Below are 287,743 nucleotides of genomic sequence, written 5' to 3'. Positions count from 1 at the left end.
GAGCTGCGAATGCGTCACTACACTCCAGCCTGGCTGGGTGACAGAGTGAGACTCTCTCTCAAAAAAAAAAAAAAATTAATAAAAATAAGTAAAGCAATACCTGGAATGATCATAAACCTCAAGCAAACCTGGTGTCTTCCTTACCAGGGGATTTGTTGATCCTCTCAGGAGGGAGAAAGGACTGATTATAGCCCTTCTGGCGGTCTCTGCCCATCCTGAAATCGCAGCAGGAGATGAACATTCTCAAGCAGAAGCTGGCTACAGGCCTCAGTTCAAAGAAGTTACAAAGGATCGAATATGACCCCTGACAGCAAGACATGCCCAAACTTGTAGCGTGTCATTGATCTGAGATGGGTCCTTCTGAGCTCACTAGGGTGGTCCTGGACGTGAGGCAGCCCTGGAGCCTGCATGGGCACGTTCAAGGGTGTTGCTCAGGCCTGCCTCTCTGTACCCCTGGAAATCATGTGTCCCAATAGGTTCAGGATATAGCACTAGTGATGGAGAAAGTCCCTGTGATGGTGACTCTTATACACCAACTTGACTAAGCCACAGTACCCAGGTATTTGATCAAACTCTATTCTGAATGTGTCTGTGAAGGTATTTTTTGGTTGAGATTAACATTTAAATCAGTAAGTGGGCTTTGAGTAAGGCAGATGACCCTCCATAATGTGGTTGGGCCTCCTCCAATCAGTTGAAGGCTTTAAGAAAAAGGCTGAGGATCCCCAAGATGAAGTAATTTTGCCAGCAGACGGCCTTTGAACTTGAGCTAAAACATCAGCTCTCCCCTGTGTTTCCAGCCTGTGGGCCCACGATGAAGATTTCGGACTTGCCAGTTTCCATAACCATGTGAGCCAATTCCTTAAAACCTCACCACCCGCTGTACGCACCCCACACACACACACACACACACACACACACACACACACACACCCTATTGCTTCTGTTTCTGTACAGAGCCCTTACATAGTCCCTAAGGCTTATTGGGGGTTGAGCTGTGAAAATAAACCCCTCCAAAGACCACAGGCCTTTATAAGCCACCTTTCCTGTGAATCACATACAAGTGGACACTTTTCCATCTCACTCAACAGCTGTGATGGAGGCTCCCTCTGTGACTTGATGAGGAGCAAAAAGATTTAGCCCCACTGCTGTGCTTCATCTCTGGGCAGGGATTCAGGTCTTGGCATGAGGACTGTTGATCAGACAGGTAGGACAGCAGCACAATTTGCTGACTGAGTGTTCTTGGACAAGCTGCTTAAGCTCACTCAAGCCCAGTCTCCTCCTCTGTAGGGCAGAGGTAATGGCACTTCTTTCACAGGGCGACTGGGATGTCCACCCAAGACACTCTGTGTATGGCCCCCAGCCAACAATGTAACCTGGTGACATTGTTGTTCCTGTCATGCTCGACTAAATTACCTGCAGAAGTCTAATCAAGTTCATCGCAATGGATCATTACAGAGTTTTCTTATTTAAAATGAAAAAGGGGCTCCTGTAGCATAATTCTGCTGCAAGATGCTGCCTGGTCAGCAGCATAGCTATTGAGGATGCCAGAGGTGTTTGTGACCCACCCTGGAGCTTAAGCAAGCCTCGGTCCTTAGGGCTCTTCCCTTCCGGAAAAATATCTCGGTACCAAGGAGATATCCCAAGGAAAGCACTAGTTTAAAAATGTCGTCTTCCATCAGCTTCCCAGGCTTCATCTAAAACAAAGATGCCAGAGGCATCAGTGGTAGACACCAAATTGGGAACATAAAATGAATGTGAGAAAGATGTTTGAGAAGCTTAGAGAGAATTAGGAGCTGTCCAATCTTTGACTGCAAAATCAAAGCCCCAACTTTCGACTCCAGAACACCAGAGTCCCAGCAATCATTTGGGAGGGCCGGGGAGAGAAACCCATAAAAAGTTGTTGCAAATTGTATTTATTTATTCCTTCTTTAGCTAGAGAAGTCTCATCTGTGAACATACACTCATTAGCAGAGTGATGAGCAGGGCTTGAAATGCAGCCTGCGTTCATGCTATCTTTAACTCCTCGTCTTGGACCGAAGCAACGAGGCAGAAGGAAGAATATAGTGCTTCTTCCCTTCTGCTCAACTGACCATGGAGAACAGGAGGAACTACATGATGCAGGCTGAGGCGGGGGCAGGGGGCTTGGAGAGAAGCCCCTAGCAATGGGATGTGCATGCCAGGGAGCTGCTCTCCCAGGATCTGAGACGACGCACCACAGCAAGACAAGAAAAGCCTTGTTAAAATAACATGTGACGTCGGGCCTGGTGGCTTATGCCTGTAATCCCAGCACTTTGGGAAGCTGAGGCAGGAGGACCACTTGAAGCCAGGAGTTTGAGACCAGCCTTGGCGATATGGTGAGACCCCATCTCTACAAAAAATTCAAAAATTATCCAGCCATAGTGGCACAAGCCTGTAGTCCTGGCTACTCAGGAGGCTGAAGTAGGAGGAACACCTGAGAGGTTGAGGCTATAGTGAGTCAAGATCATGCCACTGACACGTGAGCAGATGTGGAACCCAAAAGACAATATCCCAAGCAAGGGCAGATGCTTCTAATGTTGTCTTCATCTACCAGCAAAAGAATGATGTTTCTGGAAGTTAGAAAACTCTGAAGTCAAATGCTGGTGCATCCAGGCATGAGCCGTGGATGTAGAGCACGTCACTTAGTCTCTCTGAACCTGTTTCCTCTTCTGTAAAAAGTGGTAGTGATGACTTACCTCATAAGGTTGTTGTGAGAAGTGGACAGGGTCCCCCATGGAAAATGCCTGGTGTATTGTCCGTGCCAAGCGTGTGAGTTTCACTCATAGGTAGAAAAGATCATTGAGCTTTAATTCCAATCATATTGGTGACCTGACTTTGAGTGGTGCTCTGTGCTGTCCCAGGGTTTGTTCAAGCACGTCTGGGAGAAGCAAAAAGTGGAAGCTCCCCAATATGAATTAGAACCCAGAGAGCTCCCTATTCATTCACCTTATCTCTTTCATGTAAGATTTTGTCTGGGGCACCGCTTGGAGCCGCCACTTGACATTGTCTCAGCTCCTCCAGGTGTTAAGCTTTGCACAGGGATACCCTCTTTCAGCAGGTGGGTAGAAATAGAGAACACTGGTGATACACTGTTGGCTTGCTTGGGAAACGTTGCTGGTGGAAACGCAAAATATTATAACCCTATGAAGGAAAATTTGGCACAACCTTATTAATGTTTTCCCTTTGACCCAGGAATCCACCTCTAGGATCCATCCCAAAGATGCACTGGGAAAATCATGAAAAGATATGCACACAAGCTGAACCAGCACAGCACGACTGGAGAGGGCAGAAGACGAAGGGCTATCCCAGTGCCCATCACTAAGGACTGGCCAATGACACCATGGTACTCTCACTTATGTTGCAGCTGTAAAATGGAATGAGGATTTTTTTTTCACAGCTCCGAAGCAATCTCCAGGATGCAGAGTTAAGTGAAAACATCAAGGTAGCAAGTAAAAACAGAAAAGATACAGATTTTTTTCGTATTATGGTTTTATCATATATATGAGAAAAAAATATGTATAGCATGCATATTTGATATTTGTATGTCAAAAGGACACAGGAATCAACCTGAGAGAGTTACCAAAGCTGGAATAATTTGAGTGACAAATAATGATAGTATTAGATTATAGTCCAAATACTAAAGCAAATATCCATGAGGTCATACTGATATGGATAAATGATTCAATCAATCATTCATTCAGTGAGATAAAAGGAACAAGTCTTCTTTAGAAAAAAAAAATCCCAAGTAATAAATACAGATGTTACCCTCTCCAGGAGCTGGAACTTAATTTCCCTCTCCTTATGGATGAGGTAGACTTAGTGACTCATATGCAAAAAATAGAGTATGGAAAGGAAAAAATAGTAACTGCAGTGGAGAAACCTGATAGATACCATCTTAGCAAAGTGACTGAGGTTAACATCACCAATGATAAGGCATCTTTGTATCATGCACCTCCTGATATGATGGGATATGGCTTGGCGGTGTCCCCACACAAATCTTGTCTTAAATTGTAGCTCCCATAATCCCTAACTGTCGTGGGAGGGACCTGGTGGGAGGTAATTGAATCATGGGGGCAGGTCTTTCTTGTGCTCTTCTCATAAGAGGGAATAATTCTCATGAGATCTGATGATTTTATAAAGGGGCGTTCCCCTGTACACGTGCTGTTGCCTGCCACCAGGTAAGACATGACTTTGCTCCTCCTTTGCCATCCACCATGATTATGAGGCCTCCCCAGCCGTGTGGAACTGCGAGTCAATTAAACCCCTTTCTTTTATAAATTATTCAGTCTCAGGTATGTCTTTATTAGCAATGTGAAAACAGACTAATACATTATGTGATGAGAAGGACACCTTACCTCTGTGGTCTTCTTTCCCCAAACTCACAAGCTCAGTCTAATTGTGATGAAGCAAGACAAGCCCAAATGGAAAGGCCTCCTGTAAAATTCCTGGGCAGTGGACTTGGAAAGTGTCAGGGCCATGAAAAATAGTGGAAGACTTAGGTAATTACCACAGACTGTAGGAGACTAAGGAGGCAGGATAAATGAACACAACATGAAATGATATCCTGGACTGGATTTCGGAACAGAAAAAAAAGGATATTAGTAAAAAAAAAAAAAAAAAAAAAAAAAAAAAAAAAAAAAAAAAAAGAAGTGGCAAACTTCAAATAAAGTCTGCAGTTTATTTAACAGCATTTTATCAGTATTAATTTATTAGTTTTGATGAATGGACCCTGGTTAAGTAACATGTTAATAGCAGGAGAAGCTGGGTGAAGAGTGTTTAGGGGCTCTCTGTACTATCTCAGCCATTTTTCTAACTAAAATAATTTAAAACAAATTTTTAAAATATTTGTATTTTTTTTATTTAAAGACATAGTGGAAGGGTAAAGCATAAACTATAACAGAAAATGGTGACCAAAGAGACATTGAAACAATAGGTTAGTGGGAAAAGCCATAGAACCAAATATTTGAATACACATAGTTTTGTAGACTTGACTTTGAAATGTTTTGTAAATATTTTATGTAATTTAAAATATATTTAAAACCATAAAAAGCATGTTTAACTAGATATCCACATGCAAAAGAATGAAGATGACCTCTGATACCACATAAAAATCTCAGCATAAAATGGATCAGATGCCCAAAGCAATTCATAGAAATCTAAAGCAAAAATAAATGAATGAATTTAATTATACATTGAGTCAAGTTGCATGGAATCTCACCATGGAAAAGAACTAGTTTAAAAGACTTTCAATGAATTGGATTATAAATCCCTAGTAGACTACAATCTAAGGTAAAATAAATGTGGAGATATTTCTTCAGTTTTCATAAATCACACTTTTGGTGGTACTGCTATTTTTCTGAGATGGTTATATGTGCATTGTGAGATGAAGAGAGTAAGCAAGTGTGTTAGTATTCTGAAAATAGGATTTTCACTGTGGGAGAAATAAAATATGGATGTAGGACCAATGATACTTATTTCATAGTTCTTACTTTATATTAAAAATATCCACATACATTAACAATATATTTTCTGATTAATAATGTATTTTCTGATTAAAATGTTTCCGAAATATCCATGATTTCATAGTATCCACTAAAAGAACTGAAAATGATGACACACCCATAAGCAATGAGCACTCCCAGCACTCAGACTGTGGTCTCTACATGCCATTAGAGGGACTAGGGCTCCTTAAATAAACAGTTGATTTCAAATATGAGGCAGGAAATGAACAAGATGTGCCCAAGTCACCTTTCATATAGAATGAAAGGAACTACCAAAGACTACTGGGGTCATATAACCATCATCATTATTAAAGTAATTGTAATAATAAACAAATAAGGCTCAAGAGCCAATTTGAATAGATTTATTTCCCAATGGCCAAGAATGTAATAATTTGATCATAATTAAGAATCATAGGCTGGGAGCAGTGGCTCATGCCTGTAATCCCAGCATTTTGGGGGAGGCTGAGGCAGGCAGATTACCTGAGGTCAGGAGTTCAAGACCAGCCTGGCCAAGATGGTGAAATGCCGTCTCTACCAAAAATACAAAAATTAGCTCAGTGTGGTGGTGCATGCCTGTAATCCCAGCTACTTGGGAGTCTGAGGCATGAGAATCGCTTGAACCCAGGAGGCAGAGGTTGCAGTGAGCCGAGATTGCACCATTGCACTCAAGCCTGGGCAACAAGAGTGAAACTCCATCTCAGAAAAATAAGTAAATAAATAAAAATAATCCAAAAGGGAAAACACATTTCAGTTCCATATATCAGCAATAAAAATGAAATGTAATTTAGACTTTTGTTGCTTTGTAAATGGAAAGTTTAAAAATGCTTTTTAAATCCAGGAATACATGTAATAGAAGTTGTAGAGAATTTAATGGGGAAAATTACAATAGATTTATTTTAAAACACTATAGAAAACATCATCAATGGGTCATACTTTAAAAAAATAAAAATTATCTTCAAATTTATAATGTCATGCAATTCCAATCAAAATTTCAATTTTTTATAATGAGAAAATTGATTATCTCATTCTATACTAAAAATGTAAGAGAATAATGAAAATGACCAAGACAATCTTGAGGAAATTAAACAAGGTGATGTGGGTGTGTTGGGGAGATTGCCATGTCAAAGCATATTATAAAGGCATAGTAGGAGGCCAGGCAGTGTGGCTCATGCCTGTAATCCTAGCACTTTGGGAGGCTGAGGCAGGTGGATCACTGGAGGTCAGGAGTTTGAGACCAGCCCGGCCAAAATGGAGAAACACCGTCTCTACTAAAAATACAAAAAATAATAATAATAATAATAATAATAATAACCGGGCATAGTGGTAAGCATCTATATAGTCTGAGCTACTCAGGAGGCTGAGGCACGAGAACTGCTTGAACCTGGGCAGAAGAGGTTGCAGTGAGTTCAGATCATGCCACTGCACTCCAGCCTCGGCGACAGAGTGAGACTCCATTGCAGAATGAATAAATAAATAAATAAGTCATAGTAGGAAACAGCAGTATTAGTAAAAGACTGACCGAACTGGACATAGTGCCCAGAAACAGGTCCATGCATGTGTGAAAAAATTAAAATAAGAGAAAGATGTTATTGTGGGTCAGTGGTAAAACAATGGATTAATCAATAAGTGGAGGTGGAACAATTGATTGTTCATATAGGAAATAAAATAAAATTAGGTCCCAGTCTCATTATCTCATGCCACATTCAATATTCAGTTCTAGCTGTGTAAAGCCCTAAATGAGAAAAGCAAAATAATTTAAATTTGGAAAAAAATTATGGGACTACCTTTAATGTTTCACAACAAGGATATATATTTTTAAAGAAAACTAAATAAGCAAAAACCACAGAAGAAATAATTGCTAAATACAAGCACATTAAATTAAAAAAGAAAAAACTTTTTGATAACAGGAGATCCTATTTTGGAAATGCAAAAATAGCCACAGGTCAGGACAATTAGGCAAGAGAAAGAAATAAAAGACATTCATATTGGACAGGAAAAAGTAAAACCATCTCCATTTGCAGATGACATGATTTTGTGCAAGAATATCCTGAGGAATGCATAAACAACCATTAGAGATAATAAACAAGTTTAGTAAGGTTGCAGAATACAAAATCAATACACAAAAATCGATTGTGTTTTTATATGTTAGCAATGAGCAATCCAGAAAGAAAACAAACAAAACAATGCCACTTACAACAGCACAAAAGAGAGTAGAATACTTAGGAATAAATCTGACAGCAGAAGTATAAGCCTGTACATTGAAAACTATAAAACATAATTGAAAGAAAATGAAAATCTAAATGAGTGGAAAGATATCATATGACCATTGATTGGAAGCCTCTATAGTGAAGATGGCAAACTTCCTAAGCTGATCTACAGATCTGCAGATTCCACACAACAACTACCAAAATACTAGGTGGCTTTTATTTATATATTTATTTATTTATTTATTGTAGATATTGACAAGGTAATCCTAAAATTCATATGAAAATTCAAGGAAATCAGAATAGCCAAAGCAATCTAGAAAAGTTTCAAAACTTACTACAAAGCTGTGGGAATTAAGACTGTGTGGCACTGGCATACAATAGACACAGATCAATGGAAGAGTATGAGAGTTTAGAAATAAACTCATGCATTTATGGTGAATTGATTTTCAATAAGAGTGCCAAAGCAAATCAGTTGAGGACATAATAGTCTTTTTAACTAACAATGCTGATACAACTGGATATCTACCCACAAAAGAATGAAGTTGGATGCGTACCTCACACCATATACAAAAATAACTCGAAATGGATCAAAGGCCTAAATGTAAGAGCTAAAATAAGAAAGTTGTTAGAGGAAAACATAGGCATAGATCTTGGATTAGGCAATGGTTTCTTAAAGTATAAGCAACAAAATTAACAAATTGGAGTTTATCAAAATTAACAAATTTCATGTTTCATGTTTTGAAAGACAGAATAAAGGGAAAAGATGACCCAGAGATTGTGAAAAAAACTTTAATATCTGATAAAGTTCCAGTATTCAGTATATATACAGAGCTCATGGTTCAACAATAAAAAGACAAATATAATGAGCAAGGGATTCAAATGAACATTTCTCCAAAGAAGATATGCAAATGGTCAATCAGCATATGAAAAGATGCTTGATCTCCTTACTCATATAATGAAATATTAGCCACAAAAAGGAATGAAGAGCTGATACATGTTACAGCACAGAGGAATCTTGAAAATATTATGATAAGTGAAAGAAGCAAGTCAGAAAGACCACATCATGTATGAATCCATTTCTATGAAATATCCAGAACAGGTTAAATCCAAAGAGATAGAAAGTAGATTGGTGGTTTCCAGGAACTGGGGGAACAGAGAATGGGGTATGTTTGCTAATGGGCATGGGGTTTCATTTTGGGGTGATGAAAAACGTTCTGGAATTAGATAGTGGTTATGGTTGCACAGCCTTGTGAATGTGCTAAGTGCCACTGACTTGTATTTTATTTTATTTTAGTTCAGTTTAGTTCAGTTCAGTTCGCTATCTCGGCTCACTGCAACCTCCACCTCCCAGGTTCAAGCAATTCTCCCACCTCAGTGTCCCGAGTAGCTGGGACTACAGATGCATGCCACCACCCAGCTAATTTTTGTATTTTTAGTAGAGATGGGGTTTCACCATGTTGGCCAGCCTGGTCTAAAACCCCTGACCACAAGTGATTCACCCTCCTCGGCCTCCCAAAGTGCTGAGATTACAGGCATGAGCTGCCTTGCCTGGCCTATTTGAAAAGGGTGAATTTTCTGATAGTGAATATATAGATAGACTGGGAAAAATATTTGTAACAGGCAACAATGAAGGACCAATATTTAGGATATCTAATGTGTGATACCTTTGAAACATGATAGAATAGGAAAACGAACAAAGTGTGTAAATGGCCAATTCAATAAAAAGAGAATAAGAATGGCCAATAAATCCATGATGTAAAACAATGAGAAGCCTTGCACACTGCTGGCAGGAATGTAGATGGTGTAACCACTGGGAATAGCATGTCAATACCCGATGAGATTGGAGATGCAGACTCTGTGGCCCAGCGATTCTATTTCTAGTTATGCAGCCCAGGGAATAACTCCTGTAGCTCAAAAGAAGACAAATAAAAGAATTCATAGCAATTTTTCCTGCAATAGAAAAAAATCAAGGAAACATCTAAAATGTCTAACCACAGGAAAACAGATATATATATCTATATCTATCTATATATATCTATATCTATCTATATCTATCTATATCTATCTATATATCTATATCTATCTATATATATCTATATATCTATATATATCTATATATACCTATATATATGTATATTAGCAAGGATACTATATCCATGAGCATAAATGAACTAGCACTACAATTTTCAAGAGAGGTAGGCTTCACAAATATGTTGAGAAAAATAGTTTAAATTAAAAGAAATACATAATGCAAGTTGTTGAAGAGTGTATCCAAAATAATGTTGCTCATATAAAGGTCAAAAGGGCCAAATAAGGTGTCTTGTGCCTGTAATCCCAGCACTTTGGGAGGCCAACGGGGGCGGATCATTTGAGGTCAGGAGTTCTCGAGACCAGCCTGGTCAACATGGTGAAACCTCATCTCTACTAAAAATACAAAAATTAGCTGAGCATGGTGGTGGATACCTGTAATCCCAGCTACTCAGGAGGCTGAGGCACGAGAATCTCTTGAACCTGGGAAGCAGAGGTTGCAGTAAGCCAAAACTGTACCACTGCACTCCAACCTGGGTGACAGAGTGAGACACTGTGGGAAAAAAAAAAGGTCAAAAGCACATATAGCAATAGCAATACATATGGATGTGTATATATGAGGTACGAGGAGAAGAGATGCATGTACATAAAAAAACCAAACAATAGTGGTTACCTCTTACAGAGAGAGAGAGAGGTATGACTGGGAAGCGGGGCCAGGGAGCTTCAATGACATTGATAACGTTTTGTTTCTTAACCCGGGTGATGGGCACATGAGCATATATTATTTTATTCTTTATATTTTATTGTGTATATTGAATATCATGTAAGAATTTCTAAAAGAAAAAAAATTAGAAACGGAGCGTGATGGCTCATATATGTAAACCTAGCACTTTGGGAAGCTGAGGTGGGAGGACTGCTTGAGCCTAGGAGTTAGAGGCCAGCCTGGGCAACATGGTGAAACCCTGTCTCCACAAAAAGTACAAAAATGAGGTGGGTGTGTTGGTGTACATTTGTAGTTCCAGCCACTTGGGAGGCTGAGGTGGGAGGATTGCTTGAACCCAGGAAGTCAAGGCTACAGTGAGCCATGATTGTGCCACTGCACTCCAGCCTGGGTGACAGAACAAGACTCTGTCTCAAAAAAAAAAAATTAGAAAATATAATTTTGAAACTCTCTCATCAAAACATCAAATTATAAGATATCTAGGGCATAAATATAAAATATATAGAATAATTAATCCATAAATTTAATGGGATTACAAAAGACCAGCAGGATATTTTATGAAAGTTAAAAACTGATTATTGAAATGATCTGGAAGGGTATTTAAAAATGGCCAAGAAAATTTTGAAAGAGCTGAACAAGAATGGGTGGCTGGCCCTATCACAGGTACAAGTTCATTATAAAATTATAGAAATAAAAACTATGCCATTGGCAGAGCTATAAGAAATTAAAGCAATGAAACAGAAACCAGAGGCAAGGGATGAACAGATACGCACAACCCTAGATAGATCTTGGTTTGACCGAGGTGACCTTAAATTTGTTATAGGAGAATCGGATTTGTACCTCACAATTGTACGCATGAATTGCAGATGAGTTAAAATTCTTAAATGTGGAAAATAAAGCTTCAACATTTTAAAAGAAATGAGGAAAGGATATCACTTGGAGATAGGGAAGGATTACTTAAACAGGCATAAAGGCAATACTTGCAAAGAATCCTATCAAGCAATTTTTTTTTTTATCAATCCAAAAAAAAAAAAATCTATGTAAAGGAGCTTAACATTGCTAGTTAATGACGTCTAGTAATAATGGGGATACATTCTGAGAAATGCATCATCAGGCAATTTCATCGCTGTGCAAACCTCATATCATGTACTCACACAAACCTAGATGGTACAGCCTGCTCACACCTGGACTCTGTGTATAGCCTGCTCTTCCTAGGATATAAACCTGTATAGCACGTGTCTGTACTGGATACTTCAGGTCATTGCAACACAATAGTATTTGCATAGAAAAGATACAACAAAAATACGGTATCAAGGATGAAAAATGGTACATCCGTTTAGGGCACTTACCATGAATGGAGTTCACAGGACTGGATGTTGCTCTGGGTGAGTCAGTGAGTGAGTGGTGAGTGAATTTGAAGGCATAGGATATTACTGTTCACTGTGGACTTTATAAACACTGAACACCTAGGCTACACTAAATTTATAGAAAACATAAAGTAATTGTGCTACAGCATTACAATGACTATGCTGTCACTAAGGGATAGGAATTCATAATCTTATGGGATTGCCATTTTCTATGCGGTCTGTCATTGGCTGAAACGTCGTTATGATATTAAATACACAACTGTATTAAGTTCAGGAGAAAACAGCAACATCAGTCAGTTTTGAGGAATGAGAGGAAGAAAGTCACCCTGTGGAGGGAGAGACAAAATAAAGGTGAAACCTGACCTGTGGAATCCTCACCTTTTCTTAATCTCACTTGAGTGCAGGGGGCATCTGATGAGCAGAGACCTCCCCGTGTCCTGGTTGTTGGACCCCACCTTATGGTGGTGACATCATCATGAGAAAAGAACATGTAATCACGTGACCTATGATTAAAGGCAAGGCCGTCCATGATGTGGTTCTACTGTCCTGCAGGGGTGGGCTTCAAGGGGGCAGGAGAGGGTTTCAAGGGGGCAAAAGAGTCCAGGAGGAAATGGAGGGGCACTTGGGCCATAGGAAGTATGATGTGTGGCAGGATTAGGGTTTTTCTTGAGACTCTCCTTGAGAAAACGCCCAGGCTTTGCTGATCTTTTGCTTTCTCTGCCTTGCTGGTGTGCGAGTGCGAGTGCACATGGCGAAGCAGGTGGTGACAGAGCCACGTTTTCTTGCCTTGTGTCCGGTGGCCTACTGCTTAGAGGGGGTCCCCAGGCATCAGAGACCAGGGCAGTCAGAGGCTCAGAAGGAACCAGTCCTACCAACACCTGGACCTCAGACTGTCACAGCCAGAGCTGTGAGAAAATAAATTCCTGTTGTTAAGCCACCCAGTGTGTGGTAATTTTTTATGGCAGACTTAGCCACAGAATTTACTATATTATATCATCTATATCTACATCTATGTCTGCCTACATCTATCCCTCTACCTGTCCACCTACCTGCACCTGTGCCTGTATTTATACCTACACCTGTATTTCCATTGGTCTATTGTATCCCTATCTATCATCTATCTATCTATCTATCTATCTATCTATCTATCTATCTATCTATCAATCATCTACCTATCTGTCATCTCTCTCTCTGCCTTTGTGTCTATCTACCTATCTCTATCATCTATCTATCTATCTATCTATCTATCTATCTATCTATCTATCTATCTGTTGGTCTATGTATATATCTATCTATAATCTCTCTGTCTATCTGTCTGTCATCTGTCTAATTTATCTGTGTATCTGTCACCTATTTCCCTATCTGTCTATTTATCTATCTATTGATCTATCAATCTCCAACACAAGTTGCTGAGTGATGAAAGGCAGTGGCAGAGTGAGTTATACTATACAAATGGAATTCATGTAGAGTTAACAGTTCACTTAAAGTTGATAGGTCATGTTTCTACTTTGTTGGGCCAAAAGAGTCTGTCACCCTTTCTAACTCTCCTCTTTCTTCTATGTCCCACATCTGTCCTGGAGGGACATCCTGCCATCTGTACCTTAGAAACACATGCGGTTTGGCCACCTTCACCACCGTTCACCATTTTCCCACTTCCACCTAGTCTATCATTCAAACAGAAGCAAGAGCAATCCTGTTAGACCTAGACTCAAGACCCCTTCACTTAGTCTCCAAGAAGAGAAGACACACAGCCCCTTTATTCTGAACAGTGAGCTCTCAGGACGAGAGTTGAGGGCCATCAGGCTGCACTTCCTCCACCCCCTTCCCAACTCTTTCTTCCCCTCAGGAGGAAGTGCTTTTGCAGAAGAAGAGACAACAATGGACAGTGTGAGAGAGACAGGTGAAGAGACAGAGACAGAGAGACAAAGACAAAGAGACTGAAAGAGACAGAGAAGACAGAGACAAAGAAAAAAGAGACAGAGACATGGAGAAAGACAGACAAAACAGAGACAAAGAAGACAATGAGACAGAGAGAGGTGGAGAGAGACAGACACAGAGAGAGAGAGAGAGATAGAGGCAGAAAGAGAGAAAACAGAGACAGAGAAGACAGAGACAGAGAGAGACAAAGAGAGACAGAGACACAGAGAAAGACAGATGCAGACAGAGATAGAGAAGACAAAGAGATGACAGAGAGACAAAGACACAAAGAAAGACAGAGATAAAACAGAAACAAAGAGAAAGAGAAACAGAAATAGAGACACACAGAAAGACAGAAATAGAGACAGAAAAAGATAGAGCCAGAGATACACAGAGAGAGACAGAGAGAGACAGACACGGAGAGACAGGGCAAACCTTGGGGAATGGGAAACCGGAAAAGCTGCCCACAGTGAGTGAATCTTTGGGTTGGCTCCGCCCTTGGACTTCTCAAATACAGAAGCCAGAATAATTTCATTTTTGCTTAAACTGTTTTGAGTGGGGTTTCTTCCACTTCTATCTGAAACCACCCAGTATGTAGCTTTTGTTGGGCCACAGTCAGTATATGAAGGTATTTGTGAAATTGAATTGTGCTCACTATTTCCAAAGACTTATAAATGTGAAGAACCAAGTGCTTATTTATCGAGCGATTTTCCTGGTGCCACAGGTCACTGAATGATACACGATGAATGTCTCATCATATTGTTGTCTCCAGAGTGCCTGGAAGACTTTTGCCACTTCTCTGGGCCTTTTTTTCTTGCACGTGTAGAATAGGGCTACTGTGGTTGCTTTTGATCTCACAACTCCCTTCCGGAACCTGAACAGCAGGAATTGCTTAGGAGTAGATGTACTCTTGCTCACCCTTTTCCTCGGATCACTAATGGGGTAGCAACTCAGCCAAAGGCAGGACAAAGAGCAGGCAGAGCGTGTCTGGGTGGGTGGGGTTTGCGGAGAAAGTTCTGTGTGGGAAACAGTGAGCAGGGCTACTGAAGCAGGACCCCGAGATGTGCCTCCATTACCTGAATCCTTCCTGGATGCTCACCAGGGCAGGGACCCCTGTCTTCTGCCCACATTGAATGGGTAATGGCCAATCAAAGGAAGTCTGTGCCCACTCGCTGTCCTGGGCTGCCATGGAATCTCTCTCAGGAACCCCCTGCCATCTGGATTTTTCCACTCAAAGTGGGACCACCACGTGTTGATTCTTGGATGCCTCTTGTATTGCCACCCTCATCTCTGCCATGGCCACAGGTACCAGCTGCCAGACCCAGACCTCCTACTGTCTTCAGTCCAGTTCATCCAGGTTCTCCAACTTTCCACTGACTGGAGATCACACCCCTGGGGCTCAGCAAATTCCATAGGTGATGAGTAGCAGCTCCCAGTTTTGCAGGGACTACAACTTGGCCGTTGAGAAACATGTCCCTGGTGGGCAGTCAGGCTGTGGAGAAGGCCCACACATTCCCCCAAACAAAAGAGGCTGACCTCTAGCCACATGAGGACAGACACCTGCAGAATCATGACCGTTGTGTCACAAAATATTAAAGGAAGGTGCCTAGAGGACAACAGAGGCCTCAGAGGAGGCCACGGCTGCTGCAGCCTTGGATGCTGTCTGTAGGGACACTCTACTAACAAAACTCTGTTGTGCTTGTGACCAAGAATGGAGGTCACTTTTTGCTCTCTGCAACTCAGAAAAGAGTCAATCCATATGGTCCAAGGGTGTGTATGTGTTGGGCAAGGTGAGGGTAGAGGGAAGGCGAAATAGAATAAATCTTTTTGTCTTAAGCATGAGGAACCACATGGGCACAAAGAGGCCTGTTCTGGGGCATGTGAAAAGCCAACATTTTGCGCCTGTGTTCAAAGGTGAGGAGCAAAGAGGTGAGGGAGGGGGCGGAACTGGGTGTCAATTCTCAGACAGGATCATGGTGGATGACAGCTGAATCCTGCCCCATTGTCTTCTGAATTTCCCATCCTCCAAAGTAGGAGGTAGGGGATGGTTATTAAACGCCCTGATAATTGAGACAGATGCCATAAAAATCATCTGGATACAACTTCATTCTATTAAATCAAATAATTGAAGGGCCCGCGCTGTGTTGCCTCCCAGCCTTGTGTGTATACATTCTGTCTTTCATCTGTGCATCCACAAATGCCTTAGGGATAATGGCTGTTATAAAAATGAAGAATTGCCTAGGTGGGTTCTTTTTTAAAAAATAAAGGAAAGATAATTTTTAGACATTATTTTCTTGAGGACATGCAACAGAAAATGACAACTGGCTTCTCCAACTTTGCCAGGTGTTTTTTGTTTTTTGTTTTTTTTCTTTTCTTTTCTGTTTGGTTTTGTTTTGTTTCTGAAGGAAAATGTTCACAAGCACCAACATCTCTAGATTTGCAGAAAATTAATTCTGTAGATGATGTGGAAACGATAGCCTATAAAGTTAATGAGATATTACTGAGGTCTGGATAAACAATTAGCAGTATTAGCTGGGAAGATAAACCAGGACCTGTTGCCATTGAACAGAACTGCAACTAATTAAATTGAAAATTACAGCACAAGTGTGTGAAAACAAAGGCGAATTGAATGGGGGGTGAGAATTAACGGAGCTAATATTGCAAAGACAACACTGTTATTAAAAATGAAAGGGAGGGTGGTGGTATTAAAACAATTCATTTCCCCCTCCCACATGCTCCAGTGGATTCTGTTTTAATCATGGCATTTCTCAGTTGTCCTTATGATCCCAGTGTCTGGTTTTGGCCACTCTGTAGGTCTCTGGACATTCTGAGTTTACAACTTTTCATGTACATCCCCTATGTAGCGGTAGTGCCCACCCAAGTGAAGGGGTCCCTTCCCGACCCTGCAGACCATCTACGTGTCCCTGAGGCATGAAATTGGCTTCCTTGTTTCTGGGCATGAAGAGCTATAGGCCTCCCTGGGAAAAATTAACTGCATGTCACATCTCAGCATTTTGTGTTAAGATTCGAGAGCCCCACAGCCCCTCTCTCAGGCTCAGGGTGTAAAGCTTTATTTATCCTTTAAAAAATTATCGTTTACAGTCTTCCCATTTAATAGCTTTTCTCCTCTTTCTCCTTGTCTTGGAGAGCTTGGAGCATCCTAGGAAGGCTGGTGGGAATGGAGACAGAGTGACCCCAGAGGTGAATGGATCCTTCCACCAGGCAGAGACCTGGGCTGGATAGGGTCGATGGCCTGATGGCTGCTCCGGTCCCATCTCCAAGCAGGTGGAGATTGGAGGAACCACATATCTCTTTGTGAGATCCAACATTAGCCCTAGCCAAGACAGGAGACAAAAAAGGGATTTTGCCCACCCTTTTAAAGCATATCCAGGTGTTCTGAGGGCTCTGCCATCTTCTGCACCTGTACACTGAGGGGCCAGGAAGTCACTCCCCTTCCATGACAGCCATTCTCACCCACCATTCAGCTATGTGGTGCTGAGGACTTCTCCCTAAAGCTGTGTACCCTGCTCTCCTGACAGAACAAAAGCTTGCCCCAGAGGGGAATAGTCATTGCACAACCTCATGCGGGTGGCTGGATTGCTACAGAGGTTCTGAGAAAGGTCAGCCCAGCAGCCTGAGAATGACCACGTCATGCTTGAGAACATCTCTGCTGCCCACAGGATTTCCTAGAACTGGAACCAGAGACACTGAACTCCCAATAGGACTTCTTCTCCAATATGCCAGGCTTCCCCTACTTGGGGAGTCTTCTGCTACTGGACAGATTCCCTCCCATAGGCCCTGAGAGTGCTTTATCTTTCACTATAAAATGGGAGCATTGGTGGAAGATGGCGTTCTCTGAATCCTGAATCCTTGAGAATAGACCACTTAGTTTTGCCCTCATTGTATTCTCTAGCTGGACATATCACAGGGCTTAACGGTGGCCCTCAACAGTTATTTAAATCTGTGACATTTAGCTCTCTTTAGACCAGCTCAGCTCTGTCTCCTATAGTTGTTCCATTTAAGAAGAGAGCAGCCCCAACTCCTTGCTAAAAGATACCCTTAGAGCCTTTGCCTCCCCTCCATGTCATCCCTGCCACTGATAGTGGTTCTCTGTCTTGCTCTATCATTAGATAAAGGTCAGCTATTGACAATCTGGCTAGAGAAGAAGCATTATCAAAGAGGCCAGTGGATGGAGCTGCCATGTTTGATGTATGCAGTCTCTTTGATCGATCACAACATGAAGGCCTTTGCTTCAGGCACTCTGCTCTAAAGTCTGTCTGGATTTTCTGCAGGAAAGTAGAACTTATTTGGGAAAACATTGGATGGGCATTTGCTGCTCAGCAGTGGCCTGCAAGTTAGGTTGAAATCTCAACCCACACCAGTGGTGAATGAGTAAAATACCACAAAGGTCATTCAACTGGACATCTCTGTACTATCCAGTAAGGACTCAAAGAGCAGTAGGACTGTGTGCTATGAATGTCCAGCTCCCAATACAACCATAATTTTTCAATAAAAAACTGGGAGTTGGCACTAATTGAGCCCCAACCCAAGTTATCCTACACAGGAAGGGAGCCAGGGTCTGGGTTTTCAAGACTCAATCCTATACCCAACTACACTCCATAGAAGGAGGATGATCAATTAGCCTCATTATTAACTGTCAATACAGACATGGTTTCTAGAGACATCCATCTAACCAGTAGCTGAAAACCCTATTGATTAAACAAATTCGTATCATTTCAAGTGAAAATAATCATCCAGACAAAATGCCAGAAGGAGCTAGACTTGAAAATCTTTCAGCAACTTATCACACATGAGAATAGAGCTACAGAAAAGATTTTAGTGTAAATACTGTAATTCTGCCAGCAATTAAATAACCTTAAACTGACTCATTATCTTCACAGTAACATGTTAATAATTTAACTGACAAACATTTCATAAGTTAATTCTGAAAAGACTTAAGCATAGATAGATTTAATTAATTCCATATTTACACTAGTTTTTGTGCTTTTAACTTCAAATGATTTTTTCAAAAGTCAAACAGCGAATAGACATGCTGCATAAATGGTGAAATGACAATGTCATCTCTACATCATTTGGGGAGAGGAATTCCATGATAGCACATGAAGATCCCTTCTCTTGTCTTCATTTGTTTTAAGAAAAAGATGGATATTGGCTCCTAATTAACCCATCTAACCCTGCAGTTTTTAATATCTTTGCTTTAGTGAAATTCTAGGTTAAGGTTAATGATTGAACTCTGCTTCTAAGCATGTTCTTTCAGAAGGTAATTCATGCATATGAGAGGATGGGTATGAGGACATAACATGCCTGGGACACAGGGTCAGGGCAATTTGAAACAACTTTTATTAGGGAAGAGGGCTGGAGGTCAGGTCACATTCTCAGCTAATTACACACTTTATTCTGGGACTGATTAACATTCAGAGTCAGTCAAAGCTGCAGGGGAGAAAGAACATGGTAGGAAGAGGTGTTTGAACTAAACCCTCAGATGTCTATTGCATAGAAGGAAGCCTTATGCGGGACGGATCCAGCCATGACTCTAATTTTCCTCTGTGAGCTTTAAGAATTAACCTTTTCATTGAGAGCTCAAGAGTGAGTCCTGTTGAAGGGAAAGAATGTCACGGCGCCGTGAGTGGAGGCCAAAATAGCCTTGGGTGTGTGGCTTGGCTGCTTTCTCTGAGAGGCTGAGAATATGGAGGGTTTCCACATAAAATCCCCCCACTAAAAATTCCTCCTGTTCTCAACAATACTCAACTCTATCTTAGATACAAGCATCATTTTTTGGCTGTGTTAATTTTTAATAAGCTAGTTGCATCCAACCTAATCATGCCACTGAGGGCAGTTTGTATATTTTATAAGCACAAATAAATCCCTTCCCAATCTGCAAGATCCTTGGCGGCTGTTTGCAAGGGCCTTTGGGTAGCATCTTTAAACCTTCATCTCCTGTAGGCATCCCTGACTTGTAAGTACCTCTGGAAGATTCATTATTGCTCAAATAATTGAATCTATTTAAAGAAATGAAGTCAATTAACTTTTCAGTTTATGAACAAGAAATAATTTCACTGTGTGTGGTCAGATTCTGCTAAGTATCTAGGGAATCAATTATTGTTTAGAGTTCAGAAAAATCCAAACAGGATCCTAAACTACATTGGGCAGCCCCTATCACAGCATTCAGCATGGTCACCTTGGAGTCCAGCCTTGATGGTGAGACACCAAACATCGAAAACACTACAGAGCTAACATCTTTAAGCTAGAAACAGATTTTTTTTTTTCTGCCAAAATCCTCATGCAAAACTTGTAAGTTGGAGATTTCTGCCTCTACGCTCTAGCTTGCATGTAGTTTGTTTTTTTCTGACCTGGTGGACCTTGCTTCCCTCTGTAAGAAATGCAGTACCCACCTAGGTCTCTCTTTAATCTTGTTTCTTTCCCTTTGACTCTATGCTCACATTTAGTTATAAGTAATGAATGAGACATTTTTAAAAAGTGAACTTTTGTGGGGATTTATATTTTTAATAGGAAATTATATCTGAGAATATAAGGAAGAAAATGTGGGCCATTGGAATATTAGGCTTGATCATGAGCTGAGAAGAGCTCTACGGACTGCTGTGGGCACCAGCTGAGCTCCCTATGGGCTGGACCCACAGCTTTCCTCCTTCTTCCCACAGTGGTTTACAGCACGGGCAAGCATCTGAGAGGGGTGATGACTGAACCCTCTGTACTTTCTCACTCCTTGAAGCAGAATTCATCCTGTAGTGTCAACAGAATGTTCCCATTGACAATTTCACGAGAAGGGAAATACCAAGCCTAGGGAGGGTTTTCCAGTAAGCCACGAAGACCCAGTTTGCTCCAAGCCACTTACCTTCTGGTTTCTTCCCGGGTCCCAGAGTTGCCCCCTGTATTAGTCCGTTTTCATGCTGCTGATAAAGACATACCTGGGACTGGGAAGAAAAAGAGTTTTAATTGGACTTACAGTTCCACATGGCTGGGGAGGCCTCAGAATCATGGTGGGATGCAAAAGGCACTTCTTACATGGTGGTGGCAAGAGAGCATGAGGAAGAAGCAAAAGCAGAAACCCCTGATAAACCCATCGCATCTCTCAAGACTTATTCACTATCACGAGAATAGCATGAAAAAGACCAGCCCCCATGATTCAATTACCTCCCTCTGGATCCCTCCCATAATACGTGGGAATTCTGGGAGATACAAGTCAAGATGAGATTTGGGTGGGGACACAGCCCAACCATGTCACCCCCACCACAACCCCACACTGCTTCTCCCTCCTGTTGCTAGCTCTCAACACTTAAGTAACTTCTGTGTCCCAAGGACTCTGATGGGCAGTGGGGATAGAGAACTAAGCGAAGGCTGGCATGCTCCTGGATGCCACAGAGGAAACCCTGGAGGAGAAGAGATGTGAATCCAGCAGTGCACTCATCTCTGCTGTCTCTGCCTGCCCCTTGGCAGCCTTCTCAGAGTCCGCCATCTCTTGTCCTCCCACGCTGTTGATGTTTATGTGCAGGGTCCTCCGCTCTTTTTACGCTGAGCACGTGATTGAGGTGGTCTGTGGTCTTCCTCTCTGAGCACTGTCATTTCATTTCACTCTCAATTCTATGCCCATGACTCCCACATCTGTGTCTCTGTCTACCCATCCTCTCAAACTCCAGATGTGTTTCTAACACTTTTGAATACACATCTCCACTTGCATGCCCCCACCTACTTCTCAAACTAAACATGCCCAAACTTGGCTTAGTTATTTATGAACATGCTGCCACCATTTGCCCTGCACTCAAACTAAAGGCATGGGCATCACCCAAGTCTCTTTCCACTTACTCTTCTTGCATCTCCAATCCATCGCGAAGATGCTAACTTTACCCCCTAGGCCTCTTGCATTTCATTTCTTTCATTCTTATTCCTTGATAGATATGCTTGTTCTTTCTGCCTGTGCTTTTTCTTATTCCTCCATCTTTTCTTATCTATCCCACGCTAAGTCATTCAACAGCCTTCGAGAATGGCACCTCCTCCATGAAGCCTTCCTTGAATCTACACTCCCTGTAATCTTCCCCTATCATCTCTTCCTCCTCTCTTGACACATGTTTTTGGCCTCCTTACATAAGAATTATTTGGGCACCTGTTTTGACCCGCCTATTATTTTCTTGAGGAAGATTGTGCCATTTTCATGTCTGTGCTCCCCTCACCTACGACAATCCCTGGCCCATGACTGTTATGTGAGCAGCAGGCAACACTAGGCTAAGACCAGGGTCAGGAGGCTCTGTTGAGGAGAGGAGACACCTGCCCCAGCTGCCTCACTGTTCTGAAGAGAGACTGAGGAGAGAGCTGGCATTCTGGGGTGGTCCAGCTGCTATATTGCATCTGGCTGTGCCCCCCAGCCCTGTTGGTTGAGATTGGAAGAATGTAAGGCTGGGGGCTCAGAGCCCAAATCTCTCCAGCCCATCTTAATGCCATAAAGATTACCCTGAAGCACAACTGGGTTTGCTGTCACAGGGGTCATGTGGTGACCTGCAAAAGCCCCCAGGGCTAATGCATTTAACTGTGGCTTGGACTGACCAGGCAAGAGTAAGACTCTAGGAAACCAGTCCTCAGACAGGTGAATCTGGGGTAGAACGGGCACTACACTGCAAAAGAGGCTGCGGCCAGGAGTTCTGAAGCCATGAAGGCAACATCATGGTCCACACTGGGGCTGCCTTCCCTGCCTCTAAGGTCTTCAGGTCCAAGAGGATAGAGCCACTGGTTTCCTTTATCATCCATTGTGAGCTACAGCCAACTAGGGGTCATGTCAATGGCTCCTCTCCTGCAAGGGGAACTCGAGGAAGGTCCTACCTGGAAAAGCTTTCTGGAAAAATATGTTCCAGGATGATGGATGTTCTCTGGGGATGGAGTCATCAGGTAGCCCCAGGCTGGTTTAGGTTTGGGATATTGAAAAGGTCATGTGAAAGGTAGCTCATGCATAAAGCAAGGTAACGTTTCCCTGATTTGGGATTTGTTCATCTCCCTCTGTCTCTGAGTCTGTACCACATGGTGAAATTATTTCTTGGTCATAAACTGGAAGTTAATTGGCTCCGTTTCATTAAGTGGCTCTAATTATTTTAGCCCCAGCAAAGGTTCTGGTGATAGTTACTAATGAGGGTGCTCTTCCTTGTCTCCGGCCTCAGGGACCCTGATGGCACCTTAGTGGCCTGCATGAATTGATGCAGCTTGGAAGCAATAACTAAGAGGCCCTGGGGGATGCTCAGGCCAGGGAGGAAAAAAGATTCAACAGAATTGCGGCCTTGGGAGCAATTGCCTGGATGAAGGCGTTCACGTACCTCCCGGCTGAATTAGAAATGGGTTTGGAACTGTATCCAATAGCGTAAACCGGCGCGGGGCGTTCTCAGCAAAAGGGAGAGGCAAAGGGCCGTGGCTGAAGATAGGGCCTAGAAAGGGCCGGCGGTCAGCATCTGGTGACGATCTTGGGGATTTGACCCAGAACCGAGGCTCCTGGGAATTTGTAAGGTTGGCCATGCTCTTGGGCGGGACACAGAGCCATGCCCTAAAGACTATTTTCTCTTCATTAATTTTATTCAAGAACCACCTATCAGCCTGTAAATGAATAAATGCTTATACTAAGTGAGTAAGAGACTTACCGAGAATTAAACAACTGTTCTTCCATTTCTCATTCACAGGAGAGAATTTTTTTTATGGTTGACTATGTTGTTTGGTGAAATAACTAACTGACATTCATTTTTCCTTCCTGAAACTAATTCCTCAAATCCAAAATTTCAATTTATTCTTAATCCCTTACTCTTGAGTCCAATTGATGATGCTTAGATTATGGGAGTATTTTGAGGTATCTCATTCTTATATAATTTGAAATAGACTTAGAAATCTGTTGGAAGATATTGGAGAGAGTGGGGTGTGTATGTAACTGTGTCTCAGTGGCTACAATAACTATTTTTACAGCATGAAATGGCATGAGTGACAGAATGAAGGATGAGATGATGATGCTGATAATGGTAATAATGGTAGCTATTGGGACCTCTGGGCACACCGGTATGATTCTTCCTATCCCACCCCCCGCCCCCATCCCCTGGAGTTTTGCACAAATAGATAAATAACACAAAGAAAAACAAGCCATTGGAAGATGAAATGTGAGCACGTCACTGGCAGAGGTTAGTTTAGAAGATGCAGCTCCAGTTCCAATAGCCTCAAAGCCAACCGCATCACGTAGATTTGCCCACCCAGCTCAGGACTCCTGTGTTCAACCATGGAGGAGCAGAGCGCATGTGCTTTCCAGAGACAGCCTCAGTTTATCTCCCCAAATTTACCAATAAGATAGGTCACGCATCTTCCTGGGGAAGAGAAGAGGGCATGGGGCAGAGAGAGGTCAGGAGTTACGGATGGAATATCCCTTTGCACTTGGAAGGAAGCATTCTGGGAAAAGAGTGTCTACTGAAGCCAGGGGCCAGCCAAGCTCCACGTTACTGCTGGGACTCCGTTACTTCTCATTTCACCATGGCCTAGACGTAGGTGTGACTGATTCTGTTTTAGAGAAGAAGAGACTGACATGGTCAGAAAGTTAGGTGACTCACCCAAGGTCACACAGCTTGGAAGTGATGGGATGGGGCTTGAACTCAGGGATTTAAAGCCTTGAGACTTTCTGGATCTTGAATGTTTCTACCTGAAGATTGTGCAGAGCTGTGATTCTCAAAATGTGGCACGAGTGCTCCTGGGAGGTCCCTAGACCTGGTGGTGGGTGGGAGTCTTCAAGGCCAAAACTATTTTCTTCCAGATACTAAGATGATGAAGATATTACTTGTCCTCTTCACTCTCATTCTCTCTGGGGTGGAGATGGGAGCTTCCCAGAAACTACATGACATAGACTGTCACAATGAACCAATTGTGATTCACTGGAGAAGCAGCTATGGATTCATCTGTCTCCTGTTAAACCAGGGATTCAACAGATTTGCAAAGTTTTTAATATAACACCACTCTTAATTTTGATATAACACCACTCATCAATTTTTTTGTTCCATAAAATACAGTTGTTTTAGTAAAAATATTTATATTACTATGTAAAAAGCTTATATTTTAAATAAAATAATAAATATATTTTTAATCCTCAGTTTTAATTTCTAATATGTTAAATTAGAATAGACATAAATAAAAACTCTGGATCCTCAATTTTTTAAAGAACTTATAGAGGTCCAGAGACCAAAAACTTTGAGACCCACGGGCATAAATCCCTGGATAAAACCTATGGCCTCCTTGGGCATTCACTTTTCCTCAGGCCTCCAAGAGATAAGTTTAGTCACCAGCCAACCAAAAGGAAATTTTGAAGTGTGAATTTCAAGAAGGCAGAGAGACAAACCTGGGACTTCTTTTCTTATTCCTTTTCAACTTTTATTTTAGAATCAGGCAGTACATGTACATGATGCTGAGGCTTGGAGTAAGAGTGAACCTGCCACCCAGGTAGTAAACATACTACCCAGTAGGTACTTTTTCAGCCCTTGTCCCTGCCCTTCACCCCCACTAGTAAACCTCAGTGTCTGTTATTCCCTTATTTATGTCCATGTGTACCCTATGTTTAGCTTCCACTTATAAGTAAGAACACATGGTATTTGGTTTTCCATTTCTGCCTTAATTTGCTTAGGATAATGGCCTCCAGTGGCACCCATGTTGCTGCAAAGACCATAATTTCACTTGCTATAGCTGCATAGTATTCCATGGTGTATACGTTACCACATTTTCTTTATTTAATACATCACTGATAGACACTTGGATTGATTCCATGTCTTTGCTATTGTGAATAGCACTGTGATGTACATAGCATGTATCCTTTTGGTAGAAGGAGATATTTTCCTTTGAGTATATACTCAGTAATGGGATTGCTTGGCCGAATGGCAGTTCAACTCTCAGTTCTTTGAGAAGTCTCCAAATTGCTCTCCCCAGTGGCTGAACTAATTTACATTCCCACCAACAGTGTACAAGTGTCCTTTTCTCTTCAGCCTTGCCAACATTTGTTATTTTTTAACTTTTTAACAAAGCCATTCTGACTGGTACGAGATAGTATTTCATTGTCATTTTGATTTGCATTTCTCTGACGATTAGTGATAATGAGCATTTTTTTCATGTTTGTTGGACCTCGTATATGTTTTCCTTTGAGAAGTGTCTGTTCATGTCCTTTGCCCACTTTTTAGTGGGGTTATTTGGTTTTTGCTTGTTGATCTGTTTAAGTTCCTGGGATTTTGTGCAGCCTGTGTATCTCGTAAGTGCTCAGGAAAATCTTAACAAACATCAAGTTTTTCTTTTTTTCTCTAAAAAATCACTTCTGAGCTCTGTGAAAATACAACCCTAAACCAAGAATATCCTAGTTTAGAATGGAAGCACACACTTGGAAAGTTTACTTTGTGCTTTCTCCACCTTTAACATTGTAAGTGGATATTCAGGGCTCAGAATTTACTCTGTTCACTTTGACCTGAACAAATCAAGCCCTCAACTGTATGGCTTGTGGTGATGACCAGCCCCTTTGGAGAAGCCATATGACCCATGAGCTACAGAGGAGCCTCAGTTGGTCATGGTTGGACCTGGGCCACGTCACGACCACGTGAGACCACTTTACGTCAACAGCCACTCCTTTTCCTTCCTGGGTAGCTTTGAGAAGTGATGATGGGACTGGTGACGAGATTCAGGCGGCTCAGGCAAAGCGAAACCAGTCTCTTGCATGCGGCCAAACTTGTTGCCATTTTTTTTTTTTTTTTTTCTGTGTGGAAGATGGAGCTGGAAGGAACCTTGAATACTGGCTTGGTCCAAGACTGTCATTTTACTGGAGAACAAACACCTCGTAGGAGTGAAGCATCCAACCTCTGGTCTCCGCCTACTGCTGTTTAGAGTGGTGCCTATGAATGCAAGGGAAGTGGGGAGTTCTCAGAGAGCCTTTGGGCTCCAAGCCTGCACAAGAAGCTTCCTGGGGCCCACAAGGTGTGTGCCACCTGGAGGGAGGGTCAGGGCTTGGTCCCTGCAAGGCAGATTCTCTGCACTCACAGGCTGTGCCTTCTGCTTAGTCAACCTTCTGTTGTAGCTTATTGATCCCGCATCCAATTTAGTGACTTCATCCTATGTTCTCTCCCCATGGCCTGGGAGTTACTTTAATTATGTCTCTAATAGTCTTTGTTTTATAACATCTGGCATGAATCTTTAGTGCCTGTTCATTGAGTGAATGTATAAATAACTTTACAATGGGTTAGGATCTGTTCTTCACTTAAATGGGATGGGATAGCATCATCAAAATATCTGGCCCTCTTAATGAATGTCAAAATGACTTCTGGCCTATCTAAGAGATGCCCTCCCTTCATGATAGATGGCATGCCCTGCAGTTCCTCATCAATTGTCAAAACTTACAGAATGGGTAGATTGACTTCAGGGAGTTAGATTTTCACTGATTGAAGTCATGGGAAATTAGGATCAACGAAAGGCTCTTTCAGATCATAAGTTCCAGAGTTTTGTGTCCTGAACTCATTTTGTTCAACAATATTTATTGGATGTCTACAGAGCACCAGACTCTGTGCTGCAGACCCCCACACTCAGAGCTCAGGATCTTGCTGGGACAATCAGACAAGCAATGGCAGTCTAATCCAGTGGGATGAGGAAGTAAGGGGCCACAGAGGAGGAGCAGCCAACCTGGAGTAGGAAAGGCTGTCCACAGGACGAGTCACTGACCAAAGACCTGAAGGACAGGTCCAGGGGAGCTGGGAGGAGGTCTGTGGGGTGGGAAGGGGACGAGAAATCTGGGAGGAAGGGGCTGCTCTGATAAGGCCAAGAGGAAATGACATCTCACCATGTCTGAGGACACTGGATGGAGTATTGGGCTCCCTGTCCAGCCGAGCAGTCAGTCACCTGAGCACCTCTGCTGCCATTTGTCTCATCTCTGAAATGACGCACCATGTGAGAGACCCATAGGGAGGGGTGAACTAACCTCCTCCCACCTCCATAGGTTTTCCTGGCCAACATCCCCCAGTGCAAAACATCTTCCAACCCATCTCATTCTGACCCCCCAAAATTAGAAAAAAGAGCTGAGCTAGACATAATGCAGTCACAGACTGAGATCTGACTTCCATTCTGGCAAACTGGCATGCCCACTCCTGGATCCATCAGCAGTTGGCCTGAAAGTTACTGTTTCATGCGAGCAACCCATCTACCGAGGACAGGACAGTTTTGACGGTTATGAGAATATACGAAAGTGCTATTTGGATGATATTAAATGGAGCAAAGTAGGTCAATATTGTCTGGAATAATGAACTTGAGTTTAATCAACATATCATAAGCAAAATTATGTGAAAAAGCATAGCAAGTTATTATTGCTGTAGTTGGTTATTTGACTACTTAATCTTCTAATATATGCACATAATAATAAAATAATTTTACTGTGGATAGAACTCATTTTTCTACAATCACACAAGTGTATTTAACTGTATGTTAATAATGTGTCATGCTATATTTGTGAGGAAATGTTTTTAAAGTTGGACCCATTTGGTGACATTGGGCCCCCATGTTCTCACATCCACAGACAACATGGTGGCCTTGCCCACTAGATGCTTAATAAAAATGGGTAGAATTGTTAATAAGTTTAGGAGTGCGACTGTTTCCAAGATCATCAGCTGTCCGTGGACCAAGGAAGGGCTTCTTGTTGGTGTGTGGTTTTTCTGATACAGAACAACCCTTGAAAATTGGAAGATAGTTCCGTCAATCTCAAGAAAAACAAAATGTGTTTTAAAGAGGTCACTTTCATCAAGCTAGAGATCCTTCTCCACGTCCCTCATAGCTCCCGCAAACCTTGGAAGAAGAGTTTGAGTGAGGCAAGGAGAACACAGAAAGACTCAGCGGCTTCCACGAGGGAAGCACGTTGAGAGCTTGTGCTGAGGAATAAACTGGTGCTGGAATCAGAGCCCGCCGTCCTCGCTGGGTGGCTTCAGGGAGGTTACTCACCCCAACTAAGCTTTCATACCTCCCTCTCAAAGTGGAGTGAGGGCTAAATGGAGGCCTTCCTGGAAGTGCCTGTAACAAACGTTGCTCCTGCAGATATATTATGATGATTATTATTGTCATAGTCATTATGATCATCATTGTCATTGTCACTGTCATCATTAGAGCCCACGCGGGGGCATCCCCATGCTGAATGTGCATTTGGTCCCCTGAACCTGATGTATGTTCTGGGGCCAAAACAAAACAAACTGGCTGAGCCATCTCCACTCTGACCCTGTGAAGTCAGAGTCCAGCACCATTGTGCAGCATGGGCTCCTGTCTTTTTTAAACCCAGCTGTTTCTTACCCAGTGACATCCCGGGTGTCCTGGGGTCTGGGACTCCTGACAGCAGAGAAGAGAATGAACCAACCAACCCATTCTGAGAAGTCAGGACATTGTTATGGCCCTGGAGATGGGTAGTGAAGGCAAAAACTGTGTGTGTGTGTCTATAGATGCCTGGATTCCTGACCGCAGTCAGCACTGCCCGTCAATTCCAGGTCAAAAGAAGGAAGGAGCTGGGCCCTGTGGTCACCCAGCCCTTGCCATTCTGCTCTCCTTGTGAAAATGACCTTCAGCGTTTCATCAGCTGATAGCAGACAGCCAGATTGCCTTCTAGTAAAGCCTAGTTTAAGATCAGTTTCAGGAATGTTCTGGGTGTTTTTATCTTTGCAGTGAAGCCATAAAGGCCCTCGCAGCAGCTGGGCAGGCTGCAAAGCTGATGCTTCCGAGTGGCTCATTAGAGTGTAATGGCATTTCTGAGAGTAGACGTTGCTGCAAGCAGCAGGCAGGAAGCTCATGCGGCAGCAGCCTGATGGATACTCCGCGTCAAGGGGTTTCTGGCGGATGCGCGGCAGGCAGGCAGGCAGCAGCTACACTCCATCGCGGTGCTGGGTTGTGAAAGGGGCTGACAGTGCTGCTCTCCGGCAGAGGGGTGGAGGGAGGTGCGTGCACAGGTGTGCAGATGAAAAGGTGAGGGGGCTTGGTGGGTGTGATGGGAGTTAGACAATGGTGACAGCACTGTTTAGGAGATGGTTTAAAGCTTTTTCTCTAATTTAAATTGGGTAGTAAATTCTGACACTAACATGAGTATTGTGTTGATAGGATTCAGTTTGGGGAGAAATACAGTCTTGAAATCTAGCAAATTGCAGTTTCAGTCTCTTAACCTTGAGTCATCTCGTGGTCTCAGAGAAGTCAATCATTTTGAGACCCATTTTCTTTTCTTAGGACAACCAAGACACATGGGACTTCTCATGATCCCTTCCTGTGGTTTCCTGTGGAGTAAACCACCCTGACACTTCATGGTTCATTATAACAGCAATTGTAAGTTATCTCTTAAAGTGTCTGGATGGACTGTGCTCAGCGGAGTGACTTTCATCTGGAATCTCTCTGGTCACATCCAGGTGGGGGCTGCATCTTGAGTCATCAAAGGTTTGGTAGGGCTGGAAGGGCAAACTGACTTCTTCACTTACGTCTTAGGCACCAAAGCTGGGCTGGCAGGAAGGCTGGGGCAGGCGGGGCGGCCTGCTCTCCCCATGGCCTTTCCACGGGGCTGGCGTGGGCTTCCTTGCAACATGGCCATCTCAGAGTAGTTGATTTCCTTTCTTTCTTTCCTTTTTTTTTTTTTTTTTTTTTTGAAACAGAGTCTCACTGTGTCTCCCAGGCTGGAGTTCAGTGGCACGATCTTGGCTCACTGCAACCTCCACCTCCAGGTTCAAGTGATTCTTCTGCCTCCGCCTCCTGAGTAGCTGGGATTACAGGTGCCCTCCACCACACCCAGCTAATTTTTGCGTTTTTAGTAGAGACGGGGTTTCACCATGTTGGCCAAGCTGGTCTCACACTCCTGACCTCAAGTGATCCACCCACCTCGGCCTCCAAAGGTGCTGAGATTACAGGCATCAGCCACCGTGTGTGGCCAGAATAGTTGATTTCTTACGCTGCAAATGTCTTCCCAAAGAGTGAGCATTCTAAAATGATGGGAATGGAAGCTGCCATCTCTGAAAGTCCCGGCCCGGAAGGCAGCACCGAATCACCCCGGCCATTGTCCACTGGACAAACGGTCACAGAGCCCGCCCAGATTCAAGTGGAGGGGCAAGGAGTTCGCCTTTCCGTGGGAAGAGTGGCAAAGAATTTTTATGGCCATCTTTAATCCTCTGCACTGAGAAAATGGTATTTTCCCCCAAATGCTGCTGAGTGAACTAAATGAAGGAAAATTCGTAGGGCATCTTGCTGAGTGCCTGACACATACAGGTGTTCAGTAAATACCCAATTCCTTCTCCTTCGGCCCTTTGTCCTTCCCTAGGCCACTTGCAACCGTGATGCTCTTAGCAGCAGCAGAGCCAAGAGACCTGGCTGGCTCTCCCTTCCCTAAGGGATGGGAAAGTCAGGCCATCAAAGTTTCGGGTTGAGATGGTTTTTCTCAACCCCATCTGCAAGATAGAAACCCATGGGAGACTTGTTTTATTTATTTTATTTCATTTTGATTTTTACTTTTTATTTTTGAGATGGAGTCTCAAGCGTCGCCCAGGGTGGAGCAGTGGTGTGATCTCAGCTCACTGCAAACTCCGCCCCCCGGGTTCAAGTGATTCTCATGCTTCAGTCTCCCAAGTAGCTGGCACTACACGCCACCATGTCTGGCAATTTTTTTTTTTTTTGTATTTTTAGTGGAGATGGGGTTTCACCATGTTGGCCAGGCTGGTCTCAAACTCCTGATCTCAAGTAGTCCACCTGCCTTGGTCTCCCAAAGTGCTGGGATTACAGATGTGAGCCACTGTGCCCAGCCTATTTTTTTAGAGACAGGGTCTCTCTCTGTAACCCAGGCTGGAGTGCAATGGTGCAGTCACAGCTCACTGAAGCCTTCAACTCCTGGGCTCAAGAGATCCTCCCTCCTTAGCCTCCCAAGTAGCTGGGGCTACAGGCATGCACCACCAAGCCTGGCTAAATTTTTGTTTTTTGTAGAGATGTGGGGCCTCCCTATGTTGCCCAGACGTGTCTTGAACTCCTGGACTCAAGCAATCTTCCTGCCTCGGCCTCTCAAAGTGCTGGGATTACAGAAGTGAGCCACAGGGCCTGGCTAAAATGGGAAGCTTTTAAACCCTGTCAATTTTTGCCCTAACCCTAGGTCTTCTCACATAGTTGTTTGACAGGAGGCTGTCTTATGTTTCTAAGCTTTCTTTCCCAGGTCACTTCAATGCTGGCAATTGAGGGTTGAACACTGAGGTTCTAGGGTACCATGTTCATGTGCCAGCGTGTGGCAGGGAGAGGACCTAGGAGGTCAGTAGTGATGGTGGCACAGAGAGAATGTGAGTTACCCACAAGCAGAGTCCCAACCAGGCCACTGCTTACAGTCACCAGGGGGTGCCACAGCCCTGGGCTCCCTGGTACCCAAGAGCAGCTGGAGGGCATGGACAAGGTCATTCCAAGGTGAATCTCCCCCCCTCCAACCACCTCCTCTGGTGATCGAGGAATGAACTTTTCTTTTCTAAAGATTTAACACCGCATTCATAAAAATAAAATGGTTACATGAGACCCCCTACTAGAGAGAACACCAAGTACATTTGGTTCCCATCGAGTCCGAGGGCGACGATGGATATAAATAGTTGGCTTTTAAGAGGAAACTGCTGAGCAGGTGCAAATACTCCCCATACCTTGGACGTGTCTGCTGAGCCTTATTACTCTGTGTAATTGGGGTTATGTGCTGTTGCTCTCTCTTACAGCCAAGGTTTCTGTTTCTGAAGCTGGTGCCTCCAGGATGAATTAGCGCCCGCCCCCTTCATAAGCAGTGAGCCATCCATCAGCCAGTTAACCCTTTGTGCACCCAGGCAAGGAGAGTGTATGCTAATCTCTGCAGCTTCCCCTCCACCCAGGGAACCCCCTTCCTGCTCACCACAGCTGCCTAAGAGGGTGAAGACTGGCCGGGCACAGTGGTTCACGCCCGTAATCCCAGCACTTTGGGAGGCCGAGGCAGGCGGATCACCCGAGGTCAGGAGTTCTAACATGGTGAAACCTTGTTTCTACCGAAAATAACCTTGTCTCTACTGAAAATACAAAAAATTAGCCAGTCCTGGTTGCAGGCACCTGTAATCCCAGCTACTCTGGAGGCTGAGGCAGGAGAGTCTCTTGAACCCAGGAGGCAGAGGTTGCAGAGAGCCGAGATCGTGCTGTTGCACTCCAGTTTAGGCAACAAAGCGCAATTCTGTCTCAAAAAAAAAAAAAAAAAAAAAAGAGGGTGAAGACCTGACCTGAGATCCGAGCACATGGAAAAGACAGATGAACTCAGTTGCAGGAAACATGTAATTTTTTAGTAGCAGGAAGGCAGAGAAAGAGTGGAGTGCTGGGATCAGTTAATGCAAGACTGGCCAGATCATCCTAACTCCCCAGCTCACTTTTCAGATTGGAGCAGGGTTTCAGAGAGCCAGTTTACCTGAACAAAATTACTCAGTTCTCCACCCACGCCTGGATTGCCAGCTCAACGATGACCAGTTGATTTATTAGAAAGAATAGAAAACTGATCGGAGGAATTGTCCCTTATGTAAGGTTTTCCTCCTACCTAGGAGTTTGTCATTTGCTTTCATTCTCTCAATTGATCAAACCAGGCCTCCATTTGAATCGCCTCCAGGGATTTGGTGGAATCAGGGGAAAGGGCAACATTCTAACATTTTTTGAAAATCAATGTCAGTCTTTGAGAAAGTCTCTGATTTATACAAAGTCTCATGGAGCGTCTTACCCCTTTTTAAAGAATTAGATTTTGAACATACTAGGTTGTATTAATTTTGATTATCCATGCTGTGAGCAGCTAATTTGTAACCAACTGTATAACCTTCCACTGGCCTCAGCTGCATACACATGGAATGTGGATTTTTGCATAAACCATCTGTATTAGTTTGCTGCTATATCAAAGTACTGCAGACTGGGCAGAACCGAAATGGACAGTCTCACAGTTCTGAACTCTGGAAGTCCAAGATCAAGGTGTGGGTCAACAGGGCTGGTTCCTCCCAAGGCCTCTCCCCTTGGCTTGTAAATGCCATCTTCTCTCTGGGTCCTCACAGGGTCGTCCCTCTGTGTGTCTGTTTAATAAGGATGTCCATTGATTGGGTTAGGGCCCACCCTAGTGACCTCACCTTTACTTGATGACCTCTGTAAAGACCCCATCTCCACATACACTCATGTTCTGATGTACTATGGGGTAGGACTTCAATATAGGAATTTTGGGGACACAGGGCAGTCCCTCACACCCCTCAGGCTAGCCCCAGCATCCTGCCTGGCATTGACACCTGACACAGCGGCTGCACACGTCCAGGGCCAGGCCTGCGGGGGGCTCCTCATCTCCGCCCTCCCTGAGGCTCTGGTAGCTGCTGCTGACTCGGTTCAGGAAGAGGATGTCCCTCCCGATTATGACCTTTGCTGCCTCTCCACTGGGTTATTTAATATGGCAGATTTCCTTTCCACCTCCTGCAGCCATAAACGAAGACAGATTGCTCCTCTCACGTTTAAGGGCTTTTGAATATAGAGTAGAATCGATCTTATATATGGGAGAGATAACATTCCTTGAACACGCCAGCATGAGGTTGTATTTGATGACAAGGCCTCTAGCTCAGTAAATTCCTCCTCCCAGGGAGATCATAGATGGACGTGCTCCCATATGGAGGTGAGAACATAGCAGAGATAATGTTTAACTATTGTCCCAATGGGTCTGAGTTAAAATTTTATTTTCCTAATCATTTACCAAAGATCCGCTGCCTCTCAATGAAACACAGTTTTGCAAGTCGTATAAATCAGCTCCAACGGTTATCTCTAAACTCACCGACTTCATTGTTTTTCTGTGTTGTGAGTCTCAGCCTGCCTTGCCATGTATCTCCCTTGCTCAAGAACCTTCAGTGGCTCCCCACTGCCTCTTGGATCAGACTCAAGTTGTTGCCCCTTGCCTCGTACCCTATTTCCCTATCCTGCTGCAAGCAGCAACTTCCTTTTCTGAACAGACCAGCTGCTCACCACCCACACTCCCCCACCACCCTTTAGAGCTCACCTTCTCCACTAAGCTCTCCCCAGCTACTGAGCCCTTTGGAAAGTGGTAAATCTTCTCTTGAGTACATTTGTTGCATGCATATGAATCTAAATAAGATTCAGCTCTGAAGTTGCAGAAGATAGAGGAGAGTGAAGAAATGGCTCTAACAAGTTCAATCTTGTTGGACTTGAACAAGAGATAATTTTTTTTCAGGCCACAACATGGCATTCTACCTTACCAATCATGGCTTTGAAATAAAGGCATTGTTTATTTATCTGAATGTTCAAAATATCTCAATCTGCAGCTTTCTTTTTACCTCTATGAGATTCGATTCAGTTCTCTTACTGTTCTTTCTCTCCTGTGATCCTTGGGGTGGGTGAGAGAGGCTTGCGCTGGCATGAAGAGGAGAGAGCCCCTGTCACTCGACTCGCTGAGTGACACCCTGTCATTTCTAATTAAACTGCAGGCTTTGTGGATGGCTTAATGGACTTTCTCTGCAGATTTCTCTGGCTTCTGCTTTTTCCGTACTTTTTTGGGACTTGTTTTTGCAAATGGCAGTGTCATGTAGGGCATGGATTTGGGAGCCAGAAAGCCCAGGTTCAAATCCTGACTCTGCCACTTACTAGCTATGTGGCTTTGGGCAAGTTACTCAACCTCTCTGTGCCTTACTTTTTTTTTTAATGGAAGATGATACTAGTTTCTCTCACCGAAGATTGCTGAGGTGGGTCCAGAACTGCGATGCTTACATCCGGGTATCTTACTTCTCAGGACTGAAATGAAGGCACTCGCCCCGACTTAACTTTACTATTCGTGCTGAGAAATTCTTGCCAGGAAGATAAGGCTGTAAATGAGTAAATCACAGAATTATCACCCTCAGCAACACCCCCAAAATCTATCTGGCAGCACCATAGTTGGCTCATCTGGGCAAGCAACTCTATTCTCAGGACAATAGATCACTAACTGGGTGATATGGTTTTGCTATATCCCCACCCAAATCTCATCTTGAATTGTAGCTCCCATAATTCCCACATGTTGTGGGAGGGACCTGGTGGGAGATAATTAACTCATGGGGGCGGTTTCCCCCAAAATGTTCGTGTGGTAGTGAATAAGTCTCATGAGACCTGATGGTTTTGTAAAGGGAAACCCCTTTTGCTTGGTTCTTATTTTCTCTCTTGTCTGCCACCATGTGAGATGCAAGTTTTGTCTTCCACCATAATTGTGAGGGCTCCCCAGCTGTGTGGAGCCGTGAGTCCACTAAATCTCTTTTTCTTTATAAGTTACCCAGTCTCAGATATGTCTTTATCAGCAGTGTGAAAACAGACTAATACACGGGGAAAACCCAATTATTTATCAGATGATTGTTTACTCATCAAAATTTTGTCCAAAACTCTTGCCTGGCTATGTCCACCAATCCTCAACCATTATATGGCAAACATCCCAATCAGATCTGTGTATTGAAAAACCCATCTCGAACTACCCAAACCCAGACACCCCAAAATCTATACGTGTTTCCCTTTCACCTCCCTGTGACCTCTGTCAAGGTGGAGTTCTCCCCACTGCACTGAGCAATGAACTTGGCCTTGCTTGATCCACAGGTTACTATGGTGCCGTTTGGGAAACTTGGGAGTTAATGAGATTAACTGCATGCTCTTTCATTCATAATGTCTAAGAAACACTTTGTCAATGCTTGGTGCATACAGGCAATAGGAATTAGTTATTCTTCTAATGCAGTGCTTCGAAATCATTTGGGTGCATAAAAACATATTTTTTTCTCTGTATGTCCTACTAATGCTCAAAAATGGCTGCAAGTGAACAAGCAAAGACAAAGAAGATCTGTCATTGGAGGATAAAATAAAAGCACGTGTCAGAATTGCAGCTGCACTGTTGGAGCCTCCATGGGATATTTTTAGGCAATGCAAGAATCTGACAGCGGTTCTCATCCTCTAACCATAAGCAGGATCCACGTTGAACAGTAACCATCATCCTTATGACTGCAGTGGCTCTTGTGCAGGTGAACAAGAGCATGAGCCTCCGTGCCAGGCCAGCATAGAACTTTGGGTAGGAGGACTTCAAAGGGAGTGTTTCCTTGTCCCTCACCAATCACCTGTTGGGGATTTTGATATGCCCCACCCCAGCCTGCTCAACAAGTTTTTACAACAGAAAACTCAGTAGGAAGGACAGCACTTTTGTGTTTTCCTCTCATTCCCTGTTTTCCTTGGGCTCTTGATGTCAATTTCAGTTTTTGCCACTCACCAGGATACTTTTCAGGAACATGACCTTCATGCCAGCCAGTGGCGACAAGAGCTCACAGAGCCTTCCGCAGGATGAGATCATAGGAAGGACCCACTGGAAAGGCAGGTATGCAAGCATGCTAGAATGTTATCTTCTTCCACGCTTTGTAATCTCTTCTATTTGGATGTCAGTTCTTTTTGGTACGAGCACCTCGGCATTTCATGATGGATGGCAAGGTAGCAAAAGAGGACACATTGCATGTACATCGATGCACACGCCTTCTGACACTGTGGCATTTTTTGCTGTTTGACCAACAACATTGAGTTTTGTCTGTGCTGCTATTTGATGCTTTTAGGTCTGACCTGGTGCTGGAGAAAGTTGCAGTGAAGACCATGAGGTGGGTCCTACAATGAAAGCAAGTAGGCTAGGAGAGTGATTGGTGAGAGAGGGAGGCTGGAGCTACTCACTTACCAGGGCTGATGCCTCTAAACCAAAATTGTCGTGGTGATGGGAGAGAGTGAGAGACCTATTTTCTAATGGAAGACCCCAGTTCCGTTTGGAGAGGGTATTTGAAACTACTTTTCAAACGTGTTTGGCTTGGTTTTCTTTCTTTTCTTTTTTTTTTTCCCTAGCCCACACAACCAAATTACATTTTTTCCCCCTCTGAAACAGATTTTTTTGGAAAAGTACAACTACCCCCATTTCCTTAAATGCCCTTCCCTAGTATACAAGCTGGTGAACTTCTTTCGAAATCGATATAAAAAGCAGGACAGTGCCTTGTTAATAAACCATGGGAAGAGCAGAAATGTTGACACTGGCTTGAAATGCCAAGCCCCTCAACCATTTTGATTTTAAACTTCAGACCACGCAAGAACTGTTCTGATTTCCCTCCCTGCACCTGCCAGAAGAGGGTCCTTAGGAAGGCCACCATGGATGTCAGATAAGCCCTCAAAGGCCTTCTCTCAGCTCATTTTGCTCGGAAACTGGCAAACACTCATTCGTATGCATGCCACTAATCTGAAATTTATGATAATTCAGAGACACAGTGAATGGAAGGTTTAGCTAAACAAATTTATAATGCAAACAAGATTGCAGGAGGGAGGCTGAACTCCTTGTAGTTAGCAGCCGATTTCCAAGGACTGGAGGACCCCATTTATATGATCTATAATTGATTTGCCAATTACCAATCTGTCTTATCTGCTTTTCTGCTAGATTGAAAGGCGGGGACCTTACGTAGGTTGGGACCAGCCTGGTGCTTAATGCTCAAAGATATTTGCTGATTGAAAAAATGAATATTTTTTACTAAAATAAGCGCCCCAGGGGAAACACTTAGTTTTGGTGATCCAGTATGCTATTTGACAAATTAATCTCTATTTTAAAACATGCTCTATTTTAGACTTTTCACTAATCTAGATTAGTTGTTCTCAGTAGGAGTAATCTTGCCCCCGCAGGAGACACTTGGCAATATCTGGAGACATTTCTTGTTGTTACAAATTAAAGGAATGGGGGAGCTCCTAGCATAGTGGGTAGGGACCGGGGATGCTACTGAACATTCTACACTAGACATGATCATCTCCCCCCGGCAAGGTATCATCTGGCCTCAATGTCAATGATGCTAAGCTTGTGAAACCCTGACTAGGGGGCCTTCTTCCAGTTCACCTGGACAAGGGAGCTTGGGGTGTGTGGGTCTCTGGTTAGAATTTCTGTGGTTTTCAAGGATTTTGGCTCTTGAAGTATTTTGACATTCCTGCTGTCTGTCCATTGTCTCAGACTCCAGGGGTTTCATAAGACAATGAAGAGGAAAGCTTACTCATGACCACATTCTTACAGATGAGCAGGCCTAAAGGGGGAAGGGAAGGGAACTCCTTTGCTGCCAGTGAACTCCCACGTCCATTGAGCAACCTCATTTGTACCACCAGGCGGGCTTACCCTGGGCAATGGTACCTAAAAGTGGTGGGCATTTTTCAGACTGCTCTGTTCTGGACAAACCCCGAGGGTACCAGAAGATGAACAAAAGCTGATGCAATGCAAGGGTTAGAGCCCTAGAGAAAGGAGGGTCTGAAATTGCTCCTCATTCCTGGCATTCCTGGCATGAAGCCGAGGCTGAATACATTATCCCCTTGTGTTGATTGGAAATTTGTTAAGTTTTGCCATCTTTTTCTGTCTGTTTGGCCAAGAATTTCATAAAATATAATTTAGTGGCTATGAAAACATGCTTGAGAATGTGTCCCATGGTGATGACTTGGAGTATTTCATGAGGGTGCAGAAATACAAAATGAAGTGGGGGGGGTCTCACCTTCTCCAAGAAGCTGAGCCATCAACCCACTCATGGGTGTGCATTCACCCCGCTGCTTCCAGGCAGGTGGAGACTGCTGTGGGACATCATGCTCCGCATGGTGATGAGCTTTGCCATCGTGTTTACCCAACCAAGAGGTCAAGAGCATGGTTTTGGAGTGAGGCAGAAGTGGAACGACACCCCAGCTTCATATGTGTGTTGCCCACATCGCACAAGGAGCCGCTTCAGTGTAGCACACCTCAGTTTCCTTACATTTAAAATGAGGATAATAATGCCTGGCTTTTCTGGTTGTCATGGCGATGGAGATAATGTGGGTATAATGCTCATCCAGGTGTGGGTGTCTGCCACAAGGGAGGCCTCAACACCGATAGCTGCAAACCCCTGGAGGTGGCATTGCCAAAAGTGGGCATTAATAGATGTAATGCAAAAATAGTGTCTTGTGTTCAAAAAAGGTTGGGAAATACTGAGTGAAAGTTAAGTAGGTTTCTTATTTTATTTTATTTTTTTTTACTGTAGGACTTCTCAGAATCATTAATATGCTAATGTAAATTAAGGCTCTCCAAGAGAGATAAATAGTGGGCAGCATTTTCCAAACTTATTTTATTCATTTCACACATAATTATTATGTTCATATATATGCAAAACACTGTTTGAGATGCTCAGGATGCTGCAGGAATCAGACAGACAAGGTCTGCTCTCTTGTAGGTTTCATCCTAGTGAGCAGATAGGAAGGGAGGGAGGGAGAAGAGCAGGAGGGAGGAAGGAAGAAAATACATTAGGAAGGGAAAGGGCAGTGCAGAGAATCAAAATGACTTGAGATAAGGGGTGGCCACCTCAGCTGGCAGGTCAAGGCAGGACTCCCAAGAAATTTTAGCTGAGGACTCTGGGACCGAGATGTCACCAAGGGGCAACCACGGCAAAGAACGTTCCAGGTAGCAGGAGAAACTCCTGCAGATGAGCTGCAGCAAGAGTGAGCATGATGTCTTCAAGAAAGAGAGTGAGCAGCAGGTGTAGAGCAGGGGAGGGGAAGAGTGGCAGGAGGCGGGGTCAGAGAGGCAGGAAAGCCCCAGTCCTGCAGGATTTGATGTGGGTTTGAGCAGGATCCCTGTGGTTGCTCTGTTATGAGTATCACAGCAGGTGGGCAAGGTGGAAGCAGAGAGACCAGCCAGAGGTTGCTGCAGAAGTCCAAGCGGGAGGTGACAGGGGCTTGAGACAGTGGCAGCAATGGAGGTAATGAGTGTGCATGTTCTAGAGATGCGGTGTTGTTTTAAATACACATTTTCTATTTAGATGTTTGTTCATTCAGAATAGTGCACAAACCATAGGCATACAGCTGGAGGTATTATCAGGAATTGAACATGTCCATGTGTCCCTGACCCCGCTCTCCAGCACACCCTCCCAGCCCCAACCCACCATCTCGATTCCGAGGGTAACCAGTATCTCGAGTTCTAAGCCATAGAGTAGCGTATACTCTTTTAGAATTTATATAATGGAATATTACAATATGTATTTTCCCACATGTGGCTTCTTTTGTTCAACATGATGAGTGATTCATCCAGTTGTCAATTGTAGCAAGAATTTACTCATTTTTGTTGCTGTATAGATTTGAGTTGTTCAAATAGACCACGGTGCACTTCGCATTGGAGATTTGGGTTGATTCCTATTTTGGCCACTGTGAGTAAGACCATTAAAGTGTACACTCGTTTCATGTACCCCTAGGAGTGGAATCTCTGGGCCACAGGATATGCATATTTCAACTTCAGAAGATACTATCCAACACTTTTCCAAAGTGGTTGCACTATTTTACGTTCCCAGCAACAGGCTAAGAAGTTTTCAGTTTCACCCCACTTGGTATTGTGACTTTTTAATTTTAGCTATTCTGGTCAGTTTATAGTGGTATCCTCTCATGATTTTAATTTTCATTCCCTGGATGATTAATGAGGTTGAGCATCCTCTCGTGTTTAATGGACCAATTTGAATATCCTCATTTGTGAAGTGCCCGTTTAAACCTTTGGCCCATTTTTCATTGCATTTGTCTTTATAAGTGCTTAATATGTAGATGTTTATTTTTTGAGTTCTAGAATTTCATTTTGATTTATTTTCACAGTTTCCATTTCTCTGCCAACATTCTATATCTTGTTCTTAAATTTCCTGAACATATTAATCACAGTTACTTTAAAGTCTGTATCTGAAATCTCAACATCTGTGAATCACTGTGGGCTTGTTTCTACTGTCTGTTTTTCTCTTGGTTTTTATTTAATTCTTGCATTTTGTTTAATGCCATGGGGCATTGAAAATAGGAGGTGTTTAACAGGGCTTCCTGTGATAGAAAGGTCCTGAATTTGAATTTTGTTTCCCTAACACTGTGAGATTACCAAGAGCTCTGCTAGCCTCTCAGCTTCCTAAACACCATTTTCTTTCCGTTTTTCAACTTCCAGACTTCTGCTAATAAATCAGGAGCTGCCTGCACAGAGAACACAGCACTAAATGGGGCTCCTTCTCTATGTTTTTCTTCTTGCTGGAGGTGGGGAGGGAGATGACCTAATCAGGCTGTAACCAAGCCCTTGCAAGTTAGGATTTATGGTTCTGTTGTTGTTGCTGTTGTTCCTCCTTCTCCCTTCATTCCTTTTTTGAGGTCTGAGGGAGGCCAGTCTACTGATGGTGGCTCTTACGCCCAGGCCGCAGCCCTTCCGGGTCTGAAGTTGACACCCGGCATGCTCGCTGCAACACCTCCTCCTCCTGGACAGACAGGGCGTCTTTCACCCCCACCCCCTGCCCCAGGAGCTGCAAACAGCTCTGCTCACCTTCTTAATCTCTCTGCCTCCCTTTATTTTTTATTTTTTCGGAGGGACAGTTTTGCTCTGTCACCCAGGCTGGAGTGCAGTGGCGCAATCTCAGCTCACTGCAACCTCCGCCTTCCAGTTTCAAGCGATTCTCCTGCCTCAGCCTCCCGAGTAGCTGGGATTACAGGCATGCACCACCACGCCTGGCTAATTTTTGTATTTTTAGTAGAGACAGGGTTTCACCATGTTGGCCAGGCTGGTCTCGAACTCCTTGTGATCTGCCCGCCTCAGCGTCTCAAAGTGCTGGGATTACAGGCATGAGCCACCGCACCCTGCCTCTCTGCCTCCTTTTGCCAAATCAGCAAATGCTTCAAGTGGAAAAGTCAGGCCACAGCCCCGGTTGCCTTCTGGGGTGGGCCTGTCTCTGGGATCATGGTCACACACATCCCTGCTATCTCAGTTGCTGTCAGACGCCTTCAAACAGATGTTTTGGGTTTGAAAACATTTTTTTTTTCCTGAATTTCTTATAAAAAGACATTTTCTATGCAAAATTTTCTATACTAAAGTTGTTCTGCATGGTATGTCCTAAGGGAGCTTGTCTGTTATCTCCAGATGAGGAAGTGCGGGGCTACGTTGAAAGGAGAGCCAACAAGACAACCTAAGAGAGCGTACGTGGGGCTGAGAGAAAGCAGGAAGTCAAGGATGGCCAAGGTTCGTGACCTGAGAAACTGGAAGGATGGAGTGTCCATTCCTCGAGGAAAGTTGGAGCAGGATTCGGAGCTAAATTTTGGACATGTTGAATTTGAGATGTCAGCTCTCCCTGCAGAGCTGTGGACCGAGCATTTGGATATTAAATCTAGAGTTTGGGTGAAGGATCCTGGCGGAATTTGCAAATGTGCACACATTGAGCCTGTACTGGGACTGGAATCTGGACTTTCTGAGAGGGTCTTGCCTGAAGACGTAAATATGGACTCATTGGTACGTAGATGTTATTTTTAAACCATCCAACTGACTGCATAGAGAGTGGATACGCTTGAGAAGAGTTACCAAGGTCTGAGCTCTCTGGCTCTCTGGCTTTAAAAAGCTGCATATAAAAGTATATAATTCTGTATCTTGCTCAGTTACTTAACATTACACAATAAAATAAAATGTTAAAAAAAGAAGCCATGTAGATAAAGAGAAACGTCAAAGGAGGTGAGAAGGAGCAGACACTGAAGCAGGAGAGAGACCAAAAGTATGTGCTGTGTTGGAAGCCAAGGGAAGAAAACCACCAATGAAGAAAGAGAAATCTATTTTCACAAAAGGTGGCATCAAATAGGGAGAATGTGGGACCCTCCAACACTTACAGGTCAATCAAAGAGTGAGGCGCTGACAGAGGAGATTCAGCCACAGCTCCCAGTGAGACAGGAAAAACCTGGAAGGGTGCAGGGTCACAGGAGTCAAGAGGAGATGTGTCCCAAGGAGGAAGTAACACCAAGTGAGTCAACTATGCTGAAATTCAAACAAGATCAAACCATAGCAGCCACCATTGTCTTTGCAATTGGGAGGTGATTGGTGACTTTAACAAGAGTAGCTCAGTGGAATCACCAGTGGGAACAAATGCTCCTGTCTACGATTGCCCTCTTCCACTCCCCGCGTTCCCTCTGCCTTCCACCAACACTTCGGCTGGGCATATCCTTTACTTGGGGTCATATTTCAACCCCTCATTCCTGAGGGATCTGAGGCCTTGGTGGGACTGCCCATAAACAACAGCTCTATTTCTTTATTACGATTGGGCTTAGTAGTACTAGTAGGCACCAGGGGATCCCCTAAATTCCATACCCCTCCTTCCCTCCACTGTTTATCACTGTTTCCGTTTGATGGTCAAGATCCATCACTTGAGTCAACGTCATAGTTTTTTTCTGGTAGCTTAAGGAACACAAAATGTCTTCATGAATGGTTACTTATTTCTACTTGGCCCTTTCTATAACTATAGATCTTATTTCATGGATCAGACAGACACTGTGGGGATTTTGCTGTATTTCTTCCAGCTAGAAATGCACTCAGAAATTAGGTTGGTTCGAGGTGCCCCTGGACCTACCTTCAGAACAGGGATTAGTGCAAAATTCCATGTGTCATGTGACACTCATGATCCCCCAGTCTAACATGAACCCAGAATTACTGTGAGCTTGGCCCATGTCCAACAATCCCTGAGTCCGAGTCTGAGCATTTTCCTTTGCCCAGTCCATTGATGACTTGCTAAAAGGTTGCTGGTTCTTTTTGGAGAGAGCTAGGAGGATGATACACATTTGTGAGGTTATCCCCAGATCGAGTCTCCAGGGTATGTAGCTAGCTCCTAATTCAAGAGATCCTGGCTCTGTGGACTGACTTAGTTCAGAGAATTTGGTGAACGGCCGCATCATTATGGTTCATTTCAAGCTCTGTTCATCAGAGCTGTACAAATTGAACAGGCTTTTTTGGAGCATTTTTATGAGGCCACATTTTTATCATAACCATATTTTGAGTAAGCAAATCTATTATTATTTTTTCTCTTTTTTTCCTTTTTTTTTTTTTTTTTAATACTTTAAGTTCAGGGATACATGTGCAGAACGTGCAGGTTTGTTACATAAGTATATGTGTGCCACGGTGGTTTACTGTACCTATTGACCCATCCTCTAAATTCCCTCCCCTTGCTCCCCACCCCCACAATAGGCCCTGGTGTGTGTTGTTCCCCTCCCTGTGTCCATGTGTTCTCATTGTTCAACTCCCACTTATGAATTAGAACATTTGGTGTTTGGTTTTCTGTTCCTGTGTTAGTTTGCTGAGGATGATAGCTTCCAGCTTCATCCATGTCCCTGCAAAGGACATGATCTCATTCCTTTTTATGGCTGCACAGTATTCTATGGTGTATATGTACCACATTTTCTTTATGCCTATCACTGATGGGCATTTGGGTTGATTCCATGACTTTGCTATTGTAAATAGTGTTGCAATAAACATACATATTCATGTGTCTTTATAGTAGAATGATTTATATTCCTTTGGGTATATACCCATTAATTAGATTGCTGGGTAAAATGGTATTTCTGGTTCTAGATCCTTGAGGAATCGCCATACTGTCTTCCACAATGATTGAACTCATTTACACTCCCACCAACAGTGTAAAAGCATTCCTATTTCTTCACAGCCTTGACAGCATCTATAGTTTCTTGACTTTTTAATAATCACCATTCTGACTGATGTGAGATGGTATCTCATTGTGGTTTTAAGTTGCATTTCTCTAAAGATCAGTAATGTTGAGCTTTTTTTCATATATGTTTCTGGCCACTTAAATGTCTTTTTGAGAAGTGTCTGTTCATATCCTTTGTCCACTTTTTGATGGGGTTGTTTGTTTTTTTCCTTGTAAGTTTGTTTAAGTTCCTTGTAAATTCTAGATATTAGACTTTTGTCAGATGGGTAGATTATAGAAAAATTTCTCCCATTTTGTAGGTTGCCTGTTCACTCTGATGATAGTTTCTTTTGCTGTTCAGAAGCTCTTTAGTTCAATTAGCTCTCATTTGTCAATTTTGGCTTTTGTTGCAATTGTTTGGGGCATTTTTGTCATTAAGTCTTTGTCTGTGCCTATGTCCTGAATGGTATTGCCTAGGTTTTCTTCTAGGGTTTTTTTGGTTTTGGGTTTTACATTTAAGTTTTTAATCCAACTTGAGTTAATTTTTCTATAAGGTGTAAGGAAGGGGTCCAGTTTGAGTTTTCTGCATATGACTAGCCAGTTTTCCCAGCTCTATTTATTGAATAGGAGATCCTTTCCACATTACCTGTTTGTGTCAGGTTTGTTGAACATTAGATAATTGTAGACGTGTGGTGTTATTTCTGAGGTCTCTGTTCTGTTCCATTGGTCTATATGTCTGTTTTGGTACCAGTACCATGCTGTTTTGGTTAGTGTAGTTTTGTAGTATAGTTCAAAGTCAGGTAACTTGATGCCTCCACCTTTGTTCTTTTTGCTTAGAATTGTCTTGGCCATACAGGATCTTCTTTGATTCCATATGAAATTTAAAGTAGTTTCTTCTAATTATGTGAAGAATGTCAATGATAGTTTTACGGGAATAGCATTGAATCTATAAATTACTTTGGGCAGTATGGTCATTTTCACGATATTGATTCTTCCTATCCATGAGGATGGAATGTTTTTCCATTTGTTTGTGTCCTCTCTTATCTCCTTGAGCAGTGGTTTGTAGTTCTCCTTGAAAAGGTTTTTCACATCCCTTGATAGCTGAATTACTAGGTATTTTATTCTCTTTGTAGCAGTTGTGAATGGGAGTTCATTCATGATTTGGCTGTCTGCTTGTCTATTGTTGGTGTAAAGGAATGCTTGTGAATTTTGCACACTGATTTTGTATCCTGAGACTTTGCTGAAGTTGCTTATCAGCTTAAGGAGTTTTGGGGCTGAGATGATAGGGTTTTCTAAATATAAAATCATGTTGTCTGCAAACAGAGACAATTTGACTTCCTCTCTTCCTATTTGAATAATTTTATTTCTTTCTCTTGCCTGATTGTCCTGGCCAGAACTTCCAATACTATGTTGAATAGGAGGGGTGAGAGAGGGCATCCTTATCTTGTACTGTTTTCAAAGAGAATGCTTCTAGCTTTTGCCCATTCAATATGATATTGCCCATTTACAATTGCTACAAAGAGAGTAAAATACCTATGATATGATATTGGCTGTGGGTTTGTCATAAATAGCTCTTATTATTTTGAGATATGTTCCATCAATACCTAATTTATTGAGAGTTTTTAACATGAAGGGATGTTGAATTTTATAAAAGGCCTTTTCTGCATCAGTTGAGATAATCATGTGGTTTTTGTCTTGGGTTCTGTTTATGTGATGGATTACGTTTATTAATTTGCCTCTGTTGAACCAGCCTTGCATTCCAGGGATGAAGCTGACTTGATTTTGGTGGCTGTTTTTTGATGTGCAGCTGGATTCAGTTTGTCAGTATTTTATTGAAGATTTTTGCATAATGTTCATAGGGGATATTGGCCTGAAGTTTTCTTTTTTTGTTGTGTCTCTGCCAGATTTGCAATCAGGGTGATGCTGGCCACATAAAATGAGTTAGGGATGAGTCCCCCCTTTTCAGTTGTTTGGAATAGTTTCAGAAGAAATAGTACCAGCTTCTCTTTGTACCTCTGGTAGAATTCGGCTGTGAATCCATCTGGTCCTGGGCTCTTTTTGGTTGGTAGGCTATTAATTACTGCCTCAATTTCAGAACTTGTTATTGGTCTATTCAGGGATTTGACTTCTTCCTGGTTTAGTCTTGGGAGGGTGTATGTGTCCAGGAATTTATCCATTTCTTCTAGATTTTCTAGTTTATTTGTGTAGACGTGTTTATAGTATTCTCTGATGGTAGTTTGTATTTCTATGGGGTAAGGGGTGATATCCCCTTTATCATTTTTATTGTGTCTATTTGAGTCTTCTCTCTTTTCTTCTTTATTAGTCTAGCTAGCAGTCTATCTATTTTGTTACTTTTTTCAAAAAACAAGCTCCTGGATTCATTGATTTTTTGGAGGGTTTTTAGTGTCTCTACCTCCTTCAAGTCTGCTCTGATCTTATTTACTTATTGTCTTTTGCTAGCTTTTGGATTAGTTTGCTCCTGTGTCTTCAGCTCTTTTAGTTGTGATGTTAGGGTGTTGATTCAAGATCTTTCTAACTTTCTGATATGGGCATTTAGTGCTATAAATTTCCTTCTTAACACTGCTTTAGCTGTGTCCCAGAGATTTTGGTATGTTGTTTCTTTGTTCTCATTGGCTTCAAATAACTTCTTGATTTCTGCCTTAATTTCATTATTTACCTAGTAGTCACTCAGGAGCAGGTTGTTCAATTTCCATGTAATCGTGTGGTTTTGAGTGAGTTTCTTAATCCTGAGTTCTAATTTGATTGCACTGTGATCTGAGAGACTATTATGTTTTAAGTTCTTTTGCATTTGCCGAGGCATGTTTTACTTCTGATTATGTGGTCAGTTTTAGAATAAGTACATGTGGCACAGAGAATAATATATATTCTGTTGATTTGGGGTGGAGAGTTCTGTAGATGTCTATTAGGTCTGCTTGATCCAAAGTTGAGTTCAAGTCCTGAATATCCTTGTTAATTTCTGTCTTGTTGATCTGTCTAATACTGACAGTGGGGTGTTAAAGTCTCCCTCTATTATTGTTTGGGAGTCTAAGTCTCTTTGTAGGCCTCTAAGAACTTGTTTTATGAATCTAGGTGCTCCTGTATTAGATGCATATATATTTGGAATAGTTAGTTCTTCTTATTGAATAGTTGCTTTTACCATAATGTAATGACCTTCTTTGTCTTTTTTATCTTTGTTGGTTTAAAGTCTGTTTTGTCAGAGACTAGGATTGCAACCCCTGCTTTTTTTTTTTCTTTCCATTTGCTTTTTAAGTTTTCCTCCATCCTTTCATTTTGAACCTGTGTGTGTCTTTGCATGTGAGATGGATCTCCTGAATACAGCACACTGATGGGTCTGGACTCCTTATTCAATTTGCCAATCTGTAACCGCTGCCTATTTTGTTCTTAAAGGTCCCAACATCAATTATCTGTGCCCCAATGATTTACTTACATCAGAGCATTTGGTTATATTTTTGGTGCCTAGGCTGTAAGTACATCTACTTTGCCCATTCACTCTGCCTAGACGGTAAAGTATTCAGATCCTCTGCCTTCCAGGATGCTAGAATTTCTATTTAAATTGGATAGCATAATTTAATGGCAGCACCTTCTGCATCTTCAGCCTAAAGACAACTGTTGTCACCATTCTTTTTAAAGATTCAGGTGCTTCCTTCAACAAAGAATTTCCTTCTTTTTTTTTAGACAGAGTCTTGCTCTGTTGCCAGGCTGGAATGCATGTTCTTGCCTCACTGCAACCTCCGCCTCCTGGGTTCAAGCAATTTTTGTGTCTCAGCCTCCCCAGTAGCTGGGATTACAGATATGTGCCACCACATCCAGCTAATTTTTGTATTTTTTGTAGAGACAGGGTTTCACCATGTTGGCCAGGATGGTCTTGATCTCCTGACCTCGTGATCTGCCCGACTCGGCCTCCCAAAGTGCTGGGATTACAGGCATGAGCCACCATGCCTGGCCCAAAGAATCTCTTAATGCCTTGGCAAAAGGAGTGTTCTGAGCCCTCTTGCCCTCTTGTAGAAAATAATTTGGGAATGAGTGAGTGGATGGGAAATCCACTCCAGGATTTTAATCTTCTTAGTCTTAGATTTCTTCCTCTATAGTAGTCAGAAGAAGACTGGGCCTCTGGTGAATTATTGGGTCAGGGTCTATTCAACCAACTCATCAGACAATCACAACAATTTTCAGAGGTTTGACCTGCTAGCACATTGAAATCAAAATATCGGGTACCAGCACTCATACTGGGAAAATAAATCAGCCTGTTCAGTATTGTGTTCTCCCCAGCTTGTACTAGAACCTCAGGATGTAGCACCCTTCCCCTTTTCTTATCCCTAGACATTATCTCTACCCTTAATTTTGTGACTATCAATTGCTTACTATTCTTTAGGCATTTACCATGTTTTAAAATTACCGGCAGTATATGGAATATTTGTATGCTTTTAAACTGACGCATAGGTGTTTCTATGTTTTATGTCTCTCTCTAGGTCCTGGTTTAAATAGCCAAGATTAGAGTTGTGATATATTATTTTTCTGATATGAATAAATGTAACCTTGCAGTTCTTTCAGTGTGTTAGCTTATAATTGTTTCCACTGTGGACAAATTAGGTTTTGAGTCTAGTGAAAGGTCTGGAGAAAAGGAGGGCATACTCAGGCCTGGCTGCCTCTCACAGTGGTTGTTGGTCAAGACAATTACAGTATCTTCAAGAAGGTAGGAGCCCACACCATGAGAAAGGGAATGTGGGCTTTCGGCTGTCAGGGAAGTTCATGGGGATTCACTGGCCAAGGGTCCTCTAATTCAGCAGCTTCCTCCCATATATCTCCTTTCCAGGTATTGGCTCCAGTGAGGATGTTATTGCTGAGAATTAGATGCTGCAATTGGCACCATCAAATAACTACTCCTGGATGCCTGTCACTAATAGCAGCCATCTCACTGCCCCAGGAACTCAAGTTTACCATGGTCACCCTGGCTTCAGAGAATACTCACTTCATCCTTTCAGTACATCACTAGCTCTCAATTCTAAAAACGTTGAGAACATCTGATTGACAGAGCCAAGGTGATACAAATATCTGAAGTTCTCAGCTTTTCTAGTGGGAAGTAACTTTGCTTGCTATTAAGACTCACAAAGGTAGAAAATTTTCCCAGTGTAGGAAAGGCAAAGCAAGGCAGCCGGAAAGAATGGCAAATGTCTACCACTTCCCAGCAAAATTGAGACTGTGTTTTCTTCTCTTGCTGATGAAAATAATGTTTAGATTTTAATTTTAAAAAAGCAAAAATTAAAATTTCATAGAAAGATCCTGATGTATTTGGTCACGATGATGACGAGGCCCAGAGAGACTCAGAGACTGGGTGACCTTTCATCCATTCAAGTCCTTATTAACTGAAAATTAATTATATGACAAGTATCCTGCTGAGCCCAGGAATCCAGGAAAAATTAACCCAGAAATGGTCACAGGCTTCCAGGAGATTAGTCTCTATGGGGAAAGGCATAGAACAAATAAGTGGTACAAAGAAACATACAATTGAAAATATCATAAGAACAAGGAAGAAAAAGTATGTGTTGTTACAAGACTCTAGAATAGAAATCTAAATTTGTCTTGAGCTCACCACCTCTCTCTCTCTCTCTCTCTCTCTGCCAACTCTCAGTAAATAATCATCAGCTCCTGGAAGGGCTTGTGGGTAGGTATGGAGAAAGATGAGCAATGGTCTGCACATATGACAGAACATATCTGCATCCCTAAGGTAGGAAGAGACTCAGTAAGTTCTGGGAAAAACTAGCTGAGTATAACACAGTGAACCAAGTAGACAGAGATATGTTATGGAGTTGGGAGGTTGGGTTCTAGATCTTTGAGATAAAACCAGGGAACTGATGAGGAGCACATGGTCTTTTTGTGGTCTCTTAGCGGCTTTGGAGTAAACTAGAGTAAAAGCAACCAAAAAAGAGTCCAAGTCAGGGCCTTTCCATCCTCAAACCAGACTCCAGTGGTCTGTTCTAGCTCAGGTGTGATCAGATTTGCATTTTAGAAAGAAACTTTGGCTACCACGTACAGAAGCAAATGAGAAGACCACCCAAAGCAGCCGTTCTGGCAGGAGATGGGCACTGGGGCTCCTACTTGGTGGCTGAGTGCAGATGCTGGCAGGATGTCTTGAAGGTAGAATGGAGTGTGTAATTCTGCAGGCATGATGTATCCTTAAATATAGGAAAAGCAGGAACATGCTGAGACTGAAATAGGAAAATAAAACATCTTTCAAAAGATTTCTTTCTAGAGCATGTAGAATTCTATAGTCTGTTATTTTGGAACCATCTCACCCTGTGCTCTTTTGGGGGCCACTTCTTGGAGTTTTAGTCAGGATTCTTCAGAGAAACAGAATCGACAGGATGTGTGTGTGTGTCTCTGTGTGTGTGTGTGTGTGTGTGTGTGTGTATATATATATATATATTTAAGGAATTGGCTCATGCAATGGTGAAGATTTGGCAAGTCCAAAATCTGATGAAGGAGTCTGGTGGGCGGGAGACTCCGAAAAGAGTTGCACTTTGAGTCAAAAGGCAGGCTTTCAGTGAGCCAGGAAGAGCTGATGTTGTAGTTCAAGTCCAAAGACCCTCTGCTGGTAGAGTTCCCTCCTGCTCAGAGGCGCTAAATCTTTTGTTCTATTTAAGCCTTCACCTAATTGGATAAGGCCCACCTGCATTATGGAGCTCATCTGCTTTACTCGAATCTACTAATTTGAATGCTAATCTCATCAAAAAACACATTGCAGATACATTCAGAATAATATTTGGCTAATATCTCAGCCCAACTAAGTTGACACACAAAGTTAACCTTCACAAGGGCTGCATCTGAAATCCTAGATGGGAACACTTCAGAGAGGTACCAGCAGGTTCCTTGACTCACTTCTAGGGCCCTTTGTGCTAACGCTTTTCTGTGGCTCTCAAGCCGTTTCCAGGAATTGAGTAGAAACTCTCTCTCTCTCCCTCTCTCTCTCCCCACCCAAACAATATTCCCTGAAAGCTATTACTTCCTGCAAGCAGGAGCTCAACTCAAACAAATGTTTCTATAAATGGCCAGTCAGCAATGGGCGGCCTGGGAGATGTGGCATTTTGTCCCTGGGGACCTTCAGTAAGAGAATGCAAACCATCTGTTCCATTGCATCTAGCCAGGGCACCCACTGGCTTGTGCAGGAGCCTGGGCCAGATGTTTTCCTGAGGTCTCTTCTTGCTCAAGGATCTGATGACACCAGCTCTTCATTTCTTCTGAATCAACAGCTGCTGATTTCATTCAAATAATCTAATTTGAAATTCTGTTTCTGGAACACAGACAGCTTCATCCGCCCAGGCAGAACAAAGGAAGTGGAACGGGGGCCTTAATAGGAGATATTTTGGGTGTTTTCAGACATCGAAGTCAACAATCTGTTCATTCATAAGGGCTCTGACCTCTTGTTTTGAAGGAAAACAGGAAAAACAAGCTGGGTACAAAGAACATAAATATTTTACTTTCACCCATTCTCCAATCTGGGCTGAAACAGGAAACAAATGTCTCCTCTGCACCTTCCCCACCCTCCAAACACATCTGTGAAAAGCAACATGGAGATCAGATGATGGAAGTGGCTTTAAAACGTAATTTGGCACTTTTCAAGAAATAAAAGTTGCAGATGCATCTGTTCCTTTTAGGGAGAAGAAGGGGGTTCTCTGGGACTCTTGGGGGAGCTCTTGGAGGAGAAGGCATTGTCTCCTTCCCATGTGGGTGTGTGGAGTCAGCCAGGAGGGAAGGAGGCATAGTCAGGGGGGAGGAAGGCAGGCAAGCTCTGACAAGTGCATGTTGGGGTGTGGGTGGATATGCCTAAAGGGTCTACCGCACAGGCAGTGAGAGTCTGGAAGGCTGCGCTGAGCTTCAAATTGGGGTCTGCGTGAAGTGCCTGGTCTCCTGCCCCTGGTGGCATAGCTCGGTACTGTGTCTGCGTTTCTTCCCTTGCGGTGGGAGAGGGGGTGGGGACTCCGTGGCAGGCCCGGAACTGCCTTTGCCTTACCACAAAGGCCAGAGGCACCATCTCCTCCCGTTGCAGTTTCAGATTCTTCTGGGAAATTTCCAAAGGAAGGACTTTCCAAAGGACTTTCCCAAGGAAGGTCTTAGCTGGATCAGGGATGGTGACGGGGACAGTACAGCTGGTCCCCGCTGAGACCAAGGCAAGGGTTCCTACCGTGAGCTGCTTAAAGAGGTGAGATTATTAAAATCCTTTTTCTGGGGGGGGGAAAAAAACGAGACAGGTTTTCCCATGATTGCAAAAATGTCACATCACTTTTTTTAAAATCAAAAATTAAATGTACATAATGATGATATAGAGGGGATTGTTGCCCCTTGGCACCAAAGTCATCCAACATGACCTGATTCTAGAAGAGGAGGCAGCTGCCACATGCACAGCCGCACCCACATCCTTGCTCCATCTCCTCTCTGGAATCAGGAGAAGGGCTTCCTTCCACGCTGCTCCCTCCCTGGGGATGTCTGTCCAGGAAGCCTGACTATTCCATTAAACCCACAGGGGCCTTGGGCACCTGCCATGAATTAGGCGTGTTGTAGGTACCAGCCACATGAGGATAAATAATGACCCTCTTTTCAAAGAGAACACGATTTTGCAAGGAAAATAGATGCATGTTGCATTGTCATTTGTAAAGCAAAAGGGAAATGAAAAATATGCTGGAGGAAGCAGAGGAGGACTGACCAGGCTTGTGGGAGGGTGCTGAGGAAGGCTTACAGGAGAGGGAGCTTCAGGAATGAGGGTCGAAGGAGTCTAACGGGATCAGGAACTCCCTGTAAAGACTCAGAGGACAGAAGAAAGACACTGCATTGGATGCTACTGATTCAGGAGGGTGAAAGGGATCATAAGAGGTGAGATGGAAATGTAATTTGGAGGCAGAATGTGAATACTCTTCAAAGGCAGACAAAGACGTTTAGACAGCAGAGTGAAGGTAGAGACCCACTCCCATGATGCAGTCATTTGGAACACTGGGTTGAACTTCTGTCCAGCAAGGCAGAGATGAGAGCTGAGTAACAGGTCCTGGCCTGGGAACAGAGGGTCCACGTGTGGGTTCCTGACTTCCCAGCGCTAGACCATGAGAAGCCTGGAGCAGAGATCACCCTCAGCATCCAGAGGTCCTCAGAAGGGCACAACCAATATTGCTCATTTATTCACTCATTTATGAATTCATCATTAATACAGTAAAGCCCAACAGGCCTACATTTTCCTTAGAGGAATTCAAGCCATATGAGCTCAGTGAAGAGGAGGGAGACTAAGAAAGGAGGCGGGCTCGTCCTCCTGAGAGAAAAACGTAGCCTCAGTGGTGAGGTGTCCCCTGCCCCACCCCATTCTCTGCCAGAGAGGGGCTTGGATCTGCTGCCCCCAGCCAGGCCACCACGCTCACATTTTGCACCTAGCTGGATTGGGAGAAACTTCTTGTCCAAACGCTCCTGCTGTTCTTACAGCACAGTCCCTTGAACACATGCCAACTGCTTCATCTAGACACCAAACCACATCGATAGACCAATCCAGGCTGTGTGAATGTTTTAGACTTTTCAGGGCGATCTTGACTATTAGCACCTCTCCTCTCTCAGCCAGCTCGGGACATCGACATCCAGGCAAGAAGTGTCCACTTTGTCCCCAGTGTGTGACTGACACTTTGGGGGATGAACGGGTGTGTGTGGCACAGTCTCAGGCCCCAACTCCACCCACGAGGGCAGTGGCCACACCCACCAGAATGGTGCCATCCAAGAGGTGAGTTCTTGATCCTACAGTTTAAAAGGTGCTGACTGATGCTTCGTAACAGGATATCCTTTCCTTTTCCTTCCTTCCTTTATCCCCTAGCATCCAACAAAGGCAGCCAGATGGGCTCGGTGGAAATGATGTGGCTTCAGAGTGAGTTCTGACTCACTTTGTTGAAAACTTCCAAATGGCAGGGTCGGTGCTGGGCGTCACCCCATCCACCCAAACTTGGCACCTTGGCTGAGCCCAGAAGAGTGTCATTTGTCAAATTTCAGACTTAAGCTAACCAGGCCAGAATGAAGCTGCAGGAGCCAGAAGTGCTTTAAGGACCGGAATAGATGCATTTCCCTTTAAGCCCTGAAGCTCTGCTGGTGCATCACTGTTCTGTGCGGGAGACACGCGAGGGGAGAAGAAAAGGCACACACACAATACCTTTAAGAGTAAACAAGCTTTATTCCATGTAAATGGCAAGGCAGATACAATAAGAAAATTAATGTAATAGGCAAATTAAAATAAGCAAATGGATGTAATAAGCAAATGATATAATAAGCAAATTGCAATGGGAAGGGGAGAAGGGAAAAGATATATATATATATATATATTTACACTCGCCAGACTGTGGAGGATTCACCATCAGACTGGGAAGCAACAGCCTGGACTCCGGAGTCGGCCACTCATCTGGGACAGACGAGGAGAGGTCTAGTGAAGCTTCGGTGCAGTCTAAGACTGTAGCTCTTTTTGTAACAAGTTGTTTGGCATGAGGCCCATTCACGAGGGCCCTTCACAACTGGGCTCAAAGAAGACGAAAAGGTCAACTTGTTTTTGCGATTGTCTTCTGTTTTTCGATAACTACCATATAGGAATAGATTGAAATAGAGATTTTTTTCTGAAACAGCACTGGATGAATGCCTCAAGGGGCTCACACGACCTGTTCCGGGACTTGGTGACCATTGTTTGTGTCCATGTTCAATTGAGTTCAGATTTAATATTTAACTTTTCCTCCACATTCGGCCTCCATTTAATACTCAATTGTAAGAAAATACCCTTACAGTTACATGGGGAAGGCATAGTGGATACAGATTACAGAGACAGAGTAAGCACAGGAGAATTAAAAACATGATTAATAAAAACCACACCCAGCATGGCTTTGCAAGGAGAGTCCCGTTGTGAGAACTGCCAGGGACATACATACAACATTCAGTGTGCAGTAAGGTGCAGACCCCTCTTTGGGCTGCGGGAAGCATATCTAATGCCATTTGATGTTGCGACACAACAGTATGCAGCTGAGCAAATTCATCTGATAACAACAGAAGTCCAGGGCTACTATCATTTCGAGCTTTCCTACATGAAAACATAGTATTTAAATTTGTTGCTGAAACAGGATTGTACCGGCGGCAGGGGAGAATACTGTGATAGGGTACCACCACCAGGGAGTCCGGCGCATTCGCAACCAGAGGTGTTTGTAAGCATCTAGACTACTGGGGAGGGGAATATTACCCCAGATCGTGAATGAAATTAATGGCCACCCCCTAGTGCATCTCTCCGACCAGTGTGGGGGCAGGTATCGCCACCTATAGGATCCACATACCCAGAGGGCCCCCCAGAATAGGAAGGGCTCTGCTATAATTGTATTGCTATAATGTGTAATTTAAGTAACAAAGGTGCTGTGTCTCATTTGAGCTTGGGCAAAAATAGACAGTTTTTTGTTTAAAAGAAGTCCAGGTTGGATTACAAATGATATTATCCCATCCCCATTGGCATCGGCATATCCATTCAGAAATGTTAGCAGGGATGACTCTCCAAGGTCGCCCATTCCTGGCGGCCTCCGGCAGCTCGATGAACAGGCAGCACTGACTGCAGTTGGCTTCTGTTGCGGCAGTGGCTACCCAGTTGATGAACTCGTTCTCAGCCTCAGACATGACGACCTGATTTCTAGCAGACAGATTATTCGTAATAACAAAACCGGAGGGGAACATGGCATTGTTTTTCGTCTTTAGGAAATTGTATTTTGCCTTCATTTTTTGCTCCCATGACTACAAGGTGACCAGCCTTACGGGCGGGACCTGATGGACGCTGTACCCATATTTTGGTTCCAGGTTTTAAGTTACCCACTCCGACTGACCCAAATTCTCCGGTTCTATGTGTTGTTTCTATTGGGGCAGAAATTTCCTCAGGGGTTAATTGTTGACAAGGTACCACTGATAATTGAGCAACCCACATCTGTGGTTTTATAGCAAAAGAATTTGGAGTGGTATTGTACACAATGAGTTTTAACTCTCCCCGGCAATCGCGATCAATTATATCACCATACACTGTAATGCTTCTCATTGTAAGGCTTGAACGTGTTGTAAACCATTCATCCACATTCAAGTTTGCAGATATGGTGGAAATGTTGGCCTGTTGATCTGCCTGCTGATTAAACAGTCTGTTAAGAGAAAGCAGAGACACATGAGCATCAGCATGGAGAACAGTGATAATGGTGGTGTGCACCAGGATCCAGATATCTTCCCAGTATTATTTTCCCCAAACCTCTTTATTCCCAATTAACCATTTGTTTTGTTGCCATTGGGACATCCAGGTAGTAAGACCATCTGCTACTCACCAAGAATTGGTATACAAGTGACAAATCCCTCTGGCCTCCTCCTAAATAGCTTGGAGGACGGCTACCAATTCAGCCTGCTGGTGCTCCCACCGCTTCCTTCATCAGAACTGGTGAGTTCTGGGGGAACTCATGACTCGAGTCATAGTCATAAAGACATCATGGTCAAAGCGAGGTGCTCTGTTTCCAGCAAGGCCCAATAGCAAGCTAACAGCTGAATTTTAAAAGGGTTATAAGCTTTGCCAGCCTCTGACAGCTTCTGGGTCCAAAACTCCAAAGATACCCTCTTCCCATCTTGTTTCTGCCTAAGGCTCCTATTAGCATGTTGTTCTACGACAGTTACTTGCAGTTCTACTGGCCCATCCCGTAAAAGCCATAGACCCAGGGCCAGTTGTACCACCTGTTTAGCTTGTTAAGCTTGTTAAAAGCCATGCTCTCTTTCTCTCCCCAGTGAAAGTCATAGCGTTTTCTAGTGACAGCATGCAGAGGTTGTAATATGTTACCCAAGTGGGGAATACGATGTCTCCAGAATCCAAATAAGCCAACAAAGGTTTGGACCTCCTTTTTAGTGGTAGGGCTTGCAAATTGTAGTATTTTAGCCTTAGCTTTTGGTAAAATAAACTATTTCCCTGCATTCCACGGGATGCCAAGGAATTTTATAGTTTGTGCAGGTCCTCAAATTTTACTAGGGTTAATTTCTTATCCTTGAGATTGGAGCTGGGGTTTTACCTGCTCCAAGCCTCAGCTGACTAGTTCTTCAGTTCTACCCTGACTGGGCTACTCAGACAGCTGCTGCCTTCAGCAATAGGCTGAGAGCTTTGAGCTGGTCAGTCAAGACAGAGGCCTGGCGTCAGGCCAGGGCCAGTCTGGAAATCAGATTCGCATTTTCCTTTTCCAGCTTACATTTCTCTTGAAGCAACCAGTTCCTATTTTGACACATCAATTTATAAGCAGTAAGCAAGCATCATCCATGCCAGGAAATTCCCTCAGTGTCCCCTTTACCAACTGGTATTCCCTGCAGCACCTCACGCACAGCCAACGGTTCAAAATGCACTAATTTATATCCCCAGTTTTCACAAAGGTCAGTTCCCTTGGACTGCTCAATGGCCAAGAGGGAGAACTGGGGAGTTCCCATCCCAGGATATGGGAAGGCCCTGAGCTCCCAGCCGGTCTTTGCCACCGGAAAATGGCATGCTTTCGCTTTCGGATCCTGTTGGTGATGCCAGAAATGTTCTGTGTGGGAAACACATGAAGGGAGAAGAAAAGACATGCACACACACAATACCTTTAAAGGTAAACAAGCTTTATCTCACGTAAATGGCAATGGAACTATAATAAGCAAATGATATAATAATAAGCAGATTGATCTAATAAGCAAATTGCAATGGGAAGGGGAGAAGGGAAAAGATATTTACACTCACCAGACTATGGAGGATTCACCACCAGACTGGGAAGCAGCGTCCTGGGCTCCAGAGTCCGCCACTCATCCGTGCACAGATGAGGAGAGGTCTCATGAAGCTTCGGTGCGGTCTGGGACCCGAGCTCTTTTTGTAACCAGTTGTTTGGGATGAGGCCCAGTCACGAGGGCCCTTCGAGACTGGGCTCAGGGAACACAAAATGTCAACTTGTCTTGGCGATTGTCTATTGTTTTTTAATAACTAATGTATAGGAATAGATCGAAATAGAGATTTCTCTGAAACGGCACTGATGAACGCCTCAAGGGGCTCACACAACCTGTTCCGGGACTTGGTGATCCTTGTTTGTGTCCATGTTCAATTGAGTTCCAATTTAAATATTTAATTTTTCCTCCACGGTCACCCCAGCAAGGTGATCCATGCTTGCACCTAGGACAAAACAAGCATGCAGGAGGCACCCCGTTCCCAACAGCATCTCCGTGTCAGGTTTTCCACTGAACCAAAGGGGCCTCTTTCCCCAGAACCAGGCCTGGCCATCTCTGAACAAGGGATCTTGGAGGTGCGGCACTAGAAACACTCATGTTGTCTTGGTGGACCAAGATCAGTGTTTCTGCCAGCGACAGGCACCAAGCAGCTTCGAGGAAATCCTCGAAAAAGGGGAGCAGTGGGGGTGGGGCCAGCCCGTGATGATGGGCCTGAAATTGGCACGTGTCCTTGGGAAGCTTTCGCGTGGGTTTGGGATTCCGCTGACGCCGCCGGGCTCCTCAGCGGCACTGGGAAGCCGCTGAGGCTCATGAGGGCTGGTGGGTCCTGAGTACTGCAAGGCCCTGCGGAGGGGCCGCTCTCTGAAAGCTGCGCTGACCCCTCCCTCTGCCTGTTAGGTCCTGAAAGCAGAGCCAGCCAGTCACCTGCTTGCAGCAAAAGCTGGTGTCTCCAACCCTCCAGTTTCACTCTGACAAGGGCAGTTTCAGAGCCCCAAGCTTCGTGTTACCGAGGAAGCATTTTATCTCCACTTGACTCCAGGTGCCCTGTCCTTGTTGCTGAGGGATCTCTCACCACAGGGCGATGAAAGAAGGGTAAAACCAGGTCTCCAGGGAAAGAGGGGGGAAGAGAACGGGGCAATCCAGGATGGGTATTCCAGGGTGGGCGTTCCAGGAGTAGTCTCTTACCGCAGGGTGAGCCAGCCTTCACACCGGCTGCTTCCTCCGCCTGGATGCTGTCACCCAAACTTCTCTGTAACTCCCACCTGGAGATGCTGCCTCTGGTCTCTGCTCCAGCGAGACCTCTCCGTGGCCCTATTTAAACAGCAGCTTCCCTCAGTGCCACCGCATCGTCCACACCCCAATGCCCCTACTCCGTGATTTCTTTTTCCGCTCAGCACCTGTTATCCTGTCGTCCATGCTTTGTGTTGACTTGAGTTTTGTTTGCTGGTCTCTCCTCGGGTTCCCCCTGGAAAGTGAGTTCCATGAGGGTGGAGTGTGAGTCACTCTTGTTCTTGCTGTTTCTCCTGTGCCCAGAACAGTGCCTGCTGCTCAGTCAATGCCTGATGATGGAGTGAACAGATTTCTGCTTTCGGTGGCCACCTCTGGGTCACAGAAGGCCCAGAGGTTACAAGCAACCTCTGGTATTTGAAGAATGGAGAAAAAGGACAGAGAAGTATGAAAAGGAGCCTCGTTTGGATGCGTCCACTGAGCACTGAAGGGGAGGACCCTTAGATGGCCCTGTCCTTTGCAAACAGGCTCAGTATTTCTCCCACACTCACCCCAGGGCCCACAATCCATGCACACCTGCAGGGTGGGGCAGGCCGACTCAGACTGACACGTCCAGCCTCTGCCCAACTCCTCTGTTGGAGGCTTTGTGGGGAATTTGGCAGAGCCTGGCCATTCCTTCACTAATTCTGCCATTGTAGAAAAACCACCCAGTTAACAGGTCCGAGCCGTTTCCTCTAATCCTGGGGACTAGAGGTGACTGCCACTTTGAGGCCAGTTAAGAGTTCTTGCCCCCTCCTAGAAGCCCTGCACTGCTGGGAAGCAGGTGGACACACACTTCCAAGAATGAATTCCAAGCGAATTCTCCCATCACTTCTTTCCCCTAGGAGTGCAGGCTGGGGGAATGTCTCTCTCAGATGTCAACTCCCGTGGTCTTAACTAGGCCTCTGGGCAAAGAGGGGGAAAGAGAATGGGGCATTCCAGGATGGGAATTCCAGGGTGGGCATTCCAAGGAGTAAGCGGAATTCTGAGAAGGAGGACACGTATGATGCATGCATGGCCCATCCAGAAGGTCCAGGATCATCTCCCCAGCCCAAGCCTTTAATCACATCTGTGAGGACCCTCTTCCTATAGAAGGTGACATGGTCCCAGGTTCTGGGGATTAGGATGTGGATGCCCCTGTTCAGCTGACCACAGCCACTGAGGGACCCACTATTGATCCCCCATCCATTCTGATAAAGGGTTTTATGATGTCAGAAACCACAAACAGCTCATCTCCGCATCCTCCACTGGCGAGTTTGTGAGCATCTTGGGGGCGGCATCTGAGGGTCCGTCCTGGTGCTGGTGTGTCATAGGTATAGGGGCCTGGTCTGAGGCTGAACACGCAGCAGGACCAGCCTCCGACCCTCCCCAGCTGGAAGGGGTGAGTTTCGCACATCTTGCTCTATAGCTCACTCTCCCCTGCCGTTCCCACTGAGGCAGTGAGTTCCAGACTGCTCTGGGGGTTACAGGAAACCTCCGGTATTTGAAGAGGGAGAAAAAGGGCAGATAAGTATGAAAAGGAGCCCAATTTGGATGCACCCACTGAGCACTGAAGGGGAGAACTCTTAGGTGGCCCCGTCTCTTTGCAAACAGGCTCAGTCATTGCAGGCCTCTGAGGCAGCCCTCAGACGGGACCCTGGCTCAGCTCAGCTCAGCCGACAACAGGCAGCAGAGCTGTGCCAGCCAGGTGGCCTTGCCCTCCTGGGGATCCAGGGTTGCCTGCGCAAGCTTGAGCCCTCTAGTGGATACTGCGGCCATCGGCCGTCAGGCCTCTGCAGGCACCTGGTCCCTCCTGCCGTTGTCTGCACAGCCTGCGCCTGCAGGCCACCCCCACGCCTGGGTTCTGCCTGCACGCCCAGACTCGGTGGGGAGGAGTGAGCCCAATAACTGTTTCCAAACCCTGTGCAGACAGAGCCCTGGCATCTCACCGTCCCTTCCAAATGCCAGAACCCACCCTGGGCACCCATGCCCCTATGGGTCCCAGCCCTGGGTGACGCCCTCCTTGCATGGAGTAGGGACTTGAGCACACCAGAAACACAGTGTGGCCAGGCCCAGGCTCTTTCTTGGTTTTGACCCTGTTGCAGGCTTGACGACCCTTGGGGACACAGTCTCCCTGGGTGGCAAGATGTCCATTTAGAATAAAATAAAATTAAAAATTAAATTAAAACTCAACAAGCTGGTGCACATGCAGTCACCTGCATATTCTGCAATTCAGAGAATAACAGGTGGTTTTCCAAAATCGAACTTCCAGGAACATGTCCCACATCATCCTCAACGCCACCATAAACCTCACGCAAAGGAACGGCAGTCCCACTGGAACGCAAGCCCCTCCGGGTGGCTGAGGCAGTGTGCTCTGTCCCCAGCTCCTAGGAGGAGGCCTGGCTTACAGCAGGTCCTCCATAAACATCATCTGGAATCTAACCTTGGGGTTCTCCAGCATTTGTTGGCCACCCCACTTCTTCCCATGGATCTCTGGGCCTCCGATTTTCCTTCTGCAAAATGGAGTTTACACTCATGAACATGCTTGTGTTTGCAAAAGGCGTTACCAGATGTTTAAGAAATTCTGGGTGCCTGTTAACAAGATTCTAGTTTACGGCACCAAGTGAACAGTGCCACATCCTAGCACCCGCGGCCGCATTTGCTCCGTTGGTGCCTTCAGGTGTGTGCGATGGTGACTCCCCAGACAGGGATTCCAGCGTTTCCATAAACCCCAGCCACCTGTGCGCTGCAGGCTTCTCTGGAGCGCGTGGAATATTCATTCCACAGGTATTTAGGGAGGACCTGCTGTAAACCAGGCCTCCTTCTAGGGGCCGGGGACAGAGCATACTGACTCAGCCACCTGGAGGGGCTTGCATTCCAGTGGGACTGCCGTTCCTTTGGGTGAGGTCAGTAGTTATGCTGGGGATAGTGTGGACATGTTTCTTGAAGTTCGAAGCTGGTGCTGTGAGCAGCGGGCCCTCTGAGAACAGGGCTGGAGCCAACCTGCACCACTGCACTTCCCATGACACTGGCCTGGCTAGGGTCCTGATCTTGAGAATCTACCGTTTATACAGTGGTGAACAGGCAGTCCCCTCTGGAGCCCTCTATCTGGGCAGGGCCTCTGCCCAGAGGAGCCGGCTGAGGACAGAGTAAGTGCCATGGGAGCATGGAGGCCGGCTGTCCTCTCTGTGAGGCTTGCTGGGCCCCACCCGGCTGGGGTGCTGAAGGCCTTTGCTGGGACTTTGTGAACATCAGTTTCCCGGGGCTGCCGTGGCTGGGCGTGTAGTCCTGGGCAGGATCAATGCATCATTTATTCCTCAGCGCCCTCCCCATCTGGAGTGGGGGGTCTTGGACTTCCTCCCATCTCAAGGCATGTAAGAGCTAGGTGTGGCCAGCAAGGCACCCTGCAACTGTGATGTCCCAGCCACCCACTACAGGCCGAGCTGTGCCAGGGGGCACTCCCAGGCTCAGGGGACATGGCTTAGGAAGGGTCCATGGGATGTCAGCACAAAAATGCCTTGAAGCAGCCCACATTGATACACCAGGAAAATCACTCAAAAGCCCCCGACTAACTACAGTTAGTAAAAGCTGCCAGTGTCGCAAGCACACTGTGAGTGGGGTCCTAGAGAGTCCATGACACACAAGGCTGGCACTCTGAGCAGCGCCTCCTCCGAGAACAGGGCTGGAGCCCGGCTTGCATCATCGCATGTCCCATGTCACTGGGCCTGGGGCCTTGGTCTTTAGAATCTGCCTTTTACACAGTGACGAGCAGGCCGTCCCCTCTGGAGCCCCCTCAGCCAGCCCTGGCATTGCTTGTTCCCTGACTGCGGTGCTGTGTCCTGGGCACTCCGAAGATTCCCTTCTTCTTTAGGGGTATCAGAGCCCGGTGGGGTCAGCCGCCTGTGCAGACTCCTCTCCAGACAATTCAGCTCTGGTGCAGAGGCGGCCTGTGGCTTGTGGAACATCAGAAGACAGAGGAGCCTCCTGGAGACTGAGCCCCAGCACCGACACGGCCGGGCCCCTCCCATCAGGTTCCCACACGGCCTTCTCAACAGGGGCTCCTTGGAGGAAACCCAGCTGCGTGCCGACCACAGAGAACCTCGCTCAACCTAGGAAAGTTCTTGGACTGCTTAATAAAATCAAAATGTTTGTTAATAAAATCATACTTTAGTTGCCCCAGGGGATGTATGATTTAAGGAAATGTTGCAGGTGGGTTTTACTGATTTAGAAATGACTTAAATGTCTCCACCTCTGGGACTGGCAGCAGAACACAGGGATCACCAAGCATCCTGCCTTCGGAGTGTTCCTGGACCAGCCGGAGGGAGGGGACAGGTCCCATGCACAACCCATCCCCAGGGATTGGTATTTGGGAGAGACACGTCTTCCCCCTTCCCATCTACCAGGGCACGGGTGTGGATTTCCTTCCGGAGTCCTTTTTCACAGTCACCATTTCACAATTATGTCATCAGATTTTCTAGGCAAGACCTTGTAAATCACTACATATTTGCTTATCAAATAGTAGGTATTTGAATACCAACTATCTAAATACTACCTGTACCTCATATTTAAACTTACTTATTAAACACTGGGTATTTAAACTTGCTTATCAAATCTTAGGTAGTTGAATACCTATTTATTTCAATACTATCCATACCTCATATTTAAACTTAGCTATTAAATACTAGGTGTTTAATTTAAACTTACGAAATACTAGGTATTTGACCATGTCACACCAATTAGAATGGCGATCATTAAAAAGTCTGGAAACAACAGATATTGGCGAGGATGCAGAGAAATAGGAATGCTTTTACACTGTTGATGTGAGTATAAATTAGTTTAACCATTGTGGAAGACATTGTGGAGATTCCTCAAGGATCTAGAACCAGAAATAACATTTGAGCCAGCAATCCCATTACTGGATATATACCCAAAGGATTACAAATCATTCTACCATAAAGACACATGCACACTTACATTTATTGCAGCACTATTCCCAATAACAAATATTTGGAACCAACGCTAATGCCCATCAGTGATAGACTGGATAAAGAAAATGTAGCACATATACACCATGGAATACTATGCAGCCATGAAAAAGGATGAGTTCACGTGTTTTGCAGGGACATGGATGAAGCTGGAAACCATCATTCTCAGCAAAGTAACACAGAAACAGAAAACCAAACACTGCATGTTCTCACTTATAAGTGAGCGTTGAACTATGAGAACACTTGGACACAGGGAGGGGAATATCGCACACTGCGGCCTGTCGGAGGGTGGGGGCAAAGGGGAGGGAGGGCATTAGGAGAAATGCCTAATGCATGCGGGGCTTAAAACCTAGATGATGGGTTGATAGGTGTGGCAAACCACCATGGACCATGCATGCTTATGTGACAAACCTGCACATTCTGCACATGTAAAATTAAAGTAAGATTTTAAAAATTTTACTTGTAAATTATCAAGTAATTTATTATGACAAGTAAAATTAGCACATGTAAAATTAAAGTAAAATTTTAAAAAATAAATTAAAAAAAAGAAATCCTAGGTATTTGAATGCCTAGTGCCTAGTAGGTATTTACTTCCCTATTCCCTAGTAAATTACACATCACCTAGTAAGTTGCAGGCTCCAGGCGATATGGGAGAAGCTATAAACATGTGGGTGCTTGGCGGTGCAGTCGGCCCCCTCCTCCGCTGACTAATCCACTTTCCCAAGCCCACCTTGTTGTCCATAACTAAAACCCAAGCCCTAACAAAATTCCAGTGATTGCAGGAACCTGTCAGTCGCCTGTGGGTTTTTTACTCCTATCTGCCACAGGTCTGCTATGCTGAGCACTGAGGAGGCAAAGGTCACGTTGCAGAAAGTAGGGGCTGCCACGGACAGATTTGGGACAGAAGAGAGACATGATCAGAAGCTCCAAAGGAGGGCCTAGTGTGTCCCAGAGGAGAGAGGCTATGTGACCTGGCTGCAGGGGCCACGAAAGCAGGGAGATGAAAGACTGACCGTGAGCTGGAGCAAGGCCTTGGGGACTGAGGGAACATCTGTCTTTTGCTGAAGGCGCTGTTGGAAAGGCCTGGGTGAGAGAACTGCCACCTGAGCTCCAGGGCAGGGGGCTGGAGGTGGATTTGGCTGAGTTTGGCTGGGACAGGGCAAGCAGGGGAGGCTCTGGAGCCAGAGAGACAGGGGTTGTGCTACGACCAGCTGCACATCCTGGACCAATGGCTTCACCTCTGAGCCCACCCAAAAAGGAGAACTGCAGAGAGACAGAGAAAGTTTGAACCCATGGCCCCATTCCCTATTATGAAAGGCTCTGGAGGTAGATAGTTTAGAAAGGGCTCTCTTGGGCGGGGGACTGTGCGTAGAGAGATGAGTCTATGGTGACTTGTGTTTTACGTGCACTTCAGCGTTTATGAAGTTCAGTTGCCACCATCTCGTTTTATTCTCACCAGCGCCCTGTGAAGAGAACTAGGCAGATTCTCTAATCCCCGTGCCATCCACGAGTTGTGTGACGTACAGAGTGATTTGTGACTTTTCGCACAGGACGTGTCAGGAGGGAGATGCTCACAGGGTGTTTGTCCTGGAATGCTCCCACCTCTTTCCTGCCCAGCTCAGCACCGTCGCGAGGGTGGGAACAGGAGTGGGACGAGAAGACAGAGGCCACTGTTTTTTTCTTTTTGAGACCGAGTCTCGCTCTGTCGCCCAGACTGGAGTGCAGTGGCCGGATCTCGGCTCACTGCAAGCTCTGCCTCCCGGGTTCACGCCATTCTCCTGCCTCAGCCTCCCGAGTAGCTGGGACTACAGGCGCCGCCACCTCGCCTGGCTAGTTTTTTGTATTTTTTAGTAGAGACGGGGTTTCACCATGTTAGGCAGGATGGTCTCGATCTCCTGACCTCGTGATCCGCCCGTCTCGGCCTCCCAAAGTGCTGGGATTACAGGCTTGAGCCACCGCGCCCAGCAGAGGCCACTTTTGATGCAGGCTTTAGCTGGGGTCTGCTGAGTGCATCTGTGGGGTGGGTTTGGGTTTTAGCCTCTGGGACTTGCCTGAAGCGAGACGTGTGCACGATGCATGTGATTGTTAATGATGCCTCCTCAGCGATGTCTGCGACTCCCTTGCAGCCTGTGGGTGCAGGCTTGGTGCTGATGAGGGTGACATGGCAGCTTCTGTCTCTGAAGGGTTGGCCCGCCTGCCCTTTACCAGCCACAGGACCAGCCCAGAGAAGGCTGGAGGCGGATCCCACTGCCTGAGGGCCTGGGTGCAGTCTCACTGCCTGAAAAGCAGCACCAACACCTGCAAGCTCCTTAACAATGCGAGGTGTCAGCCTCATCCCAGACCTCCTATCTGACAAAATCCCTGGCACAGACCCAGCCTGTGCCTGCACAGAGCCCAGTCCTAATGCCCCCACCTGGAAGGGGCTTCTGTTGTCCTGGGACCAGCTTCAGAATGGCAGATGATGAAGCCAAGATCCACGGATCCACCGAGGGTCAGGGGCCCGGCCTGAGTCGCTTGGCTGGTGGCAACTCGGGCTAGTGGCAGCTCTGGGGTTCAGCCCCAGTGAAACTCCCTCCCAGGATTCCAGGACCCATCTCGGGGCCTGGCTCGGAAGAGGCGCTGCCTCTGGGCTTGCCAGTGTGTGGAGCATTTCACTGGGGATTTCTAGGATTGTGTGGCTCTTGCTTAGGTATGAGCAAGACGTCTCATAAGATAAACTCTCACGGAGGGAAAAACACATCTCCTTCTTCCCTTTGAGGCCAGGCTTGGGTAGAGGAGGTACAGCCACTCCTCCTGGGATCTTCCCATGTGCAGGGCGGTTCTCCAGTGCCCGAGGCACAGACACCGCCCCGGAGCCCCAGCCTTGGCCTGGAGCCCTGCATAGGGCCTGCAAAGCGCATGAGGGTGTTTAGTGTGGTGATACCTGGTACAGAGACTCATCAGGTCCTGTATGTGCATTAACTCTATCAACCCTCACGAAAGCCCACAAGGAAACTGGGGCTCAGAGCAGTGAGAAATGTGCCCAGGGTGGCACAGCAGGCATATCCAACCCAGGTCTTGCTGGTTCTAGGGCCCACTGAGTCTGCTCCCCACCCCCAGGCTCTGCTCAGGATGAATGGGTGGGAGCTCTGTCCCTCCCAGCCCCTCTGGCCCAGGGAAAGCTTTCTCTGGCACCAGCAGCGTGGCTCTCGGCCCCTCTTCAGTTCTGTCTTCTTCCAGGCTGCACACCTGTCATCTCTTCCCTTCCGCCCTCCACACTGGGAGTGGAGCCTGTTTCCAGCCTGCAAGTCAATCACATGCTGCTGGATGCTCACTGTCCCGGGTGGGAGAGGCCATGGCTGCTTGGTCACCGGGTTGGTGATCTTTCCTGGCTGCTGAGTGCCCGGCATCTGGGTGGATGAGTCCATGGCTACTTGGTCACTGGGTTGGTGATCTTTCCTGGCTGCTGGGTGCCTGGCATCTGGGTGGATGGGTCCATGGCTACTTGGTCACTGGGTCAGTGATCTTCCCTGGCTGCTGGGTGCTGGTCATCCTGGGTGAATGAGTCCATGGCTACTTAAGGGCTTGGTCAGTGATCTTTCACAACCTTTCTCAGAACAAGCTCAGACCTGAGAGTGGGGCACACCTCTGCTGATCCAACCAAGTTAAGAAAAGGCGAAGAAAAGCAAACAGACATCAGTCCACCCTTGCTGTTGCCCAAACCGTAATTTTCATGCATCAAGATGCCTGTGGGGTCCTCAAGTCACTTGGAAATACGAAAAGGGAGGGGACAGATGCAAAGAGAATGCAGGCATATGAGTGCTGAGATTGTGTCCTCCCCGAGCAAGTGTCCCTCTGGATTCAAGCCCCAGCACCGCCATCCCTGCAGTTGTTGAAGGACACCCACTGCCTTCTTCCCGTCCCTGCAGTTAATGAAAACTAACGCCACTGGAGCCCAGTGCTATCTTCTTTTGGACACAGTTGCCCTGGAAAATCAGCTCACCCCTTTCCCTGCCTTCTCCTTTTTGACTTTAAACAAATGGACAAAATCGCACCCTGCTGCTTTCTGATGAACCAAATTCTCTGGCACTAACAGAGTGATTTCTATTCAGTTCCCGTCAATCCTATTCCCGTCAGGTTCGCTGGCTGCTGATGGAAACATGCAGTGGATGTGACTGTCAACACACAACACCAAGAAGCTGAGAATCAGGGATCAGCTCTTTCTAGGAGGTGACCTGGAGCAACAGAAAGGAGTGGCACTCCCTACTCCCACCCAGCCTGGTGATTCAAGGGTCTCGGCAAAAGCTGTTCAGCTTTTGTGTGAGGCTATGACATCCCCTCCCTGGGTCATTTGCAGTCAGAATATTTTCCCATCTGGGGCTGCTTTGTCCTGGCAGGCCCAGTAATGCACCCATGCCTGAATGAGAGTGGGGGCCGCTGCATGGCAGCCTGACCTGGTCTCACCTTGAGGCAGGTGTACTCTAAGCTCCCAGGAGCCTGACAGACACACACTATTCTCCCTTAGTGAGTTTTAGAATCCCCAGAACTGTCTCACTCCCCTTCTGAAAACAAAGGCTCCCAGGTAACCAAACAATCACCCCCGAAACAGGCATGCATTTCCATCTGTATCTTAATTCCACACAAATGGTAGAATTTCTGTAGGACAAAGACATTATAGAGATTGGCCACAAAGGGACAGCGTCTGCTGCCAGTTCATGGTCCCCACCTCACCACTCCCCTTTCACAGCAAAAACAAACTAAGTGCCAGACAGTGCCCTGCACCCCGCCCCCCAGCCTTTCTGCTGTAACTAGGATTCATCCTGGATAAGTCCAGGCCTCTGTGAAAGAACTCTCCTGATGACTAAAGGACGAATGGTTTTCTTTCCCTTAGGTGGACTTCTGAGTTGAGGCCCTGACAGGAGTCAAGGAGTGGCACCTAAGGCCAGGCCAGGCAGGTGCTTTGAGTCTGTGGAGGCACCGCCCCAGCGTGTTCTTGATGGACACTGTATCCTGAGGCTGGCTCGTCTTTCTGCTTTATGTGTTTTCACACTTGTCAGCCTGGTAGGTTTCCAATTGTTTTTAGCGATCTTCTGTTTGAAAGAAAAGGAGCTGCACCCAACAGTGTCATACAAACCCGTGTATCGGCTGGCAAAACGCAATTCCTTCTGAAACCTGAGAATGATTTTCTAGATGGCTCATGGCAGAACCTTAACAGACACAAGCACGTAGACCCAGATAGCAAGAGGGAGATTCATGGAGTGAAATAGCTTTTGTGAACGTGGGCACAGGAGAATGAAGGTTGGTGGAAGCTGCCCTTCTGGTGGCCTTGGCAGAGAAACCGATACTAAAACTCAGGGGAAGGAAACACCTCCCATGAAAACCTTTAAAAAGAACACTTTGTTTTCGATGGCATCTGTGTTCTGACAAATGGCTGAGCACTGAGCAGGCCAGATCAGTTCGTTTTGCAAATTTTATTTTAAGTAATTGAGTCATCTAAGGATGATTTACCAAGTGCCTCTTGCATGGGAGTTTCTATACAAAGCCCTGGGCAACCCAGGGTGGAAGTTGCTAGCCCTGCCTTTAAGAAGCACAGCTGGACTGCAGGCATGGCCTGGGAGGAGTCTAGCATTCTTCTGTAGTCAATCCTTACGTCAATTTGTAAGAATGTTGAATACAGGTGTAGCTTGGAGCAGGGCTCAGTCACCCTGAACAGTTTCCAGTTCTCCCCTACACCAAAATGGCTCAAGCCCGTGCCCAGAAATAAGAACCCAGAGACCTCTCTGCTGCCCAGCACTTTCCTGCCGCTTCCCTTAAGCGGACGATTCAGGCATTTGCCCGTGATCTTAAAGTGACTCACACCCTGTTCCTTATATATACTGCCAGTTGCCACACGCTCTCTCTCTCTGCCTGACTATGTCTCTGCCTGGGAGGACGGAGGGCTGCCCTCCCCAACTCACTGCTCCTTCCTTGCCCAGGATTTGTAAGTAAAAAGTCTTCAAACTTGTTTCCGACTGTGGCGTGCACAGAACTCGTGCCTTCCGTCGGAGGATCTAGGTGTTACCCCAGGCTTTGAGATGCCAGGGAGAACGCAAAGCTGGGCTTCCAGCACCAGAGCAACAGTCAGGCAGGCATAACCTGGACGCGGCTCAGACAAAAGCCAGCTGGGCATCTACCAGAAGGACCAAGTTCCCCATGAGGGACGCCTGGTCATGGGTCTGACAGCTGGGCATTAGGCCATCCACCAGGTAATAGAAGTTTCCTGTGAAAGGCGCACTGTGAACACCACGTTTAGCTTCCCTTCATTTTCCATTAGGGCAGGATTGCCAACTGCCCTGATAGTGAAACTGCCAACTTGGCTGGTGGCTTACAAAACATTTTCAACCAGGAAAAGGCAAAACATAAAGAGTCAGCAGTACTTCTGGCATCAGAGTCAGACCTGCCTCCAGCGGAAGGTTTTGGCCTTGACCTCCAATCACACCTCCTTGCTGGATTCTCTATGCCTATAGTGCTAGCAAGGAAGAGGATTGGAAGTGCCACGTGAGGTGGGCACGGCTCACAGCCTGGAGGGTCTCATGTGACGTGTTCGGCCTTGACCCTATTAACAAGGTTATAGGAATCTATTTTCTGGATGGAGGTTGGGCGGGTGGACTTCTAAAGGTACAATGAAGGTTCTTGTCTGGGAACAAATCCCAGTCTTGCTTGGTCTCAGATGCAGCCTTGGGAGCTGGGACATTCCAGGGAACTTTAGAGTTGACTGCAGACAGGTACCATTCGGGGCTCCCCCGGCAGGGACAACTCCCCACATTCCTAGTACCCACTCAGGGTCGAGTCAATTCTGCCCCTGGAGGGGTTTGCTTTCATGTTTTTCAAAGTTCTATCATCTTCTGTAGACAGAAAAATGGTAGAATTCATTGTCCAAGTCCAGCTGTATTTTGGGAGTGTCTCCCTAACAGGTGTTTGCAAAGATTTTCAGGTTTAGAGGAGTCACATAGGAGAACAAAAGGCAGCTTTGGTTTTGAAGTTAACAAATGCACAGGAACATAATTTGGAATCTCTGTATTTATACATATATAATCATAGTAACATGATACAAAAATATAATATTTAATATTTATGTTGATGCAAAGGGCAGAGAAGCCTTTGAGCCTGCTGGTATACCTTTTAACCTTAATGTGGTAACCCTCGGGAACATTGCAAGGGGACTTTGGAACTCTGGACTCCTGCTTCTGGGCTGCAGCCTCCAGACATCCTCTCTAGTCTATAACATGGCTATTGGGGTCATACGGGGTGACTCCAGCCATTCCAACATGTTTAGGCTATCTTAATGATGAGGTGAGGCTCCATGATTGGGAACGTGACCCCTCTGGTTATTACATTTCTTCAGGAGCCTTTGCCCTGGTCCCAGAGGCTGACCAGACCACTGAAAAGGAGAAAACAGGAATGTTAATTATGTAGCTCCCATGCTACCGAGAGAATTTACTGTGCGAGTACCCAACAACTGCCTGGGAAAATTGAGGGCACGTGCCCTTGGAAAACAAGGTTCTTCTGCACATTGCCCATATCGGTGCTTACAACAGACCTCACGGCTGGAAGAATCTCAAGCATGACCTGATAATAACATACTCTTAGAAATGGGGGCTGAAATGACTGATGCTATGCCAAGCAGTGGGTTAAGTGGATTCCAGGAATTGTTTCTGATTCTCAGCAGCAGCAACCTGCCTGGCACGTGGTCAATTCCATCCTCATCACTAAAACCCAACCTCTTCAAGGTCGCCAAGGACTTCCACGTGGCTGAATCTAAGGAATGTGTCTGTGCTCATCATGCTCAACCTTTCTGCAGTATTTAGCACAGCAGATCCTCCTTCTCTCATGTCACCCCTCCCTGGGTCACTTTCTACCTCCCTGGCAGCTCCTCCCCAAACTACTTTGCTGTCTCCTGTTCCTTGGCTCAATCTTTAGAGATCGGAGCACCCTGTCTCCCTCCTGACCCCTTCTCATCTCTATCTCCACTGATTCTAACTTCATCATCCAATCCCATGGCTTTAAATCACCCTGTGGGCTGATGATTCACAAACGTCGGTCTCCTCCCCGTGGCTCTGGTCTCACACATCCAGCTGCTTGCTTGACTTCTCCACTTGAAAATGCACCACGCATCTCAAGCTCAACATGTCCCAGGGGCAGCCTGGTCTCCTGCCTGCCCTGGCATTGTCCCTCACTGGTCTTCCGCCTTTCAATGAATCTGACCGCCCCAAAACTCGAAAGGCGTTCCAGATACTGTGCTTTCTCCTCCTCCCGCACTCAAATCCTCACTCGGCTCTGCGGCTGTCTGGCTGGGTCATTGCAAGGCTCAAGATCCCTGTACCTGCTGTATCTGCTGCACTGCCCCCATTGTGGGCCCATCAGCGTCCTGGATTCCTGCAGTAGCTCCCACCCATCTTCCCACGGCTTTTCATGCCTCAGAGCCGGCTCTCCACAAGCAGCCAGAATGGCTTCTCTTTGGCTTCTTTGTTTTTAATGTAAACCAAATCCATTGCTTAAAATCTTTCCATAATTTTCTGAGTCCTTAGAGCAAAACCTAAGCCCCTTAGTACAGTCCACAAGACGTCATGTGGATGGGTCTCTGCTGGGGCATTTCCTTTGGCATGTCCTCTAGCTGGCAGGTTCTTCCCCACCCTTAGCACATAATGTCTCACCAACCAGCCCCCAGGCACCCCTTCCGCCCACCTCTCTAAAGTCATGTTTTGCACCTGCGCCTGCTCATTCATTTCCTTAGGATGCAATAACAAAGCACCTTAGGCCAAAGGGCTTCAACGACAGAACTTATTTTCCCACTGCCCTGGAGGCTGGAACCTGAGACCAAGGTTGGCAGGGCTGGTTTCTCCCGAGACTTCTCTCCTTGGCTTTTAGATGCCGTCACCTTTCCGTGTCCTCACATGGCCATCCCTCTGTGTCTGTGTCCTCATGTCCTCTTTTTATAACGACGCCAGTCAGATTGGATCAGGACCTACTCTAACGACCTCATTTTAACTTAATGGCTTCTTTACAGACCCTGTCTGCAAATTTGCCACTTTCTGAGCTCCTGGGGGCAAGGACGCCAACAGGTACATTTGGAGGGACACAGCCCAGACCACATTGTCCTGACCCTCCACATCTCATCTCTCTGCTTCTTTCTGTCGAGTAGTCACTGTGTTTTGGAATGACCTCCCTCCCTTTTTATTTTTTCACCTTTTTTGTTGGTTTTCTCCTAGGATGGATATTTTGTTTGTTTATTTGTTTGTTTTGAGACAGAGTTTCTCTCTTGTTGCCCAGGCTGGAGCGCAATGGCATGATCTCAGCTCACTGCAACCTCCGCCTTGGAGGTTCAAGTGATTCTCCTGCCTCAGCCTCCCAAGTAGCTGGGATTACAGGCATGTGCCACCATGCCCAGCTAAAAATTTTGTATTTTTAATAGAGATGGGGTTTCACCATGTTGGTCAGGCTGGCTGGTCTCAAACTCCTGACCTCAGGTGATCCACCCACCTCAGCCTCCCAAAGTGCTGGGATTACAGGCATAAGCCACTATGTCCAGCTGGGATAGACATTTTATGAGGCTTTTCTGCTTGTTCACTGCCAAGTCCTCATCGTCCATACCATGGAGGCTGTGATGACATCTTCTACAAATACTTGGGAAAGCTCCAGAGGAGAGGAGGGTTCAGTGGAGAGGATGAACAGCAGGAGGAACTGCTCTGGTTATGATTAGTCCCATGGAAAAGATGGGGAGGGCGCGGGGGCCAGACATCGCTGAGATGCCCAGATGTGGGTCATTCTAAACCCAAAGCTCATCACTTTCTCACGCTCTGCCCCTGCCTATAGGAGTGGGCATTGCTGCTTCTCAAGCTGTGGGCCAGAGCAGAAAAATCCCTGGCCACCCTCTGTGCAGAACAGATGTGAGTGAGACTCTTACAAGGCCACCTGCCCAGCCCTGGTGGCTCCTAGTCCAGGACACGGAAAGCGGGCTGCTGCCTCAGAAAGCCAGGAGGGCGAGAAGACCCTGAGAGTGTCCAGAACCCAGAGAACTGGATTAGGACCTAGAGGCGCTGGGTCCCTGGAGCCCCAGAGGGAGCAGATCCAAAAATGGAATTGTGCTGTCTGCATCCTCTCCGGCCAGTTCAGTGCAGAAGTTTACTCTGTGAATGAGTCTCCTCTGTCTGCTGTCGCAAAATACCACCTACTTGATAGCGTTAAATAGCAGAAATTTATTCTCCCACAGTTCTGGAGGTAGGAAGTCCAGAGTCAAGGCATCAGCAGGGCCATACTCCCTCTGAAGGTTCTGGGAAAGGGTCCTTCCCCACTTCATCCAAGTTCTAGGGACTCCTGACGTTCCTCATGGATGGCCACATCGCTCCAATCTCTGCCTCTGTCTTCACATTGCCTTGTCCTCTGTGTGTGTTTGTCCCCAAACTCCCTCTGCCTCTCTCTTATAAAGATACACATGATTGCATTTGGGGCCTGCCCAGATAATCTAGGATAAGCTCTTCTTTTCAAGATCCTTAGCCTAATCACATTTTTTGCCATAAAAGGGAACATTCTCTCTTCTGTCACATAAGGTGGCATTCCCGTGTTCTGGGGATTAGGATGCAACCTTTCTCTCTGGGGCCACCTGTCAGCCCACCACACTGTTTTATGAGTTTCTTAAATAAACAGGTGCCATCTCCTGTGTAGATCAAGGGAAGAGCCTCTGCCTGTCTCACAGGCTGGGCAGAACCACCCATAATAGCAGCATGACATTTGAGGTGGCTTTTCGGCTTGTTGCAGGAATATTCTCAATATGAAAAGATAAGACCTTGGCGTGGGTGGGGAAAATAATGCTTCTGTCTTTCAGAGCAGGAGTGGCACAGAGTGGCCCTCTGTGCTTGAGGAGGGGAGGTAGTGGTTGTACTACAGAGGCTCTGCTTCTGGGTGGTGAGACTTCCCCAGATGAGGGTGAGATCAGGATCCACAAAAAAAAAAAAAAAAAAAAAAAAAAAAAAAAAGCAGAGCATGAAGGAGAGGACCTTGGGGGCCCAGCTGTTGAATAGAAACCAGGAGAGGTGAAACCCCAGAGAGAAACCAAACGGGGTCCTCTTCTCCCTATCTCCAGAGTGGGGTGAACCGACCTGCCTGTTGCACCTCACCAGCACACATGCACATGCTCTCCAGTTCCTTACTGAGCTCATAATTAACCTGTGGGTGCCTGGGGGAAGACACAGGTGACAGCTGCCCCTGCCTTGGGCCTCCCTGAGCCAGCCCTCTCACTGCTCCCTCTGCTGTCCCTGGGCACATGTTGTCAGAATGAGGCTCAGGTAGCCAAATCTCAGGGCCCAGAGTACCACTTTCCCTCCTCCCATCCTCCCTTCTGGTCCAGCTGGCATGTGCATGGGCTGCCCATAGGAAAAAAAAGCCCAGATTAGAGACATTTTAAAAGGAGTCAGTTTACCCCACCCAGGGTTAAGAAGGATCAGACTTCAACAATCCAAAACTACTTCATTCTGGAATGTTTGCTCCCCTGAAGGACAGACAAAGTGAAGCTTGCTCCATTTTCCTTGTTAAGAAAACAAAATGCAAATGAGTTTTCTGAGGATTACTTCTGCGTATTAAGAGGCTTATGTAACATTTTAGCACACACAGGGAAGAGCAAGGGATGCGCAGAGGGTGAGCTAAGAACCAACCAGGCGAGTCTTAACTCCATCTTCAGTTCTGCCCCTGACCCTCTTTGTGACCTTAGGCCAGGCTGTAACCACTTTGGGCCTGTTTTCCTTTTAAACCTGTAGTGATGAAGCATGGTTTGGTAGAAATGAAAAAAGCATGAGTTTTTAGAACCAGACAGAATCACATTGAAACACTATTCAGTTGTGCGATCTTGGGGAAGCTTTTTAAACTATTCTAAACCTAGTTCCTGAGCTGAAATAGACAGATACTATGTTCCCCATTGGGTTGTTATGAAAATTTGGAAAAGACACCTGAAAATGCATAGTCCAAATCCTGGCACATAAGCACTCAAAAACAGTGCTCTCTCTCCTCCTTTCCTGACTGGGACCAAGAACTAAACAACAGAAGTGAGTAAAGTAGGTCAAGTTCAGCTCCACCCTTTGAAAAGTGATGTCATGGTCATAGCAGTAAGGAACTAAATATTTCCTTCTTCATCAGTAGGACCTCAATGTTTATAAACGTTGGTAATTTAGATTAAAGGGATATTTAGTACATTAAAATGTTCCTCAGAAATAATTTATGTTCCCCAATCCATTAAGATGTCTAATTTTAAATGCCTAATTTTGAAATGTCTAATTTTAAATGTTGCCCTCTAAATGCAGCCTTTGATGATCAAAATGGCAAGGCAGGATCAAGCCATCTGTGAATTCCTGTGGTGACTTTTCTGTAGTAAGCTGCATTGTAGTTAAGTAGCTTGCATCTCTCTTTTTCCAGCAGCACAGTGAGCTCTTCAAAAGCAGGCTAAGTATTTGATTATTTGGGCTGTGAGGGAGCCTGGGGAGGGGTCTGGAATGTGTTCACTGCGTGGTTGAGATACAGATTTTTCTGCACTGACATGCACATTTCCTACTCCTGCCCAGCCAGATGTGTTCCCTTGCTTGTTGCAGAGGCTGTGTTCATTAGGAATCCACTGGTCACAAATCACCATGACCCACTTTAAACTGGCTGAAGCAAGGCAGGGCATTTGGAAGCCCAGCTAACCCCACTGTCTGGTCCAGGGGTGGGAAAGCCTCAACACCCAAAGCCCAGTTATACTTCTTGATGACTTCCCTAAATACAGTAACAACATAACTCAATTGGTTGGCTTGAAACAACAGGTGTTGTCTCACTGTTCTGGAAGCCTGAGATGTGAAGTCAAATTGTGGGCAGGCCCATCCCTCTTCCAAAAGCCCTGGGGATGGCTCCATCTGAGTCTCTCTCATAGCTTCTTGTGGCTCCTGGCAATCCTTCTTGTTCCTTGGCTTGTGGTTGTATTGCTCCCATCTCTGCCTCATTCTTCACATGGCCATCTTTACAATGAGTCTCTGTGAGGTTCCTTTTCTTCTCATAAGGACTCCAGTCATATTGCCTGTATAGCCACCCAGCCACCCTATTCCAGTATGACCTCATTTTTTTTTTTTTTTTTTTTTTTTTTTGGAGACAGGGTCTTACTGTGTTACCCAGGCCGTAGTGCAGTGGCAAGGTCTTGGCTCACTGCAGCTTCAACCCCCTAGGCTCAAGCAATCCTCCCACCTCAGCCTCCCATGTAACTAGGACTACAGGTGTGTGCCACCATAGCTATTTTTTAAAATTATTATTGTTTGTAGAGATGAGGTCTCACTATGTTGCCCAAGCTGGTCTCAATCTCCTGAGCTCAAGCAATTCTTTTGCCTTGGCCTCCCAAAGTGCTGTGATTACAGGTGTGAGCCACTGCCCCTGGCTGACCTTGTCTTAACTAATGACCTCTGCAAAGACCTCACATTGTAGGTTCCAGGTAGGCATGGATTTTGGGCCCCACAGTTTGACCCATGCCCCACTCCACCTGATTGCACTTGATTGCCTCTTCCTGCTTTCAGGTCTCATTCTGAGGCTGACTCTCCTTTCACCAGTGCTAATGACTATCAACCCCTTGGGCCAGGGCTGTTCTCTTCCCCTGCCCATCCTGTGGGAGAGACTGAGCTCTGGTCTGTCTCACCCCTCCCAGAAGGTGGTGGGAGGTCCCTCGAGTGAAGCCAATGTAAGCCACGTGCCCACCTGTGCATGGATCCCTGGGGCCAGGGCCATGGGAATTGCTGATCAGTTGAAACCAGGAAGGCCCCCAGGCTCCTCGAGACAGAATGAAGTGGGGGTCCCCAAAGGAGACGTGGGTGCCCTTTTCCTAAAGGAGGAGGGAGGATGGTGCCCGCTACAGAGAGGGAGAGAGTCACCATTAGAAATACCGTGATAGGAGACTATGCGTCATCCAGCTGCCAGGGCTGAGGCGGCCCCACACTCGGCCTCCCTGCTGCAGCTGACAATACCCCAAGTCCAACGGTGCTTAAACACGCTGAATAATTTAAATGGCAATTCCGGGGAGCGCTGCCGGCAGAGACAATCAAATGACACTCCACATCCCACCCGCAGCCCCCTCCCAGCCTTGCCCTCAGTGTCTAATCAGGGACAGGGTTTTGTCTTTCTACAGGCCCAAGATGGGTCTCCAGTTATCTCCTCGGCTTCGTTCCCGATCACGATCTGTAGCACTTTCCTGCATTTTCCCAACAAATAAAACTGGAGGCAATGACCTGTCATCTCCCCGGCATTCAATTAGCAGGGAAAGTGGTGGTGGTGGGAGGTGGGCAGTCTCCCTGCCGCTCCTCCACACAAATGTGTCCTGGCTCCCTGCAGCCAGCCACAGTGGCCCTCCAGCAAGGACACAGAGACAGTCCCCAGGGTCACCCAGGCACAGACCCGATGGGGCCCATGATAAGACAGATATGGAGTCCAGGCGGCCTGCCGCCTGAGTTCAGGTAGGAGGCTGCCCCTCCCCATGCCTCTCCTGCCTCCTCTCCCTCCCCTCCTTGCCACCCCGCCTCCTCTCCCCTTCTCTGTTAATCTCTCTGTAGGATCGGTACACCATGACAGCCGCCTTGACAACCAAGGTCAGAATCTTCTCTCAGCAGAGCCTGGCATTCCTGGGTGTTCCTGGGCTGCCAGGGTAGGTATGCTTTGCAGAAACAGTCAGGAGCACACCCCCGTCCCAAAGTCCACACCAGGAAGGCTTCCCCTGAGGATGCAAGGGTTACTGGACTGATGTCTCTTTCTTTTCTAGGGTTCAAAGCATTTGTACGATGATCCCATCCCCTGGACACACCATCACCATCAGAGAAGCCTGCAGAGTCCAGGGATGAGGTTGGGGTCTCTCTTAGGAGGGTCTCTCCCTCTGCCTCCTGCCCCACTTGCCCCACAAAGGACTGTGGGGCTCCGTGGCATCCACACAGGCCCCGGTTATCCACAGGACTCTAGAACATGGACTAATCCACGTGTTAGTGGCTTTCATTCCGACTTCTTTACACCTTCGTCCTCCTGAAGGATTCTCCTATAAATTGACAGGAAGATGATGTTAAACCCAGGCACCCAAGGGAAGGGAAAAAGATGCTAAACGGAAGCACATAAATAGTCAGGTGCCCAAGTGGAGGCAGTAAATTCACAGTTTCGCTGTAAATCGGGTCTGTGCTTTGCACTTTACATGTAATTGTTAAATTGCTCTAAAAATAAGTAACCGATAAAATGAATAACGATCCAATTTGCCTCATCCGCGACTCGGTTTGAACCGAGTGCTGACACAGACACCATCACTTTTACACTCACCATTTGGCAGCAGCAGAGAAAAGGCTTTTATTCCACTAAGTTTGGGATCCACTTAAACAGTAGGATAGTTAGATTCTGAAGTCAGCCTGGGACTCTCAGAATTCACGTCCAGCCCTTGGCACTGGGCCCATCTGATCTTCTTCTGGGGCAGAGTCTGTAGCCTCAGGAGACCTCTCTGCTCAGGGACTCTGTCCTCAGGCTGAGCCCTGCTTGGTCCCGTCCCCTGTTATCATGAGCCTTGCTTTGAATTAGTCTTTCCTTGTTCATATACCATGTGTTTCCTTTACACTGGTTGGGCCCTGACAGAGACACCAAATTACCTGGACCCAGGAGAAAAGCCCCCAGACATTTTATTGGCAGGTTTTGCAACACCACATCCTTCCTAGTTTTCAACAGGGGCTCTGTTTCTAGACCATCTGCCTCAGTTCCCTTCTGCAACAGTTCCACCATGGGACTCTCATGGGGGCTTTTGGGTGTGGCAGAGGCACGGTGGGGCCTGGAAATATTTGTGCCTGGTTGCACCTGAGCCTGACACTGTCCCCACTGTGCTCCCTGTCTGCAGAATGAGAGTAACCACCAAACCCCACAAAGCCATCCTGGGGATGAGGTCAGGCCATGTGCACATGGGGGGCAGGTGCCCGCAATCACTTAACAAGGCTTAAACAAGCCCTTGCCATTCTGACTTTGACTCTGCAGGACCAATTTTTACTTCCAGTGTGAGCTCAGCCCTGGCCTGTGGAATGCAGGGCCCCTGTAAGTGTGGGTTCAGAAGAGAGGGAACATGGTCCTCTGCCCCACTCCATAAGCTCACGGGCAAGCCCCATGAAGAGAGGATCCAGGTGCGACACAGGAGGTGCAAAGACAGCAACACGCATTCCCGCGTTTAAAACGCACGCCCCGCCGGGCATGCAGACAAGAGTGTCTGCCTGGCTCGGGTGTGGCAGACAGGCAGGGTCTCCAGGAGTGATCAGGCTCTAGGCAGGATGGAGGGCCCTGAGGGCGGCTGGGGAGGGCAGGCATGGGGGGAAAGGGACAATGTGAGTGAAGCCTCCTGAGTGAGAAACTGAGTGACTCGTTGTAGGAGAGTGTCAGGTCTGCAGTTGGGACTGAGGACTTGGTAGGCTACAGGGGAGAAGCAGCCTGACCACGAGGACTGAGCTCAGCCTCCACTGTCCAGGCACTGGGGAGCCACGGAGGAGTGAGACATAGAGCAGCAGCACAGTCAGACTGGACCCCAAGGAAGAAAGCTTTGAAGAGAGGCAGGGAGACCGGTTGGCCACCCACAGACTGGGCCAATGCAAGAGCTGATGAGCCCTGAGCTCATCAAGGAGGTGGACGTGGGGACGAGGAAGACACGAAGATAAAGTTAGAGGGCAAATCTGCAGAGCTGGCCACCGAGAATCAGGGTGAGGAGGAGACAGGATGAGGCAGATAAGGATCTGTGCTGGAGAACAGGCCATCTGTGATTTGTAATGAAGCGTCCCCTGGATTCTATTAGGCAATTGTGCAAACTCCCGCTCCTCTGCTGTTGATTCCTCTGATGCTCAGGTTCAGGCTCCTGTTCTCAACCTCACACAATTCAGTTACCTGGGAAAGGAAGGAGTGGCCTCAGGGCCCAGGAGGTCCCCATTCTAGCAGAGCAAACAGACAAGCAGACGGGTGTCCAGAGACCCAGCCCAGCCCTGAGTTCAGGCGGCAGCCTCCTGTGGCTCTGCAGGACTCAGAGCAAAGGCCTGTTCCCAGCCGGGCAATGAGGGTCCCTGTGGAGGCGGGTGCTGTTTGAAAGGAGTCTGGGGGAAGAGACAAGGTGAGCTGGGAGAGGGAGATGCTGGAAGGTTCCTGGCAGAGGGAGCAATGGGGAGGGCAGGAGGGGGACATTCCAGAGTGGTGGATGAGGGCCGAAGGGGACAGGTCACACTGCGTGGGTTGGAAGGGACTGAGAGCTCTCGGCCTGTGGGCAGGCGGCTGAGGGACCCTCACGTGGGCTGGCCTCGGGACTCAGGCTCCTGCAGCTGTGTAGACACGGGCTTGGGTCATTCCTCAGGGGACGGTGCAAACTGCTTGCATCATCCTCTGGGCCACCCCATCATAGCTGGGCTTCCCCAGTGCGGTGCCTGGGGACAGACTGCTGGCAGGGCCCGAGGAACGGACAGGGACCCCTGGCCACCCAGATCCTGCCCCATAAATCGTACCATGAGCAGACCAGGCGGCCCTGCCAGCTGGCACCCGCCCCCTCCACACCCCACACCTGGCTGTGCGGGAGCCACTCAGAGGCTGTTTTGATTGGCTCATTTCAGCGGAGCTCATTATTTTTACAGGGAACAATTTCTAACCATTTTCCTTGTCACTCAGGGCGGTTGCTACTAGCTGAGTTACTCGGGCCGTTATAAATACATTATCAGACACGTTCAACAAGCGATCGCAGGTAAAAATAATCCCCGCAGCGCTGGCAGTGTGGAGCGCAGATGCAAGCCAGGCTGATTTCCGGAAAGACACACTGGGCTCCTCATCTCTCCCTGTGCGCAGGGACGGGGGTAGGAGTGGTGCTGCCAAGTCCAGGGGAGGGTCTCAGAGGCCTCCTGTCCCCCTCAGGGTAACAGAGTGTCAACCCTGGGGGTGCACCCTGAGGGTGCAGGGGCTATAGAGAACACTGGCCCCACTGTCTGGGGGCCCCTGTAGGCCTCATGTCAGAGCCTCTTGGGAACTTCCTAACAGGCCAGGCCTGCTGCATAGAGGCATCTGGAAGTGGGCACAAGTGGCCTTGAGGTCTAGTCAAGGAGGGGACACAGGCAGGTTGGGCACACCCACCCCTCCAGTGGGGAGGCCGGGTGGAGCGACGGGGCAGCCAGCCTCAGAGTCGGGACCCAGCGCTTTCTTACAGGTACAAGTGGCCCAACTTATCCAAGCCTCAGCTATATCACCTATCCAGTGGTTATAGTGAGGCTTACCACACAGGGTGTCTAACATTCCATGTGTGACAATGACGTTTCCCAGGCACTCGTAATCGTCCTGTCATTCGTAACTAATTACGGTGAAGGAGAGCTGCCGACTCACATAGCTGTCAGCTGCCAGGCTCTGAGGCTCGCCTCCTGTGCAGGTTTTGGGTTGTGTTGGGTGTCAAGACCGGTGCACACAATAGGGACGCTGGTGTGTCATCGAGCGGGTAGACCTGAGCTGAGGGCTCCAGATGGGTGGGACACGTGTGGCATGTCTTTGGGGAATGCATGGAGCCCTCCTGGAGTAGGAAGGGAGAAGAGTTTTCAGGGAGAAGACAGAATTCCAGACAATGGGGTGCACACAGTCTAAAGAAGGAAGATTGCAGGGAGCTTGAGCAGACAGGTGGGACGCCTGGTAGACAAGTACAGCTAGGACACCTAGTAGACATGTAGGAAACCTCTTATACAGCTCAGGCACCTGGTAGGCAGGTAGGATACCTCTGATACAGCTAGGGCACCTGGTAGACAGGTGGGATACCTTTGATACAGCTAGGGCACCTGGTAGACAGGTGGGAGACCTTTGATACAGCTAGGGCACCTGGTAGACAGGTGGGATACCTTTGATACAGCTAGGGCACCTGGTAGGCAGGTAGGATACCTGGTAGACTAGAAGGGGAGAGAAGGACGCCTTGTCAGATCAGACTATAAGGTCGCATCATCTCAGTTCCTCCATGGAGACAGAATCCCACACTAGTGGGACCCTATTCTTTATCATTTCCACCCTCACTCTCGTTGACTGAGTGCTCACTGTATCCTCAACCCTGTGCCAACCACCTTATCCACTCCTGGTGTCTTTCGGTGGCCCTGGGCTGGGTTGTCATTCAGAGAGTGTGAGTGGCTTGCCCAGAGGATGCTCACAGCTGGTCTGTGGTGAGTCAGGGCTCGGACTCACATCCTCCTGAGTTCCCACTGTGGGCTGTCACCCGCAGCTGTTTCCTCCACACCTTAGTATCTGGTGGGGTCATGATCCCTTCCCTCGCCTCCAACTTGCTGCTCCCCCAGAGTTGGCGTTTTCCCTGACTGGGGTCCTGCTCATGGTTAGCACTCACAGTGGACGCGCCGACCACCCTTGACCTCATGACAGGCCCCACTGAGGCTAGAGGCCTCCCTTATTGCAGACACATTGACCACTGCCCTTGAACTCGTGACAGGCCCTGCTGAGGCTAGAAGCCCCACCACAAGGCCTGATTTCTTTCCTGGCACTCCCATCACAGCTCAGTGTGTGTTGTTCTCGCCCCAGCCTTGGTCTGTACCAGCTTGAGCATCGGTGCTGCTGTCCTTACCTGGATCTCCTGGAAGGTGGACACTAATGCATTCGCACAGGGGCTGGGCAGGGGCTGGGCTCTGCCGGTCTGGCCAAAGTGCTACCTGGTCCTCCCTGGCCCAGGGTGGAGACTTGGGCACCTTCGGTGCTCTGATACCCAAACCTTCCTCTCTTGAAAGGACCCTCAGACTTCTCAGTCTCTAAAGGGAAGGACCAACCCTGAGCATCTTTCCTCATCCCGCCAAGTCTTGCCACGTGCCCATAGCAGAAGCCACACCTGTGAGGTGGAATGAGCCACACAGAGTCTTGAGGAGCAAGAACAGCCAGGTCAGCCTGGGGTGGAGGGGCCGGGGGTGCTGAGGTCTGACTTGGGAAGGGCAGGGGCAGGGGCAGGGCTGGGTCTCAGGTCAGTGTCAGGCCAGGGAGGCTGAGTCCCTGGGAGGCCAGCCCCTGTGACGCCGCTGCCTGTGATCTCCCGACTCTGGAGCAGCACGCTTTCTGCTGTGCTATCCAAAGGTGGCCCTCCAGGCCTCTGGGGTCTCTGTTAAGGGGCCCCCAGACTCCGCTACACCCACAGAACCCTGCAATAAATAGGGCAGAATCAGGGCCTGTCCAAGACAACATGTACTTTCTATCCCAGGGCCTGCAAAGACCAGAGACCCGAACTTCTCAGAGTGTAGCTCTCAACGGGCAAACATAGTCTACAGCCACAGAAATCAGAAGGGTGGTGACCTCTGGAGGCAGGACTAGCTGCAAAAGGGGCGCAAAACCACTTTTTAGAGTGATGGGAACTTTCCTTATCTTGAGTGGGTGCTGGTCACCTGGATGTATACATAGATCAGAACTTACTGGAGGGTACACTCACTGTGTTCTCAATTATACCTCGGTTTTTAAAAAAGGTCTTAGACCACATGCATCAGAATGAAATAAACCATCCTGGAAAACCTAAAATTTGAAAACCTCTGTTCTAGACACACTTAGATAATCCATAGGATAGTTATTCAATCTGCCATCTAAATGAGGACACTTTATTTTTTTTATTTTTATGATATTTTTATTTTTTTTATTATCATATTAGGTATTTCTCCTAACACTATCCCTCCCCCTTCCCCCCATCCCACAACAGGCCCCAGTGTGTGATGTTCCCCACCCTGTGTCCAAGTGTTGTCCAAATGAGGACACTTTATAGAGGGAAGGAGCTACTGAAAATAAATGAATATATATTTATTTATATATAAAATACATATTATATATAATATACACATTATATATTATATAATAAATATATATGATATATATTTATTTATATACAAAATGCATATTTTATATATACTATAATTAAATATGTAACATATATGTATTATATAATATAAACAGAATATATACTATTGTATAAATTTACAAAAATATATATTAAATTGGTACAAAAGTAATCATGATTTTGCCATTATTACTCTATTTTTTGTTTGTTTGCTTTGTTTTTAGGTGGAGTGTCACTCTTGTTGCCCAGGCTGGAGTGTGATGGTGCAGTCTCGGCTCACTGCAACCTCCGTCTCCTGGGTTGAAGTGATTCTCCTGCCTCAGCCTCCCAAGTAGCTGGGATTACAGGCTCCTGCCACCCCATCCAGCTAATTTTTTATATTTTTAGTGGAGATGGGTTTTTACCATTTTGGCCAGGCTGGTCTTGAACTCCTGACCTTAGGTGATCCACCTGCCTTGGCCTCCCAAAGTGTTGGGATTACAAGCATGAGTTACCATGCCTGGCCTGCCATAATTACTCTTGTACAAATGTAATATATTTATTATTCAATTAGATATATATTTATTATATTTAATAAATAAAACTATTTTATATATTTAATTAATTTATTATTTAATTAGATATATATTTAATTCATACATAACATATAACATTATATATAAATATATAGAGAGACTGGTAAATTCGTTTCAATGTATTGGTGAATCCAATTGAAATTTTTCTAAAGGAGTTTCTTTCCAATAGAGTTCTAACATTTAAAAAATATTTTCTTAAAATTTCTATTCCCTTCTTCAAAGTTGCTTTTTTTTTTTCTCTTTTTTTGGTTAGTACACTAGAAATTGTTGACACCTTAAACTGACTCCTCTCTGTTAGACCGTAACCATTTTAATTAAGACAATTTTCTCTCTGCAGGTGCAGAGGTACCTGGTGAGCTCAAAGTAAATTCACTGTGTGTTTTTTTTTTTTTTCCTAACACTGAAAAGTGAAAATATTTCAGTCAAATGCATTTCCAGATGTTGGCTTTTTGGCTCCATTCAGATACCTTTACAAGAGAAAATTCATTAAATAAGTTGTCTGTTTTGGAGTTGTTTCTCTATAAGTTTCTCTTCAATATTTCTCAAATTTTAGATTACAGCAAACTTGTATATCTTTTAATTTTGTCTCATTTTGGTACCGTTTATAAATGAGTTTAATTAAAACTAGGGCTTCATTAAAAGATGACTTCCACACGTTGAGATATTCTGAAGCAAAATTATATAATTTCAAAATTTAATCTTATATGCTGTCAGGACACTCATTGTTTAATTTATCTCATTCCTCCCTCACTTGTAAGTGGTATATTTAATGTCTTCCTGTTTGCAAGCTTTGTCTTCAACAATTGCAATTTTCTAGAAGCTTTAAAAACTGAAGTTTGAGGCCAGGCAAGATGGCTCATGCCTGTACTCCTAGCACTTTGGGAGGCAAAGCAGGAGGATCATTTGAGCCCAGGAGTTTGAGATCAGCCTGGGCAACAGACTATGACTCTGTCTCTACAAAAAATACAAAAATTAATTGGAACATACCTGTAGTTCCAGCTACGTAGGAGGCTGAAGTGGAAGGTTTGATTGGACCCAGGAGGTTGAGGCTGCAGTGAACCGTGACTGTGCCACTGCACTCCACCCTGAGTGGCAGAAAAAGACCCTGTCTAAAAAAAAAACAAAAAAAAAGAAACTGAAGTTTATTGTTGTCATTGCTCTATCATTGAATTCATTAAACTATTTGGTGCAACCAAAATTTAGAAGATTCGTTTACGAAAAGCCTCACTGCAGTGTAGGACCCTAACTTACAAGGCAGCTTTCTATGGGCTCGGTTTGTACAATCTCCCTCATCATGGGCACAGGGAGAGGGCATAGCCGCACACTGAGATCTTTTTAAAATTAAAAATCAACTTTGTGGCCAGGTGCGGCGGTTCACACCTATAATCCCAGCACTTTGGGAGGCCAAGGCGGGCAGATCCCGTGAGGTCAGGAGTTCGACACCAGCCTGGCCAACATGGTGAAACCCTGTCTCTACTAAAAATACAAAAATTAGCCAGGTGTAGTGCACGCCTGTAATCCCAGCTACTTAGGAAGCTGACACAGGAGAATCACTTGAACCCAGGAGGCGGAAGTTGCAGTGAGATGAGATTGCGCCACTGCACTCCAGCCTAGGGGACAAGAGTAAAACTCTGTCTCAAAAAAAAAAAAAAAAAAAGACAAAATCAGCTTTGTCACAAAGTATTGTAATTCAGCTACTCCAACTGTATGCATATAAATATTTGTAAGTTTGTGCAACTACAACTTATATTGTTTGATTGTTAGATTATCTCAACTGGTTGGACACAAGTTTGAATGAAGGTGTCCTGCAATCCATTCGTGGTTCCTATTTGCTCCATAGGTATCTTCATATAATAAGAATATCACTTCTACCCAGAAACTGTTATCCAGTATGTCCACATGTGACCACCACAATGAAACAAGGAATTTTGTATTCAGTGTGGAGCCTTTTGTTGTTTGTTTGAGGCGGAGTTTTGCTCTTGTCGCCCAGGCTGGAGTGCAATGGCGTGATCTTGGCTCACTGCAACCTCCGCCTCCCACATCCAAGCAATTCTCCTGCCTCAGCCTCCCGAGTAGCTGGGATTACAGGTGCCCACCACCATGCCCAGCTAATTTTTGTATTTTCAGTAGAGACGGGGTTTCACCATGTTGGTCAGGCTGGTCTCAAATTCCTGACTTCAGGTGATTCTGCCTGCCTCAGCCTCCCAAAGTGCTGGGATTACAGGCATGAGCCACTTCTCCTGGCCTCAGTGTGGAACCTTTCCACTGAATTTGCAGTAGTCCTCATTAGAGTCTCAAATGTCTCCCCTTAGAATGAAATTCTTTTTTTTTTTTTTTTTTTTTTGAGACAGATTCTCACTCTATTGCCCAGCCTGGAGTGCAACGGCCTAATCTCAGCTCACTGCAAACTCTGCCTCCCAGGTTCAAGTAATTCTCATGCCTCAGCCTCCCAAGTAGCTGGGACTACAGGCGTGCACCACCACACCCAGCTAACGTTTGCATTTTTAGTAGAGACGGGGTTTCACCATGTTGGCCAGGCTGGTCTTGAACTCCTGACCTGGGGTGATCTGCTTCCTCGGGTGATCTGCCTTCCTCAGCCTCCCAAAATCCTGGAATTGCAGGTCAGAATGAAATTCTGAAAGTTGCTTTTTTAGTTCACAAATGGGATTGAAAAACATGGGCCCATTGCTGGAATTCAGTGACTTCCTACATGAAGTATCAGATGGTGTCATTTGAAACTGGCTTCAGTGACCGTTTGCTGAGTTTTTCTTCTGCTGGTGGTGCTGGCACATGAACAGTTAACTGCTTGACTTTACAGACCTGCACAGGGAAGCTTGGCTGCCAAGTGTGAGCTGAGTGTAGAAGAGCAGCGTTTGATCTCAATGAAAACCCATGCTCTGACCTTCTGGTGCCACAGGCTGCATACCCTTGTCTTCAACAAAGCCTTCGACCACCGTCTTTGGAAGTAGATGCGGCCGTTTCTTTAGCAGATGATGATCCTTTGGCTTTTCCGAGGTCAGAACAATGCCAATACGTATTTTGTGCAAGCTGCAGCTTCATCATCAATATGAATGGCCAATGGAAATTCTGTGCTTTTTCATTAAACATGTACTTCCATTATTTTAGCTCATTGCTATTAAACGGGTTTATTACAAAATTGTAAAGGCATTAGCAAGCGAGAAAATAAATAACTTACTGTATGTTCATCCCACAAAACAGCGATGATCACCTGTAGCCAGAGTGCGTGGCAGCTCCCTGTCTGTGTTTAGGGTCACCCAGCCTCTATTTCTTCATTGCATTTCACACGTTTGCCCTGTAATGTCCCACGGATCCCACGACTGGCATCTGGTGGCTTTGACATCTTTCGGGTGTGGCATGGGCCACAGCACAGTTGTCCACCAAATGTTGGCCACGGTGGGCGGGGGCAGTAACGTGGGACATTTCTGCCCTCTTGCTTGGGGCCAGAAGGAGGTAGTTCTCCCTGGATTGATGCCTGAGCAGCTTCCTCTGTGGTGCCCAGGTATAGTCCTGGATAGGGAGGGGTGGCTGTTGGGTCTGGAAAGAGCTGAAAACAAGCTTAACTGGTCCTTGCCAGTGGTCTCGAACCACAGGTTAAATTAAAAACCGCTCGCTGTACCTGTCTCACTCACTAGTGGGCAAGATCATTGCCGAAGCTGGGGATCAAGGTGGAGTCTACCAGACCATGTCCTGCTTAAATTAATATGAGTATTCACAAAATAAACTTGTTTAGAAAATGAAAAATCTGACACACATGCCAAACTGACCAGGTGCCGGGGCAACACGTCACCAGATGATGGTCACCCTACAGGGATGACTGACTAACACTGCCCAGGGGTGTCCCAACTTCCATGAGCCCCAGGAACAAAGAGCTGACACCCCCACTTCATCCAGCTGCTCCAGGCGGGGTAGCTGACCCAGCACCACCTGGGGGCTGCCGCAACTGCTCTTACAAGCGATCTTCAGCCTGGGCCTCAACAGACACGTCTGAACCCTTACCAGATCCACTGAGTTAGAATCTGTCGTGGCAGGAACTCACGAGTATGTATTCCAACAAGATTTCCAGGTGAGTCCCAGGCAGGTGAGCAGCAAACCAGTGCTTCCCGACTCCAAAGCGGACTCTGCTTCCACCGGCCCTGTTCCAAGGGACACACATATGCGGTCACCTGGTTTGCTTTCCTCCCCACCCCTTCTCCCCAGCTTTGCCCCCACACCCCCTATTTCTACAGAGACCATAGCTGTAATGGCTCCTCCAGATTCTGTGAGTGGCCCTGGCCCATGCATCCTGCAGGAGAGCCTTTCAGCCCGGTCCTGGCAGAGATGCCCTCCCACAGTGCCTTTGCCCAGGGAGCCAGGCTGGACGCCATGAGTGAGCATCCTTCTGTCACTCTCACTTGCATGAATGCTGGGTGGTGGGAAAAGACAGGGAAAGGGAGTGAATGTCCATGAGAACCAATTACTCACAGTGCTGCGAGTTTCATGTCCACCATCACAGCAAATTCTCACCACATCCCTGCGACAAGGTGCACCCACAAGGCAGAAAACCAAGCCAATCTCCCTTAAAAAAAAAAAAAAAAAAAAGACAGAGAAAATCCACCTGCCAGAGTGCCTGGTGGTCCGGGGTGCAGCCGGTCCCTGATAGGGGCCAAACCTCCTTGAACCCAAACCCCATAGCCGCGGCTCTCCCTGTCACTTGCCTTCTCTCTGTGGGATCTTCCCTCTTCTCATCCTCTGCGTGGGCTGGCGAGATTGACATAGGCGGGCCCGGATTGCCATCTGCTCCCTGTGCCAGCTTTTCTCCGTTTAACCCCAAATCACAGGGATTTGACAGAATAGAGTTCATTTTCTGCTTGTGTCTGGTCCTGTCTAGGAGTTACTGTTCCAGGGTTTTCCAAGACATTGATCCATGGGCCCACACTCTTTCCATGTGTGGCTCTTCCCAAGATCACCCAGAGGGCCATCTCCATCCCTGCCACCGAAACAGGAAAGCCCATGGGGGCATCCTCTGAGAGGGTTTGGTTGGCCAGGCCTGGAGGTGGAACCCATTGCTTCTGCCCAGTGTCCAGCCGCCGGCAGATGCATGGCCACGGCTTATGGGAAGGGGGAGCAGGAAATCAGGAGGAAGGGGACGAGGGTCACCGCACCCTTAGAAGCATCCCCCACTGTTCTCATCCCCAAGGTCGGTATCACAGCCAGAGAGGGACTCTGACAGGCCCTGCTTTGGTGACACCTCCTCCCTGCTGCAGGGGAGGGGTGGCTGTGAAGGAGATTCCCTGTGCACTGGTTACCGACCTGTCTGAGTGTGGTGAGACAGACATTCGCACAGACTACATGAAGCAGCTCAACGCCTCATATATGGGCAGCAAGAGGCAGCAGAGCTGAGAGTTCATGGCAAGCTGGTTCCCCAAGGCTCAGGAAAGCTGCCCAGCCTGGCAGGAGCCTTGTTGCTCTGGCCCCACCTGCACCTCAGCTGAAGGACCCTGGAAAGTAGCCCTTCCTGGGTTTCATACCTTGGGGCCACAGGCCCCACTGAGCTAAAGGACATCTGTTTCTGGGGGGCGGTGGGGCTGGAATAGAGCCTGGGCTATTCCGGCCAGTTCCTCCCTAACTCAGGGTGTTACTTTCTGGCACATTCTACAGGAGAGAACTACAAGTGAGAAATTGGGGAGGCTTCCCTGTGAGCCAGCCTGCAGCTGCCAGGGTGAAATGGGGCAGCTAATGGACACTCGCAGGAACCCACAGAGTGGGAGGCCATGGCTCTCGCAGGGAGGGACGCTGTACAAACACCATGCTTACCCGGGCAGGTAACATGCCCCCAATCCTAACCCCCAACTCCCACGCCGTTTCTTGCAAATTGAAACCCAGAGGCCATCACTAACTCAGCCCAGGCCACTCAGCTGCTATGTTCAGAGTGGAGGCTGGAACCTGGATGTGTCTGACTCCAGAACCCACGTCCGGGTGAACACCGGGTGCCACCTGCATTTGCCTTCACGTGGCTCACTCTGAGGTGGCTCCAGGCCTGCACTGGGCAGCAGAGACTGGGGACTGGGGTATCTTTAAAGCTTTACAGCCCTTGGTCCTCTGCAGTAAGTGGCATCTCCACAGCCTGTCTCATGCCTCCCAAGGAGTGATAGACAAGTCTGGGCTGCCGCTCCATCCAGGCTCTCTCCTGCTCTCGCAGAGCACCCAGTTCCCCTGGAGAGGAAGGCTCTGGGCTTGAAATATCTCTGTGGCCTCCAGGGGAAGGCCATGTCCCCACATCTACAGGGAGCAGCCGCCAACGCGGTATTAACTCTCACTTACAACCAAAAATAAATCAATACCTCCCTGAGGCACATCACACACAGACACGCGGCAAGAGGATGCGGGGCAATTTGTCCAAATTATAAACAGGAAGGCTTTTCAGAGGATCTATCACAATTAATGCCGATGCCTTAATTCCAAAGGTTCTCTGACAGGAGGAGCTGCAAACCCGGAGCAAACCTGCGCCTCCCTCCGCTCAACGGTGATTGGGTCTGTAAAGAGCTAATGAATGACACTGTCTTTCGAGAGCCACCTGTATCTATTCCCCAATTATACTTTTATGGAGCACCTACTGTGGCCTGTGGAGCTGAGCATGCGGTCAGTGTCTCCTGGGCCTGCCCAGGTGGATCCAAGAGGGAACAGAAGGACAGGACCTGACCCCAAGGAGCTGGGATCAAGCAGCTTCTGGGGTTTTCCACCAATGGGCCCCTGCTGCCCTGAAGCCATGTTTGCAGCCTGGGCAGATTCCATTCTTTCATTCGGTCAAGGTTCCCTTGACCCTTGTGTTCTAGGCACTGTGCTTCTTGGTGAATGTCTTGAAGTCTAAATGAGACTTCAGACTTGCCACTCATGCAGAGGGAACACGACAGATAATTATTACATGAAGTGCAGAGAACATGCTGAGACCTGTGCAGGGCTTGGGGGGGGGTTCCTTAACCTGGCCAAGAGGTGGCTGGCCAGGGAGAGATTCCTGGAGCAAGAGACGGCACACCTGTGCTGAGGCAGCCGGAAGCTGGGGCCAGGCAGAGGGCTGGGTGTAGGCAAGTGGAAGCTACAGGTTCTATGCTGCTGGGGCACAGAGGAGGAGGTGGAAGGTGGAAGGGGGCAGGTGGGCGAGGTGAGCCCTGGGGCCTGGGGATGGCAGTCCCAGCATGCATCACCAAGGTGGGCAATGTTTGCTGAGTGTGAAGACCACGGTCCTGTAGATGCAAGGACAATGCAGCATGTGGGTCCCGCCCTGCCCTATGGAAGGAAGTGTCCAGAAGAGACAAAACAGACATAAGCACAGCAACCCAGCTCCTTGATGTGGGCAACTTGCGGTACGTGCCGTTGTGGTCAGGAGCCAGTGTGGGCAGGCACACTAGAGCTGATCGTTGGGTGTTCAGGAATTTTGTGAACAGGTTGTTACACAGATAGTGGCTTAAATTGGCCCAGCTGGGAGCATTTACACCATGAAGATTGGCAGAGACTCTCTATCAGAATTTTTTCTTTTCTGTGAGTAAGCTTGCAGTGCACAAGACAAAGAAGGGCAGGCCAGCTGCGGAGTGCAGCAGCCAGACACAGTTTGCTCAACAAGTCTCAGGGTGAGGGCAGGGGATGGACAGGGCACAGGACTTGGAAAGGCTGGCCTGGACAGCTCCTGGGGGAGCAGCAGCCTCCACCTCACCTTTGCCAGCAGCCCTAGGTGCAGGGCTGCAGGGACCCAGGTACAGCCAAACTGCAGGCTGCTGGGGGTGCAGCAGCAGCCCATTCGGCCAGGATGCAGCCGGGAGCAGCTCCATCTGGGGCTTCCTCTGTGGGAACAGAGGGCGAGTGAGCCCACGGAGGAGCCCAGGGCTGTGCTGGGGGGACAGCTGAGCTCTGACAGGTGTCTCAACTACAAATGTAAAGCCCAGACCTTCTCACCATCCACAAAGACGTAAAAACAGTCCAAAACTGACCGAAAAACAGACAAACAGAGCAGCTCTTTGTCTCCAACCTCTAAGCACAGAGTTTGAGATGTTCCAGTGCAGGGGACTGGCCGGCTGTCCCAAGCCAGGAGACTCTTGGCATGGGCGCTACAGAAACAAGTTACCCATGGCCAGAATCAGTCCCCAGCCAATGGCAGGGGCTTCCTCATCTTCTGAGCAACAGGCTCCTGGGGATCCCTCAGAGCCTCCTTCCTGAGATTCCCAGCATCCGGAAGGGTTTTCTTTATTGTGCCCCTTTAAATGAAAATCTCTCCATTTTGTGGAATTGTCAGCTGCCGGAGGAAATACAGCTGTTCATCGGCTTAATCATTTACATATGACACTTTAATATGGGTGGTGACGTGCAAAGGAGGAAAAGTCGCCCCACTTCAGCGCAGACGGATCACTGGAATCACTACCCCGCATGACTTTTAATTTGAGGGTTTCATGTACCAGGCCTGCTCTGCATTGATAAATAGCAAAGGCAGAGAACAAGGGCCGCAGGCGTGGGGGTGAGGCCTTCCAAAGGGACCAGTGGCAGCAGCCTCTGCAGGAGCTGAGCCTGTACTACAGGGTGAGAGCCAGTGTGGACAACATCCCTGTAACAGCAAGGACCCGCTGTCTCCTCCGACTCATGCATGGGCATTCGGAGTTTGCCACCAGGCTGCCCAGGGCTGCTGCTGGAGGCCCTGCTCACCAGTGGAGCGAGGCAGAATGAGAGGTGGTGACAAGTCCCTATCCCCAGGCAGATAGCAAACCAGAGGATGGGAGCCTGATGTCCGGCATCAGATGTAGACTCTGCTTCCTTTTCCTGTGTTAGTTACTAGCTGTGTGACCCAGGTAGAGTGGCTGGATTTAGCAGATAAAGAGACAGATACCCAGTTCCATCTGAATCGCAGATCAATGAGCATGTGTTAGCGTAAGTATAGCCCTTGCTATATTTGAGGTACACTTAAGCGTAAGTTTATATTTATTCCCCTCTGCCACCCCTGACACTTGCTCTCCAGGACTCCCCCCCCACAGTCCTCTGCTCTCAGATCCGTGCAGCTCCTCCAGGTCACTCACTTAGCCCAGGCAGGAATGATGGGTACTAGATAGGTTCTAGACTTCCTGTCTAGGTAAAAAGGGCAGACTAGACCTTGGAATCTAGAACCCATTATTCTGAGTTTCTGGACAGATTAGGAGACGGGTACCATTCATTCATTCATCTGAAATTTAAATGACACGGGGCATCCTGTATTTCATCTTGCAGCGCTGAGACCCAGGCAGGTCTTAACTTCTCACAGCCTGAGTTTGCTCATCCTTAAAATGAGGAACAATATCCACCCTGGAGGTAAGATGATTCCGGATAAGCAGCACGAGCACACGGCCCAGCACAGACCTTCCTCCTCTTGAGGTGAGCAAGCGTTGCTTGTCCTTTCCAGCCTCCCCAGATACACAGGAACCAACCAGAAAGTCCTGCCAGACAGCACCGCCCAGGGCCAGGTGCAGGATAGCGATGGGTGGTGTCCGTTTGCTAAGGCCATGGGGCAGGCTGACCAGGACGCTGCTTTGGGAAGAAGGAGAAGGGCTAGATGTGAGCCATGCAGCAAAAATACAGGTTCTGAAAGAAAGGCCGGCAAGGAACAGTCTAAAGTCTGAATCTGGAGAAGAAAAGGCTGCTCGTGGCCAGGATGGGAGTGGAGGAAGGGAGCTACATTTGCGATGGATTTGCTTTGGGATGTGGAGTGGGGAGGAAATGAGGAAAGCAAGGCCCTGGGGGAGGAGGAGGGGCCTTCCAGGCAGAAAGGCAGCCTGGGTTGAGTGGGTGCCGTGGGGGAGCTGCACAGAGCTGAGTGCAGAGAACTGTGTCGAGGAGTCCCGGGGCGGCTAGTGTTAGGGGTGGAGGAGGGGCCAGGCCAGGCTGCCTGGCCAAAAATGATGTGGGGTTCACCCCATGGGAAGGAGTCACCCTGGAGTCACAGGAGGCTGGGGATGGGCTGCCTTGTGGATGCTGCAGCTGGCAGAGTTCTCAGATGGCCCTGTGGGCACGTCCACCCTCACATAAGGTTGGATCTGTGATTTGCTCCACGCCAATAGCCTATGGCAAAGGGGCAGGACTTTTGTAAGCCTCATTAAAGTCCCTAATCAGCTGATGTTGAGTTCCTCCAAAAGGCTGTTCCCCTGGGTGGGCCTGCTCTAATCAGGTGAGGGCCCTTCTGAGCCAGAGCCCCAGACTCTCTCTTCTGCTGGCCTTGAGGAAGGAAGTCACCATGACCTCCACAGCTGCAAGGAACTTGATTCTGCCAGCAACCCTTGGAGCTTGGAAGAGGACCCTGAGCTCAGATAAGACCTCAGCCCCTGCTGACACCTTGATGGACTCTGTGAGACTCACTCGAAGGACCCAGCCTGGCTCCTGACCCCCAGCAACTGTGAGATAATGAATGGGTGTGGCTTAAGCCTCTAAATCTGCAGTGATTTCCTTCACACCATAGACAGCTGGCTCAGACACCCAGTGCCCTGTCCCTGCAGGAGCTCGGGGGGCCCATCCCACGGCTGTGCTGTGCAGGGACGTCCTGTCTAGGTAAAAGGTCAGAATAGACCTTGGAATCTATAACTCATTATTCTGAGTTTCTGAACAGATTAGGAGATGGGTATCATTCATTCATTCATTCATTGCAACACATTTTCTGCAAGGCACATGTTGAAGCAAAAGCAGAGTTGGCACCTGCCCACAGGAGCTGACACGCAGGTGGACAAGGTCAGACATTCACATGTTGACATGCGTCAGCCGGACTATGCTGCCAAACTGAGGCTTTTGGTGCAGGGAGACCACTTGGTGGTGGTGTTGGGGGCGGGGTTTAGACCGGGCTGGGAAGTGGAGGGCACCTTTCTGGAAACACAAACTGGTTCCGAAACATCAGTGTTACCTCCGGGTCCTCGTAAGCTTTGTAACCCACACAGATCCAAACTCAGGACCTAGGTTTGGTGTGCTGGCTCGGAAGGCACAGATGTGCACCTGCCCTCAGCACAACCCAGGTGTGGCCAGGTCTGGGCCCGGACTTCCGAGCTCTCCCCCAGCCTGGACCAGGTGCACCCTTGGTGGTGTGGCTTCCAGAGCCTTCCCAAAGGTCTTCTCTCACTTCGGCTCCCATGTGGGAGTTGGAGGCCCCACCCAGTACGGTGGTTCTTCTCACTGTGGGCTCAGATGAGAAAGGAAAGGAAAGTGGAAGAGAATCAAGAAAGCAAATTAGGGTGTGGAAGCGATTATCTTTCCTTCTGATTTAAAGGGGCTGCAGGGCTGACTTGCTCGGCTGGCCGCAGTGCCAGAGTCTGTTTTGTTTGTTTGTTTGTTTGTTTTTTAACAACACTGCAGACTGAGCTGGGGCCATGAGATGCCTCTGAGGTCCCTTACCCAGAGCTGTGGCCACACCCTCATCCTCTGTCCCAGAGAAGGACCCAGCGTCCATCTGGGGAAGTGGAAAAGTTCTCCTGCCGTCCTGAGTTTTGCTCCTAAACAAGGTGCTGCTCTTTCTTGCTCCCTGCACAGCAGGAAATTTGCATTTTTAATGCTCAGTGCGCATGTATTGACTGAAATTACACCGATTTGCATTTTTGAGGTGGTCAACCAGTGCGGCTGACTTTCTAACTCACATTTGACAGGAAACTCAAAGCCATAACAATTAACAGCAAAGGACCCGGAACATGAAAGCGGTTGCTCAGCTACCCTCGGTTCTCGAGCCCTTCTTGGGGTGGGAGAGTGGAGGACAGCCAGCACAGTCAGACCCAGCCAAGCAGGTCAGCGCCTGGGGCCTGCAGCGGATGCTGGGCCTGCGGGACCCCAGGGTTACCCCTCCAGGGTGGAAGGGTCTACTCAGAGCTAGGCAAACGGCAAAGTTTAGGGGACCCGGTCTCATGCAGGTGACCATTACCTGCACTTCTGACACAGACTGCAAGCTTGGGGGATTTCCCCAAACTCCTGAGGTTTCCTAACTTGCTAGAAAGACTCGGTGTCCACTGAAAGCTGTTCTACTCATAGCCATGGTTTATCACAGGAAAGGACACAGACCCTGTCAACCCAAGGAGGAGACGGTGCTGGGGCTGGGGACTCCAGACCTGAGGCTGCCGGTGTCTTCTCCCTGTGGAGTCAGGATGTGTCACGTTCTTGGCATCGAGGTGTGACAAGAGGCACGGTGCACCGCCAAGCCGGTGAGCTCCCCTGAGCCCCAGTGTCTGGGGCTTTGTCGGGGCTCCATTCCCTGTGCACGATTGATTGATTGAGCCACAGGGTTAGTCCTTCTGGCACGGCCAACCCCACCTGAAGATCTGGCGCAGTCACAGTCTCAACAAAGCTCCTCCCAGAAGCCGACGACAAGGGCAGACCTCTCTGCAGGCCAGGCCACATTCTTTACTACACGGGGTGCTCCACTGGACCCCCCACTCCCGAGGCCAGACCATATCTTTGGAGCTGTCTCTCACCACCCAGGCTAGGAGGCGGTTGGGGCAATCCAAGAAAGAGCTTTGTGCGGTCGGAGTGGGGCTCTGGGCTGGGGATCACGGGATCACAACTGGTGCTGGACCATGGGAAGAACAAAAACTCCTGAACCAGGACGGGAGGTGGAGCCAGTTGCGCTGGGCATAGCCTTAGACTGTGCTGCTGACTGCACACTGGCCTTGGCTCTCGCTGACTTTTCAGACGTCCACGGCCCTGGGCTGGCCCCTCCTCACCCATCAAGCCTCTGCTCAGAGGTCACCCCCTCCAACCCAGTAAAGATTTTAAAGTGTCCACATGCACCCTCCTCTTCTGCTTGCTCTCCAGCTCATGACCCTGTTTTCTTTCATCCACAGATTTATTGGGGGGGGGGTCAGGGGATGAGGTATTTGTGTCCTATGACTGCTGTGCCAAATTGGTGTCTCCATAAACTTAGAGACTCAACGTGGCACAAATGTATTATCTTACATTTTTAGAGGCCAGAAGTCCCAGAATCAGGGTGTCGGCAGCACTGGCTCTTGGAGGCTCCAGGGCAGCCTCCTTCTCTTTACCTTTCCCAGCTGCCGGAGGCCGCCTGCAATCCTTGGCCCATGGCTGCCTCCTCCGTCTTCAAAGCCAACAGCACAGCATCTTTCCATCTCTCTCTTACCTCTGCTTCCTCCTTCCATCTCCCCCTCTGACTCTGGCCCTCCCGTCTGCCTCTTACAAAGACCTCTGTGATGGCACCACTCCCCGCAACCCTGACTATTCCAGGATAAATTCCCACCTCAAAATCCTTACACTAATCCCACCCAAAAAGGCCCCCTGTGAGGTTCTGGGATGAGGACGAGGACATCTTTGGGGGACATTTTTATGCTGCCACAGGAGGAGATGATCTCTGTATGATCCGTAGCTATGCCAAACCCTACAGTGCCTGCACTACAACTGAGTGTCTACATGCCTGTTCTCACACCAGACCAGACGTTTCCTGAAGGCAGGGACTCGCTCATGCTGTGCCTTGGTTCCTAAGTGCCCGGCATGCAGCCCACGGCCCACAGCACACGGCCCACGGCCCACAGCACACGGCCCACGGCCCACAGCCCACAGCACACAGCACACGGCCCACGGCCCACAGCACACGGCCCACGGCCCACAGCCCATGGCCCACGGCCCACAGCCCACGGCCCACGGCCCACAGCACATGGCCCACAGCCCACAGCCCACAGCCCACAGCACACAGCACACAGCACACAGCACACAGCAGGGGGTTCATCCTGATGCATGCAGTGAAGTAGTGGATTAATTCAGCAGAGGGAGTTCACAGGGTGCGTGCTGCCTGCCTGACCTTGAGAACGGTTCAGAGGGCAGGTGGGCTCGGGCCCTGGGTGCCCAGTGCAGCAGCGGGTACAGAAGCCTCCACATAGGAGCCCGCGTTGGGGGCCAGCACTTCGCTTGTCGGAGGCTGGACCCGCCAACTTCAGTGCTGAGCAGTGCAGGCCAAGGAGTCCCGTCTGTCAAAGAAACCCGTGGTGGATGGTAGCTGAAGCGATAAGAACAGATGTTATTCAGGAACGATTACAATAGAAAGAGACCTGGGTATAGAACCAGGATCAACTCCAAACACACCACGGGCAGTGAGGATTCGCAGCCAACGGGCAGGGCGGGGTCCAAAGTGACTAAGAGGAAACATCGGGGGCCGGGGAGTTCAGACTGGAGCCACCTAACAGAATTCTTGATGAAGGTCGGCTGGGGTGGTCAGACTTCCCTGGGGGATGGTGGGGTATGAGGAACCTAATTAGATATTGGAGGTGGGGGTTTCAGGCCAAAATGACTTAGCAGGGCTCTTGGTAAAACTGGATTTCATAGGGAAGTGTGGGCATGGGCCTTGCTGGAGGCGGGGGTCAGGAGCCTGCCTCAAGTTTGCACAAGTGAGGAATCTCTGTCATGTCGAAGTCCTGTTTGGAGTGGGAGGCTGCAGGAAGCCAGCAGTGCAGCCATGGAGCTGGTTCCCCGCCTCTGTCCCCGCAGAGCTCTGTCTTCTCCCCAGCTCTCCTCCAACATGGATGCTGTCCCAGCCAGGAACCTGCGAACCGCAAAGAACAACCACCGGCAACTTCCGATGCCAGCCACGGGTACCCGGGACCCTGGGAGATGCTCAGGCCTTGGGGACACCCAGCCCCTGGCTGCTTCCTCACAGCAGGACTTGAGTGCCGCTACATTCAGGCAGCACTGGAGGTTTGGGGGTGCCACCCCGTCCAATCCCACCAGCCTCCCTTCAGTTCCAGAAGGTGTGGCTTCATTGCTCATCACTCACCCACGTGACCTGTGCTGGGAGGAACCGTGGACATCAGTGGATGAGCTTGTGTTAGCTAAAAATAAACAACTGTTATCATCTGCTTCCTGCGGCCGAGTCCTCCCACCGGGAAACCCCGTCTCTCTGCATCCTTGGTCTCTTCTTGCATGGAAGGTGGGCCTGCTTTGCTTCTGAGTGAGTCAGACATCCTGAGCTATTGTGTTTTGCCTTTAATTTGTTTTTAAAAGTCTCCAGAGCCCAAAATAGCACAATCTTCTTCAGGCACATAAAGGCAATTTACGGGAACCTGCCTATCTCTACAGTACTGACTTCAGAAAGGCCAAACCTCGTGAGATCCTGTCTGCAAGCCTGGGCCATTCCTCCGTGTTCGGACCTGCAACAGAGCCACTGCTGTCAATCCCCAGCGTTCAAGACGAAAGGAAGCCCTTCCCCAAGAAGCGGAATGCGTCCTGTTGCTCACAAATACTGAACAACACACTGGGGCTTCTGCACTGGGTGGAGTTAGACAGACTTTATAGGGGTTAACTGGTCATTTGCACAAGACTGGATGCCAGGAGGGTCAGTGACCTGACAGTTGGCATATTGCAGGCTGTCTTCCCAGCCTGGCGAGTGCCTTAGGTTTGCTCACTGGGGAAATGAGTTTGCAGGACTGGGTTGCAGCACAGCACAGTGATCACGTGCGCATGCCGTGTGACCTCAGGCTAGTGTCTAGGCTTCTCTGTGCCCTCATGCCTCAACCTAGTATTCACTAACTGAAAACAGCAGTGGGACCAGGCAGTCTCCAGAGGACATGTGTAATCCCAAACCGTGATTCTTTTACGTATGTCTTTTCAGTATGTCTACGTCTTTCCTCTTACGTAGTTCCTGTTTTCATATGACTGGGTGACCCCACAGCAGAGTTGAGGCTCAACAGTGTTAATGAAATAAATGAATTAATATGTCAGCTAATAAATAAATAATATGAAGAACAAAGACACCCTGCTGCTTCTTGACCTTTGAAGGTGACACCAGTGCACAGTCCTTATCCAACATCTTCCCTTGGTTTAACCACCTTCTTGTTCTCAGCCAGGTAACCTCAAACGCAGTCAAGGGTCTGCTCTTGAGTAAAATTCCCTTTTTTTCTTTTCTTTTTCTGTTTTGGAGACAGAGTCTCACTCTGTTGCCCAGGCTGGAGTGCAGTGTCTCGATCTTGGCTCACTGCACCCTCCACCTCCCAGGTTCAATTGATTCTCCTGCCTCAGCCTCCCGAGTAGCTGGGACTACAGGCGAGCACCACCATGCTCTGCTAAATTTTGTATTTTTAGTAGAGACATGTTGGCCAGGCTGGTCTCGAATTCCCGACCTCAAGTGATCCACTGGCTTCAGCCTCCCAAAGTGCTGGGATTACAGGCGTGAACCACTATACAATTCTTGTATGTAATATGTTTCCAGAATGAACTTGCCACTTACGATATTTAACTACAATTTAAAAAGCTGTCTACTCATTGGGGGTCTCCCTAGAAGTCACTCTACGTTTTCCATTAATTTGTCAGAGGGTTTTATGATGACACAGATGAATGAGTTTACCAGGTGAACTGGGAGCCTCGCCTGCAGGACGAAGAGGGACTTCAGCCTCAGCTGGAATGAACTGTGCCACCCACCTGTGCATGCACCCATCCATTCACCTTCTCACACACCCATCCATCTGCTCCATACTAAGGACTCAGCACCTTTGGTGAGCCAGGCAGCGTGTGACTTCCCTGTCATCTCTGCTCTGACCCCAGAAACACCCAACAGAAGGGACAGGGCTTCCTTGACAAGTGTGGACATTGCCTTGTTCTCAAACACCGAAGTATACGCTGAGGCTGCATCACCCCTCGCTGAGGTGGGAGAGGCTTCCCAGGCAGCCCCTGGGCGTCTGCAAGGACCAGGCACTGAGATGGCCAGAGGCAAGGCCTGCCCTGCCGGAACGAGGGTCCAGTGGGAGAAACAGAAAAAGAAAGAGGAGGAGGAAAAGAAAGATGATGCCGGAGGGGGAGGAGGAGACCCTGCCACGGGCTGTGGCACTGGAGGGGGATCCAGCTGATCGAAACAGGGAAGTTGGGAAACTTCTCAGGAGAGGTGACACTCACAGGAGTCCTAAAGGACTAGGGCAGATTGACCAAGGGACATGAGTGCAAGGAGGAGCTGTCCAAGAGGAAGCACTGGCCGATGCAGGGGCCTACTGGTGAGTGAGGTGGACAGAGGGCTTTGGGGACGAGCACATGAGGCAATGGCAGGGCTGAGGGAGGAGTGGGCAGAGCAATGGTGAGTGCCAAGGAGCACGCACGGAGGAAAGAGGGGCCAGGCCCTGGAGAGCCTCCAGTGCTGTGCGGAGGATCTGTGTCCTATCAGAGCAACAGGGAGCCCTTGCTGTATTTCAAGCCAGGGAGTGGCATCCCCACGGCGGGGACCACCATCACTGTCACTTACTAAAAACTTGTTCTGTGCCCGATGCTGCTTCCAGGGCAGGGCCTGTGACGACTGGGCTAACAGAACCACGAGAGGTGGAAATTATCATTAACCCCATTTTATGGAAGTGGAAATTGAAGCACAGAGCAGTTAAGTAACTTGCCTGAGGACGTGCAGCTGGAATTTTGGATACAAAGCTCAGGTTTGAGCCCAAGCCACCTGGTAGAACCTGTGGCTTAGCCGTTTTGCCCTGCGGCAGCACAGAGCAGCCGGTGTGCCTGTGACCTTTGATCCTGCAGCTCTTGAGAAGAGGGTGACCATGGGAGGGCGTTGCAGAGAGTCTCAGAAGCTTGGACACCCGAGGCGCCGCTTCCTGGAGTGTTTTGGGACCTCGCCTCTGACCTCAGTGTCTGGACCCCACTCAACAGACACATTCATTCTCAGGAAAGCCCTTGTCTGGTTAATCATGCTGAGTAGAAATCAGAGGGTTTTTTCTTTTTTTTTTTTTTTTTCGTCAAGGGTCTGAAAGCTCCATTTTCAAAGGGTGCCTCTCACTGAACAAATGAATAGCCATCTCCTTATAAAGCATTCTGCTTTGAAATTCTGGGATGAAAAGGCCAGAGCACAAATGATTGCAGTGCTGGTAATAATGGTAACAATAATCATGATCATCATACTGTACCAGGATTTTATTTTTGAACTCAGGGGAGGGAGGGCTCATTTGTGCTCTCTGGCTTCGGGCTGAAAGCCTGAACTAGGCCCTTCCTAGAAGCAGGGATGCGATCAGGCTGAGAAAAGTTTCTGGTGCAGAAATAGGGCCTCGGGTGAAGCAGTGCGCTCACCTTGGGCTCTCCCCTCCCTTCCCTGGGACTTTTGAAAACCTGACAAAGGTGTTTTAGTCCCTGGCAGCAGCCGCTGGGACCACCGGGGACGAAAACGTGTTAAAATCCAGGACAAACATTCCGCAGCATCTCGGGGCCAGGCCACGTGTCTGTCCCGCACTGCAGCCTTGCGGGGTGGGAATGTCTGTTCTGCCCCAAATACAGGGAATCCCTCACCTTGGAGCAGGTCAGTGAGCGCCTCAGACAGTGGTGTGTGTGGAGACTCAGGAAGTGGCCCACACTGCAGTGGAGGAAAATGAGGGAAATGGATTTCTGTCCCCGCCCCAACAACCAGGCCAGTCCCCGCGCCACGTCCTTCTAATCCGCGCTGCGCTCCCTCGTCTGGCTGAAGGTCATCCTCCACTTCGTGCTGGGAGCACAGGAAGCTGCCAGGCAGGCTGCGCTGGGGGAGAGGTCACAAGATGCTCACATCAGCGGACCGGCCTTGTTGAGCTGCAGAAAAATAAGAGAAATCGCGGGAGAAAGTGAAAGGAACAGAGCCTTTGGAGCTGGAATGTGCTCTCCAGCCACGACACTTATTTTTGCAGGCTCTCTGTGGGAAATGGCCTTGAAAAGATGGCAGGACGGTGTCCCCTTCGTGCGTTTCAAGATTCAGTTCCCCGGGTGTTCTCCCTTCCCCTGTCCCGTGCAGGGTCGGGGTGGGGACGATCCTCCTGCAGGCCCTACAGCAAACGACTCGGGGTTTCCCAGGCGTTCAAGCATCAGAGGTGTCGAAATGAGGAGGAAGTGACAGGATGATTTAAGGAAGTTGGGCAACTCTTGTTAACAGGGTACTGTCAGGGGCAAACGGGGGAAGGTGAGTTTTCCGACTTCTCCACCCCAGTGAGAGGACACAGAGGAAACAGAGCCCACTTTGCCCTCTAAATACAAAGGAGCCCTCGGCTGAGTGAAGTGACCAGAGGCTATGGGAGGGTTTGGCTTAGAGAATTTTCTGGTAAACAGAGGATGAGGCAATGATTCCATCTTGGTTCACGACCTCACAGGAAACGCTTAAGAAACACCTCGCCTCCTGGTCTCCATTGGGAACCTCAGTGCAGGGAAGAGAAGGTGACCCTTACCTGCTGGGCAAGGCTCATGGGGTCAGCACTGTTGCTGTTCAGGACACAGACAGAGTGCAGGGAAGGAAGGACGGAGAACTGCCGGGATGTCTTGCTTTTTCAATTCTTGTTTGTTTCCCTTTGCAAACTTTAGGTGCACGTCATTTGATGAATGCCATGCCTGGGTTCATGACTCGCCAGCCATGCCTGGCCCACTTTTGCTAGTATTATTGTTACTTTTTGAGACAGAGTCTAGCTCTGTCGCCCAGGCTGGAGTGCAGTAGCACTCTGTCGGCACACTGCAGCTTCTGCCTCCCGGGTTCAAGTGATGATCCTGCCTCAGCCTCCTAAGTAGCTGGGATTACAGGCGTCTGCCACCATTCCTGGCTTGCTTATTTATTTATTTATTTATTTATTTATTTATTTATTTATTTATTTTGAGATGGAGTTTCACCCAGGCTGGAGTGCAGTGGTGTGATCTCAGCTCTCAGCTCACTGCAACCTCTGCCTCCCAGGGTTAAGCGATTCTCCTGCTTCAGCCTCCCAAGTAGCTGGGATTACTTGGTGGCCCCTGCCACCATGTCTGGCTAATTTTTTTAATCTTTTTTTTTAGTAGAGACAGGGTTTCATCACATCGGCCAGGCTGGTCTCAAACTCCTGACCTCAGGGGATCTACCTGCCTCGGCCTCCCAAAGTACAGGGATTACAGGTGTGAGCCACCGCACCCGGCCTAATTTTGTATTTTTAGTAGAGACAAGGTTTCACCATGTTGGCCAGGCTGATCTTGAACTCCCAACCTCAAGTGATCCTCCTGCCTTGGCCTCCCAAAGTGCTGGGATTACAGACGTGATTCACTGTGCCTACTCTATTATTATTATTATTATCATCATCATTGTTATTATTTTTAGTTTCTTTATTTTATTTATTTATTTTTTGAGACATGGTCTCACTCTATCACCCAGACTGTAGTACAGTGGTGTCATCTCGGCTCATTGCAGCTTTGACCTCCTGGGCTCAAGTGTTCCTCCCCGCTCAGCCTCCCAAGTAGCTGGGACCACAGGTATGCACCACCACACCCAGCTAATTTTTGTATTTTTGTCGAGGAAGGTTTCACCATGTTGTCCAGGCTGGTCTCGAACTGCTGGGCTCAAGCAATCCTCCTGCCTCAGCCTCCCAAAATGTTGGGATTACAGGCATGAGCCACCAAACCAGGCCTAGTTTCTTTATTTTTAACAACACAAGGCACTCCCATGAATCTACCATGCCACCTAGGAACTAGCAAAATAACTAGCAAATGACTTGCATGTGCCTATAGACTTCTCGGGATTAGTGTTGACCACTCCTTCTCTGAAAATAGCTGTGTCATATCTACGTGGATGCCTAAGAGCAGATTATTTATTTTATCTGATTTTCTGGCCTTTATTTTGATAAAGAATATCATTCTATATGTAGTCTTTCGGTACCTGCTTTTTTTCACTCAACCCAATTACTAATTAAGTTGGATTTTTCTTCAAATGTTTATTGGTCAGCTCTATTTTCTCTTTTGTGAAATGTCTGTTTCTATATTTTTGTTCACTTTCTCATTGGTGCGTTTATCTTTGCATTAATAACGTCTGGTTTTAAATATATATATACACACAATACACACATATACACACATTATATACATACACATATATATAATTAATACTAACGCTTTTTCAATTATATATGTCAGAAATATCTTCTCCCAGTTTGTAGCTTGTCTTCATTTTCTTGAAGGAATTTTTAATAAACAGAAGTTCTTAATTTAAATGTAGTCAGTGTATCCATCTTTTACGTAAGTGCTTTGTGTATTTTGTTTAAGAAATCTTGGGATCTCAGGAAAGCGTCTCACTCTGGTTCATGGTGGACACTTCATATATATCACCGAAGGAAGGAAGGAAGGAAGGAAGGAAGGAAGGAAGGAAGGAAGGAAGGAAGAAAGGAGGGAAGGAAGGAAGGGACAAATGAGTGACTGAGTGGCCAGCACTTCAGTTAGGCTAAGACTGTTAGGAACAGTAACTTATCTACCTCCCCAAGCTCCAAGAGGAGAGCCTGTGTGTTAGACGTAGCAGTAGACAGCTAGCCTCCTGCCTCTTGTGTGGGTCACCCAGTGAGCAAAAGGCCAGAGCAGACCTTGGCCAGGACTCCGACTCTGGAACACACACCACAGACCTACCCTGCGGCTGCCTCCTGGAGCTAATGATTCTTACTTTCCAGGACTGCTGTGAGGTTAAATGGCTCAGATTGGGAAAGCATTTGGCACATAGTAGCTAGTTTATCATATTAGCTAGTACTGATACCATCATCTTCATCCTCATCATCATCATCTCAGCACAGAGTGGGCGTTCAAAGATTCTTTTTGAATGAATGAATGAGCAGCTAGGCTGGCTTGGGAATAACAGTGCTTGTTTTACAACTGAGGCCAGTAGACTCAGTCACTGAGTCTCCGTCTCAAGCCTCATTTTTTTTTTAAATTTGTATTGCTAATGTAAATAGCATTTTGATTAAAAATAACATTTCCAAATTAAAAAGAAATTACGTGGGGCAGCTGGATTCTTCTCTCTGTTTTTTCATTCAATCTGTTGCAATATGTTGTTTTGGTTGAAGAATAGGAAAAGAACCTGGCCTCAAACTTCCAATTAGTTAGAAAAGAGATGAGTGTCTTACCAGCCTTCTCAGGTAACACTGGGGATCTTGTTTGACATCACCCTGAAATTTGACAAGTGGGCGTTTTTTGATAAGTGGTGGTTGATTAATGATGGGTTGTAAGGGGAATTCCGTACCCATGCTTTTTGGGCTCTATTACTTTATAATCCACTGGTTTATCTTACTTTGCGTGGACATTTTACCCATGTGTGATTTCTTTAAACAGTTTTATTGAGATGTAATTCATATGCTATACAATTCAGCCATTTAAAGTGTATAATTCAATAGTGTAAAGTGTGCATTTCAATTTAACTTGGTGAATTTTGGTGTATCTGCAGCATGTGCAACCATCACCAAAGTCAATTTTGGAACATTCCGCCACCCCAAAAAGAAACCGTGCCCTTTAGCTATCACTCTTCTATCCTCCTTCCACCACCCCCGCCTTAAGCAGCCACTGATCCATTCTCAGTCTCTTTAGAACGTCCTAGTCTGGACATTTCCTATAAATGAACAACACGTGGCCTTTTCTGTTTGGTTCTTACACTCAGCGCCATGTTTTCAAAGGTTGTCCGTACACTCAGCGCCATGTAAATAACATTTTGATTAAAAATAACATTTCCAAGTTAAAAAGAAATTATATGAGGTGGCTGAATTCTTCTGTTTTTTCATTCAAACTGTTGCAATATGTTTTCAAAGGTCTTCCGTGTTGTGGCAAGTGCCAGCGTTCCCCTCCTGTTTCCGGCCACAGAACATGATGCCACTGTCTGGATAAAATCAGCTTGCATGGATCCATCATCCACTGACGGGCATTTGGGTGTGTCCACTGTTTGACTGTTGTAAATAATGCTGCTATTAACATGTGTGTACATGTGTGGACTTTCATTCCTCATTCTTAACACCCCAGGTGGGTTTACATCCCCAGGGAGGGGCTCTGGCTAATGCTGAAAGCCATTGGTGTGGCGGGACCTGGTGGACAGAGTCACTGTGTTCTGGACAGAACTGTGGCCTCCAAAGACTACTGTGCGGAAGCCCCAAACCTCCACTGAATATATTTGGAGACAGGGCCCTGAAGGAGGCAATTAAGGTTAAATGAGGTAATAGGAGTGTGGCCCTAGTCCTATAGGGCTAGTTTCTTACGAGCAGAGGAAGAGACATAAGGGATGCACACACACACGGGGAAGTTGGGGACACATGAGGACACAGCCAGAAGACAGCCACCTGCAAGTCAAGGAGAGAAGCCCAAGGAGAATCCAACCCTGCCAGCACCTTGATTTGGATTTTCAGGCTCCGGAACTGGGATAAGATGAATTTCTGTCATGTAACACCTCCAGTCTGTGATCTTCTCCTACGGCAGCCCTAGGAAACAAAAATCCTCACTGCAGAATGGACTGTAGAATTTATTGTTCAAGCTAGGGTGCTTTGAGTGCAAGGAGGCTACCGTGAACCCAAGGACCACAGCTCCAGGCAGACCACACATATGGGTCACCCTGCTGACCAAGAGCCCCCTTCCCTCTGGGGAACTCACTTCTCCTAGATTGACAATCGCCTTCCTAAACACTATGCAAAGAAACCTACCTGCCCCCTCTTCCCATCTCAAGCCAGGGTTAATGAATATCTCCAATATCCCAATCCCAGAACACTTAATAACTTTCTCACCTGCATCTTTGGGACTTGATATTTGATCAGAGGCATCTGGGCATGGAGAAAACCCAATCTCAGCAGACCCTCACCCCAAGTTCAGGTTTCAAAGGGATGTTTGTCTGGTCTATGTTTGCTGAAATTCACTGGAACACAATAGAAAATAATATGAGAGTAGATACCTCATTTGTTGGATTCAGCCATCACACAATCAATTTTGGATAAATGAATGAGTAAATGAATTGAAGAATGAGTGGGTCTAAACTGCGACTGCTTTATTCAAAGAGAAGTTAACCCAAATGGGTGTGGGCCATTATTTTTCTACCAAGTTTCTTAGAGGCGCAGGCATCTCTGTATCCTGCACATCATTTAGCAATACCTTGTGTACAATCAGTCTTCACTAAATTCCTACTGAATAAATTATGATTCTCATGAACATGTGTGGCTGTGGCACAGGCTTTCCTGCATTCTGATTCTACTAACTATCTTCTGGGATCCAGACACTATCATTTCACAGTCATACATGGGATCTTTTTGCTCTTACAGGCAAGGAAGTCTAGGGAATGCAGTTTGCAGGTTTCTAACCCCTGAGAACAGGAGAGAATTTGGAAGAGTGGTGATGGCGCTGAGAACCACAGAAAACAGTCAGCCAGTGCCTTCAGAGATTTTCAATGAACAATTGTGCATTTATATCTTAGGTATCTGTCTATATTGTGAAAACCCTGTGAGGGCAGGGACGAAGGGTGTTTAATTTACCAAAGCATACCTGGGACTCAGGAGCATGTGCAATAAATGCTTGCTGCGTAAAACTTAAGTTAATAGACACTTGATGGCTGTCCTCAGGTGTACATCAATTTCAATCAGTTTCACTGATAGTGGGCCTCATACCAACAATGGTGACTGTTTGAGAGTGCCCAATAGGACAGGTTTTCATAGTTCATCCTCAGCCTGGTCCCTGAGGCACGGTTCTTTCCCCCCTGCATTCTCTGGATGTGAAAATCACGGCCAGGGAGGTGATGTCACTGGTCTAAGATCATGCAGCTGGTAGGAGGTGGAGGTAGAACTTGAAATTATTTGTTTAATTCCTAAAACAAAAGCAAAACCCAGAAACAAAAACAAAGCAAAAAATTGTGTTCTTCTGAGTAACATGCTTCCTCTTGCTTGATACAAGCGTCCATGCTGATTTCATGGACCTTGTGTCCTGGGAAGGGGGTGGGATGGCAGGGAAGGACGTGTCCTGATGGGGGTTGGGGGGTGGCAGGGAGAGACTTGTTGGGGGGGATGGGATGTCAGGGAGGGATGTGTCCTGGGAAGGGGGATGGGATGGCAAGGAGGGATGTGTCCTGGGAAGGGGGATGGGATGGCAAGGAGGGATGTGTCCTGTGTGGTGGCAGGTGGGATGGCAGGGAGGGACTTGTCCTGGGAAGGGGGCAGGATGGCAGGGAGGGACGTGTCCTGGGAAGGGGGCAGGATGGCAGGGAGGGATGTGTCCTGTGTGGTGGCAGGTGGGATGGCAAGGAGGGACGTGTCCTGGGGGTGGGGGGAACGGCAGGGAGGGACGTGTCCTGGCAGTGCTCCTCCCCAGTGCAGACCCTGGATTGCTATTGCCACCTTCTATAGCTTGGGAAAAAGAAACTCCTTGAGTTCATTTGGGAAGCCTTGGGCCTGATTCAGCATCTAAACATCTGCTCAGACAAGGAGATCCATGTTGCCCTCTCACGAGCCTTCTGTTGGTGCCTACAATTAAGAATCTTCATCAGAATGCACACCCAGAGCCAGGAGGAGTCAGCCTCCTGGGAGACTCAGCATTTACTTCTTCACTCAGTGAAAAGTCCAGCAGCACTGGAACAAAGGGATGACGAATTTCTTAGCTTCACCACCCCATCCCAATGCAAATCTCAGCCAATAATATGACTTTGAGCTTCGGTGAAATAGGTGTAGATAAAAATGTATAAGGGATAATGTGAAGGTTTAGCTTAAAACTCACATGTTATATTTATGTTTCTATGTAGCCCTTTGATTCTACATTTATCTTAGTCTTCCTCTGTGATTACGACTTTTTTTTTTTTTTTTTTTTTTGAGACAGAGTCTCACTCTGTTGCCCAAGCTGGAGTGGAGTGGTGCAATCTTGGCTTACTGCAACCTCTGCCTCCTGGATCAAGCTATTCTCCTGCCTCAGCCTCCCGAGTAGCTGGGACTGCAGGCATGCACCATCATGCCTGGCTAATTTTTGTATTTTTAATAGAGATGGGGTTTCACCACGTTGGCCAGGCTGGTCTTGAATCCCTGACCTCAGGTGACCCACCTGCCTGGACCTTCCAAAGTGCTGAGATTACAGGCGTGAGTCACCGTCCCTGGCCGAGTATAACTTTTAGTAGTAGTAGGTAAGATTGTTCCCTAGAAAAATTAGAACCCTGAAGAAATGAAGGCCTGTGTTTGGGTTTTAACTGCTTTACAGATAAGCACTTGCTCCCTCTGTCAATTTAGGATTATAGCTGGCCAAAAGTTATAGAAAACTGGAGCAAACTACAGCTTAAACTAATGAAAGATTTCCTTTTATTGCCTGATAGCGAATCTGGAGACAGGCAATTTGGGGTTCAAATGGACATCTGTGATGTCTCAGGGCCCTGGACTACTGGTATTATTTTTCCCTGGTATTATCAGAGTGCAGCTTCTACCCTCAAATCTGTTACTACATGATGACAACACGGCTTCTCCACCTTTTGCATCTCATCTGCGTCCCAGCCAGGACTAAGGACAAGGAAGGCAAAAGATACGTGGTAACGGGTCAGTCCTCTCCTTAAGAGCTTTGCCAGAAGTCACATCAAACAACTTCTGCTTACACATCATTGGCCACAACCGTGTTACGATCCACCCTAGGTATAAGAGAGGTTTGCAAACATAAACTCTTGGCTTGGCACATTTTTATATCCCCTCCCACCCCTCACCACCACCACCGCAGTTTTGTTAGTAAGGAAGAAGAGGAGAATGAACATTGGATGGTCAGCGGCAGCATGTCACATTCTTAGCAATTAGCCATGTTCCATCAAATAAAACAAAAGTGGATATTTGCACATCAGCGCAATATCAAAGGTGAAACTCAGGACCAGCATTGTGCAGGGATCAGCTCTACTGTATGTAGGAAAATAACCATCAGGACAGCAATTTGTAGCATTTGGCTACCACTGCCTTGAACACATGCTGTCTGCCAGGGGCTCCCCTGCACGGCGTAGTCAGAGTGTGGGAAATAAATGGACTGAGCTGTGACTTTGTCTCAAGTGTCCTCCATGGGAGGTACTAAAGGAGGCCTCGGCATTGGGCAAGTCAAGTCTGGGTCACTTGTCAGCCCTTCCCAGCTGAAGGCTCCTCTGACATATGCTCACTTGATCAGGTAGCCATGGTGGATGTTGCAAAACTGAATACCTGAACACCGGTTGGGTCATAGCCTGGACCCCAGCCTGGAGCTTCCTCTCCTAGGAACCATCTCTCTGTCTAAGGAAAAGCCAGTGATTGCCTGGCTCTGTCTGTGGCCGGCCTCCACTTCAGTGCCTGGGCTGCATGGGTGTTAAATTTTTTAAATAGTAGGCCTGGGTATGCTAATGTTACCAACCCTTCTGGGTCTTTGTGGAGGTTAAATGAGATCACAAATGTGAAATGCATCCTGCCGAGGCTGATGCTTATAGACGAGGGTGAGTTTTAGGCTGAAGTAGAGTGAACCAGGTGTGTATCTGTTCTGCATCAGGCCACTCAATAAGTGAAATGTTTTCCTCCTTTCCCAGCATGTTCCAGAAGTTTCTTCCAGTCCAAGGACAGCAGCTCAGACAGGGCACTGCTAGAGGAAGTGACTTTTCTGCTCAGTAACCCTCTACGTTGGTGGTGAGTGGCCTGTATGCCACCAGATCTGCTGCTTGGGGAAGATGAAGTCCTGCAATGACTGGCCAAAAAGGGGGCCACAGGAGGGTCAGCTGCTTTTTCATGTTTTAAGAATGAGTATCTTGGCAGATACTGAATTCCAACAAAACTCTAAAAAAAAATAATGCTGATGGTGTGATGGTGATGGTGGTGGTGGTGACGATGGTGACTCTGATGGTGATGGTTGTGATGGTGGTGGTGGTCATGGTTGTAGTAATGGTGGTCGTAATGATGGTGATGGTGGTGACAGTGATAGTGATGATGATGGTGGTTGTGATGGTGAGGAGGTTGTGATGGTGATGGTCATGGTGGTGGTGATAATGATGGTGGTGGTGGTGACAATGATAATGGTGATGGTGGTGATGGTGGTGATGGTCATGGTTGTAATGATGGTGGTCATAATGATGGTGATGGTGGTGATAGTGATAGTGATGATAATGGTGGTTGTGATGGTGATGAGGTTGTGATGGTGATGGTCATGGTGGTGGTGACAATGATAATGGTGGTGGTGGTGGTGGTGATGGTGGTGATGGTGATTGTAGTGGTGGTGGTGGTGATGGTGGTGGTGATGACGGTGGTGTTGATTGTGGTGGTGATGATGGTGGTGATGCTGGTAGTGATGGTGATGATGGTGGTGATGAGGAGGGTGATGATAATGGAGATAATGATGATGGTGATGGTAATGATGGTGATGACTTTTTATTGGCACATAATGTTTGTACATATTTTGAAGGTATGTGTGATATTTTGATTCATGTATATAATGCATAATGATCAAATCAGGGTAATTGGAATATCCATTTGCTTGACCATTTATCTTTTCTTCATGTTGGAAACTTTCCAGTGCTTTTCTTTTAGCTATTTAAAAATGTACAGTAAATTATTGTTGATTATAGTCACCCTATTCTACTATTAAACATGCCTATTAACCAACCTCTTGAGGACTTTTATAGAATGATCACAGCTCTCCCCTCTAGACAGAAGCACAACCCTGAAAGATGCATTATCTAGCCATCTTAGAATTAGAGGTGAACCCATCACTCCCACAGCCCAATGTGATTTACAAGCCCCCGCCTCTGGTGTCTACCTCATGGATCAGAGCTTTGGAGGCAGAGAAAGGGATGCAAACTCAGCATCCTTCATGGGAAACATGCATTTTTCTTTCTCACAAATTCTGATATTATCAAGTTTAGGGGCCTGAGAAAAACAAGATACAAATTATCTTCTTGAGTTGTTGGTGCCCATGAGTGTAGAAGATTGTATGACTTGTATGTGCAGTGTCCCCTGTCCTCCTTGTGTGAGGTCTATGCTTCCTTACTCCCCACCCAACATCAGCCTGGCCCTGTGACTTGCTTTGCCAATGAAATGTGAGTGGAGGTGACATATGCCCCTTCCCAGGAGAGGCCGCAAGGGCTATGGCACGAATCTGCCATGATTCCTTGCCCTGTGCTATGTGACTGGGATGTCCCTGGTAAGAGCAGCTCCTTCAGGTTGGGTCACAGGATGAAGACAGTATGGAGCAGGGCAAATGCCAGCTGTTGGAATTTGTGAGCATGAACAAGAAATCAACCTTTGTTGAGTTAAGCCAACTCTTGGGGTTGTTTGTTGTTGCAATATAATCTAGTGTGAGCTGGCTGATGTGGTTTATGAATTGACCTGGAAGAGGCATCAGTAGCCCAGGCTCAAAGCTGGTGTCCAGCTTTGCCACTTCTGCATGGAGCTGATGGTCTCCAGACCCTGGTCGGCTGCTCCCAGGTCAGACCTCCAGCTCTACCTGCTTGCACATCATCCATTTTGGGAGCTCCTCTTCCCAGGCCCTGATTGTTCCCAATGACCCTCACTCACTAGCACTTTCTTTACCCTCTTAAGGCTCAGTCAACACGATGAGTGCATGTTCTTACCTCCTGTACTCAGGGCTCAGTCAGCAAGATGAGTATATACTCTCACTTCCCCTACTTAAGACTCAGTCAACAAGATGAGTACATACTCTCACCCCTCTACTCAGGACTCAGTCAACAAGATGAGTACATACTCCCACCTCCTCTACTCAGGGCTTAGTCAACAAGATGAGTGCAGCTCTCACCTCCCATACTCAGGGCTCAGTCAACAAGATGAGTGCAGCTCTCACCCCCTTTACTCAGGGCTCAGTCAACAAGATGCGTACATACTCTTACCTCCTCTACTCAGGCCTCAGTCAACAAGATGAGTGCAGCTCTCATCCCCTTTACTCAGGGCTCAGTCAACAAGGTGAGTACATACTGTCACCTCCTCTACTCAGGGCTCAGTCAACAAGATGAGTGCAGCTCTCACCCCCTTTACTCAGGGCTCAGTCAACAAGGTGAGTACATACTGTCACCTCCTCTACTCAGGGCTCAGTCAACAAGATGAGTGCAGCTCTCACCTCCCATACTCAGGGCTCAGTCAACAAGACGAGTACACACTCTCACTTCCTCTCCTCAGGACTCAGTCAACAAGATGAGTACATACTCCCATCTCCTTTACTCAAGGCTCAGTCAACGAGATGAGTGCGTACACACACCTCTCCTACGAGTGGAACCAGACCTTCAGGGCTAGTGATGTTATCTCTCAATGTTACGTGAAACCAAGTGCCTGACTCTCTCATGTCCCCAATTCCCCCTTCCCTTAAATCCAAACTATTTATCTCAAGTCCCATCCTGAGGACTGTGTGAATTTCTGCATTTACTCCTCTTGTCCCCCATGCAAGGCCCAGAATCCTCTATAATATGAGGAAGGAAGGTCCTATTTCCTAAGTCTCTTTCTAAGTTAGTCAGAGGGTCCCAGTTCTTCCTCTTGCTCCTCTGGCCACTATGGCCTCCCCCTCTGGCTGCCCCACAGTAGAGACACCCCTTCCATCACTCCTCCAGACACCTGCAGCACAAGCCTGAGCTCCGTGGAGGTTTTCTAAAAGGGGACAGAGCTGCAACATTGAAACCTGAGATTCTTGTCCCAGTCACAGTTATGAGAAAGCATAAGGGCTTCACTGGTCACCTTAGCCCCCTGGCCCTCCCCTTTGGGGCTTCCCTGGTGTGGACCCCACTCTTGGACTCCCCTCTTCTCTCTAATTTGCCACTCCAGACCTTCCAATCCCAGCAATGCCAGGGAACTGCTTTCAAATCCTGTCACTTTACTTTGCAATTTAGATTAACCTTCTTTCTCTTCATCCCTTTCCATCTAAAGAGAAGAGGCAAACCTGTCGACACAGAAGATCCATAAAAGCCTTGAGATGAGAGTTTTTCTCCATCCTGGGCCAGATCAAATTCTTAGATGGCCTTCTTTCCTTCTGCACCAGGAGGCTATCACTTGCTCAGAGCAAGCCCAGGAATCCCCTCTTCCTCTCTCTGATGCACAGTACACTTTAACAGACAGTTCAGGTCTGGCATTCTCTCTTGCCCGGCCGCTGCTGGGCTGCAGGATGATTGTCCTGTGAGTCGTTTTGTTGGTGGGAGTACAACTCCTTGGCTCCCACCTCTGCCCCAAGGCTTGGTCTCTGCCTTGCACTCAGCTGGTACATGTAGTGCAGCTGTGTGCAGCCTCACCCAGGAAACAACTCAGGTGCCAGGGGGAGGAAACCCCAAATCTTCAGCATATAACCTCCCTGAGAAGGAAAAGCGACTTTGTGTCATTCCCCCTGCCCCCGACAACCATGAGCTTCCTGCAAGTTTTATTGGGAGGGGGTAGCAAGGAAGATAGGAGAGTCAGGGAAGATACTCCTGTGAATGCTTTCAAGAAACTTATAATAATTTTAATCAGCATTTTCCCTTCCATTTAAAATCACAAACTTAGCTACTTAATCAAATGTCATGGTTAAGACACATTTACCTCCTTGGGAGAAAAATGAACAATGGCAGCTCAATTTGGCTTTGGATGGGTTTTAAAAATAGTCAAGTCTGTGAAGGCCATTACATAAATGGCCTCAGAGAGCTTCAAAGAGGACCTCCTGCGGGGGCCTGCTGGCTCCTTTGTTGGGAAAATAGGGGAGGGGACTAGGTGAGGAGACCACAGGGGTTCCCCAGGGTTCCAGGCTGTGGACTTTCCCCAGCAGGGAGAAGGGGCCAGAATTAGCAGGGTGACCAGAAGAACTTTCAACAGCATGGACATCTGAACAGTTCCCTTTTGTATCTGCTGAAGCTGGGAGGTGTGTGTGTGTGTGTGTGTGTGTCTGTGTGTGTGTGTGTGTTGAGTGGGAGTGACATACACACAGCTTCCCAATCCCCAAGGGAAGAAAACTGAACCAGTCAGAAATATGAGAGCCATCAAAGTATAGAAAGCCAGTTCTAGAAATGCTGAAATACAAGTTAAGGTTTTTTTGTTTTGCAGTCTGTAAAAAAGACAATGATATTGTCATCGAAATAATAATAGGCCAGTCGCGGTGGCTCAGTCCTATAATCCCAGCACTTTGGGAGGCCAAGGTGGGTGGATCACCTGAGGTCAGGAGTTTTAGACCTGGCTGACCAACATGGTGAAACCCCGTCTCTATTAAAAATGCAAAAATTAGCCGGGCGTCGTGGTGCATGCCTGTAATCCCAGCTACTCAGGAGGCTGAGACAGGAGAATCGCTTGAACCTGGGAGGCAGAGGTTACAGTGAGCTGAGATCACGTCATTGCACTCCAGCCCAGATGACAGAGCGAGACTCCATCTCAAAAAAAAAAAGTAATAATAATAAATAAGAATAATAGGCGGATTGCTCTTTTTGGAGAGAGGTGGACCTGAGTTACACTAGAGAAAAAGGAAATCAATGTACCCTAGTCCCAAAGCATGATTTTGAGCCTGGGTGGGGGCAGAGGGCATCCTCCCTCCCCATAGACTGAAGAGGCCCTCACTCACTGAGGCAGCAGCTGTGGTCTTTAGGTTCTGACTTCGCCTGGAGACTTCTGCAGAGCTTGTTCCCATATCGGTTTTCAGGAAACACTTCCTTCTATTATTCTCTTTGCCCGGAGATTCCCAGGGTACTTGGATAGAATTCAAAGGGTCTTTCAACTCAGATGGGGAAAATTGGCATCTTTATTTAACCCTAACTGAAACCTGGCATTTCCTTTCATTATAAATGGAGGTGGCAGAGCACGGTGCCTCTGACCGTCAAACATAGAAACCACAGGCATTTTCATATCACATTGCCATGGCTGCAGATACCTCAGAATATTATTGCTGCATATCTGGACTTCAAAAGGAAGGTAATTTAAGATCAGTCAATTGCTTACTAAGTGTATTAATAAAAAATATGTACGGCTATGTCAGAAATTTGTTTTTATTAGTCTTTTGATAATGTATTTGCATATAATTGGTTTCCTAATAATCCTGGGCTTTTTCAACTATGCCTTTAGAAGGCATTCTGAGAGAGGTTAGCAGGTGTCCACAAGGCTGCCCAAGGGGTTCCTGGAGCCGACACGGTCCGGTCCGGAGTCCCTCCCTGCCCTCCTGGCCCCTCCTCTGCGAAGCGGGCCTCCTCCAGGTCCAGTCGGGTTGCAGGAAAGGCCTCCCTGGTGCAGCACCGCCACCTCATCCCGCTAGGTGGCAGCACTGCGGGCGCCTCCTTCCCCGCCCGCCGCCATGGGCCCCGCTGGTTCCAGGACCTCCCTGTCTCCTCCGACTGTTAATGGGATCCGCTCCCTCACACCCCTCAGGGAGAGGTTCTAGGGGACGATGACCCAGGGGCGGCCCGGCAGGGAAACTGCTGAGTCACCCTGCTGCCTCTCTGATCCTCTGGCCGGCTCACAGATGACCGTAGCCACACCGTGCGTGAGGCCTCATAGGGCCCTGCCAACACCTCCCCGGGCAGGGGCTGTGGGCCCCACATCTTACAGAAGAGGAGACCGAGGGTCCGAGAGGCTAGACAACTCGGCCAGGACCCCGACTCAGCAAGCGCTGGCCCCTGGTCTACCCATGGCAAGGCTGGCACTCCTGCCACCACACCTCCCTGCCTCTGGCCCTCTCCTGGGAGTCTTTGTGGGGAAGTCACTGTCTTCGTCCTCCTGCCTGGGCAGAGTCCAATCCTGTGCCTGGCTCCTCAAGACCCTTGGCAAAGATCCTGGAGGCCTGGGGGTGAAAGGGCTGCTTGGGGGACTTAAGCCCCAAGCTATGGTTCTCCTGGGAGACTAAGCCCCAAGTCATGGTCCTTCTGGGAGACTGAGCCCCAAGCCATGGTCCTCCAGGCTCTGCCCCTCCACCCCCTCACTGGTTGCCCCTCCCAGGGAGGCCTCACCTGTGAAGTGCTTCCCGCCCCCGCCCCCCACCTCCCTCCCACGGCTCTCGCATGGCCTGGGGAGATTCCAGAGCTGGCCTGGGTCAAGCACCTGCACAGAGCGCAGAGCGAAGACTCGGTTTGGTATCCCCTGCCCCTTGCACCTTTCCCAGATGAAGGGTGGCACCAGCGTCCTTTCCAAGGTCCGGATTCAGCACTGCCCTCAGCCTATAGAGGATTAAAAGCAGGGCTTTGTCGTGGTTTCTCAAAGCGTCAGCGGGTCTGTGGAGGATTCCGCCCCATGTCACTTCTCTCAGGGAAAGGTTCCCACCCAGTGTCTGTCCTCCTTTAAGTGCCCCCCCCTTTTGTGTGTGTGTGTGTTTGTTTTTGTTTTTGTTTTTTTGCAAATACAGACTAACCAGGTAGGCACAGAGGAGTCCTGGCATGGGGAATGAGCAGTGAAACGCCGGTGGAGAGTCTGGGAGGCCCAGATTCCCTGGAACTTTCCAGTGACTCCTCCGGAGCAAGGGCCTGACCAGGCAGCAGCTGCGCTGGGCGATGAGAGACCGTTGGGTAATCAGGGGCATAGGACTGGGCTTCGCTGGGTTCCGGGCAGAAGCGCTGAAGCTCCGACCCGGAACGCGGTGACTTCATCAACGCAGAAGCCCGCGCAGCCGAGCAGAGGAGTCCCTCGCAGGGGACCCTCGGACAGACGCTCCTGCGCGGCCCGCGTGGCGCAGCTCCGCCCCAGGAAACTTTTCGCACAGCCCCTGCTCCATGCGCCCCTACCCAGTTCTTCCTCGGTGCCGCCCCCTCCCCAAAGTAGCTCTCCGGGTCCACTGGGCGCCCCCGTAACCGGGTCGGAACCTCGAACGGCTTCGCATGCCATCCGGTTACCCTGGCAACACCATCCGGCGGCGCCCGGCGGTCCAATCGGAGCCTGCGGCCTCTCTCGAGCCTTTCGCAAGGTGGGGACCGGGACGCAACCGGGAATGGGGAAGGGGGCTGAAGAAGCCCCCGCCTGCGCTGTCGCCCTCGCTGGGCACAGCCCTCCGACGCCCCCGCCCCGCGGCGACCCCGGCCCCCGCAAGGTGGGACGGCGAGCATGAGCCGGGGCCGGGTCGGGGACTCGAGCTCCCGTTCGAGGGGCGGGGAAGGCGGGTGACGTGAGCCGGGCCGGGCGGGCGGAGTTGGGACCCGCTCCGGGAGGCGGGGGCGAGCGCGCTGAGAGGCAGACGCGAAGAGCGAGGCGGCCGAGCAGCGCGGGCGGCTCTGCGGCGGGCGCGGTGGGCGCGGGCGGCGGGGCCCCGGGATCCCCGCGCGCCTCCTCCGCGCGGCGCCGCCGCCGCGCGTCCCCACGCCCCGCGCTCCACGGCGCCCTCGCCCCGCGCGCCTCCCGTGCCAGCCTCCTGCTAGCCTCCGGGCCGCGACCGTCTGCAGAGCGAGCGCTCAGACGGAGCCCCCGGGCAACTTGAGTGGCGCCGATCGGCGGCGGAGCCTCTGGCAGAGCCCCCCGACCCGGCAACGCGGGGGGGACCCGCGTCCGCCCGCGTCGCGGCGCCCCAAACCCTAATCAGCGCCGCCCCATCGGCGTGGAGCTCCGACTGGAGGCAAGAGCCGCGCGCCGGGAGACACGCACCGTGAGCGGCAGCGCCGCCGGCCTCCCTCTTCACCGCCCCGGAGGGCGAAGCCGCGGCTCCCCAGCCCCCTGACTGCGCGGCGACAGCGCCGGAACACGCCCCGCCTCTCCGCCGCCTTCGCTGTGCCGCCCGCGGAGGGGGCCGCGAGCCCCGCGCCCCGGCCGAAGGATGTGCGCCCCCGCGGGCCGCCCCGCCTGAGCCATGCGCCCCAACGGCGGCGGCGCGCCGGCCGGCATGGAGTCCCGCGCGGCCGCGCTCTGACTCGCTGTGCGCCCCGCGGCCGGCGGGCGGCGGGAGGCGGCGGACCGAGAGCCGGAGACCGGCGCCGCGGGACGGAAGCGAGCGGGCGCGGGCGCCGCGCAGATGGCCCGGGCGAGCCAGGTCTGAGGCCCCGCTCCCCGAAACGTGACCATGTGGATTCAACAGCTTTTAGGACTCAGGTGAGCGACCCGGCCGGCGCCGGGTGCGTTTGGGCGCGTGGGTGCCGGGCTGGGCGGAAGCGGCGCTTTCCTCTCTGTTGCAAATCAAGGGACCCCTCTTTGCTTCCCGCAAGCGGGCAACGGGGTGCACCGGGAACCGGATAGGGGCGCCCGCCCTGATCCCGGAGCCTGGAGCGCCGCGGCCCCGGCGGGGAGCGGCCGGGTCTCCAGGGCTCCGCGCGTCCGGGGTCCGGGCAGCGGCGCCCGCCCCAGCAACCCTGGCAGTGGGGCCGGCCGGGCGCGCCCGCAGCTCCAGGCGCCAGCAGCGCAGTGTCCTGGCCGGCTGCCCCGGCGCGCCTCCTCCCCGGGGCCCGGGGCGAGGCGCGGGCTGCTGGCGCGGCGGGCGCGGGGGCCGGGGCTGCTGGGGAAAGCTAAAGCTCCAGGCTCCCAGCGAGAGCTTCGCAGGCGGAGTTGGAGGAAACCAGAGGCGAACAGCCACTCCGCCCGCCCTTCTTTCTCGGGGCCCCGGGGCTGAGCAGGGGCCTCTTAGGCTTCCAGCTGCCGACCCAGCTGTTTGCGGGTGACCTCCGGGCCCGACGGACGCCCACAGCTGGCTGGCAGCTGGGGAGGGAGAGCTGGGGCTCTTGGGGAGCGCCGGCGGCCACCCCTCTGTAAACACACACGCATACACGCCCGCCGGCGCCCCCGGGGCTTGTCTGTGTCTGGGACTCCAGGGCCAGGTGGAACAGGGGGTTCGAGCCTAGAGCCCGCGGTGGGGGTGTCCAGAAAGACCCTTCTCGGCAAACTTTGCCAGCCCGCCGGGGTTCTTGGGCTTCTCCGGCTTCAGCCTAGGGTGGCCCAGGGCCCACCAGAGCACAGCTGTCCTTTTTGCTGGGCAGGCTGCCTCTGAGCCCTCGCCCTCCTGCCGGGCATTCACGGAGCTCGTGTCTTTGGGTCCCGGGTTGGAACCGCGAGCGGGGAGGACAGAGGTGGAGGCGGAGAGCAACGTGCGGTTCTCGAGTTTGTCCACTGGGATGCACTGCGCTCCCGCGTTGGGGACGAAAAGGCCAGTAGTTGTTAGCCGGCTGCTTGAGCCGCCCCCACTCCTGGATAAAGCTGCGCGGGGAGTGAGGCGAAGGGAGGGAGGATCTAGTGCGTGTCCTGATTTTGAGAAATCGGAAGGGGACGGGGACGACAAGTGTTTTCTAGCGACCCTTGATTTATGAGCCGATTCTGCACCCAGAGGTGAATCCTGTGTAACACATCTAGTGAACATTGTTAGATGTTATTATTAGCTTCCCTTCTCGCAGTGGCCGATCTTGCTGTGGGCTTCAAAGGTTAATCATGGAACCGATTGTGTTGGGTGTTGGATATTGGCCTGGCCTGAATCGATAAGTGTGCTTGGGCTAGATAAGGTTTAGGCTTGGACTGTTTTGGGATGTCGGCAAAATGGAGCGAGGACAGCTTTGCAGGAATGACCCTGATCCAGGTGCCCTGCAGGCCTGCCATCCCCTGCTCTGCCCCGGACTGTCCCAGGTCTCAGCAAGACCTCCGAGGCCTTGTGAATGACCAGACGGGTCCCCACCCTGGCCAGTGGCTGGTCTTCAGCTCTGACCTGCTTCCTGAGCTGCCATCTGCCACTTGATTCCTGATGGCAACTTATTTGAACAGACATTTTTTTTTTATTGCTAAGTTGCTAGATTAAAAGATGAGTACATTTTGGTAAAGGGAGAGGAGAGCAAATATCTTGGAAAGAAACCTCTCTTTTGGTTTGAAATTTACTAAAACAGTTCCTATCAAGCATCCTCCAGCCGGATCTTGGGATTTTGCTTTAGGAAACAGTTCTGTTGGTTCTTTTGAAGTTTGACCTTTTGTTTTTCCCCCTTCGATGTTAGCACAGGAGATTTTCTGTAAGTGTGCCTTTAAGGATGAGCTGTCACCTATTTGGGATCCTGATGGGAGAGCTGTCTTGTTACTGCTGTCTCCTGGCCAGAGAAGGAGGCCTGTGCCCAGAGGGTCTGGGTGGTTTCGCATCACAATGGGCACCTGGGGACTCAGAGCCAAAGGGTTGCAAGTTCAAGGTCTGGAAATGGACTTTTTCTTTCAAGACAGCCCTTCATCTTTGCTTGCAAGCCACTCCATGGCTCCCCAGGTGAGCACTGGGTGTCTTGCTGCCAAGCTTGGAGCCTGGTTAGGACAGGTATACACTGAGCCTCCAGCTGGGGTGGCAGAAGGCCTGGCCTGCACCATGGGAGAGATGCAGTCTAACTTGCTGGGCGGGGGGTGGGGGTTGGGTGGGCTTTCTTAGCTCTGGCCCCTGAGGCGAAGTCTGGGCTTGGTTATTTACTTCTGCGTTGGAACTGAGCTGTATGTGGAGCTCTTTTCCCCCCCCAAGAGGGAGAAGCAGATTGAGACTTATTGAACTGCTTTTGTGTCTTTTGCAGTGGTGTTTAATAGTTGTAGCAAAGCTCCAAAGATACTTTCCATCAGCTCAGAGAGAGGGAGCCATGGAAGGAGACCCAGTGGCTTGACAAGCCCTGCCGGAGCTCACCTGTGAGGGGGGTGCGTACTCAGCAAGCAGCCCAGAGTTTAGAGTTGGCTTCCTGGTTGTGAGTCGCTTCCCAGGCTGCAGACCTCAGATGCTGTGGCTTCCTCAGGAGCTCTGAGCCTTCACCGAATACGTTTGCTGGGTTGTGCTCAGGACTGTGATCGGTAGCGGAGTGCCACGAGCTCATTCCCAGCCCATGTCCCTGCGGCCATCCCATCTGTTCTCCCGCTCTAAGGTTCTGGGGCCCCTTTTGTTTGGGAGGCCCTGGGTGTGTGTGATGACATAATTCACAGTTCCCCAAGCCCTCTCAGTGCGCGCTGTACCATGTCTGGGCCTCATGGCAGGGATCCATTGGCTTGGCTGTCACCGTCCTCGCTGTAGAGCCCCTCGGCAGCTGGGACTGTGCAGCCCAGCTTTGGCGGATGAAGTCAAATGTTCCGTCCACAAACATTGCGCTCCCGGTGAATCCTGGCTCGCGCCGATTTCCAGCTGCTGCTACTAAATTGATTGCAACTGGAATCCATCTAGTGTCAGTGGCTGTGCTACTCCTCGGGGACGATCATGCTTGACTAAATTGCAAATTTAACAGGCAGCTCAAATCTTTGGGCAACATTGGTACATACCCCCCTTTCACGCTCACCCCTACCTTGGGGATCCACTGTCCAAGTGGAGGAGCTGATGGCAGACTCCTCCCGGTCTGTCCCTGTTGTTTATTTACTTTGATCACCTGCTTCCTTTTCTTCCATGCGTTGGAGAGGGGAGCAGGGCAACACAGCTCAGGAATGGAGACAGCCCCATGCCTGCCGGAGGCAGCTGTCTCTGGGTCCCTGGAGGCAGAGCAGCGCCAGCTTCCCCAAGGCATGCATCTGTGTCTTTCTAGCAGCGGGGGTTGGGGGGAGGGGGGTCGCTGGAGGTGCTTCTGGACCCCAACCCTGTCTCCACTTCCACAGCCGCAGTCCCTCTGGCCCGCACACAAACAGGGTGTCTGGCAGGTGGGGCCCTGCTTGTCCCTGGGTTCTGCATTTCCCTGAGCTTTTTGTGGGAAAGCCACAGGGTGCCTGGAGCGTGACCCTGGGTTACAATGAAGTAGGTAAACATAAAACCCTGACTGGAATGCAAACAGCTGAGCCTTCAAGAGCCCAGGGGCTCCTCTCTGGGGTTATGTAAGAGTCATCTGTTTTAAATACGTAGTTGCCAAGTTTTCTTCAAAGGGTTACAAGTCAGTAGAGACCAAATTGATGTAAAGATTAACTTGGAAAGCCAAATATATCCTTGATCTAGATTTTATGTTTGAAGTCTGGCTTGAGAGGGTTTCTCCTGCCTGGTGCCAATCAGACACAAGGAGGACACGGGGCAGGGGCTTTCTGGGGCTAGAACAGGGAAACGTGGACGGTCGACTCCGTTCTTTCTTCCTCTGAGACCCCTTCCAGGAATTGAAAGGGGCTGGTGAGTCATGAGGCCTTGGAGTAGGGAGTGGTGCTGGTTACATAACTCAGATTAACTCTTAGTTAATCTGCCTTGAATAGAGAGTCAGGCTGGAGGGTGTCCACATCCGATCTCTGGTGGCCCTTAGGGGGTGTCTCCAAGTACCTCCACCTTGGAGCTGGGATAAGATCAGGCACCAGGAGGAGAGAGGGGTACTGGCTACTCCTGGGTCCATCCCAAAAGGTTACTTACTATATGATGATTTCATAGCATTGAAATTGAGGTGGGAGGTGGGACTCGACTCTGGAGGTGGGACTCAGACTGTGGACCAAATTGAGGACTAACTAAAGCAGGGACAGGATGGAAGCACCATTCCGTAAGACATGCCCATCAGTGTGCCATGTCAGTTTACCACTGCCAGTGCAACACCCAGGAGTTACTGCCCTTTCCATGGCGATGACCTGATGACCCAAAATCACTACCCATTCCCTAGAAATTTCGACATAAACCGCCCCTTAATCTCCATGGAATTAAAAGTAGGTATAAATACAACTGCAAAGCTGCCCTGAGCTGCCACTCTCAGCACACTGCCTATGGGGCAGCCTTGCTCTGCAGGGGCAGTCCCCGAGCTGTCACATTGCCGGCCTGGTAACACCACCAGAGCTGGAACACCTCCTCAGTAAAGCTGTTTTTCTTCTATCACTGGCTTGCTCTTGAATTCTTTCCTAGGCAAAGCCAAAAACCCTCATGGTCTAAGCCCCACTTTGGAGCATGCCTGCCCTGCATCAAAATGACAAAATTATAGACATGGTACAATACTCGTAGTAGTTGTCAGGGGTCAAAGAAGGGGTGGGGAACAGAAGCAAAGAGGGTGTGGTTACAAACGGGTAACATCAGGTCTCCTTGTTATGATGGAAACGTTGTCTATCTTGACGATATCCATGTCATAATCCTGTTATATTACTGTACTGTCATTTTGCAAATGTTACCACTGGGGGAATCTTGGTGAGGGGTACACAGGATCTCTCAGTATTGTGTCTTACAATGCCTGTAATTCCACAGTTAAAATAAAAGGTTTGATTAAAAGAAACAAACTAACATTCTCTACTAATCTGTCAGAGATTAGTGCCTAACTGATCCGACTGGTGAGCGTGCGCACACGTGTGTGTATGTGAGTATTTCGCTTTTTTAGGGGTCATATATTTCTATTTAACAGCAGTCAAAGGTGATGTGGAAATGGGGAAATGGGTGAAAAAGATTGCTTTACAGAACTTGCTCGGTCGTGTCTCTGCCACACATTTTAGAACAAAAAATTCAGCAGCATATGAACGTGTGGTGTTGCTAATGTTACGAGATCCATCATCGGTGACAGTAATAAATGACTTCGTGCATAATTATTGGATAAGAAGATCTGTCCACATCTTTACATCAATTAGGTCAGCTCTGAAAACAGAGCAGCTTTTGGGGGTCAGCCTCACTTTTCTACCCTGGCTTATAGGCTTCAAAACCATACTCTGAGGGTTTTAAGTCAAACACAAAAACAGCTGGTTTCCTGTTTCTAGATCAGGGAAACACGAGCCTCAAGTTTGAGAAGGCAGACATTGGTTTGTGGCTTTGCTGTTATCACCTCACTTGGGGCTTTATGATAAAAGAACCAGGGTGTGGGGGGTGCTCTCTCAGGGCTTATTGAATGAAACTGGGAGATACAATGGGAAGCTCTGTCTCAGATTTGGCTGTGAACTTCTGAGATCTCACGACCTACACCCGATACTCTTTCTCTCTCCTTTCACATCCAGATGGGAGGTGCTGGAACTAATACTATAATACTGCTAGCCCTTTTCCTAACCCAGGCTTTGTGCTAAGTGATCCAACTGTGCTAAACTGTCCAGCCATTCTGCATTGTCCCACTCCACCCTCATAATCCTCATGGTGGCCCTGCAAGGCAGGTATTATTGTTCCCATTCACACAGGAGAAAACTGGAGCACAGAGAGGTTAGGTAATTTGCTCAAGGTCACACAGCTAGCTCATGGGAGAGGTGGGATTTGAACCCAGGTTTCCAGGACTCAAAAGTCCATTCATGCTCCTTATGCTGACCTCTGTGGCTTTCTTGTCTTATACAAAATCTACTTCTTACTCACTTTATTAAGTTACAGATTGCCTTTTTGGGAAACACAAAACAAAATTTTAAAACAACAACAACAAAAAAATAAAGCAAGAAGGACCCAGCTGCTGCGATGCCAAGTCAGCACTTTATGGATTTAGCCGTGTGTTCAGCTGACTCTGAAATCACAAGTCTTTCTGGCACCCATGATTTTAAGTAAAAGGTTTATGGTCAAATAACAAATTATTTTGCAGCAAAGAATTAATGAAACGCCATGGGGAGATGAAAACCTATCTGTGACACAGATACTGCTCTTCAATCTATTTAATAATTAAAAATAAATATGTCACCAAATCCAAGGAGACCTCTATTGAGAGCTTTCTTGAAATTAAAAGCTGTGGAAATCAATGAATGATCACATTGAGAAAGTTGGGTTTAGCTTAAGAAGCCTGGTAAAAGGAATTACCCTTTATGTATATATTTGTGTGTGTGTGTGTGCGTGCACGTGTGTGTGTGCGTGCATTTTTTTGGAAGTACAATTCACATGCAATGAAATTTACCCATTTAAAGTGTCTGGTTCATTGATTTTTAGGATATTGGCTGAGTTGCACAACTATTGCCGTGGTCCAGTTTCAGCACGGTGGCCTCGCCCCTGATAAGATCCCTTTTGCTGTTTGTAGCAATCCCTGTTCCTGCCTCCAGCCTTTGACGACCACTCCTCTGGGCTCTGATGGATTTGCCCATCATTGCTATTCCTGTAAATGGAATCATCCGGTGTGTGGTCATTTTTGTCTGACTTCTTTAGTGTCATGTTCCGAGGTGTGTCTATGCCGTAGCTTGCCACTTCATTCCCTTTTTGTTCCTGAATGGTATCCCGATGTTTGGACATCCCACCGTTTGCTTGCCCATTCATCTGTTGATGCAGGGTTGGGTTGCTGGCATCTTGGGGCTGGGGGAACAGCGCTGCCATGAACTTCGTGTGCACGTGTCTTGGTGGATATTGTTTTCATTTCTGTTGCCTCCACTTGATACTTTATAACCACAGACGTCAGTGCTCGGTGGGGCCACGAGAAACCCCTTATGTGTTGTTAGATGGGTGCTGGGCTAGGTGCCCACAGTCCAGCTCTGGGGTGGGATTGCCTCCTTCCTTTTGTTCTAAAGAGAATTCCCTACACATAAGCCATTGTTGATTCGAACATTTCTCATTCAACAAGCATTTATTGAGCGCCGAGTGCATTCTGCCACGGGGATGTGTTTTGGTTCGATAGAGGAGAACAGGTTTTTCCACTCTGCCCTGGTATAAGGGGGAACATTTTGACTCATTAGAAGGACTCCTGTCTGGCCAGGTGCCTGGAGGTGGAGGGAAGAGGGTCAGTGGTCTCTCAAAGGACCCAGACTGTGCCTGCTCCCCTGCACGTGGAAAGTGTGGGCTTCAGGGGCCTTCCAGGGAATGTAAGGGAGGCAGCTGTGCTTCCTCCTTCCCAGGGGGGCAGTGGGGCCAGTTTGGGGAAACCATCCTCATGGAGTGAGGGCTGAAGGGCATCATTTTGTTTTTATTTTATTTATTTTTTTATGCTTTAAATAGATTGGGTCTTGCTATGTTACCCAGGCTGGTCTCGAATGCCTGAGCTCAAGCGATCATCCCGCCTCAGCCTCCCAGAGTGCTGAGATTCCAGGCATGAGCCTCTGCATCCAGCCAGGCATCATTTTTGATGGACAAGGCAGTGCCAGGGGTCGTAGGCACAGGACAGAGCTGTGGGAAGCACCCCAGAAAGCACGGGTCTTGGGTGCTGGATGCTGCCACTCACAGAAGGGGCAGCCCTCAAGCAGGCCATGGATTCCAGGAATCCCATGATGGGGATTGTTCGGCACCAGCCACAGACTTGGAAGAACCCGAATGCAGAAGAGGGAGAAGTGAAGGGAACATTTCCCATCCTGGGGTAAATGACAACAAACCCATGGCGCCCAGGCAGCTCAAATTTAGGCTGCAGGTGGGAGGAGGGTGGCCCCTGGAGGAGCTCCTGGTATCCCTCTTGTGCTAGCCCCGTGAGTGTGGATGAGGGTCTCGGCCCAACTGGCCCCAGAGGATCTTTGTAGTCAGCTGCTAAGTTGTTAGCTGGTGTTGGGGGCAGAGACTCCCCAGACCTAGGGGTGGGGAAAAGATCTGAACTCTGGCAACCGGTGTGGCCTCTTTGGTAGTTGCTTCTTCGAGCTCTGTGTAGAGAAGGATTCTGAGTCCTTCTGGGGATTTGGAGGGAGAAAAGTGCCTATAGACTGTTGGCCTTGTCTGCGTGGGACATGGGATGGAAGAAGGGTGGCTCTAGTGCTGTAGAACTGCCCTTTTTGGGAGGCCTGAGTGCGGGGCTTGCTCATAGCCACAGGTTCCTGTTCATAAACACCTTCACTGAGGCCTGTGTGGACAAAATATCAGTGAACAGTTGCATGACATTCACTGTGTGGCAGGTGCTGTTCTATGCCCGTGCCGTATCTTAACTCTTTCCTACATTGCTATGGTAGGAGCACTTTGAGGATCTCCTGTTTGTAGAGAAGGCACAGAGAACCTGAATGAATTTCCCCAGGCGACACAGCAAGTAAATAGCAGAGCCTGCACTCAAACCCAGGCACTCAGCTCCAGCATCTGGCCTCTGAACCGTTACATCCTGTTCTTCCTAGTCTAGAAGAACACATTGGATTGGATGTATTTAAGGAATACAGCATCCACCAGGCTGGGGCAGGCAGCCAAATATGGGATTTGAGCCCAGCATCCAGGGCCAATTTCCTTGCTGCCTGGCACCACACAGAACACACATGGATGTCCATGGTACAGAGGTGAAAAGGACATGCCTGGAACTTCATGGGTTCTGAGCCTGGTAGAGGGGACAATGGTGGTGCAGTTCCCAGGTGACAGCAGCAGCCTGTCCATGCAGTTGGGCCCAAGAGTCAGCCCTGCTTAGGCTGCAGCAGGGACTGCCTCCCACCAGCTGATCCCCACCATCAGCTGGGGGGCCCAGGTCATGCCCTTCTGCTGGGGGTGCATCCAGAGTGTCATCTTTACCCAGGTGAAGAAAAAATGGCCCCAGGAGAGAGCTGGCGATTTTGCTCATTTCCTGGGCTGCCCTTTGGTGGCATCTGCCTGGCTCTGATTTGCCTCTACTTGGAGCATCTGAATAACTCAGCGCCTCTACTCAGAGCATCTGAATGACTCGATGACAGAGTCGTGTAACCACCCTCCCAGGCTGACTAGAGCCCTGATCAGAGAGAAGTCAGCATCCCGCTGTGGATTCAATTTCCCGAATGGTTGCAAAGAGCCATCTTAGGCAAGGGTGAAGAAATCACCCACGGATGGTGCCGGTAGACTTCCTAGGCATGCAGCTACGATGTGTGTGTGTGTGTGTGTGTGTGTGTGTGTGTGTATATATTTTTTTTGAAAAGATTCAGTTACTAGGCAGGATCATTGTATTTTGTGTGTTAGCAAGGAACCTCTCCGAACCACGATGCCAGCCTTTGCGGTAGAAGCCTCCGCCCCAGGACCGGCTGAGGACTGTGCTCTCTGGCTTGGAAAGGAATGTGGTAAAATGTGAAAAAAAAGCCCCACGAGAGTCGGTTTTCAGTCGACGCCCCCACCCCCCTCTTTTTTGTCAAGAGAAAATTCAAGACCGTACCCAGATGCTGAAAAAAGCTGTGCTTCCTGCTGAGGGACACGGTGGCTTTCAGAAGGCAAGGATTCTTTAGGGAGCCAATTATGCGAGACAAGAGTAAGCATGTTTATTTTTATGACACTGCATTTCAAAATCCCAGAAAATGTTGATGGAATGGCCCCATTAGGCGCCCGGGTCTCCTGGATGCTGTGGCATTACACTGCGCAGGCTTCCAGGGGCATTTTGGGGACTCTTGATTAAGGCCCGGTACTGGGCTAATTTACTGGCCATTACTACCCTGGAGGGTCTCTTTGAGCACTCACAGCTCCAGGTTCCTTCTTCCTTCAGCATTTTTCGGGCTAATTTGATTCTCTGCACAGAAGCCTGATGCTCTGGGAAGACCTGAGCCGCTGCACTCACTCCAACGCCATCTGTTTCTCAGGCTCTCACCCCGATGGTCCCTGGGGAGTGCAGGACTGGGGTTTTGTGGCACCAGCCATGCAAGTGGTCCCCCGAGGGTCTGCTGGCCCCGGGTGAGAGCCGGGCAGCGTGACAGGTATGACAGCCACTGAGGTTTGTCCTGGCACAGGCTGCCTATGGGCCTGACATCCAGACACTTTCATGCAGCAGACACGGATGAGTGGCCACCGCATGCTGGGTGCTGTGCTGGGCACAGGGATGAAAAGACCCTTCTCCTGGTCCTACAGGTACTCCAAGGAGGAGAGGACAGAGGAGCAAATGGAATTGCAGGAGCCAAGAGGAAAAAGGAGATGGGGAAGATTTCCTGGAGGTAGCAGCATTTGACCCCTTTCTCAGAGGATGAGAGGAAGGAAGCCCATTGGGCCCGAGGAGGAAGGGACAGCCAGGGAAAGGGAATGGGGTGGCTGCCATTTGCTGAGCACTGGTGGTGGGTGTGCTGCACAGATGGGGATGTGGAGGCACACCACGGTGAAGTAGCCCACTGAGGCTCCTCCGGCCCACCCAGGGGAGGGTGGGGCAGGTGTATTTGGGTCAGCCCTTAGGAGTTGGCTCCGTGAAGCTGGAGAGGAAGGCGCATGTTTAGGGGGGTGATGCTTGGAGGAGACTGGAACGACCAGTGGGCCCCAGGACTCCCGCTTCTGTCCTGGGGGCTGGGAGCCATCCAGCGTCCCAGGGAAAGTGTCATGCTCTCTGCCCGTGTGCGTTCAAGTGGAAAGGGAATGACAGACCCTGGGGGAGTGAGGGATGCAGAGAGGGGCCCGTGGCTCACAGGAGGGGTGCAGAGAGGGGCCTGTGAATCACAGAGGGTTGTGGAGAGGGGCCCATGAATCATAGGAGGGCACAAAGAGGGGCCGTGAATCACAGGAGGGGTGCGGAGAGGGGCCCCTGAATCATGGGAGGGTGCGGAGAGGGGCCTGTGAATCACGGGAGGGTCTGGAGAGGGGCCCATGAATCCCAGAAGGGTGCGGAGAGGGGCCCTTGTATCACGGGAGGGTGCGGAGAGAGGCCCGTGAATCACGGGAGGGTGTGGAGAGAGGACCCGTGAATCACGGGAGGGTTGCGGAGAGGGACCTGTGAATCATGGGAGGGTGTGGAGAGAGGCCTGTGAATCCCGGGAGGGTGCGGAGAGGGACCTGTGAATCCTGGGAGGGTACGGAGAGGGACCTGTGAATCCCGGGAGGGTGCGGAGAGAGGACCCGTGAATCACGGGAGGGTGCGGAGAGGGACCTGTGAATCACGAGAGGGTGCGGAGAGAGGCCTGTGAATCACGGGAGGGTGCGGAGAGGGGCCCCTATCTCCACCCTTCCAGCCCCAACCTGCCGCCTGCCCCTGCCCACTCTGTGGGGACCTCCTCACCTTACAACAGCAGTCCCCAACCTTTTTGGCACCAGGGACCAGTTTCATGGAAGACAGGGTGGATGGTTTCTAGATAAAACTGTTCCACCACAGATCATCAGGCATTAGATTCTCATAAGGAGTGCACAACCTAGATCCCTCACATACTCAGTTCACAGTAGGGTTAGTGCTCCTTGAAGAATCTAATTCCACTGCTGATCTGACAGGAGGCGGAACTCAGATGGCAATGCTGGCTCACCCACTGCTCACCTCCTGCTGTGAGGTCAGTTCCTAACAGATGCTGGTACTGGTTCACGACCCAGGGTTGGGGACCCCTTCCTTAGAGAACTGGACCCCCACTCAGGTGCTGTTTGGGGTGGAGTCGTCATCCCACCCAAGCTGTGGGTCTGAATTTTGTGAAGAACCCCTGAGACACAAGGCGATGAGCCCACAGCACTGAGTGAACGTGGAGGTTTCAAGTGGGAAGGGGAAGACGTTTGGGGGAGTTGGATTCCTCCCTAAAGAATGCCCTTAGGGTGAGGCCAGGTGCAGTGGCTCATGCCTGTAATCCTAGCACTTTGGGAGTTGGAGGCAGGAGTATCACGTGAGGTCAGGAGTTCAAGATCAGCCTGGCCAACATGGTGAAACCCCATCTCTACTAAAAATACAAAAATTAGCCAGACGTGGTGGCAGGCGCCTTTAGTCCCAGCTAGTCGGAGGTTGAGGCGGGAGAATTACTTGAACCCGGGAGGCGGAGGTTGCAGTGAGCTGAGATCGCACCACTGCACTCCAACCTGGGTGACAGAGTGAGACTCTATTTCAAAAAAAAAAAAAAAAAGAATGCCATTAGGGTGGCAGTTTTCTTCCTCCTTGTGTGGAGCCAATCCTGTGTATTTGAAAGCTAAAAGCCCTCTTCTTAAAGTAGCTTAGAGAGCAGTGCTGTGTGTGCGTGCGCGTGTGTGTGTCTGTGTGTTGTGAGGGTATAGGCGTGAGGCATTAGTTGACTTTAAAATGCCCAAGTAATACATGTCTGCACTTTTCCTTCATCAACTGAAAAGCTGTTTAAAAATGTAATTAACAAAATCTCTCAGCAGACCTTCAAGGTCAGGAAATATTATTAGCCTTATTTCACAGTTGGGTAAACTGAGGCAAAAGAGGAGTAAGCAACTTTCCTAAGGTCATACAAAGTCAGCAGAGTGGTACCTGAGGACTCCAAGAGGAGCGTGCCCCTAACTCAGGCTCTGGTGGCTCAGTCCTGGGATGGGGATTCCTGGGGAGTGTGGAGGCTCATCCATCTCTAGTTCCGCAGGTTATGCATGTCCTGGAGCCGGGGTCCCCTGCCTGGGAGACAGGACATGTCCAGGGTTAATGTCCACAGGGTGGAGCCTTCACAGTCCAGGCTTTCTTGCTGTGCTCTGCCTGCCTTTTATTTTCCCTCCCTTATTTTCAGTGAGAGACTGAATTCCATGACAATTCCTTATGTAGGAATTCTGGTGTTCCCAGTGAGTCACAAGTAGGTAGGATTTATGTCAGTTGCCACAGGACATATTTGAATTTTATAGGAGGTAGTCAGAGTAACTCGATGAGAGGGACCTAGACTCAGCCAACAGGAGGGACTCAGACTCAGCCAACATTTTTTAGCTTGCTTTTAAAATTGAAGTGAAATTCACATAACATAAAATTAGCTATTTTAAAGTGTAAACTTTAGTGATATTTAGTGTATTCACAATGTTGTGCAGCCATCACCATTCTTTGGTTCCAAGACCTTTTCATCACCCTAAAAGGAAATTCCATATCTTTTAGCAGTCACTCCCCATCCCCTGGAAACCATTTACCTACTTCCTGTGTCTTCAGTTTGGCCTGTTTTGGACATTTCAAATAAATGAGATCATACAATTAATACATTCTTATACTGCTATGAAGAAATGCCTGAGGCTGGTAATTTATAAAGGAAAGAGGTTTAATTGGCTCTCTGTTCTGCATGGCTGGGGAGGCCTCAGCAAACTTACAATCGTGGCTGAAGGCAAAGGAAAAGCAGGCACCTTCTTCACAGGGTGGCAGGATGAAGTGAGTGCAAGCAGGGGAAATTCCAGACCCTTATAAAACCATCAGATCTCATGAGAACTCACTATCACAATAACAGCATGGGGGAAACCGCTCCCATGATCCAATCACCTCTACCTGGTCCCGCCCTTGATTGTGGGGATTATTGCAATTCAGGGTGAGATTTGGGTGGGGACACAGCCAAACCACATCATACAGTATGTAACCTTTAGTGCTTGGCTTCTTTCACCTAGCATGATGTTTGTTAGTTCACCCACATTGTAGCGTGCATCAGTACTTCACTCCTTTTTATGATGAATTCTGTGCCACACTACGAATAGGCTACGTGCTGTTTGCCTGTTCATCCACTGATGGACATTTGGGCTGTTTCCACCTTTTGGCTGCTGTGAACATTGCTGCTGCAAACACATATGTACAGGTGTCTGTTTTGGTCCCTGTTTTTGATCCTTTGAGGGACATACCTAGGCATCAACACTTCTTGGACTTGGACTTTATCCACAGTTGCCTGGTTAGGGCACTGCTGCAGCACTTGTGTGATCTTTGGAAGTTCCCATGATTTTTCTGAGCCTCAGTTTTCTCATCTGAAGGATGGGGATGTCACTCAGCCCTGCACAGGGCTGGAAGGATGGTGACCCCCTGCCATTTACGGGTGGCTGCCCAGCAACAGAACCAATGCAGGCTCCTTCCCCACCTCATCCTAGATTGCAGACAGGCCTCGCTATGCCTGTGCACCTTGTCCACAGCACTGGGCCTGAGGCAGCCGCTCTGTCTTTACTCCTCACACATCCCCAGGGAGGAGGCTCAGTGAGAAGCAGCACTTTTTATCAGCTCTGTACTAAAGAGGGATTATGAACCATTTTGGGAGTGGATTAAAGCAGTTGCCCCGGGATGAATCTTATTCTTGTTGCCTTTTCCTTTCCCCTCTTCCTGGACCTCAGAGCTGAGCCGTGTGATCTACTGAAAAATACCCAGGCTGACATTGATCCTTTTAGTATGACACCAGCCCCGACCCACAGTGACAAGGAACTTGTGACCCACCCATGTACAGTGAACTGGGAGCTTCCCTGGCGGTGACCTGGCTTGTGAGCCTGTCACTTTTCATTGGAAGCAGCATTCTTGCTGGCATGGAAGCATGCTGCCTAGGCTGCTGCTGGCTCCCTGGAAACTGCCTTGTTGCCCCACTCCAGTGCCCAGGTTGGGTTGTCAAGCCGTGACAAGTGCAGGTCTCATCGCCCAGCCTCATTGGTCTCCAGTTTCCTATCCCAAGAGCCCACTGGGCAGCCTGCTCAGGAAAATGTGTGAAAGTAAGCAAATTAACTGCAACACAGTTTTCCAGAGTGTTCCAGAATGTTCTTCCCTTTCCCTTCCGGAGGAGAGGGAACAGAGCAAATGACAACATACATTTCTGTTTTTGGAAAGCATGCAAAAACAAAGTCTTCCATCACTGTAACGGACCCAAGATGACTGTAACGGCTCCATATTCATGACTGTGGCCCTTCAAGGCCCTTCTAAGGAATGTGCTGTCATGCAAGTCATTTGAGCTGAGATCCTGTGTCATCTCATCATTTCTCCACAGAGGTGATGGTAATAGGCACACGTGTTGGTCTTTTAGAGTCTGCATCACAGGCCAGGTGCGGTAGCTCATGCCTGTAGTCTCAGTTCTTTGGGAGGCTGAGGTGGGAAGATCACTTGAGGTCAGAAGTTCGAGACCAGCTTGGCTAACATGGTAAAACCCCATCTCTACTAAAAATGCAAACAATAGCCGGGCATGGTGGCAGGCGCCTGCAATCCCAGCTACCAGGGAGGCTGAGGCAGGAGAATTGTTTGGACCCAGGAGGCGGAAGTTGCAATGAGCTGAGATTGCGCCACTGCACTCCAGCTTGGGCAACAGAGTGAGACTCCGTCTCAAAAAAAAATAAAAAAAAATAAGTCCACATCACACTTTTGGCTGCATTTGTTTCCATTGTCCTTTATAACATTGGATCGTGTTGGATGATTTTGTTTATTTTATAGAAGAAACTGATATCTAAAGTACAGCAAAAGTGTAAATATGGTCATAATACTGACATTCTGATGACAGTCTTTGTAACAGTAAGAATGGCAAGCTGGGTGCAGTGGCTCACGCCTGTAATCCCAGTACTTTGGGAGGCCGAGGTGGGTGGATCACCTGAGGTCAGGAGTTTGAAACCAGCCTGACCAACATGGAGAAACCCCGTCTCTACTAAAAATACAAAAATTAGCTGGGTGTGGTGGTGCTTGCCTGTAAACCCAGCTACTAGGGAGGCTGAGGCAGGAGAATCGCTTAAACCTGGGAGGCAGAGGTTACAGTGAACTGAGATCACGCCACTGCACTCCAGCCTGGGCAACAGAGCAAGACTCTGTCTCAAAAAAGTAAATAAAATAAAATAATAATAATAATAAAAGAATGGCAGCTGACTGTCACGTTGTCAGGAGGACGTGATGCTGTGGCATGTGTACTGCATCCGTTATCTCCCTTCATCCCCAGCCCACTTAGAGCCCAGGGCACTGTGATCTTTCCATCTCAAAGGTATGGAGCCACAGGCCACAGACGGCTCTGTTTTCCTGAGTACCACCAGGAGCAAATGCACCCACCAGCTCTGGCAATTCTTCCCCTCACACCTCTTCCAGTACTGTGACTGCCGTATCCCCATTCATCAAACAATGTGAACATATTGACCTGGAAACCTTGTTAGCCCTGCTTTTAATCTGAAAGGTATAAGCCCATTATTTTTCCTGCTTTTGTAAATCCAGAGACTGAGCAAAATGGAATCCCTGGGTAACCAGAAAGTGTAGTTAATGGAAACAAGGCGCTTCACGAGGAAGCTGGTCAGAGCCTGCTTTTATTGTCATGGTTTAGCCAGGGACCTGGTGTGCAGGCGTCCCCACTGCTCTCAGGTGCTGCCGTAGGAGTAGACTTTCAAAAAGGAGAGCTGTGAGGCACGCTGTTCTCCTCATCTCTCAGGGCCCTGCAGACAGACCCTCACCCACCATCCCGGGGCTCCTATCAGCCTGGGCGCAGTCATGCTTGAGACTGGCAGAGCTGCTTGGGAATCATGTTGTAACACACACACACGTAAAGTAAGGAGCCTGGCATCTCCCCGGGGTGTGTGTTATTATCTGGGATTGTTGTGAAGTGCTCAGTGTTGGACTAGGAGGAGGGAGTGGTTGGGGGTCACTTGGGCCCTGTAGAGCTGGACTTTATTGCCACCAAATGTCACTGAAGTTACTGGGTCCCAAATCACTGCACCATGCAGGAGCGCCAAGCGTATCAGACAACAATGAAACAATCATTCCGCCAGGAGCCCTGAAGGGCCACAGTCAAGAATATGGAGCCAGACACAGCCAGGTACTTTCATCCTGGGTGCATTACAGTGATGGAAGACTGGTTTTGCATCTGCTTTCCCCACACGACGTGGGAATATTTCCTATTTCTTTTCAAGACCCTGTGTTTTGCTTCTAGATAGATGGGAAAATTATCAGCCTGGGGATCCCAGGAACACACTATCTGGCATAACGTCCTCAGGAGGCTCCCAGGCAGCTGTTTCCTGTGGACCAGAACCCGGGGTAGAGGCCCTTCCATTGCTCACCTGAGCTGTCTGCAAAGTCACTTCCAGGGAATGGGGCTGGGTTCGCCTGGTGTTCCACTGTCCTTCCAGTGTGTGCATCCAGGCTGTGTGAGTGAGAAGGTGGGATCCCAGGCAGATTCCACCCCGTCCCCAGAGCTGTGAGCGGGATATGAAACCACACCCCTTAATACATAACCCCACACAGCAAAGGGGACTTGGCAGAGGTAGGAAAGATTTCTAATCCATTGACCCTTCGATAGGGAGATCGTCCTCAGTTATTCCCAGTGGGTCCAGTATCATCACAGGCGTCCTTGGGTACAGAGGTGGAAGAGGAGATAGAGATGTGGTCAGGAGGGTGAGGGTGGTGGCCTGAGAGATCTGAAACTTAAAGGATCAACACAGTATTGTGGCTGGCTTGAAGATGAAGGAGGGCTTCCAGTCAAGGAGGTGGGACTTCTGTCCTACAGCCACAAGGAACTGGATTCTGCTGACAACCTGAATGAGCTTGGAGACAGATTCTTCCCCAGGATCTCCAGAAGGAGACACAGCCCCACCAATGCCTTGATGTCAGCCCAGCGAGACGACCCTGAGCGGAGAATCTAGCCAGTCTTCGCACCAATGGAACTGCGAGCTCATAGGTGGGGTTGTGGGGGGTAGGGGGTGTTTACACCACTGTGTTTGGGGTAGTTTGTTACCCAGCAATAGCTAACTAATTCAATAGATAGCTACCTAAGTACACAGGATGCATGAGTGAGGTGCCCCTGACGGCCCAGTCTTCTCATGCTTTCTCATTTCCTCTCTCCTTCCCGTCCCCTCCCCTGCCCTTCATCCCTCTTTCTCTGTTCTCTTTCTGTCTTTCTTCTAACAAGAGCTCGTGCCTGTTTCCAAAATTAGTGTCGGGACAATTGTAAACTGGTGAGGTGTGGACAGGCCTTCAACCCAGTCCCACTGAAACTCTGGGGACACCTGACCCGGTGTGGCGCCCCCCGCAGCTCTGCTCCAGCTCGGGAGCCTCCACTCACTCACTCCTTCCTGCACTTTGTATTTGGAGGTGTGGAGGGGCAGGGGATCATGAGGCTGCTTGTGTGCTGGGGCTGTGGACACAGACGCCGCCAGGCAGCCTTCCCAGGGCATGTCCTGGCTTTGTGTCTCTGGAATTGGCCAGATGAGGGCGAGTCCTGGCTCTGGCTCTGGCTTGGTCAATGAATAAATGAATTCATTATCAGCATTTTAGATGTGACTCTTCTTGTCCTCTGATCAAGGCTTTATACGAATCATGGGCTCTGGAGAGGTCTTACTCCTGAGCCAGTAGCGAGAAGTCAGGGTCTCCATGAAATGAATTGAACTTCATTACTCCCAAATAGGGCTGCCACATAAAACAAAACAGGATGCTTGGTTCTGTTTCAATTTCAGACAAACAAATGTATTTTAGTTAAGTATGTTCCAGGTTTTGCATGAGATAGGCTGATCCCCCCACCAAAAAAAAAAAAAAAAAAGAACAAAAAGGATTGTTTCTTTCAAATACAAATCTTACTGGGCATTCTGTATTTTGGTTAAATCTAGCCACCCGATTTCCAGAGACTGCAAATCGGCCAAGAGGGCAGGGCAGTGGGGCAGAGGAGGGCCCTGGAGAGGAGGCCTCGCTGAGCTCTAGTTAAGCTTTAGTAGCTGTTCTCTAGGTCAGGGGTTGGCACATCATGGTCTGTGGCTGCCTGGCTTTGTAAATAAAGTTTTATTGGCATCACAGCCTATGGCTGCCTGACTTTGTAAAGTTTTACTGGCACCATGGCCTATGGCTGCCTGACTTTGTAAACAAAGTTTTATTGGCGCCATGGCCCTTGGCTTCCTGACTTCGCAAATAAAGTTTTATTGGCACCAGGGCATGCCCATTGATTTTCATAAGGACAGAGTTGAGTGGTTGTGACAGAAAATGGCCTGCAAAACCTATAACATTTTCTGTCTGGGCCTTTTCAGACAAAGGTCAATGACCCCTGCTTTGGGTTCAGAGGTCAGTGCAGAAGCATAAGGACAGAGGGTGGAGTGAAATATAAAGGCAGACATGAGGGACTTTCATATGAGGAGGCCCCTGAGCCCCAGCAGCTGGGTAGGCACCAGGGGGCTGGCCAGGCCTTCAGGAGTGGCTGGTGCTGCGGCTCTCAGCTGCTGGTCTTGGGGCCTCCCTCTGCTGGGCTCTGGTTCAGTGGGAAGCTCTCAGAGCTCCAGTTCTCTGACGGATCGATCAGGGCCCAGGGCAGAGTGAGCAGGCAGCGTTCTGCTCTGCCTCCTTGTCTCGTGTTTTGGATCTCTGGCAGAAAGTTCCATGCAAACGAAAGCCTTGCTTCATCTGCACGCGCCTATTTCTGTCTTGTTGCCTGCCTCTGCTCTTCCTTTTTGACATTCAGCGTTTTCAAACAGAGATTCTGCACAGGGCGTGAGTCACGTTGCCATGTGGCCGTGGAGGAGTCGTCTCAGGCGCTGGCTGAACCGTCGTCCTGCAGGCTTGAGAATGCTGTTGTCCCTCTGCCGTGGAGCCCAGGAGGGCAGCGGTCAGAGCCATCAGGGCTGGAGGGCGGTCAGGGGGAAACAGAGCAAAACCCGTGCCCTCCTCTCGTCCTCAGGCCAGCAACGGGAGTGAGCTTGTGTGAGGATGGAGGGAGTAGTCCTCAGGACCACCCCCATGTCTGAGGCCAGCTATAGCATTTGGGGGTCCCAGGACAACTCCCACTTTTGACACCAACTGCAGTGTTTGGGGGTCCCCAGGACCACCTTCAGCTGCAATATTTCACTAGAAGGACTTGGAGAACTCTCTGAAAGCTGTCATACTCACAGTAATGGTTTATTAAAAGGAAAAGACACAGATGAAAGCCAGCCGAGGGAAGACACGCGTAGGGCAGAGGCCAGGAGGGACCCACACGTGGAGCTTCCGGCCATCCTCTCCCGTTGAGGTCAGGATACATTGCTTTCTCGGCAACAGTGAGTGACAGTGCCCAGGGAGCGTTGCCAGCCAGGGAAGCCCCTGGCCTTGGTGTCCCGAGTGTTTATTATTGGGGCCTCTTAACATAGACCTGGTCGAATGACCACACGGCCTACCTCAGTGTCCTGCCCCTTGGGAGGTGGAGCAGATACCATCTGACCCAAAGCCTCTAGCCTAAATCACATTGCTCCACCGTCTGGTGGCCAAGGCCCCCAGGCAAAGACAGAAATTCTTATCAGGCAGGACATGCCAGGGGCCTAGAGATGCCTTCCAGGAGCCCAGGGCAAAGGTCTGACCTCTCTTGGGCAAAGTTCTTTACTAAACAATCTGGTTTACACCAGCGACCAAGTGCCTCACATTATTCTACAGTTGATAATGGTGTAGCCCAGGCCAGTTAAACCTGCCCCGAAGATGGTGTGGGTGGAAATTTTAGGAGAGAAGATGGTGAGTGGTTTCTCTCCCCCTAAGGAAGACATTCTGGAGGGTACAGTGGAGTTGCTGCAAAGAAGCCGCGTGGAGTCTGCTCGCCTTCCTGCAGGGGCTGGGACGCCCACGTTTAGGAGGAAGCCCATCTTGTGGGCTGCTCCCAGCTCTGTGTCCGCGTGCAGGGACCGCCTCCCTCTAGGTTGCGCGCTGCTCGTTTTGTGCATCTCCTCCTCTTTCCTGGTTCCTGGACGCTCTGTGTGTTTGGGTGAGGATCCCTGGCGAGTTCATGATGCCCACTGCTGCAGAGGCCAGTGTGCACCGGCCTTGCTGCCTTGTGTCATTTTTGGGGCTAGTGTCTTAGTCACGCTCCTCCGATTTCCTCATCTTCCATGCACTTGCGCATTCTTTATTTTTTTTTTAACCAGTTCCAAAAAAAGATGATTTGTGTGAAGGGAGTGAAAATTGAGTTTATTTACGACAAATCAGTAGAATCCAAACTTTGGCAAAGAAATCCAGAAGAGGCCACCCGCTTCTGAAATGCATCTGGTTGCATCCCAGAACATGAAGCTTCCGGTCCAGCTGGCTTGGTTAGACTCTGACCCTAGCTCTCGTCCTCCTGGGGGTCTGACGCCGCCTGCACCACCTCTTCTCAGAAACAGTGAAACCAGTGCTGCCTCAGGGACTCTGGGAAGTCAGCTTCGAAATCATGTGAGACTGAGAGAAGGGCCGTTCCTTGGGAAATCCAGTCCACAAAGTAATCAGGAGATGATGGGGGGATGGGAGTGAGGAAGACAGGATTGTCGGGTGCCCAGCTCATCTGTCATCCGGCCTTTGGGGACAACATACTCTCAAACAGATCTTTGCTCTCAGTATTTGCACCAAGGGGGACAGGCAGCACACAATTAGCCACTTGAGGTTTTTAGCCTGTAGATGCCAAAAGGGGTATTGCATTCTCAAATTTGCCAAGAGTGGGAAGAACATGTGCAATGCTGTTGGCTACAGAGTTTCAAAAAGAAAATAAAATGGCTGGGCGTGGTGGCTCACGCCTGTAATCCCAGCACTTTGAGGGGGCCAAGGCGGATGGATTACCTGAGGTCTGGAGTTCGAGACCAGCCTGGTCAACATGGTGAAACCCTGTCTCTACTAAAATTACAAAAGTTAGCTGGGTGTGGTGGTGGGTGCCTATAATCTCAGGTACTCGGGAGGCTGAGGCAGGAGAATCGCTTGAACCTGGGAGGCAGAGGTTGCAGTGAGCTGAGATCGTGCCACTGCACTTCAGCCTGGGCGACAAAAGTGAGAGTCCATCTCAAAAAAATAAAAGAAAAGCAATTAACCAAAATGTCTCTAATGTGATGCTATGAATTTCACATGAGCAGAGGTTGGTGAGTCTGAGTGAGTGACATGTGGCTGGGATGCTGCTGAGGAAACCTGCCAGCAGACGGTCAGGGTAAGCTGCAGTTGTCTGCAGGTTCTCGCTTTGTAGGGCTCCTAAAGGTTGAGGATTCTGACCTCACACGTGTCTGATGCCGTGAGTCGAGAGGCTGCCCTGTATGTACAGCTGCCAGGCTGATTAATTGCTTTTATTTGTAGTAAATAAACTCTTCAAATGCAGGAAGGCTTCCACAGGAGCTGGTCAGCGGCTTTTCTCTTCTCTTTCCAGAGGGGATTCCACCTCTCTCGGCCCACTCTGTGACGCCAAGCAGATGACAGAGAAGGGATTAAGGAGGGAAGGAAGGATTAAAAAAAATTTAACATCTGAAACCAAGGCTTGCCATTCAGTGGGCATAAAGCCAGGGTGTGCCCACTGACTTAAAAAGTCAGCCAGCGGGTATTCATACGGGGCAGAAGATATTCCAGGTAATGCTCTGAATGAAAATGACATGGCATTCAAAAAAAAAACCAAAAAACAAAAACTCGTGTGCTTGTGTGTTGAGGTCATTAGAAACCAGTAGCTAAATATATCTCATAAGTGATGAAAATGACACGGTTCGTTTCTCTGTCCATAGTGCTGGAGCCAACTATTGCTTCCAGTTGGAATGCCAACTCACTCATTTTCGTAAAACATAAATATCAGGTGAGGAGGAGTACTTGTTATGTTCATGAGTAGCACATTTCCTGGTGGCTTGTGAAGCGTGTCGATAGCCCTGGTGCTGTCAGATGGTGGGTACAGCAGTTCCCAGTGGGGTGGGTTGATGCATTTCCCACACACAGCAGAGAAAGCCACGTCCACAAGACTGGAGCAGGGTGTCCCTTTCGCCAGTGCTAGGGGCTATGTTGAATTACCATCTCCCTTATGAATATTTCCTGTGGCCTGAAATTCACAGCATTCCTTTGGGTGCAGTTGAAGGAGAATGAATCCTTGTGAAGCAGTTAGAATGGTGTTGGGTAGAAATGAGCACTTGCAATTGTATCACAAATATGAGTGAATCTGGTCCAGGAGTGTGCACTGCTATCTATTGGTTACCTACTGCTCATTCACAAATGACCACAACTCATACATATTATCTCACATGTTCCCTGGGTCAGGAATCTGGGCACAGCTTAGCTGGGCCCTGTGCAAGGCTGAAACCAAGATGGTGGCTGGGTCTGTGATCTCATCAGAGGCTCAACTGGGGAAGGATTTACTGCCAAGCTCTTGTGGTTGTTAGCAGCATGCATTTCCTTGAAGGCTGCCTGACAGAGGGCCTCTGTTTTCCGCTGGCTGTCAGTGCCTCATCCTGCAGCCCTCTCCAAATGATAACTCACAACAAGCCAGCAAGGGAGAGAGTCCCCTAGCGAGATGGGTGTTACAATCACATGTACCATTATCACAGAAGTAACATCATCACCTTTGCTGTATCCTGTTGGCTAGAAGTGAGTCATAGGTCCTCCCACCCACACTCGAGGGAATGCGCCATCTAAGACTGAACACCAGGAGGTAGGGACCCTGCTTGCCTCCTTAGAGCATGTTCACCGCTGCGGTCAGTTGCTCTATTCGGGCAGTTCCAAATAATCACTAAGATTTATTGACTCAACAGGACCATGAGCCAGATGCATCTCATTTGAACCATCTTATGTAATCCTCATAACAATCCAGCAGGTATGCTCCTATCCTAAACCCCATTGCACAGCTCGGAAAGACAATTCACAGAGAGGTTCAGTAACTTGCACAAGGCTACACAGCATGCATTCGAACTGCACAGTCAGGTGCACATGCCCTTAACTGCTTCATCCTGGAAGGCCAAGGGCAAGCTGCTGACCAAGACCTGGACTCTGGGAGACAGCTCAGGGCCGTGCATTTGCCAACTTCCTCAGGTTTGGAAGAGAACCATCCGATTTCAAACAGCAGCCTAACACTTGGCAACCTGCTGCCTGATGTAGTAATTTCTCTCTACAGTACTCATCACCATGGGGTCCACTGTACACTTTACACATTGGCTTCTCTCCTGCTTGTCTCCTCTCCTGGGACCTGAACTCCAGGAGGGCAGTGAGTTTTGTCCCATGTCCCCAGCTACTAGAGCAAAGACGCACAAATAGCAGGCACACAAGAAATATCTGAGTGATGAATGAATGAATGAATGAATGAATGAATGAATGAATGAATGTTATTTATATTGTGGAATCTTTATTAGGGGCCTCAGATCATAAGTGACATGAGGACTTCAGGCTGTCTGCATTAGATTCATGTGGCTGCCGTAAAGTACTACAAACTGGGTGGTTTAAAATGAGAGAAATATATTTTCTTGTAGTTCTGAAGATTAGATGTCCAAAATCAAGGTGTTGGCAGGGCCATACTCCCTCTGAAATCTGTAGGATAGAATCCTTCCTTGCCTCTTCCAGCTTCTGGTGGTTGCTGGCAGTCCTTGGTGTTTCTTGGCTTATAGATGCATCACTCAAATCTTTGCCTCCACTTCACATGGCCTTCCTCCATCCACGTGTGTCCTTGCCTCTTCTTATAAAGGCATCAGTTGTATTTATCAGGGTTCTGCTGAGAAACAGAACCAATAGGGTGTGTGTGTGTGTGTCTGTGTGTGTGTGTGTGTGTAGAGAGAGACTTACAAGGAGTTGGCTCACATGATCAGGGAGTCTGAGAAGCCCCAAGATCTGCAGCCAGCCAGCTGGAGACCCAGGAGAGCTGATGGTGTAAGTTCTCATTTGAGACTGTAGAACTGAGAACCAGAAGAGCTAATGTTGTAGTTCCAGTTCAGAAGCTGGCACGCTTGAGACTCAAGAAGAGCTGATGTTTCAGTTTGAGTCTGAAGGCAGGAAAAGACCAATGTCCCGGCTCAAAGCAGTCAGACAGAGAGAGTACCCTCTTTGTCAGTCTTTTCTATCCAGGCCTTCATCTGATTGGATGACACCCACCCACATTACAAAGAGCAATCAGCTTTACTCAGTCCACTGATTCAAATGTTAATTTTATCCAGCAACACCCTCACCCACACACCCAGAGTAATCTTTGACCACACATCTGGGCACCCTGTAGCCCAGTCAAGTTGACAAGTAAAATTAACCCTCTTATCATTGGATTTAGGATCCATGGTGATCCAATATGACCTCATCTTAAATACATCTTGAAAGTCCCTATTTCAAACTAAGGTCACAATCTGAGGTTCAAAGTGGACAGGAGGCACTATTCCACCCAGTTACACCTTCCTATGGGAAACAGAGGCTGGGTAGGAGTTGGGTTGTGGGTCAGCCGGCTTTCTTTCTTTTCTATCCTATAGTGCCCAGAGCCTTGCCCCACAGATGTTTCTGAATGAATGACCATTACAAAGCTGGCCACCATCCAGGCCACTGATGTCCACTTATCTCTCATGTAAAGCCACCCTTGAGTCTGGCACATATGCTGGGCATAAATGACTTCCCAGAAAAAGGGAATTAAAGCTGTGTTTTCAGGTGCACTGGAGTTTTTATATATAAATATATAAAATTTGTTTCCATTCCAGTAAGAATGGTGAAGTTCAGTGTAGCATTGCTACTTAGGATCTTTGATTCCATCCCAAACATCTTTCTAGTGGTGTTTTTTATATGGACTTTTGGCTGAAGTAGAGTAGAAATGGACTATTTCTGTGCAAGATTACATTTTAGTGTCTTATAACCTGTACAATATATGAGCTAAATAATAGGGCTTTGGCATTCGAATTCAGGCGGATTTGGAAATATAGCAAAGATAAACTTCTGAGCAAGTTTTGTTTGAAATGGAGTGTTCTCTAGCACCCGTTATTGGTTTAAAATCCTGGGGGGAAGAGTTAAATAAATCAAAGAGACAGGTGCAGTTTTTAGATTAAACAGCCAAACTCATACAAAATCCCTTTGTCTAGACTGGACAAACATCAAGTGTTATTTCAGACAGTTTGATGAAATGCCCCACTGTTAACCCGCAGCCCGCTAAATGCCCGCAGTGTTTGGTAAAGCCCTTTGGAAGCCCATGTTTTCAGCAGCACGGACAGTGTGCAAAATTGCCACAGACTGCAAGGGAGAGGAATGTCAACTGGGCCACGCTGTCGGCGTCCCCCTCTGCCAGCCCCAGGCCAAGGAAAGGAGGTTGGGTGCCTGCCAGAATGAGGCAGGGGCCGCCAGCCACACCCACCCCAGGCGCAGGCCTCTGGGAAGACCCATGAGGCAGCCAGGGTTCTAGGAAAGGGCCCATTGGGAGTAATTTTTGTGCCTCGGGCTCTGTCTTCTGGCCTGCAGAAGGGCCAGGTTCTGGCCATATTCTGGACATTTCTGCTTACCTTGTTCAGACAGGTACAGCTGGGGCAGAGAGCACAGGCTGAGACAGAGGCCATGCCTGGGGTAGAATATTTTGCCTTCTCATTCTGACCAAGCCTCACTCCCATCAGAGGCACTGGACAAATCAAGGTCTTTCCAGAATAGTGCACCCTGGATTTGTCCCGCTCTGCTCTAAAGGAGAGGCAGACCACGTGCAGGAAGGCCGCACGCTTGGGGTCAGACACACCTGATGGGGCACAGTGGTGAGCTGTATGAACTTGGATGATTCACTCATGATCTCTGCCTCTGTCTCCCCACCTGCAAAATGAAGGGGATGACAGCAGCCACCGGAAAAGCTTCTCTGGAGCCTGCCAATCAGTTCCAGATGCTGCTCTGAGATCTGGTCAATCCTCATAGCAATCCTGTAATGATCTTCACTTTACAGATGAGGAAACTGAAGCACAGAGAGGGCGAGGAACATAGTAAGGCCACATATCCAGGAAGTGCCAGGGCTGGGATTGCTCCAGGGAGTCTGATGCAGACTCCACCAACGATACTGTGGTCCATTGATGATGCCGACAGGCCTTGAATTGGCCACACATCCAATTTCCCAACTTCAGAGCTGGTAAACATGCAGGCTGCATGCATGTTAGAACCCATGAAATATGGAGGTGTGGACGTGGCAGGCTGCGCTGCTCATCGATGGTCTTCATATGGTGCCTGATCATTGCTGTTGTAGTTGCTAAAATAGTAGCTTCCCGTTCTCAAGCCTCAGAGATGCTTTGTTCATTCCCAAGTGGAGCTTGACCACCTTCCCCCATGCATCTCCCTCCCCACAACCATGCTTGGGCCCCACTTCCACCCAAGACTATGCCCGGAATGCCTTTTCTCTGAGCCCAGCCATGAGGCCCTATCAGCCCTTTCTGGCAGCTGAAGTCTCCACCAGCCCTGAGTTTTCATGGCCCCATCTGTGCTCTGTGGCTCCTGCGTGGAGTCTGCCTGGTTTGTGCTCTTTCATGAGTGGTGATCTCTACCCAAGACTGCATTGTGTGGTTCCTGTATCCTCCCTCCAACCCCTAAAGCCAACCAGAGCTATGCTGAGCCCTTCGTAGGGTTTCAGACATGAGTGTGATGATGGTGTTGATGATGTTGGTGATGAGGACAGTGGTAATGATAATGATGATAGTGGTGATGATGGTGGTGATGGTGATGGTGGTGATGGTGATGATGGTGATGGTGATGGTGGTGATGATGGTGATGATGCTGGTGATGACGATGATGGTGATGGTGGTTGGTGATGGTAATGATGGTGATGGTGATGGTGATGATGTTGGTGATGGCGATGATGGTGATGGTGGTGATGGTAATGATGGCAATGGTGATGGTGATGATGTTGGTGATGGTAATGATGGTGATGGTGATGGTGATGGTGATGGCGATGATGTTGGTGATGGCAATGATGGTGATGGTGGTGATGGTAATGATGGCGATGGTGATGATGGTGATGTTGGTGATGATAATGATGGTGATGGTGATGGTGATGATGTTGGTGATGGCGATGATGGTGATGGTGGTGATGGTAATGATGGCGATGGTGATGGTGATGGTGATGATGGTGATGGTGATGGTAGTGATGGTAATGATGGTGGTGGTGATGGTGATGATGTTGGAGATGGCGATGATGGTGATGGTGATGGTGGTGATGGTAATGATGGTGGTGGTGATGGTGATGATGTTGGTGATGGCGATGATGGTGATGGTGATGGTGATGATGTTGGAGATGGCGATGATGGTGATGGTGATGATAATGAGAATGATTGTGATTATTACAAAAGGAGCAAGGCTGCACCGTTTTCCAGCTGTGTCAGTTCAGGCCCCAGTTGGCCCTTGGCCCCTTGGAGTCCAGCCACATACTGTGTAGGCTCCAAGTGCCCTGTTTGCTGGAGATCCAGCACTCTTAATGGCAAGAGTCAGATGGTGGGGGTTCAAATTTGGACTCTTACCTGCTGTGTAATCTTGGCTGTAGTACTCCCTTTCTCTGTGCCTCACTCTCTCATCTGTAGAATGGGGTTAATAGCAGCATCTCTCCTTCAGGGGCACGGGAAGAGTAAAATGATTCATGGGACAATGTGCCTGGCACTGGGCCTGCCCAGAGTGCCCAGAGAAGATCAGCTGATAGTCTCACTTGACCCACCGAGCTCAGAATCAGCATCCTTGGAAGCCTTGTTAAAATACAGCTTCCTCGGCCTGCCCTCGGTATTTCCAATTCAGTGGTCTGGGCTGGGTCTGAGTGTAAGCATTTCTTACCAGTTCCAGGTGCCACTGGTGCCACTGGCCTGGGGACCCAACTCTGAGGACCCTTGAACCTGTCCATCCATTTCAGTGGGTCCACTGGGACATTAATGTATGGGAAAGGCAAATGTGACCTCAGACATCCAGGAAAGCAAAGAAATGTAGGAAGGAATTTCTATGGGTATTAGGAAAATGTTTCATCCTGCACTGGGTACCCATAGCATTTCCCCCTGGGGACTCTTGCAAATATACTTGACTCAAATCTCCATGGGACTCACCTGGCTGAAAACAAGCTGTCACACCGCCTTCCTCTCACCTGTCCCACAGCCATTTGAGGGCACTCCCTGTGTGCCAGCTCCTGAGTGGGGATGGGGCTCAGGGGGCAAGGAAAGAACATCGCTGTCCCCAGAGAGGCCAGGGTGGGACTTGCACAGATGCAGCGTGAGAAGGTCAGGAAAGCCTGATGCATAGGACAGGGGGTACTGAGGAGGAGTATGCATGGTAAGGGGCTTTCCAGGGAGTATCAGATGCACAGGCATTCATGAGACACAGACACACAGGGCAGGGTGAGAGGGAGGCATGAAGAATGGGGAGGAAGGAGATGGAGGAAGGAGGGGAGTGAGCAGAGGGCCCCAGGAATGGTCTGGAAAAGGCCGAGCCTTTAGATCCTCTGAGTTGGTGCATCTGGACTCACCTTAATGGATTTGGGAAGATTTAGTGTCATGCCTGTCTCTGAAGCCCCCAGGCTGAGCTAATGTTGCTGCTGTCTGCATGTGCAGGGCTGGGAATGCATCCCCAGCTGCTTGGGGGGCAGCTGTTAACACGCTGATAATTTTACTCGGTGGAAACCATGTTCATTCCATCCGCTCCTGGCTCAGCACATCTCCAGGTTTAAGAGTTCACGGGGCAGGCAGGAGGAGGAGGCCATGAGGCTCACCTCCCGCCTGGGTCTAGGAAGCTGCACATCCGCCTTTATGAGTGTTCTGAGTGCCTGCTTTCTGAGTCATCACCGTCATGGACTGCAGGACCAGAGAGCAAGGTCTAGGGCGGCCTCATGGCCAGCCTGGCCACCTGGGGGAGGGGAAGGGAGTACCTTGAGCACATTCCCAGGGGGACCTTCTTTCCAGGAGCTATTTCTCACCACTTCTTAGACATTCTCAAGCCATGGCCTTTTCTGGGTAGAATCCTGGGTTGAGAAGGTTTTTGCAAGCACTTCCAGCTTCTCACATGCCTCCAAATGGACCTACATCTTAATCATTCAAGACAGACAGACATCTATCCATTTCACAGGTGGGAACCCTGAGGCACAAAGGTATCACTGTCTAGGGGCTGCTGGTAAATGCAGAGCAGATCTAAAACCCCCATCTCCATGCAATGGGAACGCCGTTGATTCCATTGAACTCACCTCACCTCCCCCAGCCCCTCGGCTGTGCCAGCCTCCTCCACCAGAACTGTCAAAGGTGCCACAACGAGCCAGCAGATCTCCTTCTTGAGAAGCCAGGCCCATTGGCAGCCTCAGAGGATGGAGTCAGACCTGATCCCAAGCCATTGTCTTCTGCCTTTTGTCATAAGTCATTACGGCAGGAGGGAAAAAGGCCCAACAACAAAGGCACTCTGCTGATGCTGGAGTTTCCTCTCCCAGCAGGGCTTCTCTGGAGGATGCAGTCATGGCCCCGAACCCCCTCTGATCTGTCCAATATCCAGCGTCTGTGTGAAAGCCAGCTCTCTCGGCACCAGAAACACAGTGATGGTGCATGGCTGTGTCCAGAACCAGGAGCTGTGAAATGCTCCAAGTCCATAAATCATGGAAAACAAGGACATAACCTTGGTTCTTTCTGCACCATCAATACATTACCTAATTCAATCATAAAATGGAAGAGCGGTTCCATTTGTATAATTCCGTATGAAAAATCAGCAGATCTTTGCATTTTAAATGCCGCCTGCATAGCCTCTCCACGGCGCTGAGCACAGCCTCCCTTTGATGGAACAAGTGTCAAATAGAAAGGATATAAACAAGCTCCCATGTCACTACTTTCCCGAGGATGCTTATTTAGGGGGTATTTTAATGCCGGACTGTGATGGTTTATTTGCAAATGGTCTGCAAGCTGCTAACAATCTGTATTTCACAATTTGTTGGAGCCTGGCGGCAGCCATAGTCCCATCCAATGGCATCGACAGATCGCCCAGCACAGTGTCTTGTTTTCCAGCTGCTGCTGGAGGAGCTCATTGCTGGGGCCCGAGACCAAGACCCCACCCCAGGCGAAGGAGAGGCAAGCTCCACAGAAAAGGCTCCTTGGCGCCATGTTAGGGTGCACCGTGGGGGCCTCCCCTCTGCCTCCTTGGTGGGGTCAGGTGCCATCTGGTCATCCAGAGGCTGCGGGGCTGGGCTCTGCAAGGTCATTGTAGCCCATTGTCAGGATTGGGGATGGCAGGAAGTGTCAGAGGACAGAGGGACCTGGGTGGCCATCAAATGCACCCCAAATTTGAAAGGACCCCTTCCTTTAGGGATCACCTCCTGTTTTCTGCAGGTAAATCCAAACTGCAGGCTTGAGGGCAGAGAGGTTTCTTTTCCTTGGAGGTTTTGCCCAGGTATCTGGCACATGCCAGGCACGAGACAGCTGCCTGCCCAAGTTGACCAGGGCTGCCTCTGCCAGCTGCAGAGCACAACCAACCCCCGCACGGCCATGTCCTCAACACCGTGGATGGAGATGGGAACCTGGAGCCCTATCCCTCCTTCCAACCTCTGTGTTGCTGACAAAATGATGTGGCCTCATCCTCACTTCCTCCTTGAAGCCAGTAGCGTCTTCTCCACTAAGCAACTCCTTAGCAAATAACCACAACTGTGTTAGGTTCCTGGTGTGGTCATCACAAATTACTATGAGTTGGGCCGGGCGCAGTGGCTCACTCCTGTAATCCCAGCACTTTGGGAGGCTGAGGCAGGTGGATCACGAAGTCAGGAGATCCAGACCATCCTGGCAAACACGGTGAAACCCCATCTCTACTAAAAATATAAAAAATTATCGGGCATGGTGGCGGGCACCTGTAGTCCCAGTTACTCGGGAGGCTGAGGCAGGAGAATGGCGTGAACCCAGGAGGTGGAACTTGCAGTGAGCTGAGATCACGCCACTGCACTCCAGCCTGGGCGACAGAGGGAGACTCCAGCTCAAAACAAACAAACAAACAAAAATTCCACGAATTGGGTGGCTTATAGCAGCAGACATTTGTTGTCTCGATCTGGCAGCCAGAAGTCCAAAGTCATGGTGGGATGAGCTGGGTTCAAGGTTCACGTTCCTACCCTTGACTGCCCCACCTTCCTCTGCCTGGCTGCGGCTGGGTTCAAGTTCTCTTTCTTCCCTGAGTGCGTGGGTAAGTCCATCAGTTTCGTTGGGCTCCCAGAATAACCCCATCTCCAAAAGGAGCACCCCATACATAGTTATTCGGCTTCAGTAGGTAAATACAGTTATAAACCCCAGAGTCTTTGTGGGTAACAGCAATTCTGCGGGAGTGCATAAACCCACGCCAGCCTTCTGCAGAGCTTTGCCGAGCAGGAGGCCTTCAATGGGAATTCATTTCTCACTGTTACTGTTCCGATCTCGATGCCATGAAATAAAAAGGAAGAGTCACTTAGATGCTCACGTGCATGGAGCTCTTCTTCTAGAAAGGCTTGCTCTTCCCGGCTGAGGTCAGGAGGCCAGTGTGGCCCTGGCCTTTGGCTCTGGGGCAAGTTGAGCCCCGTTGACCCTGTGTCCCCTTTAGCCTGCAAAAGCTGCGTGCCCTCCAGTCTCTCAGTGTGGCCTCTGTTCTCTGATGCAGTCACTTTTATTAGCCCTGCTTCTAGGATGTCAACCTCCAAGCAAAGGGAATCTCCGCTTCTGTAGAAGGGTCAGGGCTGATGGAGTGCCCCTGAGGTTGGGCTGCCCACTTCCTGCCCAAGTTGACCAGGGCTGCCTCTGCCAGCTGCAGAGCACAACCAACCCCCGCACGGCCATGTCCTCAACACCGTGGATGGAGATGGGAACCTGGAGCCTTATCGCTCCTTCCAACCTCTGTGTAGGCCTTTTCCTCTATGAAGAAAATGCCTTTGCCTCTCTCTTTTCTTTCCTCCTCTTTACAGAATCCATTCCATAGACATGGACAATAATTTAGTTTTAGAAATCATGATCACAGCCAGAATGCAGGCTTGAGGACCTGAACGCCTCTCGAAAGCCACCATGGGCACTCGCTCTGTGGTGAGACCCTGGGAGAGTTTATTCTGGGAAGCTGTGGATGGGTTTCCACAATCTCCCATGACTGGTGCCTCAGCTGTTATTTGGAGATAACTTTCCCTGAAGCCGAGCATAAAAATGTGTAGAAATGCTGGCACGCCCTCCATCAGCCTCAAAGTACTGATTCAGGTCGTGCCCAGCGTGAGGTCAAGCCTTGGTCTGGGCAACCTGAGGGCAGCCTCTGGGCTGGGGCCAAGACCCCTGCTGTCCAATGGGGAGGGCAAAGGTCAAATATGACCAGATAAGACAGAGAAGGAACAAGGAGTTTCAGGGGAGGACAGTGGAAGGTTCTGCCCTCTGGTAGTTACGGCTGCTTTAGGAAAATAGGACATTGGCACCTGGATTGTGATGACTCGAGCCACAGCTGTTCAGTGCCGAACTGAATCACAGAGTGAACGTCCCTGTCACTGTGAGAAGAACGAGAGCTCTGTGCTAGGGCGTCAGCCCAGGCAGAACGCCCAGCCCAGGGAGGTGTCAAGGAAGGGCAGGGGCACCAGCTCCATCCATTCATTCATCCATCCATCCATTCACTCATTCATTCATTCAGCCCCCTTCATCCACCAGGCCTCTGTGTGGGGATGCTGGGGACACAGAGGTGAACTGAGACACCAGGCCACACACGAGGCCAATGATGAACAAACTCTGCACAGCTGAGGAAGGGGCTGCAGCTCTGAGTGGCCACTGGTGAAGAGCAGGGCCCACAGAACCTTTCCCTGGGGTCCAGCCTGTCCCAGTGAGCTGGAAGGCTTCCAGGGCAGGAGGCGTTTCTGCTGAGGCTGGAGGACGCAGCAGTGGGGAGCCAGGATGGGGAAGGGGGCAGCTGAGGCTGGGCTGTGCTGGACTAGGCCGGAGAGGTGGCCCCAGTGAGGTGGGGGTCCCTTGGAGCGCCTGGTAGTCTTGGGAGGGAAGTGACACTTAGGAGGTTGGTGGCACGTTGCCCAAGGCATTGGTGTGCGTGGGGAGCGGGAACATGTACTCACTATGACCACACGCGGGGCAGGTGCCATCCAAGAGAGACAGCGAGAGAGGGAGAGAGAGACTGAAGTCCTCAGGAATGAAATGCAACCTGTGAGAAACGTAACTATTCTGGTTGACATTCAAACACGGTCTTATGTAGTGAAAACATTCAAGGTGTAGCTTCTCACTTAAAAACAAACAAGTGATTAACTTGAAAATAGACTTCTGGAAAAGAAAGGATCCTGATGGGGCCGGGCGCGGTGTCTCATGCCTGTAATCCTGGCACTTTGGGAGGCCGAGGCGGGCAGATCACCTAAGGTCAGGAGTTTGAGACCAGCCTGGCCAATATGGTGAAACCCCATCGCTATTAAAAATAAAAAAAATTAGCTGAGCGTGGTGGCGTGCACTTGCAATCCCAGCTACTCAGGAGGTTGAGACAGGAGAATTGCTTGAACCCGGGAGGCAGAGGTTGCAGTGAGCTGAGATCGTGCCACTGCACTCCAGCCTAGGTGACAGAGTGAGACTCCATCTCAAAAAAGAAAAAAAGAAAGAAAGAAAGGATCCTGATGCCCTTCTTGTTTTCCTTGCCATGGTGATGACCCCATACTCAAATTGTATTAACTTGGGAAGTTCACAGGAGGACGCCGAGCCCATTATCTCCCTTCTATAGGTGGGGAAACTGAGGCAGGGAGTCATCTGGTGAACCACCCAGCCCTGCTCACTCAGAGCGGGTGCCCCTCCAGTACCCACCGGTGGGAAGAAAGCCACTCACATACGTGCTCAGGGCGAGTCTGAGACCCCCGCCTGCCCCCCTCACTCGCCTGTGGAGGGTGAGGGTTCCTAGGGAACCATGGCTGTGGCTTCGGTGGGTGTCCAGAACGGTCCCTGACAGACTGTAGGGAGAGAGAGAAACACACTGACATCCTCGCCCCAAAAGAGGTTTCAGAGACAATTACTGATAAATCAGAGCGACGCGCCTGGTATGAATTCAACTGATTAACGTGGTTCAGTTGTTTTTCCCTTGCTGAAGGGTTGCCCGATTAACAACTGAACAAGCAATTTGTTGCACCTAAAATACCTATTTTCTGATTTATTGGCAAGGAGAGTGGAGCCTCGCACAGCCCACCCATGAGCAGGCAGAGGGCAGAAACACAAGGCCCAGGAAGGTGGAGGGGGGAGGCATTCCTGGCAGGATCGTGCACATGGCAGAGGGGCTAGAAGCCTCTAAGCCGATGGCCCCGGGGGCCCTGGCTGGAAGTGGTGGCAGGTGAAGGCCAGACAAGGTGCAGGATGGGGGCGCCTGGAAGGCTTGGGCTTGGTTTCAGCTCCCTGGGTGAGAAGCACCAGGAAAAGATACTGGACTTGGAGCGTCCGTTTCCTCCACCCTGAAACACAGCTTTCGGGATTGACTGTTGCTCCCAGGAGTCATGAGCATCCGGCATGAGCATGAGCATGAACCACTTTCAAGCTGTCAAGCTCCCAGCACAGCTGAGCCTGGGAAAACATTCAGGAGAGGCAGAGAAATCCTGGCCGCTGGGAAACAGCCCCACCAAGGCCACGCCGTCTCGTGGGTGCACAGCAGCGGAGGGGACAAGAGCCTGGAGGGGACAGGTCTGGGGAGAGGCTGGTTCTCTGGCTTTCCTTCCAACAAGAAAAGGGGTGACTGTCCCTCGGCCAGGCTGCCTGGCCTGGGGCAGCATCCACATTTCATCACTGCCCCCAGTTGAGACCCCCCAGTCCCCCTACCTCCTGGCCCTGTAGGAACTTGGTGTACACCTGGCCAACGAAGGATGCATTTCCCACTCGCTGACAAAGACAAGACTCAGTGCCTGCCCTGGAGGGGTAGTGTGGAGCGTGGGGCGACACCACTGCCCAGGGCCAGGAAATGCCCCTTACCCCCCAGGAGGCCCGAGGAGGGGCTGCGCATGTCCAGACCCTCCAGGAGGTTTGCAGGCTCTGAAGGCAGCCCCACTGGCTCCTTCACTGCCACTAGGGCCTGTTTCCGAGGCAGGGCCGCTGCCCACCCTCCTGCCACGGAGAGGTCCTAGATGCTGAGCTGGGTCTGCAAAATCCAGCCTTTCCCCACCTTCAGCTACTTGTGTGACCTCTTGTTTCAAGGATGGGAGCCTGTGGAGTGGCCACTGGCAGCCCCCGCAGCTACGCCCTCTCTTTGTCCTGGAGCCACAACCAGGAGCTGTCACCAGGGACATCGCGGCTGCTTTCTGCGCCTCTTGGCTGGTGGTTGCAGAGCACTGCCCCTGTTTGGGAGAAACACGGCATCCCCCACTTTTATTGAGTGTCCCTGTGCCTGAGTCCTGGATCCAGATAGACATTATTTCATCTGATCCTCTCCACAAATCCTGGAGACAGGCATCTTAGTGTCCATTTTACAGATGGGGACATGAAGCATAAACAGCTGTCTCAGGCCACATGGTCCACAGAGAGAGAACTTCCCTGAGTTCTGTCCACACTCAGGTCCTGGGACCATTTCCGGCAGGAGGGAAACCTCCACGCGGCCGCGGGTGCCTGAGCAAGGGGTGTCTTTGCCTGAGTCCACCTGACTTCTTATTCCGGGAGCAGGGACCTTGGGGGTCAAGTGTGTGCTGGGTCATTGGCCTGGGTCTGACTCCCATCCCCTGTGCTGGACTCGGCCTCACAGAAGGGCAGGCCGTGTCTGCCTGGTCACCGGATAAGCCTGAAGCCAGGGGTGCCAGGCTGAGGCCTGGGGTGAGGAGGGCCACTGAGCGAGATTCCATCCCCAGGGTCAGAAACACAGGCTGATGCACCGTGGGTGACTCATGGCCGTGAGCTCATTGTGCTTATGGTGGCGACTAAGCTGGGACCAGAAGCCCGGAGCCCAAAGTCCCCATCAGGCTCCCGAAACAGACTCTGCCCCTGCTTGGGAAAGAGCCTCTGGGGCTGGGATGTCCCGCCACCCTCGGGTGTCCTCCCTCCCTCCTGGCCCTCCTGGGACCAGGCCACCTTCTCCCAGGTTGGCTGGAGCTGGGCAGCCAGGGTCAGGCGGGGCACACTGACCGCCCCCCTTTGTCCTCTTCAGGCCATAGAGTCTGTGGAGGCTGTGGACAAGGTGCCCTGCGCTTCTGTTGTCAGCAGGGCCAGTGCTTTAGGTGACAGGTGTTTCCGCCGCCGGCTGGCCCTTTGGGCTGGTGCACAGTGGGGCTCGGGAATGGTGCTAGGCCCGGGAGTGGCTCCAGAGAGGAACTTGGGCCGCCGGGTCCTGTGTGCCTCTTGACCAAAATCCCTGGTGCTGGAGGAGAGTCGGAGCTAACTCCCAGCTCACGGGACGCCCAGACAGACACTGGCACTTGCCATTAGATAGCAAAAGCGACCCATCAGCTGACTCCAGGAGTCAGGGGGGGCTTGGGAAGGAGGGACGGGACCCAAAGGGAGGAGAAGGGCAGGCGCAAGTGGCAGAGAGAAAGGTACAGGGCAAGGGCTTTGAGGTCGGTGGTGAAAACGTGCGGGGGACAAGCGCTCAGAGGGGGCCCATGACCTGCAGACCCAGGACCGCCTGGCAAGGAGTCCTGCCTCCTCCCGTCCTGAGCCTGCAGGAAAATCCGTTCCATCCTATTCCTGACTCAGGAGTGTTGGGGACCTGCGGAGGGACAAGGCTCTCCAGGGCTCAGAAGAAGGTGTGGGTGGGACGTGGGGTGGGGGCGGGGTTGGAGGGAGCCAAGAACAGCCTTTGCCCCAGGCCGGGTGTCCCTGAGGCTGGCCGTGGCCCTGGGGCTTCTCTTCCACTCAGCCCTGTGCTCCTCCCAGGATTGGCAGGCAGTGTGGCGCTGGCCCTGCGTGGATGTGGTATCTCTGCATAGTCGCCGCCTTCTCAAGGCTTAGGAGTCAGCTTGGCTTTGTAGGTGAGGAAACTTAGGCACAGAGACACTCACTGTGGCAGGCAGGCTCCTGCTGCTGCCTCCCGCCACCAGGACAGGGCTGTCAAGGGTTCTCTGGCTCCTCACCCCGCGCCCTGGGCCGCTCTCCTCTCTCCGTCTCTGGGCCCCTCATGCAGCCCTTTCCCTTCTGGCCTCTCAGCCTGCAGGAGAGGGTGAGGGGCAGGTCTGAGGGTGCAACAGAGGGACGTAGACTCTGTGGGACTCATCGTTAGGAGGACTTGTAATTGGTTTGCTGGCCGGATCCCAAGGAAGCACCTGCCCCCAAATCCCCCACCCCAGGGGGCTGGGAGGAGCTTCCTAGAAAAAGAGAAAAATAGCTCAGCCCCAGCCTGGCCTCCGCAGGCCTCCTGACCGTGATGGGGCCTTCCCTAGTGGACCCCACAAATCAGGCTTCACCATTTCTTCTCTCCCTGCCTCCTCTCTCGGGTCAACTCCTACCTGGCATTGGAGACCCATCACTTCCTCCAGGCAGCCTTCCAGGCTCAGCCAAGCAGAGGTGAAGCCACCCTGGCACTCTGCTGTCCTCCCTTCAGATCTTGTCAGCTGAAATGCCTGTTCCCCCAGTGGACTGTGAACTCCCCATCTGGGTCCCTCCGTCTGTTGGCCCACAAATGGGCATTAAGCGCACATTTTTCCAAGCCCAGCCCTGTGCTCTGTGCTGGGACTAGACAGGGAAGCGACGAGGTGTGCCCCATTCTAGAACCCAGCGCTCATGATTGCGTCTGCTTCATTAGGTGGCTATCAAATAACCGTATAAAAATAAGGAAAGTTTCCCCTTCCTGTGTCCAAGTGATCTCATTGTTCAGTTCCCACCTATGAGTGAGAACATGCGGTATTTGGTTTTCTGTTCTTGCGATAGTTTGCTGAGAGTGATGGTTTCCAGGTGCAGGAAAGGGAGCATCACACACCGGGTCCTATTGTGAGGAGGGGGTAGGGAGGAGGGATAGCATTAGGAGATATACCTAATGTAAATGACGAGTTAATGGGTGCAGCACACCAACATGGCACATGTATACATATGTAACAAACCTGCACGTTGTGCACATGTACCCTAGAACTTAAAGTATAATAATAAAAAAAAAAATGAGGAAAGTTAATATTTCTATGACGGTGTAATTAATACTAAATAAGAATTAAGCTTCCTAAATGCCCACCTCAGCTGGGCTTTACAGTTTCTGGAAGCCACCCTTCCCTCACCATGGCCCAGGGAGGTTGACAGGGCCAGATTTTCTCCCAGTTTATGGAGAAAAACTGAGGAAACCTTGGAGAAGCCCCCATGAAGGCCCCATGCTGCCCAGGATCCAAAGGCCCACCCGCGTGGGGAGGCACCCGTGAGAACTTCAGACACCAGGCCACTCGACTGAGGGGAGAGGCAGCCCGTGGTCGGGGACGTCAGGAGCATGTGCTGATGGAGAGGGACTCTGGGCTTCAGAGGGGAAAACCCTATAGGGGACTGGGAGTCCTGGAGGCTTCCTCGAGGCAGTGGGTGGGGGAGAGGGATTGGAGGAGGCCCAAGCAGGAGCAGGTAGGTTTTCTGGGCTAAGACCGAGGCTCCAAGCGTTCCCTGGAGGCACCAGAGCCCAAACCCAGCGGCTGCAGAATGGCCCTTCCTCCCCACGCGGGGCTGGCAGCCTGTGCGTTGGGCATCAGGGAACTGGGAGCGGGAGGGAGGAAGAGTTGCCAGCTCATGTCAGATTTGATTAGTGCCTGTCTTAGCCTGTTTTATGCGGCTCTAACAGTATATGTGAAACTGGGTATTTTATAAAAAGCAGAGATTTATTTCTCACAGTTCTGGAGGCTGGGGCACCCAAGGTGGAGGGGCCCACATCTCGCTGGGGCTTCCTGCTGTGTAGTCCCGTGGTGGAAGGCGGGAGGGCAAGAGAACACATGGAGGGGAGGAAGGGGCCAAACGCGTCCTTTGATCAGGAACCCACTCGGGGGAGATAATGGCATTCAGCCATTCAAGGGGACAGAGCCTTCAGGGCCCCTCACCTCTTCCAGCTCCCACCTCGGTGCTGCAGCACGGGGATTACGTTTCCACAGAGGCGTCCGGGGACACTCCAGCCCACTGCAGTGCCGGGAAAAGTGCGACCTCGTTCACAAGGCAGGCGGGGTGGGACAAGCGAAGGAGGGTAGACCTGCATTGGGGCTGCCCCTCCACCTGCCCAGTGCACTCCCAGGGCTGCTCCTGGTGGCCACTGGGCCCTGTAGAGCTGGGAGGGATGGGGTGAGCCTCCCGTAATCCATTGTGACAAGTTCACAATGGTACCAGTCTGCACCTGCTTCATGCCCTCAGCTCCTCTGCCAGGGTGGGGATGGCCCCTAAACGATCAGATGCTGTCATAATCCCAGCCCCCACCTATAAACTTGTAATGGAGCAGAGTGGGTGCTTCTGAGGCCTGGCTCTCGGCTCCTGAGCCCTGCACAGTGGGTATTATTTTCAGTCTGACACATGAAGGAAAGTGAGGCTTGGCGTGGCCATGTCACCTCACCATTCATTCATTCAGTCTCTCAACAAACATCTTTGGGAGCCTCCTCTTCCCTGGGCCTGTTCTGCTCCTTGGGACACCCTGGTCAGCGGGACAGACCGTCCTTGTTCTCCCGGAGCGTAAACTCCCGAGTGGTCCAGGCCCACAGCAGGTGGAACATCAGAAACTGTAAACTGTCAGAAACGAAATGACCAGACGGTCAAGGAGATGAGCTCGTGGGTCACGCGAGGATAATAATAAAAAAAAATGAGGAAAGTTAATATTTGTGGGCAGGTGGAGGTGGGGAGACGACGCTCAGCTGGGGTGAAGGAGGAGAAGTGCCAGTGCCCCATGTGGCTGCAGGGAGCAGGAGTGCAGCTGGAGGCGAGACCCACAGCCAGCAGGTACCCGGGGAGCCGAGCATGGGTAGGGGCTGCCCTGGGAGCTTTAGGTTGTGAGCACAGTGGAAGCGAACAGAGGAGGCTGTGCAGGAGGGAAGGTCATGGTCGAGTTAGCCTCCGTATTGCTTTGGCAGCAGAGTGGACACTGGATTGTGGGGAGCCAGGATGGAAGCCAGAGGAGGGTAGGAGATGGCCGGGAGTCAGATGGGACCAGAGGAGTGGATGGACCCAAGGCTCTACACTGGGGGTACTTTGGCCGGCGGGGGACCTGTGGCCATGTCTGGAACATTTTTGGTTGTCACAACCTGGGGGAGGGTGCTGTGGGCATTGTGTGGGTGGAGGCAGGGATGCTACCCTCCCTGCAGGGGGTGGCCATGTGGGGACTAAGACCCCTGCAGGAGGGAGGATGAGCAGAGCCTATGAGCAAGTATTTTGGGACCATGAGGCAAGGGTAGGCTCCGATGTCTGCAGGCTTCCTGCTGCACTCCATGGTGAGCAGTGGTGGCATTTGGGCACCGTGGTGAGCACACTGTGTAGAAGTGGTCGAAGGTTTTGTGGGGCCCATGCTGAGTTTCCGCTGTGAGCTGCCCATGAGGGTCAGGAGGCTGCAGCTGGCCAGGTAAGGTGAGACCAAGGTGGGCCCATGCTTGTGAGTGTCCCCCGCAAACACAGTACCTCGAGCCATGAGGCTGCACGGGAGAGTGGAGATGGAGAGTGGGAACCGGGGAGGAGGAAGGAGCCTGGTTCAGGCTGGCCTGGCTGCTGTGAGAAAGTACCACAGACTGGGTGGTTTAAAGAAGAGAAATGTGTTTCCTCGTAGTTTCGAAGGCAGAAGTCCAGAATCAAGGTGTCTGCAGGGCTGGTTCATGCTGAAACCTCTCCTGGGCCTGCAGATGCCGTCTTTCCCCTGTACCTTCACGTGGTCTGGGCTCTGTGTGTCTGTTCTCATCTCTTCTTTTAAGACCGTATTGGATTAGGGCCCACCCTAATACCCTTGTATTCACTTAATTACCTCTGTAAAGACCCCGTCTCCAAAGTCACACCGGGGTCTAGAGCTCCCACATATGAACTTAAGGAGACCCAAGTCATCCCCTAGCAGAGCCTCAGGGAGATGGGAGCACGATCCTGTGGGATGACATTGCTGCACCCATTCTCAGTCCTCTCGTACTGGGGGGTTCATCAGTAACTCCACGGCCATTTGTGTCTGGGGGGAGAACTTTCTAGATAATCACAGTAAGCCATATCTTGAGTGGAGAATTCTGTGTGTCTGAGACCTGTCTCTCCTTGGAAGCAGCCAGCAGGTGGTCAGGGAGTGGCTCCTATCAAAAGCCAACCAGAACGTGAGACACGGGGGTTTTGGGATGAGGGTGGGGGCAGGGAGGCTCCTGGCCCAGGCCGTGCTGGCTCCTGGTCATTCAGAAACATAGGCTTTCCCAGGAAACAGTGTTTTTTGCCCCCTTCAAGTCATAGCCACTGCTCAGAAACGCCAGGGCTTCCTGGAAAGGCTGCTACGCATCCCAGATATTTTAGCAAGTGTCCTCCTGACACCTTCTCAGGAACAGCTTCCGGATGGGATGATCTCATTAGGGGGAGTTGGAAGTTCCAGCCCCAGGGGAGCCCTGTCCCTGGACTGCCTGGCTGCCCTGACTCTGCTGTGTCCCTTTGGGAAATAATTACCCAACCCACAGTGCTTCATCCCCATGCTGACGGGCAGCCGCCAGGGCAGCTGTATGCCAGGCTGTGTCTGTTCTAGACACTCCACTTAGGAACCCAGGGAGAAAGCTCATGCCCAGGGGGTGGCCAGGGTGGTAGGATTTCATAGCCGGGCTGCAGAGGGAACCTTGCAAGGACTTGGAAACTGCAGCCAGTGACCGTTGGGTGTGCATGTGCATCTGTGTACTGGCTGTGCATGCATGGTGTGTTTGTGTGTGCAGGCACCTGCGTTCTGTGTGTGAATGTGACTGTGTGTGCATGCATGCATATTCTGTGTGCACGTGTGTCTCTGCATGTGCACATGTGCGTGTGTGTATGTGTGCATGCTTTCTCTGTATGCACACGTGCTGTGTTGTGTGTGCATCTGTGTCTGTGTGTGTATGTTAGTTTGTGTGTGCATGTGTGTCTATGTGCCTGTGTTTTCTGAATATGCATGTATCGCTCAGGTTGCATGTATAGATGTGTGCCTGTATTCTGTGTGTGTGTGCCTGACTGTATTCATTTGTATGTGGCTGTATGTGTGCGCCTATGTTCTGTGCATGCCTGCATTTGTGCATGTGTGTCTGTGTGTGTGCATTATGCACATGTGACCTGTATATGCGAGTGCAGCACAGGATTAGATCCATCCTGGGTGCCCACGGCACAGGGCTGGCAATGGGAATGCAGGAAAAATCAAAGGAAGCCATTTGTGGCTTCACACAAAGAATGCTTTTCCAACAGAGGCCCTGGCCAGCATTCGCTCAGTGGTCCCTGTAGGTAATGAGTTCCCTGTCATGGTTTGTGTTCAAACAGAGGCTGGGAAAATGCTGATGGTGGCTGTTACTGTAGTGACATCACCTCAGGGCAACTCTTTCCAGGCCTCTTCTCCTTCTGAGTGACCATGGCTGGACTTGCTCCCCTTCCTCTGTGCAGCTTCAAGATGGGCACCCGAGTCCCACAGGCTGGTGCCAGGTCCGTGTTGTGCCACCTACTAGCTGGTGACCTTGGGCACGTGTGCCACCATCTCCAAAACGCCAGCCCCTCAGGGGTAACATGGGGAGAGTAGCGTGTCTGTTCCTGAGGGTGTGCACACATCTAACAGGATGGTCCCAGGAAGACCTGGACAGGAGCTGAGCCATGGAGCGCACCCACCTCAGCAAAGGCAGGGCCAAGACTCGCAGTGGCCACTGATGGGCTGGATCTGGACCTGCCTGGTCCTGGGCCTGTCCTCAAGGCAGCATTCCAGTGGCCGGAGGAGAAGTAAGAGCCAAGGGGACCGCTGAGTCTGCGTTCCGTGCTCTTTTCCTCCAGCCGGCTTCACTCTGCACCAGCGTGGGGTGGTGGCGGGCAGCCGGGAGGAGATTCCGCTGTGCAGTCATCGTGGCATCTCCTTTGAGGCAGCAGAGCCTCGCTTCTTTTCATTTCCTCTCCTGATGAGAAAATGGAAACTTTCTGTAGCTGAAGATGAGACAGAACCACAGCTTCCATTGAGTGATTTGTGCGGATGATCTCACGTCCTCTGGCTAGGCCAGCATGTTTCCCCATCACTATGTTCTTTGCTCATCACCATGGATGTGGGATACTAGATGGGCCGCCAAGGGGCCTAAAGCTGGAGGACACGTTGCTGCCACGCCCCTGCCCCCTAAGAGCCTCTGGGGCTGTGCTTATTCTCAGGAGCCACATGCTCCCTGGAGGCCACCAAATGAGCCTTCATGTCATAGACCTTGGTCCCCTGCAAAGGCGTCGTTCGCACTCAGGTATGAGACTGGGGATGGTGGTGTTCACAGCAGGATATGGAGAAGGCCGTTTGAGGACTTCTGAGGTCTCCACATCACCTTAGGTGGGCTGTTGTACACCTTCAGTTGTGTGAGGCCAGGCCGGCCTTCCCCCTCCCCCTGAAATCCAGTGATCACAGACTCAGAGGAACCTTCAATGTCACTGGCCCTCTCCCACCCTCAGTCAACCGCAGGGCCTCCTCCCCTGGCCACCTGAGGAGTGGTCATCCTTCCCCTGCATGACAGTCACACACGTGGGTGCCTCCCAGGAAACTCTGAGCTGCTCTAGATCCTTCTGTAATTTCACCTCTTGTATAAGGCCTACCCCTGGCCATGGCTCTGAGTTCTGAAACTCCTGATTCTGTCCTCCCCACTGTGTGCCCTCTGATGTGCCAGAACCCAAGGTGCCTTCGCCACACTGAGCCCCTCTCAGTGGTGCCCCAGAATGGAAGCCCTTGGCTGCGGCTTGTACTAAGGATGGTCCGAGGGTGTCTCTGCAGGTCAGAGGAGTGGCTTGGGCGGGTTGTGAACAGCTAAGGGGTCCCAGACCCTGGCCTCTGCCTTGCTCCTGGCTCCCCGGTGCACCTGCGGCTGTGTGCCCCCTCCGTAATAGGGCACACTGCTGCCCTGGGGGCATGGCCTCCTGTGGCCAGAGTCCAGAATCTCCTTCTCACTCCTAACAAGGGTAGCATGTGGTCATCGTCACACCCACCTTGGGGCCCGGTGAGGTGAAGGGGCTCACCCCAGGGTGCGTGGTGAGTGAGCCCACTGAGAAGCTGATGCTCTGCCCAAACCCACCTAACCTCAAGCTTCTTCTTGACCATCTTGCTCTCCTGGCCCCACGCTGCACCCTGCCCACCTCCACCAATGCCATTCTTTTCCTGTCTTCAAATTCTAGAAACCCACGGAACAGCCACGCACTTGTTTCCGGAGGCAGAGCCTTTGCTGTTCTCCTCCCATCCTTCTTGGTTGGCTTCAAAAGCTCCTGGCATGCATACCGAGTTTCGTAAATACCAACATAACAATTGCAACGAAACCAAAATAGATATTTCCTATGAAGACAGAGGGGCTGCAGTGAGTGTTTTGGAAGCTGGCGATAACCTGACATTTATTCCTCTCAGTTCCCTTTTCAGGGACAAGACCGTCAAGAATGAGCTATAGCGCTGTCACTGGGAAACGGCGATCTGCGGAATGCTCTCTGTGAGGAATGCATTTGCCCAATGTAGGAGAGATGATGGAGCCGTCCTGAACATCTGAAGCCTTTGGAGGGACACATCCTTCCAACCAGCATCTCCCTGCGGCCGAATACTTCCCTCCCTGAGCCCCACCTTCTTTCAGTTGTATTTTTAAGAGACTTCATTCCAGAGAAAGACACAGCTACTATTTCTGTGTTTTTCCTTCTGCAAGAAGAGAGTCAATGCCAACTCTTCCCCTAGGGTTACTGTGAGAACAGCATGAGACAATTCCTGTAAGATGCTTAGCTCAGTGCCTGGCGTGTCGCTGTGGCTGGATCCCTGTGGGGTATTATTTTAGTATCCTATGCCGTCTTTTCTCTCTGCGCGCCATCCTCTTCAGTTTAGTTTTCTCTAGTTAAATATGCATCTGTGTGATGGCGCTTGTGTCTTTGCACGATTGCATAGAGCTCTCCCCTGAGCGTCTTCCTGGCCTGGCAGCTCTGGCTGAGGGGCCCTGAGCTGCGGAAGGGGCCGTGTCACGTGGTGCCAGGGCAGCTGTGTGCTCCTGATCCACCTCCTTCTTTCGTATTGAAGGATCCTCATCACCGGGCCGGCCTGTGGCACCCTTCTTGCCCACTGCCCACATCCTGTATCTCCTGTTGAAATAGACATAAAGTAGGATGGAACTAGGTTTGAGGGAGGCCCTGGGGGCACTCCTCAGCTCTTAACCCGGGATGTACTCTGGGGGCTTCCATAACATACCAGTGCTAGGCCTCGCCGCCGCAGGCGCCCGTGAGTGGATCTGCCTGAGGCCTGGGCCTCAGCATTTTCTGAACTCCCTGCTCCCTGATCCCAGAGGATTCTCATGTGAAGCCCAGGCTGAGAACCTCTCCTTGGATTTGCACAATAGACCTTGCCCTCCCAGAGCTCTTCTGAGCTTCCTCGCTTTGAGCTGACCCCCAGGGGATGAGGTTCCCAGCCAGTGAGTTCTGTTCTTGCCCCATTCATGTCTTTTGCCAGTCTATCCCTTTGCTCAGGGGGAGATGGAGAAGAGCTAGTGCTTGACACTGGGATGGGATATTTCGTGTGGGGACCTAGTCTGGGAACTTTGTCCACACATGCAGGGGAAGCACAGGAGGTGGCCTGGGGCACTTGGCAAGGCTGCCCAGCAGCTGAGGCTGCACTGCTCACATCCTGAGTGCTGCCCAGAGAGCACAGATGTGATATGGGGTGAGAGAGGAGCAGGCTGAACCAAGGGGACCTGTGGGGCCCTTCATGAGGCAGCTGGTCTGGAATGGCCGCCCCTCTGTCCTCCTGTGGAATTGCCCTGCAGTAGGGACAGGGGACCGGGGCCCAGCAGCAGGGGCTCAGCTAAGACACAGAGCCAGGTTTCCCCTCCCAGGGACTGAGAACACTGCCACCCACCATCCTGCCCACCCACTGCTTGTCACCACTTCACTCCTCCGGAATGCTTGCGGGCATGTTGCCCAGGCAACCAGAACGCCAGCGCCGTTGCTATCCTTCAGTCTCCTCCGAGCACCTGCGAAGGCTGTTGAGCAGCATCCCCCGTGCCCCAAAGTTGCTGCAGACTCTGTGCTCCAGAGCTCCTGGGGAAAGGGGATGGGAGTGGAGGAATGCTGGGTGCTCCCATGAGCACTCACAAAGAACCAGACTTAAAATATGCACCGTCTAGTCTCCCGCACACCCCTGCCACTCGGTGGCAGGTGTACAGGTGGGAAAATCGAAGCACAGGGTGGTTACACAGATTAGTCATGCTTACGCAGCTGGCGGGTTGCAGTGCCAAGCGCCAAAGCCGTCTCGTGTCACCCCCACGCCATGCTGTTTTGGGAGCAGCTGTAGGTCAGCCATGGAGAGCTGCAGGGCCTGCAAGCCTCTTTCCTCTTGGAGATGAGACCATCATTCCTCCCTTACTGGGCCTGGGAGGAGCAAGTGGTGCCCGTGCCATCAGGTGTCCCAGCCTCGGCCCTCTGATCTTTGTGGCAGGGTCTGTCTACACTGCAGGATATGTGGAAGCATCCCTGGTTTCTATCACTAAATGCCAGTAGCAAACCTGAATAGTGACAACCAAATATGTCTCCAGATATTGCCAAATGTCCTCTGAGGGGTAAAATCACCCTTAGATAAGAACTGGTGATGTGTCTAAATGGTCTGCGGTACCACAGGATGCCGTTTTTACCATCTTCTGCAAGGGGCCATGCGGTTCACTGAGGCCCGCTGTGCCGCTGGGCTGTGATGCTGTGTAGATGCAGGTTGGCACCTACCAGGCACAAGGCATGCCCCATGTCCCTCCCCACAGGGCACAACCACCTTCACCTCCCTTCCCCTTCCTCCCCCAGCACCCCGCCGTGCACAGGCATTCATAGATTGCCCAGGAAGTAGTCCCCGAAGTTACAGGTCACAGGAGTTACTGATTTTGCCCTAGTTTTCTAGTATGTCCTCAGTGTTCTAACGCGTCCCCGGGGTTCTAACGTGTCCCCAGGGTTCTGACGCGTCCCCGGGGTTCTAACATGTCCCTGATCCTACAGCTGCAGGGTTGTCGGGACCTCATTCCTGAGCAGAGATCTCAGGTTCCCCGAGGCCTAGACTCTGAGTCCATATCAGAGGCCAGCTCACTGTGACCTGAGTCAGGCCACTCCATTTTGGGGTCTCACACTGGCATTAACCAGCTTTGGATTAAGATTAGTGCTTTGTCACGTATGGCCTGCAAAGTACCGATCCACCGGTCCCCAAGATGTTCTGTGGAAAGGAGGTCAGTTAGAGTTTGGCTTCACTTACTTAGCTCACTGCTGGGCCAGACTACCGTCATGGTCCCTTCCAGCTGGGGCGTCCTGGGGCTCCCGATGAGGCCAGCGGGTGAGTTGCAGGGAGTGCCCCTCCTTGTAAGTGTGACCCCTGGCTGTGCCGGGGCAGAGAGGGGGCGATTTTGGCTTCTGAGAGGAGCCTCCACTGGGTGCTCTCCTCTACACTGTCCTGGGACCACCCCAGGTTCTGGGCCACCTCCCAGAGCTGTCTGGGGAAGCTTTGTGGGCCTTGATCTCAGAGCAGGAGTTAGACCTGCTGTCCTGGGGATGGGGCATTGGGAGGACCCCAGACAACCAGGGCTGATTTCCAAGCTCTGGGGAAAGACAGTAGCCAGAGATTCCGTGATGAGATTCAGAAAGCCTTCTTGTGGTTCTGGAGGTTTCTGTCCAACCCAAGTGAGTCATCCCTACGCTACTGCTTCTCCATGAGTCAAGTATCGCGTGCGCGCTGGATGCCAACGGGCCTCTGATGATGAAAGCCTCTAGGCAACCTGGAGCTCCCTTCCAAAAAGGAGGGATGTTTTTAATCATATTAAATCAAGAGGTAGAGCACAGAGTGGCTCTGACAGGACATTACAATGACATCAGGCTGGGAAAGCCGTGAAAGTGAATCATGGCTTAATGTGTTTTCATTAGGGAAATTGAACCAGGGACTGCAGAAGAAAGTGGGTGTTCCTTCCTGCGCCAGGGCTGGGGACTGAGACTGGGGGACGGCCATGTCCCCTGAGTAGAGGGGGTTGGTCTCTGCTCTGAAATTCGGCGGAAAGCCATCTGCACCATCCTGGTGGTGACTCAGGGGGACACAGAGTGAGCCTGCTCTTGAGTTGGGGGAGTCAGAGGTTCTTGTGTGAAGGGGAAAGGGATGGAAGTCTATCTGCTTTGGGAGACACTTCCCCTTTCTCTCAAGGGCAGAACCACCAGGGAACCTGGAATTAGAGGAGAATTTAGGGATAACGAGACCATTTTCACATCTGAAGTGAAATCTCGCATCCCACCTAACATCACTTTTCTCTTCCTGGTGGAACTCATATCTTATCAGTGAGCGGGAGGTTAGGATGGTGAGAAAGAGGCCCAAGGTACTTCCTTCCCAAGATAGGAGGTTTTATCCTACCCAAAGGTCAGGAGTTGGGTCAGCACAGAACCCCAGTCACAGAGGGCTTGACACCAGCTCCGGGGGACCCCGAACCCAGGCCCCTTGATCTCTTGTCTTTGCAAAGAACAGAATATGCTGCCATATTCAGGAGAAGATGCATCTGAATGTCCCTGAGAACAAATCTCCAAGAAGGCTCCCCTCCTGCCTTCCCGAGCTCCCTGGGTTAGGAATCCCTGGCAGCACAAGCTCTCTGCCCTCTGGATGGAGCCTGGGCAGCTTAGGGCCCTTCACCCTGCTTCTCCCCACAGCGCCCTGTATGTTTCCAAAGCCCAGAAACGTTTGGAACATTGAAGGTAGGTGTTAAGGAAAGGAAAAATAGTGCCCTGTTCCCCATCCACTGTATTGTGGAGAATTACCCGCTTACACTAGCCAGTCCTGCTCCCTCCTGCCTGCTCCAGCTGCCAAACGGGGAAGTTTTGAAGAGTTTTTTTTTTTTTAATGAGAACCCCTCCCCCTCCAAGAATGCGTATGGTGCTTATTGACCTGCTTCCAAAGATTCCGGAAAGGAGCAGGGCTGCCTTCCCAGTGACAGCACCAGGCAGACGTCCCGGCAAATACTATTCAAGGTCAGCTTCAGCAGGGAGGGGTCTTGTTGAGAGCAGGTGCCCTGGGTAGCCTGTGTGAGGAGGATACTTCCCCTCTGTGGGCATCCCCCAAAACACAGAGGGCCGGTCTCATCACAGGACACGCTTCAGACCAATCAACCAATGAAGAGGAGCATCGTATGCAATCCCTGACCAGTCCTCCGTAGGCCCGTCAAGGTCATCAGCCACAGAGAGAGCCTGAGAAACCATCACAGCCAAGAAGAGCCCCAGGAGATGCGACCACTTGATGCCACGTGGGATTCTGGGTGGGTTCCTGGGACTGAAAAGGGACGCTAAGTGAAAACTGGAGAAGTCCAAACCACGTGTGTAGCTCCTGGTTACGCACCTTGATGCTGTGGCATCGTGATCTGAGGTGTCCCTTCAGAGGTAACTGGAGATGAGTTCCCAGCACCACTCTGGGCTCTTTTGGAATTTTTTGGAATATCTTAAACGATTTTAAAATAAAAAGCTTTTTTGAAGCAAACCAATAGAAGTAAGGTGGGAGTCAAGAAGCATCTGGTCACGGGTCATTGGGGACCGAGGGGTAGACCCTGGGCCCTCAGGGAAAGGAGGTCCACTTCTGGGGTGGGGCCTTCCACGAAAGAGCAGGAACTCACAAAAAGCCAACGGGACCGCTGTGTCATACAACAATTATGTCTCTGTCTATTCCTTCTGCTTCCTGGAGATCGTTTCTAACGGTGCCGTGGGAATTATTGACCGTAGAAGCACGGGTCTTCTTCAACAGGGAGGAGGAGACCTCAGAGCCCACCTGCCCCAACTCACTGGTGTGAATGACAGAAAAAATGAGGCTTGCAGAGCGGGAAGCGACAAGCCCATGCCAAGCTAACTTCTCCATCAAATGCAGCATCCTTCTCCCAGGCCACAGAGCCAGTGAACGACAGGACTTGGAGGAGTCACAGGAAGTGGGTGTCTTTATGGAAGGACTGGGGTGGACTGGTCATGGGCACAGCTCCCAGGTCCCGTCCCACCCTGAAGATTCTGGGCTGTTCCCTGGTGGAACAATTCCAGGGCCTGGCCTGCTTCTGTCTGCGCCGGTGCTCCCACAAGGCAGACACCAGCTGCTCCCGGGAGGCTCACCCTGCACACTCCTGGCTCGGGGAAAGGTGCAACTTTAAGCGGAGGAGATGTCCTTGTCCCCTTAATTGACAGTGATTTTCTTCTGTGAAGAAAATATACAGAAGGTACTGAATTGAATCTCAATTCACCAAGTCTTATTAAACTGTTCTTGGGGAAAAACGATTTCAATAAAAATTTAAAAGGAAGAGAAGCAAGAAAGCCACAAACTGGAAGCGGTAGTTCCCCATTTGGAAGCAGCTGGGTGGGGGTGGCTAAGGAGTTTATTCTTTCTTTGAAAATCATAGGCTGGAGGCTGCTGAGAGGGAGGTGCCCCCGCCTGTTCTCAAAGGGTGTGGATGTGGTCCTCAGGTGCTCAGGCAGGGACCCTGTCTCACGTTCAGGGTGTCCCAGCGAGGACTGGGTGGATGAACTCAGTCTGCATGGCTTCCTCCTGCCCACGTGCCTGCAGCTCCAGGGGCCGCTCTGCCTTCCACCCATCCACCAGGGCCAGGTTCAGGATGCCATGCCACACACTCCACATTTCTCCCCCAACCCTTGCACACACCCCATTCTCTAGCATGTTCCTTTTGATTTGTATTGGGATATAATTACATGGCACAAAACTCACCTATTACAATGTCCAGTTTAGTGGGTTTCATATAGGCATAGAGTTGTGCAGCTACCCCCACACACAATTCCAGAACATTTTGTCACCCCAAAAAGAAACCCCCTACCCCATAACCCTTCCCCAAGCCTTGGGCCGTTGCTCATCTTTCTGTCTGTATGGATTTGGTCACTGTGTGCATTTCCTATAAATGGAACCCGGCACCGTGTAGCCTTGAGTGCCTTGCTTCTTTCATTTCTCAGGGTTTTCAAGGTGCATCCACATCGTACCATAGATCAAGTAATCCTTCCATCCTTTTAAAGGCTGAACGATACTCCATTGTAACGTAACGCCAGATCCCGTTTATCCATTCCTCAGCTGATGGGCATGTGGGCTGAGTCAGCTTTGGCTGTTGTGAGTTGTGAGTGTGGTCCTGGGCCTCCCTGTGCAAGTTTTCATGTGGACAGATGTCTGTGCCTAAGAGAGGGGCAGCAGGGTCCCTGCTGTCTTTAGGGTTCCAAGGAATTGCCAAACTGTTTTGCTCAGAGGCATTCTGGTTTTCATTCCCACCAACAGCATACTAGGTCTCTTGTCTCCTCGTGTCTTCGCCAACACTTCATGTTCTCAGTCTTTCTGCTTGTAGCTCTCTCTGTGGGTGTGACACGGGTGGTATGTTTTTTGCTGTGTTTTTGTTTTCGAGGTGCAGTCTTGCTCCGTCTCCAGCCTGGAGTGCGGTGGCACGATCTTGGCTCACTGCATCCTCCGCCTCCTGGGTTCAAGCGATTCTCCTGCCTCTGCCTCCCCAGCAGCTGGGACTACAGGCATGTGCTACCACACCCAGCTAATTTTTGTATGTTTAGTAGAGATGGGGTTTCATCATGTTGTGCAGGATGGTCTTGATCCCTTGACCTCGTGATCCTCCCACCTCAGCCTCCCAAAGTGCTGGGATTACAGGCGTGAGCCATGGTGCCTGGCCGGGCGGTATGTTCTTAAGGAGCCTGTGGATGCTTGAGTTTTGGGGGAGCCGGTGCCACCTCTGCCTGCCCCACAACCTCGCCTCCTGACGGTTGGCACTGTGGTTGGCAGCCATGCCGCAGGGCCTGCCTCCCAAGGAGGTGTGGGGTCGCCTGCCATCTTGGTGCATGTCTGACGGTGCCATGGACGCCTTGTGGGGAGAGGCCCTCTCAGAACCTGTTCATCATGAAATGAGAGCTGCTCAGGGTCCAGCCCCAGGCTGAGCAGGATCAGTGAGAAGAGTGTTCCCAGACTCTGCCTCATCTCAGAGCCCCCCAAGGGATGAGGGCAGAGCTTGTTTGTGCTGCTCAGCATTCCTTGGAGATAGAGCCAAATCCTCCTCCTGCAGTGATGCAGCCTCTCACCGAGGGGTCCCCGAGAGTCTCAGGACCAGGTCCAGGCAGCACACGAAGCTCAGCCGACTTGGTGGCAACACAGAGCCTGGGGCCCTTGGCCTTGCACAGAAAGGAGCGGTGGCCCCTACACATCTTCCTGTGGGAGGGGCTCTCCCTCTGCCCGCCACATTTCTTGGCTGCTGGGGGTGGGCTGGGGCCTCTGTCCTGGTTGCCCACCTGCCCTCTTTTTTCTCCTCTTTGAACAAATCAATCACTTTAAAAAGGAAGAAACCAGACTTGAAGAGGAAAAATAAATCGACCTCTCCCTGCCACTGTTGCAATTGGTTGGTTTTTCTGCATAACAGCTGGGTGTCTTGGAAATGAGGGGGTTTCTATAGTAACGAATTACAGCCATGATTGGTGAAAAATCACAGAAATATCCTGTGTGTGAAGTTATGCCAGGGAGGCAGGCACCGGCTTAGGTGCTATGGTTTTAATTTCCTGGGGCAATATTTCTCTAAGTGCTGATGACAGGCAGGTTTGCTTGTCATGGCTTTTGATTCAGCCTGTCTGGTGGGGGCGGGTGGGGCCTGGTGGAGTGGAGTGGGGCCTGGTGAGGCCTGGTGGGGTCTAGTGAGCCCTAGTGGGGCCTGGTGGAGTATGGTGGGGCCTGTTGGAGTCTGGTGCAGTCTGGTAAGACCTGGTGGAGCTTGGTGGAGTGTGGTGGGGTCTGGTGAGGCCTGGTGGTGTCTGGTGAGGCCTGGTAGGGTCTGGTGAGGCCTGATGGAGCCTGAAGGGACCTGGTAGGGCCTGGTGAGGCCCTGCACCTGCTCAGAGCAGCAGCTCATCTTCCTGGGGCCTAGACTCCCACCCAGCTCGGCAGGTCATGGGAGAACTAGAGATTGTAAACCAGCTCCCATCCTTGCTGGGTCACCTGCAGCCACAGAGGAGCTAGCTTAGTGTGTATACGGGGGAATTTTACCCTAACCTAAATTCTTCCTTGTGGTGACAGTGGTCCTGGTCCCTGGCCCGAGCTTGGCTGCTAGTGCAGAGAAATTGCGCACCAGCAGAAACACGGTGCTAAAGATGAGCATAATGAGGAGGTCTTCGTTTCTGCAGCAAAGCACTTCTATTCTGATTAAAAAACTGAAGCCTTACTGTTTGGGGATTAGTCCTTTTTGGTAATGAGCACCATCCTGATGACCGGGGGGCCATCTGTTCCCCAGATATCAGGGAGAGTCAGCCCTGGACACAAGGGTTTCAGTACTGAACAGAGGGCGTGCCCACAGGGACAGGTTCACACACAGCTACAGCTGCACCCTCCCACGCAGACACACTCACACATAGAGTCTCTCGCACGGACACTCACAGACACACTCGCATACTCACACGGGGACACATAGATACAGTCGCACACACACTCACACAAATACACACTCTCAGACACAGACTCGCACACTCAGGGACACACAGATACACTCATACACACTGACACACGTGTGAGCATAGATGCACTCACACACTTCTGTGCTGACACACATGGACACAGTCATACAACAGTATACTCTCACACTCGCACGCGCCAAATACGGACACCCTGGCCGCCACTCACGTACAGTCTCTCACACTCGTGGACACACCCCCAGATGCGTCTTTACACTCTCGTATGCTGCTTCACTCTCACACTGGCACACTCACACAGCTTGACCCACACGCACACACTCACACCCAGTCATGCACACTTACACACACACTTCTGTGCACGCATTACAATGACACACACAGCTTCCTTCCTTTGTGAAGTCACTCACCGCCTTATAAAGAAAAACTCTACCCAACTTGCTTTCCAGGCCTGGCTTTGGGCGGCATCAGGCTCGTGCTTGGCACCTGAACACCCTCAGACCCCCCCCACCCGCACCCCACCCGCTGCAGTCATTACGGTTTTTGGATTCATTTTAACTTTCAGATGTGAGGCTGGTGACGAGAAATGACTTTGAATGACACCTATAATCAGTCCTCAATTATCTGTGCTGGCGGAAGAGGGAGCGTGGGCCTGTCTCCTCTGAGTCCTTCCACGTGGCTCTCTGCCGCGCCCTGGTTTTCACGTGACACGGGAGAGTCCACTGGTCCAGAGGCGACCCCAGACCTGGTGACAAAGCCGCTCCATGTGAACTGGGGAGGGGCTGCTCCGCCGGCCCTGACTGCTCCCCTGCAGCCCCGCTGCGTGTCGAGGCAGCCCCTGCCTCCTCAAGGCTCACAGGGTTTGCCCTTTCTGCAGCCCTCCGGGGAGCTGAGGAGGTGGATAACAGGGTTTCAAAGGGCACCGGCACTGCAGATAAACAGGGGGAGCAGAAATGTCAACAGAACAAACACTTCGCGTCAATAAACTTTCAGTTTATCCAGAGCAGATCTCATTTCCCTGAGTACGATCCAGAGGAGGCCAGAAGTAAGAAGCCTTCTCATGCACAGCATTTAAAGCGATGCCTGTTTATGATATGCATGCCGGGCTCTGGGTGAGGGGCAGGGGGTGCGGGTGGTGTTTGCAAAGTGCTAGGAAGCGCCTGCGCTCACACTGGGAGCTTGAAACCTCTGCTCCTCCTAGACCTGGAGAGGCGCTTCCCCAGTGGGCAGGGGGTGGCCTGGGCTGTGTAGAGGAAAGCGCCTGGCCCTGGGGTCCCAGGTGGAGGCCGGTGTCCTGTTCTGCCATCCTTTCACTTACGTCCTCTCGTCGTGTGATGGGCCAAAGGAAGGAGGGACTCAGGTCTTTTCAGGTCATCTTGTCAAGACTGACCTGAAGGCTGGGGGTTTCTGAGGCTCGGTTTTCCCTCCGGTGAAATGGACGATTCGGCCCCCAGCCAGCTGTGTGCCTGGCAGGCGCCTCAGCCCCGCGGTGCTGGGAAGCAGCTCCCCGCACCCTTGCAGCCCGCACTGTTCTTTTCAGATCTGATGAATAAACCGCACGTGAGTCAGCCTTTGAAGTGAGGGAAGGAAGGGGTTCGGCTTCCCTTTTGAAGTTAGGAGGAGCTCTTTCGAGAAGAAGAGAGCGTCCTTGTCACAGTAGGGGGTGGAGAGAGAGGGCCCCGGGGCCCAGTGCCCCCCGCTAGGCTTCCACTGACCGCTCTTCTCTCCTCCCCTCCGCACAGCTCCATGTCCATCCGCTGGCCGGGCCGCCCCCTCGGAAGCCATGCCTGGATACTGATAGCCATGTTTCAGCTCGCCGTGGACCTGCCCGCCTGCGAGGCCCTGGGCCCGGGGCCCGAGTTCTGGCTCCTGCCGCGGTCGCCGCCCCGGCCGCCCCGGCTGTGGAGTTTTAGGAGTGGACAGCCAGCGCGGGTCCCGGCCCCCGTGTGGAGTCCCCGGCCGCCCCGCGTGGAGCGGATCCACGGGCAAATGCAGATGCCCCGAGCCAGACGGGCTCACAGGCCCCGGGACCAGGCGGCCACCCTCGTGCCCAGGGCAGGACTGGCCAAGCCCCCAGCTGCTGCCAAATCCAACCCTTCTCTCGCCTCCTCATCCTCGTCCTCGTCCTCCGCGGTGGCCGGTGGGGCCCCGGAGCAGCAGGCCCTCCTGAGGAGGGGCAAGAGGCACCTGCAGGGGGACGGTCTCAGCAGCTTCGACTCCAGAGGCAGCCGGCCCACCACAGAGACTGAGTTCATCGCCTGGGGGCCCACAGGGGACGAGGAGGCCCTGGAGTCCAACACATTTCCGGGCGTTTACGGCCCCACCACGGTCTCCATCCTACAAACACGGAAGACAACTGTGGCCGCCACCACCACCACCACCACGGCCACCCCCATGATGCTGCAGACTAAGGGGTTCACCGAGTCCCTGGATCCCCGGAGAAGGATCCCAGGTGGGGTTAGCACAACAGAGCCTTCCACCAGTCCCAGCAACAATGGGGAAGTCACCCAGCCCCCAAGGATTCTGGGGGAGGCCTCAGGTACGGCCATCTCTCTTCTGGTTTGGGTTTGCTTGGGGTTGAGGGCTGGGGGCGTGACTCGGGAGAGATGCTTAGATGTCCCTGGGGTGAAGCTACGTGTGGAGGCTCCAAGAGATGCAGGCGTGATGTGTCCATGAGCTTGCACATGCATGTAGACTGGCAAATACAGGCTGTGCCTTAGAGGAAGGGGGCGTGAGAAGGGAGAGTTTCCCTTTTTAGCATGTACCTAGAAGTGGGCGCTGCACCCCTTGTGCCTCTGTTAGTTATCAGCTGAATCCACCAGGTGCTGCACCCCTGTTACAGACTGGTGGAATCCACCACACACAGCCACATATTCCAGATTCGTAGAATTTTGTCTCTGGGGCCGGCCCTTGAGTAAGATGCTTGCTCGTCTCGTGATACAGTTAAGGATCCCCCTGCCCCGGAGTCTTCAAAAGTCTTCAAGGGTGTGGGACCCATGGGCGGGGGCAAGGTGCCTGCCAACTTGACTTTGGTCAAGGATTAGGAATGGCCTTAAATAGCAAGAAAGGCCGAGGCCAGCTAAAAGGAAGAACTTCCCTGCAGTGTTAACAGAAGCTTCGCAGACAGTGATTCAGGTGGCAGCGTTCGGCTCCCTGGGGATGTGTCAGGAGGGCGTTTGGAGGACGGAGATCAGAACAAAGGGCTTTGGTTCTTCTGCTGCTGTTATCCTAGCTGCCTGTGGACACACACAGTTCATTGGCTTTGGAATATCTCCTTCCGCGCAGTTTTGTTGTTTTTTATTTTCCTCCTATACGTTGTCCTCCATTTGCTTTGAAAGGAGTAGCCCTTGGAAATCCCCCAAGCCAGGGCTTGTCCCTGAACTGGTAGCCAGCACTGATGTCACCAGGCTTCACGGCAGGCCTGCGGGGGAGAGCGCAGAGCCCCGGGCACACCCTCACCTCCCTCCAGTTTTCTCTGCCTCTGTTAACAGGCACAGCCCGATGTGCCAGGTTGGCTTAGAAGTTCACAACCTAGATCTGTGTGTGCACATTCTAGACAAGCAGCAACATTTGCTAACTTTAAAATCGGATGCAGATTTCAGGGCATCAGTGCAAAATGGGTGGGGGCACCCTGTGGCCTCCTCACAGCTTGCTTTCCACAACCTCCAGCTTGTGGGCTCGGTAGGCTCCCTCCAGGCCTGTGCAGAATCAAGGGGAGGGAAGACAACTGCTCTTCCGAGCTCATCTGCAGGCGGCCGGCGCGGCATCCAGGCCCTCTGCATCCTCGCTAGACTGCATCCTGGCCCTGGTTCCTCCTCATCTTGGGCAGGCAGGCACCGGGCAGTCGTTGGACAGGTTTCCGTGGGGTGGGTGGCTTTTGTCCTTCAGCCGCTGACCTACTTTCTTCCTTCACCTGGACAAGAGAACCTGCGGTTTTTATTCTGAGCTCCTGTTCCCTAGAGAGCAGCGTTTCTATGGAAGCACAGCCTGGGCTCCCTGCGGATGCTGGGGGCCGTGCCTGGAGAGGCTCTGGGGCAAGAGGCTCCGGAGGAAGAGACTCTGGAGGTCCTGCGTCGGCTACCTCCCAGGCAGCCTCTTTTGGGAATCCACGGACACGCGGGGTCTGCATTTCATCCTACACTGTCAGGCGCCTGCTAGCAGTTTACAGAGTGTTCGTTTTCACCTCAGTAAACTCAGCAGCCATCCTCATAATAGGATTTCGTGCTCCTCTCCCTTACTGTCACCTCCTCTGTATACGTCAGTTACTGTATAGACATGGATGAGAAAACAAGTTCCCATTTATTCCAAATTACATTTGTTATTACTAAAGTTAAACACCCGGGACAGCGTTGTAGGCTTAGCAAATTAATTCACAGTGCATTGGATGTTGCTAATCCATCTCGACAGATGCTTATCTTGGAAGCGATTTATGGTTCTTCATAATATAATCTGGTGCTAGATTAATTTGTTTAGCAAAACAAATCTAAAAAGAGGAAAATATGTGTGTTTGTTTCTAATGCAGAGAAATCTTAATTCTGGAACGCGACGCTGGGCCACAGGGAAGGGAACAGGTGGTTTACAGCAGCGCTCATCAGGGCTGGGCCACCGTCCTGAGCTTCCCGGCCAAGGCAAAGGGAAGAGAGGAAATGCGAGGATGGTTCCCCTAACGGGATTCCTCGTAGCCCAGCGGGTACCATGTAAATGAATTAGACCAGAGCAAGAACAATTTAGGTTAGACACTGGGAAGTACTGGTTGGTGATGTAGGAGGTGAGATCTTTGCTTAGGCTACTGAGAACAGGCTGCATACTCTTCTTATCTGGAGCTCCCAAGTAGAGGAGGATGGCGGAGGGGGGAGGAAAACAACGGTTAAAGCTTCCCCGGATGGAAGGAGTGGTGGGACAGAGGGCTGAACTCCCTGGAACCCCCTTGCTTGGCAGTCATCAGATGTAGATCTGGGCCCCCAGCATTTGGTGGAACGTGAACACGACTCACACTTCTCAGACATCTAAGGCAGCAGGAGTGGTCTTGGGGATTCCAGAGCTGCAATCTGGGAGGCCAGGCATTGCTACGGTTAGTTAGCAGCTGCCTCGAGGCTGAAGATCTGGGCGAGAATCTGGGCTCTGTCGCATGTCACCATGTGACCCTGGAAAAAGTCTCTTCTCTCCTGATTTCCTTTTCTTCACCTGCAAAACAGGCTTAGAAATATTTTTCCTAAACGGTTGCTGTGAGAGTTTCATGGATGAACACGGAGCATAAAATAAGGCACCTGGCACCAAACAATTCTCCATACTCATCAGTTGTTTTTATACCCAGCAAGAGTGGCTTGAGGAGGACAGGGTTTCCAGTGTCAGAGGCAGAACAGGCTACCAGGGACTTGGGAGTCTTATCATCTCAGACACAGCAAGCTTTGCCACTCACTGTGGGGCACCCCAGAATTTGGAATTGGAGTTTTAGGAGGTGGATGAAACATCCATTAAGTGAACTTCACCTGTCCAAAAAGGGATCTTGGGTATCACATTTGGGGATTTATAAATTTTATTTTTGTTTCTGCAGAGAAATATTTAGAAGGGACACATCATATTTTTCTGTCTGTCTATAGCACAGGTATTGCTGGGCGCAGAGAGGAGACGTGGCTGGTGACTTGAGGGCACTCTGAAATTTCTCAGGAAGTGACATTACTTGGGATAGCTGGGAGCAGAGAGGAAACGTGGCTGGTGACTTGGGGCACTCTGAAATTTCTCAGGAAGTGACATTACTTGGGATAGCTGGGCGCAGAGAGGAAACGTGGCTGGTGACTTGGGGCACTCTGAAATTTCTCAGGAAGTAACATTACTTGGGATAGCTGCTGGAATGACTAAAGGGTTCCCTGTCAGGATTCACCCTACCTATGAAGTAATTGGGAAATCTTTTTGTGTTTCAGGTTAATGGTTAAGAGTCCCACTGCCTGTCTTCAAATTCCTGGCTTCAGCTCATGATCGCTGTGTAAATTTGGGCAACTTGCTTGTCCTCTCTGTGCCAGTGGGGATGATAAAGTTAACCATCTCATAATGTTGTTGTAAAGATTCAGTGAGACAGAGCATGCCAAGTACTCAGTGCCTGCCACATAACAGTTCTCAGTATGTACCTGCTGCTGTTAATATAAGGATGGTGATGGTGATGATGAGGATAATGATGGAGATGATGGTGATGATAATGATGGTAATGGTGGAAATGGTGGTGGTGAAGATGATGGTGATGATGATGGTAATGGTGGAAATGATGGTGATGATGATGATGGTGATGGTAATGATGGTAATGGTGGAAATGGTGGTGGTGATGGTGATGTGATGATGGTGATGATAATGATGGTAATGGTGGAAATGGTGATGATGATGGTGTTGATGATGATGGTGATGATAATGATGGTAATGGTGGAAATGGTGGTGGTGAAGATGATGGTGATGATGATGGTAATGGTGGAAATGGTGGTGATGATGATGATGGTGATGGTAATGATGGTAATGGTGGAAATGGTGGTGGTGATGGTGATGTGATGATGGTGATGATGATGATGGTAATGGTGGAAATGGTGATGATGATGGTGTTGATGATGATGGTGATGATAATGATGGTAATGGTGGAAATGGTGGTGGTGAAGATGATGGTGATGATGATGGTAATGGTGGAAATGGTGGTGATGATGATGATGGTGATGGTAATGATGGTAATGGTGGAAATGGTGGTGATGATGGTGATGTGATGATGGTGATGATAATGATGGTAATGGTGGAAATGGTGATGATGATGGTGTTGATGATGATGGTGATGATAATGATGGTAATGGTGGAAATGGTGGTGATGATGGTGACGATAGATGATGATGGTGGTGTTGATGGAGATGATAATAATGGAGATGGTGATGATGGTGATGATGCTGATGATAGTGATGATGATGATGATAATTGTGGTGATGATGATGATGGTTATCATTGTGCTAATTTGCTGCCACTACCTTTACTGCTCTATTGAGGGGTCATTTGATGAGTTCCTGCAGCCACGTCCCTGACCTTGGCGCTCTGTGTAGAGGTATAGATGGCACTAGCCAGGAACCTCTTGGGATGGAAAATCACCTGGCGCAGGTTCATGAAGGCATTGAGCTCCAGCCTCATGTGAGCACTGGCACAGTGTGACTGTCAGATGGGTCAGAAGCTAGCTTAAGGTCGGGGAGGAGGCTCCCCACAGTGCAGCCCCAGCCTTCTATGACAGCTCTCTTGCTGATCAGTTTTTGAATCTGTAATTACAGAGTCTCCTGGGAGAAAAACAAAGTCATTTTCTGAGCTTTTATCTCAAAACATGTAAAGGAAACTTGTGGAGAATTCAAGCCAACTGATTTGGGTTTCTGAATATGCCCACTGTGGGAATGCCTGGGGAAGGAGTACTTGGTCTACAGTTAGTGCTCAATGTAGGTTTCCTAAACCCTGCATGCTGGCACCTGGCCCCAAGACTTTCGCGCCTGCTCAGGCCAATCTGCCGCTTTCCCAAGCTCATGTTCTGTCTCTCAGAAAACTCGCCACCCAGGAGGGGCCCCGAAATCCTCTAGGTTCCCATCATCATTCAGGGTTTGCCTCTGTTCAGTCAGTCACGTATTCGTGACATCCAGCAGCTCAAGGATGAGATGGCTCAGATGTCATCCAAGTCTGGCCTGGAAATTTTTACATTGGAATTCACTCATGCATTTCTAAGGATGATTTCCAAGTTTGCTTTGTCCTTGTCACCGAGTGGAAGCGGGTGGGGGGGCCTTCCATGTCCTTTAGGTATGTCCCTCTGTAAGCACAGGTGACAAGCTGGTGTCATTTTCTCTGCACCCCAGTGGTCAGCTGAGCTAAGCATCAATGCAAGGCAGCCAACCTTAGGAGCAAGCCTCATGATGGTGAAATATTTTCTAAACACTAGAATTGGAGTGGAAGAAAATGAGAAGCACATGTCACAGGGAGAGACGTCCTCTTCCCCTTTGGTTTAAAGCTGCGATGGCCATTTTAATGCTGAGCCCCTTTTAATTAACTGCTGGGTGTTTGCTACCAGGGAAGTGAATCTGTCCTTAATTTAAAGATATATGAAGCAAATGACCCATGAACTTCAAAAGTTTTGAGTGGCTTAATTGAGATAAGAGAATCAAAGGACAAATGAGTGCTTGGAGCGCTACAAAAGATCCTAAACTTTGTAGACAGCGAGGCTGGTCTTTAGGGTCTTAACTGGGATCTTCTGAATGGATGCAACGTGGCAAATCCTGAGTGCCGTGGTTCTGGTGGTGGCCTGTGGTCGAGGTTTTATGTTGGCCGACATCTCACTGGATCCAGTCAGCCTCTTAGAGCACTCCCTATGTTTTTGCTGAGCAAACTTGTGTTCATACCAAATGGATAAGTGTGCTCCAACTCATGAAAGTCCAGCCTCTGATTCTTCTGGACACGACTGTGTTGCAAGTCTTCTTGCATTTCCCTTTCAAATGTTCCCGGCTTCAACTTATTGCATGTAGTCCTTCTTAAGCTTCTTCATTGCCTCAGGCCCTCGTTCTCCTTCCAAGGGCATGCTAGGGATGTGAAAGGTCTTTAATCCTTAAGAACTGAGATGCCCACCTAAGGTACTTTCTTTCTTTCTTTCTTTCTTTTTTTAGATGGAGTTTCATTTTGTCACCAGGCTGGAGTGCAGTGGTATGATCTTGGCTCACTGCAACCTCCGTCTCCCGGGTTCAAGCACTTCTCCTTCCTCAGCCTCCCAAGTAGCTGGGACTGCAGGCACATGCCACCAAGCTCAGCTAATTTTTGTGTTTTTAGTAGAGACAGGGTTTCACTACATTGGCCAGGATGGTCTCGATTTCTTGACCTCGTGATCCATCCGCATCAGCCTCCCAAAGTGCTGGGATTACAGGCATGAGCCACCACTCCCGGCCTCCTAAGGCACTTTCTGTGGGAGAGCTGCTGGGTTCAACTCTGTCTTCCTTCACCAGGCCCCGGAGAGGTGCCTTTACTTGTTGACCTGTTCAGGAGTTTCCAGCAAGAAGAGGAAGGCCTTAATGCACACCCCCCTCTACCTGGAAACCAGTCTCCTTTAAGGGAATGGGGAGGGGGGGTCACTGACTACTCAGGTAGCCGGCAGCTGCACAAAACACACCCTTGTAGGATATGCCTTTCCTTACCTCATGAACGTCACAAAACCCTGAACTGATAACAAATCTGTTTGATATATAGTGAATTGAATTCATGATTTCCATCCGCTCACAGGGGAATGATTCTGAGTGTTGAGATTAAATGTTAGAATAGCGTTTTTAGACTTTTTGTTTTACTGTGTTACAAAGACCAGTTTTAGAATGTCTGGCTTCTTAATCAATTATTCAATGAACCATCAACTCTGTACTTAGTTGATAGTAAATGCCACACTTACTTGGGGTAGGAGCGGGTGAGGAGATGCAAAATGTGGCCCCTTCCTCCTCTTTTCAAGGAGTTAAAAAAATCCAGTTGGGAAAGCAAGATGGATAAAGACATATCCTTGCACAGGAGAGAAATGACAGGTAAGGACGGTAGAGGAAATGTCACCAAGCCACAGCTTCATCAATTGCCCAATTGTTATTCTGGCAATACAGATTGGAAAGAGACAGAAGCCGTTGCAGGTTCCTTGGAGCCGAGCTCTGGGGTGGGTAGGGGAGGCACAGGAACAGCCCATCTTGGAGGGGTGTGGGGGGCTGAGATAGAGTAGGCAGAGCTCCTGTAGGCCTGGATTGTGGAGGGAGCCCGGCCAGGCCTCCACCTCCCTGCAGCTCAGTTTCTTGGCCTCTGGAACAGATGCTGAATGAGACGACTCCAAGGTCCCTCCTCCAGCTCCGAATTGCCCTAAGAATGGACGAGTCCTGGTGTTCCCTCTGCAAGGAGCAGGAAGGATGGTTTTGGAGGACCCCCTTCCCTGACTTGACATCAGTGAAAGAATGCTGGAGAGGTGCACCCCTTCCCTCCCTGCCAGTGTCCACAGTCGGCTGCCTTGGGGACCCAGCAGTGAGCTCCGTGGTCTATGCACACAGGCAAGCTGGGGGCCAGGTGGGACCGATGGCTGTGGGCTCAATTTTAAGCTTCTATTTTGTGATGGCAAGTCGCCCTTTCTCCTGGTCCAACCCTCTGCCCGACCTCTGCCCAGGAGTGGACTGTGTGTGGATGTCTAGCTTGAAAGGCTGCCATGTGAACCCTGCTGGTAGAAGAAGCATCACCCTCATCTTTGCAGCAGATAAGTTGCAAGTGATGCTTGAGGGCTCCCCAGGTGGTCACTGACACTCAGTCCCAGAGACTCAGCCAAATTCAGAGGCAGACGAACGCCTGCCCATGGACCCATGTGCCACGTGGTTAGACGTGAAGACAGGCTTCGGGTCCCCACTTTCAATGTTGTTCAACATGGTTCAGTGAATCTCACAACTGTCCGCCTTGCAGTCTGTTGTGAGGGTGCGATGATGATGCAAAATAAAGGGAAAAAGCTTCCCTTTCCAGAAGTTTCTTTCAGTACTGGGGAAACCAAGTTTGTTGGAGGAACAGAGACTGAAAATCTCTCCCCAGAGGTGACCGATGGGTGGGACATGTCAGGGACAAAGCTGGTGCCAGCAGAGAGAGCGCCCACCTTGGCCGAGATGGACCCAGGCCATGGCTGCAGGTGTCCTTGGCTCCACCGTGTGACCCCATGGTCCTCTGAATCTTTGCCTGCAAAACGGGGAAGCAATTTCTCTCTGACAAGGTTGTTCTGAGACGGGACCGTGCCAGCCCATGTGGGAAGCTGAGTGCCGTAGGGAGCATGCGTAGTTGAGTCAGGTCTTAAAAGACACACAAAGCCCACTTCACTGGTGGCTGTGCTGGAGTAATTGAATGGTGTTTGTGGTGGGAAAATGCCATTTGCTTTCTGTGACCTTCAGTATCCTCTTCTGAGGTCAGTTAGGTGGTATGGCTGCCTGCTCAGTGCTGTTCTGTCCATATCATGATCTTTCCCTGCCTGGAAGGCCTCAGTTCTCACTGTGGTGGTCAGACCTACCTTAGGAAGCCCTCAGTCTGGCTCCCTTAATGTGCCAGGTCAACACACCCGAGGCGTAGTTTGTATGAGCCCCATGGAGAGGATGGGGGACAGAGATGGGGGCTGGAGCCAGCACCATTTCCTTGGCAAGGGGCCCGACTCTCCCCTTTACATAGCTCCTCCCTTTACGTACCTGGAATAGCACTTCACAGTTTGCCCAGCGGATGTGTTGTTCTCCAAACCACCCTGGGAAGGGGGAAGGAGGGGGGTCTGCAGCTGAGAGAAGCCCAGGCATTTGTGAGTGGGGACTGGGGCAAAACCCAGCTCTCCTGACTGCAGGACCATGGCACTTTCTGTGATTCTAGGGGTGCTCTTTGGGGCTTGGGGACCCTCCCACCGCATACCTCTTCTGCCTGAAGCATCAGGATGCCCTGAGTGTGGGGTCTAGATCCAAGTGGAAGTTCTTGGTCTGTGTGTAAAGGCCACTGATCAAAGAAGATTCCTGGTCTTCTTGACTCTTCTGAAGCTCCAGGAGGTCCTGCCCATCAGCAAAGCCAAAGGCCACGATCAAAGAAGATTCCTGTTTTCTTGACCCTTCTGGAAGCTCCGGGGGGTCCTGTCCATCATGTCAGCAAAGCCATGACAGGCAGGTGGAAGAGTCGGATGCCCCCCACCATGTGGTTTCAGAGACACCCTCTGGTGCGTCCCTGGCCAGGACTTCACGGATGTGTCCTGAGACCAAGGCCAAGCTGCTGAGACCCCCCTTGGGTCCTTGTCACTTATTCTCACCTCTGCAAGGAGAAAGTCGGTGCTGTCTGTGGCAGGGAGGAGGAAGAGAGGCTGTGTGCAGGGGGGCTGCTGGGGAATCTTGGGTTGGGCAAAGATGGCTGAAGGGAGGAGAAAGAAAGAGCCAGAAGAGCCAGTGCCCGAGTTTGTGATGGATTTCGTGACACTCCCTTTACACACTGCCAATGCACCTTGCATGGAAAACATAATCAGTGTTTTAAAATCCTGATGTAGTGTCCTAACTGTGCTGAGGAGGACATGCAAAGGAGAGTAATTTAGGGTAAAACGCTGTATATGTGCATTTAAGTGTCCTAGCCTATCTTCACTGGAGGGGTCTGGTGCTTACGTACATATATATAGCATTTTATCTGTATGTGTGCTGAGGCGGTCAAAGGCTGGCCTCTGCATAGGGTCACTGGGAACACGTCTGCCACAGCTGGGACAGTTGCATCACATTGAGGGCAGATGAGTTTCCAAAATGATGAACGACTCTCAGAGATGTTTGGGACAAAAATGCACAGTCTTCTTTTGATTTACTCGGTGGTTGCATGCGAGGGAACTTCAGTGTGTTCCAGCCATGCACTGGAGAATCCCCCGGGTTCATATGTGGCACAGAGGAGGCCCTGTGGGTTCCAAGTGTGTTGGTTAGCAGGACTGAGCAGCGGGAGGGGTGGAAGTTCACAGCACAGAGGCGATCCGTGGTCTGCACACCTGTCCTGTGCACGGCAGGGCCTGTGGCATCCATCCCTGCCTCATTCTGTTATGAATCCCTGCTGTGGTCCTAGACATTCTGAAGGCAGACGTTCACCCAGCACGAGCCTCATCCTCTGTGTTCACACACATCTTGTGCACGGGAGGCCCAGCCTTCGTCTGTGTGTGAGTCCTGGGGCTACTGTAATGCATTGCCACAGTGTGTGTGGCTTAAACAACAGAAACCTATTCTCCAGCTGTTCTGGAGGCCGGAGTCTGAAGTCATGATACGAGCAGGGCTGTGGTCTCTCCGGAGGCCCTGGGTGAGGACCCTTCCCAGCGTCTTCCAGCTCCTGGTGGCTCCGGGTGCTTCTTGGCTTGTGGTGGCATCACTCTGGTCTCTGGCTGTATCTCCACCTGGCTGTCTCCCTGCGTGTCTTCTAAGGACACTTGTCATTGGATTTAGGGCCCACCTGGATGGCCCAGAATGGTCACATCCAGGCCCAGTGTGCTGGGAAAGGCAGGTCATAGTGAGTTGGGTTGGGACAGGTCAGGGCATTGGGCTGGGATAAGGTTCCAGGAGGCTTGGAGGCTGTCATGAGGATTTGGGGTTTATTCTGAGTATGCTGGGGGTCACAGGATACACTGAAGAGAGGTGTGATCTGAGCCGGAATTACTGGCTGCTCTCTAAGTGCATCCCAGGGGGAAGACAGGAGGCAATGATTCCAGATGGTACATGATGACTTGTGGAGAGGTGGGACGCGGGCCCCAAGAGAGCATCGGCTGGGGAGTAAGGGAGAGAACCATCTAGAGGGTCCCTGAGGTTTTAGTCTGAGCAACCCTTTCTTTGGCTGAAAGGGGTACATTTAATTGAGAGGCAAAAGCTGGGGAGCAGCAGATTGAAAGGAGCCCTTGGGGCCGGACCTTCACTCACGTGAAATCCAGCCGCCCTGGCTGCCATCCGGGGGAGCACCTGTGGGTACTCCTTGGATTCCTGAGTCTGCCACTTGGGGGCTGGTGCAGCTTGGAGTAGAAGCTCAGAGGAGCCTCAGGTGTGTGGAGGGTCTGGAAGGCCATGGAGACGGTGGGGACCACTTGGACAGAGTGAGGACTGCAAGAGGGGAGAAAGAAGGAGCAGTCGGGAGTGATGAAGAAGAGCCCACTGGGAGGAGGAGGCCAGGAGGCTGCAGGAGAAAGCTGTTCCCAGAGCATGGAGGGGTCCTTGTGGCAGAGCTCCCAGAGATGCGAGAGAGGCCACTTTTGTGAGGTGGAGGCCACTGGGTGAGGGAAGAGTCCGAGGGCGATGGAAAGGAGGTGGCAGGTGAGCCACAGATGCAGTGGGTGGAGCTGAGTATTTTGAGGAGCTTTGCTCTGCAGGGGTTTGGGGAAAGGGAAGCTGTAGTTGGAGGACTATAGAGGTGGACGAGGGCTTTGGTTTTCTGTTTCATTTTGATTTTTTTTTTAATTGTGGGAGTATTCAGGCACATCTGTCTGCCAATGCGAATGACCCAGTAGAGAATGGAAATGGACAATGTGGCAGGGGCGGAGGAACGGAGACAATACAGAAGCCAAGTCCTTAAGGGATGAGAACCAGCCTGGTGTGTGTTGTTGAGAGGCTGATGCCTGTGCACAGGTGGCGGTGACGAGCTGAGCTTGCTGTAGAGACCTCAAGAGGCGTTCAAGAGAAACCTGGTTTCCGAATTCTGTGTTTCTCCCCGAGGGCCAACCTTTTTACCCTTTTCCTTGTGAGAGTCCGTGGTAGTTGGAGGAATGAAATTCCATGGGAACTGCACTGACATGGCCCCCGCCATTGCTGGGCAGCCTCCCCAGGCTGGAGTGGACAAGGAGCAGGTGCACACAGAGGTCACGTGTGGCGGCCACGGGCACCTGCAGAGGACAGGCAGAACCACGGGCGGTAGTGGTGATGGCAGCTGGGTTGAGGAAGGCTCATGGAGAGGGGGCACCTGAGCAAGGTCTGACTGGAGAAGAGGAGTTGGCCAGGGGAGGATTTCTGTCTCCTCTGGCCTTGGCGGCATGCCTGGTCCCACCTGTGGCCCCTTACCTGGTCATGAGCTGGACATCCTCATCTGGTCACAGAAGGGGTCACCACCCTGCATTCCCACCCCCAACCCTCTTATCTCTGAAGATGGGCCCCCCCTGGTGGTTTGTCTCCATCGACTGGCATTTACCACGATGTCTGTCTCATTATGGCCACCTGCACTTGCCCAGAGGTGGGCCTGCCCGTCCGTCCCCAGCCCCTCGCCAATATCAAGAATCGCCAGTGTCATCTGCCTGCACGGTGCTTTCCACAGGCCGTCACCTAGCCCAGGACTCCTTGAGGGACGACAACAAGCCTCCCGCCCCCAGATCCTGCACCTGCTGTGCCCCTGGCTCCCAGCACCCTGCCTGGCCCACAGCCAACTCCATAGCCATTGTCTGAACCGTTTTTTAAAATGCAACTTCTGGGCTTAGAGACAGCTGCAGGGAGCGGGTTCCTAAGTGCTGAAAGCCAGGCAGATCTTGCGATCTTTAGGTGAAAGAGAAAGAGGAAATGAAAACCCAGGGTGGTAATATGCCGTGCTTTTAAAAGTCACTGATGCCAGCACTGGAGGGGGGTGCTGTTCTCCACGAGCACCCTCACCTCCTGCTCCAGACACAAAGCAAAGTTGCATATGCTGGTTTGACCCAGGGCTAACCTGCCCCGGCGCACTCTCTCCGGCTCTGGACTGCCCACGCTTGTGCCCAGAGCAAGCAATGAAACTGCCTGTCAGCCCTCAGGGTCCAGAGAGCTGGGAGCACCTGGGGCGTCAGTTCAGCCAAGGCTTGCTGGTCCCAGGGCAGTGGGTGCAGACAGCAGCCTGCAGCAGGAACCTCTAACCCAGGCAGAGGAGTAGTAAAGGGATCTCCGGCCCTTAGCAGGCAAGAAAGAGGGTTTCAAGTTCCCTGGAAGAGGCAGATGTGCATTAGGTTAAGTGGTTGCTCCAGTGAGCACTCACTTCCTGTGTGTGGGGGAGGAATGTGAGTGGGGTGGGCCATCTGGGATACTTGGTGTAGAATCCCATGTCCTCTCCTGCCCCATGGATGCCCGTGGAGCTCGCGGGCAGGTCTGTGGTCATGGTCTTCCTCGTGCCTGGCCAGGGCTTGCTTGAGACCGATGCTCAGAGTACATGTTTAATGAATAGGTAGACCCCCTGTTCACACCCGCCTTCCCTTCAAAGGCGGCTTGAGGCTAGGAGAGAACTCAGAATGTCCAGGATGTCACCCTAGAGGCCACCAGCTCCTTCCTTGGTGGTGGGACTTGCCCAGTCAACGGAACCGGGGGCCTCCTGTGCCGGTGTCCTGGGCAGCTGCAGCAAAGCAGTCCAGCCTGAGCAGCACAATCAAGATATGTTCTCCACTGTCCTGGAGGCCAGAAGTCTGAGGTCAGGGTGTCGTCAGGGCTGGCTCCTCCCAAGGCATCTCTCCTTGGCTTGTAGGCACCGTCTCCTCCCTGTGTCCTCCCCCCTGTGTCATCCCTCTGTGTGTCTGTGTCCTCATGTCCTCCTCTATGAGGACACCAGTCAGCATGGATTAGAGTCCACCCGAATGACCTCGTTTAATTTTAATTACTTCTTTAAAGGCTCTATCTCCAAATACAGTCACATTAAGGGGTGGAGCATCAACAAGCAAATTTTTAGAGGACACACCTCAACCCATAACACCTCCCACCTCCAGGGATCACGACCCCCTGGAAGAGTGCCTCCGCTGGGAGGAAGCAGAGGGTCCCAGGAGGCCTACAGTCCTTTCGGGGTGGAGGAGGAAATGGAGCTCCATCAGCAACCCCGCCTAGAGATGGAGAGAGCTGGGCACAGGGGTAGGCCATGAGTCCTGCAGAGATCTGGGCACAGGGGCAGACCCTGAATCCTGCAGAGAGCTGGGCACAGGGGCAGGCCCTGAATCCTTGAAGGCTGCAGTGCTTGTGCCAGGGTGTGGTGGAGAGCACCACCCTGGGGGGCCATACTGGAAACTCACAGTGGCCGGGGTTTGTGCGCATGCGGTATTCCAGCATCATCCTGTGTTTAGGGGAGAGCACTTGAATAATGGTGTGATTTAGGGAAGTGGACCCCAAGAGCCCAGTGGGGTGAGCAGAATTTGCTTCCAGGAGTTGTGGGGAGTGGGAGGCTTCTCGGAGGGGGGCGGGCGTGGGTGCTCCTGGGATGGCAGCAAATATGAGAGCCTAGAGGAGATCCGGTGGGGGTGTCTGGGCCAGAGGAAGAGGTCAGGTTCTGAACACCCAAAGAAGGTGAGTTTTGAACCCTCAGCGCCCACTGTGTGGCTCTAGTTAAGGTGGGAGTCACCTGGGGAATTGGTTTTAAATGCACATTTCTGGTCCCCACTCTCCAGAAATCCTGATTCAGGCAGGAGGGGCCCAGGAAGCTGCCTTCAGAAGCCCTGTCTTCAGTATGTGGGTCTGGGAGGCAGAGAAACAGCAGCTGAGAGCCGGGGGCCTGCACTGCACGGCCAGCTGCTGAGCTCGGGCCTGGTCTCCTTCAGGGTCCCTGGGGGATGGGGCTGCCTTCGTATCTGGTGAAAACAGGCGCGGAAGAGCTTCCAAGAGGCGGAGGCTTGGCCCAGAGGGAAGCTGAGGGCCAGGCTTGTCCCCTCTGTGTCCTCACTGTGGCTTCTGGGGGATGCAGATCCCTGTGTGAGAGCCCCCGGGAGCCCAGTCCCCCAGCGTGGGCCACCCGCCACAGCGAGCCACCTGTGGCAGCGGGCTGCCGTTGCTTCGCAGTTTGGGTTACATCTGTTCCGCCGTGAGTCATCGGCTCGGAGCTGGGGCGCACACAGCTCTCACTGTGCCAGGCGGCCGTTCCCAGGCTCGGGCGGGTGAGCAGCAGATGAAGGCTGCATCTTTGCAGCCCAGCGGGCAGCAGGAGAGGCCAGGAGGACCCTCAGAGCCTCAGAACAGTGTGGCCTCTGGCCCTCTCTGTCCCCTCTGGAGCCCAGGGAGTGTGGAGGGCTCCCGGCCCCACCCTCCCTGTGTTTCAGGGGTCCCAGCCCATTGCCTTTGCCTCTAGCCCTCTCCTGTGGTGGACAGTGCGCAGAAAGCTAATGTCTCCCTTAAATGGCGTTGACTGCACAGCCACATGGACCAGGGCCTCTCTGGTTATGCTGCCCTGACCCCGTCTGCATCTGCAGCGCTTGGTCACTGACGTCCTCCACCTGCATGTCTGCCTCTACAACCATATTCTCACCCCTGGGCAGCAGAGAGGCATGCTGCTGGGGCCACGTCCCTGACACAGGACCCGGGTGCCTGGAAGACCCTGAGGTGGACCTGGGTGCCCACCTGCTGGCATTTGCACCTCTGTGGAATCCCTTCCCCTGCAGTGTGGATGGGGCCATGGCCTGCCCCTAACCCATGGCTACAGCAACAGTGATGGGACTCTCCCCTGTTTAGTAATTGAAGGCTCCCTGCTGCTGGCCTGGAGGGGCCCAAATGGCAGGGGCTCGCAGGTGTCCAGGAAGTGAAGGCGGCCCCCATCCACAGCCATCAGGAGGCCTAGCGCTCGGTCCTTCGGCCGGTCCTGCCAATGCCTGGAATAAGCTTGAAAGTGGAAACTTCTCTAGATGAGCTTGCAGATGACAGCACAGCCCAGCCCCGGGTGGTACACACAGCCTCTGAACAGCAGGGCCCTGGCCCCAGCGTTCCCTGAGGGACCTTGAGCAGAGGATCCAACAAAGCCGTCGCCAGACCCCTGCCCACTGAACCAGAGATCACCAACAGGTGGTCGAGCTGCTACGTTTGTGGTCATTTGCTACTTGGCAAAGACAACTCGTAGAGCCTGGAGCCAGGCGAGGGTCTGTGGGTGCTGGGTGAATGCGCAGGGAAATGAGGGTCATGGGCCGGGGGTCCGAGTGTGGAAGCCGATGAGGCATGGCCTTTGGCAGCTTGGAGAGGAGCCCTGGGCCCCCGCGGACCCTGGCTGAGCACGGGGCCCTTCCGATGGCATGCAGGAGGGTTATTCCAAACTCCCTTTTTTTCCCTGGAGTCATTGCGTGGCCCATGGTTGCCTTTTAGTCCAAGCATGAGGAATGCGCTCACACTGCCACAGCCAAATGCACCTGCGTGTTCCCACCCGGTCGTGGGGTTGAGGTTTGCATCTGAGTGACTCCCGCTCCCAGTGGCTGCCTCGATGATGTGTAGGGGTGTGTGTGGCCGTCACAGCCTGCTCTTGCGGTCACCGTGGGGCCTGACCTGCTCCAGGGTGGGCTGTGTCCATGGGACCAGCTCCTGAATAGCCCTGTGCTCTGTGGAAAGGCAGAAAGAGCAGGACAGACCCTCAGGCGCGACTGCAGAGCCCAGGGGTCCCTCTGCAGCAAAAGGTCATTTTGCAACGTGCTGGAAACTTCTGTCTTTTGCTGCTGATAGCTGGACCCCAGCTCCTCCGAGGACACTGCAGTGACTTTTTTGGGTGGTCAGGTTTTCCCTCCACCCTGGGCCCGGGGCTCGCTCAGTCTGGCTCCCCTGCCAATGGGTTCTCTGTCATTCCTCCCTATTGAAACCAGCATCCTGTCACCTGGGACATGTGAGCTCTCCAGGGCTCCACCGGCCCTGGGCCCAGCCGCCAGACTGCACATCCATGTTTCCATTAGCCCCTGAGGCTCTGTGGGGCCCGCAGACCCCGAGGATGCTGCCCACTGCCTTGCTGCTCAACTCCAGCCCTGGTGAGCTCGGGGCCAAGTCTTCTGATACATCCTGAGAAAAAAAAAATCATTGAAATGAATTATACATCAACACCAAGAGACGGATCATTAATTAATAAACTCAGCCATCTCAACTTCCCACAGTCTACACAGCATCCACGGTGAATGGATAAGCGGGCCCAGCCTCGCAGCCCGGGATGCGAATGAGTCTCCCTTTCTTATGAGAAGGGTGCAGGTTGGAGTGAGGGAAGCACTGGGCAGGGCCCGAGACTCGAGGGCGTCGCTCCTCCTACGAGTGCAGACCTGGGGCCTGGGGTCCAGCTGGCCGGTGTGGAGCTGCCCTGTGAGACTTGGAGCTGTGCCCTGGCCCTTCCTGGTGAGCTAGGTTTTCGGCTCCTGGGCTCTGAGCTGTGCCCACCGGGCGACCTCGAGCTACATGGGGTGGGATTCTGCTGACAGTTGATCATCGAAGTGTGGGGTCTTCCAGTCTAGAGGAAGGCATCGGAGACCAGAAGGAGCAGCAGGACTGGCTCCTGGGGCCGTGAGAATCTGTCCTCTCTCCCGGCTCTGGTGCCCCGAGATGCCATCTCCAGCGGAGCTTCCCGTTGTCTTTCCTCTGTGTGTGTCTGTGTCCAAAGCTCCCCTTTTGATAAGGACAGCAGTCCTATTGGATGAGGGTCCACCCCGACTGCCTCATTTTAACTTGATTCCCTCTTTCAGGGCCCTATCTCCAAATAAGGTCACAGCTCACGGGTAGTGGAGGTTAGGACTTCAGCATATTCATTTGGGGGGCGCATAATTGAACCCATAGCACTTGTCCTTGGATGTAGGGGCCGCCCTCATCACCCAGGATGAGCTCCTCAGTCACATCGGCAAAGCTCCTCCTCCAATAAGGTGTCATTCAAGGCACTGTGCGTTCGGACGTTAGCATCTTCTGGAGGAAAAACGTTCAGCCCCAAAAGTACCCTCCCTTCCTTCTCCTCCCCATTGTGTGAGCAAAACATAGTTCTTAGGACCGTGGCCCCCATGCAACCCCAGAAGAGGGAAGCCTTAAAGAAACAGGCATTCAGTAAGAGGTCCACAGGGTCCACAGAGGACAGGGGACTCTGTGGGATATGTCCGCACCGCCTGTGCACCTGGCAGATTCCACACCTACAAGAATGGAAGTTTCCAGAAGATTTCCGTGGCTGCTAGTGGTTTATTTAACATCCTATTAGAGGAGGAGACAGGGAGCAAACAAGCTTGCTGCTGCGTTTGTAGCCAAGGTGTGTTGTAAACTTAGATTTTATTGTTACCTTTGGCTCCTGGGGAGAAAAATAGCACACAGACACTGAAACCGCTCGGCACAGCTGTTCCAGAGCCAGGCTGAATCCGCAGCTCACCCAGCCTGGAGCCCAGAGAAGCGAGTGTTGGGAGAGCGCCTACCTTCCTCTTGATCCTTCTCATTTTTACAAATTTTCAAGAAAAGCAACAACACAAGCCGCTGCCTCTGCTGAAGCTGTTGCGTGTGTGATTGATTCCTGGAAGGCACACAGTGTCTGCTGTTAACCCAGATATCAGGAACCTCTGTGGGGCTGCCCCTCTGCACCTAGCAAAGGCATTGTCCACCCCCAGGCCACCTTTCAGAAGCCAGAAGCCTGGGGAAAGGACCCACGTCCCCAGGAGGAAAACACCAGCCGTATCTGACCTTCCGTGTTGAGCCGCACCTAGGCCATGCCTGGGCCAGCATTTCTTGAGCTCCTGTGAGTGCAGCCTGGAGTTGGATACCCAGAGGGACTCAGAACAGACATCTCAAGCAATGCTCAGACCTGGCCCTTCCTGCACTTGGTGCTCCATTGTTCTCATCCCCTGCTTGGCTGGATCAAACTCTGCCTGCAGCCCTTCTTTCCCCTAATCACAAAGTATGTCCCTGCCCCTTTGGGTATGTCCTCTTACTCTCACTCATAAACTCAACTCCTTGACTTAAAAGGAGATTGCAGATGTTTCACCATGAGAACATTTGTTTTATATTTTGATTTTTTAAAATTTTATTTATTTTAGGTTTTAGGGGATTTTTGTTTGTTTGTTTTTGTTCTTTTGTTTGTTTTGTTTTGTTTTTTGAGACAGAGTCTTTCTCTGTTGCTCAGGCTACAGTGCAATGGCATGATCTCAGCTCACTGCAACCTCCACCTCCCGGGTTCAAGCTATTCTCCTACCTCAGCCTCCCGAATAGCTGGGATTACAGGCATGCACCACCATGCCCGGCTAATTTTTGTATTTTTAGTAGAGACAGAGTTTCACCATGTTGGCCAGGCTGGTCTTGAACTCTTCACCTCAGGTGATCCACCTGCCTCAGCCTCCCAAAGTGCTGGGATTACAGGTGTGAGCCACCGCGCCTGGCCTGATTGTGTTTTTTGAAGTAACTGAAGAGCTGACATTTGCTCAGACTCCTTCAAGATGTTGTCACTGCCGGGCAGATCCAAGCAGATCCTCAGCTCTTTGCCTTTCTAGTGGCCCCCGGAGACTTCAGAAAGGTGTGTGTGACAGGTAAGAAAGCCAGGGGCTTTGGGACTTCCTCAGCTTGCAGGAGTTATGGGGACAGCTTGAGAAGGAGGAAGAAGCAGGTGGTTTAGGGCCTGTGACCCAAAGGCTTAGCTGGTAACATACAGGGTCCCCACCAGAACTGGCTCATTCCACAGCAGGATGCTCTGCACAGAGGTCCAGAAAGGCCCGGGACCTGGGCTCCAGCCTGCCTGAGACGAAGGCTAGAGAAGCACACAGGCCGCCACTGTTTTCTGGCTGTTTTTGGAGAAAAGTTCAAGCCAAACTCAGCTCCTGGAAGAATTGACCCTAGTCCTTCAGCTCAGGTGGGTCCTGGGAGGCTGGGAGCCCTCACCACACTCATGGAGGGGGGCCGGGCGTCACCTGCAGCCGTCTTCTCCATGCTGCCCTTCCCTCCGACACCCACTGGGTGGCCAGGAGGCCTCCCTTCCTGATAAAGGCAGCAGCCTTAGGGACAGAGCGGGGAGGCGGGAGCTTGTGCCCCACACTCATGAGCCCCTTTTCTGAGGGCCGGCAGGATATGCTCTTGGGGAGAGGTTGCATGGAGAGGTTCAGGGGACATGTTTCCTTAGGTCTCTGAATGTTCGTACAGGGAACACCTTCCAGCCAGCCCCTCTTGCCCCAAGGCCCCCGTGATGTGGGGATAGGGCACGGCCACCTTCTCTCCCTTCCCCAGAAGAGACTGAGAACAGAACGGCTGGTGCTAGGACTCTCCCTCCAGTCTACTGTACTGATGAGGCCAGGCAGGTTCCCGAGGCCCTAATGCCTGCCGCCATCCTCCTAAGACCTGGCATGGCTAGGGTGTCACATGGGCCCACCTGGGCAAGGCCATGCCTATAGGAAAGGGAAAGGGAGAAATTGTACATGGCTGCTGGAGGGTGGACCTCCAAGCTGCCCTGCCCTGTGGCTTTGCCCTCCCACCTTAGGCCCTCTCCCTCACATGGCCTGCCAGCTGTCCCTCAGTTCCCTGAGCCCCAGAGGCCCAACCTGGGCTCCTACGGGGCCCCCCAGAATTGCGCTCTGCCTACAGACAGCTTCTCAGTGCTGTAACTTACTGTCAACAAGAGTGTCCCTTGTCCCAGGCCCCACTGTGCCTGTGCAGACAGGTGAGAGCAGCTTCACAGGAACGCAGGAGTGAGGGAGTGAGGGTGAACCCCTGGCCCTTCTGCGAGACCTGGGGTGAGTCACAGAGTCCGGAGCCTCAGTGAGCTCCTTGATACAATGGAGATGATCTTCCACACCAGGCCCCGCTCAGTTCTCCAGACCAGGGAAATGAGAGAAGGCTTAGTAAGTTGAAGTCTGCTTTGAAAATTGAAGCCGTTTCCTCCCTTTCCCCTGACGTTCTCGGGAGATCCTTGGAGGAACTGCGTCCCCAGATAGACATCTCAGCCTGGACTTCTAGCTATGGCCTCTTGGGGTCCAAATTCCCCACAGATGAATGAAAGTAGGATTTCTGGACTCTTCTGTGCCCAGCAGGACATTTCAGAATCTGTTTGCATTGAGAAAAATTAAGAAGCTGTTAAAATGCTTATTTTTGCCTCAAGAAACTTTTGCAGGATTTCATGCCCCCCTCCAATGAAGTGGGCAGCCCCCACCGCAGACCCCCTTCTACTCTTAGAATTGGGGCTGGGAAGGTAGCAGAACCCCCAGGACTTGGCTTAGGTTTTTCGCGTGATTTTTTAAATGCAATGCTGCCTTCAGATCTGCCCACCCAGGACGTCAGCATCCCAGCGGAGCCGCGGGTCTGTGCTTCCCCAAGGCTGGATGGCCCCAAGAGTCATCACTTCCGAAGCCTGGGTTTAGAACCCAACAGATGCAGGTCATAGGACAGCGAGAAGCTGCCCAACAGAACCTCATTCGCTTGTTCACCTGTTCAACCATTCATTCATTCATTCATTCAGCTGACCAAAGTATCTCGCGTGCCCAGGGCTACCCTTCACAGGCTGCCACATAGACTCAGCCCCTGTCCTCACACGGCATGCAGTCCAGTGGGGAGCAAGTCCAATTGCACAGCTGTCTTCCTGTCCTCAGAGGCCCGCCCTCCTTGTTCCGGAAGAATGGGATGTGGAACACAGATCCTGCTCCGAGCACGGGAAATCCCAGCGGGCCGGCCTTGGGAGGATTCGGTTCGTCCTGACCCATCTCTGACCTGGTCCAGGACGGGCCACCCCTCCCCTCGTTCTCCTTGTGGGCAGGGATTGGAGAAGGCCACTGTGACTTGTGCTATTTCCCAGAGACCAGAGAAAATTCTGGCATTGTGATCTGCCCACACGCCGTCGTCTGTGTCAGAGCCAGAAATAGAACGCAGAAGATTCTTGTTCTGATTTCTGTGCTCATAATTCTAGGGCAAGATGCCCTTATGAGATGTGGATCAAAGGAGGTGGGGGCGGGGGGAACTGAATGGAGCGGTTCACGCGAGGTGTGTGCGTCGCGAGCAGGGCCCTTGCCAGAGCTCCAATTAGCGGCTTTTGTAAGCAATCACGTACCGAGTATTGACTTGGCTCAGCCCAGGAAAAGTGAGAGCGATTTGCAAAAGGCCCCTTCAATCATGACAATTAAAATCCAAATACAGACCTGCAAGGGCCCTGAACCCATGCACTTGTTCTGTGTGGAGGAAGAGAGGCACCCGCTCAGATGCTCCTTCTTAGATGAAAGGAGTGCATCAGCTGAGCCCCGGAATGGGAAGGGCCCGCCCTGCTTCGCCTCCTGCCTCACTATTAACAGCACCGTGTCCCTATCGGGAGCCAGGTTCTGACAGCTGACTCGAATTAAATCTCATAAGGCCCACAGGACCCACGTCCTGGGAAGAAGGCATTCCTCTGATCCTGGGAAGAAGGCATTCCTCTGATCTTAAATCAGCAGAGGCAGAAGCAAAGGGCCTGAGAGGTTAAGTGACTTGCCTGAGGTTACACAGCCTAACGGGGGTGGAGTCAGGATTCAAACCTAGGCTCCAGGGAAGGTGTTTTGACGCCCTGCACTCATCTGACTATATCTCCTTCAGTCTTCTCCACCATCCCTTGGGTGTGTGGTATTTTACAAAGCAGGAAGTGGAGACAGGGATTAAGGAGTCTGTCCGGGTCTGCCCATGAATGAATGTCAGTCCTCATCCCAGCAGGAGCTTGGACTGCACTGGATGGGGCTGGAGTGGCACCTGTGGGCGATGCTGAATGTGATGCACGATCTGTCTTTGGGGTGGTCTTGGAAGGAAGGAGAAGGGCAGCACTTAAGAGGGGTCGGTGATGGTGGCAGGGCCAAGGCTCTCACCTTCCCCTAGACAGGGCTTCTAAGTCCCGGGAAGCATCTTCTGCTTCTGAGGCCCGAGACAGTGGCGTTTCCTCTTCCCCGAGCACTCAGCCTCCATCTGGCTTTCTGTCCACCGGCACAGATGGCAGTGTTGTTTCTCGACTCCTCCGTCCATCGCCTGCAAGCTGAGCCGCGTGATGGAGCTCAGCCTGCAGCAACTGTCTTCACCTCAGCTTCCCTGGGAGCTGTCCTGCTTTGCTTACGTGTATGGAGCTCTGTGTACTTGGCGACCCTTGGGAGTGATGGCGGGGCAGGTACAGGGGCTTCTCTTCTACACCTAGGTGAGCTCCGCACCGGCATCAGGAGCACACCCTTACAAAAGCCTGCCACAGCACGCAAAACGTGGTGGAACCAGGCCTCCTGGCTGCTAGAAGAAGACAGGAAAAGCATTCTGGGTTCAAGTCATTTCAAAAGCTGGTCACGGCAGGTCTTTTCTTCTGTGACACTCATGTAGGGGAGATGGGGAGAGAAGTCATCCCTGGAATTCCAGCCTGGAGCGTGTGGGAGGGAGGGTGCAATGTGCGTCAGTGGGGGTGAGAACGCCTGTTGGGAGAGGGGACCAACTTGGGCCCCAGGTTTGGGACTCTCCTGGTTGAATCTGTCGCCCATCCAATCTTGCAGGAAAGGAGCCTGGTATGCAGTCTCAGCACCCACTGCACTGGGCAGGCAGCTTTATTCTGCCTGGAACACTGGCCTAAGAGCTCAGAAAGGTTTAAAAAGATAAGACAGCCCACTGAATAACCAGGCACATTCGGGAGGCTGCACGCTTGGGTCTCTCCTCCCACACCTGCCGCACAGTGGGCACCTCTGCCTGCTGTGTGATGTGTGAGCTCCTTGCTGTTCCTCTGCTCCCTGAAGCCCTGCCCCGGCTTGACTCATGCAATGCAGCCACCCGAGACTCAGTAAGCCCCTCCCGAAGCCGCCTCCTCCTCCGGGGTCCCATCTTCCTGAGAATGGGGCACAGCCCCTGTTGCCTTTGCCTCTGGCCTCGGAGCTGGCTCCCCTTCCCTGTGTCACCACAGCTCAGCCCTGGGGCCTGCCTCCTCAGGGTGCCCACAGTGATCTTCAGCCTTTGCCATTGCCAGTCAGATTGCGGGGAGCAGAGCTTAGAGGAAGAGGGTTGGCGCTCGGGTTCCTTAAGGCCCCAGATCAGCTCCGTACTTGCTGCAGTGTCAAGCTGCCTTACCTGCGCCTTACTTTCGCCATTTGGAAAACAGGGGTAAGAAAAACGCCAACCTCCCAAGGTTGTCAGGACAAGAAGAGTTAATGTTTGTAAAGGGCTCGGAATGTGCCCTGGCACATAGTAAGAGCTACAAAGGTGTCCCTGAGACAGTTTACAAGAATAGTTTTCACACAGTTGCCACATCAGTTCTTCTAAACCACAACTCTGATGTTCCCCCTCACCTGCTCAAGACCTGTCAATAGCTCCCCACTGCCTACCCCGAGAAAGTTCAAGCTCTCTCACCTGTCTCCAGGCTGTGATCGCCTTCTGCCTTGGCCTCCTCTTGCCTGCTGCTCTGTGGGCAGCCCTCCCTTTCCCACGGTCTTGGCTCTGCTGGTCACATCTTACCCCCTCCCAGCTCACTCTGCTCCAAAAACACCAGCCACAAGTACTTCCCCTCCCACAATCTTCCTCTAATCCTCTTCCAGAAGTAATCTCTTCCTTCCTCAAATGTTCATGCTGCCTTCCTGGTTGTATTTATATGTATAAATAACTGCAAAATAGGATTAAAAGTGAGGCCCTGACTCCCCAGTGAACCTGCAAGCTCCTTCAGGCCAGAGCCTTGATGTGCTCTTTGATTCTTTTTATCTTCTGTATAGCACACGGCAGGGCAATTTGCACACGTAGGGAGTTCAATCGGTATTTATTGAATAAGCAAATGACAATTAAAGAATGAAGAAAAAGCCTTGTAGCTCAAACCCCTAGTTATCCCAGGGTATCTGGGGAGACTGTGCAGGGGCCACTGGTAAACTTGGAGTGCACAGCTTGGATGGGCTGGTTGGAAAGAGGGCTTCTACATGGACCTGCAGCCCTAGGACTCAGATATGGGTCTCCAGGGCTGGCTACCAGGTGCGGATTGAGGCCTGAGAATTCTTCCCTGCGAGGGCTTATTTTCATGCCCTGGTCAAGCAAGGGCCCTGCTTAATCCAGCCATTCTCTAGAGCAAAAGGGTTGAATGAACTAGAGCAACTCGCTGAACGTACCAGAGTTGGCACACTTGCATTGGGCAAAGTGGGAATTATGCCTGTTTGCAGCATCGCGAGCAAAGTGGGCTGCTGTGTGAGAACGGCCTTTCCCTGCCCGCAGTTCACTGTGGGGCTGTGGATGGGCACCCCTGGGAGGGGAAGGCTCTCACCAAAGCCAGGCTGGGAGGAGTTTGGAGCAGAGCAGAGGGTCGGGGAAAAGCGAGGCCCCGAAGGCTGAGTGTGAGCCTGCCCCTGGGCTCTGCCGAGTCCCTGGACAAGCTGCCGTCACCACCCACCCTTCGGCCCCTCACCTCTCTCAGGGAAATGCCATAGCACTGATTACCCAGCAGGGGTGGGGAAGTGTGGGGTGGGAATTTTTTTCTTTTTTCTGGGGCTCACGTTGGATTTCATGGTGCAGCAACAGGACGCAGGGCAAGTGCAAGCAGAGACGGAAGACCCCCCCGAGACGGAAGCCCCCCAGGGTTATCCTTTCCTTAGGCCTGTGCATAGGCAGGGCCAGGGTGCCCAGGTCCCAGACTCCTGAGTCCCTTGTTGTGGGTTTTAAAGAAATTCTGGGTCAAGTGCAGTGGTTCACAGCTGTAAACCCAGCACTTTAGGAGGCCTAGGTGGGAGAATCACTTTAGCCCAGGAATTCAAGAATAGCATGAGCAACAGAGTGAGACTCTGTTTTCTACAAAAATAATTATTTAAAATATTAGCTGGATGTAGTGGTGCATGCACCTGTGGTCCCAGCTACTGGGGAGGCTGAGGCAGGTGGATCGCTTGAGCCCAGAAGATTGAGGCTGCAGTGAACCATGATTGCACTACTGCACTCCAACCTGGGGGACAGAGCGAGACCCTGTTTCAAAAAAACCAAAACCAAAACCAGCTGCCTTTTGCACCCGTGGTTCCATGTGGATTTTGAAGAAGCCCAGAACTCAGTTTCACAAGAGCTGGTTAAACTCCAAAGGTGTGCAGAGCCCCTGCCTGGGGGAGACAGCTTCCCAGGCTTGATTTTACCTGGTACTGAGTAAAAATTGTACTCATTCCAAATGTTATACTTCTTCTCTTGCTAATATATCAGAAGAGTAATGGGACCCAAAGCCCAGGCGTCCTTCAAGCATGCAGCCCCCAGCCACATGGCAGGCCATGGCATGCATGATCAGGCATGGTCAACACAATGGGGACCCTGCTCTCCTGGGGCTAGCAGGCCCGCAAGGGTGATTGTCTGGAATTTCACTCAAATAAATGCATAATTGTCAACCATGTTGAGCAAACTGGGTCAATACACAGGATAGCGTAAGAGTTTCTGCAAGAAGAGTGTGGATTGGCTGGGGAGTTTGCGTGCATGAGGGTGCTGTCTCTGAAGAAGGGGAGGGTGATTAGGGGGTAGCTGGTCTGGAGCTAAGAGAGAGCACTCTAGGTGGGAGGGAAGCCAGCCCTAGGGCAGGAGTGCAGGTGTTGGTGAGAGCTGCTGGCAGGCAGATGTGGTGGGCAGGATTAGCACAGAGCAGAAGGGAAGAGAAAGGAGAGGGGATGGGGGCCAGAGCAGGCCCCCCAGGCCATGGCAGCACTGCAGGGCTATGCAGAGACTGAGAGAAGCTGCTGGAGGGTTGGAGCCGGGAAGCAGCAAGATCTGAGCTCAGTTCTGGGAGGGTTCCCCGTGCTGTTGGATTTAGGAGAGGCTGTGGGAAGTAGGGAGCCCTGCTAGGGATCCTGCTCCAGGGGGAAGTGAAAGTGCCTAGGACATGCATGGACAAAATGTGGGTGGAGGCCATCACTTGACTTGGCTCTTCCATGAAGGGAGGCCCCGTAGGAGCAGGAGAAGAAGAGAAGAGAGAACCGCTGGAAGACCTAGGACCCTGGCAGCAGGGCAATGTGACCACTTGGGTGGAGAATGAGGTGGGAAAGGCATGGGGGCACATCTGGGAGTTTGGACACCATGTTCATGTTGGGAGTTGAGATGTCGGGGAGGCAGGGCCACTGCCTCTCCTCTCTCCCGGGAGATTGCATTTTCCATGGGCACTGGAATTCTTGGTGACTCCTGGTACCTGCAGCTAAATGACACAGAAAACTGGTGGAGGTCCCACTCAAACACATGCGGGAGAGCCTTCCCGTCCCAGGGGTGTCCTTCCGCAACCCCACTGTAAACTGCCGGCAGGGAAGGGACGATCTCACACACTGCATCCCACTTTGCTTGCAATGCTGCAAACGTGTAATAATTCCCACTTTGCCCAATGCAAGTATCCGCAGGCTTTGGGGTCTGCCAGCCTTGGAAAGTGGGTTCATCCAAGCACAGACATCTCCCGTCTGTCGGCAGCAACAGCCCGGGAAGCCCATTGTTGGCAATGCATTTGGAATGCAGTCCGCCCCCTGCCCTCGTGTTGACTCCAGGTCTCCTTACCACCTTCTGAGCTTTCTGGGGAAATAAGTCAAAAAGTTAATTTAATTTTGAACAGATTCTTAAATCAGTTCCCAAGAGGCAGAGATCAATTTGCATTTCATCTTTTCTTACTTAGTCATCTTGGCTGGTATTTCACACGAGCTGTTGGTATTTTTCGTGTTCTCTCGCTGCACAGAAATGACCCTTGGAGCGTATTTTTAAAAGGAGAAAAAACCATCTGAAGAGGGGGAGGAGGCAGCAGGTTCTGTTTTTGGTTGTTTTTTTTTTTTTCTTCTGTTTTCTTTTGTACTTGTGATTTCTGTTCTTCACAGCACAGCATGGTTGTGGCAGCCCTCACCTCGAAGTTGAATTGTGTTTTGTTCTTCTGCGTCCCTCCTGAAGTCTGAGGTTCCTTCTTGTGCCTCTGGCATCAGAGTGTCTGATAAGGGGCAGAGCCCACCCCAGGCCTCACCCATCATCTCCTGAGAGGGCTTCTGGGATGGCTCCCCACCATGGTGGCTACTCCCCGTCCAGCTCTCATCTTGGAAGGGGCAAGGACCTGACAGGGGGCATATCTAAAAGAATTTAAAGCGGAGTCTCAGAGAGATGTGTGCATACCCGTGTTCATGGCAGCGTTATTCACCATATTCAAAGTCACGCCTCCCAGGGGTCCATCTGTGGATGAGCAGATAAACAAAATGTGGTCCATCCACACAGTGAAATATCCTTCGGCCTTAAAACCAAAGGAAATTCCAGCATATGATACAGTGTGGCTGAACCTTGAGGACATTCTGCTAAGCGAAATAAACCGGCCACAAAAGGACAAACCCTGTGAGATTCTACTCATATGAGGTCCCTAGAGTCACCAAATGCATAGAGACAGAAAGTCAAATGGCAGGTGCCAGGGCCTGGGGGAGAGGAATGGGGAGTGAGTGAGTGATGGGCACAGAGTGGGGGAGGGGGTGAGGAGTGAGAGTTAATAGGGAGCGAGTGGGGGAGGGGGATGGGGACAGAGTAGGGGAGGGGGATGGGGAGTGAGTGTCAATGGGGAGAGAGTGAGGGAAGGGAATGGGGAGTGAGTGTTGATGGGGACAGAGTGGGGGAGGGGAATAGGGAGTGAGTGAGTGATGGGGACAGAGTTTCAGTTTTGGGAAAATGAAAAAGTTCTGTAGTTGGAGGGTGGTGGTGATTTCCCGACAATGTAAATGTGCTTTAATGCTGCTGTACTGTACACTTAAAAAGTGGCCGGCCTGGCGCGGTGGCTCACGCCTGTAATCCCAGCACTTTGGAAGGCCAAGGCGGGTGGATCACAAGGTCAGAAGATCGAGACCATCCTGGCTAACATGGTGAAACCCTGTCTCTACTAAAAAATACAAAAAATTAGCCAGGCAAGGTGGCGGGTGCCTGCATTCCCAGCTACTCGGGAGGCTGAGGCAGGAGAATGGCGTGAACCTGGGAGGTAGAGCTTGCAGTGAGCCGAGATCCCGCCACTGCACTCCAGCCTGGGTGACAGAGCGAGACTCCGTCTCAAAAAAAAAAACTGGCTAAGATGGTCAATTTTATCTTATGTGCATTTTATCACAATTTAAAAATTAAAAAAAAAAAAAGGATCTGCCAGAGAGAGCTTCCTGCAGGGTGGGGTCCAGGTGTCTTGCGTTCGGCACCCACCTTCTGCCTCAGGAAGACTTGGGGCCAAGAATGCTTCCTGGAGGTTCCACAGCAGAGTTGCTGTCCGACTGTGCAACTGCGAAGTCTCATTGAAAGCGTGGAGGCCGCAGGCACTCAAGGAGGATGTGAGAACAGGGAGGAGCTGGCAGGGCTGGGAGGTCTGCCTCACGCTGGGGTCAGGTGGATGAACAAACACAAAACGGGAGCCAGGTTTCTCCCTGGGAGAAGGGATGAGAATGAGCCCACGGTCTTGGCTAGATTTGGAGGTCGTCTGAGTGTTCTGGCGCTGCCGTAAGGAAGGACCACAGACCGGGTGACCTAACCCAGTAGAAAATGGCATCCTTTCATGGGTCTGGAGCAAGAAGCCCAAGTCAGAGTGTGTGTAGGGTCTTGCTCCCTCTGGAGGCTCCAGGGGAGGACCCTTCCCGGCCTCTTCTAGCTTCTGGGAGCTGGTGGTGTCCCTTGACTTGTGGCCACACCGCTCCAATCTCTGCCTCTCTTTCCCTATGGCCCTGCGCATGTCTGTGGGTCCTCTCCGTCTTACAAGTATACCAGTCATGTGGGACCTCATCTTCATTCATTCTTGTAGTCCCTATTCCAAAAAACGTCACATTCTGAGGTTCTGGGTAGACATGAACCTGGGGACACATTTTTCATTCCAACACAGAGGTGTGTCAGTATAAACTCAGGATTTCAAATGTGAGTGTTCATACATACATTTCCTGGCTCTCCGATTAAGAGGCATTAGGCAGTGATGCTCCAGCAGATATGGTCATACCTAGCACCCAGGACTCAGTCTGCAGAATTTCCTGGAACCAGGGCTTATTGGGTCAATGGCTGATTCCAGGACTGGGGCAGGGAGCGCACAAGTCAAGTCTGGAATATCTCGTTCCAGAAAGTAGGGAAATATTCACAGAATGATGGGCACCTGTCTAAAAGACCCAGAGGCCAGCCCAAAGAGGCTCCCACTGGCCGAATCAGAGACAATTTCTGGTAGAAAATACAAAGATGGTGGTCTGACTCACAGAATAAAGTGGAATCCATGAGTGAATACGACACAGAAAAGGAAAAATTCTTTACGGTAGAATGCCAGGTGATGCACGTGGAAGGAATGACGGAATGAGAACCATCGAAACCATCATAGCGATGATTAATTCAGGCAGGAGACATCAGTGGGTTTTAAAGAGTGGGTGAACATTGGATGGCGAATGGGACATTCATCTCCAATTATCTCCCACGAAATGCTGGCTACGCAAAGCCAGGGAGTGACTTTACCCTGAAGATCCTTTGCGGGCACCTCTGCCCCTAGTGAGCCGAGTCACCCCACTCTCCAGTAAAAGGACAGACTGGCCCCTGCGCTGCCTGACCGGAGTCACTGAGAATGCAGTACAGCTTCATGATTTTCTTTCCCCAAATTCATCACCTGATCTGTTCATGAGGAAATGTCAGACAAATCAAAATTGAGGGACATTCTACAAAATGACTGGCCTGTAATCTTCAAAAATGCCAAGGTCGTGAAAGTCTAGGAAGGGCTGGGAAACTGATCCCAATTGAAAGACAAGTTGGGAGCCTCAACTGGCTCTCTTTCATGCTTGGGACCCCTGGGGTATCAGGGTCGGGGGGCTCTGGGGAAGATCTGAGGGTGTCTTTGTCCTGTTTTTCCTGTTTCCTCGAAGTTAGAATTTTTTTAAACTACAGTGTAAAATAAATCAAATGATGCGATATAAAAGCTGACGGCCTTTTCAATTCCTCTCTTAAGTCGCTCTCTGCAATGTCAGACACCTATACAGGAAGAAAAATGTGCGTTGGCTTCATGAAGCACAACCCTTTCCCCACCCCAGCGCATTTAGAAAATAGTTTAGGGGTCATACTTTTACTTTTCCCCAGAAGCCCTGATACTGATTCAGAGGTTGCTGCACCATGAATGGTCTTTGTGCTGTTTTCTTTGGGTGACCCCTCCTGGTGGGGAAAATGTGGGCATGATGGTGATGTTGACGACTGACCAACCCACTGGGTTAGATTTCAATGTCAAGTTGCCTGACAAGAGACGCAAGTGTGCTAGCATGTTCTGGAAAATACCCCTCAGGTCCCCCGTCCCTGTCAGATCCTGTACAGATTCCACAGCTCCCTGGGGAATGACTTGGGGATCCTGGAACTTGTCCTGCACCCGCAGATTGCCCCTTGGTGGCTGCAGTGACATCCACCTCCCAACTGCTACCCTCAAAGGTTCTTGTTGAAATGGACATGTGTTGTCTGCCGGGGCCCTGCAGAATCATTTTGGCTGTTTCTTGTCAACGTTAGAGAAATTTCATCAGGTCCCAAGGAGGAAACAGAACAAGAGACAGAGGTCACAAAAGCAAAGACCTGAGCACAAGAGTACACATCTTAGCTGGAGATCAGCGTGTGTTCGGGAGGGCAGGGCCAGGGAAGGAGGGCAGAAAAGGGGCTCGAGACAGTGCACCTGGTTATGGAAAGCTAAAAGGGAAGGGGCTGAGGATGGACGGAGAAACACAGAACTCACACTTTAGAGGAAGTGCAGCTGCCACCCACGCCTGCTCCCTGCATACTCATTCATCCAGACATGTGTTAATGCGTGTGTATCCACGTTCATTCATCCATCCATCCATCCATCCATCCATCCATTCATCCATCCATCCGTCCGTCTGATGGCGGGCCAGCAAACAAATGCTGAGACATTGCCAGGAGCTTGCAATCAGTTGGCCAGAATGATTTTCTAATTTCTTCCCTCTGCACCCTTCAATGCGTTTATCTTTTACATTCTGACCTGAACCCTTAAGTGCTCTGTGCAGCTGGGACAGATTTGCAAAATGAAGGTCAAACTGGATCAACCTCATCTATGGGAGGTCTCGCCGAGAACAATCCCTGACTTACCTGGTCAGAATCGATTGGGGAATAATTGGCCTCCTGACTTCAGTGATGCTTGTGTGCTGATTCAGTCTTGATGATATAATTACGGGAGAAGGTGGGGCCACGGCACCCGGGATCATCACGGCAAGAGCTCTCCAGGCTCGGACGTCAGGTTGGGATGGGGAGGTGAAGTGATGCGGGGTTTTTTTATCTGGGAGAGAGCTGGGATCTCTATGAACAGGGCTGGAGGGGATAGTTAAAGGGGTTATAGGAAGAGAGTGGGACGTGACCTCCAGGGACATCCGAGTGTGTAGATCAAATGGGCCTTTGAGGGCCTGAGTCATTTTGTCAAGGGCAGCAAAGCCAGGCCTGAGCTGGTGCAGCCACGCGTGTGCAGGTTGACCCAGAAGGAGCCTTGGCCACCTAGTGTTGATGGCAGGCGCGTCTTGTCTGACGTGTGGCCGTTCCTGCTGTTCGGAAGCCTCACACAGAACCCTCCGTTTGTATAATGCTCTGTGATCTGTGATTTCTAAAGGACTCTCACGTATTTTTTCCTCTGGTAGATGAGTGGGCTGAGAACGTAAGTGATTTGTCCAAGGTCAATGAATCAATCAGCAGAGCAATTATTAAACTGTATTAGAGCGCGTGTTGCTGAGTGCCGTGGGGAGAGGCCTCGGGGGAGGATGTGGGCCTGGCTGGGCCCAGCCAGAAAGACAGGGCAGGATCCAGATGCAGACCTGCTCACGCGCACACACAGCGGTGCACCCATGCATGCACACCGTCACTCCCAGCTGTGTGCACACAACATGAAGGGGCACCCATGCACACGCACACATGCCCACATGCATATGCACACACACACACATACACACACGTGCATGCCTAAGCACGCCCACCCTCACGTCTGGCCATGTGCACATAACACACAGTCATATATACCCTGGCACACATGCCCACATGCAGACACAAAACACAGGCCCACACTTGCATGCACACAGGTGCGGGCACACATACCATGCACACACAAAGACAAATACCAGGCCAGACATGATTTACCCCTGCTGGTGTTACTGTTAAGTGTGACAGACAAGCAGAGGACACACACCCACTTGGGTCTCGGGGCTTCAGGAGAGAGGCAGACCTAATAGGGCCCGGATTTGGGGCTGGGAGACTCCTGAGGGGCCACAGGGTCCAGACCCCTCCTGCCCTCCCTGTCCTGGGGCCAGTGGTTAGGCCACCACACCGAGGAAGGAAGCCCTCAAACAGAGCATCCTTGGAAAGATTGAGTGAGCCCATCCTAGCCGAACCTCCAGCTGCTCTTCCCCTCCGCAGCTAGAATTGAAATAATAAAAATAATCACATGCAATCATACTAAATAACAATGTGCAATGATAACAAATGGACGTCAGAGACACCCTCAAAGGCCCAGTTTGCTGGAGAGTCTAGGGCGACAATTTCCTAAATGAGTTGTTTTCGGGCCCTCCCACCTCTGCCAGCGCCGAGAAGGCTGTTGTGGGCTTGTGTGTCGAGTTGCGCTGGGTTCCATCCTCTGAGGGAGGGGACGGGTCTCCAGGGCTCTGCCTTTTCCCCACGTTACCAGCCTTGGCTTCTGGCCACACCTTTGTGGGGAATGGTGCCCTGTCCTCCATCCTGGATGGCAGGCAGGGCTCTGCCAGGCTCTGGAGAGGAAAGGATCAAGCTCCGCCCCACATAAGGAGGGGGCCTGGGGTTTTGAGGCAGCCTCCATGTCCTCTCCTCCTTCCACCGAGACTGCCTTACCCTGCTCTGCGGTTCACAGTGCCCTTCTCACACTGGCTGGTGCTTAGGAATGAATTATGCACATCTTGGGGCTCCCAGAGCACAGAGGATGGGAGATGAAAGGCCTCCTCCAAGAGGTGTGAAACATACCTTGTGCATTTGGCTTTGAGTCAGAGTCAGCAGGTCACATGGGGACGGTGGGTGGAGTCTGAGCAAAGGAGGCTGTTGGGTCCTGGGCAGCGCTTCCTCTCCAAGGCCAGCATCCTGACGTCCCTCTGTTGTTGGGGTGAGTTGACTGCTTTCAGTGTTTGGCTAGGACTTGGGGACATGTGGCGGTAGCGTGGGTTCTGGAATCAGGCTCTGCCACTGACTAGACTTCAGGTAAACTGGACTGGTGTCTCAGCCTCTCCCAGCCTCCCTTTCCTCTTGGCAAAATGAAAACAGTGAAGCCGATTGTATTGGTTTCCCGTGGCTGCTGCAACCAAGTTTCGCAAATGGGTGGTTTAAAACAACAGCAGTTTATTCTTCCATAATTCTGGGGGCCAGAAGTCTAAAGGAAGGTGTCCTAGGACCATGCTCCCTCTGGAGACTCCCAGGGAGGAGCCTTCCTTGCTGCTTCCAGCTTCTGGGGACTCCAGGCATTCCCTGGACTGTGGCTGCATCGCCCCAATCTCTGCCTCCATCATCACGTTGCTGCCTCCTCTGTATCTCTGTGTCTCAAATCTCCATCTCCTTTCCTTATAAGGACATCTGTCACTGGATTTAGGGTCTACCCTGAGTCCAGAGCGATTGAGATCCTTAGCTAATCACATCTGCACAACCCTATCTCCAAATAAAGTCCCATGCACCCATATCCGAGCCAGGATGTGGCCATATCTTTTGGGAGAGGGAGCACCGTTCAACCCGCATCGCCCACCTTGTGAGATGGTTACTGTAAACATGAGCAGTAACGCGTGGGACGGGTCCAGCAGAGCACCTGGCATAGAGCAAGGTCCGCAACACACGGTAACCCCTTATAAGCATCTGTCCGGGGACCACAACCGTCCAACAATCGACCACTCCAGGTGCCTTCTAAGGCTAATTTTGTACCATGATTGAAAATACGTTTTAGGGCTTACAATGAAAAATTGTCCTACTTAGTACAAACGACTGCTATTGAATTCTATTCCTTGCAGCTCAGCAGGCAGCTTCTGGGGTGACAGAGGGGCACAGAGTGAACCCCAGGCTTCGTGGTTTGCCCACACATTTGGGTGTCATAGATTGGCCTGTGTGCTCCCCAGCCTGGGAAATTGCTTCCCCACCATTGAGACTTTCGTTGACAAGGCAGCTGGTGGTACGACATTTCCTAGGTGTTCACCACCAGCCTTGTGACCCCATGCTGCAGGGACTGTGGGTCTTGACAGGAACACCAAGGTGAAAGCACCTGATTAGTCTGCAGAGAAGAGATTCATTCACTCTGTAGTCCAGGCAGGACAAGACTGTGTTCATGTGAGGTCACCTGGGGGAGAACGCCACTGTCCCAGCCTCCGTGTTGACACAAAACCAGACGTCAGCCAGAGCCAAAGGAGACAGATGTGGCATCAAGGGGAGAAAAGGAGAGGAAGATGTCCCACAGAGGGGTTTGAGGGGTCTGTCCTTGCAGGCATTTGCTGTGCCGTTGTCAGCCTCACTTCCTCCAGGATGGCTCTGTGCATGTCCCGCTTTGGCCTGTACTCTGGCCCTCTCCACTTGCCCACACCCCGACACACCCGTAGCTGCTCCCGAGCTGGCCCCTACTCCTCCAAATGCCGTCCCCCTGTCCACCTCGCCCGGCCTCCATTGCCTCTCCTGGGAGCCCTCATGTAGCTTCTGTCTCTTACTGCTATCTTGCAGACAGGGTTGGCCAGGGCCTCCTCCTCTTCCTTGGGCTTTCAGGCCTTTCGGCTTCTTTCAAAACCCCCGTCCTCCAGCCCATGTGAGGTCTGGGTGTGACACCCCCTCCCCTCCTAGGCACTGAACCATCCTCCCACTCGTCCCTCTTGGGCCCCATTCTACCTGATGTGCAAAACCTCCACCTTGAGTGAGAGCAGCTGCCTGCCATCCACACATATGCGTGGAAGGAGCAGATAGCTCACAGTCAGGCTGAGTCTAAGTCCACCGTCGCCGACCTCAGATGAAAGCTTCCTTCCTGGGCCGGGCATGATGGCTCACACCTGTAATCCCAGCACTTTGGGAGTCTGGGGCAGGCAGATCACCTGAGGTCAAGAGTTTGAGACCAGCCTGGTCAACATGGCGAAACCCTGTCTCTACTAAAAATACAAAAATTCGCCGGGCGTGGTGGCGCACACCTGTAATCCCAGCTACTTGGGAGGCTGAGACACGAGACTCTCTTGAGCCCGGGAGGCCAAGGTTTCAGTGAGCCAAGATCATGCCACTGCACTCCAGCCTGGGTGACAGAGCCAGACTCTGTCTCAAAAAAAAACAAAAAACAAAAATATACTCCTTTCCTTACTCTCCAACCCAAACCCCACCCACTGTGTCCCAGCACCCAGATTTTGCTGCCGGGTGCAGCCCTACACAGTGCCAACCTGACCATCCCCTCACCTGACCTTCACAGCCACTGCCTCTGGCCTCATCCTCACCCCTGCATCCTCCCCTCCCCATCCATCAGCCACTCCCTTCCATTGACTCTAACCCTAGAAGACCCTCCCGTGGCCTCTGTCCCATCTCAGTGCTTCTGCTGTGTGGGCTGCGTCACGTGCGTGATCACCCTGCTGTGCTGGGTGTGTTACATGCATGATCTCCTATTACTCATGATGCCAGTGTGAGCTGAGTTGTTGTGTGTGTCTCTGGCCAGCACCTGCAAGGGGCAGGCACTGCATAGGAATGACTGGTAGTCGCAGCGTTGTGGTCCTCAAGAATGGAACAGGGCTCTGGCCGGGTGTGGTGGCTCATGCCTGTAATCCCAGCACTTTGGGAGGCTGAGGCGGGCAGATAACCTGAGGTCGGGAGTACGAGAGCAGCCCGGCCAACATGGTGAAACCCCATCTCTACTAAAAATACAAAAATTAGCTGGGCACGGTGGCTCATGCTTTTCTGTAATCCCAGCACTTTGGGAGGCTGAGACGGCCAGATCACCTGAGATCAGGAGTTTGAGACCAGCCTGGCCAATATGGTGAAACCCCATCTCTACCAAAAATGCAAAAATTAGCTGGACGTGATGGCGTGTGCCTGTAATCCCAGCGACTCAGGAGGCTGAGGCAGGAGAATCGCTTAAACTGGGGAGGCGGAGGTTGCAGTGAGCCGAGATCATGCCACTGCACCCCAGCCTGGGTGACAGAGTGAGACTCTGTCTCAAAAAAAAAAAAAAAAAAAAGGAACCAGGGCTCTTACCAAAGAGGATGACAGGGCGCCCTGGAGTCTTTTTGCCCTTCCGCCACATGAGGATGCAGCACAAGACGCCATCTTAGAAGCGGAGAGCAGCCCTCGCCAGATCCCGAACCTGCCGGCACCTTCATCTCGGACCTTCCAGTCTCTAGAACTGTGAGAAAAAGTCTGTGTTTACAAGTCACCCAAGGTAAGGTGTGAGAACCGCAGGAGTGGACTGAGCCAGGACTTCAGCCTCGCATTTCTGGTGGACACGGTTCAACCAGCAACACTGTCCCCCAGCCTGCCAGGGCCCTGCAGTCCAGCTCGCAGTGCCCAGCTCCTTCCAGTCTCATCAACGTCATATTCTCTGCTGGGTTGTAAAGGGCCTTCCGTGAGCTCACACAGTAGGCAGGGTGTGACCCACTCAAGTCCCTTGGCACCTGCAGATGCTCTCAGGACAAAACCATGTCAGGTGGACACACCTTCCACAGACACGGAGTCAGGCACTGCCTCCAAGTCTTGCTCTGCTCGGAGCCAAATACCTCCCCTTGCAGAAGCCACCTTGTCCCTGGAGCCTCAGCCTTTACACCAGCAACATGAAGACAGCGTTCCTTCCACTGACCCTGTCACCCGGGGGTTTCTGTAAAAAGCGAGACACGAGACGCTATGGTCCCAGATGTGTGGGATCCCCGCATGGGTGCAGCTCCTGTCATGCACTTATATGCCTCTGTCTTCTCTACTGCCGGCTTCCGGAGGGTGGGCAACCCAGCCCTCCACGGACGTGGGGAGGCACGCTGTGGAGGCCGGGGGGAGGCGAGAGTGGGGAGGACCAGGAAAAAACAAACCAGTGTATTTGGTGCATCTCTGTCATCACCGGGAGCTATGCACGGAGGGACACAATGACGCCAGCTCCTTAGAGGCAGCGGCTCTGTGTGCCAGAGGCTTTGCATCCAGGCAGGTGTTCCATGAAGGGTATGTGGGTGTGTGTGTGGCAGTGCTTGTGCCTTTAAGAGTGTGCCTGTGTTTGCACGCATGCAGTTCGTGTGTGTGTGTGCACCTGTGCATGCCTGTGTGTTCGTTCATGCATGCATGCAGTTCTTGTGTGTGTGTGCATGCATGCGTGCCTGTGTGTTCGTTCGTGCCCATGCATTTGTGCTTTTGTGTCCCTGTTTGCAAATGTGTGTGTGTTGGGTTTTGTGCTCATGTATGCTAGCGTTTTTGTGTACACATGTGTCTGTTCATGTGTGTATGTTTGTGTGTTAGTAGGCATATGTGTGTGTGTTCATATCCATGTGTTTGTGTGTCTGTGTGTGCATGTATTTGTGTGTGTGTTTGCATCTATATATGCCAGTGTGTGTGGTTGTATTTGGGTCAGTATATGCTAGTGCATACGTGTTTGTGTGTGCATGTGTGTGTGTGGGCATGTGCATTTGTCCCCGGCCATGTGTTTGTGTGTATGTGTGTCTCTGTGTGCATGCCCATGTTTGTGTGTGTGTGTGTGTGTATGCATTTGTGTGTGTTTATGCATTTGTGTGTGCATGTGCAGGACAGTGTGTGTACACACACACATGCACCTAAGAGGGTAATGGAGGTGTGAACACACTTCTCGCTGCCAATGCTGGAAGAGCCTGGCTGTTCACTGCCCTGGAGACCTGTGTGCTAAAAATAGAATGAGTCGAGAGGTGACACAGAGCCCTGCTGGACCACCTTGTCATCCTCATAACTGTTTTGAAAATGGCTTGTGAGCCTGAAGTGAAAAGTGCATGTGGCAGCCACAGCCTTTGCAGACAGAGCTGTGCCCTCTGCCAGGCTGGGATGAGAGGGTTCCCTAGGGGCAGAGCCGGAGGTGAGGTGTGCTGGGATGGACACGGTTGCCGACAGAGCAGTCCCCTCTGACAGGCTGGGATTAGTGGGTTCTCTAGGAGCAGGGCTGGAGGTGAGGTGTGCTGGATGGGCACAGTGAGCCTCAGAAATCTCCAGTGACACACCCTCCTCCTCCATCACTGTTAGAGGATGCTGCTGTCACCTTGGAAGAAGAGCAGGGGTCCAAGTTAGTCTGATTGGACCAGAGAAGAAGGGATCTGACCTTCAGAGAAGGAGGAGTGAGGTGGTTATTCTCATCTCCAGCAACACTGTTTGTTGTCCCAGGGAGCCGGTGGCATACTAGATGGAAGTGCCAGGAAGCAGGGAAAAGACCTCCAATCCCCTGACCTGGGCTGGGAGGGCCAGTGGAAAGGTCAGCCTCTCCCAATCCCCAGTGTAGAATCCAAGACTGAGTGGTCAGATGATCCCTTTTAGCAGGTCACCACCCGATAGTGACCAGGCCATGATGGGATCCATCTGGGTGACCCCAAGGCAGCCTCCTGCACAATCCCCAGTGCTTCTCGCTCCCATGGCTGCCTTGGGAACCTACCTGGACAGGTGCTCCTCCTCCAGACCACCCATTTCTCCCCCTCTGTTTTGTCTGGAGATGATGGCACCATGCCTGGACCTGGCAGAGCCTTTGGTGACCTGGGAAGGATCCAGCCTTGGTTGCTGGACACCTTCATCCAGCACAGCCTCTTCCCTGGTGGAGGTGGCCACTGACAAACATTCCAGTTCCGCTCAGTTCCAGAACATAGCTGATGTGATGAACCTATGAGCTGGTGCTTCCTGACTCAGCAGGGCATAGGAGCTAGCAGAGGGGTCCCAGCCCACAGCCAGGTGTGCCCCAGCAAGGAGACGGCTGAAAAGAAAGGGAGGCACCTGGAACCGAGTCAGATGCCGTCTTCACTCACTCATTCAATCAGTCATTCATTTGCCAAGTATTTATGATGTGGCTGCTGCTCTGGAGACGCAGTCATGAACAAGAGAGACACCTGCCTCGGCCTGGAGCCCACGGTCTGGCAGCTCGTCCTCCTGGCTGCACACGTTCTGTCTGGGAGTCATCTTGTTCACAACTTTACCCAGGACCCAGCCAGTGCATCCAAAGAGCGGAGAGGCCTGGTGGCCACAGCGATTATGGCATTTTGTCCGGGAGTAGAGTGCAGTTGAAACACAAGGCAAGGGAGGAAGCACTTGCACGCTCTGCAAGGTGCGTTTCTACTTTGTGTACAGTAAGATTGAGTCGTGGGCGCAGAAGCAGCCAAGGCAGGGCCGGAGCAGAAGCTGAGTTCACAGGTGACTCTGGACACAGCAGCTGAGGAGTCACACAGGGGACACTGAGTCCCTGCCCACACCCCACAGCCTAATGCAACCAGACCTCCTTATGCCAGGTACCTGGCATCTGGCTAGATGGTAACAGTGGTGCCCACAGGAGTGAGTGAGCTGGGCAAGTGACTGCAAAGTATAGGACTCAGGTGGGTGGAGGAAGTGCCATCTCAGACATATGAGAAAGGGAAGCAGTAAGGTCACAGCATGTCATTAAAGGAGGAACAGAGGGAGGGGAGGAAGAGGAGGGAGGAGGGAGAAAAGGAGGAGGAGGTGGAGGAGACGGAAGAGGAAGAGGAGGAGGGAAAGGGGGATGAGAAGACACTGGTGGCTTTGCTTCACTGAGATGAAGGAACAAGGAAATAAACAGTTATTTGTGTGGTTGAGGAGCTGGGAATTTCCCCAGGAAAGATGTCCAGTAGACAAGAGAATGCAAAAGGTGAGGGATCGGGGCAAGAGAGGATGTCATGACCAGTAATTGCTCTAGAGATGATAATGGCAGTGCCCAGGGCTGATGGGATTGCCCAGGAAGAATGCCCATACCTTCTCTGTGAGCCCCATTCCCCATCTTATGAGCTATGGGGACCGAGTGGTCCACCTGGCTCATAGCGGGCTCTGAACAAGTAGTAGTATCATATTATGGAGTTTAAATTAAATCAGCAGGAGGGAGCCCAGCACAGCTTCCAGCATGCAGCTCTGATGAGGGTTGGCCTCCTTCCTTCCCTCACTTTGATGCCACTGTTTGCTTCAGGGACCGGGACTGTCTTGCTCTCCTGCATCTCTTCTGCCACAAAGAAACAATCATGGACTCTCAAGCGCACCCCCATGCTCCAGTTACACTATCATTTGAATAATTTATTCTTCTAAGGAGAGTTTGCTTCTTGAAAGACAACTATAGAACCAGGATCCAAGCGGAAGCATTCAAGGCATGAGACAAAGACTGAGTCCGCTAGGGAAAAGGAGGCCTTGCAGAGCCCCCGAAGACAACCTGTTTTGCTCACACCTCCTCATGTTCTCTTCAGACTTCCTGCCAGCCTTTCCTGGGGTGCTCCTTGGCCACATGCCTTTGTTGTGGACTGTCCATTGGGTCCCCTTCTATGATCTTCTCTCCATCTGTACCATCCCTGCCTCTAAAGATGCCAGCCGGAGAGCCTACCATGAATCTTCTCCTTCTTTTACAGCATTTTATATCATTGCTGCTGGAAGAGCCCTGTGCACTAATCAGTCCCGAGATTTTCACAGTTCTTTCAGCTAAATCTTTCATCCCCAACATGGAAAATAGGTTGAGGGGAGAGAGCAGTGTATATATAGAGAGAGGGTGCCCTGGAGCTTCCTCTGATTCTTCTCCAGCCCCTGGAAGCTACATTAAGGCCCAAGAGAACACCTTGAGGCTTACTGATCTAGGCCCAGTTTCCTGTTACACAGATGGGAAAACTCACACCCAAAAAGGAAGTGAAAATGTCCCAAGGCTGATTGCACACGAATTAGCAGGAATTTACTCCATTTTCTTAAAAAATATTCCTATGAATTATTCATATATAGGTATGTAAATTATTCATATATATTATTTACATATAAGGTAGTAGTATTTATATGTGTCCCAGTTCTCTCTTGAAATTCTCCATCTTGTAATCTATTTTCTTTAATATACTAATTGCTGTTTTGTTTTTGTTTTTGTTTTTGTTTTGAGATGGAGTTCTGTTCTTTTGCCCAGGCTGGAGTGCAATGGCATGATCTCGGCTCACCGCAACCTCCACTTCCTGGGTTCAAGCGATTCTCCTGCCTCAGCCTCCAAAGTAGCTGGGATTACAGGCATGCACCACCACGCCCAGCTAATTTTGTAGTTTAAGTAGAGACAGGGTTTCTCCATGATGGTCAGGCTGGTCTCAAACTCCCGACCTCAGGTGATCTGCCCACCTCTGCCCTCCAAAGTGCTGGGATTACAGGCATGGGCCACTGCACCTGGCCTAATTGCTGTTTTAAGGTTGGTGTCTGATAACTCCAATACTTACTTATTCTATGAGACTATGTCTTTTGTCTTTTATTTTTTCTCTTTGGTTTTTGTTCACTTGGTTCTGTCCCCTGGTATGCCTGGTAATCTTGTGTTGAATGCTAGACATTGTGCATGAAAAGTTATAGAGATGACTCATGGCTCTAAATCAGACATTGACCAACTACAGTCCATGGACCAGTCCTGCCTGGTTGCTGTATTTGTACAGCCTGGGAGCTAAGAATGGTTTTGTCATGTTTAGAAGGTTGAAAAAAATTAAAAGGATAACAGTTTGCAACACACGAAAGTTATTTGAAATTCTAATTCTAGTGTCCATAATTAAAGTCTTCCTGGCACATAGCACACTCATTTGTTTACATTTGTCTGTGGCTACTTCTGAGCTACACAGGCAGGAGTGTGTGGTTACTACCAAAACTGTACAGTCAGTAAAACCTAAATTATTGACTCTCTGGCCCTTTGCAGGAAAAGTTTGCCAGTTCTTGCTCTCAAGGCAATTTCTTCTGTAGCAAGGACTGCCCTTCCCTTCTGGCTAGCCACTAGATTGCAACTATGTGGAAAGAAAGTGAGTTTCCAGCGTCTCAGATAGCCCATCCTCCTTGACAGTTCCAACCTCCATTCCAAGCTTCCCAGCCCATGAGTGGCTTCCTGGCTTTAAGCAGCTGCCACTTTGGGGATGAGACGACAACATCTCGCATCTTCTAAACTCACAGGGAATTCCCAGTTTCTGATTTTCCAGACTGAAACGGAACATTTGTCTATTTGTTTGTTTCTGTGTGTTTTTGGTGACGGGGCCTCAGTCTTGTGCTTTGAAAGGCCTTCTTGGAAACATGGATTAAGATGTGACTGGGACCCCAGAGCAAAGCAGGGAGTGGCTATTTTCCTGAGGCTTCCTTCTTCCAAGCGAGCGACCCTGCCTTGTGCTTCCCCCCTTGTGCCTTCCTTCCTGCTGTCCCCTCATCTCAACCTGGGGCATTTGTAGGGACAGTGCCCACAGCCACCACTGCCTGGGCCTTTCATGTCCTGACTTGCAACAGCCCCAGTGGGCAAGATGCAGGGAGACCAGCCATGCCTGGGCAGGAACCTCCTGACCCACCAGCTGTCTCTGCCTTGGAACCAGGTGGTACGAGCACAGGGATTCTCACCATGTGCCCTCGCTGCAGCGCATGGAGCCGTGGTTGGATGGCACTGCCCACTCCTGTCCTGGTGGGAGAAGGGGCACCAGGTGACTGTCCAAGGCAACAGGGAAGGTATGGGGGTAACTGGGGGGCCTTTCAAGTGCCTCTGTATATCTGTTTATTGTTTTTAATAAAATGGCTGTTGGTGTCATAAAGGCAGCAGCTGTCATTGAATTTAACGATATTCTGCAGCAGGAAGCCTTTAAAAGCACCCAGAGAACCCCTGTGGGAAGTGGGTGCAGGAGATTCTCACATGTCCCCCTGCTCTCTCACACCACCCCCACACTTCAAATTGCGTTGCAATTTCCCCACTCGCTGGCTGCATAGAGGTTTTAATGAAACAAGGGGATAACCATCTCCCTCCTGCTGGCTCTGTTGACACTGCCAGTGGGTTTTGCAGGCAGAGCACCCTGTCTGGCCACGGGGCTCTGTTTGCTAGCTTCCGACCTTGCTCCAGGGAGATTAAGCTGCCCCCCTACCCCCGCCGCCCGACCTGTGGCGCCTGCCCATGGACTCAGTCTAACACTGGGGGTTTGACTCAGACTTTGCTGGAAGGCATGTCTTGGATGTTAAAGGAAAAATTATTCAATGACACTTGTTAGAGCGCAGTAAGGAAAACTTTACTTGGGGCCATCACAGCGAGTACAGGGACCACACAATGGGATTTTGTGATGGGGGAGAGAGATTGGATTCAACTTTGAACAAAGCCTGGGCAAATGGGAATTTGCAGCCAAGGGGCACGGCGGGGTGGTTGGTGGATTAAAAATGACTAGGAGGAAACATCAGGGGTAAGGGGGATTCTGGCTAAACCCACCTAACAGGGTTCTTGCTGAAGGCAGGCCAGGGTGATCAGACGTCACCTGGGGAAGGGTGAAGGATGACACTCAGATCAGAAATGGAGGGTGATCAGATATGGAGGGTGGGGGTTTTGGCTAAACTCACTTAGCAGATTCTTTGCTAAGCATAGACTTTAGAAGGAAGTGCCCAGACGAGCCTAGGAGAAGGTGCAGGAGCCTGATGAGAGTTTCGCCAGGCAGAGGATCTTTGTCACTGAGTTTGGTGGGGTTTGGCAGCTGCATCAGTGAGCAAGCACCTCTCAGCACAGAAATAGAAGTGTGGTCCCTTTTCACATCACGAGCCCCAAAACAGAAGAAGCCCACGGAGGTAAGGGGCTCGGCCCCACCGAAAGCAGCTCAAGGAGTGAAATGACTGTGTCTGCACCGTTGGAGTCCCTGGCTGGGAGCCCAGGACCAGTGCTCAGGATGCCTGGGCCAGGTGTGTGGTGGTCTCATGGCGTGGCCTGCCCTTTTCTGACCCAAACTCCTCAGCAGGGGCTTGTCTGGACCAAGATTCAGCAACAAGTAATGTCCTCCTGGGTCAAGGCCTCCTAAGCTGAGCTCTTTCTCTCCATCTCACAAATGTTTACGGAGGGTCTAGGGCAGAACAGAGATGGCTGGATTTGGAGGGCCTGCTGTGAGTGGAACCCAAGGCAGGGAGGCTTGCTCCTCTCTCTGAGCCTACGTCCTGCTGATTTCATGGAGGATTTGTTTTGCTGGGGTTCAGATGCTTAGGCTGTGTGCAAGAAGGGTGCAGATGCCAAATTTGCAAGATGCTGGGTTAAGCAAACCTGAAAAGGTTTGTTTTTTGGAGGCCTCTCAAACCTGAGTTTCGTGAATCTCCAGGAGGGAACTAAGCTTCCTACACAGAATTCCCACCCTAATTTGAGCAGAGAACCCTTGTGGGTTTTCTCAGAATGCTGAGAAGGGTCTTTGGGGAGGGTAGGGAACCTGCAACGCCCACTCCAAGTGTGGAACCTCAGGCTGCCCCCAGCCCTCCTTAGCCTCATTTCTGTCACAAAGCCACACCTGCCTGTCCCCCAGCCCTTTTCCCCCATGCCTGTGGCAGAGCCTGGGGTTCCCTGGAGTTAGATGAGAGCCTGACACAGAGGCTTACACATGAGTCATTGTTTGGGGAGGTGATAAGGGAGCCCCAGCGAGGCTGGGAGGATTTCATGTGGTTCCTGGAGACATCTGATTCTCTGTGTCAGTGGAGGCCACCCCACTTCTAGTCCTTCTCTCAGCAGATCCTTTCCTTTGCCTTCAGCACAGATCCCTCCCCTTTCCACCTCCCCTGTCAGTGAGCTATGCCTTGAAATGCCACAAACAGTGCCAGGCCCAGGGGCATGCAGTGCTACCAGTGTATTGCTGGGGTTCACTCACATGCCACAGGGTGGCCAGCTGTTGGCTGATCTGGGCTGGCTTCAACTGGGGGCTAGGGCTGTCAGCTGTGGCCCATGGGTCTCTCAGCCTCCCGTGGACTGGGCTGGGCATGTTCTCACCATGATGGCAAACAGACAAAATGGCCAGTCTCATGCACCGCCTTGCTCCCAACACTGGCCCAGCCCAGAGGCAACTGCAAAGCATCCTGGCATGAGCATGGCCAGAGGAGGTGAAGATTTGGGACCACCGTGGAAACAGATCACAGGTACCTGAGGAGTGGGTCTATTATAGGCACTCATGGTACCTCCGGTAGTGGAAGCTCTTGTCACAGGTGCACTGGCATGTGTATTTGTGATTGGTTGTTTGGTGTCCTCATTACCCTGGATTGTAGTCTGTTCCGGATGGGGACACTGCTTGCTTTTGTTCCCCTACTGCAGCCTTTGGGTCTAGCCCAGTGCCTGCACACAGTAGGTCTTGAATAAGCAGCTGTTGAATGAGTGAAGAGTGCTTTTCTATAATATATCGAGGCAAGGTGTGTGATATGCTTTGGCTGTGTCCCCACCCAAATCTCCTCTTGAATTGTAGTTCCCGTAATCCCTACGTGTTGTGGGAGGGACCCGTGGGAGGTAGAATTTAATCATGGAGGTGATCACCGTCATGCTGTTTCTGTGGTAATGAGTGAGTTCTCGTTCTCATGAGATCTGATGGTTTTATAAGAGGTTTTCTCCCTTTTGCTCTGCACTTGTCTCTCCTGCCACCATGTGAAGAAGAACATGTTTGCCTCCCCTTCCTGATTGTAAGTTTCCTGAGGCCTCCCCAGCCATGTGTAACTGTGAGTCAATTAGACATGTTTCCCTTATAAATTACCCAGTCTCAGGTATGTCTTTATTAGCAATGTGAGAACAGACTAATATAGTGTGTCACTCCCCAATCATGTCTCCTTGGGAGACTGTCAGACCCTATACGGGCATGAGAAAGAAACATCAGGGGCTGGCATAGGAAGTACATTAGTCCGTTCTCACACTGCTATAAAGAAATACCCGAGACTGGGTAATTTATAAAGAAAAGAGGTTTCATCAACTCACAGTTCTGCATGGCTGGGGTGGCCTCAGGAAACTTACAATCATGGCAGAAAGTTAAGAGGAAGCAAGGCACCTTCTTCACAGGGTGGCAGGAAGAAGTGCTGAGTGAAGCAGGGGAAGAGCCCCTTATAAAACCATAAGATCTCATGAGAACTCACTATCATGAGAACAGCATGGGGGAAACCACCCCCATTATTCAATTACCTCCACTTGTTCTTTCCCTTGACAAGTGGGGATTATGGGGCTTACAATTCAAGATGAGATTTGGGTGGGGACACAAAACGCAACCATCTCAGGAGGTCCTATGGGCATACCATGGAGCCATGATCCCACCCCACCCTGTGCTGGAGAGCGTGGTGCACATGTCAGGCTGCTGCTTGATTGACAGCATGGCTCCCAGGACAGCCGGATTGCAGAGGAGTTGAAGACAGCTTCTCAGGGCTGAGTCCCAGGCACTGCTCTTCCCTCGACCCAAGATCCTAGGACAGAGCAGATCACTCACCTGCCCAGAGCTGGATGCTGGGTTACAGGCTTTCTGTGCACTCTGCAAACTCCAGAGTACTTCTGAAGAGGGTCAGCACCAGAGCTCAGGTCAGGATGCAGGTTGAACCAGCTCCATACTTGGTCAAGTTCATTATATTGTTCATGGCCCCGTGACTGTTTCTGTCTGCAGCCACTGCAGGTAAGGAGCCTTCTTTCTGGCCTGCTTGGCACACCCTGTGGTACTCGGCTGGTGTCTGAGAATCCCTTGCTCCTCCTTCTCGTGTGTTGACTCTAAAAGGTGTGCATGGACCTGCTCCTCTTAGATGGGGCTGCTGGATGGCACATCAGTCCTGAACCAGGGTCAGTGTTGAAACATCAGTGAAAATAAGGCCATGGTGAGAGCTTGAAACACAGGGAGGCAAATGTCTTATAGTCGGTTTAATTTCATTAGGTGTCTGGGAGACAGGGAGCATATTTTGAAAGACAGTTCAAAACAAAAATATTGGAAGAATCTGGCCTCTGGGGCTGCTGGAAGCTGGATGGGCTGATGTTAGTCCCAGTTTGCAGAATGTTTGCCCTGGACCACTGACTGCATTGGATGTGCCCAGCCCCATCTCTTCTGCTCCAGGGAGCTGACTCAAGCCTCTGCATAGACTCTGCAGTGACCATAACCAGGGTGAGGCCACTGTTCTTTGAGGACCTTCTGTGTGGGGGCCCCTGAAGAAGCCATGGAAGGCTTCTCCCACCTACACCAGGCACATATCTGCTGAATGGAAACTGCGAGGTCACAGCACCCTGCTTCCGAGAGCGAGGTGCAGGCGGGCTTTGTGGAGGCGGAGCCTCGCCATTTGCTTAGAGGTTTGATGCACTGACTATTTTATAAGCTAATCGTAGGCTCTGAGGACAGTGGATGCGGTGGCGCTGGGAGTTGTCAGAAGGGACTCCGCAGCTAACACGCAGGTCCCAGCCCCTCCCGCAAGGCTCCGGCTGTGGATGGAGCATCTCGGCAGCAGAAGGCCCCTCGGCTGGTTCAAAGCCTCCCTGGCCATAGGGTGTCTCTTCCCCAAACCCTGAACCTCTCCTTAGCATGCAGTGAGGCTGACTTCCTTCCCCCAGCACCGACCTCCAGAGCCACCATCCTTTATGGAACTTCTCAAATGACAGTGGAAGTTCAGTGAAAGAAACGGGTCATTTCCCTGTTGGCCACTGAGCTCTAAGTTGAGTATCAGTGGCTTCTGTTCTTACACAAGCCAAAAATTCAGGCCATGTGTGTGAGTCTCTGTGTGTGAGGGAGCGTGTGTGTGTGAATATGTGAGTGTGTGTTTGAGCATGTGTGTCTGTGTAGGTGTGTGGGGGGGGCATGTGTGTGAGCGTGTGTGTGTACATGTGTGTGTGAACGTGTGTGAGTCTGTGTGTGAGAATGTACATGTGTGTGTATATGTGAGTGTGCTCATGCATGTGTGTGCGCATGCTTTGGAAGCTGCCCTGGCAGCGCTGAATGCTGTCTCTGAGGGGGTTTCCAGTTCCCCCAGCACTGGACTTTCTGCTCTGGAGAAGATGCTGCTGCCTGTCACGGAGCAGATCTGACTCCCCTGGGATGGCCCAGGGTCCACAGCTGGGGAGCCATGTTTCCCGGCCACGATGCGGCCTTCTGATCCCCTCCCATCTGCTGGGCCGTGTTCTCTGAATGCAGGTCAGAAGGAGCAGATGGACAGGGCCTGGCTTCCTTCTGCCTGTAACCCATTTCATAGTCATTATATTCAATTCAGCAATGTGTCTAAGCATTTCTGTTTGCCATAAAGGGCGAATATGCAGGCTTGGCCTTCGCCAAGGCATGTGGCCACACCATGGAGGGGGCGCGTGAGCAGAGACTGCCCATCTGTGCCCCCCGACAGTCATGCCACACACAAAGTGCTCACTCTGGGATTCTTGGGATCCTGTAGGCCAGGAGTCACAAACTTTTCCTAAAGGACCAGTTGTACGTATTTGAGGTTTACAGGTTGTGCAGTCTCCATGTGAAATGTGCATGGAGATCATGGCTCCGAAGGCTGCTGTTGGGTGGTTCATGATCTTGCAAACAAGAGGTGAGGGCTCTGTGCCCCCTTGACCCTAACTGAGCCCCCAGGGTGCCCAAGCCTTTGGAAAGCCTTTTAACTCAGAGGGTAAACCTCACTGCCAGTGAATTCATTTCCCAAGCTCTCCACCCACCTCGTCCTCACCCCATTCCCGGTGTTCCTGCTGAAAATCCCAGGTTTGAAAGGGGCAGTGCTGATTTTTTGCCAAGAAAATGGTCCTGAGAAGGGAAGGTGGGTTGATGCCTTGGTTTAGGCTTGCAACTGGGTGGCATGGGGTCTTTCTAGCCAAGACTTGTCCCCTGGGCTCTCTGAGTTCCCCCTGTAGCACTCTGTGTTCTTAAGCTCAGAGCAGTCTTCAAATACAAAGAAACCCATGGGTGACATTGGTAGCTGGTCCTAGGGTCAAGGGACATGAGTACAACTTCAGGTCCCTTCTGGAGCCCACAGCCAGACAGATACTTAGGAAGATCTCCAAGTCTCTCTAGACCGTGATGCCATGGCCATTGACCATCCCTGTGCAGAGAAAAACGAAAATCTGCATTGGTCAGGGTTCTCTAGAGGGACAGAACTAATAGGATTGATGTATATATGAAGGGAGTTTATTAAGGAGAATTGACTCACACGTTCACAAGATGAGGTCCCACAATTCCCACAATAGGCCATCTGCAAGCTGAGGAGCAGGGAAGCCAGTCTGCGTCCCAAAGCTGAAGAACTTGGAGTCTGATGTTTGAGGGCAGGAAGCATCCAACATGGGAGAAAGCTGGAGGCCAGAAGATTAAACCCATCTGGTCTTCTCACATTCTTCTGCCTGCTTTTATTCTGGCCGTGCTGGCAGCTGATTCGATTGTGCCCACCCAGATTGAGGATGGGTCGGCCTCTCCCAGTCCACTGACTCAAATGTTAATCTCCTTTGGTGACACCCTCACAGACCCATCAGAAACAATACTTTGCATCCTTCAATCAAATCAAGTTGACACTCAATATTAACCATCACAAGTCCACCCCTTGTCAACTTGAATCCATACACATCTCCTGAAATTATACATAATCTTCAAATAAAGACAATAACAAGGTCATAGTTATGCCTAACATAATGCAACTATGCTTCCTACAACCCTCCAAAAGGCTGTGCCGGACAGCAGTGAGGGGCTGAAGCCTGGAGCAAGCCTGTTGAATTCCATGTCTGCCATGTCTTAGCTGTGTGTGCGGTACAGGGTTAATTTTGCCCAAATGTCCTTGCCCCCAATTCCTAAGCCCTTGGAATGTCCTGCCTGAGAAGCGTGTCTTTTTTGCCTGGGGGCCTTGGGCCTGGCCAGATAATACAACGGTACAACTTATGGTGGGAACTGGGGTCGTGGGGTGTTGTGGTATTAGCTTCAGAGGGTCTGGAGACTGGGGTCACCCGTGCCAAGGGTCACCTGTGGCAGAGCCCAGCACAAACACTGGGCATCAAGGCCCAAGGGAGCTTCTCTGATATTTCATGAGTGTTGTCACACATCGTTGCTGGGATGAGACAGTGCTGTCCACATTTCTCCACTGCAAGGTGACATCCAGAAGCTCGTGCCTGGTCTCCCTTGGACTCTGTCCTATGCTTCTCTTCCTGGTGCTCTTCCTTCTGCTGTGATAAACTATAACCAAAAATATAATGGCTTTCTGAGTTCTGTGAGTCTCCCACTGAATTATTAAGCCTGAGGGTGATTGTGGGGACCCCAAATGGCACCGTGCAACCTTGGGGAAATCCCTTACCCTCCTTCTGGACTTGGGGAACATATTTGTACTCACCTCACGGTGCTGTAGTGAGCTGCGAATGCACTATTTGGCACAAGGCTTAGCACCCTCTACCAAGAAACTTGGGGTGGCTCTACGGTGGCTCCAAGATGTCAGCCCTATGACTTCTCTCCCCGCCTGGCTTTGTTATTGATAAGGAAAGCATTGGAGGGAGAAGGGGTGTTAAGAGGAAGCAACCGGGGATGGACTCACACCTCACCCTATGAGGCACACTGAGGGTCAGTAACCCTCCAACCCAAGGATTCAGCTGCAGTGATATCTGTCCTGTGGGCTTGTCTTGTGCCTCGGAGGACATCTACCATCATCTTTGGCCCTTACCCATTAGATGTAGAACCACTCTCCACCCACAGCTATGACAACCCAGAGTATCTCCAGACATTCCAGATGTCCCCGGCTAAGGACCACTGCTCCACCTGCCTAGGCCCTTTGGGGCGATTCCCTGGGGGCTGCCCTTCACTGTGTTGTTGTGTCCAAGCCAAGGCCTGTGAGATGTCAGCAAGGTATTTCCTTGCGGGAGTTCTGTTTCTGTAGCGTGTGATCCTGTCCCAAGCTGGAAGGACTTCCGATGAGGAGAGACTTTATCTCCACATAGTGTCGTCTTGAAGCACTTCCCTGAGCCAGGCCATCACCCCCTGTGATGGTGAATTTTATGCATCAACCTGACTGAGCTGAGGAATGCCCAGGGCGCTGATAAAGCATGATTTCCGGGGGTGTCTGTGAAGGTGTTTGTGGAAGAGATTGGCACGTGAATTAGTGGACTGAGTATGGAAGACCCCCATTCAGCCACGTGGGTGGGCAGCATCCCATCTGTTGAGGGCCCAGATAGAACCAAAAAGACAAAGAAAGGGCAAATTCTCTTCTCTCCCTCTCCCTCTCTCCTCTCCCTCCTTCTCTACCCCTCTTTCTCCCTCTCCTTCTGTCTCTCTCTTCCTCCCTCTCTCCCTCATCTCTCTCGCCGCCTTTCTCCCTCTCCCCCTCCCTCTCTCTCTCCCCCTTCTCTCCCTCTCCTCCCGCCTCCCCCTCCCTCCCTCTTTCTCCCCCGCTTTCTCCATCTCCTTCTCTCCCTCCCCCCACGCCTTCCAAAGAGAGGGAATAATGAGGACCCCTTGTGGATTTTCCATATTTCAGCCTGTTTCCTACAAATATTGTTGGGACTACGTGTCAAAACACACAGTCCTTGTCCAACTGTCATGACCATAGGGTCTGCAGTTTATTCTCATAGCTATATATATATATGTGTGTGTGTGTGTGTGTGTGTGTATATATATATATAGAGAGAGAGAGAGATCTGAGCTGGGACATCTGTCTTGTCCTGCCCTTAGACTTGGACATCAGAGTTCCTGGTTCTTGGGCCTTTAGACTCTGGTACTTCAACCAGTGTCCCTGCCCACCGACCCAAACCCCCTCTGGTGTAGATGGAGCTGGGTCATCCATCCTCTACTGCCTTTGGCCTTGGACTGAGTGACAACATCAATTTTCCTGGTTCTCCAGCTGGCAGACAGAAGATCATGGGATTTCTCAGCCTTCATAATCACATGAGCCAATCCCATGATAAATCTCTTCTATAGATCTCTCTATATTTTATTGGTTTTGTTTCTCTGGAGAACCCTGACGAATACGTTCACCCCTTGGAAGACTCTGCGGGGTCATTCAGAAAACAGCACACTCCTTTGTGTCCCTGCCATAAAAGCTGGTGGCCTTGTTCTGCTGTGAGCATCCCAGTTTTGGAAGATGCATTTTTTTCTTAGTGGCCTGTTCCCAGGAGGTGAGCAACTGACTCAGACTAAGCCTAATGGCTTAGGTTCCTCCAACTCTAGCAAGTCAAGCTGCCTCTCATCTGTCCACCATTGGGTACTGTGAGCTTCTCCCTAGTCAGGCCAACGTGTTCTCAGAGACTCTTTTTCAAAGACTGCAGTGAAATTGACATTTTGCAGGTCTCTGGAAAAGGAATGGCTTTTTTGGGATGGAATTGGCACTTTAGGTCCCAATATCACCTGTCACCCGTCATACTTACCCTTGTTGCATGACAGACATTTTTGTGTCCCGTGGCCATGGCTCTTTGTTTGCATAATTCAGACGCTGCAGACTCCTGTGTTGTGAAATCAGCTATGATACGCACAGCAATCTGTTTGCCTTGGCCAATTCCAGGACCATCACTCCTGCCCTCATCCAAGTGTACCAGCCAAACGTGCCTCCCGTCCTAGAAAGAAAGCCCTTGGTGGGTTTGTTTTTGCCATGGACAATGGCCTGTATTTGATTCAGCTTCATTTAATAAGACCTTGTTCAGACCAGAGATGGATTACAAACTTCCACATCAATCTTCAGGGCCTGATCTTATTACAAACCACCACAAATATAACCATAAAAGCCCTATTGATTGATGCAGAGCTTGGTAATCCATCTGTCCCCATCCATTATTCTGGGGATAATTTTTCATTATCTGGATAGCAGCTGATTCCTCACGCATTAGTATACAGTGGCAATTACCAGAAGCAGAAAAAGCCCCCACATTAGCAGGAACAATAACACCTGTCAGGAAGGGGAAGCAAGAATTCCTACACAGCATGCTTCTGAGCTCTGGGACCAGGTCTGAATTGCAAGGAGTTTGAAGATGGGATTCAGTGTTGACCTTGGAAGTGGAGAGGGAAAAGTTTGCTTGTGTGTTCCTTCCTTGAGGGCATAGAGTGTGTGCTCCCTTTAGATAACATCATTGTCAATCCAGTCATAGCCCCTGGACAGCTGACATGGAAACCTTTCCAGGATTGCTCAGGGGCAGCAGGGTTTATGGGACAGGTGTTCCTGCCCGAGGTAGCTAATAGCCACCAGAAACTTGACCAGAGGGAATGTTATTTAAGGTGAGAGTATTGAGTGAGACATGAGTGAAGAAGGAGAGACATGAGTGAAGACGGAGAAAAGTCGAAGCCTCCTGAGAATGGTGCCATTTGCATAGTGTGGGAAAAGTCCTTTCCACAGACCAATAAGAGATGGTCCCTCTCCACACAATGATTCCATAATCTGAACTTTCTTGTGTTTGGCAAGATGCTATTTCTTTTTAACATGGAGAATATTGAGATAGACGTGGCTGAAATATTTCTAAGAGCCATTGAAGGAATCAATTGGTAAATTTCTGAGTTTTGATTTCCAAAAATCAAAAATCCTGTGTAATTGACTTCTCAAGGGAAACCCTCATGCAAAGTGATTTATCATCAAGTGGCTTCGTATGGACAAACCCAGCAGGGTGCAGCCACTGCTGCCGGGTGTTAAGAGCCAGCCATAAACTAGAGGCTGTGGGTCTCTCTGAAACCAGCTGAACAGTGACCAGTGAAGAGACCGGCACACAGCAAAGCTTTGATGGTGGAGGGGGATTGTTCTAGTCCTTCAAACTAAAAAATTGCAGTTTGATTCCAAGCATTAACCAATCATCCAAAATAGGAATATGCTTGTATTTAATCTATAAGCAGAGCCACCTTGAGCTACTCACTTAAATCATGTATCTGTAAACTGTGGTCCATGGGCCAAACATGGCCACTGCCTGTTTTTGTAAATCAGGTTTTATTGGAAAACAGCACCATTTGCTTCTTTGCCCATTGCCTGTGGCTGCTTTTGTTTTTGCTACAATGGCAGAGTTGAGTAGTTGTGACTGAGGCCATACTGCCTGTAAAGCCTAAAATATTTACTGTCTGGTCCTTTAGGAAAAGGTTTGTCTACCTGGGATCCACATGAAGATTTCCACATGGAGGAAACTACTCCTAGCTCTTGGGGAGACTAAATAATGGGGCACATGCTATAAACACCACATGCATGACTTCTCCTGTGTTATTTTGCTTTCTTCTCAGTGAGCAGCCTTCCAAAGAGAGGAAATAATAAAGAGCCCTTCTGAATTTTCCATATTTCAGCCTGCTTCCTGGAAATATTATTGGGACCACATGTCAGAAGTCCCAGTCTTTGTCCAACCATCATGAGGGTCTGTAGTTTATTCTCATAGTTGTAACTTCCTAAGCAGGAGCCCGGGAACCCATTAAAACCCACGCTCCAGGTTTTGAAGCACACGGATGTTTACTTTGCAAGGAAAGTCTGTGCAGGGGCGGTAAACTGTTGATCTTGAACTTATTTAACAACAGAATGTGGCCACAGGTGTGTGGGATTTTGATTTAGATGTTTGGTTTTCTTGGGGACGCTACAGCAGAGAATTACCTTTGTCCAGGCTCTGCTTGCTGACCAGGGAAAGTCATTTTTCTTCTTTAGCATCGGGCACCCAGTTTGTCAGACAGGTACAAAAAAATGCAGGGTGGAGATGGGTTAAATTGATACCAGGTGTGAAGGCTTAGCTAGGTGCATCTAGGGGTCCTGTAGAAAGCATAGCTGTTGTATTGTGGGTGTGTGTCTGCCCAGACCCTCTTAGCTGGTGATTAGCCCAAAATGCACCCTTCATGTTTTAATGTGGGAAATCTATGAAGAAAATTTACACAAAAGGCAGGAGAAGGGCCTCCAGGGCAAGGCCAATATCAGAAGTAGATCATTATCCTTCTTTCTGTTAACTTGGTTTCTGATTTTTTACCTCTTAGTTACAAGTTTAATGATACATCATGAAGCTAAGATCACATTATCATCAGCATCACCTTCACCATCATCACCATCACCATTATCATATCACTATCATTTTCAGCAGCATCACCATCATTATCATTACCATCATCACATCACTATCACTATCACTGTCATTATTACCATCATCATCATTACCATCACTATCATCATTATCACCATCGCCATTATTACCATCATCACATCACCACCATCATCATTACCATCACTATCATTATCACTATCACCACCATCTTCATTGCCATCACTGTTATCACCATCATTATCATCACCATCATCACCATTCCCATCATTATAACCATCATCACCATCACCACCACCATCACCATTATCACCATCACTATCATTATCATTACCATCATCACCACACCACCATCACCATCACTATTATCATCACCATCATTATCACCATCATCGTCACCATCACCATGATTATCATTACCATCATCACCACCATCACCATCGCCATCAGCAGCAGCAGCAGCAACCTCCTTCTCATCACAAGAAGCACAGACACAGGATGAGCACATACGCTTCGTGACAGCATGGCTTTCTCTTGACTGGGCCAGAGGGAGTGTGTGGGTAGAGAGCAAGAGGAGACTGCACAGGCAACCTACCCTCCGCAGCTGTCCATCTTTTTCAATCCTTCCTCTGCACACGAGGTCTGAGTTGGGTCTCATGAAACTTGGCACATAGGGATTACCAGAGCTGGCAGACACTCCACTGTTGGTGGGATTAGGGGTGGTCCCTGTGACATAACTTAGCTTTCAACTCATTAGCAAACCAACTTGACAGTCCCAGAGAAAGGACTTGCCTGGAGGTTTAAAGCAGGTGCCACAGCTGGGGCACAGGTTTATGGGAGGTCATTGGCCAGAACTGCAGTGACTGCAGCACCTTTATTCAGGGGGCATCAGAGCAGCTGTTGCCTATGGGTGAGCATTACTAGTGCGGCAAGCACACAATAGGTGCAAAACAAACAGTTCCTGAATCAATGGATAGAAGAGGGCTTGGGAGAGACCTACCACACTCATGTGTCTGCTCCACTGTTTGCCAGGTGTTGTTATTCTGTGGGTCCTGGAGGGGAATCCCTCGTGAAAAACAACAGTTACCTCCAGAGAGGGGGAAACAGGAAGACAAAGCTTGTTTTCTGGCTGCGCCAGCGTTTAATCATTTATGAATAATTTCCCCCATGAGGATCATATCCAGCAGAGAGGTAACATCTGTTTAAGAGACTGTCCTTGGGAGGCCGCCAGAAAAATCTTGACACTGAAACCCACCATGCTGAAACACGCACATGCAGTGTTCTCACCCCAGCAGCCCAAGAGGTTGGTCAGGTGTGAGGGGCAGGTCTCTGCAAAGCAGACACCAAGATGGAACCCCAGGTGGAGACAGGACCATTGCTTGGATCTCAGGCGGAAGGACACGGGGAGATGAGTTGGAGGAGGTGCTGCCACCTGGGGGCTTGGCAGACTCCCTCACTGCCTTGATCTTCCAGCTTCTCAGGTGCTGAAGTGGACCTTCGGGGTAGCCCTGGCTGGCTAGTAATGTCCCCAGCATCCTATATGTCCCAGGAAGTATGTGACAGATGTGCAGTCAGAGAAGAAGGTGGTCTGGGGTAGGGACCAGAGGCAGGAGCTGTTGCAGACCTGCCTTCCTGTCTCCCCAGTCCTGGGTCTGTGGTTAGTGGCAAACGTTGCAGAAGGTTTTGGGACAGAGGTGGGGGACGGGAGAGAATCCCTGCTTTCTGCCATCGTGCCTGTGGGTGTCAGTAAACAGCTCTTGGCCAGAGCTCTACCTGCCCCACTTCTGAAGTGGCTGGTCCCTGTCCTGCCGATTCCAGTGCCTCCCACCTCCCCATTCAGGGATTGGGGCCAGGGCAACAAGGCTAGACCATAGATTCTCCTTTGGGGCTGTGGGAAGCATCCACCCTTGGCCTGATACTTTCATTCCTGGAACCTCATGAAGCAGTGAACTTCTTAGCGAGGACTCTGGAAAGAGGAAGATGCCACCCAGTGACCCATGTCTGTGAGGGTGTCACCCATGTGCTCTTCTTTTTACCTCCCCAATATGTGCTGGCCCATCCTGGCTCCCCCTGGGTCAGGCAAACCCTGCTCCCACTCATAGGCCAGCAGCCCTGGGGCTCACAGTTCCAGAATAGAAGAGCAGAACTGACTGGCCCAGGGCGTGAGGGGAGAAAGGGGTCATGGGGAATATCTCACCCAGAACTGACCTGCCGCCGGGTAGACGAGGTAGGTGAAGGGTTTGGCAGGTGCAGGAAAGAACACAGCTGCCCATGATCCAAGTCACGGCTTGGAGACTGAGAGGGTGGTGGAAGGAGAGAGCCCAGAGCTGGAGCTCCCCCTTCCTGGACCCCAGGTGAGAGCAGCCTCATGCCCAGGGCCTGCAGTCCAGGAGGAGAGAACTGAGCACCTGTCATGCTGCCGCGAGTTCCCCGCTGTGGATGGGACCTGGCATCCCCAGCTGGGTTGGGGGGATGTGCCTTCACCTTTCCCGGCCCTCCCTCGCCTCCTGAACCTGGTTTCACGGGTGCCCTCTTCCCTCTTTCCTTCTTTCCAGGTCTGGCTGTCCATCAGATCATCACCATCACCGTCTCCCTCATCATGGTCATAGCTGCTCTCATCACAACTCTTGTCTTAAAAAATTGGTAAGGCTCCTTGGGCCCTTCTGGCCCAGAAATGGGGGACTGCAGGGGTCCCCGGGTGGTGAACACAGAGAGGCCCCCGCTTTTCAAAGCCAACCTGTTCTACTGGCTTCTGCCCGGGCAGTTGAGCTGCCATAGGCTGCTCGCCGTCCAGCGCTGCCCTTTGGCCCGGCCCCTATCCTAGTTTCCCTGCAGAAGGCCAGCGATCCCAGCCTTCATGACAGAGCTTCTCAGGGTGTGTGTGGTCCCGGGTTCCAGATTCTTTTTCTCGATGCCAGTGTCCGTTGGGATGTTGTCCACCCAGCACACAGTCCCTATTTCTTGTCTCCTCTGCCCCTTCCCTGGAAAGGTAGGGATGGGGCCCTTCTACCAGCACCCAGTGGGATCCCACATCCCTCGCTCAGGCTTGGCGGCCGGTTGCTGAACCAGCCCTGTTTGTATTCTTCGTTCCTCTCAAAGCCACTCTGTGTGCTGAACTAGGTTACCGCTTTGCTCCAGGCAGCCTGCCTTTGCCTATTTCCTCCTGGAAATTGGCCTACTTTGAGGCTGGCCTTGCTGGGTGTACACACCTGATAAGCCCCTGAGAAATGAGGGGACTGCTGGGAGACCCTGCTGCTCAAAAGCGCCTTGGGGACCTCACCTGCCTGCAGCCACTCCTCCAGCAACTGTGTCTCCTTTCGGCATCCAGGCTTAAAACTCCCTCATAGAAGAACAGACCCAAATGGCCCCCTTGCTGCCTGCATACAGCCATATGAATCAGACAGGGCTGATGGTGGAAACTGCATCAGAGCCTCAGAATCACAGGGGAACACAAGAAAGTGAGAGAGTAAAAGCCAGGCTCTGGGATCAGAGGAGGTGGGACCCCTTGGCAGGCCACAGGAGGGTGGGAGGTAGCACAGACCACAACAGACCTCCCACTCGGCTAGCGAGGGCTCAAAGCCACCTCCTGATAGGTAGCAAACTGGGACCCCAGGCATTTTCTGGAGACAGGCGATGAGAGAACAACACGGAGTTCATAGCGGGGCTTCTTAGGCAGGGGCTGGCCAGAGGAGGGGCTTTGGACCCCTGGATTGTGTGGGCGTATGGAAGGACAAATCCCACTGGCCATCTCAGTGAAGGGCTTCATCTCCCCAGAGACAGGGGACTTTGTAGCCTATTCTGTGACAGGTTGATGACAAGCCTTCATCTTGCTTTTCCCACACTCGAGCTTATAGCAGACCTTCAAAGAGCCCTTTGGGAGAACAGCCCGGGAGGCTGGATGAGCAAGTTCGGTGAACCTGACCTCCCTCTGAGGAAGACTTTTCTCGGGGGGCTGCCCCTGGGTTTGGCATTCACCTTATGACCTTGGTTTATGGGGTAGGGGGCTTCTACTCCTTGAATCGGGATTCCTTTCATTGGGAAAACCAACGCAGGAAATAACCAAGACTTAGGAGACAGGCCCATCCCCCCTGCCCCTTGCCTTCGCGTAGCCCCTCCCTGTGCACAGGCCCTGAGCATGAAGGGGAAGGGGTGGGCAGGGGAAATGGCCCCCAATGTGGGCTCCCCATCCAGCAGGGGAGGGGCCTCCCAGCCAGCCCCCTTGTCCGTCCTGTGCTCTCATCATAGAAGCGGATCCAGCGGCCCCGATTCTTGCTTTCTCAAATCCCTGGAGAGTCAGGGGTGGAAGTCCCATGGTCACTCTAAGTGGCCTCTGGAAGCCCCTGTGGGTCACAGGAACTAGACCATAACAGGCAGGGCGTGCAGGACACTTCCCTCCGCAGACTTCATCAGGGATGAAGGACAAGCCAGCTCGTCATTTCCAGCTTGTGTACGTGCCCCTGGGTGGGGTTGAGGACAGGGGCTTTCTCATGCACCAGCTTTCCCCAAAGACGAGTCCACTGTCCATTCTGAGATGAAGGAATGGACCACCCCAACCTGTGCCCAAAGGTTCCCACACGCTCTAGGCCCCTCTGGCAGGAAGGACCCACCACGGCTTTAATCCCGTTGAGGCGTTCATGGGGACACTGAGTCAGCACCATGGTCTGGCTGATGCTCTTTAGTTAAGCAGGTCCCTAGCTCTGCGATCACATGGCTCACCACTTACCCCTCATCCTCCCTGCTGTAATAGCCATATTTAAAATTCAAATTTCATTTTTTTTAAAAAAAAGAGTTGATTGCTTGATTGTGGTTGATCTTTCTGAAGAGGCTGGGAATTACCGTTTAATATGAAATGATGCGTAGCTCATGCCTGCAAGCAAAAGACCCACAATGGAAGTCTGCAGTTGTGCTTGTGGGTTTCTGGCCTCTGCCCGTCCCCCACCCCAACCTCTTTCTCTTCCAGCTGTGCCCAAAGCGGGAACACTCGTCGGAACAGCCACCAGCGGAAGACCAACCAGCAGGAAGAGAGCTGCCAGAACCTGACGGACTTCACCTCGGCCCGGGTGCCCAGCAGCCTGGACATATTCACGGCCTATAACGAGACCCTGCAGTGTTCACACGAGTGCGTCAGGGCGTCTGTGCCCGTGTACACCGACGAGACGCTGCACTCGACGACGGGGGAGTACAAATCCACCTTTAATGGAAACCGGTAAGCTTGGGCTCTGCTAGACCCTGCAGCCGTGAAGCTCTTGGTGGTCCCGACCCCCGGGGGCCACGGTGGCTGAGCTGAGAGCTGTTGGTCAGTTTAGGTCTTCCCTGAGGTGGCTTTGAGGGCCCGAGCCAAGGCGGACTGCTAATGTGGCAAAACGAGAGAGGCAGGGTTGACAGCAAACAGGCGTTCAGCTGCTCCCAGAGAACACAGTGGCTGGAATTTCCTTCTAGACCCCTGGCCGTGGGCAGTGCGGGAAATGCATAGTCTCCCAGCCCTCGCTCTGAGCTGTCATCCTTCATGCCCCAGAGCTCAAAGGCCAGTCCCGTGGTGGTGATCGGCCTCCTAAATATCAACAGATGACAACAGCCTCCTACCAGAGTCAGTGTCTCTGAGCCCTGTCAATAAAACGTCAGCGGCAAATTTAGCAAAACTATCAGATACCGACCAGACTCCCGGACCGGACGTGTGTTACTAAATGCTTCTCCTTTTTTATTATTCATGTGTAATCCCTCAAAGAAAATATACCCCACAACCACCTGTGAGAATGTTTAAGAAACCCTTGAGTCAGCTTTCAAAGGTTTGTCCAGAATTAAATTAAAATATCAATAAGCTTTCCTTTAAGTGAACATACATTTATGCATCGTTTTGTAAATTAAAATAAAACAATCTCCAACAACTTGAAGAAAGGAGGAGGCTGGGAGGCTGCCTCGAAGGGTCCACCATGAGCAACAGAATTAGCACCTAGGGTAACACTGCCCCAGGCCCCCGGAAAGGGCTCCCCTGGAGCCCCAGGCGAGGTGACTGGACTCGAGTTGTTTTAGAAGGGGCTGGCTGCATGCTCCCTTTCGTTCTATTTGCTGATTTGTTCAGGGGCCTTGGAGAGCGAGGGCTGCTGGGGCTGTCACATCCATGGTTAATGTGTCTTTGTCCTGTTGGCTAGAATGAGCAGATGTTCCTGAAATACCTTCTGGCCACGCCTCTTCTTGCATGTCCACGTTGCATTCTGCCATCTGTGATATTCTCTGTCTTAGACGTTCCCTTTCCTTGCAGGGGAGGACGGTGGCACTCAGAACCTCAAAACTGTTGTTCTAAACCTCAGTGGTTTTACACTCAGACATTTGGGGAGCTCATGGGTACCATTCCAGCCTTCCAGAAGGCTGAGTTCACAAATAACTGGCTAACAGATTTCCAAACCATTTCACTGAATATGTGGATGTTGGCTTGGATATGAATCTGGGCCAGCGACTGCTTGGGCTGTGTGGGTAGAGGGCAGAGGGCCGTGGGCTGGCCTCTGGTGCTTCACTTTTCCCACCTTCTGTGCTTGTGTTGTGCAGGGAGGTGGGGTGGGGGGATGTCCAAGAGCGGAGTTGGCATAGCTGGTGCTCTCAGGCCCTGGCACGGAAGCATCAGATGGAACGAGTTCTTGCCTTTTGGCCCAAGGTCATGCTCTGTTGAGTTTCACGGGCCTTGGGAAATAATAGCTTAGTCTCAAAGGTGACAAAATATGGGGGAGACATTTTGGGAGCCAGGTTCCATCCTTTCTGTCATGTGCAATAAAGTGGGTCAAATCTGCCATCAGAGGCAGAGACTCCAGGCTCTGGGCTAATCCTGCAAATTCAAAAACGAAAATCTGGAGACGGCACAGCCTGCACAGCAAAGTGCTCGTGTGCCCAGATCCCTCGGTCTGTGTCCTCCAAAGCCTCCCAGGGTAGAGAGCATTCGTGTGTGAGGACTTCTCCCAGCCACAGGGAATGGGGGGGGTCCCTTCCTGGCAAGGCCAGGAGTCCACATTAGTGCTTCCTTTCTCAAGAAGCCAGTCAGTCTCCACCGCAGGCCTGCCCCGGCTTGCCTGTCATGTGTCAAGTACCAAAGCCCATTTTTCTGTTCACCGCAGACCCTCCTCTTCTGATCGGCATCTTATTCCTGTGGCCTTCGTGTCTGAGAAATGGTTTGAAATCTCCTGCTGACTGGCCGAAGTCTTTTTTACCTCCTGGGGGCAGGGCAGACGCCATGTGTCTATTTCATGGTAGGTACCTCTCTTTGGACATTCCTGTTTTCATTCCCTTTCCTCCCCTCCCCACTGCCCTCCCCTGCGCTCTTTGGGATAATTGGGAACCATTTTAGACATCGTGGGTGGATTTCCAATGGCATCGCTTCTCTGAACATGAGCCAGGGACCTGGCCTTTTGATCTTGATGTTGGATTTGGTAGAAGTGCCTTCCCCATCCCGGGGGAGGAGAGTAACAGACGCTCACACACCCTGATTCCACGTCCTCACTATTCTTACCAGTGCCACTCCTTCCCTCAGGAAGGCCACGACGCGCGTGGCCTACATGGCAGGGAAAGTCATTCCCCGAAACAAGCGACAATTACAGCTCTCTTTTCCCGCAACAGGAAGAGATTAGGGCAGCGGCTAGGGAGGCAGGAATCGCGCCCCCGTCACATGTCTTTACATCGGGGGAGGGCGCAAGGCAGAATTAAAATACAATTTTGAAATATAAAAATAAAAGATAAGAAAGAAAATGATAAAGAGAGAAAGGGAAGAGTTGAGACATCTACTAATTTGAAGCCAGGAACCGGCACCAAAACAGGATGAATTTTCCACGCTCTGCTGGATGGGAACATTTGGTTTGCTTTCAGTGATATTAACTTTAATGCTAACGTTAAATTGCCTCCTTCTGTGCTGAGTCTTCGGAGCACTCGGGCTGCTGAGGGGAGAGAGCATTTCGCTCTCATGGCCCCACATCCCATGCGTTCTATAAGCACAGCCCATGGGTGCGACCCGAGGTTTTCGTGTGGGTTTCATGGTTCTTTTCGATGCTGGGCTTTCTCTGCATCCTCATCTTGCTTCCTTCCAAAGGTGACCTCTGATCCCTTCCATGATCCCATCCTGTTTCTAGGATGAAATACCAATCAATATTTGAAAATACCTTTTTCTTACTTTTTGCCCACCTTCTGATATGGAGGACTGAATGGACAACGTCCTCAGGGGCCCGGGGACAGGGAAGGTCTGGAGGACTCAGCCGGCTGCACCTAGCTGTGGCCGGGGAACCGGCTATAGTCAGAGAGGGGAGTGAATCGGTCAGTTCCTCATCCTGGCGCTAATGGACCGCGTGTTTGCTCCAAATCGAATCTCCGGCCCTCACTCCTTATCCTGAAGCCAACATGATCTGCCAACTGGCAAAGAAATGTAATTAGATTCGAATGGGAACCGAGCTGCCCTGCAAGGGCCTGTGCTGCGGCAGGTAAGAGGCAGGTTGTCCCCACCATTCACTGGGGGGATGTGCAGCCTAGAGCATCCGTCAGAGGCCAGTGCCTTTGTCTGCCTCACCGCAGCTCCCCTCATGAAGGGAACCCCCTTTGGAGTGCCAACCAAGCTAGCCACAGCAAGCCGGCTTGCTAGCCGTGTAGTCCTCGACCCGCCTGGTAAGGCCTCTGTAGGGACTGGGTCCTGGTGGTTGCCAGCATCTCTGTTATGATTTTTAAAATTTGTTAATGTGTAATTCATTGACCTGGGAGATGCAGGGCCTTAGGGTCAAAGACCCTCAGTCCCTTTCGCCAAGAGCCACAGGCCCACAGAACTGGAGAGGTCAACTCGAGCGGACAGCTCCCTAATATAGATACTTGCACGGCAGCTCGTGGAACACTTTTTACTTGCTCAGTCCTCCCAGCAATCTCGTTTACAAGTGGGGAAACTGAGGCAGTGGGCAGTTAAATGACTTGGCCGAGGTCAGTCAGGTTGTAAGTGGTGGGGCTGGATCACCCGATGGCTGCCTGGCTCCGGGACTTCCCCGCCCACTCCAAAGGCCTGAGCCCAGGGATCCTTCTTTTCCATTAGAACAGGAAGCTGCAGCGCTGACTTTTCAAAAAAAAAAAAAGATAAAATAGGGCAGAAAAAAGGTGTTTTATTTACTCATCTGTCCCAGAAAACCTTCGTGTCTCATCAGCCTGGTCCTCCCCTTCCAGCAGCATGGGGCACTGAAGACCCCCCAGAAACACTGTTGGTGGGGGCTATCCCTGTGCTGCAGCCCCAGGCAAAGGCAAGAGATACAGGTGCTCCCAGATGGGCCCCAGGTGGACCCCGCTTCCCAGCTGTGCCTGAGGAGCTGTTTCGGGACCACCAGCATTTACACAAGGAAACATCTCTGCGTCTAAAGAGCTGACCCCTCCCTGTGGCTCTCAGGTCAGGTAGGTCGTCCGCAGAGTTCAGAAGACCCTGTGAGACTTACTGAAGGCAGCTGCACTCAGCCTCGGAATCTGCCGACACGAAGCCACAGCCCACTCCTGGTGGCTTCCTCAGTAGCTGCGGACCAGGAGGGCTACGCACACAGCCTCGTTAGTCCTTGATAAATGCTTATAAGATTCCGTTGCCGCTTGCGGGACAGACCGTTTATCACTGACTAGGATGAAAGCATTGGGATTCTAAGTATCCCCTGAATCTTGCAATTAATGCCTGGACATGAGCATCAGGTGCAGAATAGCCAGAAACATCTCTCAGATTTGCTGGGGTACTTATTGTGCCTAAATAAATAGCAATTAATACTAAAACATTTAATTAAGGCTTAAGAGCCAGTGGAGCTACTTCTCTCTCGTATGGCTGGGAAGCCTCTCCAAATGCATTTTTAATGATGATGCGGTCGTTTGTTACCACACCATTGTCTTCTAAGTCTAATCCATGTGCATGTTTGGGACCCAAAGGCAGCCAAGTTCATTTTCCTGTAAGTGGTTGTCCGGAATGCCAGTGGCTCTTGGGCAGATGTGGACCCTAGATTTGATAGCTTCCAACACATTCTTGCCTCAGACCACCTTCGTGGTGGGGCCAGATTGCTCTGGACAAAGTGAAGCTGGCCTTTATGCTCCAAGGAAGGGGACCTCGAGAGCAGGTCTGCATTGGCTCTCGGACTAATTCACGGTCATCTTTCATGCAGCAGGTAAATTTCAGCAAACCTCGTTAACGTTGATCTCTTTCCCTTTGCCAAGGCCGCTTCATTCTGAACGGAGCCTGCAAAGTCATAAAAGCTGTTGAATCCAAAGCAAGTGAGAAATAAATCATGCATTATTATTATTTTCAAAAACACATTGAAGACATAACTAATAAAAAAATGAGAAGTGCACCTGTGCCTTCCCACTTTGTTCTTCCAAAATGTACATTAATAGAATATCAAACTTTTGTTATTCAAAGGAGCCTATTTTTCAAAGCAACATCCATACCTTTCTGGAAGCTGTGCTTGCTGAGCTGAGAACGGTACCATGAAAACTTTGGGAGAAAGTGGCCACTTCAGATTGTCAAGAAATTCTGCTCTGCCCCAGGGATACCTGGCAGTAGCCTGTTTGCTTTTTTTTTTTTCCCCCGCAAAAGCAGACATTGGTCATTACACCCAGTGACCCACTGTGAAGCATACAGCCCAGCAGGGCCAGGCCAGCCGAGGATCTCCTTCCAGGCAGCAGAGGGCAGAATTTATCCCAGATCCCGATCTGGAAGATGGCTGTGCAAGATACACACAGCTTCCCTTTTTGGCCAGGGAACCTCGGGTGGATGTTCACCTTCAGCCACGTTATTTTCCAGCCATGGGGTCCAGGCCCCACCTTATCTGTCTTTCCCAGCTGGCCCGGGATCCTCAGTCCTTCTCTGGGCTTAGTGCCAAGATGAGAGGCTCACGTGCTAGTGTGGCACAGAAAAACCCAAGAAGCTGAAGTTTGAGCAGCAGAGTTTTGGCAGAACATGGACAACGTGAGACCCTCCTCCTGGGCCAGAGGCTGTGACCACACCTTGGTCTTGCAGGAAACCTCTCCACCCTCTGCAAAGCCAGCGTGGCTCTGGAAATGGTCATTCAAGGTGCAGGATTGGCACCATCTCTCTCTCTGTCTCTCCCCCTCTCTACCTCTCTTTCTCTTTTCCGTCCTGAGACACAGAGCAGAGAGAGATGCCTGTAGTCTTGGAAGAGGCTCCCTTCCCTGCATAGCCGGGCATGTCTGGCGCTCGGGGCACAGGCTGCCACCCACTCACTGATCTTCCACGTCGTGTCTGTGGCTTCTGGCATCAGCATCTACCTGTAGTCAGTCCCCGGAGGTGGTTTCCTGCCATTAAGGATGGGTCTCAGGGACTGAGGACAAAACTGTTTCACACCCCTGCCGCGTCTCTGAGCCTCATCCAGTGTTGATTCCCTGCTCCAGGCCAGGCACAGAGCTGGAACCTGCATGAACCAGTGGTGAACAGGCAGGAGACCCCTGTTCTCAGGGTGCTGTCGTGCCAGCAGGGGATGCCTTGCACATCTGTCCAAATAAGCTGGATGCAGATGGTCCCATGCCTGAGATGTCACCAAGCAAGTGCTCCAGGAGACAGAAGGAAAATAGGGGATGTGTGTAGGAAGGAATGGAGGCATCCAAGAAGGCCTTCCCAGGGAGGTGATCTTTCCAGCCAAACCCTGAAGGATTGGAGGCTTGAGATTTGCAACGTGAAATCAAGGAACCTGGAACGTTGAGAGGAAGAAGAAGAGGAAGAGCGAGGTGGAAAGGTGGCCAGGACCCAGGGCAGAAGGATCTGATTAGCCAGCATGGGAAGGACAGGAGGCTTTTTTTTTTTTCTTTTTTTTTGAGACAGAGTTTCACTCTGTCGCCCAGGCTGGAGTGCAGCCACTCGATCTCGGCTCACTGCAACCTCCACGTCCGCATTCACACGGGAGACTTTCACGTGGGAAAGTGGGAGGATGAAGTCTACCTGGGAGCACCTCCAGAGCCTGGCCAGACAGACGTAAGGATTGGAAGCTGCTCCTCCGGGCTTTATTCTCCTGTTTAAGGTCAGGATCAAGGACTGGAAAGCAACCAGGGCCAAGGTTCATTTAGGAAATCATTCTTATTAAGGTGGCAGCCATATGACTTATGGTCCAACCCTGAACACATTCCAGAGAGAAAGGTTGGCCTTGTGAATCATCAATGATCAGGGAACACAGGGACAGCAGCTCACAACTGGTGACTGTCCTGGGACACCAGGACCCAGTGTAGGGTCTCCAAGCCCCAGGATTTTTATCTCCCTTTTAAGAAAACTTGTAATTGTAGTAAATATATATAACATAAAATTTATCATTTTAGGCCAGGCGTGGTGGCTAACACCTGTAATCCCAGCACTTTGGAAGGCTGAGGCAGGTGGACCACCTGAAGTCAGAAGTTTGAGACCAGTCTGACCAATATGGTGAAACCCCGTCTCTACTAAAAATATAAAAATTAGCCAGGCATGTGGTGAGTGCCTATAATCCCAGCTATTCAGGAGGCTGAGGCAGGAGAATCGCTTGAACCCAGGAGGCGGAGGTTGCAGTGAGCTGAGATCATGCCACTGCACTCCAGCCTGGGTGACAGAGCAAGAATCTGTCTCAAAAAAAAAAAAAAAAAAAAAAAATATATATATATATATATATATATATATATATATCATTTTAACCCTTTATGCGTGTCTAGTTCAATGGCATGAGTGACTTTACCATGCTGTGCAGGCATCTTCACAAGCCAGCCCTTCACCTCTCTCATCACCCTGTATTAAAACTCTGCACCCACTCAATACTCACTCCCCGTCTCCCCCCATCCCCTGGCCCCCTATTCTACTCTTTGTCTCTGTGAATTTGGTGGCTCTGGTACTTTCTATAAGTAGAATCATACAGCATTTGTCTCCACATTTTTTAACTTTCAAAAAAATTACCAAGATATAAGAGGGATATTTCTCTCTGTATTGTAATAATTACTTCATTTTTCAAGCCCCTCTTCCCCAGATCCAGGGAATGTGGAAGAGGTGGGCGGGGGTGGGGCACAGCTGGAGTAAGGCTACCAAGAGTGATCTGGCACTGACCCAGAGGCACGTCCCCCGCCCCCCCCCCCCGTGTGTGTGTGTGTGTGTGTGTGTGTGTGTTTGTGTGTGTGTGTGACACAGCCTCACTCTGTTGCCCAGGCTGGAGTGTAGTGGCGCCATCTCAGCTCAGTGCAACCTCTGCCTCCCAGGTTCAAGTGATTCTCATGCCTCAGCCTTCCAGGTAGCTGGGATAACAGGTGCGCGCACCCATGCCTGTCTAATTTTTGTATTTTCACTAGAGATGGAGCTTCACCATGTTGGCAAGGACATCTCCTTTCTTTACATGCAGTGACCCCTGTGCCCACAGCAGCTGGTCCTCCCACAGTAGCTGAGCAGACACTCTACTGTAGCCTCATGGAGTTGTCCACACGGGTGTCATTTGGAGGCAGCAAGCGGGAAGGTGACGCCCAGGGCCCAACCTCTTATCCAGACGCAGAGGGGTCCAGGGAAAGACCCAGCCTCTCACCTTCACCTTCACCTTCAAATGAGTAGACTCTGGCACACTGAGGCTCCTGGAGATGACAGGGACACGGTGCTGATGATCAGGGACACAGTGCTAAGCAGGAGGAGCTGTCCTGGGGCCTGCCAACCTCCCTGTCCACTCCTAGGATGTGTCTGCAGAAGGCAGGCCTGTCCCACCTGGAGCTCTTCCTCCCCAGTCCCAACCAGAATCACTGCTGTGGGCTCAGTTGATTCAGGGGAGAGAAAGCCACACTCTTGTCTTTGGGAAGGACCAGGGAATGGACCCAGGACTGGCAGTCACTGAACTCAGCTGGGGAACTCTGAAAACCCATGTTCACAGGCACCACCCTGAGAACCTGATTCCAGGTCTGCAGAGGTGGGCCTGAGAATCTGTATTTCTGCAGAGCTCCCACGATGGTGATGATGCAGCCGGTCTGGCCGCATGCTGTGCCTGCAGCTGCTGGAAAACTTCTAGAGCTCCCACTGAGTGCTTTTCCGACTTCACTTTGGGATCAGCGGGTACACCCGCCCCATCCTACCACTTTTCTGATACGTGTCATCTGCACAGATGAGGATGCGGTAGCCTTTTGTTTCTATTATTGAGGGTCCTAATTGCCTGTAGTTGAGAGGAGCTCTGAGTGACCGCAGAGGGACCCAGACAGCACCCCATCCCTGTGACGGAGACGCAGCTTTGGGCAGAAGGTCCCCGGGGGGGACCGTGATGTGTTCCAGCTCACGTGGCCGTGCCCGGGGTGACTCCCTGAGGGATGCTGACCTACTGGGGGTTCTCACTCAGCCCGGGAGACTGCATTTTCCGTTTTCTGAGGCTCGGGCTGGCTGGGTGGCAGCCGCCCTTCTCAGCCTGCCTGCTGAAGGTGGCAATCGCAGTCAGATCACCCGACCTGCGCCCAGGTGGGACTCGCCTTGTCTCTCTTCAGCAAGATCACCTCTGGGGAGATACGGGAGGAGGATTTCCTGATGCAGTCCATTTCTCTCTCCTGAGTCCTGGCCTCGGGGAGCCTGCAGCTGAGCAGTGGACGGACACAGACTCCCTTTCCTCCTGCAGCAAAGGAGTGGAACAGGCCCCATGCCACCCCCCACAGGAGGAGGCTGGACAGGGAGTGAGCAGGGCTGCCACACTCAGGCCCTCTGACGTGCACGCCTGGGACCAGATGCCCCGGCGCCCCCACCATGAGTTAGTGGACGAGGTGGTCCCAGCCCCTGGTAGCAAGCTCAGAGCTCTGTAGATGACCAGAATTCACACAAGATTCAGGCCCCCACTTCACACCCCTGGGATTCCCAGTGTTTCTTCCAGTTCCTGCTGACCAGTTCTAGTGAGGTCTTGTCCACGTTCCAAGGACCCCTCCATGTCAGTGAACCGATAAAGGGAGCGACCGGGCTCTGCACGCAGGGGTCCTGTGTCGGGGGGTCCTGGTCGCCCGAGAGCCCCATGGACTTGTCGCGCCCTCGGCCTGCTGCCATTTAATCTCTTCTTGTTTTCTTTCCACACAGGATTCCGTTGGTGAACCTGTAAAAACAAAACAAACAAAACAAAACAAAAAAGACAAAACCTAAAACTAAGCTATCTAAGGGGGAGGGTCCCCGCACCTACCACTTCTGTTTGCCGGTGGGAAACTCACAGAGCAGGACGCTCTAGGCCAAAATCTATTTTTGTAAAAATGCTCACGCCTATGGGTGACTCTGCCTTCTCCCCGAGTTTTCTTTGGAGAACAGAAAGAAGAAACGAAAGAAAGAAACCGGAGGTAGAGAGACGAGGATACCCAACGAAAGGGACGGGAGGAGGCATCCGAAACCTAGGATTCGTCCTACGATTCTGAACCTGTGCCAATAATACCATTATGTGCCATGTACTGACCCGAAAGGCTCGGCCGCAGAGCCGGGGCCCAGCGAATCACGCGGAGAAATCTTACAGAAAACAGGGGTGGGAATCTCTTCCGATAGAGTCGCTATTTCTGGTTAATATACATATATAAATATATAAATACAAACACACACACGCACACACTTTTTTTGTACTGTAGCAATTTTTGAAGATCTTAACTGTTCCTTTTTAAAAAAAGAATTGTGTTATAGGTTACAAAATCTGATTTATTTAACATGCTTAGTATGAACAGAATAAACCAGTGTTTTCTACTTTGGCAACTCACGTCACACACATATTACACACACGTGCGCATACACACACAATACACATACATGCATATAGACGCATCTATTGGAAATGCAGTTCCACAGGTGAGCATGTTCTTTCTGGTGACCTGGTATTCCATCACCGTTTACCCCAGGGGACAGCCTCGACCCAGACAAGGAGGCCCTTAAATGACAGCCTGCATTTGCTAGATGTTTGGTGAGTGGCATCAAATGTGTGACTTACTATCTTGGGCCAGAACTAAGAAAGCCGTGGTTTTATATATGTGTGTGTGTATATATATATGTTTTTGTGTGTGTATATATATATATATACACACACATGCATACATATGTGTTTTTTTTTCATTTAAATGTTGGAAGATGCTGCCTAACAGCCACACTCACATTTATGTAGCTGGTTGCTTACAAACGGGCCTGAGCCCTGGGTTGGGTGGGTGGTGGATTCTTGGACGTGTGTGTCATACAAGCATAGACTGGATTAAGAAGTTTTCCAGTTCCAAATATTAAAGGAATATATCCTTACGATGTGTGTGTGTAATGTCAGGGCAGAACTTAGACATATGTGAAGGGCCCCAGTTGGTTTGAAAATGAAAAATCGTCATTCTGTGTGCGAACCACGCAGGCGGCCCCACAGCCCGGCCTGTGCTGCGTTGCCTTCCCTTGCGCAGGTGGGCAGGTGTTGCCCGCTTTTTCTAGGGCCCCAACGGTGTCTTGGAATCTTGGGGGAAGCCTCGGCAGAGATGCCATTCTCCTGTCAGCTTCCACTGGCTGATGGATGCTTCTGTTTTGTCATCGAGAATCCTACTGTAGAACTACCCAGTGGAAACGGGCCCCAGACCCGAGCCTCAGTACAGAGAATCCCAACCACACACACTTTATGAAAAATACTGCCATGCCGCTGGGCCTTCCTCACAAGCCTCACCTGAGACGGGCTCACTGGTGGCCCAGACTTGCTGTCAACAGGGAGTGCTGTCGGGATCTAGGGATGCATCTCGTGGCCCACGCTGTGCCTCCTTGGAGGATGTTTCCTGTCTATGGGAGATGCCTAATGTGGTATGGGTCCCTGTCTCCAAAGACTCTATTTCTCACACATGGCCCAGGTGGAAGTTTAATTTCAGCAGTAGAGTGCATGAGGCGATTCAGTGAAGTGTCGCAGGCCAGGCGAAAAGGTTAAAGATGAGGCAGACAGCTGACCTTACTGCCCTCACTGGCCAGGCTGATGACCTGATTCTTCCCTCGGGTTCAGTCTCCCTCTGAAACACCTTGAGATATGCTTCAAAAGTTCACTTTTGTATCTCCTGAAACACGTGAACCTAGAGTCATGCCTCTGGAGGGGAAAGGGCTGTTTCTGTGACACAGCAGTGTTGAGATCTGTATCCATGGTATTGCTCACAAGTTAGGAAAAGTTGTTCTTTAGTTTTTGTTCTGTCGTTTTCCACCCCCAAGCTTTGGCACATCCAGAGACAATGCAAACATCCGCCACTGGCATTTGGCCATCTCCAGGTTCCTGGCACTCACCTGCACGGCGCTCCAGCCTGCAGCTCTCTCCGTGCGCCATCCGGCCTCGTCCATCCCATTCTCCTTCAATCACTCCCTTCCGCTGAGGTGGGCCTCCTGACTCCAGGTGAGCACAGCGTGGTGCGAGTGTGTGGTGAGGGCTGGCAGCGTCCAGCAGGCAGTGGGGTTGCTGCTTTGGTCTCTGATGTTCTGAGCTCCAGAGTGAGCCCAACCGAGGAGGAGGTGACAGCAGGGGGGCCCCGTTGGTTCACTGACCATGAGAACCCAGGATTCCCGAGGGACTCCTGGTATCTGCTCTGTCATCTCCCAGCTGCTCAGCCCCCTTCTCCGACCATGGGTGGCACCCTGGATGCCCTGAACTCTTTCCTGGGTCCATGAGACATAGAGCCTTGGAAGGAAGCGTAAAGCAACAACCCTCTTGTCCCCCGTCAGAGCCACAGGTTCAAGGTAGGGCTGTGAGACCCACAGAGGCACAACCACCAGACAAGCCAATGCGTGCCCATTCCACACCTGAAAGTCTGCTTCTGTACCGACATGACATCCGTCAAGGTAAATCCACACAGGTGAAGGCCGCTATTTCTGGATGATTGAGGCAGTGTATGGAAAGACGTATTATTTTACTTTTTTAAATGGTTACCTGCTCTCCCAGACCCCTCAACAGGGATCATCGTCTAGGTAAGAGGAGATAGTGAGTGAAAGTGCCTGGGCCTTGGAGACGCAGCCCCACCCACGGTGAAGTCTGCACCAGGGCACGGAATTGTCCTGCTTCGGGCCTTAGGTATATGTAATGCCCATGCACTTTGTGTGTCGGTGGCTGCTGCGTTGGCCTGATCAGTCCTTCTGCACCTTGGGGTAGTGTCTCAAGCTAGTTGTTGTCCTCTTTCCCCTGCTTGGCCCCTGGAATTCAGAGTCTAACAGTAGACACCTCCCTTCCCCCACCCGAGGCCTGGTCCTTACCTTTGCTTGAGCTTTCATTCCTCAAGAAAAGAACTCCAAGGAAGGGTGACGTGGTTTGTTAGGGTTCCCCAGTTTTTGTCCACTTCCATCTTATTCCTTGGAGATCCCACAATCGCAAACCCCCTGGCAGCCTCCTGGCACCTGCATTTGCCCTTAAAGCTTTAGAAACAGCTGGGAATGCACTCTTTGTTGTGCGGTCCAGTCCATTTCCAGACGAAGTCGCTGCCAATCTTCCCGCGCTTGGTGTCGCTTTTTTTCTGATTGGAATATGCGTGTCATTGCTCTTGTTTCCGAGTTTGGTGTGAGAAAGGCGGGGTTCTCCAGGCATGGTCGGGGAGCTTCCTCACCGTTTTCCATTGGGCTCAGATTCCAACCATGACCGAGACAAAGCCAAGCCTTCTCACGCAACGTGGAAGCATAGTGACACCCTGGGGTGTGTGGAGGTGGCTGCTGTTGTTCCTATGTACTGCCCTCCTTGCACACAGAAGGGAGAGGCCACTTAGGGGAACTTGTCTTCTCCAAAGTACTTCTAGTTCTTCCCAATCTTGAATTTGAGTGGACTTCTCTTATTACACTCAGCTTCCAGAAATTCACTCCAGTCCTTCCTGGAACATTGTGAAATTGGAAACCTGGACTCATCAGCAAACCCCACCCAGTCTTTGAATCGGGACACCAGGAAACCCATTACTACGAATGTGATCTTACCATCTTAAATCAATCCTTTCTTTCGAAAATACATGACTCTTTCACAGCCATATTTTAGCATCAAGAAAAGCCATGCTTTCAGGGGTTGGTCGTCAGCATTTTGTGTGCGATGCCTAAGGTGTAGACTGTGTTAAAAGGTGAACACACCAAAGGATCGACCTTGTCACCTTGGATGGTCTCTGTTTTGACCCTGTTGCCCATGGAGAGGTATTTTACCCTTTTGCTTTTTTGCCCAGGTGGTCTAGGATTGTCTGTAGCTCAGGAAGCTGGACCGACCCTGTATCTTGAAAGACAAGACCAGGAACCAGGAGTGAGGCTGGGACTCTCACTCAGTGGGACTCTCACTCAGCCTTTTCGTGGTCAGGCTTGGTCTTCCCATACTTATTTCAAGATGGCACCAGGACACACCTTCTTTTGACCACCTGTTGACACCATCACCCTCTTTCATCAAGGTGATCTCTTTCATCAGGGCGTACGTGAGATGTGATGCTCCACTCGACTGTCTCTCCCCTACCCCTGCCCCCTTCCACAAAGCCATTTCCCAAGTCACAGTGGGAAAAGATACCAAGATGCCTGATTTCTTGGACCATTCTTGTTTCAGCACGTGAGTTCTTTAAGACACTACTCACATATGCCACTGGAGAGAAACAACCCATTCTGGATCACCGTAATGAGCTGATCAGTCATTCATCCTCTTCTTCAACAAATACTTGTTCCACTTCTACCACACTGGCCATACAGTCGGAGGCAAGATGAGCACAGTTATGCCCTTGTGGGTCTTATATTCTATAGTAGAAGGAGGTAGATGGTTAATGTGAAAGAAAACCAAAATAATTTCCAGAGAGAGAAGCGGCAGGAAGAGAACAGAGCAGAGTGATGGGGCCAGGGTGCAGAGAAGGAGAGAGGGGAAGGGGGAGAGAGTGGCAGGGATTGAGGGGGAAGAAAGAGAGGAAGAGGTTGTCTGCATCTCCTCCTGCCACCCATCACCTACTGGGAAATTATCACTTGCTGCTTGAGGGTTGGTCTCGTGTTGGATGGAGCAAGAAGGCCTTGGTCTTAGCTCTTGGATAAAAACTCAGTGCAGAGCTGAAGATAAGACATCACAGTTGTTACGATGCCTGGTTCTTCACCAAATTCCTCAGCCATTCCAGCAAGAGTGGAAGCAGAGGGGCAGGGGCAGGATGAGGGCTGCTGTCCTGGAGATGAGCTTGCCCCATCCCTGGGCACTGGCTCTGCCCCATCCCCTCCCCATGTTGGTCCCACCTGTCAGGTTGCCAGGCCAACCAGGTTTCAGGTCAACCAGGTCTCAAGGAGGAAAAGGGGGTTCAACGTCAGTGACTTGGCCCAGAGGGCACGGGCACCATGGGGGTGCCATTCCTCTTGGTGCCAAAAGACAGCTGCCTCTCCAGAAGCTCCCCCAGCACTGAGCGTACTTAGTGGCATCCTTCTTAAACAGCATCTGCTTTTAAGTAAGTAGCTATTCCAAAACATGCCGTGATTCATGTAATTTTTGAGTGGTTACTTTGGTGCAGTTTGTCAATTTGCTCTGCCATACTGTTTTTTGATTGTTTGTTTGTTTTCCAGTGTAAATAGCACAGCCCACATAAATGAGCCAAACTCATCATCTGAGGATCTTTGATTATTCTTCCCCACTTATTGTACATTGATGTGCCGCCTGCTAGGAAGATAAACTCCCTCTTTGCTCACTGTGAGCCCAGATCTCTCTGTTAGTTACACTCAGCCTTATCCGGGGGTCCCAGGGAGGTCTTAAATGATTGTTTGGGGTTTTGAAACATGCTACCATCCCTTCCTTCCAAAGAGCGTGAAGCATGGCTCTGTGTGGTTTTGTGTGTCTGAGTTTACAGCTTGTATTTGGATGTAAGGAGTGACTAAAAACAGGTCTAGGCTGAGATCCGCTGTCTTTTAAACCCCCCCCCCCAGCCCTCGGTGGAACAGAATGAGCTTCTTCTGATCTCAGATCATTCTAGAAAGGTCTCAGCTAGTGAGCACAAAGTAGGCAATCCCCAGAGTTTATACGGGCCTCCATGTGACCAAGCCATCCCTAGCTAGGAAACTTAACTCTTTGCACAACCTCCCTTTATTCCGAAGGGCCCATGGGAACATGGGAGCAGTTGCCCTTTGTCAGAGGAGTAGCCCCACCCTGCTCTCTGCCTGAAACAGAAAGCAGCTCCTCTTGGAACAGCCCGCCTGGGGCAGAAGCACTTGAACATCCCATCTTCCGTCTTATTTCACTTTGGTTGCAGGGAGTTAAATACATAGGCCACAGCTGACTAAGATAGCAGTGTGCACAATGGTCCCCGGAATATCCAGTGACTCAAGCGATGTTAGTCTTGGGGTCCCTAAGGCAGTAGGGCATGGGGAGGAAGTTTCTCACCATCGATTCCCAAACACATCAGCCACAAGTCCACACTCCACACCTGTAAATGCACAGGCTATGCCCCATTGTAAAGGTGACTGAAGAGGATGTTCAACTCGATGGTGATGGGCCTGTTTTGAAGCTAAAAGCATAAAATGAATCCTCCCTGTAGCTCCATTGCCTTTTCCTCTTGAAGGATTCCCTGCTAAATGTTCTAAGAGTTACTGTGCATAGAATCGAGAGAGCATTTTTGAATGAGCCATAAATCTAAGTCATATATAAGAGGCATAATATAAATTGGACCAAGCTTGCCCATCTGGGACACACAGGTTTATAGAGATTAAACACTAGTGAGTAGCAGGAAAAGGGAACAGTGACTGTATAAATGGCCATATAAATGACCTACTTGTCTTCTCATGTAGGCTGGAATCAGAACCTACGTATGCCATAGATAACAGTCAATTAAATGGGTTAATGTGCTAAGCCAAGAGAGTTCTTAAGACATGCACATGGGACTGGATTAACTCTTGTCGATGTCTTGGATTCCATAGTAAAACATCTGTTAAGTAACATGTGGTGGGAAAGGATGCAGGGAGCGTTGGACTGTAGGAAATTCTCCTTTATACGAGTTAATTAGTTTTGTCTCTGGTGGCCCTCTCTTAAAACAGAATCCCCTGGAGACCTGGGTTTTCATGTTGTAATTCAACATCCAAATATTTGCAACATTAAATAACAACTCCGTAGAGACATCGGTCTTGCATGGGCATAAGCAGCTCACACTGGTTAGCTTTTGTCAGATTTCACCATTTCTGCAACAAAATTTCTTAGTGTTGATGTTGATAGCTTCTGGGTTGGCAAATTGGCAGTTCACTCTAGTCTTACTGGGTTGGGCGAGTTCTTGCCCCCAGAAAACTGGGGATAGCTTTGGCCATGGAAGGAGCAAGAACACTATGCAGTCCTAAGCTCTGTTTTTTGTTTTGTTTTGTTTTTGGCACCATTATGTACCGTGAAGACTTACAGCCTCTGCTAATACAGCATAGGGGACACTTTGAGGAGCCCCAGCATCATTTTTGAAATCATTGTACAGGGAACTGCAGGGGTGAATACCATTGTACCAATGCCCGGGCCAGCGTCTCATTTCCTAACAGAATCATCCCGTTCTTGTTCACTCTTCAGTCATCCCAAGCCAAAAGGGAAAATTCAAAACCCACTGTGACACCCCAACCCTAATTTCCAACCTTTGGAGGACTCACCTGGGGCAGGAGGGAGAAAGGGCTTTGCTGAAGTCTCAGGCTGCCGAGAACCACGTACGGGCGTAGCAGCAAGCCAATGGCATGGCTCTTGACAAGGTTTTCTATAGGGCGGCAACTTCTGCTCCCAGGGGAATCCTCTTCTGGTGCCTCCGCAGTCTATTCTGGGGTGGAAATGCCATTCTCTATTATTTCTCTCACATACGTGTGGATTTCTAATATCGAATTATGTGACTGCCTACCACCTAAGGCCTACAAAACAACATGGGAGTTTCTTTCTCGAGTGTGCAGCAAGTCGGCATGAACAGGACCCTAGCAACTGTGGGGAGCAGGATTCTCTAAGGTGCTCTTAGATCCGGTGTCACTTCCACATACAAGCACAATTCTCCCAGTTAAGGGACTGGAAGACAAGCGGGGCAACTGGTTTTGAAAAGCCCGCTGGCATGCCAGAGGGGGTGTTTGGCCACTCCCTCCTTGAATCTAACTGCCACAATCTATCCGCAGATGTGTTTTGTTCTATTTCCGGTTTGTTTTCACTTGTGTTTGCGTTGCTTCCTCTGAAGCCAGAGGATGAAAGGTCCTGGCAAAGTGAGTTATCAGTCAACTGATGATAACTGTGATCCTTAACGATGAATTCCCAGCCTGAGGTGACACACAGAGGTTCAGCATACGTCTCAGGATCTGTCACATGTCATGTTGCTTGGTGTGAAGACGAAAGAACAAAGTCCACATCAGTTTCTGCTCCTTCAAACAGTGTGTTGATATAAAACATTGAGATTTGGCAGAAACATGTGCCCAGTGTGCAGCACCAAATACCGGTCTTCCTAGAGGTGTTTTTGTTTTGTTTTGTTTTTGTTTTTGTTTAATTTCCTCTTCTGGCAGCCCCATTTGGATCATTTCTTCTCTTTCTTTCCTGGAGAAACAGGATGGCAGGTGCTGGAGCCCAGAGTGGGGTCACTCTCCAGCTGAAATGATTTAAATGGAAAGGAGAATGACAGCAAAGCCTCACATGAACTTAAATGACCTTATCAATGACCTTATTAACTTACCACTGGTACCTGGATTGATGAGAGGTGAGTGGGACTAAAAGCCAGGATCAGGATCAGGTTGCTCCACACATTTGCAGAGCAGGAGCCCCGGAAATGTGAGTTAGACCCAGAAAGTATTGAACTGGACATTGAAGGAAGCTTGAGGCCATGCATTGATAACATTTTTAGAGTCTTTTACATTATTTTTTCAAAAGGAACACATGTTTACTGCAAACCATTTAGAAAATACCAATAACCAAACAGAAGGGAAATGTTTGAAAACTTTCAATGGTTTAATTCTGTGGAAACTGTTCACTGAAGGCTGAATGAGTGGGGACGAGTCACAGAGTTAGCACCAGGGACAAGTCTGGCTCCAACGTATGTTTTATGAAGTCTGATGAGCTTTCAAATGCATCTTTGCCAGCTGAACTTGTCATGCACTGAACTTCCCATTGATCATTAGAGTGTCTATGATTAAGTGGAAAAGGCAGTCAACCATTTGGATGTTTGACTTTGACAACATCAAGCATTGGCCATTGGGCACATCTGGACATTGGCATGGAATAAACAGGATGCTCAGAGAAACATCCAAATTATTGACTGAATTTTTCCTATGGGGCATCTCTCTAAGGGTCACAGATCTGAGAAATAGAAGGAGCCAGGTCCATGTTGATGCTCCTAGTGTGTTCAAATAACTCTTGAATTCACCAGGTCTCACTGCATTTATTTAAAGATGGAGCCCTTTGTCCCCTCCTCCTCCTCAGCTCACCCATGGAACTAGAAATTCACAAACCTGAAGCTGAACCACAGGACAAGAAATTAAACAGCAACGGCCACATGGCCTATTTTTTCACAGGTTTTGCATTGAATGTTTTAGAACTTAATCCCCCACCCCCTTACTCGTGTATACCAAAACTGGTTTTATTTTCATTTTCCTAAATTATTTTCTGATACAATAAACTGTTAACTGTTTATTTATACTTTTACAAGGAGCACTTGTTATTTTTCAAAAGGAAAACAAAAGCCTCTCTGTTTTCATGTTCTCCGTATATCTATACCACAGCTGTCTCTCTAGACATATTTATATATCATCTTCTTGAGAGAGTTAACCTCCTGTAGTTTAATGTTATGTTTTTTTCTTTAAATGCATATCATAATCATGTTAATAAACAAAAATGACACAATATATGTGGGTGGGGGCGGGGGGCAGGTGGCTGGGTGTGATTTCCGTACAGGTGAACTTTTATTCCAGATTTTTTTAAGTTGTTTCTGTATTTCAAAGCTATGTATTTGGAAAACATTGTAAATGAAACACCTATATTAACTTTCCTGTGTATATTTAGTACTCTGATGTTGCTATTAAAAAAAAAAAAACATAATATAAAAAAAAAAGAAGAGAAAAAAGAATTACCATGAGTTCAGGCCATGACCTCATAAGGACTTTTTTTTTTTTATGTTACTTCTTTGTTTATTTTTTAACAATATTATCTGAGACCTCCTCTAAGAACATAGGCGCTGTTTCTATGCCTGTGGTTCACAAAGTCTAAGATTTCCTCCCTGAAATCTTCATTATCTCCAAACCAATGCTTTGCTCAGTTAAACATCTCTGAAAACACTTTCAAGTCGCAGTGTCTGGGCCCTGGGTTTGGTTATTAACTGAATCTGAGTGAACCAGTCAGGTTCTTCTACATTGTACCTGAGACCACAAATGCCCACAAGCTCAGGGTTGGGGGGTTCCAGTGGCTCCTTTATGGGCAGTCGCAGGCCAGCGAATGTCTTGCAAAGATCCCTGCAGAGGAAACCGTACCCTGGGGAAAAGGTCGGCCCAAGGCTTATAACCGTGCTGGTGCCAAGGCAAAACATTGCAAAGGGCCTCCAGTATCAGAGCCAGGAGATACCTTGCACACTCACAGTATTTGCGGGGTGCAAAAGAGCTCTGCCCACTTTCAGACATGCTCGGATCAGGCAGAGTATATGGGAGCAAGGCCCCTGCCCCTAGGCCAGCAGTTCTCAATGTGGGGTGATCCTCACCCCCACAATATCTGACAATGTCTGGAGACATTTCTGGTTGTTACTACGGGGATGGGGTGCTACCGGCATCTAGTGTGCAGAGTCTAGCAGGCTGGTAAGCACCCCACACAGCACAGGACAGCCTCCCTACACAGTCGTCCAGCCCGGGAGGCTGAGGTTGAGAGACTCCCTCTTACACCTGGGTAGGATGCTGCACTTAGCTTTGCTCCCCGTGGGAGGCAGGGTGATTTTTCACCCTGGTGTGGACTTAAAGGTGAAGCCCTCACATCAATGTCAAAAGTCCCTGGGCCAGCTGGAGCTAAGCCTCAGGGTAAGAAAGCAAGGCTGGCGGGGCAACCTTGTGTTCTAGTGAACCCTGCAGCTCAGCCCCAGGTGTACTCTACACCTGCTAAGCACCTTTTAACCTGTCAATGTCTTTTCACATGTTTGAAATTACCTGAACATATCACCAAGGTCGTATGCATCACCCATGTATGACTTTGCCCCATTTGCCAAATGGGGCAGACCAAGCAAGTGACACAGGAGCACGGCTGGTAAGGGGTCCCTAGGCCAGGAGGGGGGTCCCAGTGGACCCAGACCTCATCTAACCCACCTCAGCTCCAGCCGCAGCCTCTCACACCTCCAGACACATCTCCAGAGCATGGTTATCCTGCTGCTATGTTTTCTGGCCTGCCTTCCTCTCTTTCTTTCCAGACAGGGTCTTGCTCTGTCACCCAGACTGGAGTGCAGTGGCACAGTCATAGCTCACTACAGCCTCAAACTCCTGGGCTCCAGCGAGACTCCTTCCTCAGCCTCCTGAGTGGCTGGGAATACAGGCGTACGCACCATGCCCATCTAATTTTTAATATTTTTTGTAGGAACATGATCTCATTCTGTTACGCAGGCTAGTCTTGAACTCCTGGCCTGAAGCAGTCCTCCTGCCTTGGCCTCCCAAAGCACTGGATTACCTGCATGAGCCACCACGTCTGGTCTGGCCCTTCTTTCTTAATCAAAGCCATTGTCAAGGGCAAGGATCAGTCACAGAAAGATGAGGGGGAGAGGTGAGTCAGAGGCTCGGTTGCAGTTTCAGTCAACACCAAGAGCTGATCTGATCTGCACGTAGGAAAAGGATGCACACCAAAGGCCTGCAGAGCTAGAGATGCTCAGCCTTAGGCATCTCCAAGACATAGGAGTGCTGAGGCCCGAACACAGAGTGAAGAGCCTTCTTTACAAGCCTGGTAAAAGCAGCATTTTCCCCTAATTAGCTCTGAAGAGCAGGTGGTGCTCCTCCCCAGTCCCCATCCCTCACCTGGCAGAGAATCAATGGACAATTTACCCAGTGCCTCATCCAGCACCAGGCGCAGGGCACTCGTGACAAAAGCACTTCCATTCCAGCCTCCTCAGCATCCCGCGGTGCCTTTGTCTTCCTCCTTATCCCCACCCCGGGAGCTTCCGTTTGTCTGTGAGGCCAGGGGCTGGCAGATGGCCGAGGTGACCACTGGTTCCCCAGGACACCCTCTCCGGAGTCTGAGTCTATGAGGGGCCTAATGTCCTCAGACACACTGATGAATGGGATACATAACTGTCTTTAACAAGCAGAAAAAAAACAATACCACTTTGGTCATTTAACTGATTTAGACAAATCAACAGCCTGGATACCATTAAAGTAAACTCAATTTGCTCACCAGTGAGAGGGGGAAATTGGAATTCTAGTATCCATTTGCTAGTGCATAGAGCTCTTGCCTTTGAACTGAAGCCAAGACAATAAATACGGGGTCCCAATATGATTGACTAAGTTTGGCAGAGTTGCCTGTGATGGGCTTTTGAACACGCAAGCACAACAGAAACCTTGTGCACTGAACAAGGTTGTGGGTACTCCCTCCAGCGCAGCGAAGGTGGGTTGGACATTGGGAGGGGCTGGTGCAACTACAGGTACTCCCTAGAAACTGTCCTTACCAAATGTATGGGGCCACAGGAGGCAGGAAATAAGATTTTGGGAAGCTAGGGGCTCCCCACATCCCTCAAGTGAAGACCATTCGATGGGCTAAGAGTCAAAGGTACACATTCGGTCTTCTCCAAAAACCAGCTGGAACCAGCAACCCAGGCTGGTGCCAAGTTGGGAGAGACTGTAGGACTCTGGATCCTATTAGTCTGCAGATGCTCTCTGCGTTTGTTGTGACTCGTAATAAGTGCTTGTTCAAATCGATGCATCTCCTCTGCTTTATTAATGGGCATTAACTTCAGAGCTGAGAAATGAAGTTCTAAGGTGTGAGGATAGGTTCCTTTAGGACAGCAGTTCTCAGGGGATGACTTTCTTCCCGGAGAGATTTAGCACCGGCTGGTGACAGTTTGGATTGTCATAACTAAGTAGTACAGCAGGCACTGACATCTAGAATTTAGAAGCCAGGGATGCCATCAAACACCCTGCTATGCACAGGACAGCCCCACGACAAAAACAATCCGGGCCCAAATGTCAATAGTGCTGACATTGACAGCAGTGTTCTGGGAAACGCTGAAATCGACCTGCTTTATGCAGAGGGTCATCAAGAATCGGCACTGCCCATCGGGTCTTCCCGAAGCCAGCAGCTTCCTTAGGGAACATCAGGGTTTTCTCAAGAAGCACAGAGTGAGCTCTCCTTTCCCAGGTTTTTTTTAAAGCCTGGGTGTTTTGGTTTGTTATGGCTCCTATAACAAAATAGCACAAACTGGATGGCTTTAAACCATGGAAGTGTATTGCATCACAGTTCTGTAAGTCAGAAGGTTGAGATCCAGAGGGACAAAGCCAGGCACCCTCTGAAGGCACCAGGGAAAGGTCTGTTCCAGGCCTCTGTCCTGCTTCTGATGGTTACTTGGCATGTGGCAGCCTCCCTCCATCCTTCACATGGCATCTTTCCTGTGTGTGTGTGTCTGTGTCTACATTTTTCCTTTTAATAAGGACACCAGTCATGTGGGATTGCGGCCCACCTTTCTCCAGTAGGACCTCATCTTAATGAATTGCATCTGCAATGGGCCTATTTCCAGATATAGTCACGTTCTGAGCTGCTGGGGCTTAGGACTGCAGCACATACGTTTGGTCAGGGGGGTTGACACAATTCAACCCATGACACTGGGGAATCAGAGATGCCATCGTTTGTATCGGAACCTGCCCCACTTTCCTTTGTTCTGTATCTATCCTGAGAAAACATGAAGGGCCTCAGGCAGCGAGGGGTAGGGGATGCCCAGAAAGGAGGTTCAAGTTCCTTCTCCTCCTCCAACTGAAGCTAGTGGGGCTCATCCAGGAAACAATGGGGATGGTGGTGGCCTCACCTTTTAAAACCAAGGCAGCTGGGTTTCTAGTTGGAGGTTCAGCTGGGCTTCAAAAGGAGAAGCAGCTTCCTCTTAAAGTGACTGTCCCCAGAATCGTGTTTTTGTTTTGGTTTCAGGTTGCCACATAAAGGTGAAGCAGCTGCCACGGTCATATGCTGTCATAAAACTTAGAAAAAAAGGAGAGCGAGGGAAGCGGAATACGTAACTCCTTGCACAGAGAACAGCTGCAAATGCAGAGCTTTGCCTCTTTTTTTTTTTTCCTTCTTTATTTGCATCTGCGATTTCTTATTTCTGTTTCACTTCTTCCCTGAATTTCCGAGCTTCCTCTCTGGCTCTGGCACACTTCATCTGGCAGCATGGAGAGTGCCCCCCCGTTAGGATCTGCTGCACTGCAGGAGGGAAGGAGGCCTCCATTGCTGGAGAGACATTTGGCCACTTGCCTGTGACCCGGTGGGCTCTTTCCAGTATTTCTTCTCCCGCTCACCTTTAGCAAAATGGTCTGGGTTTGCAAAGGAACCCTGTTATCTGTCTAGACTCTGTTCTCTATGTGCTCTTTTCTCCAAAGCCCTCCCCATGTTTTCTAACTCTTCAGCCTTGAACTTGGCAGAAGTGATGCAGCAAAATCTCGACCCCCCGAGGCTGTGGTTCTCCAGACTGGCAGCCTTCCTAGGAGTGAGGCTGTAGGCACTAAAGCAGGAGGCAGGGTGGGATGGAGAGGAGTCAGCCTTAGCAGCGGGTCAGAGTCTGTGGCTGTCCTGCTCTGGTGCCTGCAGCTCCACCCACAGACAGGTCCAGAAGGCTGTAGGTCCCCAGAGTGTCCTTGCTGCTGGAGATGGCTGGCTCAGTTCACTTGTTCTCTTTGGAACTCTTTGGAACGTGTAGACCTCCTGCTGATAGTTTTATAGACAATCACCCACAGTGTGGCTGTTGAGAGCAACTCTATGCAAACCATTGCTTCTGCAAAGCTACAAAATAATGAGCTTTTGCTAATGACACTGAATGAGCTGTGGACACAGACCAGACCTTCCTGGGACCACATACCACCTCCTATTGAAGGATCCCATTAACACCAGCAGGCCTCGTGGGGCCTGTCGTCACCAAAGGCAGCTGAGTGAGGAGAGCCTCCCCAGGCTTGAGAATACTTGGCCTTGATTTTGTTAAAGCTGCACATCGAGACAGTTCCGCCTGAGACCTGGATTATCTCATATCCTCTCCAATTCAGCAAGGGACCTCCCGTTATGCTGGATTGCTTTGGATCATGGAGGAAAAACAATAATGAAGCCGTATTTTAGGCATCTGGCTGAGCTTTGTTCTTCCTTTGAGAAAGGAAGCCATACCACAATCGCCCCAAAGATGAGGCAGATTTCCTGAACTATTTCCTTCTAATTTCCTGAACCAGAACCTTGCTGGCTTGGACACTGTGGCCCGTGGCTGAGTAATGGTTGGGGAGTGAGTGTCTCAGTCCAAGACCTCATATATGATAACATTATGCAGGAAAATAATGAGAACCATTCAAAGATGTTGCTGACTTTGGGATTGGGTTACCACCTAAATCAAACTGACAGTGGGCAGGGGGCTTGTAGAATGAAATTAAGGAGGAAGCTGTATTTCAACTGGGAAATGCTGGGTGCTCTCCAGGAGAGCGAGGCTCCTGTAAATAAAATACAATCCTGAGCTCCCGTTCCATCCTCTGTGATTTATTGGAATCGAAGAGGGTTGTTTGAATGATTCTGAATGTTATTTTCAAAAGCAAATGAACATCTCATTCTGGAATCAATGACACAGGAAACTGTCTTTGGAGGATCTAGTACTGGGAGAGACAGGAAGCGATGCTGGGTTCTGTATGATGTCTTCTATATTTAAGCCCCAGTTCAAGGCAGGCTGGAGGGACATGTGGAGGAGGGAGGCCCTCAGGTCTTGGTGGGGTGAGAGTGAAACCTAGGGCTTTTCTTCTGAGTGTTAATGGGCATTAGACTTGTCTCCTGTGGTCAGTGTGTGGCGGAAATGTGGCCAGAGACTGAGGAGCAAGGGTGAGACACCCAGAGAAATGTGGGAGACACTAGCCAACTCAATCCCTGGCCTTCCCCAAGTGGGTCCCAGGCCATACTCAATGTTGATCACCTCTTCCCCTCCTCTTACTGCCTGTCCAATCCCAGGTGGCAGAACCTCCACTGTACAAATCAGAATCTTCCACTAGTTCTACTAAAAAGGAGGTAAAAGATGATGTTGTTTCAGTTTGATATGGTTTGGCTCTGGGTCCCCACCCAAATCTCACCTTGAATTATAATCCACATGTGTTATGAGAGGGACCCAGCGGGAAGTAATTGAATCATAGGGGCTGGTTTTGCCCATGCTGTTCTTGTGATAGTGAATAAGTCTATCGAGATCTGATGGTTTTATAGAGGGAAGTTCCCATGCACACACTCTCTCTTGCCTGCTGCCATGTAAGATGTGCCTTTCACCTTCCGACATGATTGTGAGGCCTCCCCAGCCAAGTGGAACTGTGAGTCCATTAAACCTCTTTTTCCTTATAAATTACCCAGTCTCCAGTATGTCTTCATTAGTAGTGTGAGACAGACTAACACACAGTCCTATCTATTGCGGGCTCTTTCTGACTGGTACGGTCAAGTTTCTGGCAACATCTTCAAGGGCATTGCTCCCATAGTGACAACATCTTCCAGTAGTTCTCTGCAAAATTTTATCACCTTTAAGGACTGGGCTGGGAGACATTCATGCATCAACCATTGATCACTCATCTTGCATAGTCTTTAAGCCCTGAGCCCACCCTGGCGCCTTCCACACAGAATCTTTGGAGAAGTGGCTGAGAGATACTTCCTCCAACCCAATTCCCAAGATCATATTCAACTTGCCTGGACATAAATACTGATTAGCAACATAACTAGGTTGAACTCACATGTGATGAAAACTGGTAGTGCGGCTCCTCTTCTGCAGGAAGGCTCAGAATACCTGTGCCTTCCTAAGATGCGCAACACAGGTTTTTCACCCGTGCAGGGCCATTGGGAGGGGCAGGAGAAAGATGAGGGCTGGTCTTCTCCATGGACCATTTGTATCCAAAACCCGGGGGATGGTGTGTCTCCTCTTTTCCTCACCCTCTTCCCACATACCACCCTTTTTCTACTTTCTCTCCTCCCTTCTCCCTCTCCCCCACCTACCGAATGTCAACTTCTCTGGTTTGAATGGGGCCTGCCTTTTAGAGCTTAAGGAGGAGAGCTTCAACACCCCCTTGAGTGGAACCTTTCTCCTTCCCTTCTGGGCTTTGCTAAGAAAACGAAAACTACCCTGTTGGAGGAGCTGCTGGAGGTGAGGCGGGGGAGAGTGAACGCCTCGAAGCCAGAGATCCTGCAGCTTTGCAGGGAGACATGAGTTTTCTCCTGCTCCATGGCAGCATCACAGGAGGGTTCGAGCCCTTCCAGACTGCAGACCTAGCACCAAGCACACAGCTTGCATTGCCTTATTTATTCCTCATGACCATGCTATGAAGCAGGCATTAGTGTCATCCAGCTCTACGAATGAAGAACCTGAGTCAGAGAGAGGTTGAGGAACTTGCCCTGGGTCACACAGCCTGACTTCGGCCAAAATAGTCGAACCTCAGTGCCCACACGCTTCCCCTCCCTGCTAAACTACCAGTCAAAGACCACACTAAACGACAGACGCTGATGGGGGCTGAGTGGCTTCTGGCCTAGCCCTCTAGAAGAGGGTCTTCTCCCAGCAGCATTCTTTGAGAACTTGCAAGTTCTGGGAAGAAGTATCATCGGGAGAGGGAGGGAAACAGAGTCACATACATAAACAATGAAAGACAGCATGTGATTCGTACGTGTAAAAGTTACAGAGGAGAGGGCCTGGGAGCCCTGAGAGGGGATGGAGCCTACAGGCCAAGTGACCAGGAGCCCCATGGGAGGGGAGGATGCTGCACCTTCCCTATTATGTTTGCCTCCCTAGGACACACAGTGCAGGGATTCTACCGGTGCAGTTGATGCCGCTCCAGGATGGTCCTCAGGCACCAGACTTGTCCATGAAGTCCAGAGAAGAGGCACAGCCTCCATGGTGGAGGTTGGGCCCCTGAACAGGCTGCTCATTGGGCTTCTCAAGCCACTGTGTCTGCCCCTTGCATCCAGACAAGGCTTCATTTGATTCCCCCACCTCCCATCTTCCACCCTCCTTGTCGCCTTAGCTGTGTGAGATGCCCCAAGACCTGTTTGGCCCTTACACACGTGCCTGTCTGCAAGGTCAGGCTGTGAGATGCAGCTGCAGGCTGTGGGCAGACAGTGCATGGCCCATGCCTGTGGTTCACCCTGCACATTGTTCCTGGAAGCTCCCTCTGTAAAACATAGGGCTTAGCTTCCCCAGAGACTGCCACACTATGCCAGGTCATTTAAACTGAGTGACACACTTTGAGAGAAGGAAAGAAAGAAGGAGCTGTGTGGATAAATTCTTCTCTTTCCTTTCCCTAATGGATTGCTCCAAAGAGGGCATTGCTAGGTGGTTTCTCTGGAGAATTCCAGCCTGACCAAGTAAAGGTCATTGGGAGGCTGTGGCCAGCACAATAACTCAGTACCACCTTGCATTTGTTTTCCTCCACGCCTACTCTCTTCCTTTCCTCCAAACGGTTTCACTCCCAGAATTACACTCCCTGCAATAAAGCATTAACACGTAAGTCCTGCAGGGCCTCATATTCAGGGTAGGATGGGAAGGTATCCAGGGAAATTGTAGATGGTAGCAATGTTGGGAAACGAAGGAGACCAGTCTGCCACAGAAGCTTGTCCAGGTACAATTTCCAGCAGGTTGTTGGGGTGGGTCAAGGCTGTGAATGGAAGGCTTTGATGCTGAGCTCAGACACTTTGACTTCATTCTGTAGACCAGTGGGGAACACACTGGGTCACCTGGACAAGAGGCTCACTTTCAGATTAAATGGGTCTCATGTTAGAGGGTGTCCCAGGTGGCTCAGATGTGCCCCACTTGGGCAGAATCACATCTTCAGGAGTAGAGGAGCCCTTTGTGCTTTTGAGCAAAGAAGTGCTGTGAACAGGACTGAATTTGAAAAAAGAGATACAGGCAGGGGGTTGAGTGGGAAGCTAAACTAGAGCCAGCAGTCCAGAGAGGAGCCTTGAGAACAGGCAGCCAGACCAACGGGCCACTTGAGGAAGACCCGTGGCCGAGGGGGCAGGCCTGCAGGAGGGGCAAAACACAGAGCTGTTTCCATGGCCAACTGGGGTACTCGCCAGGAAGCCAGATGTCTGTGCTGGAAAATGTCCACACACAGCTGCTCCGAACCCAAGCCAGGGCCTGGCAGTGATGCGTACAAGTAACAAAGACAGTGGGGCTGGGCAGGGGCAGAAGGTCTTTTGGTGTGATCTGGGGAGGAAACGGACACCTGGATCCTGGCCAGGTCATGAGAGTCCCATTACCCCAAACTCTCCTCCAGGGTGCCCTCTTGCCCACCACCCACTGGACTCGATACAACAGTTGTTTCTGTCTCAAGCCGGCAGGAAGGTAGCTAGATGGGAGGAAGACGCATGTGCTACTGAGTGAGGACAGAGGAGCAAGAGCAGAACGTGGGAGCTTCCAAGTCCCGAAGAAGCCAACGAGGACCACCCAAGCATGAAGATGCCATCACTGGGGAGGCCAGCTCTCCACACGTGTCAGGGATCCCCCATCAGAAATGGCTCTGAACCCTCCCCTGTCTCTGTCTCTCTCACATTGCTATGGTTTGAATGCTATTGTCCTCTCCAAAAAGTTATGTTGAAACTGAATCCCCAATGCAACACTGTTGGGAGATACGGCCTTTTGGGAGGGTTTGGGCCATAGGGAATCTTCCCTCGTGAATGGATTAATGCTGCTCTAAAAAGGGCTTACAGAGTGGGTGGGGAATTCACTCTTCTTGCTCTTCTGCTATGTGAGGGCACAATACTCATCCCCACTTTCCCTCCCACTGACCATGAGGGGACACAGCAAGAAGACCTTCACCAAGTACCAGATGCTGGTGCCTTGATCTTGGACTTCCCCGCCTCCAGAACTGTGAGAAATAAATTTTCTGTTTTTTATAAATTACCTAGCCTATGGTATTTTGTTGTAGCAACACAAATGGACTAACACACATGCTGTTCTGATGAAGCCTCAGTAACCTGCACCCAGTCTGTCTACACCACGTCCTTATTGTGATTCTCTCCTCTTCTTCCCACTGCCATCGCAAATATGACCTTTAATATTTTCCGCACAAACTTCCAGTGGCTCCCTATTGGTCTAAATGCCTTAACAGAACTCTAAACTCATTCATCTTCTGTCTTTGTGACAGTCCTGAGGAAAAGCTGGGGTTCATTTCATCCACTCACCCAGGAAATAGACACCATTGAAATCACTTTTTTTGCCAAAAAAGAGCAGTCCCCCAGAAACTGACAAATGTTGGGGATGGGAGGGTATTTTATTCCATCAAAGATAAAGCCAATTATTTTAAGAGTATTTCCATTTTCTCCTTCATGGGGGATTCTCACTTCTGTCTTATCCAGGCTTTCTAGGTCTACTTTAGTTATGGTCAGGCAGCAGTTTTCTCCCAAAGCTATTCTCTGGGTGTCTTCTCTCATCTGTACATAGTTTTGGGAACTGACCAAGGTGAAACCCACCACCAGAAGGGGGTTTCTTTATTTCCCTTTTATTAAAGTTTGGCTCTGGCTGGTGACAGGTATAAGAATATCAAACATCACAGAAAGCACACACACTAGCCCATGGAGGCATTTTGAGGCCCTTTGCTGGACACCCGTGAGGGGCAGCCTATCTGTCTTCTGCTCTGCCCTTTCCCACTGTGTTCTGGAAGCGTAGGCAAGCATTCCACAGTATCCTGCCTGCAGCTGGGGATGCTGGGCTGAGCACACAAGGAGCTAGAAGGAGAGTGCCCAGGCACTCTGTTTGATTGCATTGATGGAACCAAGAACATACAGTGTATACATCACTCTATTTCTTCATCCAGGTATTCATTTATTCAAAAAAAATATATATTTTTTTAAATTGAGATGGAGTCTTGCTTTGTTGCTCAGGCTGGAGTGCAGTCGTGCGAGCTCGACTCACTGTAAGCTCTGCCTCCCAGGTTGACGCCATTCTCCTGCCTCAGCCTCCTGAGTAGCTGGGACTACAGGCACTTGCCAGCATCTCAACTTTACAATCTCAACTTCCAAAACTATGGTGGGGAAATGGCCAAATCAGGATCATATCTTTTATGGATGTAGCCCTTCTGTTAGCATCTGATAAATCCTCTGTTCACTCTGTTCACTCCTGAGATAAAGTGGGAGGGCCATTACTCTTGCTTTCGAACCCCAAGTAAGATAACCCACACAGGCTGGGACATCAGAGAAAAGCCAAAACATTAAGACTATAGAGCCTGGCTATTTTTCTGCCCATGAGAAGTTGCTTCCTTTTCTCAAAAGACATCAGATTGAATGGGGTCTTCCCCACCTTTCCAGCCTTTTTAGCCCCCTTCCTCACCCATCTTACCCTTTAATCCAGGGACTAAAGCAATTGTCCCCAATATAACTTATTTTTCAGGGCCCATGCTTGAGTTGTTTGCACAGCATACATTATCCTCCCAGGAAAGGTATTTCATACTCTCCAGGATACAATTCATCTGACACTTTTCCTTCTTCCAGAACACTCCTATCGATAACTTGGGTTTACTCAATCCCTGCCCAATCCTCCCACAATATTTGGCTATGCCCATCACACAGCGCCCATTGCTGTAACAGCAGTATTGGTGATAGTGGAGCAGCAACAACAGTACCATCTCCTGAGAATTTACCCTGCACACACCTAATGTACAGTCTGTCCTAATGTCCGCCTAAAGGGACAGTGCAAGATGTGAGTGGTCTGGTGTGGGATAAGCCACTCACAACTTTGTCGTTTAAAATAAAAACAGTCATTTTATTTTTTATGGCCAGCTTGTCTGAGAGTTGACTGGCTTCAGCTAGCTGGTTCTCCCTCAAGGTCTCTCCTATGGTTGCAGTGGATGGTGGCTGAGGCTGGAATCCTCTGACCACTCCCACACTCATGTGTGGCGCCTGGGCTGGGGAGACTCAAGGAGCTGGGGCTCCTTAGGCATCTCTCTCTATCTCTCCATGGTCCTCTTGTGAGCTTAAGTTTTCTCATCTCTAAAACAGTAATGAAAATATGAAGTATCTCAGGGGATTGTTGTAAAATTCAAGCGAGCAGGTAAACACTTGAAAATATCAGCTGATACAATGACAGCTGTTATCATTATCCGGAAGACTTGGATGATGCAGAAAATCTTCAGATACTTAAGAGCTATCATGGGCATAAAGAACAACACTTGTCTACACTCCTTCAGAGAGGACTGAGACCAGTGGATAGAAGTTATATGGAAGAAGATTCTGGTGCAATCTCTAACAATAAAATAGCTCCGAGATGGAACAGGATGCCATGACCCGAAATAAGTTCCCAGTTATTGAGTGGATTCAACACAGTCTGGCTGACTATTGCTTAGGGAGTGGCAAAGGGGGTGTCCACTCTAAATGGAGGATTAGCCCAAGTTACCTGTAGGTCTTTTCTAACTCTGACTTCCTATAAATCTCTGAATCTGTTTGATTGTATTGATGGAACCAAGAACATACAGTGTATACATCACTCTATTTCTTCATCCAGGTATTCATTTATTCAAAAAAAATATATATATATATATTTATATATTTTTTTTTTTTGAGACAAAGTCTTGCTCTGTTGCCCAGGCTGGAGTGCAGTCATGTGAGCTCAACTCACTGTAAGCTCCGCCTCCCGGGTTGACGCCATTCTCCTGCCTCAGCCTCCTGAGTAGCTGGGACTACAGGCACCTGCCACCATGCCTGGCTAATTTTTTTGTATTTTTTAGTAGAGATGGGGTTTCACCATGTTAGCCAGGATGGTCTCGATCTCTTGACCTCATGATCCACCTGCCTCAGCCTCCCAAAATGTTGGGATTACAGGTATGAGCCACTGCACCCAGCCCAAAAAATATTTCTTGATCATCTTGTGATAATTCGTCTTGTGCCAGTTCCTGTGTTAGGCACTGTTGATAGGGTAGTAATTGTAGCAGCACCATGAATATATAAGCTACAGGAACCTCATCCTAAAATCTGGTGGAGGATACAATTTCAAAACTGCGCAATGAGAGAAATGGTCCACTGGGAAAGAAACTCAGGGGCCTCCCAACCACAACTGTGAAAAGGAGGAAAGGGAAGTATTTCTAAAAGAAGGTAGACAATTGATCCTTAAATAACTTGGGTTTGAACTGTGCAGGTGCATTTATACATAAATTTTCTTCCACTACTGTCACCTCTGAGATAGCAAGACTAACCTCTTCTCTTCCACCTCCATAGCCTACTCAATGTGAAGATGACAAGGATGAAGACTGTTAAGATGATCTGCTTTCACCTAATGAATAGTAAATATATTTTTTCTTCCATATGATTGTCTGAATAACATTTTCCTTTTTCTAGCTTATGTTATTGTAAAAACAGTTTGTAATACATATAACACGCAAAATAGTGTTAATTGATTGTTTACGTTATCAGTAAGACTTCTGGTCAAGAGTAGGTTACTAGCAGTTAAGTTCTTGGGGAGTCAAAAGTTATGCAGATTTTCAACTGTGTGTCTGGTGGGTCGCCCCTACCTCTTATGTTGTTCAAGGGTCAATAGTATTTAATTTGAGAACTGAAGGATAAGTAGAACTTATCCTCTCAACTGTGGTTGGGAGTGGGGACAAGAGGTTGGAAAGAAGAATGAGTCTAGAAGAGGGAATACTACATGGGATGATTCAGAGATGGGAAAAAGCATGGTGGAGGGGATAAATATTGTTCTTTATGCGCTCAGGGCACAGGATATTAAGTGGGCAAGGCATCTCTGAAGCACCCTGTTGATTATTCAGAGGTATTCTTGTGCCTTTGGTATACATGCTTTCATCCAGCTTCCCCCTACAGTTTCCATTTAGAAAAGTTATTATTGCATTGATGAGGCTTGTCCTAGTAAGGCTGCAATGGAAATGGAGAGAAGGGAGTAGATTTAAAAGATCTTCAAGGAAAAATTGGCATGCCTTGAAACGGGAATTGATTAAAAATAGGAGATGAGCAATTAAGTGAATATTTAAAGATGACCAAGATTTTCAGCTTGACAGACACAGGGGAGCTGGAAAGAAGAGCTGATGAGAAATGAAAGATAAGGAATTCACTTTAGAAAATGGTGACTCAGAGATAATGGCAGGGCAGGAAATGTCCTCTAGGTAATTACAGATGAGAAGCCAGACACTGAGTGACAGACTGGTCTGATTTACTGACTCTAGAGTGGGTAGGAAGATAGAGCTATGTTTCCATCATGCCAGATAGAATCAGATTTTACTCCCATCATAAACAACTAGAAAGCTGGATTTTAAAAACTATGAAACACTGGACAACTGGCAGGATAAGACTGTTGTCCCTAAGAAAAGGGAAACAAGTAAGGCAAATCCTTTCTCCCTGGCCATATTTTTCATACTGTGGCATAGAGAAGGGGAACCTAAGTAGACAACAGCAGCCTCAATGAGGCGAAGAGACAGAGTCAGGAGTTTGGGAAAAATGAGACTGGAAGTTCTAGGGTTAGATGCTGAAGAAAAGAGAATCATGTTGACATAAAGAGCTTCAGAAATTTGCATAGAGATTCTCAGGAGTCAACTGCCAAATGCTGAGCAAGAAACACATAGTGTACAGCTCTACAAGACTTTGAAAGAACTACCAAGGAACTTGAGAATGAATAATTCCTAGAATCCTGAGTTCTGGTCAGCCAGAATAGAGACACTTTGTTTAACACTTGTGCCACTCAAGGGAGACCACAGAGTTATGCCTTATTAATAGGGCTATAGATTAAAGGCTACTATAGACTTATATTAAAAGATGTTAAAAGTAGATCTCAGAGACTGGGCACAGTGGCTCACACCTATAATCCCAGCACTTTGGGAGGCCAAGGTGGGTTGATCACTTGAGCTCAGGAGTTCGAGTCTAGCCTGGGCAACATAGTGGGGCCTTGTCTTTACAAAAAATACAAAAATTAGCTCAGTGTGATAGCATGAGCCTATAGTCTCAGCTACTTGGGAGGCTGAAGTGGAAGAATCACTTGAGCCCAGGAGGTTGAGGCTGCACTAAGCTGTGTTCATGCCACTGCACTCCAACCTGTGCAACAGAGCAAGACACTGTCTCAAAAAGGAAAACAAAATGAAACAAAAAAAACCGAGATGTCAAAAGGATCCATAAGTAACCTAACTTTGGCCAGGGCAAAACTCAATGTACTCTGAAGGATAAAAAAATGCAGACACTTAAAAATGTAATCATCAAAATGCCTACCATTAAATCAAAAATTAGTAGACATGAGAGGAAGAAAGATAATTTGACCAACTATGCAAAAAAAACCTTATTAAACAGAAGCAGACCCAGAAACCACAAAGATGATAGAATTAATTGACATGGTCTTTAAAACAGTAACTATAGACATGCTCAAGTATTTAAAGAAAAATACCAAAATAATGAGAAAAATAGAAGATATTAAAAAGCACCCAGTGGAATTTCTAGACCTTAAAATATAAAGTGTCTGAAATGAAAAATTCCCTAGATCAACTTAACAGCAGAGTCAATGAGTAAAAAGAAAAGATTGCTGAATTTGAAGATACTTAAGTATAAATTACCCATTTGAGACATAGAAAAAGACTAAAAAAAAAAACAGGACAAAGCCTTAGTGATCTGTAGGGCAAAATCGAGAAATCAAGCAGTGTCACATATGTGTAACTGGAAGCCCAGAAAGAGAGGATGGAAAGGGATCAGAGAAATATTTGAATGAATAATGGTTGAAAACTTTTTCAATTTGATGAAAATATAACCCAAAGATCTAAGAAGCCAAATAGATCCATCAGGAGCCTAATTCATCAGGATTAACATAAAGAAAACCACACAAAGACACATTATCACCAAATTGCTAAAAAAAAAAATAGGGATAAAGTGAAAATCTTTAAAATATTCAGGGTAAGAAGACACCTTTCATATAGGGCAACAGAGATAATACTTATTATAGACAGCTCATTGAAAACAATTCAAGACAGAAGTCAAGGAAATTAAATCTCTGAAATTCTGAATTTAAATAAAAGAAAAACGTTAAACCTGAAATTCTATACTCAGAAAAAATATTCTTCAAAATAAAGGGTCAATAAAAACTTTCAGAGACAACAGAAGCTGAAAAAATTCATGATCTGCAGACCTGCACAAAGAAATACTGGAACTTTTGTGGTTGAAAGAAAATGACACCAAAAGGAAACTCATATTTTCTCAAAACAATGAAAAACATAAATGGTAAATATGGGGGTGATGTGATTTTGATCTGTGTCCCCACCCAAATGTCATGTTCAATTGTAATCCCCAATGTTGGAGGTAGGGCCTAGTGGGAAGTGATTGGATTGCGGGCAGGGTTCTCATGAATGGTTTAGCACCATCCCCACTTGGTACTGTATAGTAAGTGAGTTCTCACAAGATCTGGTTGTTTAAAAGTGTGTGGCACCTCCCCTCCTGCCCCCGCCCCCGCTCCCCTCACTCCTGCTCTACCCATGTAAAATGAGTCTGCTTCCCCTTTGCTTTCTGCCATAATCGTAAGTTTCCTGAGGCCACCCCAGGAGCCAAGAATCGTGCTTCCTGTACAGCCTGCAGAACTGTGAACCAATTTAAACCTATTTTCTTTGTAAATTACCCAGTCTCAGGTATTTCTTTACAGCAGTGTGAGAACAGTGAGTAATACAGTGAGTAAGTATAAAATATTTTTATTGTGACTTTTAAAAGATAACTTACTGTTTAAAGCAAAAAAACATAGTTTTCTGCAGAGACTAAAGAAATATTGAAGTAAAATATATGACAATACTAACACAAAGAATGGTAGGGAGAAATAAAATTTCATTTTTTTAAAGTTTTCATGTTACACATGAAATGGTATGATATTAGGATGAATTCAGACAAGGGTTAGTTGAAACGTGTATGGTAAGCCCTACATAAATAACTAAAAAATTAAAATAGAGGTATAGCTGAGATGGAAATAAAATGGAATACTAAAAGATACTCAGTTAATCCAAAGTATGGCAGAAAAAGATGGAAAATAAAAATTTAAAACACAGTTTCTAGTTCAGCCTAACAAAAGTAAAAAGCTGAATAGATGGAAAATATCAGCAACTCTTCTTAGATCCATAAAAGAAGTAACATCACAAGCAAACCATTGCCCTCAAAATTGGAGAGACAGATGGTAGATACAGAAAATCACAACACATGAGAGCACAAACCTCTGCAGAAAGTAGGGCCAAGGTAGAATAACTGATTAACCACTGAGACCTCATGGTGGACAAGTATGAAAGATAAAAAAAAAAAAAATCTTAGGTTTTCACTGGGTACCCCAAACTTTTTTGAATTTCAGCTCCTGTAAAGAAGGTCTTAGCTAAGGCAATAAGGCAAGAAAAGAAAAGTACACGGATTGGGAAGGGAAGGAGTAAATAAAACTATCTTTGTTCACAGATAATGTGTTTATCCACATAGGAAATCCAAAAGAATTGACACACACACACACACAAACACTGTTGGAAATAATAAGTGATTATAGCCAGGTTATAGAATGTAAGATTAACATACAAAATTTAATCATTTTCCTATATACCAGCAATGAACACCTGCAATTTGAAATTAAAAGTAAAATAAATTGCATTGGCACCCCCCAAAATAAATACTTAGATAGAAACCTAACAAATTATGTACAAAATCTATATGAAGAAAATGACAGAACTCTGAAAAAATAAATTGAATAACCTAAATAATGGAGAACTAGTCCATGTTCATGGATAGAAAGACTCAATATCATCAAGATGTCAGTTCTCCCCAACTTGATCTATACATTCAATGCGATTCTGATCAAAATTCTAGGAAGTTATTTTGAGGATATTGACAAACTGATTCTAAAGTCTATATGGAAAGGCAAAAGGCCACAAAGGGCCTCCACGTTACTGAAGAAGAACAAAATTGAGAGAATGACATCACCCAACTTCAAGACTTACTATAAAACTGCAATAATCAAGACAATGTGGTATTGGTGAAAGAACTGACAAAAAGATCAATGGAACACCCAGAGAGCACAGAAGTAGACTCAGATAAATATAGTCAGTTGATCTTTATCACAGGCACAAAAGAAAATACAGTGGAGAAAAGATAACCTTTTTAACAAATGATGCTGGAACAACTGGACATTCATAGGCAAGATATAAATCTAGACACAGACTTTACACATTTACAAAGATTAACTCAAAATGTAGGATGCAAAACTAAATTCCTAGAAAACAACATAGAAGAAAATCTATATGACCTAGAGTTTGGTAATGATTTTTTAGATACAATACCACAGGCATGATACATAAATGAAAGAACTCATAACCTGGATCTCCACCAAAATTAAAAATTTCTGCTCTGTGAAAGACACTGTCAAGAGAATAAAAAGATAAGCCGCAAACTGGGTGAAAATATTTGCAAAAGACACATCTGATAAAGGACTGTGATTCAAAATATACAAAGAACTCTTGAAACTCAACAATAAGAAAATAAACAACTCAATTTAAAAATGGGCCAAAGGCTTTAGCAAACACCTCACCAATGAAGATATACAGATGGCAAATAGAATATGAACATATTATCCACATTGTAAGTCATTAGGGAATGTAAACTAAAACAGTGAGATACCATTACACATCTATGAGAATGTCCGAAATCCAGAACACTGACAACAGCAGATGCTGATGAGGATGTGAAGCAACAGACACTCCCATTGACTGTTGTGACAATGTAAAATAGCACAGTAACATTGAAAGACAGTTTCATGGCTTCATGCTGAACGCATTCTTAACAGAGTCAGTAATTGTGCTCCTTGGTATTGACCCAAAGAAGTTGAAAGCTTATATTCACACAAAAACCTGGAAACAGACATTTGTAGCAGCTGTATTCATAATTGCCATAACTTGGAAGCAAGCAAAATAATCTTCTAGTAGGCTAATGTGTAAATACTCTGTAGTACATTCAGACAATGGAATATTATTAGCACTAGAAAGAAATGAGCTATCAAGCCACAAAAAGACATAGATGAATTTTAAATACATATTACTAAGGGAAGGAAGCCAATACAAAAAGGCTACATACATATTATATAATTCCAACTACGTGACATTCCAAAAGGCAAAACTATGGAGACAGTACCATTATCAGTGGTTTCTAGGGGTTGAGGGGAGAAAGAGAGAGATAGGCAAAGGATTTAGGGGGCAGTGAAACTATTCTGTATATATTGCAATGGTAGATACCTATCATTATAAGTGTATCCAAATTCATATAATGTACCCTACCAAAAATCAACCCCATGTAAACTATGGACATTGTGTGATAATGATATTTCAATGTAGGTTCATCCGTTCTAACAAACGTACCATTCTGGTGGATGATATTGATAATGGGGGAAGCTATGCATGTGTGGGGGCAGAGGCTATTTGGGAAATCTCTGTACTTTCTGCTCAGTTTTTCTGTAAACCTAAAAGTGCTCCAAAAATAAAGTCTGTTTCTTTAAAACAGAAAGAATGACACATATGGAAAACAAACCGAAGGATAATACACTTAAACTTAACCATGTTGGTAATTACATTAAATGTAAATAGTTGTGATATTCTATTTAAACGCAGAGATCATAGAACAGAAAAAAAAAAAGAAAAAACTAGTGGTCTGCTGCTAAATGTTCAACAACCAGCTCCCCAGAGGAATAAATGTCCTAATTTGTGTCAATTGTGGGTTTTGGGGACTTCCACTATGATCAATGTCAAGGTACAAGGTGACATCTACCATCTTGCAAAATTCCTGAAGATGTAACAATTAGCTCTTGTGAGTCAGTATGTGCTGGCCCCAGCACATCACTGTTAAAAACCCATCTATATACTGTTTACAAGAAATACACCATAAATATAAAGACACTGATAAGTTGCAACTGTAAAAAATGGTAAAAGATGTACAATGTTACTAAGAAGCATAAGAAAATTTGAGTGGTTACATTAATTTCTGACACAGAAAATTTTGATAAAAAGGGTATTTTATGCTAATAAAGGGATCTACTTATCCAGAAGACATTATGGTTCTAAATATTTATGCAACTAATGACAGAACTTCAAAAGACACTAAAGAAAAACTGACAGAACTGAAAGATAGATATACTTGAAATTATAGTTTCAACACTCCTTAGTATTGATAGGACAATTTGACAGGAAATCAGGGAGGATACAGAAGATTTGAACAACACTCTCAATAGCTTTGACCTTTTTGACACTTTTCAAAAATTACATCAAACAACAAAATAATATGTATACTTATCAAGTGCACATGCAACATTCACCAATATAAACCATGTATTGGGCCATAAAACAAGTTTCAATAAGTTTAAAATATTTTAAATCATACAGAGTATGTACTCTGATTTTGATTTTATTCAAAATGAAAAACCATAACATGTTTGCATTGTATCTAAACATTTAGAAATTAACACTCTCAAAAATTAGAAGAGACATTAGAAAATATTTTAAGCAGACTACAATGAAAACACAAAGAGGAATCACAAAGGAGAATTAGAACACATTTGGAACTGAATGAGGATAAAAATACAGCATATGAAAATTTGAGTGATGCAGCTAAAATAGTGCTTAGAGGAAAAGTTATAACTTTGAATATTTATATTATAAAATAATCAAGTTCTAAGAACAATGATCTAATTTTTCACTTTAATAATTTAGAAAAAAAATTAACCCAAAAGTAATATAAAAATAATAAAAACAAGAGTGAAAATCAAGAAAAACTATTAATAAACAATGCAAATCAATGAAACAAAAATGAGTTCTTTGAAAATATTTATAGAAACCATCAACTCTAGCTAAACAAATCATGAATAAAAACAGATAAAATAACATATCAGAATAAAGATGGGACACAGATACTCCAAACATGAAAAAGGCAATAAGGGGGTATTAGGGACAACTTTAGGCCAATAAGATGAACAATGTAGATGAAATGACAAATTCCTTAACAGATACAAGTGACCAAAATTGATACGATAAGAAAAAATTTGGATAGCTCTATACCTATTAAGTCAATTCACAACTAAAAACCTTCTACAGTGAAAAGGCCAGGTCCAGATGGTTTCACACTGGTAAATAATAATAATGCCAGTTCTGAAGAACTAATACTAATTCCATACCTTTTTCACAAAATAAAATAATATATACTTCCCCCCTCATTTATGTGTTGGGGCCAAATGAGACTTTACCAAGGAAAACACACACACACACACACACACACACACACACACACACACACCCTGTAGACCAATATCCCTCATTAACATAGATGCACAAATCTTTAATACAAACTTACTATACCAAATTCAGGTATACATAAAAAGGGTATACCAACTGGGTTTATTCAGGGATGAGGTAGGTCTAATATTTCAATCAATTAATATATTTCATCATATTAATAGAAAAAAGCCCATAAGATCATTTCAGAAGCATTTGGCAAAATTCAACACCTATCATGTTGAAAACTCTTACCAACGTAGAAGTCAGATGAAACATTATGAATTGATTAAGGGCATTCAAAGCATGAACAAAAGCGTATTGCTAAAATCACACTGAATGATGAAAACCTGACCGTTTATAGAAACATAACAAGGAGATGCCTATTCTCATTATTTCTATTTGCTATGTTATTGGATATCCTAGCCAGTGTAACAATACAAAGAAAATATATGAAAGGCATACAAATTGAACAGGAAGCAGTAATATTGTCTTTATTCACAGATTTTCTACCATGAATGTAGAAAATGCTAAGGAATGTCTAAAAACATTACTAGAATAAATAACTAAATTCAACAAGTTCTCTGTAAACAAAATCAAAATATAAAAATCAAATTTATCTCCATATAATGGCAGCAAAGAATGAAAAATGAGACATAAAACAGCATCATTTACAATAACATCAAAAAAGTGAAATATTTAAGGATATCTATTCAATGTAGCTGTATAATTATATAATGTATAACATACTATATCAGATATATAAAATATGTAAATATTTGGGGATATATGTTTACATACATATGTATATTAAGCATACACTAAAAAATTACTGAACATTGCTAAAAGAAATTAAAGATCTACATACATGGAGAGAAATATCTTGTTCAAAGATTAAAAGACTCAATATTAAGATGTTAATTCATCCCAAAATTGACCAAAAATTCAACATAACCCCACTTAAAAACCCAGCACATTAAAAAAAAAAAAAAAATAACAAACTGATTCTAAAATTTACTGGAAATGCAAAGAAAACCTAGAATGGACAAAATAATTTTTTGAAAATAGAATAGCAACAAAAGAGACTTACTGCTTCTTGATTTCAACATGAATTATAAAGCCACAGTAATCACGACAGTGTGGTATGGGCATAAGGATAGACATATAAGTCAATGGAACAGCACAGAGATCTAAGAAGTAAGTTCACATTTCAATGGTCAATTAATGCTCAATAAAGGTGTCAAGGTAATTTAATGGGGAAATGATAGTCTTTCCAAAAATGGTCCAGAGGCAATGAACACCCAAAAAAAAAAAAAAAGAACTTTCATTTTTATCTTACACCATATGTAAAAATTAACTTGAAATAGATCTTAGATTTAAATGTAAAAGCTAAAACTATAAACTTTTGGAATAAAATATAGAAGACGTCTTCATGACCTTGAGGTAAGCAAAGATTTTATGAGATACAAAAAGAACAAAGCACAAAATAAAAAATTATGAATTGGACTTCATTCAACATTAAAAACTTTGACTTTTCAAAAAATAAAAAACATATCAATAAGAAAATAAGACCAAGCTAAGCCATCATATCCCCAGTGACCTGCATGTGTACATCCAGAGGGCCTGAAGCCACTGAAGATCCACAGAAGTGAAAATAGCCTTAACTGATGACATTCCACCATTGTGATTTGTTTCTGCCTCACCCTAACTGATCAATGTACTTTGTAATCTCCCACACCCTCAAGAAGGTTCTTTATAATTCTCCACACCCTTGAGAATGTACTTTGTGAGATCCACCCCCTGCCCCCAAAACATTGCTCTTAACTCCACCACCTATCCCAAAACCTGTAAGAACTAACGATAATCCACCACCCTTTGCTGACTCCTTTTTTGGACTCAGTCCACCTGCACCCAGGTGAAATAAACAGCCATGTTGCTCACAAAAATAAAAAGAAAAAGAAAAAGAAAATAAGGCCAAGTCATTGACTAGTAGAAAATATCCACAATATACATTCCTGACAAAGAACATGTATCCAGACTATTTAAAGAACCCAATAAAATTAGACGAACAACTCAATTTTTAAAATGTGCAGAACAATTGGATGCATCACAAAGATGAGTAACGAATAAACACATGAAAAGGCACTCAGCACTGGGCGTGGTGGCTCACGCTTGTAATCCCAACACTTTGGGAGGCTGAGGCGAGCGGATCACAAGGTCAGGAGATCGAGACCATCCTGGCTAACACAGTGAAACCCCGTCTGTACTAAAAATACAAAAAATATTAGCCGGGCGCAGTGGCAGGGGCCTATAGTCCCAGCTACTCGGGAAGCTGAGGCAGGAGAATGGTGTGAACCCAGGAGGCGGAGCTTGCAGTGAGCCGAGATCACGCCACTGCACTCCAGCCTGGGTGACAGAGCAAGACTCCATCTCAAAAAAAAAAAAAAAGAAAAAAAACAAAAAACAAACAAACAAAAAAAAATGAAAGAAAAGGCACTCAGCATCCTCAGTCATCAGAACATACAAATTAAAGTGTGTAAAGAGAGCTAGCCCTTTGTACCTCTAAAATAGCTAAAATTGAAGTGAGAATCCCAAGTGTTCCAAGGAGGTGCATCACCTGGAATCTGCATGCCTTGCTGGTCATGAGCAACCACTGTGGAAAATGGTGTTGATAACTTCTTGTCAGTTAAACATACACTTACCGTGCAATCCAGCAATGCACTGCCCGACGTTTACCTAAGAGAAATGAAAATGCATGTCCACAGAGATGTGCTCACAAGTGCTCAACGCCACTTTATTCGCAGAAACTGAGAAAGAGCCAGATGTTCATCCTCAGGTGAAATAATAAAGAGAAGATAGATCCACACGCAGAAATACTAGTCAGCAACACAAGAGATCAGAATACGGATAGATATGATGGTATGGAGGAGTAAAGCAAGGCAAACAAAAACAGAAGCACACACTGTATGATGTTACTTACATGAAATTCTGAAATAGACAAAACTAGCCTTTGATGGCACAAAGCACATCAGAGTTTGCCTGGGGTCGAGGGTTGGGGGTGAGGAGGTTGATCGTTGAGTAACATAAGGCAACTTTTGGGGGTGGTAAAAATATTTTATATTTGTCAGTGATGGCTACACATTTGCCAAAACTCATCAAAAGTCTACACTTAAAATGAATAAGTTTTATGGCTTTTAACGTACACATCTGTAAAGTTAATTTTATTTTTTTTTGGAACAGAGTCTTGCTCTGTCACCCAGGCTGAGTGCAATGGTGTGATCACAACTCCCTGTAGCCTTGAGTTCTCGGGCTCAAGCAATCCTCCCACCTGAGCCACCTGGGTAGCTGGGACTACAGGCCTGTGCCACCACTCTTGGCTAATTTTTTTTGTTGTTGTTTTAGAGCAGGGTCTTGCTATGTTGCCCAGACTGGTCTCGAACTGCTGGGCTTAAGTGATCCATCCTCCCGCCTTGGCCTCCCAAAGTGCTGGCATTACAGATGTGAGCCACCATACCCTGCCTAAAGCTGATATTTTAAAGTACAAAGGGTTTTCCAGGGGCAAGCATGAAGAACTAGACGCAACAACACAGAAGCTTGCAGGGGCAACTGCAATCCGTCTAGCATTACAGTCTACAGTATGAAAAGGAAGACCCAGCAGAACCCACTGACAGGGGAGCAAGGTCTCCACCTATGGCCCTCACGTGGTCGACTAAGAATTAGATGTATCTCGTGAATGTTGACTAATGAAGGGTTTCAATCAGGAACTAAGGTATCGAGATTTGTTTCCCATACTCACATCTGGCACTCGTGTGGATAATAAGTTGTAAGATTAAAACTACCTTTGCAAAATTATGACTGAGACAGTGAAAGAGATCTAACTTAATCAACTCCATCCTGCTTCTAACCTCCAAGCTGCCCTTGTTCATTCATGAACTGACTTTGGGAGAAACTTAGCCTACAGTTCATAGTTTAAAAAGGCAGTAACAACCCTTTCCCAAAGCAGACCCCCTTCTTGCCTGGGGACTAGACTGCTTTTGTAGGACTAACATTAGCCACAAGATTAGAAATGATAGTTTAGGAGTCGTGCAACTGGAGGCTAGAAGATTCTGACCCTCCCTAAACTGCTCCTAAGATCGGTGCTTGAGATATTTTGCAGACCCTGCACTTGACAGATCAGCTGGCACCACCCAGATCTATTAACTGCCTCATCTGATCTTGTGGCCCCACCCAGGAACTGACTCAGCACAAGAGGAGCACTTTGACTCCCTATGACTTCATTCCTGACCAATCAGCACACCTGGCTCACTGGCTTCCCCCCACCCACCAAATTGTCCTTAAAAATTCTGCTCCCGAATGCTTGAGGGAGGCTGATTTGAGTAATAGTAAAACTCTGGTCTCCCGCACAGTGGCTATGCATGAATTACTCTTTCTCATTTGCAATTCCCCTGTCTTGATGAATGGGCTATGTCAAGGTAGTGGGCAAGGTGAACCTCTTAGGCAGTTGCAAAAGGTCAGACAGGAGACTTAGGGATGAAGTTAGATATGTAGAAAGCAGAGGAAAATGAGCACAGCTGAGGAAAAGCATTTAGAGATAAAAAGTGAAAGGATTTGGAAGTTGATTTGCTCAAGGGATGAGGAGCAGACAAGCCATTTGTGATTGTTAATACTGAGTGTCCGCTTGATTGAAGGATGCAAAGTATTATTCCTGGGTGTGTCTGTGAGGGTATTGCCAAAGGAGATTATATTTGAGTCAGTGGACTGTGAGAGGCAGACCCACCCTCAATCTGGGTGGACACCATCTAATCAGCTGCCAGCGCAGCTAGAATAAAGCCTGGAAGAAATAGAAGATCCTGGAAGAAATAGACTGGCTGAGTCTTCTGGCCTCCATCTTTCTCCCCTGCTGGATGCTTCCTGCTCTGGAACACTGGACTCCAAGTTCTTCAGCATTTGGACTCTTGGATTTACACCAGTGGTTTGCCAGGGGTTCTGTGGCATTTGGCCACAGACTGAAGGCTGCACTGTCAGCTTCCCTACTTTGGAGGTTTTGGGACTCAGACTGGCTTCCTTGCTCCTCAGCTTGCAGACTGCCTATTATGGGACTTCACCTTGTGATCGTGTGAGTTAATTGTCTTTAATAAACTACCTTTCACATATACATTTATCCTATTAGTCCCGTCCTTCCAGAGAATCCTGACTAATACACCATTAAACAAGCAAATGTACAAATAAAAGAAATTAAGGTGAGATAGCCCCATTAAAAAGAGCCAAACATGTTGAGTGGACACCTCAGAAGGAGTCTTGTTAAAGAAAAATTATTCAATGACATTTGTTAAGCACAGGAAGGAAGTCTCCATTCAGGACCATTGTGATGGGCATAGGGACCGCTGCAAAGGGGTCTTGTGGTAGAAGAGAGAGATTGGGCTCAGCTCCAAACACAACACAGGAAGTGGGCATTTATAGCCAGGTAACAGGGAGGAGTCAGTGCATGGAAAATGACTAAGAGAAAAGAAACACCGGCAGCGAGGAGCATTCTGCTAACAACATCACCTAATAGGATCCTTGCTGAAGGCAGGCCAAGGTGATCAGACCTCACCTCGGGGAGGGTAGAGGATGAGAAAACTGATCAGATATCACTGAGTGTGACCAGCATGGTGTGTTCTGGCTAAACTGCTTTGCAGGGTTTTTTGCTAAAATATAATTTTGCAAGGAAGTGCACAGATGGGCTAAGGAGAAGGTTCAGGAACCTGACTAAAGTTTGGTCAAGCAAAGAATCTTTCCTAGTATCAACCTACAGCCAATAAACACATTAAAAAAGTGATCAGAGGAATGCAAATGAAATCCACTAGAATATGTCACTTTGTACTGTGTGATTGGCAAAAGTTACACTCTGACATCATCAAATGTTGGTTGAGGATGCAGAGCAACAGAAACGCGTGTTGATTGTTACAACTGTTTTGCAACACAGTGGAGTGTTATCTACCAAAATTGAATATACACATTTCCTATGACATATTGATTTCACTCCCAGGTATATACCCTGGTGCCGAAATGCACCTATATATATATATATATATATATATAAAATTGTCCATAGCAACATTTATTGTAATAGCCCTGTTAACCTTAAATAACGAATTTTGGGGAATATGATGAAGCCAAGAATTTATTTGAGCACAAAGCTTGAGAACAGCCTGCCTGAAAATACAGACTCCAAAAGAATAGCTCAGCATTCCAAAGTGGGGAGGTTAAGGTTTCCTTTATACAGGCTGTTGACAGGGTTGCAACATTTTCCATACAAGTTCAGTATTTATGTTATAGTGATTTAGTTGGTTATAGTTATAGTGATTTGGTTGGTTACACCTCACTATATTCCATGGAAGATCACTTTAGCACTACATGAAGAGGGGCGATGATCTGAGGGTCTTATCTCTAGTGCCACAAGGCCTTTCCTATTCATTTACAGGAAAAAGCAGAAGTTGTAGCTGCATGCTATGTGACTCAGGCCACATAGCCACTTTCCTCTCAAGGCTCAAAATAATTTAAAGTTTCAACAGCTTTATGTTTGAATTATTTACTTTCACAGCCCACACTGAAACAAGCCAGATTTCCATCACTGGTAGAATAGATACATGAATTGTGTATATGCTTATGAAAAAATACTTAAGCAGCAGTAAAATGAACGAAGTACATCTACACGCATGGATGAGTCTCACAAATGTAATTTTGAATGAAAGAAGTCAGATGCAACATAAGACACATTCTATTAAGTTCCACAACAGGCAAAGCTGATGTCTGGTATTTAGGGATACACACTTAGGTAGCATAACTATTGCAACAACAACAAAAGCAAGAAAACTGTCACAATGAAAGTCAAGATGATGGTGTCAACCTAAAATTATCAAAAGAGTTAGAATCTAGTTTAAAGAGGGTTTATTCAAGCCCAAAGTTTGAAGACAGGCTGCTCAGGAAAGCACAGATGCCAAAGAGTAGAAGCCAGTCTTCCACTGACTTCCATTCAGTCTTGTGAAGTGTTGAACCTTGGGACTGTGTATATAGACAAATTTTGGGGAAGCTTAACAGAATGTGAATGTCAGCATCTTTCTACGTAAGCCTTAATGGATAGTTACAACGATCTTATTAGTCAAGGTGGTCTTTTTCTTACGGGAAAGGTATATTAACC

At 49.3% G+C, this 287,743-nt stretch overlaps 1 protein-coding gene and 3 long non-coding RNA genes across 6 annotated transcripts; 2 read left to right on the top strand and 2 right to left on the bottom strand.

The window, feature by feature from the left end:
* Nucleotides 1–32,889: 32,889 nt before the first annotated feature.
* On the bottom strand, nt 32,890–39,621 carry LOC105479839 (uncharacterized). 2 transcript variants are annotated; one of them, XR_011609572.1, is made up of 4 exons: nt 39,316–39,621; nt 37,041–37,423; nt 35,495–35,628; nt 32,890–35,179 (listed from the first exon to the last, which is right to left on the bottom strand). It is a non-coding gene; the product is annotated as an uncharacterized lncRNA (long non-coding RNA). The 2 variants fall into 2 exon arrangements; XR_011609568.1 differs by having other exon boundaries at nt 32,890–35,628.
* A 12,100-nt stretch (nt 39,622–51,721) lies between these two features.
* Nucleotides 51,722–56,543, top strand: LOC139355614 (uncharacterized). The gene is made up of 3 exons (XR_011606370.1): nt 51,722–53,464; nt 54,856–55,015; nt 55,619–56,543. It is a non-coding gene; the product is annotated as an uncharacterized lncRNA (long non-coding RNA).
* A 62,706-nt stretch (nt 56,544–119,249) lies between these two features.
* LOC105479835 (uncharacterized) lies at nt 119,250–120,736 on the bottom strand. The gene is made up of 3 exons (XR_986106.3): nt 120,603–120,736; nt 120,296–120,411; nt 119,250–120,038 (listed from the first exon to the last, which is right to left on the bottom strand). It is a non-coding gene; the product is annotated as an uncharacterized lncRNA (long non-coding RNA).
* A 203-nt stretch (nt 120,737–120,939) lies between these two features.
* On the top strand, nt 120,940–256,929 carry LOC105479825 (adherens junctions associated protein 1). 2 transcript variants are annotated; one of them, XM_071067442.1, is made up of 6 exons: nt 120,940–121,151; nt 178,187–178,983; nt 236,882–236,969; nt 239,287–239,532; nt 241,430–241,561; nt 249,346–256,929. In XM_071067442.1, the coding sequence occupies exons 1-5, from the start codon at nt 121,066–121,068 to the stop codon at nt 241,500–241,502; spliced, it is 1,290 nt and encodes a 429-aa protein (XP_070923543.1). In that variant the 5' UTR covers nt 120,940–121,065; the 3' UTR covers nt 241,503–241,561; nt 249,346–256,929. The 2 variants fall into 2 exon arrangements, with proteins under 2 accessions (XP_070923543.1, XP_011736460.2); XM_011738158.2 differs by lacking the exon at nt 120,940–121,151 and adding an exon at nt 121,521–122,263.
* The last annotated feature ends 30,814 nt before the right edge of the window (nt 256,930–287,743 follow it).

This window comes from Macaca nemestrina, chromosome 1 (assembly GCF_043159975.1).
Source record: "Macaca nemestrina isolate mMacNem1 chromosome 1, mMacNem.hap1, whole genome shotgun sequence".
Classification (NCBI taxonomy): domain Eukaryota; kingdom Metazoa; phylum Chordata; class Mammalia; order Primates; family Cercopithecidae; genus Macaca; species Macaca nemestrina.
This window is presented reverse-complemented; position numbering and strand designations above follow the sequence as displayed.

Excerpts from the sequence above, each read along its gene's own strand:
- LOC105479825 (XM_071067442.1), top strand. The coding sequence starts at position 121,066 with ATGCCATCCGGTTACCCTGGCAACACCATCCGGCGGCGCCCGGCGGTC. Across the intron at positions 121,152-178,186 it reads TCTCTCGAGCCTTTCGCAAG|CTCCATGTCCATCCGCTGGC; the intron begins GTGGGGACCGGG and ends CCCTCCGCACAG. Across the intron at positions 236,970-239,286 it reads ACTCTTGTCTTAAAAAATTG|CTGTGCCCAAAGCGGGAACA; the intron begins GTAAGGCTCCTT and ends TTTCTCTTCCAG.